Below are 288,358 nucleotides of genomic sequence, written 5' to 3'. Positions count from 1 at the left end.
ATGTGGACTATTTTACATTCCCCCTCATCCAATTTGGGTTAAAGAAAATCATTAGGACTAACATTTTGAGAGTTTAGATAGGAAGGACTTGGATTCAATTGCCTTTCCCTCTAAGATTGAAGATGGAGTTTTATTGGAGTCACTATATCTCTCTTAGGATGGTTTTATTTTTTGACCAAGAGAATGCATGACAAGAAAAAGAGAAAAAGAATAATAACCTTTGTAGTCTTCTCTCTCTCTCTCTCTCTACACACACACACACACACACACACACACACACACACACACACACACACACACACACACACACACACACACACACACACACACACACACACACACACACACACACACACACACACACACACACACACACACACACACACACACACACACACACACACACACACACACACACACACACACACACACACACACACACACACACACACACATACACTCACACACACAACTTGAACTTGGGCAATCCACCCATTTAGATGCTTGGCTTGGCTTGCAAGCAACATTCACTTGGATTATATGGCTATCTTATTTTTCCTAAGGCAATTGACTACAATAAGAAGGTTAGCCTAGTACAACTTTGAGTCTTTATTCTTTATTGGCTTTGATGGTTCAAGAGAGATAGAGAATTATTACCTTAGAGCTAGGAGCACAAGCCAACTAAGTGAGGGGTAGTTGGGCTTTCTGAGCTCTTAAAAGAATAAGAGTGTCCATCCAATGTCCCACCATTGAGCTCTCAAGGAGGACAACATTTTTGTTCTATTTTCATGATGTAGGATGAAATTGACTCACTGAGGCACTCGTATTCTCGATCCATCCATGCATCATAAGTTAGGATATAGAAATCCAAACCCTCATTGATGAGGATATTTGTAATAATCTCTCTTTTTACTATGAGTTTGACCCTAAGAAATGCAAGTGTTATTAACTTCTCACAATCACAATTCGAATTGAAATTTTTGAACTCGTCCTTGAATGTAATGCCCATTGACATGAATATAATGTTACGAGATGCTATGCACTTAGGGTGATTTCAATACATGTGAGTGATGTCATACTCATTGCATCTTAGGTTTCCCTTATTTTCTTGAGGAATTTCTTGCTCCTTTGGACATTTGTTCAATATATGCCTAGCTTGATTGCATTTCCAACACTCAATTGCATTGTGTGGTTGGATCATGCCTCTCCCTTCTTTGCAACCTACATCATGATTGGAATCGGGTGGTAGTCCATAATGACTACATTATCCTCTTTTTCATATGTAATATGTGGGCTTGTATACTCCTTATCTTATGGTTCTTCAACAAGGTATACGGGGTGTTGCTAGGTGGGTATGTTATGATTAGCCTTATGGGTTTTGGTGTCTTGGAAGGATTGAACTTAGTCCTTGGAACTATCAGTTCTTGGTTAGGTGGGGTTTGCAAGGCCAATTTTGCATTTATTGGGTATGGAGAAACTCTATCAGGTTGTTGGGATCCAACATTCATGTGTGGAGCAACCTATAGGAGCCTTTCTTAGGCTTGATAGTAGTAGGCAACATCATAGCCAAACTAACCATAGTTTGTGCACATTTGATTGAATGTAGGAAACTCCAATGGCGGGGGTCCTTATCATGGTTTGTGTACCATATATTCGAGTGATAAGTCATTTTTATCTTTACAACTTCCATGAATCTTGTGATCTCTAATTGTTGCTATTTATAGAGAACAAGGAGTTCTTGTGTTGCATAGAGCTCTCTGTTACTTCAACTTGATTGGGGTTTTGGGGTGCCTATTCCTCTTTTATGTCTACTCATCTCCTTGTATGAGTCATCTTTTATATTGCCTTATTAAATATGTCATTAATGTAGGGTTGAGTTTTGGCCATGTCCTCATACATCCTCTCATCTTGGACACCTTTGATGAAGAGCCAAGGCCTTAGTCACAACTTTCACATTTGGTCTTTCTACCAGTGGGATTCTTTTGTACAAACTCCAAACCTTGGCCATGTAATCTTTCACATTCTCTTGTTCCAACTCCTCTATATTCATTAGCCATATGATAAGGTTGTCCACTTATCTAACTTTGGCAAAGTAAATGATGAAGATCTCCTTGAGGATAGAGAATTGTGAGTTTTTTCCCAGTTTTGGGGCCTATGAAATATGATTGCCCTTTCTCACCTAAGCATAAACCAAAGGCTTGTGCTCTTTTTGAGTTCAGATGTGAGGTCATTGGCCTCATATACTTGCTCAAACTGCTCTAGAAAGTTCTAGGGATCATGTCTTAGTTTGTAATTCTCCACTTGTTTGGTGAGGGGATTTGGTTTTCTCTCTAGTCCTAGTGTTTTATGTGGTCCTATCAGCTAGGTATTGGCTATGTGTGTTCCAACCAAGATAATGTTGGAATTATCAAGAAGTTATTATTGTGCTATGTCTAATAGGGAATTGTGGATGATTCTGTTGTACTTTCATTTAGGCTTAATCTCTTGATACTATCAACCTCTCTTTGCATTTCAATTTTTTGTTTTGAGTAGCTATGGCTAGTTCTAATTCCAACAATTGAATGAAGGTATCTTTACGTTGGGTTATGAGAGTTTGTAATTTCTCTAGTACAACATCTTCAATTCATTGGCTAATGCCAAACTCTAAAGCATCTTTGAAATTTTGCATGGACTCATGTAGGCCTTGTATGGCATCTCCTTAAATGTTTTCATTGCGATCTTGCTAACTTGCCTTGGTTTGGTTCTAGGTTTGCTATATTTGTTATCCTATCAGCGAGTTGTAGGATGGGAATGTTCTCAATATCTAGTTGAACTTCTAAGCATTGGGATTAAGAGACTTTTGATATTAGAACCTCTAGTCTACTGCCTAAACACACACTCAAAAATGTTAGGCTCTAGCAATCCAGATGAGCCACTTAAGTTCTTTCTGCAAATTTGGGTTTCTCGCAAGTTTTGGGGTTTTTATTTTGCTCTTTTAGATAAGTTTTTCTTTTGAGTAGCCTATTTGTTTGTGGTTTTGTGTGTGTTTTTACCCCTTTTTTTCCATAGCTCCCAATTCTTTCAATGTTTCTTTGAAGTTCCATTTGCAATTGAGCCCTTATGAACTCCTTTGAACTTCCATTGAGTTTAGTTTACTTAAGAACAATCATCCTCATCCTTTGTATATTCACTGCAAAATGTCTGTACTTGTGTACAAGTATCCTTGTGCTCAACCAAACTTTTAGGTTTTTCTTTATCCAAATCAAGTATTCAAGTGCTTAAGCAATTCTTTTGAGTGATGTGTGCAAAGGAAGATTATCACTAGATGACTTGGATTCTCAAGTTATTCAACCAAAGGCAAGCTCAAGCATGCTTATGATGTATCCTTCTTTGGCAGTTTAATTTCAAGTGGCTTTTATCTAGAGTTTGTTGCTTCTTATCAAGATCTAGCCTACTTCTAGTTGGTTTTGCAAGCTTTAAGAAAGCTTGATTGGCTAGATAAGTAAGTAATTCTTGATTCGCAAGAAAGCTCAATAATCATGAATAAGCTTAGAGGAGAGAGTGAGTGAGAGTGTGTACATGAGTGAGGAACTTGGTAAAGGGAAGTTGTACACCATCTCTTGCTACTTTCCTTATCTTCTTCACATCTTGGTAAGAGATTAAGTTTGAGTTGTGTGTGAAGAAGAGTCTATGCAAGAGTGAGAAACTTGGTGAGGCAAAGAACTACTATTACTACTATTACTAGTACTACCATGATGACTGCTGCTACTACTACTACTACTACTACTGCTACTCGTACTAATGCTACTGCTACTCCTACTACTGCTGCTGCTGCTGCTGCTACTACTACAGCTACTACTGTTACTACTGCTACTATTGCTACTACTGCTCCTACGACTGCTACTACTACTACTCAATGTTGGGTGTGCTCGATGTAGATACAAAGGTTTTGAGGTGTTTGCTTGTGGAACTATCTTTGAGCCTTCAAGCTTTCAACTACAATATGGGAAGGTAAGTTGGTGAGTTCATTACACCTCAAAGCTAATATTATGTTTTTAGCTTTCTTAGGGTGAATAGAAATGATGCATTGTTGATTTGATTTGAAGTGTGAGACAATTAGGTGACAAACTATTGATTTGAGGAGGTTGAAGCTCTTGAAACAATAAGACTTATCTCAAATTTCATAATTATTATAGCTTGGCTCACAACTTGATCATAATGTAGGCCACAAAGCTACCATTGGTTGCAATTATGGACTACAAGGCATGTAGCTAGGCAAGGCAGCAAGGCTCATAGATAGAAAGCAACTCATGAGCAAGATGGTTGTGTGCTTGTCACTCATGGTGAGGTGACTAGGCACATAAGCTAAATTGTTGGGCTCATGGGCCATGTGTGAGAGTCGGGTGTGCCACTACAAAATGACACTAGCTCATGGTCGAAAGAGATGCTTATGTGTTTATATGCTCGTATACTTGCTTATTGCTCATGCTATACTATGTAGAGTGCATGGTGATATATGGTTAGAGATGTACAATAAGCCCTTAATCAAGATACAGATTTGAGTCTAAATTGGGTAGGTTAAGACTAACAACTTCAACAAAGTTCATGTGACCTGACTCCTATTTAGCCGCCCTGTGCATATATATATCATCCTCTAATCACCTCAAGAACTCCAGTGTGAGGTGTATTGTTATATGCAAACTGTAATAAATGCAAATGAGTGTCCCGTGTCTGAGATTTAGAGATAGTATATGCACGTAAAAGATCTAGAATAGTGTTGTTTGTGGCTTCTGTTTGTCCATTAGTTTCTGGATGAAATGCAGATGAGAAATCAATCTTTGTGCCTAGATTAGCAAACAGGGTAATCCAAAAATTGTTACAAAATCTAGAATCACGATCTGAAATGATAACTTTTGGCAATCCATGGTTAGTAAAAATAGTTTTCAAAAACAATTGTGCTGCTTGTGATGCTGTTAAAGTTTTCTTACATGGAATGAAATATGCTTGTTTACTAAATCTATCTACAACTGTCCAAATCATATCATGGTTAGATTTAGTATTTGGTAAACCGGTAATGAAATCCATAGAAATTTGTTCCCAAGGTTTAGATGGAATAGACAAAGGCATAAGTAATCCATACTGTTTACCATGATGTCTCAATTACAGGTACAATGGAAGTGGGCTTGGTAAAATTAGCTAGTCTAGGCCTAAATTCATCACAAGCCAATACCTCAGTTCAAGTACATTTAGACTCAAACTCAAGTACACATGGCATAGATAATCCAAACTTGTAACCATGAATGCAACTATCAAACCTTACAAAATAACCTCATACTCACTACTAGAAAAATGCAAAATTCTCATGGCAATAAAAATGGAGAGCATGCAAATAATGTTTTACGTGCTTCCAAATTGTGACGAGTTGGGAAAGATAGTCTTGCGTGAAAGAAATTTCAAGCATGTGGCCAAGTCTGATGCTGATTAATAAGCATAATGCATACATCTAAGCCTGCCAAGCACCAAAATCTTCATAACTTTTAGTAAAGGCAATCTTGCCTATGCTCAAGGAAAATGTAAGAAACTAGGTTTGGAATCAATCACATACCCTAGTTTTGGAAAGTAAAGAAATGCTTAAGGAGTTTCTCAAGGCTCAAAATAAGAAACAAAAGCCATTAGCTAAGCACTAGAACAAAAAGTAAAAGGATAAAGCACATTCAAACAAGTGGTATACTACATATGTTTCTATTGACAAAATTGATAGCCCTCTAATCATTATTGTCAAGCTAAGATACGCTATTAAAGCTTCCATTTGTGACCCAATGTATGTAGCTCCCAGGCCCCTATGAGTGTTGGAAACTATGTGAGACTTCCCATTAATCAAACAACTTCTTCAGAAAGAAATGTGTCATACCTCAGTATCCACCATCAAGTTAGCATTAAGCTACATTCAAGATGTGTTCCTAGGTGGATCATAGACTGGGAAGCATCATCATGTGTGAGACCTTTGGACACCTCCAATAAAGAAAGGACATGGTCCAAAAATATGTTTATTCATTGATGATGAAGCACAAGTAGATGAGGATAATACCATTGACAAGGTTGTTGACCACATATGTACTCACTTGTATGTCCATTTAATTTATACATGATTGTTTATTTATTATTTATTATTGTTATTCGTTGTTGTTATTCATTTCTACATGATTTCTTTAATGCTATTGGTTTTTATTGTTGCTTATTAACATTTATGTCTAGATGATAATGAAGAGATGCATGATGATAGTGGTCAAGGGGAGGACGAGGATGGAAAAGAAAAGAAGCACTCAAGTCACCCATGCAAGCAAGTCTCTCTAGGATTGTGAAGGATGTGCTGAGCCAATTTTATGTCAAGAAGAGGACATTGCCTCCTACTGTGCCTCTTTGTACATTGGTGGCTCACAAGGTAGTCAAATTTCCCACAGATGATGCCTAGTGGTTGATTCCTTCCTTTGATTCAATTATTTATCTTGAGACTACCTAGTGATTGATTGTTTCCTTTGATTCAATGTGTTATCTTGAGACTATGGGACACTTCCCTGTGTCAATTGTAGGTCCTACAAGGGAGATCATGCCTATACAATGTGACGGGCCGTCCATTGGTTGTCCAAGTATGTTTTGGCAGTCCATTGATAAACGAATCTAAGCGTCACCGCTAGGCACTCCCATGGAATGTCACGAGGTTTGTCGCCTAGGGTTTCGCGAGTCCTCCTCACAATGGAATGCTTGCGACCGAACCCACTAGAATCGACCTGAAACTTGAGTCCCTAGGGGTCAAGGTCTCTTGGTCATTCTACTTTATGTGGAGTTACTCGATCTGAAGCAAGTCCATACCCCACTTGGTTCAAGGAGAAGGAGAAACGAGGGGGATGCGTCGCTCCACCTCTCTGCCCGTAGGGCATAATCCCATTCCGGTCCCCAAAAATAGCATGAATCGGGTACTAACCCACATTGCCTAAAGCTTGAATGATGGTAAAATCTTGTGAGAAGCCTCTCAATTCTCTGGGACCACCCTTCCATAGGACACACCTGTTGGGGATTTTTCCCATCCACTTCCCTCAATCGGCGTACTTTAGTTATCTAATTAGCCCTATCACATTTATGTGCGGCATTTAAAAGCAACTTCCTTAATTAAGCCTTTTGGGGGATAGGGTTCGTTCATGTAATATTATGGCACTGACACAAAAACAATTTCAGACAGGTTCCTTGGAAGTAAACTTAATATTAGCATTTTAACTGAGATACAAGCCTTGTTCAAAAGGGACAATTTCCGCAAATCCGTGAGGATGCACCTTATTTCCTCCAAGATTAAGCCCTTGCACTAGGAACAGGGGCCCTCAAGAATCTATCTCAAGTCACGCAAATCGTTTGAGTAGGACCCTGAGGTAGGGAATTTACAACCAGAGCCCCCCCTAGCATCTAAGCATCCTCCTAAGTTCAATCCAACCCGCAGAGAGACCTCTCGTGGCAGGTTCGGTCCACGTTTCCCGCCACGGGTATTTAGAACCCCCTTGGCTAGGGTTGGCGGTCAGCTGGGGGTGGTTTGGCGCACCTTCCAAAAGTTTAATCTGATTCATTATTCCCATTTCTTTTATGAGTTTGGGTTATACAATCTTTTTACAAGTGGTGTTCCTAAATTTATAAGCACAAACAATGGTGCAAGTGAGTACTTGGAACATTTGATAAGGTGGAGTCCCTATCTTTGACACTTAGCATTTGGCCTTCTTGCCCTGGCGACAATTTCCCATATCCTCTGAGGGATAGGGAATATCTTTTTTTTCGACCCCACTCCTATGTGATAGGAGCGAGAAATTATGCAATTGGATCTATATCCAATAGTTCTTGGTCCTAGCTTGCTAGCCTTAAGTCCAGGGTCCTTGCCTTGGAAGAATGTCACTCGAGTTTTCTTGAATTAACATCGAGTTGTGTTATGGTTAAAGGTGATATCTTCAAGGTTGTTCTAATTTTATCGAGGCCAATGTGGGCCGATGTAGGATAGAGACCAATGGGTGTTTTACTTATCTCAATGTCCTCCTATGAATGTAACAATAGATTGGCTCATTCACTCTTAGACCCTAAATAAGTAGAGTTAAGCCATATCCTTACGTATATAGGATTCAACTTATTGAATTGCCATGAGCAATTAAGTTTAGCCCTTCATATGCACGTCCTATAACTATCTTTAAGATGAGTCCCTAGCAGTGCAATTGAAACCGTCCATGATATCACACAATTTAGATGCGAGTCCTTAAGACGATGATGCAATGTGGAGTTCTACTCTTGGGAATTCATTTCAAGGCACTTATGCAAATCATAAATAGAGACTTGTATTTTTCTTTTGTGTGAGGAACATGAGGTCATCGGGCCTAATGCAAGTGCGAGCTACTTCTCTCTAAAGGTTTATAGGAGCCTAATACCTGGCTTAGTATTGCAATGACCTAAACACACTTAACTGTTATCGTAGCAACTCACGATGCTCATGGACTTGATTCAAGCCTTTACTCCTATCTTTCCAATTTCACAAATTTCACAATGCAAAAAAAAGTACTATTTCCACTTAATGATGACTATGCTTTACCGTGTCGATAACCCATTTTTCAGTTTCTTTTACCTCTCAAGCATGCTAATGCTAGTGCATAAATCTAATGCACTACGAACATAATCAATAAAGTCCTTGATTTCAGTGTGCACAAATGCAAAATCTTTTGTGCAAGTTGTTCGTTCCAAACATGCCAGAGTGCAATAAAAGATAGTTTCCAACATGATTGAATAATGCAACCTAACTGGTGGTTAGTTATCATAGATTTTTGCTAGAATACTTCTCCCTTCCCAATGAAGTCGATCTATGTTTTTTAAGAGTTCCCATCAAAGTAGGATTTATGGGAACGCACCTGGTTACCAAGTGTCACCGTTCCTTGACCCACATCTCCATCAATTGAAGCGGGATTCACACTCGATTGGACCTTACTTTGCTTGGGAGGCATCGTATAATCCAGCTTTTTCTTCGTGGCTATGCACCCGAGCTACAAAAGATATGATTCCTTGTGGAAGAAAATCGACCATGAGAACCCTCTCAAAGAGGGGAAAAAGAAAGAGAAAGTGTGGAAGCCTCCAAGGGGAAATTTCCCTCTCTCTCTCTCTCTCTCTCCATCTCTCTATTACTCTCTCTCTCTCTCTCCATCTCTCTCTTACTCTCTCTCTCTCTCTCTCTCTCTCTCTCTCTCTCTCTCTCTCTCTCTCTCTCTCTCTCTCTCTCTCTCTCTCTCTCTCTCTCTCTCTCTCTCTCTCTCTCTCTCTCTCTCTCTCCCCAGTCTGACAATAGGAAAGAGTGTCGATCTCAATTTGTTTTTCTCCTTCTTACGCCTAAGGCCTTTTTATAGTGGTATTGGGTGGGGGGGGGGGGATAGCATGGTATGCCCCCCCCCTATCCCCATCTGGGCGATCAGGTGGATGGCCGCCATGTTGCGTATGGTGGAGGGGAAGAGGGAATGGTTGTTACCTACACGATGACCCGTCCTCCACACCCCGTCAGGCCTCCCTGCAGCCCCCTGCTTCCACCAAGCAGTCCCTGTCAGCCACGACAACCCCCCTGCGTCCGCCGACTGGTGACGAGAGTGAGGGGGTGTGAATTCTTCATTTTCTTAAAAAAAAAACTCGTTAATTAAGGAGGGGTCATACGGCGAGAGGGAGAGAAATATTACAAACAGTCACCACCGATCTAGATGAGTGGGGTCTAGGCTGGCATCAAAGAAAGAAGGAGTTTGAGAGGGCTATTGGGAGAGAGTGGGAAGACCTTAAGAGCAAGAAGTTATTGGCTTGGGATGAAAACCACATGCTAAAAACATGGTGGAAAGGCATTAAAGAAAGTAAGTAATCATTTATACTTTATCCATTATACATGTAAGCATTGAATGTTTGTATTCCATTCTTATGTTAGTTGGTTTTCAATTATAGAGTACTTCGAAAATGCTCAGTAAAATGTTAGTAGATGGTGTTAATTCAAGGATGTGCCAAAGGTGAAGGAAGTAAAGCTACTACTCACACTAGACACCACCAATGTGTAAGTTTTATTCATTCAAGTATGCTCCTCACTCTCATTTTATGTTTATGATTGTTTCCAATAGTATTTCTAGGACACATGTTACTCCAAATATTGCACATAAGCTACACATGTTTCAAAAGTTCAATACTGCAACAAAGACTCCATTCTAGATAGATTAAGTCCAAACATGAGAAGTGGGCTGAGGTTGGTATGAGTATTGATACAAGGTATTATCATGGTGCCACTCCATGGTATAACTCTCCTCGTAGTTTAATATCTCAACTTGTATGGAAGGTGCTTTTCTATCTCTCCAGCTATAGTTTTAAAGGAATTCCATGCCTTCATCTCAAAAGAAACTGCAAAGTTTGAGGTTGGTCTGGATGTGGCAAAGAGGAAAAAACATTTAGATAAGGCTACAAGAGTGGAAGAGCAACACCTCAAAGATATGGGTTACAAGTACCTATCCATTGCCAATCCCCAAAATGGGGATGAGTTATTCAAGTTATTATTTGGCCTAAGGTAGGATGATGCAACCATGGTCAAGATCACAAGAGACAAGTTGTATTGTCTTACAAGCTCAAAAGTCTCTCCTAGAGAGATAATTTGTATATATAATGCAAGTTGTATGTGTGTTGCTTTTTTTTCAATGCTTTCTATTTGTGTATACTGTTGTGTATTGCATGAAAAAAATATTGTTGCATCTGATGAGTCTTACGAAGTCCAAAGACCCTCGATACCCTCATTTTGGTGATTACAAGCTCATTTACATGAAGAAAGAGACATATTGGGCTCATTTTCATTTAGAGGGAATGCTTCAAATATAAAGGATACAAGTAGAAGGTCCAAAATTGCTGGATTCATTTGAGGAGTCCTTCAAGCTTAACTCGAAGAATCATGTCATATAGGTTGACACAATACAATGCATTTGTATTGCTTTCTTGAGTGTTTTCTTAAAATGTGAATGTGTGTAGGCTTTTGTACATCTCTTGGATAGGGTGGCGTTTAGATGTTGCAAAGAAGATGTCAGAGCTTGTGTTTTTAGCCAAATGTGTGATTTATAGGTTTGCATGTAGACTACTCTATTTTGAACTTTAAAACATCAGTTTTGATAAAGAATCATTAGTTCTAAACTCTTCACCTTAAATTTCAAGTGGAAGCACAAGTGAGGATGGTTGGTTTATTATGATGGTTGTGCATGAGGAGTGCTTATTTTCTCTTACGGTAAGTGCTTTGGTCATTATGGAGTGGATGGGATGGCATGTGGAAGCCTACTTATGTTATTTATTTCTCTACCATAACTTCCAATGGAAGCCCAAGGTTGGATGGTTGGTTTATTATGATAGTTATGCATGAGGAGTACCCTTTTCTCTCTTATGATAAGTGATTCGGTCATTATAGAGTGGATGCAATGGCATCTGGAAGCTTGTTTATGTTATGGATTTCTCTACCTTAAATTCTATGTGGAAGCCCAAGGTTGGGTGGTTGGTTTATTATTTGAAAATTAGTCTCTTGTACAAATTGTTATGTGAGAGGAATTGATGGCATGGGAGGAAAATGTTTTGTACTTGTAGCTCAATTGCCCTATTGGAATTATCCCCAAGCAAGAGAAAGATCTACATGAGAATAGGTACTTTAACCCATGTAAAGCATCTTGTGACTTATGTAAAAATAGTTTTTGTGATCATACATGGGAGTCTAAGGGTTGAATGATGCTTGTAGAATAGGTACTTTAACCCATGTAAAAATAGATCATACATGGGAGTCTAAGGGTTGAATGATGCTTGTAGAATTCAAGGAGGAGACAAATGGCAATAGAGAAATGGAGGAAGTTGCTACCCATGATTCACATACCACACCGACTAATGTAGAGGAGCAAGCAACTAAGGGTACTAAAGTTGTAGAAAAAATCACTAGGGCCATTGAAGCTAGCAAGGGTGCTACACAAGCCAACCAAGGTACTCAAGGTAATGCACAAGCTCCTCAAGCGACCACAAGAGCCACTACTTCTCCTCTTGCTAGTATTGTTGACAAGAGAGGTAAAGGGCTTATGGAACTGCCAAACACCTCCACAAACCCACAAAGAAAAAATGTGTCGAAGTCCTCTATGGCACTCACCATCTCTTTTGTGGCAAAGTCATCTCTTGACTGAGAGACTTGGGAGAGGCGACCTATGACTCATTCAGTAGAGGTGAGTAGTCTTATATTAACTTGACATTCATGTGCTTCGTTGGTTGCCCATGAAGGTACTCATGTGTGAATATTGAAAATATATTACTTGAAATAATTATTGTAGGGTTCTAGTATTAAACATATGTTGATGCTCTACAAGTGGATCTGACTCAGATTGACAGATTTTTCCTTAATAAGTAAACATGACAATCACATATTGCAAGAACATCAATTTGCATGTTGCATATAGCATTGCATCATCATTTACTTTGCATCAATGACTATGTGTTGTTTTTAATAGCATCAATAAGTTTTTTGCAACAGAAAAGATGCATCTTTATATCAAACGATGGAGTTCCATGTTGAGAGGTAGCTCGATTGATATTTGCAGATTTTCCTACAAACTTGCTTGTGGATGCTCTACGCCGCATTCTCTTGGTAAGTTACTTTTTCTCTCATACAAGGTTTACATCAAAGTCACTTCTCATATGTCATGACCCTAATGTTTCTTTTAGAGGGCATGGATGTTCCCAAGTGGAACACATTCTCAAAGGGTCTAGTTAGGGGTTGCATGAATCTTTCCCATGATTATTTGGCTAACGAGGGATTCTTGGTCATTATGTGCTTGGCAAAGCATATAGGTGAGTTTATGGCAAATGCAGCAAGAGGGGGCTTGTGTTTCACCACACTTGGATGCTCGTGTGTGAATCCAAGGCTTATTGGAACCCCATTACTAGACAGACAGTAAGATAACAAAGTTGGATGCTTTGAACATATTACTATGCTAATTGTAATTAAGGTTTGTCTTGCATGCTTTAAACATAAACTTGGATCACTTTTTCTATTTCCACTCATGAATAGATACTTGATCTTACCAGGTATCTTTGGCATTGTGCTAGTCATGTTGTGCCTTGCTATGATGCGCTAAGGAGAAGATTTAGAGAGGTCGTTTCTAGCATATTGTAGTAGCTACATGCTAGATGATTGTATCTTTCCCACAAACATTGATGGTGTGATTGTTAGAGGCGAGCCGGAGAGGTGTCATCTTTTCTATTGGTAAGTAGTATTGTATGTTTTTCCTCTCAAGTTGCTTTCTATGGTATTTTCATTGTTTCTACTAGCATGACCGTAAAACATTTTGTATCCTGATTGGTGATATGGTCAGGTGGTTACTTGTTACATTTACAGAGTGCAACAAGTATGTCTTGGATATGTTTGTGGGATGTGATGGTTAGACATAGGCCAACACAGAGGGGATGAGACATTGCCTTGTCTAGAGCTAGATGATGTGCTTTATGGGGAGTGTTTGTCTCTACCATAGCATGTGGATTAGTACCGTGTGGAGGAAGAGAATATATTTTTTGAGAGACTCTAGACATCTCATTTTGTTGCTACTTTTATATGTTTATCATGTACTTTGTCATGTGACTATAGCTTGATCGAAGACTGCACCATTGTTGAGGTTCAAGTTTGGGTTTCCCTTTTACTTTCCAAGCTTCTCTTGAAGCTTCCATGGTGGATTCTTCCCATATTTCTCTTCTCCTAAGCTCCTGAGGCAACAATGGACACTTGAACTTGCTCCTACTTGTCACAAAGAACATGACTAATACCATTGTTATGGTTTATCTCTCCATGTGGCCATTATTTCTTCCAGGTTGATCCTGCACTATTTACAACCCTATTTTCATAGAGGAGAAGCCACAAATCTACTTTCTTATGCCTTGGTAGTCCTGGTAAGGCTTTAGGTGTCAAAAGGACTTCCACAAGCATTATTAATGTGGAAGAAGCAATTCATGTACAGCCTCATTTCTGGAACATCAATGCACCCTGTAGCCTCATTTCTGGAACATCAGCACACCATGTATAGGCATTTGTGGACAGCCTTATTTTTGGAATAATCAATGCAGCTTGTACAGGCCACAAGGTTGTTTCCTTTAGCAAGATTCAAAGTTGTATGAGCTTAGCCTTGCTACTTACCTTCATGACTTAAAGGATCAACTTAGCCATGAAATATTCAGCGTGACACTTAACAGCAGTTGGAGCAATCTGCGCTACAAGGGCAGCTATAGAACTAGATCACACCCTCATTTATCAAAGGAAGAGCAGGCACAATCTTAGATCTACAAGTTTTATTAGCCTTTGATAGGGCTTTTGACAAAGCAAGATGAAGGCAAGCAGGCAGGGGTTATGAATTCCAGGAGGCAGCACTCTTATCGCATGACATTAGCATGATCAACCAGCTTTTACCAGCATGGATTCAGCCAATTAGCAAGCATGCTATAAGCCTAAAGTGGCTACTCTAGTATTCTCCTTTCTAAAGAGTTGGAGCTCAAATTGCAACAACAGTGAAAGCTTATCAATGTCAGCTCAAGAAGGCTTTGTCATCCATCCATAAAAGGGCCTGAAATCCATTAGATCAATTTCAGCCAGAGAATGATCTTCTACCCTAAAGTGAAAGTACTCCCTTATCCTCACCTCCAAGGGAACATGCAAAGTCCCTCTGTACTTCCCTGTTTGTTGTATCTTAAGCAGACCATGAAATAGCTCAAAAGAGGTCAGAGGATTCCTCTTCCTGCTGGTATCACTGAAATTGTGGTGTCTGTATTTAAGGATGAACCAACTAGCATCATTGCTTATGCAATCATTTCACAAGAACATCAAAATCATCTATCAGATAGACTAGATAAGTACAAAGTCAAGGAGAGAGCATTATCTAATCTCTTTGATGCTGGTTTGTTCCACCTACTCAAGGGTTCTTTCTCTCTCTTCAAGCTTCCATTGAAGCTCAGGACAAAAAATCTTCTTCCATCTCTCCTCCAGTGCCCTGATGGTTCACATGGCTACCATAGATCATTTCCTTGAGATGAGAGCTTTGCATTGAGTATGGTTTAGATTGGTGTTACTCCATTTTTTCCAGCAAGTAAACAAGTATGTTGCTACGTTGTTTGCACCAACAAACACACTCTGAGATGGCAACGAAAAATTAGGTGGAGTAAGAAGGTTGTAAGCCTTGTGTTTAAGCTAATTGATCTTGTCTCGGTCTTCTTTGATCTCCATATACATGGCATTTCATATTTCTTGAGCTCTTGGAGGTTTTAAAACCCTAGACATGACAGTTGGTACAACAGCAAGAAAATTTCAGATTTCTCCAACAAATTCATGGGGCTTTTGGTATTTGTCAACTCCTGAAGGATCTTCATCACCAAAGCAAACTTATTTGATCAACATTGAGGCAACATTGTAGGGATTTGAAGCTTCCTTACTCATTGGATATGGTGGACAGCTTGATCTTCAAATATTCTTGAAGATTTGGAGAATTTTTTTTCTATATTTGAAGCCTTTACTTGCTCTTGGATCACTCTATTATCTCTTTCAAAAGATGTTTGTAATGGTTGAGGACCATTTTGCTACTCTATCACTTGGATTCTTCTTCCAACTTGGACATTGAGTTCTTTTGGTGTAGTAGGGTATTCTTCTTCGAATTTTGGTTCAATCTTGAGCCTATTGAAGAGGCTTTTATTCCACTACAGCTCGGGGACCTTATTTTGAAGCTCTTACAATCATTCTACCACTAACAATGATCAAGATTGACCCAGCACCGACTACATTTGGGACTACCATCTTCTTCGAGCTATAGGAAGCAAGGCAACATCAAATTCCACTTGAATCTTCTACAAATCAAGGGGATTTCAGCATAAAGCTCTTTAGGGACTCATTATCTGCTTCACTATTCAAGGTTAACAATGGTTTGTGCTCTATCTCAATGATTGAAGCATAGCAAGAAGATTTGGAGTCTTCCTACACTCTTGATCAATTGGAGCAGTAGGGGACTATAAAGGTTTGATGAAATCTTGATCATAAGTTATCTAGTTCAAAGGGATTTTTTCTTATTTGAGTTCTTTTCATTGAGTTTCTACTTCAGCTTCAACCTATCCATCGACATTGGATCATTTCATGAGCATGTTAAGCTTCAATTTTGCTATGAATTGTGGGCAGCATATAGAGTTTCAAGCCTACTAAGATTTTGAATTCCTAGCATCTTGATATCTTTCTTAAGGTAAATTTTTCCATTGGATTGGTTTCAATAATACAATCATCAAGCATTGCTGGATATCTTCCACAAACATTCTTAACAAGCATTCTTGCAAGTAGTCTTGTAGCATGATTGTATGGCAGGAATGGGCAAAGCATTTGGACTTTTTTCTTCTTCAAAACACCAGTGAATGATGTATGCACATGGTATGTCATCTCAAAATTGGAAATGAAAAGAAGAATGTATCTCAATGTATATGAATGCATTGGAGTGATACATACAAAGGGGTATTGTCTTAGTAGTGGTTGACACCTACAACTTGCAGTGATTTTGGACAAGTGTTGAGAGTCAGAAATTGTGTACTTACCCACTCAATACAAGTCACATGATGCCTAATTGGTCCTATCAAGTGCCCAACATGTTGCTTTAAGCTTTGGAGTTAGTATGCAATGGTTTATAGGACATAACAAAGCCAAAACAGGGTAAAATAGGGTGTTGTTTACTGTGGACAGATTTAGAAAATCTATTACAAAATGGGGTATTGGCACTCTAAAATTCAAACCAGGATCTCTATTTGATGCTAGACATCATAGGCTTCGGATAGAGCCATCAAACGCCTTATTTGGTTTTATATTTTTCAAGATATGGCCAAAACAGTGCATAGGGATAATCGGGACAGCATGGTTATAGTGGACAGTTTGGTCAGAGATGTAAGGGAAATGAAGTTGAAGGTTAAAGAGCTCATATCCATCATTGATAGGAACATTGAACACAAGTATCAAATGTTCAACGGGATGCTTATACATATGGTATATCTCATGAAAGAGAGAATGGCATTAATGCTTATGGATGTGTTTCCCATGATGCTCCAGTTCATGGATATAGTGACTATGGATCTTATGTCTCTTTTTCTTCAAATGGGAAAAGTCTTAGAAGTTCTTTTGGGAAATTTGGATGCCATACCTCATGCCAAGATGATCAAGATGATCCTTATCCAAATGGTTAACAAGGTGGTTTTGTTTATGGCAGATTTGATCGTGAGAGTAATCATGCAAATGCTCATGGCCATCAGCTTGATGCATTTGGGCAGCAGCAAGGATATTTTGGAGGGACGTATGCATATGAAGATCATGCTTCATCTTTGGAACCTACTCCAAAATACTTTGGACAGCATGCTGATGATGGGGATGCCTATGTTTATGGGTAGCATTGCAATGTTAAATGTAGTTGTCTTGAATGCTTCCAAGAGCAATCTTATAGGAATGTATCTTGTTTCCAACAACATTTAGTTGACTATGGGCAGCATGAACCATATAATGCAGGAATTCATTATGGTCATCCTATGGTAACTAATGCTAGAATGTATACAATGCAAACTGAAGAGGTTAATATCATAGAGAAAAATGAAGAAGCTGATGAAGAAGACATCACTCAAGATGATGATGACAATGAAGAAGGTGAGGAAGAGGTCCAAGCTGAAGAAGATATACAAGAGAATGATCAAATCAAAGCAAGAGGAATTTTAGAATGAAGATAGTGAAGAAGATGAAGATCAAAATGAAGAAGAGAGTTTAATGGATAATGAAGAACATGAGGATGTAGAGATATGTGATGATGGTTCACAAGGAGAGTTAGTTGCAGAAATGGATGAGAATGCATATCCATATGATGATGAGCTACCTGGAGATAATCATGTTGATGAGATACATAAGTCCATCCTTGGTCATGATTCTTATGATTCCATGGTTGATCTACATCAGCCCATAGTTGATCAAGGACTGCAACTACCTAATGATGTTTCTTCGGATTCTCATGTATATGATTTTGATTATGGTGCTGATATGTCATATGATTTGAATGCATCATTTCCCTATGATCCAGGCATTCATGATGGCAATCATGAGTTCTTGGGTGGTTTCCCATTTGACCCAGGAGGTATAGATTATATGCATGATTCTTGGACAATTTTAATGATTTTCCTATGGTTATTACATATGGAAAAGTGCATTCCAAAGACAGGGCAGCTTGCAATCCAAAATTTCTATCACATAAAATAAATTGAATTATCTCAGTCAATTTGCAAGCTTTATGATTGGGGAAGGTACTATATGATGTCTACTTCATTGTGACATCTCATATGCTGAAAACCGACATGTATTTCAAAAGTTATGGCCATTCTCCTACAACAGCCCTGTTTGGATAGTTTTTAGCAGTTTACAACCATCACCTTCATTGTAATTCTTTCTATATTACCAAGCTTTGAGGACAAAGCTTTTTTGGAAAGGGATGGTTTGTAATGTAAGAATTTTAAGGCTTGCTAGGGTTAGATTAGGGTTTCCTATAAATAGGGGAGCAGCCACTAAATTTGGGACCATGCTATTTTGGAACAAGAAGTTTGGTTTGTTTCTTCCCTTGTAACCATTTCATTTCATAGTTAATGACAGTTCTAGCTATGGTTTCTTGCCAATTTCTTGTCCATTTCTTGTCAATTTCATGTCCGTAGGCTAGAATTAGGCTAAATCATTTTAGGTTAAGAATCCTTCTTTACATGCTAGTCAGGTGAAGACCACCAAGCTCTTTTGTTCCTAATCAATAAACCTTAGTTAACAAGTAGACTGGCTAGATGGACATTGTTGTTACAAGAGTTTGATTACATAGTCATTTGCACTCTAGGGAAGGAACATGAGTGGTCGATTATCTTAGTAGGTTGGAAAACAATGATATAGAGGCAAGGGTTCTTGATTAGCTGCCTGATGATGAACACTTTGAAGTTTAGGTTATAGGCCCAAATTCATATTTTGACCAGTTACTACACTTCTTGTTGGAAGAAGTCATGCTACCACACCTTACAAGTGATCAAAGGAGGAAGTTAGCACTGAAGAATAGATCATTTTAGGTTATCATGAATACATTATATAAAAGAGGAGTTGGCAATGCAATGAGGAGATGTGTGCTTGAGTATGAATAGCTAGAAATCCTTCATGATGCTAAGACTATCAAGGGGTCACTTTTCTATGGAGATTACAAGTAGTAAAATTTTATAGGTAGGTTTTTGGTGGCCTACTATCTTTAAGGATGCCCACCAATATGCCAAAAGAGTGCCTCAATGTTTGAAAGAGTGTCAACCTCTTGATAAGGATAGGATGCACAATCATCCCATATTACTGCATGAGCCATTTTAAAAATGGGGATAGATTTTGTGGGACCTATCAAGCCGGCTGCAAAGAGGACATGTAAACAGTATATTGTGGTATCCATTGACTACTATACAAAATGGGTAGAAGCTTAAGCATTGGAAGACAATAAGGTAGCCAATGTAGCAAATTTTTTATATCCTAACATCATGACTAGGTTTAGATGCCCTATAGAGTAGGTTATTGATAGGAGCAAACACTTTTTGAATCAAGTTATTCAAGAATTGACTGCTCGGTACATGATTTTACATAAGAACTCTACCCCATACCATCCACCATAGGCTAATGGGTAGGCAAAGAGTTCCAATAAGATTCTTCTCCATATCTTAAAGAAAATAGTTGAGGATAACAAAAAGGATTGGGATGCAAAGCTAGATTATGCATAATGGGCATTCAAGATTGTGTATAAGGTTACAACTGGACTCACACCCTTTAGGTGGGTGTATGGCTCAGAGGATTTTGTGCCTATGGAGTTCGTAGTTCCTAGCTTAATGGTTGCTATAGAGTATAAGCTAGATCTCGAAAAGTTAGTGCAACATACACTGGAATAACTCCTAAATATGGAATAGCATTGGATGTTAGCTACCTATATATTTGGAGTCACATAGTTGCATGGGTAAACAAGCATGTAAATAAGAATATTTTTAAAGAGGGAGATTAGGTTGTGGTGTATAACTCAAGATTCAAAAAAAATCCTAGTAAATTAAAATTGAGGTATGTTGAACCATTTACCATTTTTAAAGATTGGGGTCAATGAACATTTTTGTTGAAGGATTTGAAGGGGAATGTTCTTAAATCTAATGTACTACTTGTCTTGCCACTTTTGCAGCTTCTTAACTTACTTGGTTGCCCTTTTCTTGGCTTTCTCTTGCTCTTGCCAGTCAAGTTTCAAACCAACTTGACTTCTAGGAATAGCTAGTAATGTAGCCTCTTTATGACAATCTTCCACTTTAATGCAATTAGAATAATCACATTGAACATGCATACGTACTACACTTAGCTTACTTGACACTTTCTCTTCCATTCCTTGATCTTGCTTTTGAGGAATATTCCCATAACCAGCAACCATTATACCTTCATGAGATTTGCCTTTTCTCATCTTGGTCAGGTAGCTCTATAGGACTATTGCTACTGGGGTAGGAGGATGATGAGGTGCTCATGTAGGTCTTGCATCATTGTGGGTACTTGCTATTGGCATTCCTATTTCAGTCCTATGCCTTGCCCATTGTTCATAGTTTGGCCCTACAAAGTGTCCTTGACCCTCATAGTATTAATGTGCTCCTGTTTGAGCAATTTGTTGTTGTGCTTGAAACTTTTCCCATGGCTATCTTACTGACATTCCTCTAAGTCCCCTAAAGGGGCTCTAAGGCATTGTGTCGCTAATTATTTGATTAACTGCGGGCAAGCTATATAACTCTTGACCTAGCCTACATCATTGACACCTGTTGTGTTGTTCGGACATTGGGGTTGTACCAACAAGTTCTAGTTTCATGACCCTTTCTTCGACATATTTCTTAGTACTTCTCCTTCCTCTTAATGCTAAAAAAGACCTAAGTCTTTCAACTTCTGCTTGATCTTCTTATCCAATCTATTGTCCTCTAACTTTGTCTTAGCTCTCTCCTTTGCCTTCTTCTTCTTCTTCTTGCTCTTTTCTAATTTTGTTTTCTTTTTCTTCTTCTTATGTCTTTTTCTACTAGTATCTTCATCATCCAAATCAATGGACTCATGTTTTGATTCTGAATTTGAATCATTGTCTTCATCCTCACTATCACTATTTGAGTCTACATCTATATTTGAATATGAAGAATCTTCATCCTTCCTACTCCTTGAATGAGAAGTACCAAGTCTTCTCTCCACCCTCATAGCAGCTCTAATCATGGTATCTAATGTCTTATTAGATGCTAATTCCACATTAGCTTCCCTACGGATGGTGTATCCACCTAAGTCAATCGATTGAGCAAATTCTTGAACTTTTGAGCATAGTGTTCAAATAGCATATTTTTTTTGTTTGATATCGTTAATCTTCCTTGATATATATCCCCTAGAGTTTTATATTTCCTAAACCTTCCCAAAATGCCACCTTTAGATCATTATATATGTATTAAAAGTAGCCATCTTATAACTGTTAAACCAGTCCATTCCTTTACCCTAAAAAGTTGCTACAAACTGTTGTTTCTTAACTTGATCTCCATATAGTTGATTGAAATCACTAGCTGTCTACCTTGTTTCAAGTTGGGCAACATGGCAATCGAGATCTTCCTTCTTTCTACCAGAAACCTTTGCTTCCCAAACCTTAGGTACCTGTTGTGGTGGTAATTAAGTTGACATCTTCTTCTTTGTTTTAGTACCAAGTCTTGACAAATTAAACAACATTGTCTCTATACAGGCGAAGTGGATTATCACTAATACATGAGGGTGGATCTTCCTTTACTTGCGAAGATTTTTCCCTCTCTAGAGGTTGACTCATTTTCTTCTTTTGCTGTCTGGCTATATCAAGAGGCTGCTTCAATTCAAAGGGTCCCTTTCTAGTGTTAGGAGTATTCATTCAACCCTCCCTTTTTCATAGATTGGCATTAGAAATACTTTGGTGACCACCTTTATTATGATAACATAGCAGAGAAATCAGAGGGGGGCTCCTCATTTCATTTTGAATTAAAATCTAATGCAAGGACCTAGCCACGAATTGTGAGATTTTCATAATAGATGCCCTTTGCCCCCCATTAGTCGACCAAAAAGAGTGGTTCTTTACCAAGAGGACATCCAGTATTCTCCTTCTAAAATTATCAAGGGTGTTTGAACATTCAGCAATGGTCTTTGTACAGGTGGACCAAAAAGAGTGGTTCTTACCAAGAGGACATCCCGTATTCTCCTTCTAAAATCATCAGAGGGTGTTTGAACATTCGGATCCATTGCAAGATTGAAACTAGCCCCTGATGTACTTGTAAAGGGAACATCTTTAGGAGAAAAGTCTTCAAGTGTTGCCTAATACTCCAAATTCTCATCAGTCCTACACCTCTACTTCTACTTGCACTCTTTCATCCATCTACACTTCAACTTCTACCTCATACAAAATTCATTGTGTTTCTCTTCTCAAATACTCCCTAAATTGACAAGCTCTTACTCTTGTAACAATCTAATCCCCTTACTCAGAGTATTGCTAATTTGTCTTATTTTCCCAACCATTTTTTGGGTATGTGCTCTCCAACTTTGATGAGCCTTTGCACTATGCTGAGAGGTAAGGGTTTCCCAAATTTGGCACTCTCATAGACATCAAAATCAAAAGCTATGGTCTCTTCCTTTGTCTACTCCTCATGATAGGACTTGATTGGCTCATCTAGATCTTCTCTCTATGTTGTGACCCCTTGTAAGTCAAGTGGATACTCTAGTACTTGTTGAGTGGTAGCATGAAGAACATGTAGCATTTTATCAAAGAACACTCGGTCCTTGGATGCTAGCTCCATCACATGTGGCAATTCTTGAGATACTATGGTAGGGATTCCTTTGGTTCATCAAAACCTTGTGGATCCATGCACTCTGATGGTGGAGCTATGATGTTGAGAGGCTCTGGTACAATGGTGGCTTTGGTAAATGACTCATGCATGTCACATGGATCAATAGATTATTTTAGTTGTACCATCCCTACATCTATCAATTCTTGTTCATCACTATACCCCATATCATGCAAGTGATCAATCATCTAGCTCCTCGTTGGGTTAGAGGTCAAGTGTGAGCTCTCCTTCATGGTCAAAATGGGCCAAAGTGCAAGCTAATACCAATTGAGCCTTGAGTTCCTCAACATTTTCAGTGCTTCTAGAAGACAAAGTGCAAATAGCCTATTGATAAGGCCCTTGTTGTAGTGAGAGAACATGTTTATAGGTAGCACTCCACATCTTGAACTGATGTTCATTGTGAAGAGAATGTACGAAGTCCGTAAGTGATTGCTATAGCATGTCCTCATAGGACTTGTTAGTTCTCTCCTCCACCTGATTGATTGCATTGGTCAAACTCAACCAATGGTGTCTTGTAGCCCTATGAGGGATACCTTCAATTGTGCTTGAGTTTGATGAGTTGTGCCAACTCTTTGGTAAGAGCTACTAGTGTTTTTTCATTCTCCAACTCGACCATAAACTCTACAAATTGTGCACAAGTGTTTCTTCTCTATGTCTCATTAGTTCCACTTATACCAACTTATCTCTAAGTCATGTTACCTCCTCGTTTTTCTCCACAATCTGTGTCTAAAGTCATGTAATTGTTAGGTGGAGTGCCTCCTAAATCCCTAATGAGCCATTCTCTCTTCCTCATAATTCTTTTGCATTTCAAATCTCCTAAATTTCTCTTTTTTGGTCATGTTTCAGCTTCACACATAAGAGCTCTAATTTGCTAAGAGCACCCAAAGTCTTTGATGTCAATCTTGTGTCTTCTCTCAAACTTGTTGAAGTCTTACCATATCATTCCTTTTCTATTTTAGAAATGACAATTACATCTACATTCTAGTTGTTCCTTTCCAACTCATTGATCTCAACCAGCATGGTCTAAAGATCGGTCATGAGCATCTGATAATCTATTGAACCAATCACTAATTTTTCAACTATAGCCTTTCCCTTTTATTTGTTCAAGTTTTTTGCACACCTTGCAATGTCCTTTCTTATCATATTTTTTGTGGATGATTCTCACATAGTCGTGGCCATGCTATCTTTGTCCTCTTGGAGAGCTTCTTTCATGTATCATGTATCTTTTAGAGACTCCTCCTTGATGGCTATGTGGTACTCTTTGGGAGGCTATCTTGTCTTACTTCCTTTATAGCTCATTTTCTAAGTGGATTCACAAGACTTGGCTCATGTTCCTCATGTAGACATTTTTCCTTACTTTGACCCACATTTGCAACTTCTCGAGCCACCTACAAAGGTTCTGAGAGTCTTGGTTGTAGTGATGATGCTAGTGAGAGCACCACCAAAGTTGATCATGCACAACTCGGACTAAGCAGTAGGAAGCTTCTCATCAAGAGTCTTGGAAAGAACCACATGTACCTTGGCAAGGGCCTCACATATTTGGTCCAACCAAAACTTATTTAAATCCCCCTCAAGTATCCTACTAGATAGAATATCCTCCATGAAGCCCTTAGGTATTCTCCCTAGATATATGATGGGCTTGTTATAGGTAAAACAAGTGATGGAAAACTTGAGCAATGAACCTAAAATCTTCCTCCTCAATGGTTGCAATCAGCATCCATATGACATGACGCTAGGCCTACCATCCCACTTTTGGTTCACTAGAGGAGTTTTATATGGTTTACTATGTCTTCCATTTCCTTGGCAAAGGCCCAAGGGTTGCTCGACCAACTTGGAATAAAGTGCTACCTCCCCAATTTTCTACTCTTCTCCAACCCACTATCTCATCACACTTGTCTAGAATTAGGATCATAGTTTTGGAAAAAACTATAATGATTAGGAAAGTGAATAGGCCCATTGGTTGCTTACCATAGTCATTCAACACACATCTAGCCACCAACTCCCTAGTTGTAGAATACCTAGGTACTCATGATTTTTTAAAATTGGTAAGTTCATGGAACTTCAGAGCTCCAAAGCTCCACAAGCAAACTTTAAGACCAAACTCCTTGCATTGCTCAATGGTGAGCACTCCCCTTTCCTCGTAGCAAGTATCCTTGATAGCCAACAATGTAGACATTGTGGTTGGTGCACTTGCCATCTACAAAATAGACAAATAAGACCACGTCTTGAGAAATTTTAGTTAACTAACAAAAAAACACACACACAAAAAATCATACCTTTGCATGTTAGAAAAAAGTACCAAAAATTGATTTGCCCTAGTTCCCCCCTTTAAACAAGAAAGTTGAGAAAGCTTCCTAGCTTGTAGATGGGCAAGCAAACAACTAGAAAAGTGGTCAATGCAACACACTCCTCTAAAAAAAAGAATGAAACAAGAATAAAGTATGTACAAGGAAAGTCCTGAAGCAACTAGATTGAGGGTGAAGAAGAAGGGATGGTGAACAACCACCACATGCAAAAGTTGGGGTTATACTCCAACTCAAAAAATTCATCAAGGTCAAAGTGCTGCATAACCAGCCACACAAGTGGTAACATTAGCTAGCCATGTGCAATTCCTCCTATGTAAAAGAATCTTGTTAAACAATGGATGGTGCTACAAATTAGATAATACCTTGAGCTCCTGATTCAAAATAAAAGTGTGTCTGCTGGGTCAAGGGTGTGGGACTCCAACTAATTGTAATTCATGGCTTTCAAGAATTCCAACCACATTCTAAGTCGAACTTAACATGGACAAGGCTAGCATGAATGAGCAATGAGAAATATTTTGAGCATTTTTGGTTGACGGTGAACAGTCCTCCCATTAGAGTCATAGTCCTCATCTAACTTAGCATCACTCTCATACTCAACCAATTCATTGTCGAAGTTGCTTGCTTCTTTGGTATATCAGACTCATCAAGTGGCATCAGGAGACAAAGAGGTTATTGTGATAATTGAACACAATTTGATGAAGGGTAGTCCAATGCCAAGTGGGCATGTTGAGAGCTCTTTGAGCATGAGGAGGTTAGCCAAATCCTTGAAGGTTAGTCTCCATAAGGAGAGGATTTCATATAATTCCAACCCATCTATGGGGCAAGAAAAACTTTTTGCTTAGATGTTCCTAAGGGACTAGCATGCAACAAGGGCATAAAATGAGGATCCTTTGGGGCATTAAGCAAGTGGACGGGGGACTACCTCAAGTCTATGTTGACTAAGCCATTCATTGGCTTCTTTGTACTCCCTCTCTTGGGTGAATGGAAGCTCCAAAGCGAAAAGAATATGAAGCCCATCTTGCTCACCCTCGTGGCATGGAATGTATTTCTTCAAGGGCTTCTGTGTTGGGGAACAGATTATGTAACCACGTAACAAGTAAGAAATAGCATCCAAGTTGACTGGGATAGTCTTCTAATTATTCATTTTAATGTGCACAGCCTCAGTTTGATTTTCCAAAAAGACTAGATCATTTCCCCAATGTTCAATGAGTCAAGCATTATGCATCTAGGGTTGGCGGAGCAATATGTCATACATAGTCAAGTCCTTTCATGACCACAAATGTAACAAAAAATTAGACTCCAACAATCTTGATTGGCCAATCCTTTAGCACACACAAGGGGTGCACCTTTGGGTAACTAGCAAGACAATAAGATTAAAATGGATAGGATTAATTGGGGGTTGCCCCATGTCTTAAGCACTTCATGATTAATGGTACTAACATCCACACCTATATCTAGAATACCTACTTGCATGGAATCACCAAGGACATCCACACGCAAAACTTTATATTGCTCAACACCATCTCAGAATTTGGCAACTCTGAGAGCACCAAGGATAAGGGTAGATGGGGAACTAGGCACTTGGTGGGGACTAGTCTCCTCAACAAGCTAGGTCTCATCACACCCCTTAACCCAAGTCTTGAAAGTTGTCCAAATGGCATGATTGTTCTTGAAGAGTATACACAATGGTATTGAGACACTCGTACAGGCTAAGGTAGCTAAATGTTTGGCATTAGAATTCTTGATACTACAATGGCCTTCATGGACCGTGAGCATGTAGTTATGCTCCTAGGTTGGTAGCGGGTCTTCCAAAAGTGTTAGGACTCATCATTAAGGCCACGAGAAGTGTGCCATCAATTCCAAGTGGCTGCAAACCATCCTCAATTTCATCATCTTTAATTTTAGCTTGAGCATCTATCACCCAGTTTTGCACCTTGTGAATCAACTTAAGTTAATGTTTAGGATCTCAGTATTCACCTTCTTTGGGCAACCAATTGAGTGCGTAGATCAAATGTAGCTTGCTTAGAACTTGAAGCAACTGTAGGAACTAAGGTGGCTCCATTATTCTTGAGTTTGAGAGCAATGTGCTTAGCTTTCTTCTTTGCATTCTTCTTCCCAATAAGAGAGCTAGTTGCCAAAGAAGGGCTAGGGATATTGACACTACCCTACTTAGCTTATGCTCTAGTAATGGCATTAATTAGAGTGGGAATCACATTCTCAGCTTTTAGCATTTCAACTACAAAGAGTGACACGGGTATTGTGGGTATAATAGCTTTGTCGGAGCTAGCTTTCCTCTTTGGGCAATCAAGGTACATGTGAGTAATTCCACATTTGGGACACCTTTGGTCAACTTCATTCTCCTTGGATGGTTCTTGTTTTTTAGGACAATGGATGGTTGGAGATGTGGCCGGGTTCGCTGCAAGTCGGAAGTCCAATAGACGAGATTCTTGTGGGGGCAACAAGCCATGTCCTCGACCTCTTTATAACATCATAATCAAAACTGGCCAATAGTCCATGGGCACTGCATTTCTATCCTCATCATAAGAGACATACATATTGGCATAATTGTCCTTCTCAAGATACTCTTCAACATAGTGATCTAGGGTGTGAGTTATGACCATGCTTAGAGGCTGTAAGATGTTAGATGGGTTGATGTTAGGTTGACGAGCTATTAGTCTTTGGTCAAAGGGAGTAGGCAAAGCCATTTGCTGTGGTTTGGGATAGGGGAGTCCTTGATTTACATATGGTGGAACATACAAAAGCCATCTAGGGGCTCTACATGTGGATGGCTCGTGATAGAACCAACCACAATTTATGTAGGTCCTACTCTGTTGAGAGCATTCAAATGGCAAATGATCACTATCGCAATATTTTGTTGATATGGTTGATCTTGTCCGAAAGAGTCAATCATTTTCAAGAGCTCTTATCATTCTTTCATCACATTAGCCATGAGGTTTTGAGTTTGGGTATTTCTGATCTCAAGTTTTCCTTTACTAGATTGGGAATCAGATTCTAGGCCCTTTCCTTTCTTTTCCCAAGTTCTCTCCTTGTGGAGGTCTTCAATGTGGATTGCTTCATCTAAGACTCCATTGAGATTCATGCGATCAAGCACTGAGCTGCTAGCTAGCACTTCATAGATCTTTCTATCACAAATGCCCTTGATGAAAGTTTTTGTAACCACTTTGGTGTTGGTTTTTCTACTAGTGAAATGCATTTATATAGCCCCTCAATCTAGATACATAATCTCTCATGCTCTCTTATTTATGATATTTTATGTTCATTAGGCCAATAATAATATTGTCCCCATGGTCAACTTCGGCAAATCTCTTAATGAAGAGAGTCTTAAGGGCTACAAAGGAAACCTTCTCAACATTTAGGCTAGTAGACCAAGTACAACCCTTCTCACCCATGTAGAGCCCAAAGGCATGAGTCTTCTTGGCATCTCCTAGGAGATCATTGTCCTAACAAACTTGCTCAAATTACTCTATGAAGTTATATGGACCATCTCCAGCATGATACTTATCAAAATTTCTTGACTACTAAGGGTACTTTGTCTTGGTCTCATTGGGTAAGAGTATTTCCCATCTTGATCAGCAAGGTTTGCACCATGTGAACTCCTACAGTGAGAAGATTTGTGATCAAAGAGCCTGCATTGAACAAGGTCAATCATAGTGTGAGTGGGGGAGCCTAATGTTTTGGCATTCACAAGCATGTTTTTTATCCCATCTATTTTAGATTTCATGTATAAGAGTTCTTGTACTATATCCCTTGTGTGTTCAAGGATCTTGTTGAAAGTAATGGTCCCCTAATCTCTAAGGGCCAAGAGCTTTACTTCTAGGTCCACATGGAATAATCGAGTATGATCAAGGCATGCAACTTATTGGTAATTTTCCAAGGACTCTCAGACATCTCTTGGAAGAGAATCAACAAATGTGGTGATTGAGGGTGCAAACTTTTGCAAATTGTAGGAAAGGGTTTGGGAGAAATGCTTCAATCCTAACGAGAGGAGAGGGGATTACCCCACTTTAAACTTTTTTGATCCGTGATGAATGTAAAATTCCTTCCTAGTAGATAATGGAACTATAACTTTAAGGGGTGTACAGCTGCCAAAAATTCTAGGTCACATGTAGCATAGTTTCTTTCATAAGGCTATAGCTTGCAAAAGGCATAAGCAATGGGATGTACCTCTAAATAAGGACACAGTTAAAAACTAAGGTACTTGCATAAGTTATAACCTCAAATTCTTTGGAAAGATCTAGCAGCTTTAGAATGGGTGATGTAGTCCTTGTCAAAACTCTTCTACTCCATTAACATCTAGACAATTTGGATTTGCTTCTATAATGTCATAAATTTTAAGCATGCCATTTATTATAAACCTAGGAAATTAGGGTTTAGTACAAAAGGTGGACACTTACCTTTGTGCTATAACTTTGATCTTTGGCACATCATTTGTACTCTCTTATTTTGAGGATTTTGGACCTCCCATCTAGCATGAAGGTTTGTATTCATGTCTTCCTAGCACGATAAAGAGTTCTCATGTATGTCTATGGCCTCATCAAGTGCCACTATCTTTGTTTTGCTATCTTTCTCATTTTAGACATGAAGTACATGTTTTGTTAGCATCACTTTGATATGAGATATTGTTATGGCTTCCTTGTCTCATTTCTTAGCAGCCATAATTTATTGCTATTTGATTATGGATTCTTGTTGGTTTTATGTAGAATTAAGGTTCATTTATAGTTAGAAGGAAGATTCATTTTAGTGGTATCAAAGCCTAAGCTGTAAATCCATAATTAGTTTCATTTTCAATCAAAAGGTCCTCATCAAACAAGGTATAAGAGGTATAGTTTTACTACAAATACATTCCTATGACTAATAAGACTTCTACAAATGTCTAAAGCTAAGTTTAGGGCTATATGCAAGATATTTGAATAAATATCATGGAAGAATTATATATTTTGCAACTCATTGCCAATTTCCATGCATTTTTGGAGGTCATGTTGCCAAAATGTGGGGTATAAAACTTGGAGAAGACTAAACTCATTACTACTATTTGGAAGCAAGCTCTCTCCTTTCTTTCTCAAGCTTTCCTTGATCTTCCATAGAGATTTCAACCTTCTTTCTTATCAACCATCATTACTTTGCATCAAGAATTTGTGTAAGTGGATTCTAAGTAACATTTCAAGCTAGAAGACAACCATTGAAGAGAGGTTGATACCAAGCTTTGCTTCACCCTACCTCAACCCTACCCCAATTTGGTCTTCCTCTATTACTAAGGTGTCCATCTTATTTTTAGGGCATTGGAGGATCAAGTTTGAGTACTCTATGGAGTACCAAGCCTTCTGGATCAAGCTATGGAGACATTTTTACATTCAACCATCATCTAGACACCTTGTTTGAGGTATTCCCCATTCATTTCATTTATAATGTCTCTAAAATTGTCTTTTTTAGCCACTCCTATTGTTGTAAGAGATATGGAGTCTCATTAGGTCCATTGTTTGTGAAATTAAGTTGATAGAATCTGATGAATATCTCTTAAACTCGATTCCAACAAAGAAACCCTTTTAAATTCACTATCGATGTATTAGATTCCATCTAATATTAACATCTAGTGTCTTTGATTGATTGATTGAAATGATCATGAAGGGATAATTGAATGAATACTATCACTAAGTCACTAAAGTACATTGAGGTAACCTGCCAATCCCAACCTGATTTCAATTCATTCCCATTGGAAAAGGCTTTGTTTCTTCTTTTCAATTTCTTTCTTGACAATCACATTACCATGGAAAACACCCTAGATAGCTAGACAGGGTCCCTTATTTTTCTCCATTTGATATAGCTAATGATATCAAAGTTAAGAGATTATTAAATGTACATTTTCCTTGTATTTTAAGCTTCTTTTGGATTTATTCAACTCTTTGATTGGTGTAATTTCAAGAAATATATTGACCTTTAACTAATTTGATGTCTATACAACTACATCTATTCTTTTATGGCCAAATAAAAGCAAAGTTCAAGGTGTTCACAACATGAACGAGGAGTTGTAGACATGCTATATTGAACCTAATGCAGCTATTGAAATTATGAATAAAGGCGAAGAAGGTATAGACAAAAGTACATAAAATGAGGAAGGGGTTCTTATATACCATCCAATGCCCATGATCATATGGTGAAAACTAATGTTTCCCAAGGATCTAATGATTATTACATGAATGTGGATATTTTTTAGCCGAAGCAAACTATGGAGACAAAATTTGATAAAATGATAGCACCCCTTTATAATTCACGTGGAAAATGTTAAGTGGTCAGCCCAAAAATGCCCCTATTCCAATGAAATAATCAAATCAACATCATGTGCCTTTTATATTTGAGGTTGGAGAACCATCAAATATTAAAGATTAAAATTAGTCAATGCCTACATATTCTAGGTATGCTATGAAGGGATGGCTGCAATTCTCCCCAAAGAACTAAGATCACTATGAAGAACTTCATTTCCTCCTTAGAGAAAAAGAAGCACATGGATGTGATCCCTCCTATAAATCATTTTATCCTCAGCCTATGAATGTATCCCATATGTTGAACATACACAATCAATCCATTCATGAAGATAAGTATAAAGAATGATTATTTCATGGTCATCATACTAATGGGTAGCCATATTTTGGAAAACATTCTTATGAATAGTACTCCTATCATGGGCTAAATTCATATAGACAGCTTTGTAATGTTGAACATCAATCTTATTATGATAAGCAATATAAGAAAATGATCAACATCACTAACTTCAAAGGGGGCAATCCTTCACCTAATAATTTGGAGGAGTGGATTAGCAAGTTGGAGATGTACTTTACTCATTATCCCCACCAGCAAAAGAAGCAAAAAATTGTTATGCAACCCAACACTCAAAAGGGGTATAAACACATGTGGTGGAGGTATATGGAAAATATTGATCGACAATTTATAGCTTTGAATGCATTAAAAATAGCCATGGTTGAAGTTTTGTATCACCTATGGAGAAGGAGAAATTAGAACACAAATGGTACAGTCTTCAACAAAGAGGTTCCTTCATAAGAGACTACTCCAATCTCTTTCCAAACATGTCTATGTATGTTGAAGATATCTCTAGCTTAGCTAAGCTTATTTAGTATATTTTGATCTTGACCCAATGCTCTCTTCCAAAATGAGATTTTGCAACTAGCCACTATACACGAAGCTATCCAATTGGCTAAAAAATAAAGTTATAAGTATAGAAGGGGCACATATAACTCTAGGCCCAAAACAAGGGATGTATCTCCAGCAAAATAGCCCATTGAAATAGAAAATTACTTCAGCTAGCATAATCATGGACATAAGTATGATAAATGACCTATTTCTTCACTTAGCATAATACCTACTTATCCTATGATATATCCATCAAAATAAGGGATGAATTACAAATCTAAGACTAAAACAAAGGATAACTTCAAATCAAATGATTTTGTAGGCAAAGTTTCATCCAATGCTACACTCAAAGAAAATACCTATCTAGTGATATTGCATGACTTGGTAGAGCTGCACAGCCATCCCTCAATACACTAATGATGTGTTCGATGAGCTAGCATCTTGGTATGGTGCTAAGTAGGCTATAGTATACGATCACACTTCATAGGGCACATATGCTAAAAACAGACAGTAAGACACTATGTCTACCAATGGACCTACTCCAGATGCATTTGGCAATCTAAGTCATTGGACAGGTAAGCTACGGAGCCATGGGTCTCCATCCACTGACATGAACACATCAGTGAGGGGGAGAGATAAAGAAAATGAGAAGGTATTTGATGATTATATAGGTCCATTGATTTCAGGATATGACTCTTCTGAGAGTCTGGATAATGAGTTTGCCATATCTGAAGTGGTTACACCTAGAGTTAAGCAGAGATACATATTGCCTCATGAGAGATTGGTGGAATCTAGTCCATCTCCATTTGTGGAGATGACAAAGAGAAAGAAAGCCAATGGATAGGCTTACCTACAATGGATACTCGGTGAAACATTATGCATACATGACAGAGGTGCAAAAAAACAAAGAGCCTACATCTTTTGCAGAAGCAGTTGAGGATGAAAACTAGTGCAAGGCTATGGATGCTAAATATGACGCTTTATTGAAAAATAGAACATGGGATTTGGTTGAGTTGCCTAAGGGCCAAATTCTTATTGGATGCAAGTGGGTCTATCACGTAAAATGTAAGTCTAATGGCTCACTAAAAACCAGATTGGCCATGAAAGGATATGCCCAATAGTATGGGTTTGATTATGAGGAAACCTTTAGTCTAGTTGCTAAGATGGAAACTATACATACTATTATTGCATTGGCTGCATCCAAAGGCTATAATCTTATCAGATGGACATGAAAAATGCTTTCCTAAATTGTAATTTGCTGGAAGAGGTTTATATGGATCAGTCAAAGGGCTATGTACATCCCGATTATTTGTTATATGTATGCAGATTGAAGAAGGCATTGTATGCCTTAAAGCAAGCCCCACAAGCATAGTATTCTAGGATTATTGCGGAAAGAAAAAATAGGCATATTGCAGAAGTCGCACAGGCATTAATGGCTGAAAAGAAAATGCCCAAACATTTTTTGTCTGAGGCTGTCCATACTGCTGTCTACATTATGAACAGAAATCCCACAGCTGCAGTTCATGGGATGACTCCTAAAGAGTGCTTTACTAACATGAAGCCCGATGTATCGCACTTGAAAGTATTTGGATGTGTTGCATATGTTCATGTGCCAGATGACCTACGGAAGAAGCTTGATCCAAAGGCAAAAAAATGTATTTTTATTGGATACTCTTTAGAGCAGAAAGGGTATTGATATTATAACCCTGTCACAGGTGGGTTCAGAGTGAGCAAGGATGTTATCTTCGATGAGATGGGCAGCTGGTATGCACTTGCTGCTGATGTATTAGATGATGATAAGGATCATGAAAGTTGTGTGCAGAAAGAAAAACAAGAATCACGAAGTCTTAGTGAACCAGAAACATCATCTGGTACTATACCTACAGTGAGCCCTTGGTCTGGGAGACTAAGGAGTAGCCCCACATCTTCAAGTGGATCTATAAGTGTTGCAAGGAATGACAAAGGAAAGAAGAAAGTATTGCATGGTAATGATGCATCTACCAGTCATTTGGGATTTAACAGAGATTCCAGTGGTTCAGAGACTTTGGATGATGAGCTTGGTATTCCTTCAGTCAGGACACCAAGTGTATAGAGAGCTCATAGTAATGTAAAAGCTCCATTGAGTGATCCGATGGTACGCAGATTTAGCAGGGTCAGATACCCTATTAAAAGATTTGGTTTTGAAGCTTATGCAACTCACCATTATGCTTATATGGTGAAACTAGTTGAGGATGTTGGACACACTTGTTTTGAGGATGTTGTTGGTCATGCTCATTGGGATACAGCAATGGATGAGGAGATGGCTGCATTAGAAGCCAATAAGACTTGGGATTCGGTACCCTTACCTAAGGGTAAGAAAGCTATTGGCTATAAGTGGGTTTACAAAGTCAAGCATAATGCAGATGGTTCAGTTAGTAGGTATAAGGCTAGGCTGGTTGCAAAAGGCTATGCTCAAACATATGGCATAGATTATGAAGAGACATTCAGTCCAGTTGCTAGGATGGCAATTGTTAGGTGTGTGATTGCCTTGGCAGCAGCCAAAGGTTGGAGTTTGTAGCAAATGGATGTTAAGAATGCCTTCTTGCATGGTGAATTGCAAGAAGAAGTGTATATGGAGCAGCCAGCAGGTTGTGAGGTTTTAGAGCATCCCACATTGTGTGCAGGTTAAAGAAGGTGCTCTATGGGCTGAAGTAAGCACCTAGAGCATGGTTTGACAAGATTGGAGAGTATCTTGTCAATATTGGATTTTGTATTTCTGATATTGATCACTCACTTTATGTGAGAAAGGGAGATGCAAGTTTGGTCATCATAGTCATCTATGTGGATGACTTGATTATTACATGTGACAGTGACAATGGGATTGCTCAAGTTAAGGACTTCTTGAAAAAGAAGTTTGGGATTAAAGATTTGGGTGAGCTGAGATACTTTCTTGGTATTGAGGTGATCAGATGTGATGATGGTATATGGCTATCCCAAAGGCAATATGGCTTGGATATGTTATCCAAGTATGGTATGACAACATGTAAGCATCTTTCAATACCATTGGAGCAAAATGTGAAGTTGAGTACTGACGTTGGGGATGAGATAGAAGACCCTACTATGTTCAGAAGGATAGTAGGGAGTTTGATTTACATGACTATTATAAGGCCAGACTTGAGCTATGTTGTTGGCCTTGTCAGTCAGTTTATGCAGATCCCTAGAAAGCCTCATTTGGATGCAGTTAGACGTATATTGAGGTATGTGAAGTCCACTTTACATTATGAACTTTTTTATGAGGCAGGTAAGGATGTACAGGTCTTTGCATACACAGATGCAGATTGGGTTGGTAGCATGTCAGACAGAAGATCTACTAGTGGATTCATGTTTTCCCTTGGTAGTGCAGCAGGTACATGGAGTAGTAAAAAGCAACCTATAGTTGCTTTATCGAGTATAGAGGCTGAGTATAGAGGTGCTGCTATGGCAACATGTGAGGTGATATGGCTGCAAAAGTTATTAGGTGATTTGGATGTGCACGGAGATGGTCCAGTTGTCATTCATTGTGACAACATGAGCAACATACAGTTAGCTAGGAATCCAGTGTTCCATGCTAGGAAAAAACACATTGAGGTGCACTACCACTTTGTGAGAGAGAAGATACTTGCAGGAGAGATTGACTTGGTATATGTCGGCACACAGGATTGGATTTCAGCAAGGCAAAGCTGATCACAATTTATTTACCATGAAAACAAAGACAAGATATGTGATTTTGGTGCTCTATGTAGATGATTTGGTGATCACAGGTGATGACATACAAGGCATTAATGACATCAAAACTATGTTGCAAAAAGAATTTTAGATTACAGACTTGAGAGAGCTGAAATTTTTATTAGGGATTGAAGTTATGTATACATCTCATGGGATATGGATGATACAAAAATAGTATGCACAGAATATGTTGGAGAAGTATGGCATATTGGAATGCAAACCCATGGATACACCACTTAAGTAGAATGTAAAGCTAGCTATTGATACAAAAAATATGATAAAGAACATGACTATGTATAGACATATGGTTAGTAGTCTGATCTATCTAACTATCACTAGACAGAACATGACTTATGTGGTTAGTTTGATCGGCCAATTTATGCAGCAGCCAAGGAAACCTCACCTAGATGCTCTGAGACAGATTTTGAGATATGTGAAGGGTACACTATCTTATGGGCTATTCTATGAGCATGGTAAGCATGTTAAGCTTAGAGGTTATAGTGATGCAAATTGGGCTAGCTATGTGTATGATAGGAGATCAAGTAGTGGATATGCATTTGGTATTAGAAGTAGCATGGTTAGTTGGAGTAGTAAGAAACAACCTACTGTGGCTCTCTCAGGTACAAAGAAAGAATACAAGGGTGCAGCATTAGCTGCATATGAGGCTCCTTGGCTGGTTAAGTTGATGGATGACTTGGGGATTCATATGGATAAACCAGTCAAGTTGTATTGTCATAACATAAGCAATGTGCTTCTGGCAAGCAATCTAGCCTATCATGCCAAGTCAAAGCACATAGAGCTCCATTACCATCTCATTAGGGAAATGGTACTTGGAGGCAGGATAGACCTCATACATGTGAAGACTAAAAACCAATTGGCCAACATCTTTACCGAATCATTTGATAGAGAGAAGTTCACTCATTTTAGATTGATGTTTGGGATAGAAGAAGTGAGTTGAGCTTGAGGGGAAGTGTTGAGATATTCAAGCTCAGTCTACCTACTACCTATTGACACAACAGCTGGGTGTGTATAGCTATCAATCATGTGTGTGTCTTGAATAAGTTGGTAACTAGAGTAAGAGTTATTCATTGGTTAGCCACTACACCTAAGTTAGATGTACTTTGAGTGCAATGAATAATAAGGATGAACAATAAGTATTGGTTGCTCTCTATTACCCCTATCTCTCTCTCATTCTTCTAACAATTTTTCTATTCCCTTTACTGACCAACTGTTAGACACAGTGGTAGACATAAGCTCTATTTCTTATTGGATGGTTTTAGTGGATACAACCATATGCAGATTGCAAAAGAAGAAAAGTCCAAGTTGAACTTCACAACAGAATGGAGTACCTATGCCTATAGAGAGTGATGTTTTTTGGTGCTACAATACCCTTGCTACTTTTCAACGAGTCATGATGGTCATATTCCAAGATCACTTGCACAATTTCATTGAGGTATATCTAGATGATTTTTGTGTTTTCAGCCTGCTATGTAAGCATTGGGGACACCTTGAGCAGTGCTTTGATTGATACCGAGAATAATCTCCCTAAATCTTGACAAATGCATATTTGGAGTCTCTTCATGCATTCAATTAGGCAACATTATTTCTGCACAAGGAATAGCCACAGGCCCTGCCAAAATTGAGAGGATTGTGGCCCTAATTACACCAACCAATCTAGAGACATTGAGAGGATTTCTTGGCCATGTGGGTTACTATAGGAGGTTTATCACACATTTTCCAACAAAGGCAATCCCCCTACATAAGCTCCTAAGGAAAGATGCAAAGTTTATTTGGATAGATGATTAAGAAAAATCCTTTAATACCTTGAAGCAGTGTCTCATCAGAGCACCTATCTTGTAACCTCCTGATTGGACGAAGGAATTTTATGTGCACACCGATGCATCAGTAGAAGGCTTAGGTGCATTTCTTTGCCAAAAAGGCTCCTCCAAGCTAGATCAGCCCATCTATCATACAAGCTAAAAAGTCATTGATAGGGAGAGGAACTATATAGTAACAGATCTTGAGTACCTTGTAATGGTGTTTGCTTTGGAGAAGTTTTGAAACTACTTGCTATTGGCACACTTCAAGTTTTATGTGGATCATGAAGCTCTGTCCTTTCTAATGAATAAGACAAGTGTTAAAGGCAGAATGATGAGATGGCTCCTTCTATTCTAGGAGTTTGATTTTGAAGTGGTTACTAAGCTGGGTCATTTCCATGTCCTAGCTGATCACCTATCATGAATCCATCAAAGTGACGAAGGGGAGTAAGATGATCCCGACCTTCTTGATGCTTCCCTATTCCTAGTTAAAACTGTGACTCCTCGTCATACAAACATTGCCAACCTCTTGGCCACACAATAATACCCCCTGGCATCTCTAGTAGAGAGAAGAAGAAGCTTCTACTAAACTTAACCCCCTACACCTTGCTAAGCAGTGCTTTGCACAAGAAAGGCAAATATGAAGTGTTGCAAAGATGTGTTGCAAGAGATGAGATCAGGATCATGTTGAAGGCATGCCATGATCAGCTGTGTGGAGAAACTTTTGAGGAGAAGCAATAACCAGAAAGGCTCTACTTGTAGGATACTGGTGGTCAACTCTCCACAAAGATGCCTATGATTATTGTAATCATTATGATGCCTATTCAACAAATGGGAAAGCCTACCAAAACCAATGCCATGCTACTATAGCATATTCTTCCCCTAAAGCCATTTGAGAAGCGGAGTATCGACTTCATAGGTCCTATCGACCCTCCAACTAGAAGGAAACAAAACAAATGCATTCTAGTATATACTGATTATGTGACAAAGTAATGTGAAGCGAAAGCTCTCAAGCATGATGAGATAGTAATAGCATGGATTTATTCATGTACAAGAATATTATCACACAATTTGCTAGTCCTTTAGAGCTTGTAAGTGATAGAGATACTCACTTTCTAAATAAGATCGTGGTAGAGCTAACAAAGACCTACAAGATCTGCCATCATAAGTCCACACCCTACTATCCCAGAGCCAATGGCCAAGTCAAAGTTACCGATCACATCCTCTGCTCGATCCTTACAAGGACAATTGCCACACATCATTATGATTGGGATGATCAACTCACAAAATCCCTCTAGGCATACAAAACCTCCCACAAGGCTACAACAGGGAAAATACCTTTCTAGTTGGTCTAATGATACATGAGCCATCTTTCTAGTAGAACTAAATTTCCCTCTTTTTGAGTGGCCATTAAAGAGTGGCTAGAAGATGTAGAGTCCTTGTAGTGCCATCTCTTGCACTTGGAATGTCTAAGACGAGACTTAGAGAGGCTAGCCTCATAGTACATGGAAGCCACATAGACCCAACACAAAGTCTACCATGATAGCTTCATCAAACAAAACGAATTCAAAGAAGGTGATCTCATCTTTGCCTATGATTCACACTTGGGAAAGTTTCTTGGAAAGCTTCAACATCATTGGATGGGCCCTTACAAGGTACGTGTAGACATCCCTAATAGCTCTATTCAAATTCAAGCTATAGATGCCTCTGATAATCCCTTCTTGATCAATGGCTATCACTTAAAGAACTATTGCATTCCCTAGGGATCTTGACAATCACAGTTAGCAATCCCTTTTCCCCTTTGGTGTCACTCTTTAATGCTTTTCATGTTGCTTTTGATAGTCACCCTCATGTGGATCCTGTTGATGAAGCAAATGATTTCTACTATACCTTTCGTTCTAACTCATGCCCCTACTTTGTTCCTTCTCTCTCTCTCTCTCTCTCTCTCTCTATATATATATATATATATATATATATATATATATATATATATATATATATATATATATATATATATATGTGTGTGTGTGTGTGTGTGTGTGTGTGTGTGTGTGTGTGTGTGTTCTTATCTCTCCCTCTCTCTATCTACCTCACTTTCTCTCTCTAGATTTTTATTTTTGAAAATTAAAAAAAGGAAGTTAAGGGAGAAAAAGACTTTGGTCCTTGCCATACCGACCTACTCTTCGAAAATACCCTTAGGAGTAGAAAGAAAAATAAATAAATAAATAAGCTATTATAGGAGAAAATAAAGAAATTTCATGTCATAACAAACCTCACTCCAAGAAAAGATGACAAACATCCTTGGGTAGAAAGGTGGATGTGGAAAAGGTGGAGACACCCCACATTCCAGATCAACTGATTCATTGGTTGAAATTTTCAAGCTCTAATTCCAAAACTACCTCCCTTGGTGTGCTGTATATTGTACTTTTGCAGAGCATCCAACTCCTACAACAGACAAAAACTCCTCCATATACTTCAAGTTTGTGTTTTGTTAACTACCTCCCCAGGTACATCTCTTTATTAGTAGATCTTGTTTGATATCCTCAACAAGACGAAGCTGCTTTTCATCGACAATCCCTTGAGTGATATGAGGTTTCCTGGATGGGAATGTGAGTATGGGTTGCCCTCCATATTCATCAATAGAGAGTGGGGTGAGTGACCAATCTTGTTTCTTTCAATTCAAATGAGAGATGAGAGATGTGAATGAAGTGTTGCACGCATGAGTTTGGTCTCTCAATGCATAAAGCATGATATGTTCATGTGCACGGCACTATAAGGATCCTTGGCCTTTCTTCTTGCATTGTATGCAAGCATAGGGCAGGATGAATGATTGCACCATCAATTATGCACAAGGCATACAAATCTTTGCACAAGTGACTGTAAGGATTACATCAATGGGTGTAATATTTCCACACAATAGAAGTTAGTTGGTTAGTTTGAAAGTAAGTTAGTCAATTAATAAGTTAGTAAGGTTACTAACTAAAGACTAACTAAGATAAAAACTAACTAATATTAATAATTAAGGATTTTTATTTAATTAAAATATATATTAAAAAATCGAGAGTCGTAAATCCAATATTTTTCTTAGATTGACAAGGATTGTAGCCACCTTTCACGTAAGTTACAATGTGAACGAGACTTATGAGCTATATTAATCACTAGTATTAATGTTTATAGTTTGGATAGTCCAAAAATATTAGATTTTGAGCAAAACTAGTATATTTTAGATATTATCCTTTAAAAAAAGATATGGAGATTTCTAGAACTGAATGTCATTTAAAAGCAAAGACAAGTGATGTTTTAGTTAGTTTTTGAGATTTTATAAAAAGAAAAATAAATAAAAGTGCCTGATGAAATCACGTGTGCCGCGGTCGCAGTCTACAGACAGAAAACAACACTTCGAACATAGAAAAGAAGAAGGAGTGAACTAAGAGCTTTCTAATCAAGTGTCTACCCCCCTTTCGAAGCCAATGGAACCATCAGATTTACGATCTGAGCATCAGATCACTGATTTTTCCAAGATTCCCCTCCACAAAGAACTCCACTTCTTAGCCACAAGCATTCTTCTCTAATTCATTATAAATATGAGGCATGGGCACAAGGAAGCATAAGGAGACCCCAAGAGGCTGTGAGAGAGAGGTAGAGAGAAGGATACCCCTCCAATATATATATATATATATATATATATATATATATATATATATATATGAGTCACCCTGAGGGGCTGCAAGGGAGAGAGTTAGCTCAATTCTCTCTATCTCGATCCTTGACTTAACCATCTTCTCTTACCCTCTCCCATCTTGAATCTATTCTGCCTTCTTAATCTCTTGAGTCTACTTGCGGATGATGGCCTCCAGGCAAAGAATGTCGCATGTAGATGGCAATCCTACAACCAGCAATGAAGGTTCGGGCAAAGGCATCACTATCAATCCAACTGTAGTTTCGATTGTAAGTAATGTATTTCCAAATTGTTTTAATTCTCATATGAGATACATTAGGCCCTATACTATGATACACAAGTATAGGTCATCGGAAGGAATAAATTTTATCTCACGTATTCAAAAGATCAAACTTGCAAAGTGCATGTATTAAGGAAAGTTCATTGCACCTAGTTGCATATGGCTTGTTCGTTGATGGAGCAATAACAAGGAAGAATTGGTTAGGGGTTATGGATGACATAATCATGACACTAAAAATTATGCATACAAGTGTTAAGTAAATTTTACATAAAATCGCTCTTTGATCCCAAGGGGAAGAACGTATATGCAATGGTAATGTTATCGCGACTATTCTTGCATTGTTTGGCAAGAATACAATTGGTTTTTTATTGGTTGATCCAACAACATTCTAAATGCTTTTACATTCAACTAGTTGTTAGTTTATTGTTTGGATGATTGTTCCAAGTGCTTGTGATTTATGCTAAATGCGTGGCAAGGGTATGTGATGACAAATTGCCATGGGGATAAAGGAATGTTTTCCTAGAAACTGATATTAGGACTGAATGCCTTGTTGTGCTGGATTCCTAAAGGATTTAATTAAGGAAGGATATATTGCACGGGTGGATCACCTCCATGATCGCACTGTGGATTAACCCAAAGAGGGCACTGCTTGTTTCATGGGCCAAAGGTCGAGTGGTGAAAAGGCCAATCACGGGAATGATGTTTTGCTCGTAGATAGCTTGCAGGTCAGGTGGAGCTCTGGACACCCCTTGCTAGGTCTAGAATGGAGTTGAAGACCTCCGTAGCCCCCAACGTCTGGGCATGTTGGGAGATCATATTCTAGATAAAGAATTGAATTTGTTGTGCCATGTGATTTGGACCAGTTACTTCTATAGGGTAGAAGGGATACTTCTGTTGGACAGAAGGGATATATAATTTCTCATGTATGGGAAGGAGACAAAGATTAACTTGAAGATAAGTTAAGGAACTTGTTTGTGAATAGATTGCTTACTCTATTTTCGTGTATGTGCTATAAGTTATGCGAATGAACCCTATTCCCTAAAAGGCTTAATTAATGAAGTTGGCTTTAAGTGTCACACATAAATGTGATATGACCTAATTAGAAAACTAAAGCTATTAAGGGAAGTAGGTGGGCGGAATCCTCGACGAGTCCGTCCTATGGCAAGGTGGTCCCAAAGAACTGGGAACCCTCAAGAATTGTTAGATTAGAACCCTGATTCATGTCGTTTTAGGGGACTGGAATGGGATTATGCCCTACGGGCAGAGAGGTTGAGTAGTGCATCCCTCTCATTTCCCATTCTCTTTGAACTAAGTGCAGCATGGGTCTGCTTCGGCTTGGGTATCTCTACATAAAGTAGAATGTCCAAGATCTGACGCTAGAATGTAGTTAGGAGACCTTGGCCACTAGGAGCCCGAATTTCAGGTCGATCCTAGTGGGCTTGGCCATAAACATTCCATTGCGAGGCAGATTCAGGAAACCCTAGGCGACAAAACCCGGAATTTTCCATGGGAGTGTCAGGTAGCGACGCTTGGATTCGTTTCTCAATAGATTGCTAAAAGTGTACCTAGACAGCCGATGGGCGGGCACCTTACAATGGGTATGAAGAACTAGATTACCCTCCTATATCTATCAATAGAACATGCAATAGAAGGGGAGCAAACAGTGACCAATCCTTCCTTCATTTAATTCCTTCATTTAACAGAGAGGTGAGGATTGAGGAATATTACTATAAGTGATGCTCACATACATTCCTGTTTCCCTCCGCACACACAAGATGGGCCTCTATTACCACAATAGGACATGTCATCTATTTTGTGCACTGCACTACAAGGCTCCCTGGTCTTCCTTCTTGCACCTATGCTAGATAGGGTGGATTGCATCAATATATAATCATTTATGCACACGGGCATACTCCCTCTACACCATCCCTCTTATCGATTTCTGAATTGGGTGTGAGATATGGGTTCCCTTCAATTCTTCTCTGAGTGACGTGAGCTATGGGCAAGCGCTTGATCTTTCATTCCTACATGAGTGGCTATTGAGTTAAGTGCTAGATTCTTGTCCTCAAAACTGGTGGACTTCATCAACCATGCTACTCCCTTGAGTTTTGCTACATGGTCTTGACCACAATTGAAGCGTGCTCTGGCAAGTTGTGGTACCTCTTGCAACCGATTATGACATCCAACGTATCAATGATTGTTTACCTCGATCATCTACTAAACGAGCCAAGTGTTACTAACATTACCTCTTGCATTCATATGTGTATGTCGTGTCTTAAGTGTGGGGATGCAAGGGTTCTGTCTATTATCAAGAGTTAGGCCCTTGCCGATTAACAAAACCGATCTAAATAGTTTTAAGTGTGGGATACGTCCATGCGTGTCTCTTCTACATATACTCATCCAAACACCGCTATTTGATCGTTCATTGAGCCACTGTCTTTTCTCTCTCCTATTGGGGTTCCTTCTCCACCCATCCCTCCTGTTCCACCCCATACCCCTAGTCTTCCCTTCCCAACGTGACCATTTCTCTCTTTTTCTCATCTTTCCATGTGAACGTATCCTTGCTTTACCAAAACTGCATTTTAACATCCCTTCAAATTGGATATTTTTTCCTTTTGCAGTCCCTTGTTCTACCTTACTGTTCATTTGTTATTAATTTTTGAATCCATTGAATTGGACCTTATAGACTTGTTCATCCCTTCAAACTGGACATTTTTTTCTTTTACCACCCTTTGTTCTGAGTGATGGTTCGTAAGTTATTAATTTTCAAAGGATTTTAAGTGAATTAGACGTGTTTCACACCAAAACTGTAGTTTGACCTAATAGCCCCATCCTCCCCTTCCCTCGTACATTTTTCCTTTTTATAGTTTGTCATTTTGATGCATGGATTGGCAGTTATTAAATTTTGCATGTTTCATATATTTTTAGTTCATCTTTTTACCATTTTTTCATGTGAACACCCCTTTTTCTTACTAGACCCGCGTTTTGATTTGATAACGATGTCCATCTTGTTAAATTTGACATCTTTCCTTTTTGTTACACTCTATTCTAAGATAATATTTTTCGTTATTAATTTTCAGTCATTTTTATGGTGTAATGTTTACCATTTTTCCATGTGAACACTTATTTTTCATGCCCTAGACGTATCATTCATGTTGTCCATCATGTTCTCCCTATCGTCTTGCCCACTTTTTCTTTTTATCACACATCAATTCGATACCCTAATCTTTTTTAATTAATGTTTTTGTGAATTTTTTATCTGATTACCCTTGTGTGTCCTCGCAAACGCTCAGTTTTTGCCTCAAAATGTGTGCTGTCAATTTCGAAGTGTCACAACCGACCCGCCCATTCTCCTTCCCCTTCCATCATTTCCATTTTTTTTTTCAAAAAAAGGAAAAAAAAAACAACAAACAACAAACAAAAAAAAACAACCACCCCACCCTAATGTGTTCTCCTTCTCTCTCTTCTTTTTCTTCTTCTTATTCTTCTCTCTCCCCATCTCCTTCCTCTCTCTCCACCCTTCCTTCCTCCTCACCCCTTCTCTATTCCTCCATCCTCTTCTCCTCCCTTCTTCCTTACCCCCACACCCCACTTGTTGTCCAACCCCCCACCCCGCTCATTGCCCAATGGCCACCGACTCTGCCTCCCTGCCCCGCTCCCACTTCAACAACCTGTTCCACCCTTACCCTCCCTCCCTTCCTACCCCTCGCCCGTTGCCCTATCCGCCACCCATCCAGTTGTCTTCCCCACTCTCTCTTCCTCCTCCTTCTACCTCCACCTCCCCTCTGCCATCACCTCCACCTCCTCTCTAGCCCCTCCCCTCCACCATTTTGTCTTCCTCCTCCTCCTCATTTCCACCTCCCCTCCTCTTCATCTCCTCTCCCTCCTCCCTCCCCACCACATCTCCTCCCCACCCTCCACAACCCTCTTCCCCTCACCCCACCTCCTCCCCAACCCTCCCCCACCAAACCAACCCTCCCTGAACCTCCCCCCCTTTAGCCCCCCCTCTTGCCCCTTTCTCCTTTCTTTTTCCTCCCCCCCACACACAACCCCCCATTTCCCCTATGCATCCCCGTTGCCCTTGGTACACCCCTGGTCACATGCCGATGTGACAATGTTTGACCCTGCATACCCTTTTTCTTTCCTGGTTGCTATTGACACACAGCCACCTATGTGTTTCCCATTTCCATCACTCATTGGTGTTCACGCATAAAGTGTTCATGACTTGTGTGCGGACCGATTTTGCTTCTACTCACACACATGGGGACTTGACCATGCCGCGCGCTACACCACCCTTGTGGTTCACACACAACGCAGTAAGGTACCCATCTTCTTCCACATATTCCTTCATTAAAAAACCAAAATGGAAACACCAAAAATATTAGAATTACTTTTTAAATAAAACTAATAAAAAAACCAAAAACACAAGCAAAACATTAAAAAATCTACAAATTTTCAAATAAATGAAAATTTTACTTTTAAAAATAAATAAAGTACTAAAAATTTTTAAGATTATAAATCTAAACTAAAATTTCACGTAAAAAATTAGAAATAATTTGAAAAATCTCACAAAAGTTTAAAATTTTCATGGAAAGTTCTTTAAAAATAAAAAAACACAAAAATATTTCTTAAAAGCTCCTAAAATTATGTAAATTTCATTTACAAATTCTAGCCATTTTCCTTCTTATTTCATCATTCCAAATTACACATTTATTTATTTCTTTCTTTATTTCAAAAAATAAAACAAACAAATACAAATAAAAACCACAATAAATCAAAAAATATAAAATCCTAAAAGTCACAATCAAACAAATACAAATAAAAACCACAATAAAACAAAAAAGATAAAATCCTAAAAGTTACAATCAAACAAATACAAATAAAAACCACAATAAAACAAAAAAGATAAAATCCTAAAAGTTACAATCAAACAAAATAATTAAAAAAACACAAACAAACAAACACACCCAAAAACCCATAAATTTCCCCATCCTTTTGTTTTTTCTCGCATTGGTGTTAATTGTTTTTTTTAATTGTCCAGGAGGCCGACTCTCTCTGCTAGTCAACGTACTATCCTTTTGCTCATGGATTCTCTATTGCTATAGATTTTTAGATGTGGGATTTACACTCCTCACCATCATGTCATCAGATCTTACAAGTATCCACACACCACCAAGTTTCATTTCTTCTCTCTCATTCACAAGCACCATAACACACAATAATTTATAAATAAAAGTAATATGATTGTTGCATCCACCAAGCTAACAGAATGCACTTTGTAAAATTTTTAATTAAAATCCACCTGACTATTAAATTATAAGAACAACCCCTATAGTTGCACGAGCACATGGCATAATAATCCACGTAATTTTAGAAATTAAAATTAGCCCCTTGTTCATAGTGCATACACACATGTGCTCCATACACATTAACTTGTGATTAAAAATGAACCCCTGTCGTCACACATGCATGCACTTTGCGCCCAACATTATATAAATTATAACAATGAAGTGTATTTGTAGAGATCCATAGTCAAGTCTGAGTGGGTTTTAGGTTACGAAATATGACTCATTGTGCATTAAGGGAATAATTTAACAATGAATTGTTACTAATTTCTCAACTAATAAAAGGAATTCATGTAGTTTTCACTCATTCACATCATCGCACCATAGATTGATGAAAAGTGTTTATGAGAATGGGGTTTTCTTAGTCAAATGTTGCTCTTATCAGTCTCCCTGTCAATTCTATTTGCCAATTAGTGGTTCTGTTATGAGTCTGTTTTGATATGTTTGGTCTAGTCCAAGTTAGGGATGCGGTATGTATGAGATGATATTTGATTTGAGTGCTTGACTATGAGGTTTCAGGATGCATGCATGTTTGCATATCACAAAGCTTTCTGTCACACATGTGTGTAGATCATATCAAAAATTTTATATAGAATATGGTATGGTTGGGAAAGCCTAGTCCAATCATGTCTATCTTCTAGTTTCTTTTTTATATTGGTCTTCATGGTGGATTGTGTGGGTTTTGCAAGAACTCTCTCTTTTTCCTGGTTTTTGTGTGTGTGGGTGTTCTCCCGTGTAGTCTGGAATGGCATCTCCTCCCATCCCACCGATAAAGGTTAAGCATATTCTACTATTGGTCCATGACTACTCCCTCCTTCTGAAAGCTAATTGTATCCGTCGGGTTGGCAGCCTTCATTAGCTTGTTCCCCTCAAGTTTTTGCCAATGGTGGATGCAAAACTTTGTTGTTCCTTCTTGGCATCTTACAAGAAATATTATGTCTTGGTGTATGGTCATACATTTTGCTTATCTTCTACTACCATCATCAAGGTATTGTTCTTACCTCTCTTCACTTCCTTTGTGTCTAGTGGTAACCAACTACTCATAACAAAGGAGATTCTTTCCCTTTCAACAATTTGGGAGTATTAGTGGCCCATATCTCTTCTCCTATATGGAAGCAGTTGTGTCAATTCCTACAAGATTGCTTCATGTTAGGCAAGCATGCGTCCAAGTGCCTATCCAAAGAATTATTCACTGCATATGCCAAGATACTTGAGGGTGTCAAGTTTGATTAGGTAGCATTCCTTTTGGCTAAAATGGATTAGCACTTCCAGTGAGTCAAGAAATATCAGCTTAGCAATGTGTCATGTGGAGCTTTTCTCTAAAAAATTATTACTCTTGCACCTCCTCTAGGAGGAGTGCTAGTACCTGATCCTACCCCTCTTTTGAAGCAACCTGAACCTCCTATTTCCTCTCCTCCTCCAATGCACCCAAACTCTGATTCTGAAGGTATGTGTCCTACTAAGTTCCCTAAGAAAAAACACTTATGCACAATTGTCCTTCCAGTCCTCCTGCTCTAGATCCTCCTATACATGAATATGTTCCTAATGTTTCTAGTAGCTCTCTTTCCTCGTTTCTTTCTTATAGAAATTTATTTGCAACACAAAGTGAAGGTCAATTAGATTCGTAGATCCCTTCCTCCTTGCTATCAACTTTATCTAGACCCATGCTTTCATACTCGGTTTCTATTGTCTAGTCTACTCTAGAAATTTCAATCACTTCCTGTCTTCAGTCCATATATATAGGTGATTACACCTCTCTCCAAGACAAGGTGGACTCCCTAACCAATCAGCTTAGCAAGGCTTTGGAGGTTCTATCCTCTAAGAAAGCTACCTTGATATAACTACAACTTTAATGGATTCACAAAAGGCCACCATTAAAGAGCTAGAATCCAAGATCACTACTTTAGAGGAGGAGAATGTGTCAATACATAAAGAGAAAAATTATGCTCTCAAGGAGATGGTAGTGTTAGCTAGTAAGCTTGATACATATGAGAGTTAGTTTACAGTACTCTCAGGAAACTATTGTGTCGCAAAAGAAGCTTATTGAAGAACTCCACAATAAAGTAGCTATCCTTTCTGTTTCTCCTCCAGCTCTTGTGATCTCTTTTATGTTGTCTTCTAAAGAGGAGCTTGACTAGTTACAACAAAATGCCATGTTATGGTTTTTCTGTAAGGTAGAACACCTTCATTAGCGCATGAAGTGTCTCCACGAAGATTTTGTTCGTTATACTGAATTGGTGTCACCTCCTCATTCTTTCTAGATTAAGTATAACCAACAACACTTGGCTTTGTATATTTCTTTGAGTAATGTGGATTTAGAGCCACTAAAGGATGGCAAAATTTGTGGTCTACAAACTTGCTAAAATCTGTGTTTGATAGATTTGTGGATGAGATGGTTTTTTGTGAGACACAATTTTTTTCTTTCATGTATCTTACATGAGATGTACAAATCCCTAATGAGAAGGATATGAAGGTTTACGTGGGTGATGTGATCTTACAGGCTATCATGTATGTACATTCAATTGAGATGACTTTGGTAGATGGCTTGAGAAATTATCATCAGAGCAGATATCTTGGTATAGAGGATATGCTTGGCATCCTCCTTTGGAGAATGGTGTCATGGATCCATGCCATCGCAACAGAGTGTTTTCATGAATCTAATATTCAATCTTTATGTTTTCAAGTATTAACACATACTGTAGATAATCCCTTGTTCATAGATGAATTCTTTGAAACTCTTAAATTTTGTTGTTCTATTTATCCTTCTGATCCTTCTGATCTCCTTTCATATTCCCTCATTTCCTATCACCTACCTTTATACATTTCCATTCTCAATTCTAATCCAAATACCATTCCTATCTTATCTTTCACTTTTGCCAACTCCCCTCAAATTATTGTTTTTACTAGTTGTCCATTCATTGCAGATCCTACATCTTCTCCTACCCCTTCTCAACCTCTTTATGTTGTTCCACCTATTCCCTTTATCTTTTTAGCAAAGTTCCTTCAAGAAATTTTATTATATTGTCCTCCTTTGCCATCTTCCTTGTCCCTTCAATTATCATCTTTTTATGATTTATCTTATTCGCCTTTGTAATGTTCTTGTATTATTCCAATAACGCTCACCTATTGAATATATAAACCCTCCTCTACAATCTGTGATGGATACCCTTAGATATGATACTAATATCCTCCATCAACAACAGTGGACATGATTCTTTGATAGGACATGTATTTAATTGGCCTCTAATTCCTAGGTCTTGGGAGAGTCCTTCAGCATGTTTGAACTCCTATCATAAATTTTCTTGAGTGCATGCTCAGTCTGAGGATATCTTTGTATGCCTTGAAACTCATTTTTCTTGGTATCTTGCCTTCATACATCAACAATCCAATCTAAATACTCAAAAGACAATCCTAAATTTACAGATTAATCCTAATTAGGATGTAATAGTGGCTCAAATGAATGTGTTGAATTACTTTGCCCAAAGGCTTTTCCTACTAGATTCATTATCTTGTTGGAAAGGATGTGTTATCTTCAGTTTCTCCAAAACTTGTCTATATACTTTGTAGATGAGAGGAAAGCCTTGGAACATCTCAAGATTAGCATGAAGTTAAAAAAGAAATATCTTCATCCAATATAGTAGTGGAGTAGGTTTTTGGATCTTTCTTTTTAATGAAAAATCTCCTTCTTCTTGCTCTCCATTTTTGGGGAGCATGTGCCATTCAGACTACATCATTGTTGCGTATATGTGTATTCTATGTTCTATGATGTTTATGTGTAAGGTATGTGTGTATTTTATCCCTATCATGTGGATATGAAGTTGAAGCTAAAGATGTTCAAAGTTGGATAGTGGTTGAAGTTAAAGATCTTTTGGAAGAATATGTGCTAAGATGTAGAGAAAACTATTATGTCCTTTAATGGTTTGAGTTTATTGGTCTAATCATTAAAGGAATGGTTCAAAGCGATTATGGTTTTCCTTTCATTTCTATTCTTAGATCTAGGTTTGTTTAAAGAAGACATGTTGGGGTCATGGATTTGCTCGAGCTAAAGTTAATGATCGAATACGATTATTTTAGAGCCTTTATTCTCTTTTTTCGAGGTCGTGAGGATGCTCCCTGATTAAGTATGAGGATATGTTAAGGGTTGAATTGACTTGTTTTTAAAGCTACTTTTTGTTGTTTTTATGAGCTAAATGGTTAATTCTGAGAGTTTATTAGTTGATTTTGGATGTGGTGGATTATGATTGAGGAGCTTGTGATGGCTTTTAAGTGAGATATGATATGCTAATTGGTTTGGTGATGTGTCTATTTGGTTATGATAGGTCTGTTTTGCTTCTATTTTATTTCTGATTAGGAGGTTATGATTATAAATGAATGGTTTGAGGAGTGATTGAGAGAGATTTGGATGGTTTTTGATGATTTGATTGGTTTTGGTTTGAGCTACATGATTTTTATGCCTTCTATTGACCTTCTATGAAGTATTCTACAAAGCTTCTATGAAACTTTTGTTTTGTTTTGTATGATTCTGTGAGTGTTCTATTGGATATATGTTTAGCTTGGAAATTTTTTGTAATCTTGGAAAGAGATGAATGAAAGCTCTTTAAAGCTTGAAGAAGCAAAAGAAGTAGCTGATGAAGACTTGCTGTGAAGACTCTAGTGACAACAACATTAATGAACTCCCAAAGGTCACTGTAGTGTCTCTAGTGACCTTTCATGTAAAATAAAACTTTTGGGAGGGGTATCCACGACCAAGAGAGGAGTGTTGATTATTATTCTTGGTTATTCCAATGTAGTATTGAGAGAGAGCATATGTGAGAGAGATAGTGTATGAGAGAGAACAAATTTTCTATGAAAAACAATGTATCTATATGAGAAAGATTGAGAGAAAGGCTATAAAGACTATGAAGATGATGAAATATGAATACTATGTGATGAATCCTATTCAAAGTTGATCATTTCTTTGTATTCTTTTGGTTCTTGGATGGTTTCTATGGAGAATATGTTGAAGATTTCTTGTGATAAATCTATGGGAGATTCACTATATGATGCTACATGAAGATTTGTGGTTCTTGGTGTCTTTTTTTCTTCTTGTCGTTGATTAATGTATGAACAACATGCTTGTTGGTATGACAATATAGATTTTCTTGCAATAGTATTACCATTTTCTTGGTGTTCCACTTGGGGCTCCATCTAGGCATTGGTATTTGTTTGTTCCCCTTGTCATTACAACAATTAATTAAGCCATCCCCAAATCGGCCATGAATCTTATAGTTTCATTCCATCTCTATTATAAATGATATAGACACTATGTTCCCATCAAATTTGTAGGTTTGATTGAATTTATAGCCCATATTCAAGTTGTGAGAATTGAGATTTTAAAGAGGAGCTGAATATAATTCTTGAACGAGCACAAAATCCATAGGGATTTTAGGCCATTTATGAAGGAGTAATTTCCACTCGTGGAATTATTAATGTGTAGGAGAATAATTAGAAGGATTGCTCACAATGGCACCCAAGAGAAGAGCAATTGTACCTGAGCCCAACATGATCATAGCAAAAGCAAAGAAAACATAGTCATCGCAAGTGCAACTCCACTTTCAACCCCACTATTATTTCACCAAGTGCCCATGTATTTCATCAAATGACCATGTAATTGAATAGAAAAATAGGATTAATTAGCAATCGTTAATTGGGCCTAATCTATAGAAATTAAAAATCCCAAAAGATAAAACGATAGTATTAAATTACCACCAATATAAACAATCTCTTGCTACATGGCTACCAACTTAGTTAAATTGTACAGATAAAATTAACTATATAAATACAATTGGAATGGATTAAAGATTGAAGGATATAAAATACAAAATTGCAATTTTGAAACATGTCAAAAAGAGCCAACCTAGACTTGCTAAATTGATATGCAACTTGAGTCTAGATAATGCCAATTTTATTGACTTTTCTAGATAAATTGTCTTGTCCAGTTATTTCCATGTGACTTTTTTAGATAAATTATTTTCTCTAAGTAGTACATCTAAATATTGAAACTATTGTAAATTGAAGTACTTAAACATGTGAATAAATGCTTGATTTAGAAATCCCATGTAAATCGAATGAGAAAAATGGGAACCTTGAAAAATCTTGTTAGCCCAACTTGAATAAGATATATTATTGAATTTCCCCTTTATTGTTGCTATAAATGCAACTAGTTTGAATGAATTATTTTGCAAATGGCTATTCGCACAATATGACTTCCTAAAAGGCAATACTTTAAGTAAATTCTTCTTGTCATGATTGTGGTTTCCAAAAGTAATTATTGGACTTAGTCCATACAAATGATACAAGAAGTAATGATAGCCATCTCCAAGCACCTCGTTGAGTTTTGCCACCAATAACTAGTTTTGTTCTCAAGTCCTAGAATTGGGATTGTACTTTTCCTAAGAATCATGATGGCTAGTGAGCTGCTAGGGGAGACTATCACAATGTCTACAATGGAAACACAGTGCTTTGCGAGCCACGAGTGGTATGGAATATTCCCATACTAGTTTGGGAATATGTTTGGTAGGTGCCCATTTTTGGGGTGGTTTTTGCCCTAGTCTTTGGGTGGATTTTGTATCTAGTTTACGGTGGATAGGATATGATTACTAGCTAATGGCCAAGAATAATATATCTCCTATTGATTGGGGGATAAGCAACTATTTTTGAAAGGATTTTCTTTTTGTCAATACATTAATTTACATGAGGAAACATATGCTTATGGATTAATTAAGGAAGTTAATTTTGAATGTCTCAATCAACTATGGTAGTTAATTAGATAATTGAAGAATGCCTCAAGTATGTGGAAAGGTAATGGATGCTTCCTCCCAATGAGAATGTCCTACGGATAGGTGGACTTGACTAATGGAGTAGTTTCTTAATAGTGTTAGGACTAGAGCTAAACAATGATGACCATCCTAGAGTCCAAGACTTAAAGCTACCAAAACATCAACGTAGGGGCTAGGGTGAGACTATGTGTTATGGATAGAAAGATTGATGTTCTACTCCTCCCAATTTCTCACTCTCATTAAATCAAGTGTGGTGTTTGCTCCGCTTCAAGCTTTTACTAATCACAAAAGTGGCTCTTAGCTCAATGTTAGACTACTTTTAGGTGATCATAATCGAGGCATTAGGTACCCAAGTCTTCTTGTGGGTCAAGCTTGGTGCTTTGCCTTTGAGATATAACCAAAAGTAATCTAACTGACTAAGCCTACCCCTTCCATCATGGGATTTGAATAGTGTCACTCACAACATGCAACTGAGTGACTACTACATGCCACTCCCTAGTGTTCCAAGTGGGTAGATTTTAGCAATACATTTTATGAATCAAGTCATTAAGCCCTTGCTGTTCATGTTCTTAGTCATTCAGGGAAAGTTTACTTCTTACTATCTTTAAGTTACCAACTAAGAAAAGTCAACAAAACATTGATAAATGTCCTCACGCAAAAACCATCCCCACATCTTAGATGGACTAGGAGAATAAGCTCATGGCAATGTTATAGGCTTATCCATTGAGACTTGCATATGGCACATGCCATTATGGTTGTGAAGTTCTGATTTTGAGTTTCAAACAACAATAGGAAACCAATAAACCTATGGAGTTCTTATTTTGAGCGTGTAAGAGTAGTGAAAAGGAATGAAGGTCATGACCAACACCCTTATAGAATTATAATGTTTAATAGAGGTGCATATCTTGTTGACCCATGCCTTGATTTTGCTGAGGGCTAGATGAAAGGCCTTTGTTCAATAATCACATGGAATAGGAAAACTTCAAGAGAGGTAATTTGGTGCTATGACACTCGATTAAGGGTCACAAACAAAAAATGACGTTCAAGGACTTGGATCTTATTATGTTTGTATCATCAATCACAATTGGAATAAGAGACCTTGCAGGGAGGGACCATTAGACTAATTGAAATAGAGTCAATAAGCATTACTTCCCAAGGCATTATAAACATGAAACCCTTAGGAATAAGCCTTAGATTCCAATATCAAAGCCTTTACACTCATGGAAAAAACTCGGTATAAGCAATTGGAATAACAAGCAAAACTCAGCCAACACACTCATCTAAGTGACTCAACCCATGAACCCTAAACTACATGCTTGGAGCTATTGGAATAACAAGCAAAACTCAACCAACACACTCATCTAAGTGACTCAACCCATGAACCCTGAACTACGTGCTTGGAACAATAAGCATGAGGAGTGGAGGTTTGTCAAAGATCGAGGACTTGAGCTTCTTCTTCGATATTGGTGCTTGTTTTCCACATATTGATAGAGGTGCCTTGGCCATTATTGAGCTCTATATTTAAGCCAAATAGGCATTCTGGCTTGAGAAGCCATTAAGGCTTGATTTAAGGGCTTTCATTATCTGATTTGGTTGCATTTGGGCAACCATAAGTGGCTGGAATTGAAGTAGAATAGTATGGATTTGGATGCTTGGAAAGAGGTTTCAATACATGGTTTTGATATATGCAAGCATAGGCTTGCTTAAGCAAGGGGTAGCTAGTCATTTGGAAGTAGGGGGCATGCTTCATCAAATGTGCAAGGCTTAAGCAAGAGGCTTGAGCACATGGCCTATTTGTGAGCCCAAGTAAGGACTTGCTTGTTTATATAAAAAACAAAGCAAAGAAGAGATTAAATTTTTCTTGGTCCATAGCTTGCAAGAAGTATCAAACGAGTCTCAAAATCCAATCACCTACTAATTTACGATGTTTTGAAGCAAAACAACCCCATTCTAAACAAACTCGTAGCTTTCTTGGAAAAATCACATCCTATGGCCTACCAAAAGCTTCAAAAGCATCCCCTCACACCTATCTAAACTTTCTACAAGGTTTAAACTTTTACCCATTTTAGCTTGTTCACCTTTAGATTACACATAGATTTTGATAAATCCATAATCTTGGAGGATTTTTAAAATGCTGGATTATGCTCATTTTGCAATTGTAGAAAAGTGAAGCTCTACATCTTCTTCTTGCTTTTGTTCTTTTTCTTCCCATTCATGGTACAGAGGGTGAGTTTGCAGTTGCAAGTGATATTGTGAGATTATGAGCGAGAGTGAAGGGCCAGGCATGATGAAGCTCTTTTCCATCTTCTTTCTCTCGTTCTTCTCCATCTTCTTCTCTCATTGTGGGAGTACTTGGTGGTGGATGCAAAGGAGCGATTGCATTGTGCTTGGGTCATGGAACCATCTTCGAGCCTTCAAGCTTTTGGAATGCAAATGCAAGAACGTAAATTGGTGATTTCAATGCACCTTGAAGCTAGTCTTGTGTTCTTACTTTCTTGGGTTGGAGAGAAGGATGCATGGTTAGAGTGTAATATTGAGAAGACAAGGTGAGAGATTGTCACCAAAGTGCATTAAAGCTACTAAATGAATATAAGTCTGTCCAATGTCCCAATAGTTGTGTATTTAACCTAGCATTTTGGTTCTATTGTTGGGACAAAGAATAGGGCAACCATTGAGATTCTTAGACTCCTACCATGTAGCAAAATAGGAGACTTGCCTTCTTGAGTGTGGATGGAATTGATGGGATATCAATCATCCATACTTGCAACTTGTATACTTCAAAATACATGTGACCAATTTAGAAAGGCCGAATTGAAAGGAACCAAATTCAAACTAAAAAACACAATAAAACTTAAAAAAATAATTAAAAAATATAAAAACACAAAATGCAAAATGCAAAACTCAAAATCTTCTTGCTTAAACATACCACATGATATTATTGTGGATTGAAGATACATCATGCCTTGGCATGCTTGTTTGGTTGGATGTGCATTGAAGTGAAAATAACACAAAAGTGCAAAACACAAAACTCAAAGCGCAAAACACAAAACTCAAAGCGCAACTTTTCTTGCTCGAACAATTTGTGTGTCGATATTGAAGATGCACCTTGCTTGTTATGGGTGATTCATTGTGTGTCTTGAAGAAAGGGGATAGAGAAAAACTCAAAATGTAAAAGCAGTACAAAACTCAAAACATAAAATGCAACACTCAAACTTATCTTATTTTCCCATCTAACTATCTAATCATCACAAGATGGCCAAGTTATCACCACAGGGGCTATGGCCATAGCTAGGAGACCAAATGGAGGCCAACACATATCAAAATGCTAACATAATATGCATTGGGTGTGGCATCACTCACATATATTATGCTTGTCTAATACCAAGGTGCCCAGTATCACCCTAACCAGATCTACAATGCCTAGCATTCAAAAGGTCAAAGCCACAAGCATTAACCTAGAAGACAAAGAGTTACTACCTGCAACATATCGTAGGGTCAAGCTAATTGCCAAGTGAAAGCTCAATACTCTCATAGGACAAGGTTCAGATTACAACATCTTAACTTATAATGCATGGACTAGGATCGGTCAACCTAAACTCATCTTGACAAATGTAATTATCAAACCATACATAGTATTACCATATTCTCTCCTAGGAAGATGCAAGATTCTCTTGACCATAGAGATTGAAAGCATATCCCTCATGTTCTATGTGCTCCCAATTTGAGAATATATGGGAAGTTCCCACAATATGGAAAATATTGGGTAGTAGGATCAAGGTCTAGCTCAAATGATGCACACTATGAATTTGAGAAGCTAGTGGTTGAGACCAAAACATGCTTCGTGTGCCAAGAAAAGACAACTAAGCATACAATCTTGGGAGCACAACAGCTTGACAAAGTTGTTAATTCATGAGAGAAACCTATAGTGTTTGAGAAGTCAACAACCAAAGAGAAAGATACAAAGTAGCCCCATCCTTGTGATGCCACTCAAACTAGTAAAGATAGTTCAAGAATGGATGCAATAGAGGCCTTGAATGTTGACAAGTAATAGACCAAGGCAAATTTTGGCCCATCCAAGTAGTTTCCCAAAACCAAAGAACCTTTGTCACTTAAGCCAAAACAAAAAATCTAATAGCAGAAGGTTAATGCAACAACAAGTGCACATCCAAGAAAAAGGATCTTGAAGGGATAGATAAGAAAACATTAAAAGATCAATGACCTCCCTTTGAGAGCATTGTCACAAACACAATTGGACATTCGATTGAGACTACTTCCAATAAGTCCAAGGATCTAAGTACACAAACATATTTAACTATCACAATTGACCAATCCACTAAATCAAAAGTTACTACTTCCAAATCTAAAGTGGAAACCACATAGTCAAAGTCCTCTATGGCCAAACCTATCACTCTCACCGAGGAACATGTCTCTCGTGCTTTTGACTCAGAAAAGGACACAAAATCTAGCAATGATAGTACAATGAATCTAATGATTTACAAGTCATGTTATTCTTGACCAAAAGCTCCAAAGCATTTGAAGTCTGAGCCAGTTAAATGATTTCTCAAGTGAGAAGTTAGAAGAGATGGGGCAACAAGAAGAACAATCGGTAGCTAAGAGCACTAGATGACACACAAATATCCCTTGCTTGGGCATATGTTCATATTGACATTAGAGCCCTTATTGAAGAACATAAGAAGCTCTTAGAATTATCATTGACATGAGCAGAGCAAGAATCCATTTGCTTGTGTTACCCAATATTCATAGTAGACATAATGAAGCTCGTGTCCAAAGCTAAGCAAAATGAACTTTTCTTGTTTCCCTCATTCTATACTAGCCATTTGACACCAACAAAGAGAAATTTGAAGCATTGGCATGAAAGGGAGAAGAACAAAGTGTGCTTGAAGAGGAATGGTAATCTAGTTGTTATTTAGTGGGGCTAGAATTGGTTGTCGATTAATGACAATCGAGCTGAGCAAAGAAAGACACTCTAGACTTCAATACATGATCCTATATATGTAGCTCCTACTTCTTTGAGAGCACTTGCAATTGTTTGAAATTTTAAACTAGAATCAATCCAAGGCCACCCTCTATTGGATGAATTCCTCGCATAGGAAGAGCTCCATGTTGTAAGCATAATAGGCTAAGAGAATATTGTACTTGTTGTTATCACATATGTATTTTTATTGCTCACAGTAGTACCACCACTCCTTGATGCCTATGCTCCACTTCAATACCATTCCAACTAGAGGGCGTCCTTGAATCAATCCAAGGCCACCCTCTATTGGATGAATTCCTCGCATAGGAAGAGCTCCATGTTCTAAGCATAATAGGCTAAGAGAATATTGTACTTGGTGTTATTACATATGTATTTTTATGGCTCATAGTAGTACCACCACTACTTGATGACTATGCTCCACTTCAATACCATTCCAACTTCTTTGACTAGTTTATTCCAAGGTTGACTAACACTAAAACAAATATTTCCTTTGCTTCTACCACCACACAAACTAAATGTTCATCATCAAAAAGCAAAGTCATGTACATAAAACTTGAACAAACAAAGATATAATAGCAAAAAGTAGTGCGGTTAAGATACTAGATCCTAAGCCCAAAGCTATTGATGTCCTTACAAACTCAACCCACTAGTTAAACTATGCTACGTAGGATGAAATCTAGAACACTTCAAAGGAGGTTGCTTAGACCCACGTGTAGATCTATGCCACAAAACTTAATTTACCTACTTGTATAAAATATTTATTGGTCTATCGAACTCTAATTGACTTGGCTATTGATTTGGCAAAAAAGGACAATTCTTCTAAATTAGACTGGCAATTCAAGTCACTTGCAACTAGGTGTGCACTACTCAAGTTGTTGGCTATCAAAAGCAATTGAGTGTGTGACTTGGTAGTTGCATCAATGACACCGAGGGTGGTGAGATGGCATATGGCAATCCAAGTTTATGTGGATGTATCAATTGATTGGCACCAAGTGCCTAGGTGGCAATAATATCTTAATGCTTTGTGTTGTGTGCAAGTGCATGTGTAGGGTGGCAATTGATTATTAGCTACTATCGAGCTGATGGTGGAGGAGTAGCAACCGAGCATGTGATGGTGATTGATTTGGTGGGTCAATAGTTGAGTTGGTGGCCACTTACGATCTGGTTGGTGGGTGGCACTTAGTGCTTTTGAGTGCTCAAGTGCTTTTTGTCTTCCACCCACCATGTGTTTGATGCTTTATGTAGGATTGTGCAATAGCAATGCACCATAGACTCCAAACCACAAGTATTGGAGTTAAAGTCTCTACCTTAATTCACCAGAAATCCCAACATTGGCATGGATGATGGTGCAATATTAAAAAAAAAACAAGCCCTAATTCATACCTTCCCGTAATATCAAAACCATGTCAGCCAAATCAACCAAGATAAGTGAGATAGTACCTAGGCTAGGGCTATGATGGTGGCACATATGGTCTTACTTTGCTTTTCTTTACTTAAGTGGATTTCATTTTTAGTAATGTTTTATTGTCGATTTTTTGTGACTCATGTGTAAAGAAAGTAAGCACTCTAATTGCACTTGAGTGCAATTTTGACTCGAGTGCTAGGGTAGCACTAGAGTACTCTTTTTACAGCTATTAACTTCAATCTAATCAAGTGCCCCAAGAGAGAGAGAGAGAGAGAGAGAGAGAGAGAGAGAGAGAGAATCCAAAAAAAAAGAATCCAATATTTTTATGAATGAAACATTAATTAAGAGGCGAAGTGTTCTAATTGTTTGTGACATTGGTACAAATCGTCTTAAGATGTGAAATGCTCTAATTGTTAGTAATACCAGCGAATCACTGACCTTAAACTGATGTGAAACACTGGTCATTCTCACTGACGAGTGCCTAGCCGTGGACTATAGAGCTGAACTCATATAACTGTGAGCGAGAAAGGATGCTAATTAGAACTGACGTGGAGCTAAGCCCCTCTAAGAAACCACCGCTGACTTGGCAGCTTACAGAGTGTGCCACACTGGAAAAGGGCTCTTCATATCGTAGGTTTCTGTCTGTTAGGAACGGTCCGCTTATGCTCTCCATACTTTGTGTAGGAGCGAGGATGCTTGAGTGTTGAAGAAGCTACACAGGGTTTCGGATTTTGGCAGCTTCTTCTCCATATCCTTTTGCAGGCACTAACTGCAGGCTTATGGACAACACTATTCTCGATCAGGTTACACAACAGCACACCGTCGACGCGTTCTGGCAGCAGCACTTTGAAAACGCATCGCCAAACGTTCTTCATTTGCTCCCTCTGCGTGCGGTAAAGGCGATCAATCTCCTCCGTTTTTACATTTGTCGTATACATCAACGAGATCAGCGACCTTTTAGGTGGTGTTGATTTCTGGCCGTTTACTGTGAAAGGCTTTAGTTTCTGAGTAACCAAGTTAGACACTCCAATCATTTTGCTAACATGCGACAATGCAACGAAATGGAAGGCTTTAGCTACGTGGCCGAACACTTCTATCAATTGAAAGCTGAGCTTTAGCATCGGAGATCACTGCATTCGGGGTATAGCACTAGGTACAGATGATACGACTTCCATAACAACCGCTGCCATGAGTTGAGACTCTACATCTGAAGAGTATGAGAATGGAATGGTCAATCAGAGTACTTTCATTAAGGAAAAGCTTGATACTGTTTGCTGTGGAGACCAGCAGGTTATTCAAAGACAGTGGACAGGCAATTCAAACTTGCAGCGAAGAATGGAGAGTTTGAAAGTACCTGTTAAGAGTTTTCTTCTCTTGACGGGAGTTACAGCGTTCATGTGGATTTTTCTACGTTAATAGAAATTCATTATAGGAGAGTTAACTAATCTGAAATTGCCTTCTATGATTGGAACTAATGCTCTTTACACGTTCTGTTTGGTACTTTTATCCAGTCATTTGATCAAGGATATCACTTGTTGGTTCGAGCTGTGCAAGAGCTCCGGCAGAAAAAGAGTACTTCTGTTATTGTAGGAATTGGTGGACCAAGTGGTTCTGGAAAGTCCAGGTGACAGGTGTTGCAAAGTTCAGGCCATAAAACCCATGCCTCATTTATCAGTTCATAACTCAAGTTTTATGCAATGTCTGCAGTTTAGCTGCTAGACTTGCTTCTGTCTTCAATGGTGTCGTCATAGCCATGGAACACTATCACGATGCTTCACTTGCTGTGGATGACAGCAATGATCTTGACAGTACAGATTTCTCTCTTTTGATTAGTAATCTTGAGGTGCTTTTTCTCCACATTTATGAGCTATGAATCTGGTTTTGTTCTGAAGTAACATGAGAGCATATACTGATTATTATGTTTGCTGCACTGGAAGGATTTGCTGCATGGGAACATTGTCAACATACCACAATTTGATTTTCAGCAGAAGAAAAGATTGGGGTACAAGCCTGTTAGCACTCCTCAACCTGGCTTGGTAAGATCTCCCGTTGCATTTAGTTGTGAAAGCTGCTGTCATGTTTGCAAACACAAGCATTTCTGCAACCATTGTTACTGAGTTGATTTTATCACCTTGAAAGCAAAAAGTTGCTTTAGTAATGTAAGCCTCAACTCCTGTTCTGTAAATTCTTATTTTTGTATGCTAGTCATTAGACATCAACAATGTCAGCACCAGAAAGTGTCCCTTGTAAAAATCCGTTTTCTTCTATATCAAGTGTTTCCAGACATTCACTATGCTCACCTGAACTGATTCCTTTCAAATTTGCAGGTGTAAATCTAAGCAGACTTTTGATTGCTTAGTCCTTGCAAATACTAGAGAGTATTTAAGAGTTCTATCTGTTTCTTCTGCATATGTCATATGCCATGGAATTGCTTTGTCTTTGCAAAGTTAAGTTTCAAAAATTTCTCTGCTTTCTGCATCCATCTTAGAATTAGGCAGAGTTACCTACATCATCAGCTTTTGTTCATCGTTCAGTCAACAAAGCTGCTTTTGAGCTAATTGACCAAGAGCCAAAGAGGAGAAAGAAAATGTTTATTAGTTATGCCTGTTAAACAGTGGCTCAGAGTTACCACCATCTATGGAAGAGGAGAGAGCCTATCCTTGTAAAGTTTGTTCAATCTAAGGGCACAAAACCTACCCTTGTAGATTGTCACTTTTTGGATGCAAAGCCCGTAGGCTGCTCCATATAAATCTCATCATGCAAGTCCCCATGTAAGAAAGCCGTCTTGACATCCATCTGGTATGAATCCAAGTCATAGTTGTGAGTATACATATCAGCCACCTCAAATCAATTTCTTAAAAGAGATGGAGGGCCTTTGTGCCATCACATTTAAACTAGGTCCTAGGCGATAAATGTACTCATGCAATTTTGCATCATCATTGACACTCTCTATATACATGGTTAGATTCAAGAATTAGTTGGTGCACTCCCTCATTGATAAGCTCATTTGGTCAAGCTAATACCATCTCCTAGCCAGCTTCTCTTTCCCTACAAGTGAGACAAATACTTGGGTCATTTAAGCTTTGAAATCTTCCCATCCATGCATTTACTAATTTTTCCTCTTTACGTCTATCCACCATATATACATAAATACTTCTAAATGGGGAGTAATTTTGACATCCACTCTTTTAGGTCTAATGCAGAATTAGAATGTCCATTTTATTTGGTCAAAATAATACTGTCCTAGAGTTCTCTTTCATTAGAGGCTTACTATCCATTAGAAGCTTTCTATGCATTAAAATGTTGACCCAAATAACCTCCACTATGACCCAAGTTATTAGAGAAATTCCTTTGAAATGTAGGTTGAAATCTATCCACAACTAGTTGAGTTCTTATTGCTTAGGAATTTGTAGCATGAGTGCTTGCAATTGGTTTCTCATTTCTTTGAGAAGGCTCATCCATATCATTTAAAGTAATATCTTTCTTTAATACCTTGTTGTGAATGCATATTCATGGGATAAAATGGTTGTCTAGCTTTAGACTTATCTTTGCTTTCTCTATCAGCTAATTGTAATGCCATCAATTGAGATATTTGGGCTATATGTTTATCAACCTCAAAGGGTATCTCCAAAGCTGCCAATTTCTTAACAAATTTATTAAGCCTCCTTCTCCGCATCACTCCGATGACAAATACTAACTTCTGTCATGACTATGTAACCTTTAGGCAACAAAAGGCAAGAAAGTGCAAAACAAACAAGAAAAGCAAAGAGAATGGAAATGGAGAGAGAAGTCACACAAAGACATAGCGAGTTGCACATTGTCCACAGTCATTGCACCTAAGGGTTCTCAAGTTAGGCACGTTCGGTGGTCTTAGTCGGGGCTAGCTAACCCCCTAGCCCTTTTTGATCAACTGGAAAGCATTGGCTCTGTGATAGAGTGGCCCCACTAACCATTATGGTTACCGGTTTGAGCTTGATGAAATGTTGACCAAGTCACTGGTAAGCAAGGTATGTCCTAACTCTGGTGGTTTCAACCAGTTAGTTCAGAACACATAAAAGTATGCCAAAAGATGATGTACCAGCGAGACAGTATGGTTTGCGGGGAGGAACATGGAGTGAACTCGGCAAACATGGAGAAGAGAAGAGAAGAGAAGAGAGAAGAAACTCTGATGAATGGAATGATGAAGTTCCGAATCATGGAGTGAATGTGATACAAGGGAACAAGGGTGCCATAGCACAAGGAAGATGATGAAGACAGCCACGGATCACGAACCACAATGTTCTTCTGAAGGGGTGTGAGGGTAGTGGAGAGGCTAGAGAGAAGAGGTGACAGACTGAATGAATCAGCCGTAAGGAATGAATGAGAATGTGGTCTATAAATAGGCACAGTCAGTCTAGGATGGCGCCCCTTTTTGGGACTGCAAACCCTAAACGCAAAAATGTAAACTGTGGATGAAGGGTTTCTCAACACCCCCTCTTAGGCCCAAAAAGGGGAACAAGAGAAGAGTGAGGTGGAGATGCAATGCTACATGCGGAAGAATGCTCATGCTGCAGGTGCCACTTGAACAATGTTCCTCGTGGGAAAATTGTTCACTTGCCTAAGCGCCCTAGTATAAAGATGATGAAAACATGCAATGCATAGGAGGAATGTCGGACTTTGTGTGGTGCCGAGAACCATAAGGATATACCCGTACTCAATCTCGGGAGGTGGCTTCATACTGACCAAGTGACCAAGGCAAGAACAGAAGAGGAGGAATAAGATGTAGAGGATCCCTTAGATCCAAGATTTCCACCGGAAAGGGAACCTGTAGTAAAGAATAGTAGACATAGTGAACTGAAGAACGTGAAACTCAACCTCAGGAGAGAAGCCACTAGCTCCGTGCATCCATGCTGGAAGGAATACGAAGGCCTCGTCACCAAGTCGCGGCTGTTGAACCTCCAAGGTCCCGATCTAGGTGGTACATGAAGATCCTGGGTATCAGTTGAAGAGATGACTGGTCGAAGACAACCACCCCAAGAAAGTAGAGGATGGGTGAAGAACTTCATGTGGAGTAGGTTCCTCCTTTGAGGTGGGAGGTGGAGGGGCCCCCGCTGAAGTCGAAGAAGTAGATGCCCCCTTTGAGGGCAAAGAAATAACATCCCCCTTTGAATGTCTGATGACGAAGGAAGTGCCGCCAGTCATGCCAAAGAAGGTTTCTGGGGGTACCGAAGAGCTCCCAGAGGTAGCCTCTCGAACTTGAGTAGTCGAGGGTGGGGAAGGGTGGGGCTTATAATGAGCAAGAGGTGGGCAATAGTCACTGTCTCTCAGAGTGGAGCGGACTGGGTAGCCAAAGAAGAGGAAGGAGTTGAGTACCCACTGTCTCTTAAAGGAGCGGACTAATGAGGAGACGGTATTAAACAATCACTGTCTCTTGATGGAGCAGACTGTAGATCCGTAGGTCGTGGAAGCCACTATGCCTGAAAATAAGTGGGAGAAGACTGCCACTGGCATTGCGATGATCTCTAGGAGGCCGTAGCACCAATCGATTCTCCATGTGCTTGAAAGGACTTAGTGCACATCGGATGCGTCTTATTGTCTTGAGCATAGTACTCTGATAGCCGATACTGAACGATCTCTATGGCCTAGAAAGGAGAGGTGGCACAAGGAGTGTCTGGTGGAAGACGCATATACTCCGGGGGGGTGGGGAGCAAAGGTCAAGGTCGGCAAGCATCAGTGGTGTGCCCGGTGATGCCACAGTAGGAGCACCCAGTAGTTTGGTCATGTGTTGGTAAAGAAGCCATGGATACCAGTGTGCCTAGTTGAAGAAAAAAGAGGTCAACTACGAACCATAAACTGCAATGTCCGCCTCAAGGGCTAGGAGGGCAGTGGAAGGGCTGGAAGTGAGCTGCCAGTGGGAGGAGGATGCAACTAGCAGTAAGAGGTTGCAACTAGTAGAAAAACGTAGGTGAGGAGAGAGAAATACTAAAAATGCAGGTGAGGAGAGAGAAAGACTAAAAAACGTAGGAAAAAACAGCAGCAGCAGTCAATATGCTGAAATCAGCTTTGAACAGTGCGTGATAGGCTGGAAATAGGCGCCGGCCTGTTTTAGACAGCAATGACTAGCTTGGACTGCAATGTCCTTTGCGTACGGGGTGTGGGCAGCAAGCTGAAATACCTGAAATCTGCAAAAATGAGATTGTTTTTGGAATGGAGAGTGATAAAAAACAATTGCTTTGCTGTAAACAGCTGCAAATTGTTGGTGGAAGGCTGGAAACAGGTGCCAGACTATAGATGACAGCAAGGGACAGTTGAGACTGCGATGTCCTCCGTGAAAGGGGTGTGGGCAGTAAGCTGAAAATCACTTGAAACCTGCAAAAACGAGATTTTGATGCAGCGGAAGAAGAAGAGAAGTGGATTCCGAACCCACTACCGGTCTTTGCCTTCACTAGAGTGGAGGATCTTTGCCGCTGTTTGAGCAGATCTAGCTCTGATACCATGTCGAAAGATGACGTATCAGCGAGATAGTAGGGTTTCTAGGGAGGAACATGGATTGAACTTGGCAAACATGGAGAAGAGAAGAGAAGAGAGAAGAAACTTTGATTAATGGAATGATGAAGTTCTGAATCATGGAGTGAATGTGATACAAGGGAACAAGGTTGCCATAGCACAAGGAAGATGATGAAGATAGCCACGAATCACGAACCACAATGTCCTTCTGAAGGGGTGTGAGAGCAGTGGAGAGGTTGGAGAGAAGAGGTGACGGACTGAATGAATCAATCGTAAGGAATGAATGAGAGAGTGGCCTATAAATATGCATAGTCGGTCTAGGATGGTGCCCTTTTTTGGGGCTGCAAACCCTAAACGCAAAATGCAGAAACGCAAAAAATGCAAACTGTGGGTGAAGGGTGTTAGCGATTGTCATCCTCTGGCCATGCCACGTCAGCTGCCACGTGGCAGTTTGGTCGGATTGTACCAGTCGGATGCATTTAATGCAGCCGACCTGTCATAATTGGTCGCATTATTTTTGGCTATTTATAGCCGACATTCTGCACATTGTTCCACACTTCTGTTTGCAGATTTCAGGTTGGAGATTCGTGCAGACTGCAGCGTACTTCGAGTGGACAACAAGTTGCATCGTCGAGGTGGAGACACGCAGTCCAATGCACTGCGCCCATGTATATATCTGCATATCTTTGTATACAGTACACCTTATACAACAGATCTTCATCTTCCACTGTCTCTCTCTCTCTCTCTCTCTCTCTCTCTCCTCTCTGTGTTCACTCTCTCTCTCAGTCTTGGTCCCACGCTTCCGCATCGCTGCACTCTGACATGGTATCAGAGCAGTGAAGAAGGGCTGATTGATTGAGTGAAGAACTTGCCTGAAGAGGAGATTCCATCGCGACACAAGTCTGCATTTCTAGCGTTTGAGGGCGAGTGGGAGGGCTGCGCATCGGAACAAGGCTGAAGCGAGCATGGGCGCGCGGAAAAGGAGTCCAGTTGGTGGATTTGCTGTTGTTTGAAGAGGAGGAAGGTTGTGTTTTCAGCTTTCAAGTGCAAGTTTTACTTTTTCATCGCCTCCGGCAGGTGAAGAATGTTCAGGACGCGGAAGAAAGAGCCTTAGCAGGCTACGTTTTCACAGTTAGAGGGGGCTGCTTTTGCGTTTGTGCAGGCATTACGGGTGAAGATGTCTACAGAGACTGACTTGGAGTTCCAGACGATCATGGATCGGAAGGTGCTTGTCTTACTGGCTCTTCCCGCAGATCAAAAGCTCGATGGTGACAATTACCGTATCTGGCGCGTGATGATGTTGGCCATCCTTGAGTCTTACAATTTGGCGGAGCTTGTACAGGAGATCGACCGGCCCTCGGTAAGAGATGAGTCCAAACTCTCTTCCGATGCTCGTGCGGAGTTGGCCAAGGGCCAGTTTCACTGGGACAAACTGAATGCCCGGATTCGTTCTTTTCTTTGTCTGTCTTGTTCTACAGCCGTGATAGCCCACATCGAGCACTTGATGGTGGCTTGGGAGATATGGTTGGAGCTTGACCAGATGTATAACCGGATGACCCTTATGAAGAGGGTTTCTTTGGAGGTGTAGATGCGGACCTTGTCCGTGAATAAGTCTTTTTCGTTGCGGGAGCACATCAACAAGCTTAGACAGCTTCAAATGCAGGTTCAGAATGCGGGGAAGCCGATTTCCTCCGAAGACATGGCGATCACACTCTTGTCCTAGTTGCCGCCACGATTCGGTGCTTTCTACTCCGCCCTTATTGCTTCGGGGCGTGAGTCTACTCTTCGGTGGGAAGAGCTGGTTCCTATGGTCTTGGACCAAGAGGAACAACTGAAGGGACAGCATGCTTCCAAGACGGAAGCTTTGACAAGTCAAGCCTCTCAGAAGAAGGGGAAGGACCAAAAGAAGAAGAAGCAGGACAACAAGTCAAAGAAGGACAAGGAAAAAGAATCCACATGCCACCGGCCATTGGAAGAAGGATTGCTCCGACAAAGATAAGAAGGACACCAACAAGGACTCCAAGGATTCTGGAGCGGTGGCTGCACCCTCATCAGCTGCATTTCTTCATCTAGCAGTCATTGAGGACTCTACACCGAAGGCTTCTGATGCTGCGATGACAGCCTCCCAAGCTCGAGAGTGGATCGTAGACAATGGTGCCTCCCGGCACATGACTTCTTCATCAGTGGTGTTGCCCAATTGCGACCTTCGCGTGGGCAGATTCTCATCGGAGATAGCTCTTCGGTGTCTATTGCAGGACGGGGTGAGATGCAGCTTATTCCAGATGGACGTGGGTGGTACTCATACCTCAGAGGTCTTGCATGTGCCAAGCTTAGGGTATCATCTACTTTCGGTTCATAAGATTTGTTCACTTGGACTTTTGGTGGAGTTTGACAGTGATTCGGTACGAGTCCTTGATCGTGGATCACGGAAGGTTTTCTCATCCAGATATGAGGAGAACGGCATCTACAAATTGACGTCTTCTACCACACTCCCTACTCTTCTTACCTCTCAGACACAGTCCGAGCTATGGCATGCTCGGTTTGGTCACCTCAACTATGATTATCTTCGGAGGGCGTCACGTGGACAGCTTGTTCGAGGATTGCCGGACATAGTGGTGAGCCAGCAGCCATGCGTCTCCTGCATTCGTGGGAAGCAGCATAGGGATGCAATTCCCACCAAAGCTTCGCGGCGGTCTCCTCACTGATGGAGCTTGTATCTACGGATCTTTGTGGCCCTATGCGGAATGAGTCCTTGAAAGGAAGCTCGTACTTCATGTTGATCGTAGATGACTATAGCAGGATGACTTGGGCCTACTTCTTGGCGTTGAAGTCGGAGGCTTTCTCTCACTTCAAGGATTGGCTTCTCTTTGAGGAGAACCGATCGGGCCGGCGATTGAAGACCTTGCGCTCCGACAAGGGTGGTGAATTTGTTTCTAATGAGTTTGCTCATTTTTTGTGCAGATAAAGGCATTCATCAGGAGTTTGCTAACACGAACACTCCTCAAGAAAATGGCATTCTTGAATGGAAGAACCGAAGTGTGATCGAGATGGCGCGCACCATGATGGAGCACCGACAGACACCTCAGTTTCTGTGGGCTGAGGCTGTGGCTACTGCAGTCCACATCCTTAACCGATCCCCCACTTCGGCCGTTGATGGGATGACACCTTTTGAGGCTAACTTTGGGACTAAGCCCGATGTTTCTTATTTTAGGGTTTTTGGGTGTGATGCCTATGTTCACATTCCCAAGACTCATCGTGATAAATTTGAAGCGGCTTCCGGAAGACAGGTGTTCGTTGGCTATAGCTCTTAGTCCCAAGGCTATCATTTGTATGATCTCGTAAAGCGGGATGTGTACACCAGTTGAGATGTGCGGTTCGTGGAGGTTCCGGCCATAGCAGCGGGTGAGGAGCATCCCGTTCTTGGAGATCCAGGGGAGAGTTGGGCTCCCGAGACAGTTCCTTTGGAGCCCGCGCCTTTTGATTCCGATTCTGTTTCCGATACAGAGTCTACTGTTCCACCGGTCACCCCCGAGGAGTTACCACCGGTGGATATCCCAGAGTCTTCAGCTGATGGAGAGCGAGGAGGAGAGGTCCGGCCTCCTCCTCGTTGGGCCCGTGACACACTCCGAGATTCAGGGATCGAGGGGGTCCCTGAGGAGTGGGGACCGCAGGATGGTCCGCGGCGATCACGGAGGCACCAGGCACATTTTACGGAGCTTGTTTGCTCTAACTATTGTTTGATGACCCGTGTTATGCAGAATCGAGAGCCCACCTCCGCGAAGGAGGCTTTACAGTCCGCACCATGGAAGAAAGCTATGGAAGCCGAGTTGGAGGCTATTGAGAGGAATGGCACTTGGTACCTCGTGCCTCGCCCCTCTCATGGAAAGGTGATTGGCGTCAAATGGGTCTTCAAGACCAAGTACCGTAGCGATGGTTCTTTGGACAAGCACAAGGCTCGCCTTGTTGCTAAAGATTTTGCACAGCGCCCCGGGATTGACTATCATGATACTTTTGGCCCCACTGCTCGTATGGCGACTATTCGAGCTGTTCTTGCCTTGGCTGGCCATAGGAGATGGCTTGTCTACTAGTTGGATGTGAAGTCGGCCTTCCTCAATGGTGACGTAAAGGAGGAGATCTATGTAGAGCAGCCTCCTGGCTTTGGATCTTCAGACCGGCAAGTCTACTGGTTAAAGAAGACCTTGTATGGCCTCAAGCAGGCTCCGCGTGCATGGAACGAGAAGATTGACTCGTTCCTTTAGTCACAGTTGGGATATCGGCGCTCCAAGGCCGATCCGCAGCTTTATGTACACACTTCCGAGGCTGGTTGTGTGCTTTTTGTGTTGTATGTTGAGGATTTGATTGTCACAGGTGATCATGCTCAGAAGGTCAAAGAGACGAAGGCAGCTTTACATCAGGTGTTCGAGATGACGGACTTGGGTCTACTCCACTTCTTCTTGGGCCATGAGATTTATCAGTCTTAGAGGGGTATTTTCATCTCTCAGCAGAGATATGTACAGGAGCTCTTGGTTTCTTTTGCGATGGAGGATTGTCGGACCATTTCTACTCCTATGGATCAAAACTGGAAGGCCACTTCACATTCAGATTCTCCCTTGGCGGATGCTTCTCGCTACCGTTAGTTGATTGGATCATTGATTTGGCTCCTCAACACTCGTGTTGATCTTTTTTTTGCTGTATGTCTCTTGGCGGGGTTCATGAGTGAACCTCAGACGGTGCATTGGTAGGCTACTCAGAGGATACTTTGGTATTTGAGGGGGACCTCTGACTTAGGGATTCATTATCCAGCAGGCACAGGTGGTTTAGATCTTGTACTTGCAGGTTGGAGCGACTCGGATTGGGCTGGCGATGTGGACCACAGGCGGTCTACTACAGGCTACTGTTTTACCTTGGGTGCAGGTGTTATCTCATGGAGTAGCAAGAAGTAGCCCACGGTAGCCCTTTTGTCTACTGAGGCGGAGTATCGGGCCGCGTCTTCCATTACATGTGAGGCTGTGTGGCTTCAGAGATTGTTGGAGGAGCTTGGCTGCCCCCAGACTTGTCCTACTTTTCTGCGATGCGACAATGAGAGTCGCATTGCCTTGGCATGGAATCCTGTTTTCCATGCCCAGACGAAGCACATAGAGATCCAGTACCACTTCATCATGGAGAAGCTTCTGGATGAGACCATAGTTGTGGAGCACTGCAAGACGGAGGACAATCTTGCAGATTTGTTTACGAAGGCGCTTCCCCAGGCTCTACTTTGGAGACATGCCAGATCCCTCAGGCTTTCGCCCCGTCCAGGCTCTGAGAGGGGGTGTTAGCGATTGTCATCCCCTGGCCATGCCACGTCAGTTGCCACGTGGCAGTCTGGTCGGACTGTACTAGTCGGTTGCATTTAATGCAGCCGACCTGTCATAATTGGTCACATTATTTTTGGTTATTTATAGCCGACATTCTGCACATTGTTCCACACTTCTGTTTGCAGATTTCAGGCTGGAGATTCGTGCAGACTGCAGCGTACTTCGAGGTGAACAGCAGGTTGCATCGTCGAGGTGGAGACACGCAGTCCAGGGCACTACGCCTGTGTATATATCTGCATATCTTTGTATACAGCACACGTTATACAGCAGATCTTCATCTTCCACTGTCTCTTTCTCTCTCTCTCCTCTCTGTGTTCACTCTCTCTCTCAGTCTTGGTCCCACGCTTCCGCATCGCTGCACTCTGACAAAGGGTTTCTCAACAAAGTATACCTATCTTTATGTTTGCATGAAATCGAAAGGGATACCTGTAGCACAATTACAAGTAGTTTTAAATAAGACATATCAAGAGGATCTGCATGTCAATATTTTGATGAACTTTGTTCAGCAAGCATGTGGAGTCAATAAAGCTTCAAAAAGTAAAGAGGATAATTGCACGAGTCTCTTTTGAAGCTCAAGTGTTTTTTGCTGAGGCGTAGTTTTGTTCGGAGCCAGAGTACTTTCACAAAGTGTGGATTTATGGTTGTGCACTTTTAACACTTAACTGTGTGGTGCTTATTCTCGTGGGTTACCAATTGTCTTGCTGCTTTATCCAATGTTACTTTCATGGAATGTATGAGGGTTTAGAGGATGACATTTTAGGCACGGATGAAGCCTCATGAGACACGAGTTTCGTGAGCATTAGTGGGTGGATTGGTAGATTTTTTCATGTCACACAAACACCAAATCTAAGTACAGAGGATATCCCAATGTTAGAGAAGCTTTGCCAGGACAAATCTGCACTTATTTGTTAGCAATTGTGGGAGTCTTTGAGATATAAACTGATGTTTGCATATGTGTCGGGGAGCAGCGGAGATAGTCAGTACATAGTTGGGGCATCATGGTTTTAGGGAGAGCCATGTGGATCTTTCTGAGAGGTTACGATGCGCTTATTCGTCTACCGTTCATTTATGCCCCAAATGGCTAGTGAGACTAGAGTTTTGGACTATTTTCTCCTAGTCCCTACCACAGGTTGATCATTGGATAAGGGGGGGGCAACTTCAACATGGTGGATGCCTTGGAGGATAGGGGAGGTAGATACATAGAGACCATTAGAGGAGGTGAGCAGGCTGCTTGGGAGGAGCTCTTATTCCTTGCGAGAGAACAAGACGTGCGGTTCATAGTAGAGTTTGGTAGATCTATAGACTTGCTTGAGTCCTCTAGGAGAGACAAGGTAGTAGGAGCCTGGACTTTCTCTAGAATTGATTGATTCTATATGGCTGAATAGGCTTGCGACAGGGGTGGCCTAGTAAGCTTTATACCTAGCATGGCCCTCTCGGACCACTCACCATTTCAACTAGTTCTTTTTGATAGTGTTGCAGAACCCCCCTCTAGTGTCAAGATTCCATAAAACTTGTTCTGTGATGATAATCTTGGAGAGTCAGTTGCACATATTTGGAGATCTAGACCCTTCTTAGTTGGATGGGCAGCTAGAGACTTTGATGGGAGCCTATATGAGATGAGTTCTGTCTTCAAGGAGGGGGGCCTTCTAACGAGGCGGTGGGTTGCCAGAGCATCATTGCATGTGCTACAGAGTAAGGAGGAGATTCATTCAGGGTGCAGATGGGCAGTTGAGAGGGTGCAAATTGCCAAAGCTGAGGTTGATGCCATGAAGAAAGTTGGTTCAGAATATAGGTTTCATGTGTGAGCTTCCTTCTAGACTCAGTGTGAAGACAGGGTCAATAGAGATTTCTTTCAGACCATAGGGCCAAAACACTCTGGAAAAGGTGTGGGGAGACTTGAGACAGCTGATGGATTTGTTGCCCAGGGCCCTTTGAAGGCAAGACATGTGGCTATAGAGTACTACAAAACGTTGTGAGGATCTATGGCTAGACCCTTGTGCTATGAGAGGAATAGAGAAAGAGTATGGTAGAGGTGGTGGTCACATATAGGATAAATAGACATCTAATGGCCCTTTTGGCATAGGAGAAACTAGGGAAGGCACTTCTAGCACTGCCCTCATTAAAGTGTCAAGGAGAAGATGGACTAAAATAAGTCCTCCTTTTCAAGCTATTTGGAAATGAATAGTGCAAGCCTCATCTCAACTTTGTAGGGGATTATGGCATAAGGGGATATGCCAAAGAGTCTTTCTAAGGGATTGATTGAACACATTCCCAAGGGAAGTGGAGATAGACTGGAGATTATAGAGTGGAGGCCAATCAGTTTGCTTGGAACTGCCACAAGATCCTTGCAAAGGCGATTAGTCTCGGACTAGTCCCATTGTTACCATACATTATCCATCCCTCTCAGACATGTTTTGTCCAAGACCACAACATCTTGGACAAATTCATTATCTTTTGGGAGCCCACTGCCCTTGCTTGTTCTACGAATCACAATCTTTTTGGCCTTCTCGACTCGCAGAAGGCTTATGACAGTGTGGATTGGAAGTTCTTGGAGGGCATGATACTGAGTATGGGATTCCCAGAGCCTCGTGTTAGGGAAGTTGTGGATTTTTATTCCTCAACACATTAATGAGAGACACCATTACACATTTTCCAATGTTTATGTTGCCCTTTCTTTTTATCCACCCTAATCTATTGTTTTTAAGGGCTTTTGTGAGGGATGTGAAGTGAGAGCCATTGACGAGTGACTATTGCAGTTGCCTTTCCAACTTGTTCTGTGCTTGGTGTCTCTTTCCTAACAATATGATCCACATTTTGTGCACAATAGATTCCTCTATTGGAGAGAAATATGCTCAAAGCAGTTCTTGTAGGAGCTAAGTGGGAATGAAACATTCTATCACGGTGGAGGCTCTCTAGGCTCCTTATGTTTCTCTTTCTTTTCATTTTGAGTACAACACAACTTCAATCTATAGTTAGCTTAATGGAAGAGGTATAATAATTAATTTTATGAAGTGTCATACCCCAAAAGTCATGACCTATTTTTCAAAGGCTTTCGTAGGCATGCTATATATTAATTTGTCTCTGAATAATTCCACATCATAGGTGGTCAAAAGTGTTGTATGTATGCCATGAAAATGGGTTGCACATTCTAAACCTCATATGGAATTGCTTATTCCAGCTTTGCTCTAAGCCTTGCATAACCAATTCATTGTTTTTTCCTTGAAGGGTTCCAGTGTTGTTTTCTTTCAGCTTTAAAGAGAGAGTTGGCAAATTTTACTTCTAGACTTGTTGTCTCCCAGATAGAATTTATGGAGAAATAAAATAAAGTGTACTTGTTTCATCAGTACGAGGTAAGACGTGTCTTTTGGTAACATAAGACCGTCCTGAATACCTGCATTAGTTAAGAAATCCGAGCATTGAGTTTGTTGAAATATCTTCCTTGTAACCTCTGTTTAAGATGTTGATTATGTAGGCATACTGTTAACACAAAACAATTTGGTAGAATTTTGTGCAAGCAGTCTGGAATTTCTACTCATGTTGAATTGTGTTAAAACAAATGTAAGCAGGTTATAGTGGAGGGCTCATATGCCTTGCATTCAAAGTTGCGCTCATATTTGGATCTTCGAGTGGCTGTGGTGGGTTTCTACATTATTATTTTGGGCTTATTATAATATTTGTTGCTAAGTTTGACTACTATCTTTACTTGGTAACTCATAGGTAGGAGGGATCCATTTTAGCCTCATCTCGAAAGTTCGAGCAGACATTGGGGAGTCACTCTCCCTTGATTATCTCATCGACAGCATTTTCCCAATGTTCAGAAGGCATATTGAACCAGATTTGCATCACGCTCAGGTATGTACCAGCAAAATTAACATTAAAATGAATTATTGAAGCAGTTTTGAAGGGAGGAGACCCCCCAGCCCCCAAAACCCCAAACCCCCTTTTTCCCCTTGTCTTCCTTTCCCTGCTTTCCTCGACTACAATCACCCCAAGTACTCCACAAGAAGAAAGTTTCTAGAGTAGTATATTTGAACCCATGCCACATGCAAAGGAATGCTTGATGTGGAAGGCATTCCTTGTCATATGCCATAATCTAACACCAGCAGAAAGGCCCTCCTAGAAGGCATCCAAAGATGCTCAAGAAAGGAACTCATAAGTTTGGAGAGAGGACTAGACTACAGAAATGCCCAAGTATACTTCAAGAAATCTATAGGGAAGTCTAAAGGAAGTGTAAAAATGCACAAAAATGCAACTTGGGAGGTGTGGTTGTTTAGAGAGATATGGAAGTCTAGGGAGGAGTACAACATGATGTACTAGAGAGAAATGCAAGGAGGAAATCTGAGGAGAAATACAAACCTAAAGAGAAATGCCAAAGTCTACATGGAAATGCAAGTCTAGAGAAGTTTGGAGAGAATGCTGAATGAAGTCCAGGAGAAATGCTATATTCAGGAGAGAAATGCTGCGAGTCCAAAGAGGGCTGCTAAAAAGTGGAGAGAAGCTATGAAGAGATGAGAGATGAAGAGAGACATTGTAGAGAAAGGAGAGAGAGAAATGTTGAAGAAAAAAAGAGAACGCAGGAAGCTAGGTGGAGTGGAGGGAGGTGGAGTGAGGGTAGAATTGAGTGAAGGGTGGAGTGAGGTGGAGTAAGAGGGTGGAGTGTGTTGAGCTAAAACATGCATTACTTGCTGATTAGTCTCTTAAACAACCCCAAAACACACTAAAAAATGTTCTTATAGAGTAAAACCCTAAAACGGGGAGCAGTTCGAGAGAGTTCAGTGGAAACACTAATTTTTGGGGCGCCCTTCCACATCTATAAATAGACAGGCTGCCCCCATTCAGCCTCATTCCGTTTGTGCAGGTTTCTCACTCCACGTGCAGATTTCAGCTATTAGCCTCCTCCCATGTGGCTGTCCAGCCCTTGAGACTGCTGCCACTCCATCCGTGTTTGCTCCTGTTGCTGGCGCCTTCATCCATGCTGACATCAGCTGCTGGTGACATCATCATTCGCTGCGATCTGATCATCCAGTCATTGCTAGCCACAACAGACACTGTTTCAGCCTGTTGTTTACAACAGACTGTGCACAGTTTCCAGCCTTTGATCGGTGGTACACTGCTGCGTTTACCAGTTTCCAGCCTTTAGTCTGTTGGGTTTTGGTGACCAGCCTGTTGCCATTCACTATTCAGCACTCCTACGCTCCGACTGGTGGTCACAGACTCTGGATCCGTCTCCAGACATTGCTTTGCCCGTGAGCACACTGTACACTCTTACATTCATTTACAGCATTCATTCACTTCAGAGTTGTATTCTCTCTCTCCCTTCTTCTGTTTGTGATTGAGTTTTGAGTTTTGCGTTTAGGGTTTGAGGTTTGCCCTCTATGTCTGTGTTTGTCTCTTTGTGTTTCTATCGTGGTCGTACACTTTGTGTGTCCTCAGTGCAAACCCTAGCAGTTTTCTTCACAGAGTGAGGAGAGGGGAGTGATGGATGGAGCGAGGTTGAGAGGAATGGAGTGTAGTGAGGTGAAGTGAGTGGCGGTGTTACATCCTTGGGCATCTAGGATGGTGTGTGCAGCGTTGGTAATAGTCTTAGGTCAAAAGTGACTTAATGCGAATAGACTAAGGCCGCTTTAGGGTGAAGGTAGTTGAATTCTACAAATAGGACTCAAGTGTGTGCATGCGTGTGTGCGTGGTAGGAGGGATATTGAGGGGGACGTTCCTCATGGCACCAGACTGTAATATGTGGATGATAGGATCACGTTGAGGGGAGCATCACATTGCATCATGGCAAGGGGCCGACTTGATGTAGACAAAGAGACATGACAGTATGCCGTGCCATACATGCCATGGAGGGTGCGTGCTTACCATAGGAAAGAAACCCATGCACATAGAGGTGACCACTTGTGCACATTCATTCATAACAACAAAGAAACATGTTTCTTTGAGTTCAAAACTTACAAAACGTTTCTTGAAGTAAGAAATATTTTTAAGAGTAAAAAATGTGGGTTTTTTTCTTTTTGTGGGGGGGGGGGGGGGAAGGGGGATTTGGGTTGGGTTGAGAACCAAAAAACTTACTTTTTCGAGATTTTGTTTAGTTATTAGACTTTGTCATTCTAGTATCTATTCTTGTCTTGAGAGTTGATTATTATATAACTTTAGTCTCATTTATGAGTTATTTATGATATATTATGATTCATTTTGGATTTTGACATTTTATTAGTCTATTTCGGAATGAGAATCATGATGTTGCAACTTGACTCAGTCCATATTGTACATGGGCTATTTACATGTTTATTTAAATTTTCTATATTTACATGTTTATTTCAATTTTCTATATGTGATATGTATGAATCATATTTTTCAAGATTATAGCTTGGTCCAAACTTTGACATAAGTCAATAATGGATCATGATGTGTAATGTATTATTCTCAGTTGACTCTCATGTATTATCACTCAAGCTCGATTGGTATTTTTTTTGTTTAAGAGAGAGTTCCATAGAGGGTTTAAAACCTCTTTCCTTAGTTAAAACTATTAAAAATTCCTATATTAAAAAAATATGTGTTTCTTATTTTACCCCCTCTTGAAGAAAACTTATGAAACATGTTTTTGATGTTTTTGGATGCTATGCATTCATTACATGCATTGTGTGATCACTATGCTTATGCTCTAGGACCAATGGCGGTTGCAGCTATACATCGAGATAGTATGTGTTGGTAATATGGAATGTTAGCTTGTGGGATGCGAGTGTGGCTTGCTATGCTGCTTGCCCTAGGCTTGGGGATGAGCTCGTTTGGCTCTATAGATGGGAACTGAGTCTAGTGTGTATTTTCTAATGGTCTCTATTTCATGGGTAAGGCTTGTGTTATGTCTCATGTAGAGGTTGGATCATAGAGGGATGTTTCATTGGTATTAGAGCATCAACTTGATCTTTGGTGCATGATTCAACGACATGCATAAAGCCACTATTTGCTCACGGGACTATGATGGTTTGTGCCTGATGGGTTGCTTCTATCTTTGAGTAGGGTGATACAAGATGCTACTAGCAAGTGGGGCAAATATAAGAAGCAGGTGGTGGATATAAGGAGAAGTTGTTTTTATCTAATACTCTTGCTCAAGATGATATGAATTTGTTCTTGTTCAGTACTCGTTCTTAGGATAGTGTAAGTGTTTTGTGCAAGTTTCTTGGGCATGCATTAGTGATTGGGACCTTGGGAATTGCTGCTCCATGGCCATGGTAGATCATTGTCCAGAGTCAAGCAACCTTGTGTGCATAGGTAATCATTAAAACCTTAATACCTAAATTTGTTTTAAATGGTTGGGATGATAGAAGAGAGTTTGTTTTGAGAGTAAAGGTGATGTCAAGGAGAGAGAAGTTGACTTCAAGGATAGAGAAGGTAGTAGCTATATGTAGTTATCCAATCATTATTACTACTCTAAGCAAACTCAATCTGTGAATAATAATGCTTTCAATTAGATTGTCTATGGGAGATGTATGCATGCAACATGTCTTCCATGGTGTAATTTGTCCTTTTGGCTCATCCATCGGTTTCAAGATGTTTTGAGGATGAAATTAATAATTGGTGTGCAAATATTGGGTTTCAAGATTATTTGAGGATGACATAGATAATTGGTGTGCAAATTTTGGAAGACCTTTTGTTAGAAATGGTGAGTGAGCTTAGGATCACAATCACTAACTATTTTATCAAACATACCATAGAGTTTATAAAAACGCTTGACATAGAGACCTGCCAGCTCATAGCTTTTAATGGTCAACTTCGTTGGGATAAATCGACCCCTTACAGTCAATCAATCTACCAAGACTCACATTGTGTCACAACCTTGATTTGTATATGGCAATCCTACTACAAAATCTAGGGAGATGCTATTAGGAATACATTCTTATTTGTGAATTCAGCTTGATTAAGTTGACACTATGAGCAGTTGCACATATAAGACAACCAAAGCCTTTTATGTGCAGCCAATTAAAATATTGGCTAACCAAAGCCAAAGTTGGTATATACTAGGGTGCCTTGCACTAGGTGCGTTGTGAGACTCCTACAAAATTTTCATGCAGATGTACTCATCATTGAGCACACACACTTTGCTTTTCTTAGATAGTTAACCATCTTTAATGCAATACTTTTCTACCATCTTTCTTTTAGTAACCAACTTTTAGATGTTTGGAGTACCAAAGCTTTTTGGCCTACTAGTTTCGTCTTGGAATAATTGCCAGGGCCCAGATCCTTCTATATTAAGGATTAGATTTGCAATGCCCCTACAGAGAAAGAAAAAAATCAATCGAGATTTCCACAAAGGACAAAGCATTCACCTCACTAAGGATATTGACAACCTTATTGGTTGTGTCCTTATAGTAAGGAATCTCAAAATCCCCCCTACATTAGCTCTGCCAAGCTTGTCTTGCAAGATCAATGATGACTTTTAGTGAGTGGTGGTGAGCCCAAATAATGAATCATACACTGTACAGATAATGACACCAAAGTTTAAGCACATGGATGACTACCAATAGTTCCTTCTCTTGTATGGAATAATGTATTTGCATTAGTGTGCTTACAATTGGTAAAGACAATGGATCAACCGTCTTGGTGTAAGGTGGCATCTATGGCAAAGTGGGTAGTATCTGTATGAACCTTGGAATGTTTATTCAAATCAATGACTTGCAACATCAATGTAGCCATAATCAAGTATGTTAATGTTTGAATGATGTTGATTGAGCTCACTACTCTAAACAAATGCTTCTTCTTGCTTCGGATACTGTAAAGCAAATAGAGCAAGGGTTTAGCAATTTTAGCATAGTCCTTTATGAACTTTTGAAAGAAACCAATAAAATAAAAAAATGATTTCACCTACCTAATGGTTTGAAGAATAGGCCAATTGAGTACTACTCTTACCTTTTTGGGGTTAGTCCTAATGCCATTAAACTAAGATAACATGTCCAAGGTATAAAAGCTCCACGAAAAAACTCGCACAAAGCTTGGATGGTTTTACAAATAATTGCTCGTCTTAAGAGACTTAAAGATGATACACAAGTAATTACCATGTTCTTCTTCCAATGACTTAGTATAGAAGAGAATATCATTGAGGAAGGCAACTATCCACTTTCAACAAATATGGATAAAGCAAATTATTCATCATTTTTTGGAAAGTTGTGGGAGTGCTTGTCAACCTGAAAGATAGTAAAAAAATTAATTGTGCCCATACTATGTACAAAAAGTGATTTTTAGGACGTCTTAGAGGGCTATCTGTAATTAATTGTATTCGGATCTTCAATTGATCTTGGTGAAATGTGTTGTAGCATAGAGTTTATAGTTAAGATCATTTGTCCTAGATACTTATTCTTGATGGCCACTTTATTGAGACCTTTGTAGTCCATACAAAAGTGCATCATGCCTTTCTTCTTTTTAGTAAGAAGGATGGGTGGTGCACTTCATTGGGACTTGGGTATGAAGTGAAGTAAAGAAGATAGATGGAAGTAAAGGGAGACTGCCCTAGGTGAAACGTCCTGTGAGGATCCAACTTGCACACAAGACACAACGCAAGCCAAACCCACCATAAAAGGGATTGGACATCAGACCACCTTATAGCCATAGAGCTAAATGGGCTTACCCCTAAGCGTGGGAGCCAGTAGCACTCCGAGTCATGACTGCATCCCACGGGTTGGCGTTCATGGGGTATGGATGTGATGGCCAACGGGCCAAGAGTCCAAGAGTGGTGATCACACAATAGATGTGCACAATAGGGCCTTGAGTCCTATAAATAGGTATTGGCTGTCCCAACCTTGAAGTGTCCTTAGTGCATTTGCACTAACGCACTTCATGACCACTGTGACCAATGCTACTAGTATCCATCTGGATGTCCACGGACATAACACTTTTCCTCTTATGAATAATTGCTATCCTTAGAGCAATATCCTCAAGGATGAAGTAAGGAAAATGACTTTTCAATGAGTACGGACTCCCAAGTAGCCTTTGCCTCTAGGTGGTTTTTCCACTTGACCAAATACTTGGGATAAATGGTCCAACAAGATCGTTTAGTCCTAAGATCAAGAACCAATTCAGGTTCTAGTGAAACATAATGAGCGAATTCTCAAGCAATAAGACTTCCTTAATTGGAACAATCAACTCACCTTGTCCCAGTCATTCTTTCAAACGACTCACATGGAACATAGGGTGAACTCGGATTTCCAAAGGTAAGTCCAACTCATAGGATACACTATTTATCTTCTTGGCACATGCCCTCCTGGAGCTCCCTAGGAGTATGATGTTGGTTAGCATAAAATGTGGCACAAACTTGGGCCTTTTTAATGCTTTCCCTTGCAATCATCAACATCTCCTGCATATCATGCAGAAAGTCAACTATGGACTGCATTTTCATTCCCCGCGAGCTCTGTGGAAATTAGTGCTTTTGGATAATAACCATACATAAGCATAAACGGGCTATAACCAGTAAGTAAATACTAAGTATTGTTATAAATAAACTCAATTGAGGAAGATAATGCTCCCAATTAGATTGGCTGTGGGAGACATGCATGAAGCATATGCTCCATGGTTTGATTTGTCTATTTGGTTTGCCCATTGGTTTGTGGATGTTGTGATGACGACATGGACAATTGAGTTTTCAGTTTTTTGAAGACCATTTGCTAAAAATGGCTAGTGAAGTTAGGATCTCAGTCACTAACTATTTCATCAAGCAAACCATAAAGTCTATAAAGGTGTTCAACAAAGAGACCGGCCAACTCATGACTTTTTATGGTCGTCTTTGTGGGAATGAATTGAACCATTTTTATCAATCAATTAACTATTTGTTTCTAATGAATTTGCTCGTTTTTGTGCAGATAAAGGCATTCACCAGGAGTTTGCTAACACCAACACTCCTCAAGAAAATGGCATTCTTGAACGGAAGAACCGAAGTGTGATCGAGATGGCGCGCACCATGATGGAGCACCGACAGACACCTTGGTTTCTGTGGGCCGAGGCTGTGGCTACTGCAGTCCACATCGTTAACCGATCCCCCACTTCGGCCGTTGATGGGATGACACCTTTTGAGGCTAACTTTGGGACTAAGCCCGATGTTTCTTATTTTAGGGTTTTTGGGTATGATGCCTATGTTCACATTCCCAAGACTCAACGTGATAAATTTGAAGCGGCTTCTCGAAGACACGTGTTTGTTGGCTACAGCTCTTAGTCCCAAGGCTATCGCTTGTATGATCCCGTAAAGCGGATGTGTATACTAGTCGAGATGTGCGGTTCATGGAGGTTCCAGCCATAGCAGCGGGTGAGGAGCATCCCGTTCTTGGAGATCTAGGGGAGAGTTGGGTTCCCGAGACAGTTCCTTTGGAGCCAGCGCTTTTTGATTTTGATTCTGTTTCCGATACAGAGTCTACTGTTCCACCGGTTACCCCCGAGGTGTTACCACCGGTGGATATCCAAGAGTCTTCAGCTGATGGAGAGCGACGAGGAGAGGTTTGCCGGCCTCCTCCTCGTTGGGCCCATGACACACTCCAAGATTCAGGGATCGAGGGGGTCCCTGAGGAGTGGGGACCGCAGGATGGTCCGCGGCGGTCACGGAGGCACCAGGCTCATTCTATGGAGCTTGTTTGCGCTAACTATTGTTTGATGACCCGTGTTATGCAGGATCGAGAGCCCACCTCCGTGAAGGAGGCTTTACAGTTCGCACCCTGGAAGAAAGCTATGGAAGCTGAGTTGGAGGCTATTGAGAGGAATGGCAGTTGGTATCTCGTGCCTCGCCCCTTGCATAAGAAGGTGATTGGCGTCAAATGGGTCTTCAAGACGAAGTACCTTAGCGATGGTTCTTTGGACAAGCAGAAGGCTCGCCTCGTTGCTAATGGTTTTGCTCAGCGCCCCGGGATTGACTGTCATGATACTTTTGCCTCCACTGCTCGTATGGTGACTATTCGAGCTGTTCTTGCCTTGGCTGGCCTGTCTACTAGTTGGATGTGAAGTCGGCATTCCTCAATGGTGATTTGAAGGAGGAGATCTATGTAGAGCAGCCTTCTGGCTTTGGCTCTTCAGATGGGCAAGTCGATAGGTTAAAGAAGGCCTTGTATGGCCTCAAGCAGGCTCCACGTGCATGGAAGGAGAAGATTGACTCGTTCCTTCAGTCACAGTTGGGATATCGGCGCTCCAAGGCCGATCGGCAGTGTACATGCAGCTTTATGTACACACTTCCGAGGCTGGTTGTGTGCTTTTTGTGTTGTATGTTGAGGATTTGATTGTCACAGCCTACAGGTGATCATGCATAGAAGGTCAAAGAGACGAAGGCAGCTTTACATCAGGCGTTCGAGATGACGGACTTGGGTCTACTCCACTTCTTCTTGGGCAATGAGATTTATCAGTCGCAGAGGGGGATTTTCTTCTCTCAGCAGAGATATGTACAGGAGCTCTTGGTTTCTTTTGCGATGGAGGATTGTCGGACCATTTCTACTCCTATGGATCCGAACTGGAAGGCCACTTCACATTCAGATTCTCCCTTGATGGATGCTTCCCGCTACCGTCAGTTGATTGGATCATTGATTTGGCTCCTCAACTCTCGTGTTGATCTTTGTTTTGCTATTGGTCTCTTGGCGGGGTTCATGAGTGACCCTCAGACGGTGCATTGGCAGGCTGCTTAGCGGATACTTCGGTATTTGAGGGGGACCTCTGACTTAGGGATTCATTATCCAGCAGGCACAGGTGGTTCAGATCTTGTACTTGCAGGTTGGAGCGACTCGGATTGGGCTGGCGATGTGGACCACCGGCGGTCTACTACAGGCTACTGTTTTACTTTGGGTGCAGGTGTTATCTCATGGAGTAGCAAGAAGCAGCCCACGGTAGCCCTTTTGTCTATTGAGGCGGAGTATCGGGCCGCGTCTTCCACCATGTGAGGCTGTATGGCTTCGGAGATTGTTGGATGAGCTTGGATGTCTCCAGATTAATCCTACTTTTCTGCGATGTGACAATGAGAGTCACATTGCCTTGGCACGGAATCCTGTTTTCCATGCCCGGACAAAGCACATAGAGATCCAGTACCACTTCATTAGGGAGAAGCTTCTGGATGAGACCATAGCTGTGGAGTATTGCAAGACGGAGGACAATCTTGCAGATTTATTTACGAAGGCGCTTCCGCAGGCTCTACTTCGGAGACATGCTAGATCCCTCAGGCTTTTGCCCCGTCCAGGCTCTGAGAGGGGGTGTTAGCGATTAGTCCCTGGCCGAGCAGGCAGCCACGTGGCAGTCTGGTCGGACTGTACCAGTCGGCCAGCCACGTGGCAGTCCAGTCGGACTGTACCTGTCATTTCTGATCACATTATTTTTGGCTATTTATAGCCGAAATTCTGCACATTCTTCCACAGTTCTGTTTTGCAGATTTCAGGCTGGAGATTTGTGCAGATTGCAGTGTACTTCGAGGTGAAGAGCAGGTTGCATCGTCGAGGTGAAGACACGCAGTCCCGCGCACTGCGCCTGTGTACATATCTGCATATCTTTGTATACAGCACACTTTGTACAGCAGATCTTCATCTTCCACTATCTCTTTCTCTCTCTCTCTTCTCTCTGCGCATTCAGTCTCTCTCTCAGTCTTGGTCCCACGCTTCCGCGTCGCTGCGCTCTGACACTTGCTTCGGATACCCTTAAGCAAACTTGTCAAGGGTTCAACAATATGAGTATAGTCCTTAATGTATTTTCAAAAAAACCCAATAAAATGTAAAAAATGTTTTACTTGCCTTAAGTCCCTAGTATAGGCTAGTCAACTAATACTACTACCTTTTCGGTATCAATCTGAATGCTATCAATTAAGATGGCATGACCAAGATATAAGAGTTCCGTATGAAAAAATTCACACTTGTATAGTTTGGTAAACAATTGCTCTCGTTTTAAAATATGTAAGATGATACACATGTATTTGGCATGTTTCTCCAACGACTTACTGTAAATAAGGATGTCGTCAAGGAGAAGGATTATCCACTTTCCAAGATATAGATGAAATAAATCATTCATCATCTATTGGAAAGTTGTGGGAGCATTGGTCAATCCAAAAGATAAGACCACAAATTGATAATGTCCATACCACATTTGAAATGTAGTTTTTGGGACATCCTCCAAAGCTATCCATATCTGATGGTATCTAGACCTAGATTGATTTTGGTGAAATATCACTTACTGCAAAGCCAATCTATAAGGGCATCCATCCTTTGTAACGGATATTTGTTCTTGATGATCACCTTATTGAGACATTTGTAATTGGCACAGAAGCGGATCATGCCATCCTTCTTTTTGGCAAGAAGGACAAGTGCGTCCCATAGGGATTTACTTGGCTTGGCAACAATCTCGAAGGTTGGACAGCTACGTGGAGGAAGATTGATGGCTGAAAATTTGCACAATAGATGAGGAATAAATGGAGGCAGCTTGTCTATTTATAGATGAGGATGGACCCTCCCAAATTAGGGTTTCTCAAAAACTCTCGAACCGCTCCCCGTTTTAGGGTTTTACATTAATAAGCATGTTTTAGGGCTGTTTAAGAGGCTAATCAGCATGTAATGCATTTTTTAGCTCAACACTCTCTCTCAAGCCCAAAATAGGGCTAGAAAGGAAGGCCAACCTGTTGCAACAGTGGTAGTAGTGCTCAAATAAGATGGATAGGGTGGGGGAATGGGGTACACTTGGGATTGTGTCCCAAAGTGCCCATCATGCACGTGGGAAGTGTGCATAGTGGATTCGAATGTGGGCATGGGCTTGCTAGGCATAGACATCGTAATCGCATCAGGAGCCCATGGATAAGCAATAGGGACACGTGGAGTAGAGCATGGGAATCCCTTGGTAGGAGTGACCCATGGAAAGTGTGATAACGCACCATAAGCAAAGGATGAAAATCCTTAGGCTTGAGACTTCAAAGGATGTATGTGATTGGGGGTAGTGAGGGGGATGCCCATCATAGTTGTCCTAGTGAAAAATAATATGCTCACTTGCGGAAAGATGGAGGGAATTGTGGTAAAGGGTGACATATTTTGTAATTAAGCCCCATGGTGCAAAGTTGCTTGAGAATAAGTGGATGGTACAATGTTAAAGGGTGACGATGCACCGTGATGTGAAGTGGTAGGAAAGGGTGAGTATGGAGTGGAAAATGAGAGTGTGCTAGGAGTGGAAACGGAGGTTCCAACTCCCAATGTGGAGAATATGGATGTGGAGTGTAATCCAAGATTTTGGAATGAAGAAGAGAGGAGATCAAGTTTGGGCTAGAAGAGGGTGGGATTGGAGGGATTTGAGAAGAAGCTTACATGCTCAAATGAAATAGAACATGTAGATATACTTGATGAAGGACATTTGCTTCGAGAGCCCCCTCTATTGAAGTTTACATATTAAAAATCATCCGGATTCTGCACACCAAAAAGAGAAATAGGAGAGGGTTTTGATTCATACGACTCAAAGGGGTTGTACAAACTTGACACTTGGTCTGGATGAGATGAAGAAGATGGGTCACTAGTTGTCTCAAATGTCGTATATCCTCCATGATTGGAGAGGTGGCCAGCCTCACCAATTGGTTCGGATGGAGTAGCAAAGCTGGTAGGAGTGTATGTTTGACCATACTTGATGTAGAAGTACTCTTGAAACTCCTCCTCTAAAATCTGGCATAGGAGAAAACAAAGAAGGTGAAGGTGAAGGTGGGGTGTTGTCTTTCTCACTGAGTCCATAATGCCTCCTCAAGGCCTCTAGTGATGGAGAAGCCTGATAAAACATCATGTGGTCTCGAGAAGAAGACGATTGAGACATTGTGATTCAGTTATAAGTCCTTCGTGTGCCTCACACAAAACCTAGCACTCCACAATATTTGGAGGATACTCTTTGAAAGAGCACCGGCTTTGATACCATGTTAAGAAAACTGATTAGCAGTTGCTAGTTTACATTGAGGAAACATAGAGTATACGACCATGATAGAAACACAAAGATATAGACAAGACATGTAAAAGTCAAAACTCCAACACAGAAACAAACACAAATAGAAGTAGAGAGAAAGAGAACAACTCTGAAGTGAATGAAAACTGTAAATGAATGGAAGGGTGTATAGAGTGCCCAAGGATAGAGCAATGGTGTTCAGAGAGTGATGTCCATCGAACACGGATTCGAAGTATTGTGACCACCAGTTGGAGTGTCAAAGTGAAGAAAACTGTCAAACACAGATCCCAACGGAGGTTGGAGAAGTTGGCGACAACAAGGACGATGTTGGAGGTGGCAGGGAGTAGCCAGAAGCTGCAAATGCAAGCAATAGAGAGGGTGATGATGTCAAATGGCAGCCAGAAATTGCAAACACAGTAGTGGAGCAGCCGCCTGATGAAGGAGCACTTGGTGCATGGCTGATGGAGATCAAATGCAAGCTGCTGGAGACCTTTTGGAGGCTAGTGATGATTGTGGAGTGTCAAATGCCGCAATGGGAGTGACTCCAGGCAAGAGATGGCAACGGGAGAAGTAGTCACTAGAAGCTGGAGTACCTGGAGGAGTGATGGCAGCAATTGCGAAGGCTAGATAGCCCTGTGGAGGAAGATTGATGGCTGAAATTCTGTACAAGAGATGAGGGTTGAATGGGGGCAGCCTGTCTATTTATAGATGAGGATGGATCCTCCCAAATTAGGGTTTTCAAAATCTCTCTCGAACCGCACCCGTTTTAGGGTTTTGCATTAAATAAGCATGTTTTGGGGTTGTTTAAGAGGCTAATTAGCATGTAATGCATTTTTTAGTTCAACATGGCGGCAATCCAAAAAGGTATCCTGTGTAGAGTAGCGCTTGAGGATCGTCCAAGGCCTTTGTTTTATGCAGTGGATCTTTAAATTCCTAAGAGTATGCATCCAAGCTCTTCTTTTCCATGTCAAGCTCAAATAAATTTGAAATTTTTTAAATCCAATCATCGGTCACAAAATATTTTTGAAATTGAAAATCAACCCAAGTTATGGGCTTAGGGCGCAAACCCTCGCCCACCAAGAGTATGCATTTCCCTATAACATGATTTGTATTTACCCGACGCGTTGAGAGTCATCGAATGATTCAAGTCAAAGTACAGCTTCCATTTGGCCAGCATGAATCGATGTTTGTCTCATCACATTCATTCTTTCCCCCTTTAAAGGGATTGGGTTGGAATTGAAGAGGCAACATCCTCATGGCTATTGGCATAAATGGAAAATGGGGAGTATGGAGCTTGGCTAATTGCCATTGCATTTCTTTTATTTGAGCTTGGAGACTTGCCACGAGGGACGAATCTCCATCCAATTTGAAGGAAGATGAGGCTTCGGGACGCTGCTTGTGCGTGTGTGCCTGTTCAGGAGAAGGTGGATGGGTATCCTCCATGTACTGAAGTTCAGTGGGAATGGGCACATCAAAGGGAGATAGGCCATGAGAAGACATGATTTTGTAAAGAGGAGAGGTTTTGGAGAAATAGAGAGAAATGTCAATTTGGAGCTGAAGAAGTGCGAGAGAGGAGAGCTGAAGAAGTGCGAGAGAGAAATGTCAACGGGCCAAGAGTCCAAGAGTGGCAATTACACAATAGATGTGTACAATAAGGCCTCGAGTCTTATAAATATGTCTCGGCTGCCCCAACCTTGAAATGTCCTTAGTGCGTTCGCACTAAATTAATTCATGATTACTGTGACCAATGCTACTAGCGTCCATTTGGATGTCGAGGGACATAACACTAGGAGTTTGCCATATGAGTTGCTGTGAACACTGAATATAGTGGATCTAGAATCGACTACTCTTTTATTGAAAAGGGATAAATGTGCACATATACATGTTTACAAGAATGAAGCAAGAGGCAATGCAAATCATTATGCTCATGCAAAATGCTATGCAACGATGCCACTTGGAGAGTGTCCTCATAGGGAAATTGTTCACTTGCCCAAGTGCCCTTTTACAATCATAGTCATCTAGAGGATGTGGAGAATGATACAATATACAAATAATAAATGTTTGTGAAGAAATAATAAACCAAAATCTTGTTACCCTTGAGAAAAAAGCCACCCCCTCTGCTAGAGGAAATCTGTCACAGGGACGTGAAAGTTTGAGACGCTCTAATCTTGCCAATAACATTTGATTAATATATTAATCAAATGTGCACGGTTGTTTAGTACATGTGATGCACATGGTACTTATTTCATGGTAACAGGCCAAGGATCCCAAGATATCAGTTGATGCCAAAGACCAAAGTTGTAATAAGTTATGTTCGACAGGTACTAGGTGATACTTGGTATCAGATGTGGACCTATATCAATTTATTGGCCACTAATGTCAGTGGTGACATTAGAGACTAGGCATTAATTAATTAATTAATGCTAGTCTAAGGGTCAATAACTACTTAAGGATACTTGGAAGAAAGATTCGCCTAGCTAATTTAATTATTGGTTGGTAAAATTAAATTTTTGAGTACTAGACTAATTATTAAATTAATATTCAAAAAATTAATTTAATAAGCTCGATAATTTTGGGAAATGGGATTGGAAGGCTGCCACTTGGCAAAACTTGCCTATGCAAGTGGGAAATGCATTTCTAGGGGCCGGTGGAAGTCTATTCTGGCTATTATGAGAAAAAAGAAAGTTGTTAGAGAGCAAGGAGATGCTACTGATGTGATTTGCCGCCACCATGGACCAGTCCTACAGCAAGTGACATCAATTTGGAGCCCTCCAAGAGCAGGTGACAGGAAAACCCAAGGTCCTTTTGGTGCAGATGACAGCATAAAGGAGGGGCAGTACTCTTTCTGGTGGTCCTAAAAAGTAGGTGACAGCTTTCATGACTTTGAGCACTCTCATGATGAAACTTTGAAATCTCTCTCTACAACATTCTCTCTCATCCCCCAGCCATCTCTCAAGTTATCTCAGGATCTTTTGGCAGTTTTAGCCATTAGAGGAAGAGATTTTAGTTATTCTCTTCTGTAAACCCTAGTTTATAGCAAAAATTAGGGTTTGACAGCCATCTCGAGATGCGTGCTCAGGATTGAGAGTCTAGGACTTGAATTTCAATAGCTGAAATTGATGAATTTCAAGGAGATTAAAGAGGCCAGCCAATATCAGATTTGGGGCTGAATTTTTCTTTTAAGGAGTAGGGCGAAGGCCAATCGCCAAGCAAATCAAGGGGCAAGCTGGTTTGGAGGCTTGCTTGTTAGTTTTAATAGCAAGAGGCACTTGGATTAGCGAAAGAAATCTGAGAATCTCACATGTAGTCCTTCCATTTGCAATATAAGATAAATAAATAGCACAAGGGGGGCACCAATTTTGGGGCTAGTAGGATGTCCAATGTCCAAGATTAAAGTGGTAATATTTGCATTTTCAGTTTATGCGAATTTTATGCTCGTTGTAATTATTGTTAAATTAGGTTAGTACCACCTTATTCGAGGAGGAAGGCTGGTTTCAGAATCACCCTTTTTCTATCAATGTGAAGTAGAGGAGGAGAATGTGAAACCAACCTTCCTCCTCAGAGAGGGTGGTAAAGACCCGATTAAACAACGATTACAACAAGCATAAAATTTACATAAACTAAACATTCAAATGTTACTACTTAATCTTGGACAATGGACAGCCTATCGGCCCCAAAATTGGTGCCTCTTATAGTATTTCTTTATATCGAGTTGCAATTTGGATGGAATATAATGAGGTTCCCTGAATCTCTTTGCTCTTCAATTGTCTCTTGTTGTCATAAATGAACAACATTTCTTCCAACCAATTTTCCCTTTAGTTTGCTTGGGGATTGGCCTTCACCTTGCTCCTTGCTAGACAAATTTAGCCCCAGATTTGACATTGGTTGGCTAGCCTCTTGAATCTCCTTGAAAATTTTTAATTTCAAGTGCTGGAATTCAAGTCCTAGGTCCTCAGTTTTGAGCATGCATCTCGAGGTGGCTATAAAGTAGGGTTTATAGCAGAGATATTCTAATATCTTCAGCTGTGATGACTCAAATGGTTGGATTTTGCTAAGCTAACTTGAGAGATGGCTGTAGGATGAGAGAGAATGCTGTAGAGAGGGAAATTTCAGAGTTTCATTGCAAGAAATGTTAAAAATTTATTGGTGTCTTGCTCAAACAGCTATAGAAGCTGTTATCTACAGCTTAGGACCACCAAAAAGACTGTTGCCCCCTTCTACATTTTGTTATATGCACTAGAAGGACCTTGGGCTATTGTCACTTGCACTTGGTGGGCTCCATACAACTTTTGCCTTTGGCAGTAATTGATATCTCGAGGTCCTCGGTTCCACATTGTGTGAAATAATTAATTTGCATCTCACATGTGCAAGTCACATTAGCACATTTGACTTAACTTTTAATCAAATGTTAAGCAAAGTAATAAAATTCCATGTTCTCGTGATAGGATGCACCTATGTTAATCTTGGGTAGCAAGTATTGAAGAATCGATCAGTTGATTGTTTTGGTCAAGATGTTTACAAAATTGTCAAGTATAGGCACAAACTCTAAGTGGATGGTGTCTAGCTCAACTTGCTCTTTAGTGAAGTGGAAGTGAACACCAATATGCCACGCCCATAGATTGATGATCGGGTTGCCAACTACTGCAATGGTACTCTAGTTATCGTAGTAGCGGACAGTTGGTGAAGCACATGGGAAATGAAGAGTTGCTAGTAACCCCCTCATGCATACAGCCTCTGTGGTGCCGTCAAAGAGGGCCTGATACTCTACCTCGATTGTGGAAGCAACCACCATCTTTTGCTTACGCCTTGACCAAGAAATAGGAGCCATGCCCAAAGAAAACATATAGCTACCGTGAGAGCATTGGATATTGGGATCTCCAGCCTAGTTCGAATTAGTGTACCCCTACAAAAACAAGCCATGATCATAAGAGAAAGTGTGCTGAACATATCTCAATACACACATGCAAGCGATTCAATCTGTGCTCATCGAAGGGTTGACCTAGGGAATCTTTAGAAAGCACTATGGGATCAAGAGACATGGCCAAAGGCACTGTCTAATTAGGCATCTTAAATGTAAAAGAAAGCTGGGCCTTTATATCCACTATGGTAGCAGAATATGGGAGTGTGATATAAATAGATCATCAAGATATAAAAGAATGTAGTTGCCCCCCTTTGAAGTGGTTTTTACATATAAGTTTTGGTCATAAGGGGCAAAATGATAGCCAAGAGTTCTAAGGAACTCATCCATCCTATGGAATTGGGAACATGGTTCTTGCTTTAGCCCATAAAGAGCTTTTCGCAAACAAAAGACCTTGTCTTTGTGGTCCGTAGAAGGAAATCTGAAGTTGCTCCACATAGACTTCCTCTTCCAAGTAATTGTTCAGGAAGGTATTTTTGACACACAAACTGATAGAGCGGCCAAGCATGGTGAGGGTCTAGTGCAACCAATAGATGAAACCACGCAATGGGTGCGAAGGTCTCCTCATAGTCTATGCCATATTTTTGTTGAAAATCTTGTACTACAAGGTGAGCCTTGTATTTATCCAACATTCAATTAGCTTTCCATTTAGTCCTAACGTTCCACTTGGTTCCGATGACTTTCTTGTGGCTTAATTGAGCCACAAAGATCTAAGTCTCATTTCGGTCAATGCTCTCAAGCTCCTTTTCCATGTTTCTTACCATTGGCGATGCTTCAGTGCCTCTTGCCAACTCTTCAGCTCAAAATGCGCCATATAATCTGGTGTAAATATAAGTGCGAAGGATACATTAGGTGCAAGTTGGGGCAGATCTTCTAGGATCCTTTGGAGTGGAATTAATTGGAAGGATCCCCAAATCCCGTGTGGTTTGTTGGTACCAGTGAGGTAATGGGTCTTGTGGAGGAGGGTTGGGTACTGAAGACTTTGTAAGTGGATTAGGAGAAGGGATCAATGTAGAGGATGGTGTTGTGGCCTGTATAATATCCTTCTCATAAAAAACGACATCTCTCTGGACAATCACCTTGTTTGTCTAAGGATTGAACAAATGATAGGTTGTCACCACAGAGAAATAACCGACAAAAATTAGAAGATTAGTTGGGGAAGTGAGCTTTTCTATCTTACCATTGGAGTGTGTATGTAAGCATAACATTTGAAGACTTTGAAGTGGAAAATGATAGGCCGAGTGTCAAAAAATGCTTTGAAGGGGGTCATTTGTTGAACTGCCACAATCATGCACTGGTTGAGGATGTATACCGAAGTATTAATAGCCTTGACTCAAAGGTGCTTAAGTTTTGTTGCAAACTATATAGAGCATGCCACATGTTTATCACAATTTGGTTTCTATGCTATATGACTCCATTCTTAGAGGGGGAGTTGGTAGAGGTGAGATAGCGAGAGATGCCATGTTTTTGTAGAAACTCAGTGAACTCATGGGAGATAAACTCACCACCAAAATCACTCCTCATATGACTAGTCTAGTTATGCATTGGAAGCGCCCATGATGAGAAGTAGATAAACGTGTCAGATTTATGCTTTAGAAAATACATCCACATGTATCCAGAACAATCATTCACTATAAAAAAAATAAGTACAATATGCCATTAAGAGCGGTAGTGGATGTCGGCCCATAAAGATCAACGTGAATCAATCTGAGGGACACCTTAACTCTATGTGTAGTCTATTGAAGAAATAAATTAGGATGTTGTTTTCTCAATGATGAGATTCATTGACATCCTTGGAGAGTTTAAGACGTGAAAGGTCCTCCACCATCTGATGGCATTACAGCTCATAGGGCAAGTCATACCCAAGGTGTTCGAAGCGATAATGCCAAAGGGCGCTCATTGTTTGTAGGCTCTTGTGTGGAGGCTAAAGCATGGAAGTGATGGAATTTTGAGTCCTTGACGGTTAGCTAGGAATGAAATTGGGTCATCATATAGAGACTACTAGGCTATGCCTCACTACGAGCAATCACTAAACGAGTCTAAGAGTCTATCACCTTGACTCTGGTCAATGTAAAGAAAACTGCTTGCCTCAATTGACAAAGTTGCTAAATAGATAGAAGGAACATAGTATACATCCTCCAATGAAGTGAGACCCTAGCCCTTATTAGTATGAAACTTGATGTGACCTAGACCATGGATCTTGACCGAGGAGCTGTTCTTGTTGAGAAAATAACAAATGATGTATTCTCCAAGAAGAGATGTCCTGAATCCCGTATGCACAGTGAGGAGAACTTGAAAAGCTATAAAGACATATACTTGGTTCACTTTTCAATAAAATGCTACTTTGTGCTTTGTACTTCACTGTGAGTCTTTGTCATGTCCTACTCGGGATTGTGTTTCTGAGTCCAAGTTTTCTATCTTGGAATCTAATTCAATCGAGTAATAGTTAGTGTCAGTTGCCTACATTGTCATGGTTCTAGTCAATACATTCAAACCTCCATAGCTACAGCCATGCTAAAGATCCATGTTTTCTTTCATGGTATCAGAGCCATGGTGGGCATGGTCTAGCTCTCCTCACTGCTCCCTGAGCTCCTCACAATCTCTAGTCAATCTAGCTTAAGCATTTAATCTCATCTCTTAAGTTACACTTCTTCTTCCTGCTGTTTTCCATAGCCAAGCTTCACCTACCTGCCTTGGAGCTCCTAGATCTCTCTCCACACACCATATTTGTCTGTGATTTCTTCTAGGCAAACACTCCTTTGGTTAGGGCGCACCTGCCAAGCATGATAAAGCCCAACATTGTTCACCGCAGCAACATGCATTGCTGAAATTCGTCATCGACTGTGGATCTGCGCCTGTCAGTGGTTCTACCGTTTAATCATCGAGCATGCAAAGCGAAATACTCTGTGATCATAGGGCTTTCTTAGTCTATCATATGAGCTACCTTCTCACCGATTTCTAGTGCAAATGGACCAACGATCATGCAAATATGAGCTGAAAATCAGACGGGTGCAGAACCCTAACAGAGAACATCCATAGCTTGACTCAAATTACTCTTTCTCTCTCACCTCATTTACTCTTTTGTTGAAATCTTTGTCATTCAGACTTGTATGTTCTCTAGCAAGGGCAATTTTCAAGAAGATTTGGAAGAATCAAATCAACAATCAAGCTTATCATAACTAGTATCTATTGATACTCAAATTGTTCTTCTTGGCTCTTAAAGTTTTTCTTTGGCTTACTCAAGAGTAACTCATCTTCAGCTGCTTCAAAGCTTACTCTTAGTTTGTAATGATTTGAAATTTTTATTGATCCAATTCCTTGTAAGTCTCAATCTCACTGTAAAAGGACAGACATTACCCAAGTATTTTCGTGGTAAGACCTCCTTCTAAGATGACTGAACTAGAGCAGATGGCAAAGTTTAATGGTGAAGGCTTTCACGTCTGGAAAGAGAAAACCATGTACCATCTCATAAGGAAAGACCTCTGGGATCTCTTTAAGGAAGATGATGCAGATGACAATGCTAAAGAGGAAGATGCTGCACAAGACTAGTCTAAAACAAAGACATGGAAGAATATGAAGAACAAAGCTCTAGGTATTATTGCCTGGGGTCTATCCGATGATGTACTACATTATATTTCCGGCATCAGGGATGCAAAGAAGGCATGGAAAGAACTTGATAAGATCTTTGGTACACAACCAAAGAACTCGAAGGTAAAATTACTTATGTAGTTTATAAATTGGATGTAAAAGACAGTTCATCTATGATTGTACACATCAATAAGTTCAAGAGCCTTAAAACTCAGCTAGTAACTCTTAAAAAGAACATTGATGAAGATGAGGCAATAGCAGTGCTACTTGACAATTTTAATCATGAACCGTATGAGAACCTTGTTTCAACACTAAGTAATGTTCCTAGTCTCTCACTCAAAGACATTGAGCACTCACTGGTTGATGGAGAAAGCAAAAATTTAAAAGCAAAGCTGTAAAAGAGACCAGCTTAAGGAAAATTCTCTTATACACCAGAGGAGCTACTGGACCCAAGGGAAGAGGTCAAGGATTCAACACCGATAACAAAGTTGGATGATATGTCATTATTGTGGTAAGACTGGTCATATTGCTAGTTAATGTTTCCACAGCAAAAGAGCACAGCAGATGCAGAATGACCATCACCAAAGTCAATTCGTGAATGAAGAAGAAGAAGAAGATACTTTTGCTAACATCAGCAACTCTGACAGATTGTTCTAAGGAATTTGTTCCCATAGTGGATCTCTATGTTTCCCTTAGTGGATTTGCTTTGTAAAACCCCTTGCCAAAGATGTAAAGTCTCAAGCTTTAACTTGACTAGGCTGCCTATGAGCTAGTCTCTCGGGCCATGTTATCATGTAGGGAGGGCAAAAGCCAGCAAGTGTAGGGACTCATCATTTGAGGGGGGGTATTGAGAAAATAACAAATGATGTATGCTCCAGGAAGAGATGTCTTGAATTCCATATGCACAAAGAAAAGAGAGGTTGAAAAGCTATAAAGATATGTACTTGGTTCACTTTTCAATAAAATGCTATTTTGTACTCTGTATTTCACTGCGAGTCTCTGTCATGTCCTACTCGGGATTGTGTTTATGAGTCCAAGTTTTCTACCTTGGAACCTAATTCAACTGAGTAACAATTAGTGTCAGTTGTCTACATTGTCATGGTTCTAGTCAATATATTCAAACCTCCATAGCTACAACCATGCCCAAGGTCCATGTTTTCTTTTAGTTTTCAGATTGGACATTCCCAATTGTAGGGGCTTGGGAAACAAAAATCTCTTGGATGGGGATTATATGATGGGTGGCTTCTCTATTCACCATCTAAACAGGAGAAGATGTGCCTAGTCGGGTAGAGTGGGCCTCTACGATCGGCTCATTAGTGTCAAAAGATGACGTACCAGCAAGACAGTAGGGTTTGCGGGGAGAAACACGGAGTGAACTTGGCAAACATGGAGAAGAGAAGAGAAGAGAGAAGAAACTTTGATGAATGGAATGATGAAGTTCCGAATCATGGAGTGAATGTGATACAAGGGAATAAGGGTGCCGTAGCACAAGGAAGATGATGAAGACAGCCATGAACCACGAACCGTAATGTCCTCCTGAAGGGGTGTGAGGGTAGTAGAGAGGCTAGAGAGAAGAGGTGACAGACTGAATGAATCAGCCGTAAGGAATGAATTAGAGAGTGGTCTATAAATAGGCACAATCAATCTAGGATGGCGCCTCTTTTTGGGATTGCAAGCCCTAAATGCAAAACGCAGAAACACAGAAAACACAAACTGCGGGTGAAGGGTTTCTCAACACCCCCTCTCAGGCCCAAAAAGGGGAATAAGAGGAGTGAGGTGGAGATGCAATGCTACATGCGGAAGAATGCTCATGTAGCAGGTGCTACTTGGACAGTGTCCCTCATGGGAAAATTGTTCACTTGCCCAAGCGCTCTAGTACAAAGATGATGAAAACATGCAATGCATAGGAGGAATGTTGGACTTTGTGGGGTGCCGAGAACCATAAGGATATGCCCGTACTCGATCTCAGGAGGTGGCTCCATGCTAACTAAGTGACCAAGGCAAGAAGAGAAGAGGAGGAAGAAGATGTAGAGGATCCCTAAGATCCAAGATTTCCACCGAAAAGGGAAATAACAGTAGACAGAGTGAATTGGAGAACCCGAAACACAACCTCGGGAGAAAAGCCACTAGCTCCATGTATCCATGCTGGAAGGAATATGAAGGCCTCGTCACCAAGTCGCGGCTGAACCTTCGAGGTCCCGATCTAGGTGGTATCTGAAGATCCTGGGTATCAGTAGAAGAGATGACTGGTCGAAGACAGCCACCCCAAGAAAGTAGAGGATGGGTGAAAAACTTCATGAGGAGTAGGTTCCCCCTTTGAGGTAGGAGGTGAAGGGGCCCCCGCTGAAGTTAAAGAAGAAGTAGATGCCCCCTCTGAGGGCAAAGATATAACATCCCCCTCTGAATTCCCCTTTGAAGTAGATAGGAAATCCAAAAACTCATGGATCACAGACTCCGAAATGTCTGATGACGAAGGAAGTGCCACTGGTCGTGCCGAAGAAGGTATCTAGGGTGCAAAAGAGCTCCCAAAGTTAACCTCTCGAGCATGAGTAGTCGAGGGTGGGAAGGGTGGGGCTCAGAATGAGCAAGAGGTGGGCAAGAGTCGTTGTCTCTTAATGGAGCAGACTGGGTAGCTGAAGAAGAGCAAGGAGTCGAGTAGCCACTCTCTCTCGAAGGAGCAGACGGACGAGGAGACGGTATCAAACAATCACTGTCTCTCGATGGAGCGGACCGTAGATTCGTAGGTCGTGGAAGCCAATGTACCGGAAAATAAGTAGGAGAAGACTGCTGCTGGCATTGCGACGATCTCCAAGAGGTCGTAGCGCCAATCGATCCTTCATGTGCTCGAAAGGACTTGGTGCGCAATGGATGCGCCTTATTGCCTTGAGCATAGTACTCTGATACCCGATGTAGAACAATCTCTATGGCCCAGAAAGGAGAGGTGGCACAAGGAGTACCTTGTGGAAGATGCATGTACTCCGGAGGGGTGGGGAGCAAAGGTCGAAGTTGGCAAGCATTGGTGGTGTGTCCGGTGATGCCACAGTAGGAGCACCTAGTAGTCTAGTCATCTGTTGGTAAAGAAGCCATGGATACCAATGTGCCATGTTGAAGAAGGAAGAGGTCAGCCACCGTGAACTACGAACCACGAACCGCAATGTCCACCTCAAGGGGTGTGAGGGCAGCGTGAAGCACGAACCGTAATGTGCGTCTCAAGGGATGTGAGGATAGTGGAAGGCCTGGAAGTGAGCTGCCAGTGGGAGGAGGATGCAACAAGCAATAAGAGGTTGCAACCAGTAGAAAAACGCAGGTGAGAGGAGAGAAAGACTAAAAATGCAGGCAGGATAGCTTGCAAGAGAGTGAAAGACTAAAAACGCAGGCAGCAGGACTGTGATGACATGGCAGGCTGTACAGCAGCAGGTTTGCACAGGAACAGTAGTCACTTGACTGGAATCAGCTCCAAATTGCGTGAAGAGGGCTGGAAATCAGGCGTCAACTGGTGGAAACAGCAATGGACAGCTTCGGCTAAGATGTCCTCTGCGAACGGGGTGCGGGTAGCAAGCTGAAACACCTGAAATCTACAAAAACGAGATTTTGATGCAGCGGAAGAAGAAGAGAAGTGGATGTTGAACTCGCCACCGGTCTTTGCCTTCACTGGAGTGGAGGATCTTCGCTGCTAGGTGAGCAGATTTGGCTTTGATACCATGTCAAAAGATGACGTACCAGCGAGACAATAGGGTTTACAAGGAGGAACACAGAGTGAACTCGGCAAACATAGAGAAGAGAAAAGAAGAGAGAAGAAACTTTGATGAATGGAATAATGAAGTTCTGAATCATGGAGTGAATGTGATACAAGGGAACAAGGGTGCCGTAGCACAAGGAAGATGATGAAGACAGCCACGAATCACGAACCTCAATGTCCTCTTGAATGGGTGTGAGGGTAGTGGAGAGGCTGGAGAGAAGAGGTGATGGATTGAATGAATTAGCTGTAAGGAATGAATGAGAGAGTGGCTTATAAATAGGCATAAGCAGTCTAGGATGGTGCCTCTCTTTGGGGCTGCAAATCCTAAACACAAACCCTAAATGCAAAACACAGAAACACAAAAAATGCAAACTACGGGTGAAGGGTTTCTGAACAATTAGGAGGTAACTCATGAATGTGGACTAAGCTTGCAACCTATGATGTCTTCACAGAGATGAGGTGGGATTCATGTCCTGTAGACGAGTCAGACATACCCTCTGGATTTGAGAATGATGGTTGAATGGTGGTAGTGTGGGTCTGGCCTCACTACTATCCTTGATTTTGGTTGCTGCCACCCTACCTCCCTTGATGATAGTACTTGATGGAGAGGTAGGGGTTTAAGTCTTTTATTTTGGTTGCATGCCTCTTGCCCTTGATTTGGCACTCGTAAAAATGGCTAGCCTTTTGACACTGTTGGCAATACCGGCTTTTCTTTGGTTCACTCTAGTACCTAGGTTTTAAGAATGACAGGGAGTTGCCTTGTGTCTCACTTATTTGGTTTTGGTTTTGAGTTTCTTGCCTTGTCCTTGTTGTCCCCTCTGAGAAGAGACAATGAGAGGCCCCTCTGTAGAAGAAGCACTATGAAACTAGTTGAACAGTTGAGCATAATGTAGTAGCTTACACTCAAATTCATAGAATGTAGACATGGTCGGCTATGAGATCACTTATTGCACAAAATGAAAGTATTTTCTAGGTAGCTTACTTATTCACTAACAATATAACGTGGTCATTAGGGGACTTAGGAGTCCCTACAGTGGAGAATTTGGTGAGAAGTCATTAATACTCAGCCGACTTGACCTTAAAGTCATCTTGGTTAGTGATTTTGAAAATTTGGTTAGTGATCTTGGTTAGTTTGCGTTTTTTGTGTTTACACTACTCTAAATGTCATGAGGACATGTATTTTTGAAACTTCACTTAACATGTGGATTAATTTTTAATCACATGGTTAAGTGAATGTTGCACATATGAGGTGTAACTGGGGTTAGAGCAAATTTACGAACCTTAGACCTGAGGAAATCACGGGATGTCAAAGGCAAAAGTTGCTATAAGTTATGCCGCACAAGTACTTGGTGGTATCTGGTGCCAATTGTTGGCCTAGGTCATTCATTTGGCCATAAATATAGGTTGGTGACACTAGAGAAGTGACATTTTAATGATACTTAACGCCAATCCGATGGTCAAAGATGACACGGAGACACTCGGGAATGGAAGTTACCTAGCCAATTTAATTATTGGCTAGTCAGATTATTTTTCAGGGTACTGAAATAATTATTAGATTAATTTTCAGTATTTAAAGACTGAAAATTTATATTTAATTATGGATAATGTGGAAAAAACAATTTGGGAAGGTTGTCACTTGTAAAAAATGCCCATGCAAGATTGAAAAACGTCTTTAGAGGTTGGAGAGAGGCATTTAAGTGTATTCCGCTTGCAAGAGGGGAGGAGGAGATGCTGCTGGCCTGATTTGCAGCCATTGGAGGACCTTCTAAGGTAGCGAGGGGTAGGAGAAGACCAATCAATAGCAGGTGACAACATCTACAGGTTGTTGAGACAGGGCAACAGCAGTAAATGACAGATTTTCTTTAGTTCTTCGCAAAGAAAGTCTGAATTTTCTCTCTCCTCAGCATTCTCTCTCATCTCGCAGCCTTTCTACAGCCTTGCTTCGAAGATTACAGCATTGAGATCACCAAAGGTTGAGAAATTTCAGATTTCTCTGCTATAAACTCTAATTTGTAGTAGAAATTAGGGTTTAGCAACAGCCTCAAGAAACGTGCCAAAAATTAGAAGCTCCAAGACTTGGATTCAACAGGGCTGAAGTTGTTTTCAGTCAAATTCAAGTGGAGGAGCGAGAAAATCAATGAATTTGGGGCATTTTCTATTTCCATCAAAGCAGATGTAGGCCAATTGACTGCCCGAATCAAGGGGTCTTGCTAGTTGTTTTGGACAGCAAGGGAGGTTGGAATACCGAAAGGGGTTGGGAGAATCCCATTATACATCAACTTCTCCTTGAGTTAAGTTAAATAAATACCGAAAGGGGCGCCAGTTTTGGGGCCAACAGGGTATCCAATGTCCAAGAATATAAGGTAAAGTGTGCATTTTAGTTTTGTGAATTTGTTAATTGCTGTAAATAGTGCTTAATCAGATTATTTACCACCCTATTTGAGGAGGAAGGTTGGTTTAATGGTTGCGTTGCTGGGACACCACTCAATTCCTTAATTTGGTGGGCCCGAGGCACCTAATTACAAGCTAAAGCTTTGTGCTAGTGCTGATTTTTACTCTTGTTGAGAAATTATAGCAATATGTCTTCATATAGTGAGATGGACTCAAGTAGTGATGATGCCTCTCAATATGAACATTCACATGGGAATGAAGGAAATACAATGCTTGACCTTGGACAAGGCTTAGACAATGGACCGGAAGCTAAAAATGTTGCTGTTGGGCAAAGATGCACGGCCTTCAGGGCATAAGGAGGCTGATAACCAGCAAAGTCAAAATGCACGGCCTTCAGGGCATAAGGAGGCTGATAACCAGCAAAGTCAAGAGGAATTTGATGACCAGTTCAAGAATCGGATGAGGACAGCAGCAAATCTCTTTGCTGAATTGGCAAAGGATCCTCAATTTACCCGATTTTTGAATGCTCCAAAGAAGGACAGCAAAGGTAAGAAAAGAAGACGTCTTCTACACCTTCGGGACAGCAAGATGCACCGAAGATAATGCCAAACCCTTTATTTGAAGCTCCTAAAGATGGTAATGAAATAAAACAATCGGTACTGACGGGGCAAGGAATGCAAATGCAAGGCCATTACGGAAGTGTCAATCCAATGGATTTTAGGCAGTCGGACAAGTATGCTATGATGGGGCAGCTAGGATATTTTGATGGAAGCACGATTTTTCATACTATAGTTGGACAAGGACCACATACGGGAATGTATGTCACAAATCTCTATGGTATGCAGCAACCAATGCATGGTGTGTAAGACCCAATGTATTCGGGTATAGTTGGAAATATGCAAAAACTTATGTATGGCAGGTTTGGCTTGATGCTTGGGGCACAAAATAGCATGTTTGATACTGTATCTACACCCCTGAATGCTTATGGGGCTCAAGGAATGAATGCTAGTCATGCAAATGCTTCGTTTGGTGTTGGTTTTGATGTAAATTCAGCAAATGCACCCTTTTTGCAGCAACTAGTGTATGACAACTTAACACCCAAAGGGGCAGCAAAAGACTATGATGAGGGTGGAAAAGTAGTGAAGTTTGAGTTCTTCAGTGGTGTATAAGATAAGCTAAAAGCTTTGGCTTTCATTCAACAGTTTGATGCAGCCTATTCAAGGGGAAACTTCACAAAGTCCTTGAAGAAATGCACTCTTTTTGTAGCAACTAGTGTATGACAACTTAACACCCAAAGGGGCAGCAAAAGACTATGATGAGGGTGGAAAAGTAGTGAAGTTTGAGTTCTTCAGTGGTGTATAAGATAAGCTAAAAGCTTTGGCTTTCATTCAATAGTTTGATGCAGCCTATTCAGGGGGGAACTTCACAGAGTCCTCGAAGATTCGAAAGGCAACCACTTTTTTGAAAGGGAATGCATTACAGTGTCTATCCACTCTTTTGATGCAAGGTAGAGCACTATCAACGTGGGTACAATTTAAGCAAATGTTTGCATCGAATTGGTTGACAAGTATCTTTGAGGTGGACATCGTGACAACTTGGAATAAGCTGGATGCTAAAGAATGTTATGGTTGATGCATTGTCATGTAAGCCACAAATTTCAGCCGTTAGCATGGTTTATCACACTGAGTTGGATGCCATGAAAGAGCAATATGTTACTGATTCAGACTTTGCTAATGTTTACGATCAGCTTTGCAATGGCCAAAGGCATGAATACTTTGTGCTAAGAGATGGGTTTTTGATGATGCATGTACGACTGTGTGTCACAAAGCACTTAAGACCAAAGTTGTTACTGAAAGTCATACTCCTCCGTATGTAGGACATAAAGGTATTGATGCCACGGTCAAGGCAATGGAGCATTTCTTTTATTGGCCAGCTTTGAGGCATGACGTAGAACAGCTTGTTAAGACATGCATCGTATGCCAGAAGGTAAAGCATGATAGGCAAAAGATGCCGAGTTTGTTGTAGCCCTTGCCTATTCTAGATAGACCCTCGCAGAGCATTGCAATGGAGTTTATTTTTGAGCTTCCTAAGACACCTATAGGGAATGATGGGATATGGACTATCATTTGTAGGTTTAGCAAACAAGCCCATTTCATTCCAGTGAGGAAGAATATAAAGGTTGATCATATGGCATGATTATTTTTGCAGTACATCTTTAAGTATCATGGTATGCCAGAGTCGATCATTAGTGATCAAGACCCCGGGATAACCAGTTTATTTTGGAAGGGGTTGTTTGAGAATATGGGTACCATGCTGAAATTCTCATCATCCCTTCATCCACTGACAAATGGTGAGTTTGAGGAAGCAAATTCGACAATGTTAGATCTTTTGAGGTGCTATGTTTCAGACCACAAGATAGTGAGAGTAGTATTTGTCCTTGGTTGAGTTTGCTTACAACAACATAGTGCATAGTTCTACAAGCAAAGCTCCATTTGAGATAGCTGAGGGTGGCAAGAAGCTATCACCTATCGTACAAACTAAGGATAATATCTTTGAGGCTAATCATTATGTGCAAAACTTGGATGTAGCCTATGCAAAGATAAAATATGCACTTCAGAGATTGCAAGAAAAGAAAAAGAGGACAGCTGATCGCCACAGATGTGCTTTGCAGTTTGCAGAGGGTGATTATGTATTGCTGCATTTTGAAAAGGCAAGGCTGAAAAGGATGAAAGGAAGAGAACGATTGTATCAGAAGTTGAGTATGAGATACTATGGATCCTTCTAGGTATTGGAGAAGATCAGTGATGTGGCATATCAGCTGAAATTACCTTCACATTGGTGGATACACAATGTCTTTCATGTCAGTTTGGTGAGGCCTTTTCATGGTGATGTGCTAGAGGATATGTTTACTGAAATTCAACCTGAGGTTGAGGAGCTGGATGAGATTTTAGTGCTCGAGCAGATTTTGACACATAAGAAAAGAAAGGTCAAAGGTAAAGTTTCCAGGAGATACTTGGTGAAATTTCAGAATTATTCACCAATGGATGCCAAATGGATAGAAGAGGATGACTTGGCAGACTATCCTTAGTTGTCGTAGCTTTACCTAGATGCCTTTTAGTTAGAGCGACTTTAGTTCGGACTCCGTTAGGTTCAACAGAGCAAGGGTCCGGAGTATTGCTTGATACTCAAGGGGGAGGTAGCACTTCCACTCCTCCAGTTATGGACAACTCTCAAATGTAGTGGATCTCAGATGTATTCAACATGCATCCAAGGTATTGCGCTGACAGTATGTTTGCCATGAGGTCACTACTTAGTGTACTATAATCACTGTAAGATGTATGCAGATGGGTATGAGTTTCACCCGGGCACTGGAACTATACTTTTGCATTAGCTATGATCAATTTGGTAGGAATTTTGCCTCAATTTTGAGACAAAAGTTTTGATAAGTTTTAGCTCAGTTTTTGATCAGCTTGAGAACTGCTTATGTCACTTTTGGGATCAGTTTTGCGTTAGTTTTTGCAATGAATTTGTGATCAGTTTGTGGTCACATTTGTAGCAGTTAGTGATCAGTTCTCAGATCAACAAGTGATTAGTTTATGATCAGATTATGCTCAGTTTTCAATGGTTTACATCTGGTTCCATGGTCAACAGCATATGCTATGTTGCCATTGATGTTTTAGCCATGGTTTATGCTTGGTTATGCTATGTTATGGTTTGGTTTTGCCAGATGAGTTGAGCTCATGAGAAATAGATATGTCACATGATAATCTGGCAATGTTTTTTGGGATTCTTTGTGCGTTTTATGTTATGTTATGATTGGTTGGTAATTCTCAACATATGTTGGGCATATGGAACGGTTGAGGAATAGTGCGTAACGTTGTGTTAACTATGATGCCTTGTGGAAATTCCAGTCCATTATTTTGCTGTTGATGCATTTGGCAGTGCAATCGAGGACGATTGCAAGGATTTTAAGGAAAAGGGCTGTTATGAGGACATGTATTTTTGAAACCTCACTTAACATGTGGATTAATTTTTAATCACATGGTTAAGTGAATGCTGCACATATGAGGTGTAACTGGGGTTAGAGCAAATTCACAAGCCCGGGACTCGAGGAAATCACAGGATGTCAAAGGCAAAAGTTGCTATAAGTTATGCCGCACAAGTACTTGGTGGTATCTGGTGCCAAACGTTGGCCTAGGTCATTCATTTGGCCATAAGTATCAGTTGGTAACACTAGAGAAGTGGCGTTTAATGGTACTTAATGCCAATCTGATGGTCAAAGATAACACAGAGATACTCGGGAATGGAAGTTACCTAGCCAATTTAATTATTGGCTAGTCGGAATAATATGTCATCAAAGAAAACAATGACACAATGCTGATGTTTCAAAAATATGCAATTCATCATACGACTGAATGTGACTGGTGCATTAGTTAAACCAAAAGGCATAACCAGAAATTCATAGTGTCCAAATTGTGTTCTAAATGCAGTTTTGAACATGTCAGACTTGTCCAATTTTACTTGATGATATCCAGATTTAATATCTATCTTACTGAATATGGCATATCCTTGTAGTTTATCCATAAGATCATCTACCCTAGGAATCGCGTATCTATTCTTAACAGTAATTTTATTTAGGGCACGATAATCAATACACATGCGATAAGTATTATTTTTCTTCTTCACTATTTTATTATGGATAATGTGGAAAAAATCATTTGGAAAAGCTGCCACTTGTAAAAAATGCCCATGCAAGTTTGAAAAACGTCTTTAGAGGTTGGAGAGAGGCATTTTAGTGTATTTAGCCTGGAAGAGAGGAGAAGGAGATGCTGTTGGTTTGATTTGCAGCCATTGGAGGACCTTTTGAGGCAGCCAGGGGTAGGAGAAGACCAATCAACAACAGATGATAGCATCTACAGGCTGTTGAGACAGGGCAACATCAGTAAATGACTGATTTGCTTCAGTTCTTTGCATCTACAAGGTGTTGTGACACGATAGATTTTCTTCAGTTCTTCGCGAAGAAATTCTGAAATTTCTCTCTTCAATAAACTCTCTTATCTCCTAGCCTTCTGCAGTCTTGCTTCGAAGATTACAGCATTGAGATCACCAAAGGTTGAGAAATTTCAGATTTCTTTGTTGTAAACCCTAATTTGTAGCAGAAATTTGGATTTAGCAACAGCCTCGGGAAGCTTGCCAAAAATTGGAAGCTCCAAGACTTGGATTCAATAGGGCTGAACCTGTTTTCAGTCAAATTTAGGTGGAGGGCTCAAAAAATCAGTGAATTTGGGGCATTTTCTATCTCCATGAAAGTAGGTGAAAGCCAATTGAGTGCTCGAATCAAGGGGCATATCAGATTGAAGACTTGCTGGTCATTTTGGACAGCAAGGGAAGTTGGAAAACCGAAGGGGGTTGGGAGAATCCCATTGTATATTAACTTCTTCTTCAATTAAGTTAAATAAATACTGAAAGGGGCGCCAGTTTTAGGGCCAATAGGGTGTCCAATGTCCTAGATTATATGGTAAAGTGTGCATTTTAGTTTTTTGAACTTGTAAATTGGTGTAGATAGTGCTTAATCGGGTTATTTACCACCCTATCCGAGGAGGAAGATTGGTTTCACTAAAGCTAGGTCAAAGTGCTGTAGTTGTGAGTGGAATTCAGGTAAGAGACCTTGTATTAGCTCAACGATAGGATAGGCATTTTTGGTCTTCCATGAGCAGAAAACCTTTGATGGAACAAGGCATGGATTTGGTTAGGGTTCTAGCCCTTGGACAAGATCCCACAGGTTCTGAGAGTCAAGGACATCTCTCATTAGATTTGACTAGGTAGTGTAGTTAAACCCATTAAAACAAGTCTTAGTAGTAAGCATGCTTGGTTGATGAAGACGAATTGTGGGGTTTTTAAGTGTAAGGAGAGTAGTAATGCTAGGGAGAGGGATAGGATGGATAGGCAAAAAAAGTCAGAGAGGGATCCACGATACTTGTGGAGCAGGCATGAGGACTCTCAAACTCTACACACCTATTAGTTGAGGCACAATACTATAATTAGAGAGTCACTAGGAATTTCCATGGAGGCAAACTTTGGTATCATCTAGTTGACACCTCAGTAAGCAAGGGAAGATACCCCATGCTATGAGTATCCCAAAGGTGCGTAAGGTGGAGGTTGAGCTTCCCCCAAAGGTGCATGAGTACCACGTGAAACTGGTGTAGAGATCCTAAAGGCTGTGCCTATGTTTGAAGGACCCTTCGATCTGGTGTGTGCAATGACGTGCAGTGTCTGCAATGGAAATGTGAATGGTGTGAATGATAAAGGTAAGACAATGAAATAAGTGGGTGGGTTTTGAAACTGTGGTGTAAATGATGATGAAGATGCACTAAGTTGATTTTGTTGATTTAGAGATGGAAATTGAAATGAAGATGATGATGCAAAATGCAAAAAGGATAAAACACCATACTCATTTTGACTTTGAGAAGCAAAATTCAAAGAAGGAAAAGGAGAGGAAGAGTTACCAATCTTTTTCTTGTAGTCACTTTTTCAAGTATTAATATACAAAAATGGATCTTCAATAGGACTTTTACCACTATCAACATATGACACTCTAGCTTCAACACGATCTTGTCCAAAATGCTCCAAAGAAGTAGAGGTAAAAGGAGGGACAAAAGTTGAAACTTGTATACCTTGCACCAACGTAGATGGAAGAGAGTGAAACTAAGGGACATACGTGGGATCTCTTTCTCCAAGAGGGGCCCCATCCCTGATGGAGGTCTCAATGGCTTTGCGACATCATCAGATTTACATGCAATATTTGAAGGGAAAGAACCATATATACCTTCATTGAGTATTTGATGTTGAATTGGTATCTTTTTATCAAGCTCTTTACTCTTATTGGCTTTGTGAGCCATGATTAAATGTAGCTCTTTGTCTATGATAGGATAAGGACATTTCTCTCCATTGGAGTCAAAAGGATCTCTAGCCATGTCGGAACCTTACGAAGTTGGTTGTGGAAGCTACTCCTGCTCAGTTCTCGGCATAGGCTCCTTTGGGGATTGAGTAGGTGTGGAAGTATTTGATTTCATCTTCCCTCTGTAATTCATGTTTCTGAAGTTGGAATTTTTTGATCAAGGGCCTAGGTTTCTTCACTGAGAACCTAGTTTTGATACTATATAAAGAAATGCTTGTCTATACAATACAAATATAATCGTATGACAAATGCATAGACTAATAAAGAAACATAGTTAGGGTTAGGGTTAATACAGAGACAATGAGCATATAAGATAATGAAATCTGAATAATGAATGAATAGATACAATGCTCAATGCAGAAAACACACTATGCAAGGTGAAAACTGACCCTTGGACTCCTATGTCTCAAGGACTAGGGTAGAAAGTATGAGCAGAAGAGTGTGTCATACTTTGACGGATCCCAAAATGCAACAAACAGCCTCTGAAGGTGTCAAGCACCAGCAAACGCAGCTCAGGAAGTCTAGATCAGTGACAGATGTGCAGCAAATAGTGGAATTCTGCCAGAGAAGAGCAAGCGACAGCTGCAGTACCAAAATGCAGCTGTGGATGATGATCTGGTAGTAGTACAGCTGCCAGCAAGGCTGGACTGCAAAACACAGCAGTGGATGAAGTCACCAGATGTAGATGGCAGTTCTAGATGATGAAGTGCGGGCTGGAAGGGCTCCTACCGCAGTAAACACAACCAGTTAGGGTGCTGAGTGCTGAGAACAGGCTGGTAAAGGTGGACAGCAGCAAAACGCAGACAGCTGATTGATGTAGACAGGTTGGTAGCAGTTGTAGCAGATGGAGGGCTGAAGATAGGCATTGGATGGTAGACAACAATGGGTAGCAACTCCGATTGAGATATCCTCTGCGAACGAGGTGTGGACAGCAAAGGGAATGCACCTGCAAGCTGCAAAAACGAGATCGAGGTGAGTGGTGGACAGTGTGTCTATTTATAGATGGTTGGGTCCTCCCAGATTAAGAATTGGCTTATCGGACATAGAGACTCTCTAGGAACGCATTTCTTTTAATGAAAGTTTCAGTAAATTGATTAATTGAGCTTGTTTTGGGGATGTTTTAAGTGGCTAATCAGCATGTAATGAATTTTTAGCTCAACAAAGGGTGGTTCAGTTAACTAGATTTATCACCTCTTGATTAGAGTGTCACTGGTTGGTCACCAGGTCAATGCTGTCTGGGGATGACATAAAAGAAGGGCATGATGGAAATTCACTGCTATGGAAGGGTGGCCCAATAAGACTCGATTCAAATGCAAAGTTTTCCTTTGGCGAATGTTGATAGGTGGCTTGCCTCTCACCTCAGCCCTTTTCGAGGTGCCATATTTTGAATGGCAATTGCTTCTTTTGTACTACTAGTGTGGAATCTTTCCACCATAGATTTATTTCGTGCCCATTAGCCAAGAAGATTCGGTCTCTCTTGTTTGACATTTGGAGAGCTATGGTGGGACCTTTGTTGCGTCTCTTTGATTGGGTATTTGGTAAGGCCAAATATCCCACTCGTGCATAGCCACATATGAAGATATTGTTTCATTCTCTTAGGTTTTGGGGCTGTTGACACAACTAGGTTACTAGGAATGTTTTCATATTCTATTCCGCCTTTGGGATGATTCAAAGTCATATCGTTAGGCGCGGAAGGGTCTTTTCCATTTGTAGCTGGTTCCTATTCAGCACGTTGGCCTTCTCCTTTGGGAGGATTTAGTTTCTTGGTGTACGGTAGTTTCTTTTGCTACTCTACCATGACTCTTGTATTTCTCATGTAATTAATTTAATTATTGATTACGAAAAGAAAGAAAGAATTTACTTGGATTTCCCACATGTAGGATGTCATATAGGCATTGATATTTCTTTAGAGCAGCAGTTTCTACCCTTGCTTAGCATAAGGCAGAACCTATTGTATTGGAGCACAAGGAGATTGTAACTAGCAATGAGGGTGGTAGTGACAAACGAGGTTTCGCCAGCTGCCATGTGGCCATATTACTTCTTGTTGGGCCTTCTCTAGGTCATACATTGGCAAGATGAAGTGACGAGCAGGAAGTAATCTTCATTTGATCAAGTGGAGATTGTGGCCCCATGAGTGCTAAGGTAGCTTGGGATGTTAGAATTTAGCCCAGATCTAGGGGTGGTTTTGGGATTATTGACCTAGATAGCTAGAGTGGAGCATTGATGGCGAAGCTCATTGGCTGGGGCATTTTTTTGAGGAAGGATCCAAGGAAGAAGCTGCTACTATGGCTATTAGAGACAGTTACTCCTGCTTATGGAGAAGAGCGGCAGCCTAGCACACATTCGATATTTCTACACATTCAAGCTTTAGGGCTTTGGAATAGTTTTGATGTGAGATTCGCTGCATCTATGATATGGGCATGGAGATCAATATCTAAAGGACTTCACAAGAATGACCTAGCACTACTGAGAGAAGTTGAGGCACCCACTCAAGATGGAGAGAGGCCACACCATTGGAGAGAGAACCCTCCTATTTTAGGGGAGGTTCTCTTTTGTAGGAAGCTTCTACAGTGGGGGAGAGGTTTGCCTTTCTTGACGTGTTGGCTTTTGGACAAAGACAGATTTCAAAGCATTAGAGGGGCTAGTGCCATAATGGATAAGATCCAGGAGGTGGTATCCCCGCAATGGAGGATTGATACTCCGTAGACATGGATTAGGCTCTTCACCAGAAGAGAGATCCTTCTTGGAGCGCTGGCTATGAGCAAAGAGTGTTTACTTTGTCAGTAGAGATGGATGGTAGACTTGGGTGAAAGGATCTGGATTAGTCAGAGTTCATAGGATGCTCTTGATAGAGGATTAGAGTTGTGGCTCATTGTGATGGGACTTGGTACTTAGACCCTCAGACTTGTATAGTAGATGGATGGAGACATTGGGCATATAGGAGAAGGCCGCTTGAAAGACTTTAGTGGGACCTTGGGGAGTAGGTATGGAGAGATCTGTTTTCAGAGATAGCTTGGGATGTGCCCTTCTTTGGGTACACCACTAGGTTGAGGAGGAGGATATAGATGTGCAGGATCAGAGTGATGCTAGCATTGTACAAAACCTATTTGAATGGGAGGATAATGCCTGGTGTCAAGGGGACAATCTGAGACTAATTGCCTTTGCAAGTCTCTTGTAAGTAGTTTCAAGTAAAGTGATTGGTCTTCATGGTGCGATCTCCAATCTGGTGCCCTTTGAAGTGAGGGGAATCAATCCCTTGAATAATCTCTTTAGCATGTATCCTGATGGCACAATCTCCTAAAAGCTGTGACACGGACTGTGCTGATAAGATCCTGCAGACTTAAAAACAGCAAGGTCTATGCATTTTCAAATCATTGAGGACAAACCTTTTTTTTCCCAAGAAAATAGAATTCTATTAATAACACCTTGGAGAAAAACCTGCGGAAAAATACAAAGTACAAGGAACTTTGTAAAGAGTAACTAAGTACATCACAAATACAATGGTTGTGTGGACAAACAATTAGGTGGGCTATGATGCCAAACCATGTGAGGGATAGTATGAAAGAAAGTGCCGGAGTCCCACATCGGCAAGAAGGCCTCTCTTTTCTTCCTCATCCTCTACCCATTACCAAGCTGAAGTTACCTTGCTTGTTTTAGAGCCAACATAGAACAAGTGCTAACAACCTTTGTAGTCTACTCAGGGTGACTGTCTAACATCCTTTGTAGTCCACTCAGGGTGACTGTTATTATACAGGCTGTGTGCCTTTGCTGCACCTGTACATCACAGTAGGCTTATTACATTCATACTTTTTAGTTTATAGTGTGAACCTCGTTATTGGAAATGAAATATAAATCATAACTCAGTTCTTGTTGTATTGGCAGATCAGCATCAGCAACACGTTTAAGTCATCTCTACGGGAACCATATTACATCTTGAAGATGGACCAGAAGGTGATTTGTCCAGGCCTTAAGTGGCAGGCCCATAGCAAGAATAGCAAGACTATTCTAGATAACAATCTTGCATGATGCATCTAATCTAATACCTTGCTCTGAATGCAGTTCTTAAAGAAGTCAAATGATGCTGCTTTTGCTTCACGTACTGATCATGAACAGTAAGGGAATTTTTAGAAATTTTAGGGGACAAATAGAACTAGCGTAATGAGTTAATACCCAACCAGCTTCACAACATGAGAGGGGCAGTGTCTTTTTCTCCTGCAAGTTATAAACAACAGAGATTGTTTAGACTTCCAGCACGCCATGTTAATTCTTTATGGTGGGATGAAGTGGTGTCTGCTAAAATGTATCATTTCAGGATATATCTCAGAAGATGACCAGATGGTTTTGTCAGCTTATATTGGATTTTATTTCTGCTTTTGGTATTACTGCCTGCAGATCACTGGAGATGTATCTGAGGCCACCACTAGTCACAGAACAAGTAAAGACAAGTGATTGGATGAAGATGCGCCAATGTGGAATCCGCTATGACCTTAGCTGGGGTGACCAAAGGATCGTAGACAAAAATTTTATTATCAAGCCAAAGGTTGAGTTTGAAGTGAGTGACATCGTGATTGTGAGTGTTCTTAATTTTTACTATGGTGGTGGATTCTTTGAGTTCTCTGTGTAAGGAACTAGGAATTCCTCTCTGCTATCAGTAACCTTGGTATGGTAGGGAAGTGGGAGCTTTTTGAGAAGCCTTCAAATCTTGACCTGGGCTGCAATACCAGGTTTTGCGAATTGAGATTGTGAGAGTTTCCCCCAAATGAGGAGGCATACAGAGTGGAGGATGGAAAGACTGTGCAATGGGAGGGTGTTGAGAGAGAAGGCAGCAAGGAGTGAGGGGAGGTGGCAAGATGAGGAGGGATGGCATGGAAAGCTCTATTGAAGGTGTGGGGGTTGGCTGTCATGGTAGGTGTTGAAGTGGCAGCCTTGGAGGAGGCAGAGGTGTGCAAAAAGGGGGCAAGGGGAGATAGACATGGAGTTGGAAAGGGGAATAAGATGCAGGAAGGAGGGTGGCACAATTGGGAGGCTAGGTGGGTGCAGGTAAAATGTGAGAGACGAAGGATTGAGTAGTGTCAGGGACAGCGAGGAGCTATTTATGTTTCTTGAAGTTAGACTGCAACTGAACACAGAACATCCTCAAAAGTGAGTGTGAAGGACAACCCGCATTTGCTTGGCTGAAACTATGTTTATAAGCAAGTGGCTTGGAAGTTACCAAAAAGAAGTTACGGACTACTGTCTTATTGTACTTCCAAACTTTGATCATCATGCTAGATCTTTTATATGCAATTATCTTGTCTAGACAGTCTATATCCTTTGTCTACATATAAGTCCAAGGAGATCTTAATATTGAATGTGCACGTCGTACACTGTAATATCTTGCTGATAATTAATTGTGATGTTCAGATAACTAACTTGGTACTGTTATCCAGGTTGGAAAGACGACTCTTGGAGGCTTGCTGGAGCTTGGATATCAGGTTGCAGTGAGTTATAAACGTGAAACAGACATAATTGTGGATAGAACATTATGCATCTGCATTGAGAGAGTAGATGATTTGGAAACCACTTTTGTGCTTGTAAAAGGAAAGGATCGCAAGGTAATTGAAGCAAATTTTGCTGGATTTTGTTCCCTATCAAATGCATACGATTTGGAGTTTTCTAACATTGTATGTACATGAAGGCGGTTGCAACTACAGCTTCGTCTTTGGGAATGGAAGGTCCATGGATTACAAAGTCATATCTAGAAATGGTGCTGGAAGCAAAAGGTTGTAAACTGAAGTCTTGAATCATTTGCTACATCTTAGTACATCTTCAAAGTTCAAGTTCTGATGTTGCCTTCAACAGGTCCACCACGGCTGGGTTCTCCTCCGCTTCCTCCTTCTGTATTTCAGGGGCCAACATCACCAAAATCTCTGAATGCTGCAGACACAGGAATTGTTACACCACAGCCAGTTCGCTTAAGACCCAGCACTCCACTGAAGGTAGCAGATGCATTAGAGCCTTGGACTAGGTCCCCCACAAAATCAGAAATGGAAACCTTTGCAGCATTTTGGCGTGTTATGCCTTCATACAATGATCCAACAGGGGATACACAGAAAGGTCAAATGCGTGAATTTTCTTTTTCCTCAAATCACATGTATACTTGCATCATGAAAAACTTTGAAATTAATGGTGGTCTCCATAAATACCAAGCATGCCAATGAATTGCTATTTTACAGGCCTGGAGGATTCACAAAGGGAGGGAATTCAGCTTTTGCCCTTTCCAGAAGCTTTTGACTTTGATAAAGGACTTCTACTTGCAGTGCAAGGAGTTCAGGTTATTTGTTAATGTCTTGCATTGAGCTGTTTTAGATCGTAAGAATAAAGCTACTTAGATGGGTTACATTTAGCTGTTTCAAGTTGTAGCAGTTATAAAAGCTAAGATGGCACTTTGGCCTCTGATATGTTACAGTGCCAACATTTGTGATGCATCTTATTCTCTTGCAGATGCTTCTAAATGCACAAGGGCCACCTGTTGTAGTGGGTATTGGTAAGTTGGGGTCACTTCCTTTTTCTGAGAGAATAAAATTCTGCTAACGACACCTCAGGAAAATCCTTAAGGTATTATCGAAGTACTAAGAAGGCCCAGTAAAGAGCAACTAAGTACATCATAAATATAAAGGTTGTTTGAACGCCCAATCTGGTGGACTAATGCACTAGACCATATGATGGGCCAGATGAAAGTATGTGCTAGAATCCCATGATCGTTAAAAATCATCTCTCCTTTTCCTCATCCTCTTAGAACTACCCTATAGCCTCTCCCATCTCCTGCAAAGAGTATGAATGATCTCTCTCCAGATCCTAAAAAGAGTCTTTGCAGTTGAAATATCTGGGGAATCTATAACATGGCTACATCTCATAGTCCAAATATACTAGGCAATGATACTAGTGATCAACTTCCATCCGTAACAATGTCCTTGAATCCACTATGCATGCGAGTAGCCTGGAGTGGGGATCCTGTTCAAATGCTGACCAGTGATAAGAAAAGAGTAGTTCCCCTGAACATCCCCATATCTGCATGCTAGGCCTCTCTTTGTGACCCAATCTACTGCCCCCAAGTTGCAACCATAGTGTTTGCTATGCATTGAAAGACCATCCTGAGGGCTCTCCTTCACACCTCCTAAGCTTTGGGACAATCTCATAGACAGTGCCTCTGAGTCTCTTGTAGGTCTCCACATCTCACACATGCCACTAGGTCCTTGCCATAACTGAGCCATGTACCAACTGCCAAGCTCCTGTGAGCTACTAGCCATACAAATAGAGAAATCTTCTTAGGCCTAAACCAGTCATCCAGCCTCTTCCAACAGTCTGATAAGAAGGGATCTGTGGTACCGTGTCTTTGCCAGTGAGGAGTGGCCGCTGGCATTGCTATGATCCTACTCATCTGAATCCTCCTCCCCAGCCTAATGGTGTAGCTAAAGAAGGCTACATTGCATGGCTGAGTGGGGGTCAATTTATCTTGGTGTTTATGATCCTCTGTGTTTTGTAAGTTATTTATTTACATTTTTCAGTAGTAATTTGCAGGGGGACCAAGTGGCTCTGGAAAGACGAGCTTGGCTTACAAAATGGCGAATATTGTTGGCTGTGAAGTTATATCTTTGGAAAATTACTACAAGTCAGAGCAAGTGAAATTATTTGAATATGATGATTTTGCTTCGCTTGATTTACCACTTCTTTTGATGGTATGTACCTTTTGTTTATAGATTTTGTGCCGTAAACAGATTTTCTCTTCAACTATAAACCAAGCTTCTTGCATTTGTCTTTGCAGAATATTCAAGAATTGCGTGCGTTTCGTACAACCGGAATTCCTGTGTTTGATTTTGAAAAGAATGTCCGTGCCAATACAAGGGCACTTGGAGTTTCTAAAGACTGCGGAGTGGTGAGCTATACTTTCTTGTTGCATGATTGATCTTTAAATATCGTGTTATATCTAGCTTCTGTACGCTAAGCTTCTTGATGAAGAGATAGGCTTTACCTGTGCCAAATCCCCTTATATTGCCTGAGGCTTAACCTCTCTTGAAGACCTTAATCAACTATTGATGCTTAATCAGTTTGTAACCTGTTAATTTCTCACTTTCAAAAACATCAGTCATAGACCTTGAAAGTTACAACATTTTTCTCCTGCTATCTTCGTAGGTGACTGAACCAGCTTGCTAATGTAAAGTTTGTTGTTAGGACCAGAATTGCTTTCAAGATTCATGAACTAAGCCATATTTCTTTATTTGGGTTGACAAGAATAGCACGATGTCTTGTTCATGAGAAGTACATATACCATAGGGAGGCAATGGGGTAGCTGATAGGTTGGGAGTGGATTGGAAATGGATGGTAACCCAGGTATGCTAAATCATGGATAAAAAAGGGGCGGGCGGGGGGGCGACGGGAATCAGAGTCCAATGGATGGCAAACTTTCACATCTGCATTTGTACTGGAGGAAGGAGATCATGTACTCTAGTCAATGGGCCTACAGGTCAAATTATTTTTAAGCATGCTCTTTGATGATTCTGCCTTTTGATTTCTTATTAAATTGTTTATTAGTGAAAATGAACACTGTTTAATGGAACAAGTACTAGCACACTCTTGGGTGGCTGCTTTTGCAGGATGGTGAGCACAAATACAAAGCAGTGCTTCTCAACTGAAAGCATCACTATATAAGGGGAGATGAAAGAAATATCCAAACTGTGGGGGTGCTGGTGGAGGCCGAGTACTCCTAGTAAAGGTTAGATCCATCTTGGTTAAGGAATTGGCCACACGCAAATACTACCGTGGTAGTGTTTCTTAGCAGTGAGGTATTTGTAACCTATCCTAGTGGCCATGGAGAGCATGTGAATTAGGATATCATTGTAGGTGAGTGGCATGCAGTATGTGCCAACTAGTATCCTCACACAAAAACATTTGGGGATGTCTATGACTTTAAGTTTCATGAAAAGGACATGGCAGAATCCATGCCAAGGCAGTGTGCGTGAAGTATCATGAGCCGTACCTGCTGATCATTAGGGCAATCCCACAAGCAGTAAGAAGGTGTCTCTAAAGGGTCTCTGTCAAGAGAGTATTTGGAAAGTGGCTGCATGTTGCATGCAACACTCATGTAGCAGCCATTTTGCCAGTGCCTTCAAAGGTTGAAGATGACATAATGACACATAGTGGGTTGGAAAATTAAACATAGTATTTAGGAGATTGTTCTATTTCTTTGAATAAAATGTCCTCCATGCAGTTGTACAAGATTACCTCCACCTCGGATCCAGAAGCATGATTGAAATCAAATCTATGTAAAATTTGGAAACTAAAATCGCCTTTAAAGCAAAGCTTTTCCTATGGAGATGCATGGTTGGAGTGTTCCCTGTGGGACAAAAATTGGTGAAACATGGTATTGCGTTCTCTTGTTGCCATCAATTTTGTATTTTTGGAATAGAATTTGCAATGAAGTCTATTCTCTTTGTAGAATGGCATATGTGCAGGTTTACTCACCCTTTATGGCTTGAATGCAAAATGAGACCATGTCTTTATACCTGGAGTGGCGGAGCTTGTATGAAAAACTCATACAGATTAGAAAGCTCTAAGATTACGAAAGGAGGATTTGGTACATTCTTTAAAGATGCACGGGGGCTTTGATATTCTTAATATCGACTATGATATTTTGGCTAGGAAAGCTACTTTGCTGAGTTCTTTATTTTGAACAAAAACAGCCTACTGCAATCATTTTGGTTGCCGTGTGTGTTGATATGAGAACAACTACATATGGACATATAGATCATCGGGAAGTGGTTCCAGGGAAATTTGAAGGCAAAGTTCCTAATCCACTAGTTTGATACAAGATCTCAAATATAATGGTCTGGCAAACTGTCATCACAGGGTAACTCTCTCCATGCGCCGCCAGCTACCATTGCTACCATGCCACTGCTCCCTTATCCAACCTTACATCTTCATTAGATACCATCACACTACAGAAGATTATCAACTCTATGATCTTGTGACTAGAAAGATTACTATTGGCAGGGGGGCCCTCTTCCTTGAGGATGATATTCAGCATACCTACACTAGCTGGTCCCTCTGCTTCAGCAAGCAGTCCACTTTTATGGAGGCACAACCTTTCGCCACTCAAGAGCCATCCCTTCAGCCTTGGCTTCCACCTTTGCTTCTAAATCCAACCTTGCTTCTCGGATAGGGTGGTAATTCCTGATCAAGCACTTAATTACAGCAATCACTAAATAAACATGAACTGAAATACACTACCTTCATAATCTTGGATGGTGGACACTCTGTTGGCCCCAAAACTGGCGCCTCTATTGGTATTTCTTTATCTTCAATTGGTAATGGATTGATTACAAGTCGAGATTCCACAATCTTCTTTGTTGATCCAAATGCCCCTTGCTGTATACACAATCAACAAACAAATCGGGCAAATTGCCCCTTGATTTTCACCTAGGACTTGCTCTAATTGAACCGCAACTGGCCAAATGTTACCCCAAATTCACAATGGATGGGTTGGCATTTGAAATCCCTCACAATACCACAAACTGCATGTGTTGATTTCAGTGTGCGATGCCTTTACTGATGGCACGGGTCTTGAGGTGGCTACTAAACACTAACTTTTGCAGAAATTTAGGGTTTATAGTAGAATTCCCTCTACTGTCCACCAATTTGGTTGAGATATACTCCAAATGACTGAGATATTTTGAGAATGGGTTGGAGAAGGTGAGAGAATGCCATAGAGAGACAATTCTGGGATTTCACGTGGGAAAACACTCCAAATTGCATGTTGCTTGCCATGAAACAATTGCCATGCGTATCACATGTGTTAAACAACCTTGCACGTTTGATTAGTAACGTAATCAAATGTTACTAGCAAGATTTGAGCATCTCAAAATTTCACGTCCCCATGATAGACCTCCTTCTTGAAATCCTTGCAATCGTCTTGGATTGTACTGCATTGTGCCAAAGAAAAAGCGTAGTGCACTGGAATTTTCATAAGGCATTACAATCACAACATTGGTCATTGTTGACTAACCATGCCATATGCCCCAAATACTCGCTGAGAATTTCCAGCCAGTATAACCATTAGATAAAATTGAGAAACAATCCAAAGCTGTTGCTAGAAACCCATTGGATACATCCATAACTCATGTTTCTCAACTGTTCTTACTATCAACCATAGAAAAGCAAAGCATTAATTCAACATAAACCATGGTTGAAATTGTCAATGGCATTTACTAACATGCTGTTAGCCATGGAACCAGTTGTAAACCATTGATAACTGAGCATAAAGTGATCATGAACTTATCACTTTTTTGCTGATTTGAGAACTAGTCACAAATTGTTGCAAATGTGACCCCAAACTGATCACAATTTGATTGCAAAAAACTGATAGGTATAACTGATGCAAAACTAATCCCAAAAGTGACTATAAACTCTTCTCAAATGACAAAAAATGGAGTTGAAACTGATCATAATATTGACTTGAAACTGAGGCAAAAACTCATGCTAAATTGATCATGAATTGATGCGAAATTATAGTTTCAGTGCCTGAGTGAAACTCATACTTATTTGCATACATCTCATAGTGACTAGTACACTGAGTACTGATCCTATGGGAGAATTATTGTCAGCATAGTACCTTGGATGCATGCTGAATACATCTGAGATCCACTATATAGGAGAGTTATCCAAAACTGGTGGATTGGAATTGCTACCTCTCCTTTGAGGATTAAGCAATGCTGTGGACTCGTGCTCTCTTGAACTTGGCTCAGTGTGAACCAAAGTTGGCTCTAATTGAAAGGCATCTGTGTAAATCTGCAATAATTGAGGATGGTCTGCCAAGTCATCCTCGTCCATCCGCTTTGCATCCATTGGTGCACGTGGTGGTAATTTCAGCCAATATTCCGCATCATTAATCTTTTCCAACAAATGGAAGGGCTCATAGTATCCCATACTTAGGATACAACCTCTCTTTTCCTTTCATCATTTTAGCCTTGCCTTTTCAAAACCCAACAATACATAATCACCTTCTGCAAACTGCAAAGCACGTCGAGCAATCAGGTGTCCTCTTTTGCTTATCTTGTGATCTCTGAAGTGTATATTTTATCTTTGCATAGGTTGCATCCGAGTTTTCCACATAGCAATCGGTCTCAAAGATTTTATCCTTAGTGTGCAAGATAGGTGGTATCTTCTTGCCTCCCTTAACCACCTCAAAAGGAGCTTTACTAGTGGAGCTATGCACAAAATACTGTTCCCACTGTGTCTTGTGGTCCGAAACATAGTAGTTGAGAAGATCTAGCACTATGGAATTTGCTTTCTCAGACTCTGACCATTTGTTTGCAGATGGAAGGATGATGAGAATTTTAGTGTGGGATCCATATTTCTCAAACAACCCCTTTCAATAAATTGGTCGTCTGAGGGTCTCGATCATTGATGATCGACTTTGGCATACCATTGTACTTAAAGATGTGTCGCAAGAACAAATGTGCCATATGATCAACCTTTATTTTCTTTCTCACCGGAATGAAATGGGCATGTTTGCTAAATATGCAAATAATAGTACATATCCCATCATTCCTTGTAGGTGTCCTAGGAAGCTAAAAAATAAAATCCATAGCAATGCTCTACCAAGGCCTATTTGGAATAGAGAAGGGCTGCAACAAGCCTGGCGTCTTTTGCCTATCATGCTTTACCTTCTGACATACGATGCATGTCCTGACAAATTGCTCTACATCATGCCTTAAAGTTGGCTAATAAAAGAAATGCTCCACTGATTTGACCGTGGCATCAATACCTCTGTCTCTTGCATACAGAGGAGCATGATTTTAAGTGATAACTCTAGGCCTTAACTACTTTGTGACACATAGTCATCCATGCATAATCAGAAATCCATCTCTAAGCACAAAGTGCTCATGTGTTTGGCCATTGCAAAGCTGATCATATACATTGGCAAAATCCAAATCAACAACATATTATTCCTTCATGGCATTCAACTCAGTGTGATAAACCATGCCAATGGCTGAAATTTTTGGCCTTCATGACAGTGCATCAGCCACAACATTCTTTTTATCATCAATATGTACAGTTTGAAAATGAAATATAGAGAGAAAATTCACCCATCTCATATGCTTCTCTGACAACTTTGTTTGTGTTAGAAAGTATTTCAATGTCTGATGGTCGATTTGTAGTGTAAAGTCGAAGAGGAGCCTCTGAATCTACAATGCAGGAATGAAGACTGGTCATGCTTGTATTGAGAAACCCACTTTTTCAGTTCACACATGTCATTTAGGGTCTCGCATTGACAAACCGAAAAAAGGCTGGTGTCAACATTTTGGTCACTTTTTCAGTGGGTGCCCACACAGTGGTGTGCCAGCCTAGACAACTTATGTCTATCAATAGACAGTCAGTTCATTCATTCTTTACTACTATCTTCAGTCATTCTTCACCACCTTCTTTGATCACCACCACCACTTCCCTTCTCTCACTAGTCCCTTCCACTGTCCTCATACCCCTTTAGGAGGACATTGCGGTTCATGGCTCATGGCTGCCTTCACCATTACTCTTTTGCTTTAGGTATCTTGCTCTAGCATAAGGCCTTATGTTTGGAGCATCTTCCACTTGGTGTCACCATCATTTGCTTGGCATCAATAACCTTCTCCTTCAGGCTCCACCTTCACTTGCGTTTTTCAGTTTGGAGGTCTTCTCCTTGCTTGGCGTCATCATCTCGAGCTTGGTGTGAGTATTCTAGCCTCTAGCGGCAGTCTATAGTATCTAGCATTAGTGATTTCGTCATTCATCTATTAAGGGGCTGCTGGGGCGTGCATTTTTGCAGCCTCGCTTCTCCTAAATCACCTGGTTTCATACGTTTGCCATTGAGACTATTGGGACCTGCGTTTTTGTAGCCCAACTCATCCTTCATCATCTGGCGTCATCATTATCCACTTGGCGTCAGCATCTTGGTTGCTCTCCCTGTGTTTGACAGCTTCAATACTTTGGTATCTGCATTTTGCTACCCAGGTCCTTCCTCGGCATCATAGGACTGTGGTTCGCTCCCTCGACAACTATCCTTCACCTTCTAGTGATTACTTCGATAGCCCACTACCCGAAGAAGTGCGTTTCGCTCCCTTCATTGTGCAAATTTCCCTTAGGTTCTGTCACCTGCTGATTAAGATACGACATTGCAGTTATCTTTTGAGCTTTGATTCAATGCATCATCATTGTGTTCTTGTGGTCAGAGTTTGTCTTCTCTCTTAGTGTTTGCCATACACACTGTGTTACTCCCCGCAACCCCTATTGTCTCTCTGCACTGTTGCTTATTTTGACATGGTCTTAGAGTGCAGGAGCTCAGAGAGCTAAAGACCCTGTTCATTAGAGAACACAAAGATAGGTTGTGGATTTGGCATCATCTACTGATTTCCCCCTTCATTTCCACTGTATCACCAAGAGACAGAGATATCTTTCAAGAGACAGAGATATCTTTCTCTTCCTCTCCCACCCATCCTCCCTTTTAGATTGAAAAAGTGGCCAAAATGTGGACACTAGCCCTTTTTGGGGTTGTCAATGTGAAACCCTAAATGAAGTGTGTGAACTGAAAAAGTGGGTTTTTCAATAGCCTGGAGCATGGAGATTGCCATTGGAGGATGGGGAGCCTCTTAGTTTGCAAATTCAGGCCTGAAGACTGATGCTAGAGAAGATGGAAGAGCTAGAATCTGAAAATGCAAATGTAGTAGCCTCTAATGATGGAAGCGCCAACTGAAAGAGTGATGCTTAATGACTGGAGAGTGGCTAGGACCCAAAACTCAAATTTGTGGAGTTTGGAAAGTTGATGATGCAAACACTAGGTAAAGGAGAAGTGTCCACAGGTGAAGGAAGGTGTTGCCAAGCTAGGGATGTTGACGGCAAGTAGAGATGAACTATCACTAGGGTGAAGAAGGTGACACCAGTAGGATGGGCTTCAAACGGAAACCTAATGCTGAAGGAGACGGGGCACTTGAAGAAGATGATGGAAGGAGAGAGGAGAGAGAAGAGAAAAAAGTGTCAAAAGAAGTGAGTGTGGTGAAGTGGGTCAAGAATGAATGGGAGGTGCCATACATATATTTACTAACAGTCTCGACTCTTGCCCACTAAAGTCTTGTATAGTGCCTCGATACTCTCGGAAGACCCTAAAAAGTGTTTTTGGGGCTGAAAAAACTGAAACAAAAAATGGGAATGAAGAAGGAAAATTGTACGGAATGATGTGGTTTCTCAACACCCCCTCTTAGGTTGAAAAAGAAGTATAAAAGAGGAGTGAGGGAAAGAGAAGAAGATCCACCTTGTAATCCAAAAATGCCACCTGAAAGGAGACATGTGAAGATAGTCAAGAGACTAGATGAGAAGTAGAACCTGAAACACAACCTTGGGTGAGAAGCCACTAGCTTTGTTACACCATGCTGGAAGAAATACAAAGGCCTAGTCACAAAGTCACTGCTGAGAATCCGGGGGCCCCAATTGAAGATAGATCCTCTAGAGATTGGGTAGAAGTAGAGGAAAGGATTGCTCGAAAAAGAGCCACTTCGCAAAGGTAAATGGGGATGGGGGAGGAGCTTGGAGAGGAGGGTCCCCCTCTAAAAGTGGAGTAGGAGCCCCCTTTGAAGCAGAAGTAAAAAGGAGATGCCCCCTCTGAGGGCAAAGGAAAAAATTCCACTTTTGGATCCCCCTCTGAGAGAGATATGGACTCCAACTCATGGATCATGGACTTAGAGGTGTCTGAGGACAAAAGAAGTACGGTTGGTCGTGCCGAAGAAGGTATCTAGGGCTTGGAACGAGCAGAAATTGGAAAGCACTCAGAGGTGTCTTCTCAAACCTGAGGAGAAGAGGATGGGATAGAATGAGGCTCAGGGTGAGCCAAGGATGGGGAACAGTCACAGGCTTGCAATGTAGTGGACTGCGGAGAAGAGGTGGGCCGTGGGAGCCACTTGACCCAAAAATGGGTGGGGGAAACCGCCGAGTAGTGTGGTGGTCTCCAAGAGGACTTATTGCCGTGTCAGATCTTAAAGTCTCCATCATGCAAAAAGAATTCACTTTTCTCATCATTGATAACCAACCTATGCTTATGGAGCTCATTGAGCACAATGTTCAAATGCCTTCTATGCTTTGCCTCATTCTTTGAATAGACAATCGTATCATCAAAGAAAGCATCCACAAATGCTCTATGTGGCTTGAAGATGTGATTCATCATCCGATTGAAAGTGGCAGGAGTATTTGTAAGTCCAAAAGGCATGACAAGAAACTCATACAACCCAAAAGATGTCCTGTAAGTTGTCTTAGGTACATCCTTTGGTCTAATGCATATTTGATGATACCCACTTTTCAAATCGATTCGGTTGAATATGGCTTTCCCTTGCAATCTATCCATGACATCATGGATTTGAGGATCAAAAACTGATTCTTTATTGTGATTTTGTTCAAAGCACTATAGTCAATGCACATACAACATGAACCATCGTTTTTTTGCACCAAATGCATTGGAGAACAAAAAGGAGATAAGTTGGTCTGAATCATCCCTTTTTCTAATAGCTCATTCATCTGACTCATAATCTCCTTCTATTGGGCTGCACTAACTCTGTAGGGTGGCTTATTGAGTGGGCTACTTCTAGGGATAAGATCAATGCTATGATCTTCAAGCCTTTCAGGTGGTAGTTGCCTTGGAAGCGACTGAGAGAAGCAATCAATATACATTTTCAAAAATGACATGTAATCTTTCTCTAACTTGGATATATTTCCAACATTCTGATTATCATTCTTATCCTTAGTAAAAATTAGGTACGCTAAAAGATGATTTTTCATTACTTTAGAAATGGGAGTTGTACAACACGAATAAATTCACCTTTCAACTTTACATCAAGTGTGAGTGCCTTTCCCTTGTGCTGAATAGGGATCCCTTTTGCATGTGAATCAATCACTGCATGGATGTGGTGACACCATGGCATACCAAGCAACACATCACAACCCTCAAGTGGAGCAACGAAGAACTCTTCGCTGTTCACATATCCTTGTATATGCAACCGAAGCTTTCCAAATGAGCGGTGTGATAGGCTTTGCATGGCCTTTACATGCCATTCCAATGTCCCCCATGGGTCTCATCTCATCCTCTCTGATGCTTGACGGGCTGCCATGTCTATAGCGATGAAGTTGGTTCATGTACCATTATTAAAGAATATCAATGCATGCCGATTCCTAATTTTGCCCCATGCTCTACACAACTCAATATCATCATCATTGGGCTAATCACTAATAACATCGGGTACCAATCCCACTCATGTTTTAGGCTTCTTTCCCTTGGGGTCTCTAATTTTCTCATTTTTCAACTTGCTGCATATTGGGACAGCCCCTTGTAATGTGATCTTCCTATTCACAAATAAAGCATTTATTTAAAGCCATCAATTCCCTACACTATGCCAATGTTTTTGAGCCCTTTCTTTGTTGTTTTGGCCTCTTTTTAGGCAGATTTTCAGATTTGTCAATTTTCTCAGCCTTTAGCAACTTTTTATTTGGCTTCTCCCTACTCTCTAGGAAGCTCGAATCCTTTCCATGCAGCAAAGCATCTGTTGTAGTATCTAGGTGCCCATGAGGAGGTAGAGACTTCAAAAAAAAGCAATCCCACTATGGTTCGGAACTATCATATAGGAGGCTAGAGTTCATTATTTTCTTGAGACCATTAATGATTGACTTGTGAGATCATGGAGGACATGTTTGTAGGGATAGTATCAGCGTGTTTGCTCATTTAGTGTGAACTATGCCATTATGCACACCATTATGGAGAATATAGTGCCTGCTTTTGTTGAAGAGGCTTTGACACAAAATCCTTGGTATCACATCATTCAAGATGAGCTCGATTCCATTGAGTGGAATTAGACTTGATCACTAGTTCCATGTTCTCCATATGGAAGGTCATTGGTGTTAGATAGGTCTATGAGACCAAGTATAGGGATGATGGGACCTTGGACAAGCAGAAAGCTGGGCTTGTTGTCAAGGGTTTTATTTGCAAACCTAGCTTGGACTATCTGAAGACATTCACCTTGGAGCTTGGATGATGACTATCAGGGTGGTCTTGGCATTGACTAGCCATCACAAGTGGCCCATTTACTAGATGGATGTGAAGGCATCTTCTTGCATAAGGATATTAATGAAGAGGTTTATATGGAGCAGCCAAAGAGTTTTGTGTCTAAGTATTTAGAATGAGGTTTACTGCTTGCAAAAGTCCTATGGTCTGAAGCAGGCACCCTGTGCTTGGGATCAATAAATTTGCCAATGTTAAGATTATGATCCCAATCTCTACTTCCGATTTGTCAAATGGGTTGCTGAACTTTATTATTTCTTTACGTGATGACTTGATCAATACAAGGAGTCAGATTGAGCACATTGCTCAAACTGGAGAGATGCTGAGCAAGGAGTTTGAGATGATAGATTCTCTTGTACTGCCATTCTGACAGGTCCTAGGCTAAGCCACGCATACAGGCTGCTGGCAGGCGCTACGGGACAATGCCAAGGCTGAGGCTGTAGGATATGATTATGTTCGGAAGTCTCTTTGGCAGGTCTAAGACATTGCTGTGCTAGACATGGGTGGGTCCATCAGTAAATTTTCAATAATTGAAGGGGCACTCTTGAACAAGCATGAAAAAATTGACCTCTAGGCCCTGATGATGGGTGCTACAAAGATATATCCAAAATTTTCTCTCTAATTGGGTGGAAAATGCATCTGATGTTTGGCACCCAAAATTTGTCAAATCTTCTTAGTCTCCAAAATAATTGGGTGGAAAATGCATCTGACGTTTGGCACCCAAAATGTGTCAAATCTTCTTAGCCTCCAAAATAGTAGCTTCTTCATGGTTCCTCAGTTAGACGTCCAAGCAAAGCTGTACTCTAACAGTCCAGGTCAATGTTCCGAAGTGCATGCCTCTAAATCTCAGTGGCATGATAGGGTTCAGGAAACTTCTGCAATAACTGGTATCTTCTCTTGACAAGAATCTTTGAATAACACGCTTCACCTGTGCAATATATGCCCCGAAGAAAGCCCAATGTGAGGATATGTATCAAAAGCTTTACCAAGAGAACCTAATTGGCTACGACTACCCTCCCTGCAAGAAATAGTTTGGCTTGTAAAAGGGGGAAATTGCTGCTGTGAAGTAATAACTATCCTGCATGACAGCCCCAATAACTCAAAAAGGTTCCTTGAGGGAGTCAGGGGAAAAGCTCATTAGGCATCCAGTCAAGCTGCTGTCTATCACATTAGACTTTTACCAATTGATGAGGGAACCCTAGGCCAAGTATCATATCTCCATGGCTGCCATAAAAGCTTTGAAGTTATTCTGTCTCATTTGTGATCTCCACATTCTTAATCTCATCACGATCAAATAATGGGCATCCTGATCCTGCTAATGCATGTTTTATTCATTCCAATCACTGGAATAGCTAGTCTTCCCTTGGCTTTCTGTCTATTTAGGCATTAAACTATATGCAGTCCTAGCGAAATCTTTGAGGGACAGATGAAGGTGGGGGTAGCACACTTGTGTATTTGTTCCCAAATTTCAACTCCTTTCAACTCCTTTCAACTCAAAGGTTTCTCCTCTTAATTATGTGCTTTCAATTTTACAGCTGAGGATCATATAATACTCTCAGTATGGCAAAGAATGTGAAACATGTTCTTTGTCTATTTATCAAAGATGGGAATATCATCCCTATGCCTGAGGCTACTGATAAAGGTAATGTTGTCTCATGAATGGTTGGGTAATGTATAATTTCAAACCATATAGGACATGCATGCACAAGGGTTACCGATAGATTTTCTTGCAGCCCATAGTGCCATGAGATATCGGTGTTAGTGCAGGCAATTCTTGTTTATACTCAGGTTGCTTAGGATCTCTTCACTGGCAGCTGGCTACTTAAGTTATGCACCAATGTCAGTGGAGGAAAGGAACTTTGCCCAACAAGAAAAACAATGGCTTCCCTCTTAGCTCATGTATAGAAAACTCTTTGGGTTGTATCCCCTTGCCGGTTCTGTAGTTTCTCTTGCAAATCTGGTTTAACTGCTTTGTCTATAAGCTGCAAATTTGAACTCATTAGGTGCATATTGCACTTCTTAGGATCCACATCTTAGGAGCTTGGCCCACTAGCTGCACCACCTTATGTCTGATGTCATGTTTTTTCAACACTTTGCATAACACTTTATCCGAAAGAAAACATTCACGGATACATTTTGATATTTAAGAAATCATATTTTCAGATGGTTAATTCATATCCATACTGCAGGTGATAGTAGAGGGAGTTTATGCTTTGCATCCAGAAATTCGAAATTCTTTGGATCTTTGGATTGCTGTTGTAAGTTTATCATTCTACCATAAAAGCTTGTGTTTTCTAGTAAAAACAGAATCTGAAGTACTGTAACTGAATTTCATTGTTTTGAATTCCTAGGTTGGTGGTGTGCATTCTCACCTTGTTGCAAGAGTCCAAAGGGATCTGGAGAGAAGTGGGCGGGTTGTATCTCCACAAGATGTTATGAGAACTGTGTTTCCCATGTTCCAACAGCACATCGAGCCACATCTAGTTCATGCACATGTACATGGTCCTCTGTTCTTTGAGGCTAAACTTTACTGCACATGTACATGCCCATATGTTCTCATTTTGACTGTTGAGATTTTTGTAGTCAACATTTGGAACACAATTCACGTTGTATGGTCCACTAGTAGCGAAGCTTAACTTCAAATTCACTTGTGGGAAAGCTGAAAAAGGCACTATAAAATGAGGAGTTATTGCTTTGGTGTCATTAAATGCAAATGCCTCTGCTGACAACTGAATGTTCCTGTTGCAGTTGAAAATTCGCAACGACTTTGATCCAGTGCATTCTGCTGATAACTCAATGTTCGTATTGAAAAGCAGCAAGCCGGTAAAGTGGAAATCTGTATACGCATGTGATTGCTAGAGAGCAAGTACTTTTTGCAAGCCCATCTGTCTAAAATAGACCTAATAAAAGATGTTCTGCTATTTTGGTCAGTTCGAAGGATGCTAAGATATTCTTACAAACTAGTTGTTTATGTTGTCATGTAATTTTTTTGTATGATTGCATTTGGACTTTTATAAAAAATGACTAGTTAAAGTTGTACATTTAAAGCTGGCCCCTAATGAGTGGTCATAGCTGATGGTGGAGCGATGGACTGTTTGTGGCTGGAGAAAACTGATAGATACGCATTAGATGTCACTACCTGCCAGAGATTTCGTGTTTTGTGCAATAATGCAAGTATGCTTGTTAGTTTTAGCATCTCATTAGGCAAACATTTCTTCCTTGAGTAATTAAAAAGCACAAAGTTGAGAACCAACTTTACACATTGCAAGGTACTTGTCTTGAGGTCCTGAGCTCAGCACAGGGCAGAAGACAAGATCTAGGGATCGAAGAGGGGTCATATGTGATTTAAATATGCAGATCATCCCGCATTTCTTCCTTCCCATCCTATCTCAGCCCCTCTCATTTAAGTCTATGGGCTATTGTTTTGTTTCCAGGGAAAATCTATTTTTCTCATTATTTTGTGTCCTCATCGTTGTTCATTACTCTGGACTTGGGTATTGCTTTCAAAGAGGGAGTGATAGGGTCTTGTGTTCAGTATTAAAGACAAAGATTGACAGGCAGGCATAATTTGCATTCCTTTGTTCTTTTTTGAAAAACCCTTTTGCTCGTTGAATGGCCTGATATTTTGAACTAATGATTGCACCCCATCCAGTAACAACACCCACCCAAACTTTCATTGTGCATCAGGTTAAAGGGCTTCAGAATCATATTTTTACTTGTCATCACTGTTGAAGCTTTAGTAGGCATGACAAGTACTGGAATGTTATAGGACAATAATCAACTTGGTGAAGAGGGTACTATAATGGAGATCTAAAAACATGGAGTTCTTGCATTTTAAGCTTCTGTATCTCATTGACTTGGATGTCTGCCATGGAATAGAAAATTCATGCCCCATGTACTGCGATGATGGTACCATGCTCTGAGATTCAGCCATGTTTTGATGTTCAGCACACACTCCTGATACCTTGATGGAGGATTCCAAGGAACCCTTGCAGCTTGACCATCCAAGTCACTCCTATGCACAGGCCATTGATTGGGAGTACCTGTTGGAGTTCGCAAACACGTTGCTGGTGACCATGCACAACATAATCGTGAATCGTTTCCTGACTAGGACAAAGAGGATGTTTTGGATGCTAGTGTAGATACGAAGACCATGTGTTCTTTTTCAGTGTTCTATGAAAGAGGGGTTATCCTATTCTTCATAGGCAGAATCCTAGTGCCTTCTTGGATCCATCAATGTGTAGAGGAAATTTTCATGGGGCCATAGGGTTTCTGTGAGGTATTGCTAAAATCAGCAATGTATTGTGATGATCTCCTGGCAAGGGTACCTTTGTTCTTCGATAGATGCCTTGTCCATGTTGTGCCATGGAGGCCAATGATAGATTTCCAGAGATTGCTTCAACACAAGTGCTTAGTGTAGATGGAAGTGGTGTTAGCAATCGTGTGTCTTGTGTGGTCATCTCCTGTATGTAATCTGAGTCAGACGAGGACATTAGGAGATTTGACATTGTATTTATTTGTCATTTTGTGTTTTAGACACTTTAGATGGAGGGCACAATAGTGCATTTCTTTTTGTGCACTTTTGGCTATTTTTTAGGGATTTGACCACATTTAGGGTTTTTTCACTTTTTCGCCTATATATAGGTAGCCTTCTCTCCTTTGTGATCAGCCAACCTCATTCTCTCATCCCCCTATTACCATTTGGCGCCCAGATTGATGCGTAGAGCTATGTGTTGGGGCTCTCACCATTGCGGCCTTGTACCTTCAGCCATTGCAGTCACATTGTTCCTTCTCTCTCTTGCATTCTCTTTGTCTCCTTCTTTCCGTGTTCACTTTCCTCTTTCCGTTGCGCACTCTCGCAAGTGGAAGCTTGTCTCGCTGTGTATTGGCCTTTGCTGAAAGAAGCTATGGCAGCTATTGGCACTGTCTTGGTACCTCCCTGTTGTGTGATACTTCCTGCAAAAGGCCCAACTTGTGCATGAATTGTCCCAAAATACATTTTTTTAATTTTTTCTTGTAATGGGGTACTTTTACTGACCAAGTTGGGGCTCTCTCTTATGGGAAGTTGGACATTTTATGGTCAAGTGCGTGGAGAAAAATGCAATTCTAGATGTTGGGGTTACCCTGATAGTCAATGAGGATTTCGTGGTTGAAAGCCCTCAGGATGATGAGGCTTTTGTATTGATAAATGTGGATAAAGGGAAGCAACTAATGCAGTCTTTGGAGAAACATGAACACGCTTGGTTTGATGTTCACTCTAAAGGAGGCAAAAAGATTGATGTTAATATGGCTGCTACTATGCTTGTGACTTTGCAGGATCCCTTGCATACCTGGGTGTGGTGGAAAGATAAGTGTGTATAGTGCGTGCAACTAATGAAATGGTTTCTTCTGCCCCTCTGAAATATCCCACTATGGAAGCTTATGGGGACTGTTCAAGGCCCCCCCCGCACCCACCCCCCCCCCCCCCCCATGCTAGACTTGCTTTTGATACCGGAGGTTGTTGGGTTCGACTCATGCCTACGCTCACAGAGGAGTGTTAGTGATTTTCAATAGGACAGTGGGACACTTTTTACTCTCCGTAGAGGCTTTTTTCCCCAGATTTATTTCTTTTATTTTACATGCCTATATTACACAGTTTTAGGCATTTATTGTGTTTCACACTCTTCAAGTGTGAACATCCTCTTACAACCCTAAGGTTTAAGGGTTGTGGTTTGTACTTGCACCTTACACTTCATATTATTGCATTGGGTGTTGTGTTCTCACACTCTACATTGTCAACTTTACTCTCAGCTGAGCTTTGATCCGCCCCTCCTCACATTTGGTATTAGAGCTGAGCCTTACCTCAGCTGACCTCTCAGCCATCGTCTCCGGTTCCTCTCCCATTGTCAGTAGCTCCACTGCCACCAGCAGGCTGCTAGTTGCAGTGCATCATTTTCCCTGTTCGCTTGTCATGACTGTAGAGCCCGCCAGCTGAGTAGCCTGCTCCAGCTGTATGCCGCCAGCACCCGGTCGTCGTCTGCACCACCACCAGGCATGTCTGCCTCGAGTGTTGCTGCAGCTTCAGTTCTCAGTGCTACCACTTGGAGGTGCCACCTGCTCCTTGCGCCCTGTGCAACGCCCCAGGCAGTGCTTCTATGCTGCGCCCTGTCCTGATCAACTACCTACATCACGCTTGCAAGCTCCAGTCTGCTTGTTTGCTCCAGATGTTGTCCGCCAGATGCCAGCGTGTCTGAACAGACACTGCCTGCCTGACTTGTCTTGTCCGCCCACTTGACTTAATGGAGCAGCCGCTAGTTGAGCCACCTGCTCAGCCAACTCTGTTGCCAGGACACCACCTGCTCCGACAGGTTTTCCAAGTCTACCCGTTAGATTCGGCTGCAGAGGTAAAAAGAAAATTTTATTAATTTTTATTCAAATTTATTTCTTTGAAAGGGGCTTGTTGCCTGGGCAAGCAATCTTAGTTCTAGTACGTGTCTGGGACACAATTACAGCAGAGATTTTGTGCATTTTGGGCCAAACATTTGGGGCTTTTGCAGTCAGCTCAGTGATGATAAATACACATCTGTGACAGTCTGAAACAGACTGATTTCGTGCGTATTGGTGTTGAAAAACCCTTCACCCTTCACCTGCAGTTTGCGTTTTTATGGTTTTGCGTTTCTGCGTTTTGTGTTTAGGATTTGTGTTTAGGGTTTGCAGCCCCAAAAAGAGGCGCCATCCTAGACTGATTGTGCCTATTTATAGACCACTCTCTTATTCATTCCTTACGGCTGATTCATTCAGTCCGTCACCTCTTCTCTCCAGCCTCTCCACTACCCTCACACCCCTTTAGGAGGACATTGCGGTTCGGGGTTCATGGCTGTCTTCATCATCTTCCTTGTGCTACGGCACCCTTGTTCCCTTGTATCACATTCACTCTGTGATTCAGGTCTTCATCATTCCATTCATCAGAGTTTCTTCTCTCTTCTCTTCTCTTCTCCATGTTTGCCAAGTTCACTCCGTGTTCCTCCCCGCAAACCCTACTGTCTCGCTGGTATGCCATCTTTTGACATGGTACCAGAGCTGGATCTGCTCAAACAGCGGCAAAGATCCTCCACTCCAGTGAAGGCAAAGACCGGTGGTAGGTTCGGCATCCACTTCTCTTCTTCTTCCGCTGCATCAAAATCTCGTTTTTGCAGGTTTCAGGTGTTTTCAGCTTGCTGCCCACACCCCTTTCGCGGAGGACATCGCAGTCTCAGCTATCCCTTTCTATCATCTACAGTCTGGCGCCTGTTTCCAGCCTTCCACCCGTAGTTTGCAGCTGTTTATAGTAGAATGACTGTTGCTGATCACTCTCCATTCAGAAAACAATCTCGTTCTTGCAGATTTCAGGTATTTCATCTTGCTGTCCACACCCCAAACACGGAGGACATTGTGGTCCAAGCTGGCCATTGTTGTGTACTATAGTCTGGTGCTTGTTTCCAGCCTATCACATACTGTTCGGAGCTGATTTCAACATACTGATTGCTGTTGCTGTTTTTTTCTGCGTTTTTAGTCTCTCTCTCATCTCCTGCCTACGTTTTTAGTCTTTCTCTCTTCCCACCTGCATTTTTTTAGTGGCTGCAATCTCTTACTGCTGGTCACGTCCTTCTCCCACTGGCAGCTCACTTCCAGCCCTTCCACTGCAATCCCACCCCTTGAGGTAGACATTGCGGTTCGTGCTTCACACTGTCCTCACACCCCTTGAGGCGGATATTGCGGTTTGTGGTTCATGGTGGCTGATCTCTTCCTTCTTCAACAAGGCACACTAGTCTCCATGGCTTCTTTGCCAATAGATGACCAGACTATTGGGTGCTCCTACTGTGGCATTACCGGACACACCATCGATGCTTGCCGACTTCGACCTTTGCTCCCCACCCCCCTCGGGATTATATGTGTCTTCCACCAGGAACTCCTTGTGCCACCTCTCCTTTCTGGGCCACAAAGATTGTTCTGCATCGGCTATCAGAGTACTATGCTTAAGGCAATAAGATGCATCCGATGCATACTAAGTCCTTTCGAGCACATGGAGGATCGATTGGCGCTACGACCTCCTGGAGATCGTCACAATGCCAATGGCAGTCTTCTTCCACTTATTTTTAGGTATAGTGGCTTTCACAACCTACGGCTCTGCAGTCCGTTCCATCGAGAGACAGTGATTGTTTGATACCGTCTCCTCGTTAGTCTACTCCTTCGAGAGACTGTGGTTGGTCGACTCCTTCCTCTTCTTCGGCTACCCAGGCTACTCCACTGAGAGACAACGACTGTTGCCCACCTCTTGCTCATTATGATCCTCACCCTTACCCACCCTCGACTACTCAGGTTCGAGAGGCTACCTCTGGGAGCTCCTCAGCACCCCAGATACCTTCTTCGGCACTTCGGCGGCACTTCTTTCGTCATCACACATTTCGGAGTCCATGATCCATGAGTTTTTGGATTCCCTATCTAGTTTAGAGGGGGATTTAGAGGGGAATATTATTTCTTTGCCCTCAGAGGGGGCATCTACTTCTTCGAATTCAGCGGGGCTCCTCCACCTCCCACCTCAGAGGGGGAATCTACTCCACATGAAGTTCTTTACTCATCCTCTACTTTCTTTGGGTGGCTGTCTTCGACCAGTCATGTCTTCTACTAATACCCAGGATCTAGAGGGTCTACCTAGATCGGGCCCCTTCGGTCTTCAGCAGCGACTTGGTGGCTAGGCCTTTTTATTCCTTCCAACATGGAGTCACGGAGCTAGTGGCTTCTCTCCCGAGGTTGAGTTTCGGGTTCTGCAGCTCATCCAGTCTCTTGACTATCTTCAAAGGTCTCCTTTCAGGTGGTATTCTCAGATTACAGGGTGGATCTTCTTCGTCACTTGGTCAGCATGGAGCCACCTCCCGAGATCGAGTACAGGTATATCCTTATGGTTCTTGGCACCACACAAAGTTCGACATTCCTTCTATACATTGCATGATTTCATCATCTATGTACTAGGGCGCTTAGGCAAGTGAACAATTTCCCCACGAGGGACATTGTCCAAGTGGCATTTGCTGCATGAGCATTCTTCAGCATGTAGCATTGCATTCCACCTCACTCTTCTCTTGTTCCCCTTTTAGGGCCTGAGAGGGGGTGTTGAGAAACCCTTCACCCTTCACCTGCAGCTTGCGTTTTTGCTTTTCTATGTTTTGCGTTTAGGGTTTGCAGCCCCAAAAAGAGGAGCCATCCTAGACTGATTATGCGTATTTATAGGCCACTCTCTCATTCATTCCTTACGGCTAATTCATTCAGTCCGTCGCCTCTTCTTTCTAGCCTCTCCACTACCCTCACACCCCTTCAGGAGGACATTGCAGTTCGTGGTTCGTGGCTATCTTCATCATCTTCCTTGTGCTATGGCATCCTTGTTCCCTTGTATCACATTCACTCTATGATTCAAGTCTTCATTAGTCCATTCATCAGAGTTTCTTCTCTCTTCTCTTCTCTTCTCCATGTTTGCCGAGTTCATTCCATGTTCCTCCCCGCAAACCCTACTGTCTCGCTGGCACGTCATCTTTTGATAATTGGGACACGAAATTTTTGGGCTTTTGTATTTTCAGTGCTGTTGAGCATTTATTGCACCTTGGACAGCGTGCATTTCAGACAGTTTTGACAGTGTGATTAAGTTTGCTAATTACATCAAAGTACTTGCTGTAATTTTTGAAAATTCTGAGATTTTCAGGTTGGTTCAACTTGAGATATTACTCTTTTGCTCTTTGATCAACAATATTTATTATGGCAAATCAGGGAGGTGATGTATTTACATATATATCCAAGGAGGATAGGTTGGATGGTAACAACTATTCCCTTTGGTTCTTCATGATGAAGAATGTGCTGATTGCGAAGAATCTTTGGGATTATGTCAGTGGTGAAGAAGTTAGGCCTGGAGTTGTGGCTCTTGCTACTCCTTCTCCAGGAGGACGTGGACAATAGACAACTCAGCCTGTTCAGCCTGCTCCATCTCAGCCACTTCCCTAGAGATTAACATCACAAAAGCCATGGGATACACGGGATGCATAGGCTTTGTAGCTAATTGCATTGGTAGTTCAACGGTCTATCATCCCTCACATTTGGTTTGCAGCTTCTTCACGAGAATCATGACTGACGTGAGAGCAGATGCTTGCTAGAAAGAATGAGACACGCATATCTTTCTTGAAGAATGAGCTTGAGATTGTGAAGATGGATGAGGGTGATTCTATGCAGGATCATCTAAATAAAATTTAGGACTTGTGTAAGCAGTTTATAAATGAAGATGAGTATTACTTAGATGCACAATTGATATCTACTACCTTGAATTTATTGTTGCCCTCATACTTGGCCTTTCATACGGCCTTGAACCTCACCATGAGGATTTCTCCAGAGCCACTTAGTTTCCTTCAATTGGTTAGTTTGCCCTTAGGGGAAGAGTAGACAAGAAAGAACAGTGGTGTGGATGTTAAAGCCTCTAGGTAAAGCTTTTATGGCAAGGTAGAAGAGCAAGGTAAAGCTTTTATGGCAAGGTAAAGCTACAAAAGCCAAAAATACATCATACACTTCTAACTTTTTCACCAAAGAGTAGACCCAGCAAAAACGAGTAAAGTCATGAATTAAAGTGACAAAATAGTAACAACCACCCAATGACTTTGTCTGCATAGGGCCACATACATCTAAGTGCACAATCTGTAATCTGGCAGTTGCTCTAAAAGCAACATCACGGGCCCCAAAATACATCCCTGCAGAGAGGAAGAATCGGTCACTCATGGAGATGGCCAGATGTATGTTGAAAGCAAAGAGCTTGCCACACAGTTTCTAGATGGAAGTAGTTATATGTGCTTGCCATGTCTTGAATAGGTTCCCCACCAAGGCATTAAAGAATGTCATGTCTTTTGAGGCTTGGAATAACCGAAAACCTTTTGTTGGGTATTTTCGTACTTTTGGGTGTCTTGCATATGCACACATTCCCAAGGTACTTAGGAAGAAGTTGGATAACAAGGTTGTTGAATGCATTTTTGTGGGGTACAACAATGAGAGCAAAGGATATAGGTTATATGATCCTGTCTCTAAAAAGGTATTTGTCAGTGTAGGGATGTGGTTTTCGATGAAAAATTGGAATTATCTCTTGCTGATTTTGACACATATCACGTTGCCAATGATGTGTTTGAAGGGCTGCTTCCCATTTCTTTCGGTGATGCAACTGGAGCTTCAACAAGCGAACTTAATGTTCAGCCAGCCACTCCATTGAGTAATGCAGAAAATCAGCCCATGTCTGATCTGAATATTCAGCAAGGGGCTGAATTTGAAATTCAGCAATAGCTTGTATACAGTCAAGAGGCTAGGCAAATGCCTAGATGGTATTTGTAGACTATGAAAGATAGTCATTTGGATGCTCCTATTGCTGGTTGTGCTAGAAGGCAAGCTTGTATGCTTGATGGTGCACATACCATATGGAGTTTGTTATGGCAGTAGATACACTTGATGATGAGGAGCCTGAATGTTTTGAGGATGCACAACATAGTGTGCATTGGATGGTAGCAATGCAAGCTGAGTTTGATTCCATCATAAAGAATCAAACATGGGACTTAGTGTCTTTGCTTGTTGGGAAGAAAGCCATTGGTACAAAGTGGGTCTATAAGTTGAAAAGGAATGCAAATGGATCCATTGACAAATATAAGGCCAGGCTTGTGGCCAAGGGCTATGCACAGAAGAAAGGCATTGACTACGAGGAGACATTTGCTCCTACCTCCCGCACGACTAGCATTAGGTCTATGGTTGCTTTGGCTGCCCATTATGGATGGACTATGCATCAGCTTGAATAAAGATTGCATTTTTACATGGGAAACTTCAAGAAGAACTGTATGTACAATAGCCAATTGGTTTTGCAGTTGAGGGATTTGAACACTTAGTCGGTAAGCTGAAAAAGTCTTTATATGGTTTGAAACAAGCTCCTCGAGCTTGATATGTAAAGATTGATGCTTTTTTACTCAGCCAAGGGTTCATAAACAACTCATTAGAGTCTACCCTTTATGTATGTAAAGAGGGGAAATCCTTGCTGGTCATATGTCTCTATATGTCTCTTGGCTTACAGGGACACATGCTGATGAGATTTCAGCATTTAAAAAAAAATTGCAGCAAACTTTTGAGATGTCAGATTTGGAGCCTTTGCACTATTACTCGGGCATTCAGTTCATTCATGATGCTAGAGGCATTGGATTGTCACAGTCGAGATACATTGGTAAACTTCTTGAGAGGTTTGGCTCATAGTATTGCAAGCCAGTTTGTACACCAATGGAAATTGGATTGAAGTTGTCATTGCATGATGACAATGACTTGTTTGATATCCATACATATGCTCCAACAATTGGATGTCTTATCTACCTATGCAACACATGGCTGGACATACAGTTTGCAGTTTCAGCCTTGAGCAGATATATGCAGCAGCAATGCATGTCACATTAGCAAGTTGTCAAGCGTGTTTTCCGTTACTTGTTGGGTACTAGGATTCTTGGATTGCTTTATGCCAAGGGGCGACCATTGCACTTACATGCTTATAGTGATTCTGATTGGGATAGTGATTATGATTCTTGTCACTCCACTACCGGCAATTGTTTCTTTCTTGGCTCATCTTGCATCTCTTGGCTTAGCAAGAAACAATCCAGTGTTGCCATGTCATTGTGTGAAGTTGAATACAAGGCAGCTTTCACTACCACAGTTGAATGCGTATGGCTTAGATGCTTGTTAGCTGATTTGGATGTATCTGTCATGGAGCCTACTTCTTTGTTCATTGACAGTCAGAGTGCCATTGCGGTGGCATGGAACCCAGTGTTTCATGCACGCACGAAATACATTGAGATCCATTATCACTTTGTTAGAACATGCAGGTGATATCAGCCTTGTCTACTGTGCTATCACCAGTAATGTGGCAGATATCTTCACCAAAGCTCTTTCTCGTGACAAATTTGAAGCATTTTGCAATGCTTTAAATTTGATCTCCTTTGGTGGATGATGCTTGTATCTTGATTACTCTACACTCCAGGGGGATTTGTTGGGTTCGACTCATGCCTACGCTTACAAAGGAGTGTCATGATCTTCAATAGGACAATGGGGCACTTTTTACTCTCCGTATACAAGAGGTTTTTTTTCCCAGATTTATTTCTTTTATTTTATGTGCCTATATTACACAATTTTAGGCACTGATCATGTTTCACACTCTTTAGGTGTGAACGCCCTCTTACAACCCTAAGGTTTAAGGCTTATACTTAGTACTTGCACCTTATAGTTTGGATTATTGCATTGCGCGTCGTGCTCTCATACTCTACACTATCAACTGTACTCTCAGCTGAGCTTCAATCTGTCCCTCCTAACATAGGTAAGGTGATTAGCGTGTCATTTCCAAGACGGTCCGGTTCCTACGCTCTACAACTCCATTGTGAGAGGGAGAGTTAGTAGAGGTGAGCTGGTAAGAGATGCCATGCTTTAGTAGAAACTCAGAAAACTCGTGGGAGATAAAGTCACCACCGCTATCACTCCTCATGCAACCAATATGATGTCTAGTCTGGTTATGAACCAGTAGCACCCAAGTAGAAAAATAGATAAAAACATCGGACTTAAGCTTGAGGAAGTATACCCATATGTATCTAGAATGATCATCCACTATAAAAAAGAAGTACAGCGCACCATTCAAGGCGGCAATGGATGTCGGCCCACAAAGATCAACATGAATCAATCTAAGAGGGTCCTCAGCACGATGTGTGGACTGCTGAGGGAATGTGAATGCTCGGTCAAAAAGTGAGTCATGTGGTAAAGGCCATTAGGCTATGCCTCACCGTGAGCAATCACTAAATCAGTCTGAGAGTCAAGGATCTTGATTGTGATTGCTGTAAAAAAAATTGCTCACCCTTACTGACAAAGCTGCTGAACGGATAAAAAGTTTACCCCAAGCTGGGGGACATGGTATACATTGTCCAGTGAAGCCAGATCTGGACCCTTGTCAGTGGCAAAATTGACGCTATCTTGAGCCTGAATCTTGACCGAGGAGTTGTTTCCTACCCGGATCTGCCTGGCTGCAAGGGCTCGGGTATAGAAAATGTCCTCTATAGAAGTCATATGATGTGTAGCTCCATTGTCCACAATCCAAACAGGAGCTGAAGTGCTCGGCTGTGACGAGTGGACCTCTGCGGTAACCTCGTCAGGAGGCAACTCACAGATGTGGACGAGACTTGCATCTGTTCTCTCTATGGAGACGATGTGGGTCTCTGGAGACTAGTCAGACAAACCCTCTAGAGTTGAGAACGTTGTTGCTTGAGATAGCTGAGCGGTGGTAGTATGAGCGTGACCTTTAAATCGCGCCTTGCCATCACCCTGCCTCCCTGGCTGGGGGTTGTCCGACTGAGACGCAGGGGTCTGAGATTCAGATTTGTGTGTTGTGCCTCTCGCCTTTGAGCGATACTTGTCGTCAAAATGACTAGCCTTTTGACAATGTTGACAATACCTATTCTTTTTAGGTATATTCGGCCACCCTTGTTTGAGTTGTGACTGGGAGTTTCCTTGTGATTCCCTGGATTGATTTTGTTTTTAATTTTGAGTGGAGGTTTGATTTTGTTTGCCCTTCCCTTGTAGCCCCTTCTGAGAATGAGCAACAAGAGCACCCTTTGAGGAAGATTTTATATGAAATTGATTGAACAACCGTGCGTAACGTAACAACTGACACTCAATATCATAGAAAGTAGGCATGGTAGGCTTTGAAACTATACCTTCCACAAAATTGAAGTATTTCCTGGGGAGTTTGTTTAGAAACAATGTGACTGATCGTCAAAGGACTTGGGAGTCCCCGTAGTGGAGAATTCGGCAAGTTGCAGATACTCAGTCAACTTGACTTTCAAGTCATCTTGGTCAATGATTTTAAAGAGCTGGAGCTCATGGTCAAGATTCATACGACGGGTCCTATCCCAAGCCACATACGGTCAGTCAAGTGTGCCTATTGTTCTGATGCTAAGTCAAAATGCTGAAGCTGAGAATGAAACTTAGGCAATAAGCTCGCATCAGCTCGACAATAGCGGAGGCATTCCTAGCCTTCCATGAGCGGACAACCTTGTATGGAACAAGTGCAGAATTGGGTTGGGGTTTCAACCCCTGCACAAGATCCCATAGGTTCTAGGAGTCAAGGACATGTCTCATCAAGTTCGACCAAGTGGTAAAGTTTGACCCGTTAAAATGAGTCTTATCATTGAAAGCATGCTTGGCAGAAGATGAGGTGAAACCATGAGGTGTTGGGAAAGTGGGATAAGATGGAGTTGGAGGGTAAGATGGTGGTGGTGGGTGTGTGTGATAGAAAGAATGAGGGGGAAAAGATGGGCAGGCAGAAACAATTTGGGAGTGTCCAATGAGTGCCGATTTTTTTTGCAAGTAAAATGTGGCTGATTATATTACTCAAAAAAATTGATTACAATAGAGTGCTCATGCTCAACAGACTAGTTGGAGCTGATGCAAGGTCACCAATATATCATGTATACAAGCCACTCAAGGTGGTCTAGGGAGGATGGGGGCAAGAAGCCATGGCGGGAGGGGGGTGGGGTGGAGGGTATATCACTAGTTGGGGTTGCCTGCCTGCATTACGAAGAACAGACCCTGGCCGCCCTAAGTGCGCATGAAGTGACCTCGGAGCTCTTGACGAGCCCTGGACTCGCCTTGCACTTGATTCCATCGGCCGCAGTGAGAGTGGATGATGGAGGTCTAGAGCTCTGCTAAGGTCGCCTGTGCTGAAAGTCTCTCTCTGCCGAAAGCCTTTTGACACCGCTGCCTTCCAGATATGCCATCCAGTAACACTCCCTATGATCTCCCATACCTCGGAGCGGTTTGCTGTGAGCTGCAATACCTGGCGGATGGGTAGAGCTTCCAAACCGACCATTGCGCACAACCCTGCCTTGATAATGAATATCGTGTTCTGCATCCTGGCCTCATACAGAAGGTGACGTCCTAGCTTACTGCCTGCCAACAGAAAGCTCCCCATGAGATACATCCAAGGCTGGGTGCTATACAACGAAGGATGCGGCATGCTCCTCTCCACACGAGCTGCGCCTCCTCACATGACCAAAGGTAGTGCTTTGGGGTTTCTAGAGGTTGCTGTGTGTAGCACTTACAACCTCCCTGCTTGTGCATCTAGACAAGCCAACTTCCCAACGCCAAGCCTCCATGTGCCACCAGCCATAAGAAATATGACACCCTCCTCGGCCTCCAGCTATCCCATAGTCGGTGCTAGAAGGTCCGTCGGAAGGGCTCCGTGATACTGTGCTCCGCCCAGTGCCTGCTACGTGATGGCGCCTAGTCCATATCCTCCTGCATCAATACATGTTTGCCAATCCTAGCAATGTACTCTAGGAACCTGGGTGACTTCTTGGCAATCGCCAAGGCCGGCCATAGCCACTCTCCTGGATCCCACTTCAACTCATCTAGTGGTGTGCCCTCCCAGATCCACAGGCGCCATTCCCTGAGCTCCTTCCAAAAAACATAGGGGTCCAGTCTTCATATCTTTCCCTGAAGGCCCAGCACCCGAATCCTCCTCCACGAAAGGGCGGAAATCCCCTCATCTTGCTGCCCTTTGTTAAGGGCCTGGCGTCCATCCCCTTGAACGGCGAAGAAAGTCCCCTGCGGGGCACCACCCACTCTACTTGCCACCTGAAGGGGAATGCCTGCTGGTGTAAACCTAGCTACCCATACCTTCTTGGGCTCTATCAGCTCTCGTACCGGGGGAGCAAGCCACTCCGGAGGTATTGTTGTGTCTATCTTTCTTCTCCTCAAATCCAGTCCTCTCTGGCAGCCTAATACTTGCTGCAACACCTCCTCGTCTGCCAACCTGTATACCCCCCGCCATGTCCTCATGGTACGAGCGGGCCGGCCTCCCACCCAACCCACTTGATGTGGGGACGCTCACCTATTTGTGCCCCTTCCCGATCTTGGACCTGGGGGTTCCAGATCACCGGCTGACGGTCTATCTCCTCCTGGTAGCCTGGGGGCCTCTGGATTAGGGCCTTACGGAGGCCCTGCCACATGCGGACTAAGTTGCGAAGGAAAGGTAATTTGGGAGGGGGGTGATCTGGGCTGACGTGAAGATCCATCTCAGGGATGGCCTCCACTCACCACCAAGCCTCGGTCTACAGTTGTGGAGGTCCTCCTGCAATAAGACCTTCCAAGTCTGCCCACCTAGTGTGAGACCGCGGACAACTAGCTTGCCCAAGAGGGCCATACTCTGATACTCTGGGTCTATAATCCCAAGCCCTCTCTTCGAGCTAGTTCGTATGATGGTCACCCACGCCACCTTCGCCCTCGAGTCCCTGGAACCATCAAACCCTGACCAAAGGAAATTTTGCACTAGGCAGCGAAGCTGCACTACGCACGATGAGGAGAAGCACCAATACGAGGCGATGTACCAGGCCGTCGCTAGGAGGACCTGGTTAACCACCAAGGCTCGTTCGGCTAGTGAGAGGCGGACCGTGCTCTAGTAGGTCAGTTTTCTCCGAATAGAATCGAGGACAGGAAGAAATTGCTGGGCAGGGGTGATGTGGAGTCCCACATGGAACCCTTGGTACCGGACGGTCCCCCTCTGCTCACCCGAGTCCGGGTCTGTGAAGAAACCAATAGACTTTCGCCAGTTGATCTTTGCTCCTGTTGCGAAGTAGAATACTTCAAGGGCTAGCCTCACTCTCTCGAACATCAACACATCGTCCTCTATGTAGAGGGCTGTATTATCTGCGTACTCTGAGTCTAACAACTCAGTCTCCTCTCTTACTGGAAGTCGGAGGCCGTATAATCCGCTCACACGTGACCTGAGGGAGTGAGACATTGCCTCTGCGAAGAGTAGAAACAGGTATGAGGCCAGGGGGCAACCCTGTCGAATCGATCTCTCCAGTCGAAACTCCTCCCCTCGTCTTCCGCCTATGAGAACCCTGTTGGTGGCTGATCTGTACAGGGCGGAGACCCCACTAATCCAAGCTTGGGGGAAACCCAAGCTCACCATGGTGCCCTCTAGGAAATCCCCGTCCACCCTATCATAAGCTTTCTCGAAATCCAATAGCAGTACGGCTAGTCTCTGCCCATTGTGCTGAGCCCACTCTGTCGCCTCAAAGAAGATAAATACATTGTCTAGGAAGCTCCTATCCTGGACAAAGCCTGTTTGAGTGTCATGGATGATATCTAGAAGCACGGGGCGTAGTCGCCTACCAATCATCTTTGCCAGTGCCTTATAGGCCACTGACAATAAGGTGATTGTTCTCCACTGGGAAAGCTCCATCCGGTTTCCCCCTTTGGGGAGAAGATTGATAAGGCCTGCCGAGAGACTCCTTGGCATCTGTTCAGAGGTGAAAATCTCCTAGAAGGCCATCCGTAGAGGGTCCTTCACCACTTCCCAGTAGGTGGTGAAGGCCTTAGAGAGGCCATCCTCCCCCGGGCATTTGTGCCCATCCTGTGTATGGGAAGCCTCCTCTAGTTCCTTCTTTGTGAAGGGGGCTAGAAGGGAGCATCCCATCTCCTCTGTAACGATGGGCGGGATATGATCCCATACTTGCTGCCTACATCTCTATCCTCTAGCTGAAGCTGTCTCTTGTTGGAAAAGACATATGTAGTAGTCGGTTGCAATCTCTATCACCTTGTCTGGGCTAGAATGGGTCCTCCCATAATGATCTCGGAGGCTGCATATCTGCTCTCGTGCAGTGTGAGGCTGGTGCACTTGCAAGAACTCTCTGCACATCGTGTTCCCCTTTCGCGCCCAGAAGGTTGTTGAGGTTTGGAAAGAGAACTTCGAGCGCCTGTCCTCCAGGCCAACAATGGTTGCCCGCGCGCGCACCTCCTGTGCGTGGAGGGTAGGGTCCCTTGGTTCCTCCTGCAATAATCTCTGCGTGGCTGCAAGGTCCTGCCGGAGTGCTCTCTCCTCCTCCCAGCTCTGCTGCCTGGCTTGTATGGCTGCCTCTTGGGAGATTCTGCTCGACTCTGCTAGGACCTTTGCAACCTCCTCTGCTATCCGGTCCCTCCTACCCCACTCATCTGGTCCAAATCTGTTCTATGTGTCTCGTCACCTCCTCCCTCCTATACATTGAGTCAGGGATCAGACATGATCGTGTGTCTAGGGTGGATGTTGGGGAAAGCAAAACCTAGCCGCCTGTATCCCCAAGAGAAGTCCAACGACCTCTCCCTCCTGTGGAAGGCAGGGTCTCTCCAGGCATCGTGTGCTCCGACTGCTAGCAAAAAGACCTCCCATGCCTCTTGCTCCTCCTCAGCCATTCCCTGGTAGTTACTGCCTCTGCCTTGCTGGTCCTCCAGAGCCTCCAATTTGTTGAAGTCTCCTCCAACGATCCAGGAATCTACCTCTGGGAGTCCATCCGCAATCTCCACCCAGAACCTGCTGTGTGCCCTAAGCTCCGTAGGGCCATAGACATTCAGGACTCCAACGCACGAGTCCCCAATATCCAATTTGACCCATAGAACCCTCCCTGCCACTATCGTCCCGTGGTCTCGTACATAGGCAGTGAGACTTGGGCCAATAGAGGTGCATGTGCCTCCACTCCTGCCGTGGGCACATATGGCGTACTCCTAGTAAGTGTGCGAGTTGCTTGGTAGCACCTTCCCTACCCGTTGGGCTTGGGTGGAGGTGAGCTTGTGCTCTTGTAGAAGCAAGATGCCGATCCGTCCGGCCACGGCAGGCTGCAGCTCTTGCCGAACAATCAACTTCTTGGAACCACGTGCCCCACTGTAGTGGAGGCTATTCACATTCCAGGATGCTAGGTGTAAACTCATGGGAAAACTTGTGACTGACCGAATAGGCATCTGTTCGGTGTGGAAGTTGCTGATGAGGAGGAGAAACTGTGAGATGTGCAAGTACTCCTTGCCGCCGGTCTGGATGGCAAACTCCAGTCCCCCATGGAGGCCCTCGGCCGGACCATAGAGGTGATAGATGCTCTAGGTGGTACTATCAATACATCTGTCAGCCATGCTGAGAGTCGAGACTCGGTACATTGGTAGAACCGGGCCGCCTGTGCCAGGGGCCACTCAATCATGTCCCTTGGAGCTCTCCAATGTGGAGGGGCTCCAAAGATAATGCTCAAGTGTGAGACCTCGGCACCAGCCCACCAGTTAATGTCCATTATGCACCCAGGCCTCTGCTGTGCAAACAATGCTAATCCTTCATCTCCCATCCACTGGGAGATGTGATTTGCCACCTGACTCTTCAACTCCTCCTCTATCTGTGTGGTCATCCACTCCCCTGAGTGAGAGGACTGAAGAATAAAGGCGTATTTTGGTCCATCTGGTGGTGCTAATAGATGGATCTTGCCCCTCCTTGACTTACGAACCATGAAGATCCCTACCTCTAGAGGTAGTGGGAACTCTCCGCGCTTTGCAACTCTCAGGTAGGACCATGGGCCACTACGGAAGAACTCCTGTGGCAACAGCTGTGGCTATGTCGGGAAGGTGTGACGGGCGGCAGGGGTAGATGAGCTGGTGGCTGTATGGGAGGGGGAGGACTGCTGGTGTGAGGAGGAAGGTGTGTGTGGCTCATCTCGTTCTATGAGAGGGTGGGGGGTGGGACTGGGGGGAAACCACCTGAACCGGGTGTGGATCGAGGCGGTGCTCGGTATGGAAAGTGGTGGAGGGGAAGAGGATTGAGGGATGGATAGGGATGCATGGCGGGTGTATGGGGGGAATGGTGTCCTTGGAAAGGGGGGGGCTGTGGGCCAAGGTCAGTGGGGGGGGGGGGGACATCAGATGTGGAGGTGGGTGGGTGTGGGGCTTGTGGGAACTCAGGCGAGGCAGTTTGTGGCGTGGGTGGTGGATGTGTGTGGCTACTGTCCTGCCGGATGGGACGGGCAGGGGGAGGCTGTGGAGTGCTCTGCCGAGGGAGGGTCGCTCGCCCACCTGCTCCCTGCGTCGCTCCCTCCTGCCGTCTCCCTCTCTGTCGTCTCTATACTCCTGTGAAACCGTCCACATCCACCTGTGGGCCTGTTGGCGGAACAACCCTAGCACCAAAGCGCGTACACTCTGTTGCCTGGTGCCCAAAGTCATGGTAGCGCAGGCATTGCCCTGGCTGCCCAGTCACAATGACCTGCTGCCTAAAGGAATGCCCGCCTGTTGCCTCAATCTCTAGGAATTGTGGGATATTCTTAACCTATTTCATTGCCACTGGTACCTTGGGGACTTTTGCGGTAGTCATTGCGTCTACGAAGAACGCGGGAAGGACTGTGCCGAAGAGCCGTCCAAAGTCTTCCACCAATTGGCAATACTCTATTGCCAGGCCGGGAAAGAGAAGGGTGACCAGGTGCTGAAGAAACTTGTTGTGGAGTGCAAATGCCTCCATAGTGAAGCCACTGTACCAAGGGACCATGTATATGACTCCCTTTGTGGACGCATAGGGTGAGTTGGCAAGTAGCTCACGAGCTGCGTATGCTGAGCTTAGCCGAACCATGAAGATCCCTTGGCCCATTAGAACCGCCTCCACGATCTGCACTGTGCTGATGCGCAACGTGGAGTGAAGCCAGTCTTAAAGTTGGGCCCTGGCTGGGGAATGTCCTACTACTTAACCATAAATCGTTGTTTCCCTTAGCTCCAGCTCTTTAGCTCGGACGGCTAGGAGCTGCTCCTCAAAGAGGACGACGCGCAAGGTGTTTGACTGGGGGGCACTCGCTGAGTGTGCCGGCGTCTGACCAGAGGTTTCCATTGCGCATCCCTTCTGAAAAGTTACCAATCACGTTGCGGTGTTGCCTGAGGGGGAAAGTTGCTACGGGTGGAGGGAGCAACTGGGGGGGGTTTGCTGTTTTGGTGGTGGGGAAGGTGTTGGACGTCACAGAAATCGGGTTACGTTGGTAGCAGATGGGGAAGGTGTGTCCCAAGATGACGGGCGGGGCGGAGGGGCATGCTGCCAGTGGCCAGACAGGGTGGGTGCGAGCTCTCAGGGCAGGGGTGAGCAGTCGGGGATGGTGCGTCAGACGGAGCGGGCGGGAGGGGGCGCAAGCCAGGTGGCGGACGAGCAGGCGGCTGTAGGGCGGGCGGCTGCAAGGGGGGCGGGGGAGGGTGGTGAGAGGGGAGGGGAGGACTGGCAAAAGGGAGGTGGGGAAACGAGGAGGTGGCGGCTGCATAGGGGAGTCAGGTGGGGGGGGGGGGTTTTCTAGCACAGGTGGGGCGGGTGTGACAGGCCACTGGTGGGTGCGACAGGCTGCAGGCAAGAGGGGCGAATGCGAAGAGGTCGTAGGCTGGGGCACAGGCAGGGGGCAGGTGCCATTGGGCCGCACGCGTGGGCCACAAGCGAGGCAACGGGCTGCACGTAGGGGGGGCCGGTGGCAATGGCGACGGGGAGGGAACAGGGAGGGCGGACGCGATGGATCAGGCGGGAGTGGCATGATGGATCAGTCAGGGGCGGGGTAGCTTGCGTGACGCGACGGGCAGGAGTCGTTATTTCTCTATACAATATTAGATTTTGGTAACTCCAATGAGTACTGATTGATGCGGAGGCAGTGGAACATGAATGTTTCCATTAGGTGCCGATGGAGGTGGAGGCACTGGGACACGAATGCAACATGAGGTGTTTGATAGGGGAATGTAAATGGGGTGAAGGGAAGTGGGGACTTTAGACGAAAGAAGATTGAGGAGCTCCGAAGGATTGCCCTTTAGGAGAAGCTACTCAATGAAGGTATGCATGAATTTCTCTCTTTAGATGTTGTGCATAAATCTGATGATATTGCAGGGCCATCGAGACCTCCCTTAGGGATGGGCCCTCTATTGGAGAAAGAGATCTAGAGTATGTTCCATTCTTTCATCCTCTTCCGTCCACTTCAGTGCAAGGTACTTTAGATTCGTCTTTTGTTCCTTTGTCTTTTACCTCTTCTGCTTTGCAATATACTGGTAGAAATCATGAGGAAGGTATAGTATAATCAGTTGACTACGGAAAAGGTTCTCTTGAGGACCAAATCTTGTATGTTAATACACGTGGTGGGGATTATAAGAAAAAGCCAGGTACCTCTTCTTTTACCCTTCTTTTCAGTTTACTTCTCAAAATCAAAATGAATTTGATATTACTATTTCTACATTGCATGGTGCATCATCATCATCATCATCATTTCATTTTTAATCATTAAATGGTAAAAATGAACAAAATGCATCTGCATCTTTCACACCACAAATTCAAAACCCACCCATCCCACCACATTCTATCGCTACTATCACATGATATTCTTCAATGGAAAGCTTGTATAGCCTTTCTTCTGTGTTGTCAAAAGTGTCTTCCACCATGTCGGAACTTTGTGGAGCAAGCTGTTTTGCCCACACTCGCTCGGTTCTCGGCATAGGTTGTTTTGGAGACGGAATTGGTGTTGATGTGTTCGAAGTCATTTGAACCTACTGTTGTTCTTACTTCTTGCGGCGGAGAGCTTTCAGATCAAAGGCCTAGGTGTCTCAGAGAGTACTAGATTGTGATACCATGTAAAGAAATACTTTGATACAGAAACACAAATAAAAATGGTACGACAAAGCACAGACTGATAAAATAACTCAGTTAGGGTTAGGGTAACTCACAAACAATGAACATAGGAAATAACTGAAGTGATATAATTGCTGAATATACAATGCTCATGTAGCAAACACACTATGCAGTGAATAAATATTGAACCTTGAACTCCTATATCTTAAGGATCAAGGCAGGGGTAATGAGTTGGAGAGTGTGTTGTACTCTGAATGGATCCCGAATCGTAGCAAGCCAGCCTCCGGATGTTGAACACTAGCAAACACAACAGTGAGAAGTTGGATCTAATGTACATTGCAGTGAGGAGAGAGAAAGACAAAAAACGCAGGCAGGACAGCCTGTAGGAGAGAGAAATCTGCCAAATGCAGGCTAGACAGCTTGACAACAGCCTGTAGAAGCTGGGCGATACTTGGAGGAGAGAGAAAACTGCCTAATGCAGGTTGCAGATGACGTGGCAGGCAGTACGGCAGCAGGTTTATGCAGGAACAGCAGTTGCCTGATTGGGATCAGCTCCAAATTGTGAGAAGAGGGCTGGAAATCATGCGCCAACTGATGTAGACAGCAATGGAAAGCTTCGGCTGAGATGTCCTCCGCGAACGGGGTATGGGCAGCAAGCTGAAACACGTGAAATCTACAAAAATGAGATTGAGGGCTGGATGGAGGACAACATACGTATTTATAGAAAGTTTGGATTCTCCCAAGTGGGTTTGTGCTTATGGGACATAAAAACTCTCTAGGATCACGCTTCTGTTAAATAAACAAGGTTTCTTTATTAATTAAGCAAGATTTGGGGCTGTTTAGGTAAAGCTAATGCATTTTTAGCTCAACAACATTCTTTAATGCTGTGGTGGGGCATTTGTCATGGCAAATGCACACTACAGCTTCCATCCAAAAATTGTGTAGCAAGCTCTTTGCTTTCAACATATATCTGGCCATCTCCATGAGTGACCGATTCTTCCTCTCTGCAACCCCATTCTGCTGTGGAGTATAAGTAGTAGTGAACTGATGAACAATGCCCTTCTGCTTTAAAAAAGAATTCAGCATAGAGGACATATATTCCCCCCCTTGGTCCGACAGAGAGTCTTTATTTTACAGCCAGATTGGTTTTGAACAAGTGCTACAAAAGCCAAAAATTCATCATACACTTCTGACTTTTTAACCATAGAATAGACCCAGCAGAAGCGAGTAAAGTCATCAATAAAAGTCACAAAATAGTAACATCCACCCAATGACTTTGTCTGCATAGGGCCACATACATATGAATGCTCTAATTGTAACCTGATTGTGGCTCTAAAAGCAACATCATGGGGAAACGAAAACCGATGCATTTTTTCCAAAATACATCCTTCGTACAAGTACTCAGGAGGTCTCTCCAAAAGAGGTAATCCATCTAGCATTTGTGTACGCTGTAAGAGCATCAAGCTACCATAGTTCACATGCCCCATGCGAGCATGCCATAACTCCGCTTGTAACATAGCACGAGTAAGAGTGGATGCTGAGTACGCTGACTAATCAACTGAAAGAGCATCCAACTCATACAACCCATGACATAAAGTGCTAGTCAAGACAAAAGTCATGTGTTCCTTATCTCTTACCATGCATCTGTGATCATCAAAGGTGACCTACAATCCATAACGTGCCAAAGAAGAAATAGAGAGCTATTGGGTTTACACTTACGCCTCACTTACGCCTACACTCACATAGGAGTGTTGGTCGTTAGTAGGACATTGGGACACTTTTTACTCTCAGTATGAGAGATTTTTTCCCCTAGACTTATTGTTTTATTTTGTATGTGCTTATGTCACACACTTACGGGCACTTACCGTGTTTGGGTGTGAACACCCCCTACAACCCTATCAACCCTATGGTTTAAGGGTTGTACTTTGTACTTTCAGTTTACACTCTTTCAGTCTATTACATTGGGTGCCGTGCTTCCTCTACACAATGTCTATTGCACTTTGAGTTGAACTTCGATCCTCTCTTCATCTCACATTTGGTATCAGAGTAGGGGCTCTGCTTAGTTCAACTCCGCTCAACTTTCGGGAGTTCCTACTCCGCTCAACTCTCTTGCTGAGGAGACTTGGTTTAGTACAGATCAACTCTTAGTCCACTGTCAGCTCTAGGAGCTGCCTTGCTCCCACTCAGTCAGCATGAGCCCGTCAAAAGCAATCGTTCTGTACCACCAATGCCTAGTTGCTCGCCAATCTGCACCCTCCCACTAGGGTTCTGACGCCCGCCACCAGCTTGGTTGCGATGCCGAGTGCCCGTTGGTGTCGCCTATTTGTGCCATCGGCCGCCTGACCTGTATCGCCCTCGCCTTGGTCTGTGTTGCCCCTTCTGTAGTGGTTCCTGTTGAGCGCCGCCCGTCCTCATCCAGTCGGACTCTGCTAACAATACCACATCTGCTTCCAGTGCTGCCCACCTGCGCCACCTTCTCTTCAACGGCCGCCCTTCTGAGCTCTTGTGTCGAGCGCAGAGCCTGTCGACCATTTTTCTCAGTCCGCCAAGCTGCCATCAGCTCAGCTCGACAAGGTACACTTTTTCTTTTAGAAAAAAGTACCTTTTTATTCCACAATTCATCTTTGGAAAAGAGAGCTTCTGCCTAAGCAGGCACATAATTGTGAGCAAGTGTTTGGGACACGGTTGATGCAAATTTTTGGGCAATTTTATCAAAAATTTTGGGGCTTTTGAGTTTTTGAAGACATTGGCACATGTACTACAGTCTCAGTCCGAGATAGACTGTTTTGGACAATTTTGGGGTTTTTGCTTATACAGTGTTGCTGAACACTAAATGCACCTTGGACTGTGTGCATTACAGACAGTCTTGATAGGGTGTATCTGAGTGTACTGATTGCAGGAAGCTATTTGCTGTAGTTTTTGGAAATTTTGAGATTTCCAGATTGGTCCAGCTTGGACACCGCTCTTTTGCTTCTTTTGGCATTGATTATCATGGTGAATCAGGGAGGGGATGTATTTACCTATGTATCCAAGGAGGACAGATTGGATGGTAACAACTACTCACATTGGTCATTCACGATGAAGAATGTGCTAGTTGTGAAAAATCTTTGGGACTATGTCAGCGGAGAAGAAGTTAGGCCCGAAGTTGTGGCTCCAACTATTCCTCCTCCAAGAGGACGTAGACAACGGGCACCTCAGCTCGTTCAGCTTGCTCCACTTCAGCTACTTCCCCAAAGATTAGCAGCTCAAAAAGCATGGGATACACCGGATACACAGGCTTTGTCACTGATTGCATTGGCAATTCAACGGTCCATCATCCCTCACATTCGGTCTGCAGCTTCTTTAGGAGAAGCTTAGCCAACTTTGGAGCAGATGTTTGCTAGTAAGAATGAGACCCGCATCTCTTTCTCAAAGAAAGAGCTTGAGACATTGAAGAAGGATGAGGGTGATTCTATGCATGATCACTTGAACAAAATTCAAGACTTGCGTGAGCAACTTATGAATGTCAATGAGAACTACTCAGCTGCATAGCTGATATCTATTACATTGAATTCATTACCTCCTTCGTACTTGCCTTTTCATACAACCCTAAACCTCACCATGAGGATTGCTCCACAGCCGATTACTTTTCTTCAGTTAGTCAGTTTGCTTCTAGAAGAGGAGCAAACAAGAAGAAATAGTGGTGTGGATGTCATAGCCTCTGAGCACGCCTTTATGGCTCGACTGAAGGGCAAAGGCAGCCAAGTAAAGAATGCTTCGTAGAGCTCTGGGACTTCAGGCACCTCACAGGGAAGTAAAAAACAAGGGGGTACGCAAGCCGAAAAGGGAAAATGCCATTATTGCAAGAAGCCAGGCCACTATATGACTCAGTATAGAAAGCATATCGCTGAGGAGAAGAAAAAGGAGTCAGGAATATCTGTTACTGATGCTCCTTCCACTGCTACTGAGTCCGCGCCCTTTGTTGCAGATAGGGACTATTGCTTTTACACATGCAGTTACGACACTTCTTGGGCTGATCGAGCATTTAGCTCTACTAAGGATGCAAGCACTTGGTTTTTTAACAGTGGTGCTTCTAGGCACATCACATCTCCCAGAGATTTATTTGCTTCTGTTGGTGCAACTCCAATTGGCAAGTCTATATAGTGTGCCAACAATGCATCATACTCTGTTAGAGGTATTGGGGAGATTGTGCTCATAGCCATTGATGACTCTATTCTCCGCCTACACGATGATTTGTTTGTGCCACGTATAAAGAAGAATTTGCCATCTATTTCTTCTTTCGAACGATGTGGATTGCAAGTCACCTTTGATGATGACAGATGCATAGTGAGAGATAAGGAACACATGACTTTGGTCTTGGCTGGCACTCTATGTCATGGGTTATATGAGTTGGATGCTCTTTCTGTTGATCAGTCAGCATACTTAGCATCCACTCTTACTCCTGCTATGTTACAGGTGGAGTTATGGCATGCTCGCACGGGGTATGTGAACTATGGTAGCTCGATATTCTTACATCATACATAGATTCTAGATGGATTACCTCTTTTGGAGAGACCTGCTCAGCACTTGTGCAAAGGATGTGTTTTGGGGAAAATGCATCAGGTTTCGTTTCCTCGTGATGTTGGTTTTAGAGCCACAGCTAGGTTATAGTTAGTGCACTCAGATGTATGTGGTCCTACGCAAACAAAGTCATTGGATGGATGTTACTATTTTGTGACTTTTATTGATGAATTCACATGCTTCTGCTAGGTCTATTCTTTAGTGAAAAAGCCAAAAGTGTATGATGCATTTTTTGGCTTTTGTAGCACTCATTGAGAACCAATTTGACTATAAAGTGAAAAATCTCCGTTTAAACCAAGGGGGGGAATATACTCCATAGCAAAATGGAGTTGCAGAGGGGACGAATCGGTCACTCATGGATATGGCTAGATGTATGCTGAAAGCAAAGAGCTTGCTATACAGTTTTTGGATAGAAGCCGTTATGTGTGCTTGCCATGTTTTGAATAGATGCCCCACCAAAAGCATTAAAGAAAATTACACATTTCGAGGCTTGGAAGAGCCGGAAACCTTCTGTTGGACACCTTCATACCTTTGGGTATCTTGCATATGCACACATTCCCCAGGTACTCTGAAAAAAGTTGGATAACAAGGCTGTCAAATGCATTTTTGTGGGATATAGTAGTGAGAGAAAAGGCTACAGACTCTATGATCCTATCTCCAAAAAGGTGTTTGTCAGTAGGGATGTACTATTTGATGAAAAATCAGAATTGTCCCTTGCTGGTTTGGACACATATCAGACTGCTCGTGATGTATTTGAAGGGCTGCTGCCCATTACATTTGGTGATTCAGCTGGAGTTTTAGCAAGTGAACTCAATGTTCAACCAGCTGCTCCATTGGAAAATGCAGAAAATCAGCAATGATCTGAATATTCAGCAAAGTGCTTAAACTGAAATTCAGGAAGAGCTTATGCACAGTTAGGAGGCAAGACAAATGCCTAGATGATATTTACAGAGTATGAAAGATAGTCATTTGGATGCACCATGACTGGTCGTACTAGAAGGCAAGCTCGTATGCATGATATTGGACATACCATGGAGTTTGTTATGGCAGCAAGCACGGTTGATGATGAGGAGCTTGAATGTTTTGAGGATGCACAACAAAGTGTGCATTGGATGGCCGCAATGTAAGCTGAATTGGATTCTATCATTAAGAATCAAACATGGGATTTAGTGTCTCTTCCCTTTGGGAAGAAAGCCATTGAAACAAAATGGATTTACAAGGTGAACGAAATGTAGATGGATCCATTGACAAATATAAGGCAAGGCTTGTAGCTAAGGGCTATGCACAGAAGAAAGGTATTAACTATGAGGAGACATTTGCTCCTACCTCTCGAATTACTAACATCAGGTCTATGGTTGCTTTGGCTGCCCATTATGGATGGACTGTTCATCAACTGGATATTAAAACTGCATTTTGACATGGGGAACTTCATGAGGAAGTATATGTATAGCAGCCCATTGGTTTTGCAGTTGAGGGATCCAAACACTTGGTTTGCAAGCTGAAAAAGGCTTTATATGGTTTGAAACAAGCTCCTAGAGCTTGGTATGCAAAGATAGATGCCTTTTTGCTCAGCCAAGGGTTTATAAACAACTCATCTGAGTCTACCCTTTACGTATGTAAAGAGGGGGGATCCATGTTGATCATTTGCCTTATATGTTGATGATCTTTTGCTTACAGGGACACATGCTGATCAGATTTCAGCATTTAAACAAAATTTGCAGCAAACTTTTGAAATGTCAGACTTGGGGTCTTTGCATTATTACTTGGGCATTCAGTTCATACATGACGCTAGAGGTATTGGTTTATCATAGTCAATATACATTGGCAAACTTCTTGAGAAGTTTGGCTTACATGATTGCAAGCCAGTGCGTACACCAATGGAACCTAGACTAAAGCTGCCATTACATGATGATCGTGATTTGTTTGATATACACACAATACGCTCCAGCAGTTGGATGCCTTATTTACCTATGCAACACTAGGCCGGACATACAGTTTGCAGTTTCAACCTTGATCAGATATATGCATCAGCCACGCATATCACATTGGCAAGTTGTTAAGCGTGTCTTTCGTTACTTGCAGGGTACTAGATCTCTTGGATTGCTTTATGCCAAGGTGGAACCACTACAGTTACATGCTTACAGTGATTCTGATTGGGTTGGTGATTATGATTCACGTCACTCCACTAGTGGCAATTGTTTCTTTCTTGGCTTATCTTGTATATCTTGGCTTGGCAAGAAACAATCCATTGTTGCCACAACGTCATGTGAATGTGAATACAAGACAGCTTTTACTACCACAGTTGAATGCGTATGAATTAGACGCTTGCTAGCTGATCTGGATGTATCTGTTATGGAGCCTACTCCTTTGTTCACTAACAGTCAGAGTGCCATTTTAGTGGCAGGGAACCCAGTGTTTCATGCACGCACAAAACACATTGAGATACATTATCATTTGTCAGAGAGAGGCTACATGCAGGTGATATTAGCCTTGTCTATTGTCTTACCACTAGTAATGTGGTAGACATCTTCAGCAAAGCTCTTTCTCGTGACAAATTTGAAGCATTTCGCAATGCTTTAAATTTGATCTCCTTTGGTGGTGGATGATCCTTGTACTCTTGATCACTCTTCACTCCAAGGGGGTTTGTTGGGTTTTTACTTATGCCTCACTTATGCCTGCGCTCACATGGAGTGTCGGTGATCAATAGGACACTAGAACACTTTTTACTCTCGATACGAGAGGGGCTTTTCCCCAGACTTATTGTTTTATTTCGTATGTGTTTATGTCACACACTTATGGGCACTTATCGTGTTCAGTTTTGAACACCCCCTACAACACTAAGGCTAAGGGTTGTACTTTGTACTTTCAATTTACACTCTTTTAGTATATTGCATTGGGTGTCGTGTTCAGTTTTGAACACCCCCTACAACACTAAGGTTAAGGGTTGTACTTTGTACTTTCAGTTTACACTCTTTTAGTATATTGCATTGGGTGTCGTGCTTCACTCTACACAGTCTACTGCACTCTGAGCTGAGCTTCGATCCTCTCTTCATCTCACAAGAGTAAATTCTTCCTTATACCTAGCACAAACAAAGCATCTTGTAGGTGGAAAATAGAGCCATTAATGGCTGTGAGCACAATCTTCGCAGTACCTCTAACAGGGTATGATGCATTGTTGGCACATTGTACAGACTTGCCAACTGGAGCTGCACCAATAGATGCAAATAAATCTTTGTGAGATGTGATGTGCCTAGAAGCACCACTGTCAAAAAACCAAGTGCCTGCATCCTCAGTAGAGCTAAATGCTCTCTCAACCCAAGAAAAGTTGTAACTGCATGTGCAAAAGCAATAGTCCTAGTGTGCGACAAAGGACCCTGACTCAGTAGTAGTGGAAGGAGCATTAGAAACAGACATTCGTGACTCCTTTTTCTTTTCCTTGGCGATGCACTTTCTACACTCAGTGATGTAATGGCCTAGCTTTTTGCAACAATGGCATTTTCCCTTCTTGGCTTGCGTGCCCCCTTGTTTTTTATTATCCTTTGAAGTACTTGAAGTCCCAGAGCTCTGTGGAGCATTCTTTACTTGGCTGCTTTGCCCTTCTATCTTGCCATAAAAGCTTGCTCAGAGGCTATGACACACCACTATTTCTTCTTGTTTGCTCCTCCTCTAGAAGCAAACTGACCAACTAAAGAAAGTAATCGGCTGTGGGGTAATCCTCATGGTGAGGTTTAGGGTTGTATGAAAAGGCAAGTACGAAGGAGGTAATGAATTCAATGTAATAGATATCAACTGTGTAGTTGAGTAGTTCTCATTGACATTCATAAGTTGCTCATGCAAGTCTTGAATTTTGTTCAAGTAATCCTGCATAGAATCACCCTCATTCATCTTCAATGTCTCAAGCTCTTTCTTTAAGAAAGAGATGCGGGTCTCATTTTTACCAGCAAACATCTGCTCCAAAGTTAGCCAAGCTTCTCCTAAAGAAGCTACAGACCGAATGTGAAGGATGATGGACCGTTGAATTGCCAATGCAATCAGTGACAAAGCCTATGCATCTTGTGTATCCCATGCTTTTTGAGCTGCTGATCTTTGGGGAAGTGGTTGAAGTGGAGCAAGTTGAACAGGCTGAGGTGCCGGTTGTCTACGTCCTCTTGGAAGAGGAATAGTTGGAGCCACAACTTCGGGTCTAACTTCTTCTGCGCTAATATAGTGCCGAAGATTTTTCGCAACCAGCACATTCTTCATCATGAAGGATTAAAGTGAGTAGTTGTTACCATCCAATTTGTGCTCCTTGGAAACATAGGTAAATACATCCCCTCCCTGATTTTCCATGATAATCAATGCCAAAAGAAGCAAATGAGCAATGTCCAAGCTGGACCAACCTAGAAATCTCAAAATTTTCAGAAATTATAGCAAATAGCTTGCTGCAATTAGTACACTGAGGTACATGCTGTGAGAACCGTCTGTAATGCATGCAATCCAAGGTGCATTCAATGCTCAGCAACACTGTATGAGCAAAAACCCCAAAATTTCTTCCCCCAAAATGATAAAAAACAGTCTATTTCAGACTGAGACTGTAATACATTTGCCAATGTCTTCACAAAACCCAAAAGCCCCAAAATGTCACAAAATCTCTGCGTGAAATGTGTCCCAGACACTTGCAAATGCAGAGATGTGCTGCCCAAGCACAATGCTTTCCTGCGAATAAGATTTGAAATAAAAAATTGGTTAAAAAAATGTATTTTTACCCTGAATTTGACTGTCGTATTGGCTCCTGTTGGAGGTGCACTATTGGATCACGTGTTGCTGAGGTGTGACGGGCCAGAGGTGCTACAGTCATACGCAGAAACTGGCGGCACTGGCAGGAAGGACGCCATAGGGCGGCGTGCTGCAGGGCAAGGAGCAACTTCTTCCGAGCGTCAGGTGGTACAGGCAGGCGGCACAGCAGGCAGAAGTGGTGCAATGCCACAGGGGCGCTTGGAGACTGGCAGGTGGGTGCAGGAGGCTGGAGCGACGTGGTCAAATAGGGACGGCACTACAGGCACACGGGCGGCGCAGCAGTGAGGGTGCAGGTAGGCTGGCGAGGGCGCAGGCAGACTGGCGGGCGAGATCCTGGGCAGACTGGTGGCACAAGACAGGAGACTGGCGCGGCACAGGCAGTCCAGGCGAACAGAGTGGGCAGGATTGCTGGCGATGGTTGGGAGGCTCCAGGAAGCAGGTAGAGCTTCTGCAGGGGGCATTAGCGGTCTTCCACTGAGGCGCTGCTAGTGAGGCTGCTGATGGGGCAGAGTTGGACTGAGCGGGGACTCATGGAGGCTGAGCAGAACTGAACTGAGTTGAACTCAGCTCTGATACCAAATGTGAGAGGCTAAGAGGGTCAAAGCTCAGCTGAGAGTGCAGTAGACAATGTGTAAAGTGAAGCACGACACCCAATGCAATAGATTGAAAGAGTGTAAGCTGAAAGTACAAAGTACAACCCTTAAACCATAGGGTTGTAGGGGGTGTTCACACTCGAACATTATAAGTGCCCATAAGTGTGTAACATAAGCACATACGAAAGAAGAGAATAAATATGGGGGAAAAAACCTCTCGTACCGAGAGTAAAAAGTGCCCCAATGTCCTATTGATCACCGACACTCCTTTGTGAGCATAGGCGTGAGTGAAACCCAACATATACATCCACACACCATTGTGCATATGTGCATGAGTTATTTTATGGGACTTCTCAGTTCTACTTAGGCTCCTTTCGAGAAGATTTCCCATGCTCTTTCAGCTTCTTACACTTTTGTCAAGGCTTTGGTTTCACTTGACATTCACAATGTGTTGGAGGGTGATATCCATGAGGATGAGGTTATGGATGTCTTGTTCCATTTGCACATGGATAAAAGTCCTGGTTGGGACGGTGTCACTAATGAATTCTCTGAGGCTTATGCTACTTGTTTGGTGAAACCTTTGATAGCCATGTGTGAACAGGTTTGGGAGAGGGGGATTATGGCTGCGTCATCGAAGGTAGGACCTTTGAAATCAATCCCAAAAGTACCCTCTCCGTCAATGTTGGAACATTACCAATCTCTTTGATAGGGTCTATGTATAAAATTTTCTCAAAAATCGCTAATTGCCGCTACAAGCATCTCCTTGGCATTATGCATACCCATCAGTATGGATTCATCAAGGGCAGAAATATTTTGCATAATGTATTGAATGTGTATATGGGTATTGACTATGCAAAGTACCAATTAGGAGGTGGCGCCAGTTTAGTTGGATCTAGAAAAGGCCTTTGATTATTTGGACCGAGCTTTTATTGCGGAGCTTATACACAACATGGGTTTTGGCTTAGGCCTTTGATTATTTGGACCGAGCTTTTATTGCGGAGCTTATACACAACATGGGTTTTGGCTTGTGTATGTCTCATTTGATATACATTGTTAGTGTTGATGCTTCTTCACGGGTCGTGTTGAATGGCGGTGTGAGTGAGCCCTTTACCCTTGCATGCTTAGTCAGATAGGGCTGACCTTTGAGTCCTCTTTTTTTTGCCTTGGCCCATATTAATGCTAAAAAAATTTCCCTTATTAGCTGGCTGCTGCACTGAATCAGATTTCTAGTCCTTTGGATGGTAGGGTGTGGTAATACCTGGTGGCAATGTCATCACGCATCTAGGGTATCCCTTGGGTGTTGAAGTTCAGCCAAAGCACTTGCTAAAATGGATTTTACGTAAACAGGATGCCAAGTTTATTTAGTCGATATCCTAGGCCTAGCCATTCCATGTTCATCTCAAAGTGGCACACACAATCATGTTACCCATGCTTGCTTAGTTTTTGTCGCTTCTACCCCGGATTGCCACTACCTTGAATGAGCTTACCAGACACATTCGTTTCATGTTATGGAAAAAGGACTCCTTGCATCTAGGTATTCTTGGATCTTTTGGGGCCATGTTTGCACCTTGAAAAGCATGGGTGGTGGGGCTATTATGGATGCTGAGACTCGTATGCTGGCTCTTTACTAGGCACTTTCTTATGCTGTGTACATAGATTGTCAACCTTGGGTCTTTATCCCCCATTTTTTTGGAGGGCCGAGGTGTTGTGCATGGTAATACTGGCATTCAAGGTTTGTGGTGGCACATGCTTAACATTGATGACCATTTCTTGACATCTTTCTCTTTTTCTAGTGACTCATTTGGTATGCTCATGGAAGCTAGTTTTTTAGAAGGTGCATTGGCATCCAATGGAGGATGGCTAAACCTTTTTAGATGGAATTGTTGGCTATGTCAAAGGTGCTCTCTTGGGATGGGAAACATGACGACCAACCAAAATCTAATCATATGGCACGTTTGTGCTTGTCTTCTATTATTGATGTCACTTTGGTGAGCTGTAGTGTGTTGATGTTTTTCCACACAAACAAGACGTGGGATGGGAAACATGACGACCAACAAAAATCTAATCATATGGCACATTTGTGCTTGTCTTCTATTATTGATGTCACTTTGGTGAGTTGTAGTGTGTTGATGTTTTTCCACACAGGCAAGACGTTCTTTTAGATCCCTTGTAGATATTATGACTTGTTGGGGCCAGATTGTGATGGTATTGCAGCATAGGCAGTCCTTCCCCACCCTTGATTTTGATCATCTTTGGCAAGATTGGGATCTTGCAAGCCGGTCAATCTTGAAAAGGCCTCGGCTAATTAGGTTTATCACCTCATTATCAAAGATCATCATTGGCTGGTCAACAAAGCCAATTCTATTTGGGGCTTGAATAAATCTAAGGCTTTCTAGAAAATGAATGTGATGGTAGGCTTGCTAAACAAGACTTTGTTCAAATGCAATGTCTTTCCCCCTTGCCTTGTCCCTTTCAAAGCATATGAGAGAGAGAGAGAGAGAGAGAGAGAGAGAGAGAGAGAGAGAGTATATTAACGTCTCTAAAAGGCCAATGTGGCCTATGAGACCAAAACAGTACATACAATGATGATGGTGTGTTTCTCATCTAGAACGAGAAGAAAGATGAAGAACATGCCTATAAGATTGAAAAGGAAATGAAATGAAATGAAATAGTGTCCCATAAAGGGAAACATGTTAGTGATCTGGAAGTGAGAGTAGAGAAAGGAAAACTCTCCATCAATGATATGTCTGTTGCATGCCCTCGCGCCGCCTTCATCTGCGCCGTCGCAGACTGAAGACTCGTCTGTCTTCCTCGCGCGTTCGCGTCTGCCGAGTCGCTGCCCGTCGCTACGTCGCTGCTCGCCTGACGGTCCGTTGCTGCTCGCTTGTCACTTGCGCCTCCTCAGCCCCGTCGACGCCTGCAGATTCGTCCGCCCTCGACCTTCTTCGAGCTTTCTCCCTGCGCCGCCAGTAAAAACCCATCGTGCCCTGTTCCTGACGCCCTGAGCTTGCCGCCGTCAACGCCTTCTTTGCCTGGCGCCCTGTCCACAGCCGCCCCTGACGCCCTGTCCACGGCCGCCCTTGCTGCCCTGTCCCTTGACCTGACGGATCCCTGCCCGGCACCCCAGCCTGTCCCGTCCTGCCGTTGCGACCGACAGGCCTTTGTTTCGCCCTTCTGCCCCCGCACAATGACAGGTACAGCTCAGCTTTCATTAGCTGTCTTTGCAGAGTATACCCCTAGACAGCGCCTCTGTACAGACCAGCGGGCGAGAGAGAGAGCGGGAGAGAGACAGGGTCAGTTCTCCTTCAAGATCAAATTGTCACACGATGGCTGGTTTGGATCTGGATTTCATCGACCAAACAGTGGCAGCACTTGGCCCGGATTCTGATGCCGAGGAACTTGAGGACATGGTTCCGTGCAACGAAGAGATGCCCCCTGGTCCCGACATTCAGCCTGCAGGTAAACGTACCAAGCATACTTCGGAAGAGATAGGTGTTCCTCAGGATCGTTCCTATGCTCAGGTTGCTTCGGATCCTGTGGACTCCCAGGATGTTGACTGGGAGCATTTGCTGGAATTTGCCAACACGTTGCTTGGCGCTTACGTTCAACATAATCAGGAAGCCTTTTCCGACTCAGCACCTGACGATGTTCTGGACGCCACCGTTGATCTAAAAACTGTCCTACGCTCCTTTTTGGTATTTTATGATCGCACTGTGATACTCTTCTTCACTGGTCGAATCCCGCTGCTTTTCCGTATTCGCCAGTGGCTGCACAGTCTGCTACAAGGGGAATGTGTTGAAGAGATTTTTGTTGGCTCCCGGGGGTTTTTTGAGGTTCTGTTGAAATCAGAGGAGCACCGTGCTGCTCTCCTGTCTAAACTGCCTTTATTTTTCGAACGCTGGTTGGTTCATGTGGTTCCATGGCGCCCAATGGCAGATTTTCAGCGTCTGCTGCAACGTGAATGCCCTGTGTGGGTAGAAGTGGAAAACTGCCCGGCTGTTTATTGGCCACTGTTGAAGGATGCTATGGCCGCGGTGGGCACTGTTCTCGTCCCTCCCAGTCTCCGGGCAGTGAATCGTAACCGCTTGTGTATGCTATGGGACACTGCAAGAAAAAGACCTGCGTGGTTGCGCCTCAACTGCTCGGGCATGCATCCGTTGCACTTTCGATTGAAATGGGGCAATTTTGCAGGGCATTGCTTTTCCTGTGGACAGTTGGGGCATTTTATGGCTGAATGCCTGGAACAGCAACATACCTCCGATGTTGGCCATGCTGCGCCGCTTACGGAAGATATGGTGTGTGATGCCCCGGCGCTGGATGCTATCCACCAGCCCCAAGTTCTGGCCAAAGGTAAACAACAGGTTTCGGGTCTGGATTCCCGCGCCACTGATTGGGTGGAAATACGTCCAAAAAAAGGCAACAGGGTTGTTGCTGGCATGGAAAATACTGTGCCTACTCCCTCACAAGATTCCATGCGTACATATATGCGCAAGAAGGAAATGTTGTCTTCCGAGCGCTCTGCTCCTGCTATGGTTTCCTCTGCCCCCTGTCATCAGCCCGCCAGAAAAATGTATTCAGATCGTCCAAAGGGTCCCCCTGCTAATCTGGCATTTGATACGAGAGGTAACGTCATTACCCCGTGGGATCGTCGTTATCCCCGTTCCAACCCCAAGCTAGCAGATATGCCGTCTACTTCCAAATCTGGTCCTCAAAACTCTTTTGCGGTGTTGGCGGATTTCTTGGACGAGGGAGTCCTGGACATTCTTGCTGACAAAGTCAAATCGAGGCAAGCAGTGCCTCGTACCTGATTTGGTTTTAACTACACATGAAAATAGCCACGTGGAATGTGCGAGGAATTTGTTCTCGCCACAAACAACATGCCATGTGGACGGTATTGCATGAAAATCAGTGGGATGTCCTGTGCGCTGTTGAGCACAAGAGTCACGGTGAAGCCGGAAAAGTAGTGGATTGCAATGGCTTTCGACTGTTCTATGCAGGGACACAGGCCATGCATTATTCGGGAGTGCTCATGATTGTACATGACAAATATCAGCCTATGCTTATTAAAAATGATGTTCATGGCCGCTTTTTGGTGATTGAAATCTTATTCGAAGGGGAAATCTTATGGTTACTTGGCCTCTATGCTCCGAATGATTCGTTATCTCGTCGGGAGCTTTGGCAGACTTTGCAAACCTCCTTGTCACTTGGCAGACAAGGCTTCTTCATGGGGGATTTTAATATGTGTGTGGATTCTTCCCAGTCCACATCGGAGCATTCGGTAATGGACGCACCGGAAAGTCGTACGTGGCATGAGTTGGCTCTTGCTGTGCTTAAGCAAGATCTCTGGTCCTGGCTACACCCGTCTTCTACAGGGTTTACTTTCCATTCTGCCCAATATGCAACAACATGGTCGCGACTGGATCGTATGTATATCATGCAGAATGATGATTTTCTTCCCGAGATGCTCGACATCAAAGTGTTGCAGCAATATGCCTTGTCAGACCATTTCCCTTTGCAGCTTGAGCTGCTTGCTCAACCCATTGCACCTTTCAAGCGATTTCTGGACCGACTCCCTTTGCGCTTCAACTCATCTTATCTGAAGCATGCACTCTTTCAGGGCTATATGCAGCAATTGATTGACAGATTCGTCTTGGACTTCTCTTCTCAGGGCACTGCGTCTTTTGAAAGATTGCTCTCTAATGTGCAGCGGGTCGCTCGGCAGTATGGAATTTATCATGCCTCTCTTTGTCGGCAGCGTTGCAAGGCAGCAGAGGATCTGCTGACTTTGGTTCGTTCTCTGCTGGTGGACACTCCGGATGATGCATTTCTGCTCGCACTGGACATGCGGGTGGCTGATCTTATTAAAGCATTCCAGTTGAAATCATATCAGCAGGCCAAACTGCAACATCTGACGGAAACTTTGCAAGATAGTGCATGTCAGACCCATAAGTTCTTTCGAGCTCTCCATGCCTCTCCTGCTCGAGAAAATATGACCAGACTCGAGGATGCAGAAGGCCACCTTATCTTGGATCCGCAGACTATTGTGCATATGTGCAGGAATTATTTCCGTGACCTTCTTGGTTCCACCTCTCCACCTTCGGCCCAAATTACTCAGGCCCGTTCGGCTTTTTATGACGTGGTCCGCAATCAGCTTCCGCAGGACATGCAAGCTACTATGGAGTCTGATATTTGTGAGGCAGAGGTTATGGACGTCTTGTTACACTTGCCTAAGGATAAAAGCCCGGGTTGGGATGGTCTCACTAATGAGTTCTTTGAAGCTTTTGCTACCCAACTGGTGAAACCTTTGCAGGCTTTGTTTCAGCAGGTGTGGGAAACGGGGATCATGCCTTCCCCATGGAAAGAAGGCCTTATTAAACTGCTTCCAAAAGCTCCTTCGCCATCTAAGTTAACACAGTGGCGCCCAATTTCTTTGATGGGTTCAATGTACAAAATCTTTTCCAAAGTAAGCGAATTGGCTCCATAAGCATCTCCCGGCCATTGTGCACCCTCTACAGTATGGTTTTATTAAGGGCCGAAATATCCTACACAATGTATTGAATGCTCAACTGGCAATTGATTATGCCAGGCATTCCAATCAGGAGGTCGTACTGATTCAACTGGACCTGGAAAAGGCTTTTGACTATCTAGACTGGTCTTTCGTTGCTGAACTTATGTCTGCTATGGGCTTTGGTCCGCGGATGTCTCGTCTCATATACACCATTAGCGCTGCGGCATCTTCACGGGTCATGCTGAACGGAGGTGTTACTGAGCCATTTGTCCTTGCCCGCTCTGTCAGACAAGGGTGCCCTTTGAGCCCTCTATTTTTTGCCCTTGCAACACATCCAGTTCTTTCGATGTTATCTCATATGGCAGCCTCTTCTCAGTTGGCAGGACTGTCGCTTCCTACAGGACAGCACTTCATTAGCCAATCCCTGGCGGATGATACTTTTATGATTTTGCGTGCGGACAGGGATAACCTTCGAAGAGCATTGGATGTTTGGGGCCGCTTTGGTCAGGCGTCCGGCCTTCGCATCAATGCCCTCAAATCAGCCATTCTCAGCTGCACGGGGTCGAATTTGCAGTCCTTGGACTGGCAGGGTCTGGTTGTTCCTCGTGGCTCCATTGTCAGGCACCTTGGGTACCCTTTGGGTGTTGATGTTCCCCCAAAGCAGCTGCTGCAGTGGATTTCTCAGAAAATGGTGGCTAAGTTTATGTATTGGAAATCTCAAGCCTGGCCTTTCCATGTTCGCCTCAAAGTGGCCCAGACTATTATGTTGCCAATGCTCACATATTTCTTGCCATTGTTGCCCTGGACTACTACGACTCTCAATGCTCTTACTCAATCTATTCGTTTCATGCTATGGAAGAAAGACTCATTGCATGCAGGTATTTCCAAGATCTCTTGGTCGCATGCGTGCACCCCCAAACGCATGGGTGGCGGAGCTATTTTAGATGCCCAAACTCATATGCAGGCACTCCGTTGGTCGCTTTTCCGCACCATGTGCTCGGATCATCATCCATGGGTCGATATAGCCCGTTATTTCCTTGAGGGCCATGGCCTTCAACATGGCAATACCGAGATCCGCAGTTCTTGGTGGCATGTTCTTAATGCTGATTCGCGGTTCTCCAGTTCTTCTTCGTCGCTGCTTACTCATTTGGTGTGCTCTTGGAAACACGTCCTCCAGAAGGCTCAGTGGCATCCAGCGGGAGGATCGCTTAGCTACTAACTCTTTTCAATTGGAGTTGCTGGCAGTCTCGCGTTTAATTGCATGGGAAGGTAAACAGGACCTCAGACCACAATTCAACCGGATGGCCCGTTTGGGTTTGTCTTCAGTTGCGGATGCCACCCTTGCCAGTCGCAATGTGCTTATATCTTTTCGTACCGCCAGGAGGCTTTTCAGGATCCCTCGTGGATACAGGTCTTTATGGGAACAGCTATTGAGCGTGCTCCAGAGCAGACAACCCTTTCCTGCCCTTGCTTCGGATCATCCCTAGCAGGATTGGGACCTACAAGGCCGGCTGACTTTAAGCAAAGCTTCTGCTAACCAAGTGTATCATATTCTGATTAAAGATCGTCAATGGCTCGTCACCAAAGCGAATGCTTTATGGGGATTACGTAAATCCCGGTCATGGTGGAGGAAAACTGTGATGGCGGGCTGGTTGAACAAGACACCCTTCAAATGTAAAGTTTTTCTTTGGAGAATGATGATTGGTGGTCTTCCGCTTGCTTCGGCTCTCTCCAAGCGACGAATCTCCAATGGCCACTGTTTCTTTTGCACCACTGTTGTGGAATCCGCCCGCCACCGATTTATTTCTTGCCCCATCGCAAAGAAAGTCTGGTTATTTTTGTCGGCTATTTGGCAAGGAGTGGTTGGTTTCACCCTGCGCCCCTTTGATTGGGTTTTCGGGCAGCCCAAATACCCCGCTCCTGCACAGCCACATATGAAGCTCGTGTATCATTTTCTTCGATATTGGGGCTGTTGGCACAACTGGACCACTCGGAATGCTTTTCTTTTTGACTCCGCCTATAATATTCAGCGGCATATTGCGCGGCTTAAGGGCCTCTTGTATTGGCAGTTGGATCTTCTCCGGCATTCTGATTTGCTCTCTAGGGAGGACTTACGTCCCTGGCATAGGGCAATTTCCTCTGCATCGTTGCCATGACGTTGTAACTTGTAGTATTTAGAATCTCTTCACATGATGACTTAGATTGTCGTCATGTATCTTGTAATCAAGTAATCTTGTACTTTTTTCGTAATTAATACAATTACCTGTTACGAAAAAGAGAGAGAGAGAGAGAGAGAGAGAGAGAGAGAGAGAGAGAGAGAGAGAGAGAGAGAGAGAGAGAGAGAGAGAGAGAGAGAGAGAGAGAGAGAGAAGCTGGATCGAGCAAGCGATGGTGACACGAAGCGATGGCGGATCAAATTAGCCCTGTTCTGCGGGCGCGCCTCGCTGCCTTATGCGTAGCTTAAGTTCTTCCCTCAGGGCCGTGCAGGTTCGACCTAGCCCTGCGTACACAAGGAACGCGAGAGAGAGAGAGAGAGAGCAAGAGAGAGTTGTCTTTCCTGCCCGACACGTCGAATCCTGGCCTTGCCTTCCAGAGTTCATTTTTCTGTCCTGCGCGCACTCTGTCCCAGCACCTCCGGGTATCATCATCGACTTGATCTGCATCCTGACATTCCTCTGGCACACTGCCCTGTGTCTAACTCCGAGGATCTGTCTGTGACGGCCTGCTCTAATCCCAGAAGGAGACAGATTGTGTTAAAGTCTGTACAAACAGTACTGCAAAATATAGATTTGTGCAGAGGACCTAAGGTACAACGACCTGCACAGAGAGAGAGAGAGAGCGCCCTGTAAATAGCTTCAAATCTCGGGTTAGAGTGGTGATACAATATGGTTGGTCTGGCTTGGCCTTTATCGACCAAACGGTGGCAGCCCTTGGTCCGGATTCTGAAACAGAGGAACCAGAGGATATGGTTTCTTGCACAGAGGAGATGCCACCTGGTTCTGACTTCCAGCCTGCGGGCAAACGCACCAAGCATACTTCGGAAGACACAATGGATCATCAGGAACGTTCTTATGCTCAGCTTGCTTCTGATTCTGTGGATTTTCAGGATGTTGACTGGGAGCATTTGTTGGAGTTTGCCAACACTCTGCTTAGTGATTATGTTCAACATAATCATGAAGCGTTTTCTGGCTCTGAAACTGAAGATGTTCTGGAAGGCACTGTGGATCCTAAAAATGTGTTGCGCTCATTCTCAGTGTTTTATGAACGTGCGGTTATACTCTCCTTCACTCGTAGGATCCCAGTGCTTTCCTATATTCGCCAGTGGCTCCAAAGTCTACTACAAGGGGAGTATGTTGAAGAGATTTTTGTTGGGCCCCGAGGCTTTTATGAGGTGCTGTTGAAATCCGAGCAGCATCGTGCCGATCTGCTGACTAAACCGCCATTGTTCTTTGATCGCCGTTTGGTTCATGTTGTGCCATGGTTCCCAATGGCAGATTTTCAGCGTTTGCTTCAACGCGAATGCCCGGTGTGGGTTGAAGTGGAAAACTGTTCGGTTGTCTACTGGCCACTGTGAAAGGATGCCATGGCCGTTGTGGGCACTGTTTTGGTTCCTCCGAGCCTAAGGGCCACGAATCGTAACCGTTTGTGTATGTTATGGGACACTGCTCGGAAAAGGCTTGCTTGGTTACGTCTTAATTGCTCTGGCATGCATCCTTTGTACTTTCGTTTGAAATGGGGTAACTTTGCAGGGCATTGTTTCTCGTGTGGAAAATTGGGGCATTTTATGGCCGAATGTCCAGCGAAGCAACCGACTTTAGATGCTGAGCATGTTTTGCCTCCCATGGAAGATATGGTGCTTGATGCTCCATCGCAAGATGCGATCTAGCCACCTAAAGTTTTGGATAAAGGCAAACAACATGTTTCAGGTTTGGATTCCCGTGACAATGATTGGGTAGATGTACGTGCCAAGTAAGGTAAAAGGTTTTATGTTGGTATGGTGGATACTATGCCTAATGCTTCACAAGATTCCTTGCGTACTTATATGCGCAGGAAAGACATGTTGTCTTCAGAGCACACTGGTCATGCTATGGTCTCTTCTGTTCCTCGCAATCAGCCCACTAGGAAAGCATATACGGATGGTCCGAAGGGCCCACCTGCTAAGTTGGCTTTTGATGCTAGAGGTAATGTGATTACCCCATGGGATCATCGTTATCCCCATTCCATTCCCAAGACAGTGGATACACCGTCTACCTCTAAATCTGCTCGTCGGAACTCTTTTGCCATGTTAGCTGATTTTTTGGATGAGGGAGTCCTTGACATTCTAGCAAAAAAGGTTAAATCGAGGCAAGCTTTGTCTCGTTCCTGATTTTCTTTTTTGAATTCACATGAAGATAGCCACGTGGAATGTGCGAGGCATTTGTTCTCGCAATAAGCAACATGCCGTGTGGAGTTTATTGCATGAGAATCAGTGGGATGTCTTGTGCGCTCTTGAGCACTAGAGTCACGGTGAAGCAGGAAAAGTTGTGGATTGCCATGGGTTTTGCTTGTTTTATGCAGGGACACATGCCGTGCATTATTCGGGTGTGCTTATGATTGTACATGAGAAATATCAGCCTGTTCTTATTAAAAATGATATACATGGTCGTTTTGTGGTGATTGAAGTTTTATTTGAAGGAGAGATGTTATGGTTACTTGGGCTCTATGCTCCAAATGACCCCTTATCCTGCCGGGATCTTTGGAATACTTTGCAGACCTCCTTGTCACTTGGCAGACGGGGTTTTTTGATGGGCGATTTTAATATGTGTGTTGATTCTCCACAGTCCACATCAGAGCATTCGGTGATGGATGCTCCGGAAAGCCATGTGTGGAATACATTTGCTCTTGCCGTACTTAAGCAAGATCTCTGGTCATGGCTACACCCTTTTTCTACAGGGTTTACTTTTCATTCTACGCAGTATATAACTACATGGTCGCGGTTGGACCGCATGTACATCATGTAGGATGATGCTTTTTTTCCTGAGATGCTGGAAATGAAAGTGTTGCAGCAATACGCCTTGTTGGACCATTTTCCTCTACAGCTTGAGATGCTTGTACAACCCATTGCACCTTTTAAGCAATTTCTGGATAGACTCCCTTTGCATTTCAACTCGTCTTATTTGAAGCACTCAATCTTTCAGGGTTATATGCAGCAATTGATTGATAGATTTTTATTGGACTTTTCCTCTGAGGGCAATGCTTATTTTGAACGATTGCTCTCTAATGTGCAGCGGGTTGTTCGCCAGAATGGGATTCATCATGCCTCTCTTTGTCGGCGGCGTCGACAAGCAGCGGAGGAATTATTGGCTTTGGTTCGTTCTCTATTGGTAGAGACTCCAGATGATGTATTTCTACTGCCATTGGCTATGCATTTGGCTGATCTTATTAAAGAGTTTCAGTTAAAATCTTATCAGTAGACCAAATTGTGAAATTTGACTGAGAATTTACAAGATAGTGCTTGTCAGACTCATAAGTTCTTTCGAGCTCTCTATGCATCCCCTGCTCGAGAGAATATGACTAGACTCCAGGATGTAGACGGTCAAATGGTCATTGACCCTCAGACTATTGTGAATATGTGTAGGAATTATTTTCTAGACCTTCTTGGTTCTACTCCTTCATCTTATGACCAAATTACTCATGCCCGCTCAGTTTTCTATGATTTGGTCCGCAATTAGGTTCCGCATGACATGCAAACTACATCGGAGACCGATATTCGTGAGGAGGAGGTTATGGATGTTTTGTTATACTTGTCCAAGGATAAAAGTCCCGGTTGGGATGGTCTCACCAATGAATTCTGAGGTTTTTGCTACCCGACTAGTGAAACCATTGACGGCTATGTTTCAGCAGGTTTGGGAAACGGGGTTCATGCCCTCATGGAAAGGACTTATCAAACTGCTTCCAAAAGTTCCTTCGCCGTCTATGTTGAAACATTGGCGTCCAATTTCTTTGATGGGTTCTATGTATAAAATCTTTTCCAAAGTGATGGCGAATCGGCTCCATAAGCATCTTCCTGCCATTGTGCATCCTCTTCAATATGGTTTCATCAAGGGCCGAAACATTTTGCAAATGTGTAAATGGCTATTGACTATGCAAGGCACTCTAATCAGGAGGTGGTATTGATCCAATTGGACTTGAAAAAGGCTTTTGATTATTTAGACTGGTTTTTCATTGCCGAACTTATGTCTACTATGGGCTTTGGTACTCGGATGTCTCGTTTGATCTACACCATTAGTGCCGCAGCTTCTTCGCGAGTTATGCTGAATGGTGGCGTTACCAAGCCATTTGTCCTTGCACGCTCTATGAGACAGGGTTGCCCTTTGAGTCCTCTCTTTTTTGCCATTGCGACGCATCCGGTTCTTTCGATGTTATTCCATATGGCAGCTTCTAATCAGTTGGCTAGATTGTCTCTTTCTTTTGGACAACACTTTACTAGTCAATCATTAGCTGATGACAGCTTTATGATTTTGCGTGCGGACAAGGATAATCTTCGCAAAGCATTAGATGTTTGGACTCTCTTTGGTCAGGCTTCTGGTCTTCATATCAATGCTTTGAAATCAGCCATTCTCAGTTGCACGGAGTCAGATTTGCAGTCATTGGACTGGCAGGGAATGGTTGTTTCCCGTGGTTCCATTGTTAGGCATCTTGGGTACCCTTTGGATGTTGATGTTCGGCCAAAGCAATTACTAGAGTGGATTTCACAGAAATTGGTAGCTAAGTTTCTGTATTGGAAGCAGGTGTGGCCCTTCTATGTTCGCCTCAAAGTGGCTCAGACAATTTTGTTGCCAATGCTCATATATTTCTTGCCACTGCTGCCTTGGACTACTACTACATTGAATGCTCTTACTCAGCACATTCGTTTCATGTTATGGAAGAAGGATTCCTTGCATGCAAGCATTTCATGGATTTCTTGGTCGCATGCATGTACCCCCAAACGCATGGGTGGTGGGGCTATTTTGGATGCCGAAACTCATATGCTGGCACTCCGTTGGTCTCTTTTTCATGCCATGTGCTTGGATCATCACCCATGGGTCTTTATAGCCCGTTATTTTCTTGAGGATCATGGGCTTGTGCATGGTAATACCCAAATTCGGAGCTCCTGGTGGCATGTTCTTAATGCAGACTCTTGGTTTTCTAGTCCATCATCCCTGCTTGCTCATCTGGTATGTTCCTGGAAATTGGTTCTCCAGAAGGCTCAGTGGCATCCTGCGGAGGACCGCTTAGCTACTAACTCTTTTCAACTGGAATTGTTGGCAGCCTCGCGATTACTTTCTCGGGAAGGCAAACATGAGCTCAGACCAAAATTTAACCGCATGGCACGCTTGGGCTTGACTTCAGTTGCAGATGCCACCCTTGCTAGTCGCAATGTGTTGATATCGTTTCGTACAGCCAGGAGGCTTTTCAGGATCCCTCGTGGATACCATGATTTATGGGGATAGCTTTTGATGGTGCTCCAAAGCAGACAACCCTTTCTTGCCCTTGCTTCGGATCATCCCTGGCAGGACTGGGACCTTGCAGGCCGGTTGAATTTGGAAAAGGCCTCAGCTAACCAGGTGTATCATCTTCTGATCAAACATCATCAATGGCTGGCTACTAAAGCTAATACAGTATGGCGATTGCGTAAATCTCAGTCATGATGGAAGTTAACTGTGATGGAGGGCTAAACAAGACACCGTTCAAATGCAAGGTCTTTCTTTGGAGGGTGATGATTGGTGGTCTTTCTCTTACTTCAGGCCTTCCAAGCGTCGAATCTCCAACGGCAATTGTTTCTTTTGCACCACCAGTGTGGAGTCGGCCCGTCATCGATTTATTTCTTGCCTTCTCGCTAAGAAAATTTGGTCACTCTTGTTAGCGGTTTGGCGAGCAGTGGTTGGCTTCTTGCTAAGCCCTTTTGATTGGGTTTTTGTGCGGCCCAAATACCCCACACCGGCACAATCGCATATGAAGATCTTGTTTCACTTTCTTCGATACTGGGGCTGTTGGCACAATTGGACCATTCGGAATGCTTTTCTTTTTTATTCAGCCTCTAATGTTCAAGGACATATTGCTAGGCTTAAAGGACTCTTGCATTGGCAGATAGATCTCATTCGGCACTCTGACATACTCCCTCGTGAGGACTTACTTCCCTGGCATATGGCAATTTCCTCTGCGTTTTTGCCATGACTTTTGTAACTCTTTTGTTGTTTAGTATTTTATAAATATAACATCCATTACGAAAAAAAAAGAGAGAGAGAAAGAGAAGCAGAGTGCATGCAACTGTCAGCTGCAACCCTAGGTGATTTGCAGTCCTGCGCGATCTGCCCATCTGCAGTCAGGGACATCTGCCACAGACTCTGGACTGTTGTGGAGTGACACAGCAGCAGCAAATCAGGCCCAGGTTCATGCTTACAGCCAGGCGAGCTGTTCTATAACAGTTAGTCAGTACGCAGACAAGGGTAGGGTTCTTTAACCTGGTCAGACAGTCAGTATAGAGCAGGCAGGAGTCAGTATACAGCAGACAGGAGGCATAAACAGGCATATTATCATGCTAGTCAGTCAGGGTTCGCACAGCCCTATTTCAGTCAGGCAGGTTGCGAGAACAGGCTGGAGCTATGAAGGCATGGATGCTGCCCACTTACTGGTCTGCAGCAGGCTAGATTCCCTGTGAGTGAATAGAATCAGGCTTGAAGGTTGAGGTCTGAATCAGGGCACAAACTCTGTTCAGATTGAGCTCAGCAACACACACACACACAGAGAGAGATAGAGAGAGAGAGAGAGAGAGATGACTGGCCTTCTGCACCGACTTGGATGGCCTGTTCCACCTGTGTGCAGCCTGCATATGGTACTGCGGGTCTTGCCCCTGTGCGCTGGACTGAGAGAGAGAGAGAGAGAGAGAGTAGAGATCTGAGAGAGAGTGAAGTCGATGCCGGGAGCGAGGAGCGATGGCGGACCTTCATCCCGCCTGACCTAGCGAGCGAGTTATTGATACTGTGCAGCCGCGAACCCCGTCAGGACGTGCCGTTGCTGCGCCCGTCAGTCCCTCTCGTGGCCACGCCTGTCCCAGGTACCACCGCCCGTCTGTACCTGCGCCCGTTCACGCCTTCGTTCACGCCTCGCGCCTGCTCGCTGGACGCCGGCTGCGACTTCGTCTGCCCGCCTGCATCGACGTCTGGCATCTGCCCCTCCTGTCGAACGCTGCCCCACCTGACGTCTGCCCTGCCTGATGACCGTCCTTCCTGCCTGACGACTGCCTGACTGACGTCTGCCCCGCCTGTCGTCCGCCCTGCCTGACATCTGCTCCGCCTGTGGTAGACTCCTCTGCGTCAGCGTGCGGGGTGCGGGGCTGACGCAGCCACGTTTACGCCTCCCCCGTGTTTCACCTATTACCCGGCACCCCGGGTCATCTGCGCGTGTCTGCCCGGTTCTCCGTTGCAGTCCTGTTGCTGCAGCCGGGTGGTGCACTGATTTTGCAGGTCTGCGGGACCTGCAGAGCGAGCAAGAGAGAGAGCCACACAGAGAGAGAGAGAGAGAGAGAGAGAGAGAGAGAGAGAGAGAGAGAGAGCCCCTGACAGAGAGAGAAGACAGCAGTATGGCTGGCCTGGATATGGATTTTCTAGACCGGACAGTGGCAGCCCTTGGCCCTGATTCTGATACAGAGGAGCCGGAGGATATGGTGCCGTGCACGGAGGAGATGCCTTCGGGTTTTGAATTGCCGCCTGCGGGCAAACGCTCCAAGCATACTTCTGACGAGCCAATGGGTCCTCAAGAACGTTCCTATGCGCATGTTGCCTCTGATCCTGTGGATTCGCAGGAGATTGACTGGGAGCATTTGTTGTACTTTGCCAATACTCTGCTTGGCGATTATGTCGAGCATAATAATGAAACTTTTTCTGACACGGGAACTGATGACGTGCTGGAAGCCACGGTCGACCCGAAATCAGTCTTGCGGTCTTTTTCGGTGTTTTATGACTGTGCCGTTATACTTTTCTTCACTGGCAGGATCCCAATGCTTTCACATATTCGCCAGTGGATGCACCATTTATTGCAAGGGGAGTGTGTTGAGGAGATCTTCCTTGGACCTCGCGGCTTTTATGAGGTGCTGTTGAAATCGGAAACACATCGAGCTGAGCTCCTGTCCAAGTTGCCATTATTCTTTGATCGCTGCTTGGTCCATGTTGTACCATGGCGCCCTATGGGAGACTTCCATCGTCTGCTTCAACGAGAATGCCCAGTGTGGGTGGAAGTGGAAAATTGTCCGGCGGTCTATTGGCCATTGTTGAAGGATGCGATGGCAGTTGTGGGAACAGTACTGGTTCCCCCAAGCCTAAGGGCTATGAATCGAAACCGTTTATGCATGTTATGGGACACGGCCAGGAAAAGGCCTGCGTGGCTTCACCTCAATTATTTTGGCATGCATCCTTTGCATTTTCGCTTGAAATGGGGCAACTTTGCACGACACTGCTTTTCATGTGGTAAATTGGGGCATTTTATGGCCGAATGCCCCGAAAGACAACCGTCTTCCGAGGATGCGCATGTTGTGCTGCCCAAGGATGACATGGTGCTTGATGCCCCGGCACAAGAGGCCCTTCAGCCACCTAATGTCCTGGATAAAGGCAAACAACAGATCCTGGGTTTGGATTCCCGTAGCACTGATTGGATTGAGGCACGTCAAAAAAAGGATAAAAAGTTGGATGCAGGCCTGGCGGATCCTGGGCTTAATGCTTCACAGGATTCCGTGCGCACGTATATGCGCAGGAAAGAAATGTTCACTTCACAGCATGTTGCGCGTACTATGGCCCCGTCTGCCCCCCGTAATTAGTCTACAAGAAAAGTCTATACAGACGGTCCCAAGGGCCCACCTGCTAAGCTGGCGTTTGATGCAAAAGGTAATGTGATTACACCCTGGGATCGGCGTTATCCCCGCCCCACTCCCAAGGCAGTGGATTTTCCTTCTACCTCTAAAGCAGGTCGCCAGAATTCGTTTGCAGTATTGGCTGATTTTTTGGATGAGGGTGTCCTGGATGCTCTTGCGAAAAATGTGAAATCGAGGCAACAGGCGCCTCGTTCCTGACTTCCTTTTTTTGAGGATATATGAAGATAGCCACGTGGAATGTGCGAGGCATTTGCTCTCGCCATAAGCAACATGCCATGTGGATTGTCTTGCATGAGAACCAGTGGGATGTTTTGTGTGCAGTTGAGCACAAAAGTCACGGTGAAGCAGGAAAAGTCGTGGATTGTCATGGATTCCGTCTGTTTTATGTAGGGACACATGCTACGCACTATTCGGGCGTGCTGATGATTGTCCATGAAAAATACCAGCCTGTTCTTGTTAAAAATGATGTGCAGGGCCACTTTTTGGTAATCGAAGTCTTATTTGAAGGAGAGATTTTATGGTTGTTGGGCCTCTATGCTCCGAATGATCCCACATCCCGATGGGATCTTTGGTCTACTCTGCAGGGCTCGGTGTCACTTGGCCGAAGGGGGTTTTTGATGGGAGATTTCAATATGTGTGTTGACTCTTCTCAGTCCACTTCAGGGCATTCGGTAATGGATGCGCCGGAAAGTCGGATGTGGAATTCCTTTGCTTTGCGCGTACTTAAGCAAGATCTTTGGTTGTGGCTTCACCCTTCTTTTTCAGGGTTCACTTTTCATTCCGCACAATATGCAACTACTTGGTTGCGGTTGGACCGAATGTATATCATGCAGGGGGATGATTTTCTTCCCGAGATGCTGGAAATGAAGGTCTTGCAGTAATATGCATTGTCGGACCATTTCCCCCTCTAGCTTGAGATGCGGGCACAACCTATTGCACCTTTTATGCAGTTGCTGGATAGGCTCCCTTTGCGTTTCAACTCCTCTTATTTAAAGTATCCAAATTTTCAGGGCTACATGCAGCAATTGATTGAGAGGTTCTTATTGGACTTCGCCTCTGAGGGCTTGGCTTCATTTGCACGGCTGCTCTCTAATGTGCAGCGGGTTGCTCGGCAGTATGGGATCCATCATGTCTCTCTCTGTCGGCGACGTCGACATGCAGCAGAGGACTTACTGGCTTTGGTCCGTTCGTTGCTCGTGGATACCCCAGATGATGATTTTCTGTTGTCACTGGAGATGCGTTTGGCCCATCTTATTCAAGTGTTTCAGTTGAAATCTTATCAGTAGGCCAAGCTGCATAACTTGACTGACACATTGCAAGATAGTGCCTGCCAGTCTCATAAGTTCTTTCGTGCCTTGCATGCTTCTCTTGCTCGCGAAAATATGACTAGACTCCAGGATTCGGAAGGTCACATGGTCACTGATCTGCAGACCATTGTCAATATGTGCAGAAATTATTTTATGGAACTTCTTGGTTCTTCTCCCTCACCTCCTAGCCAGGTTACGCATGCCTGCTCGGTCTTCTATCATCTGGTCCGCCAGCAGGTTCCACTTGATATGCAAGCCACTTTGGAGGCGGATATTTGCGAGGAGGAGGTTATGGATATTTTGTTACACCTGCCTCAGGATAAAAGTCCTGGTTGGGATGGTCTCACTAATGAATTCTTTGAGAACTTGGCCACGCAGCTGGTGAAGCCATTGGCGGTTATGTTTCAGCAGGTTTGGGAAACAGGGGTCATGCCTTCCTCATGGAAAGAAGGCCTTATCAAACTGATTCCAAAAGTCCCTTCGCCGTCAATGCTGCAACATTGGAGACCAATTTCTTTGATGGGCTTGATGTATAAAATCTTCTTCAAAGTGCTGGCGAATCGGCTTCACAAGCACCTTCTAGCTATTGTGCATCCCCTCCAATATGGTTTCATTAAGGGCCATAACATTCTGCATAATATCTTAAATGTGCAATTGGCTATTGACTATGCACGGCACTCCACTCAGGAAGTGGTATTGATTCAATTGGACTTGGAAAAGGCTTTTGACTATGTGGACTAGTCTTTCATTGCAGATCTCATGTCTGCTATGGGTTTTGGTACTCGCTTGTCTCGATTGATCTACACCATTAGTGCTGCGGCTTCTTCACGAGTTATGCTCAATGGTGGGGTTACAGAGCCATTTGTCCTTGCACGCTCGGTCAGATTGCCCTTTGAGTCCTCTCTTCTTTGCCCTGGCGACTCACCCGGTCCTTTCAATGTTATCCTCAATGGCGGCTTCTGCTCAGCTGGCTGGATTGTCTCTTCCTTTGGGGCAGCACTTCATTAGCCAATCTTTGGCTGATGACACCTTTATGATTTTGCGGGCGGACAGGGACAACATTTGAAAGGCATTAGATGTCTGGACGCTCTTTGGTCAGGCCTCTGGCCTTCGCATCAATGCCTTTAAATCAGCCATACTCAGTTGCACGGAGCCTGATTTACAGTCATTAGGCTGGCAAGGCCAGGTGGTTTCCCGTGGCTCCATTGTCAGGCATCTTGGATACCCATTGGGGGTGGATGTACGGCCAAAGGAACTACTGGAGTGGATTTCACAAAAACTGGCGGCGCGAAGTTTATGTATTGGAAATCGCAAGCGTGGCCATTCCATGTCCGCCTCAAAGTGGCTCAGACAATTATGCTACCAATGCTAACGTATTTCCTGCCATTGCTGTCGTGGACGCCTACTACTTTGAAGGCTCTCACTCATCCCATTCGTTTCATGCTATGAAAGAAGGATTCACTGCAGGCAGGTATTTCGTGGATTTCATGGACACATATATGTACCCCTAAACGCATGGGTGGTGGAGCTATTTTGGATGCAGAAACTCATATGCTGGCTCTTCGTTGGTCTCTTTTTCGTGCCATGTGTGTGGATCATCACCCGTGGACCATTATAGCCCGTTATTTTCTTGAGGACAGCGGGCTACGCCATGGTAATACACGACTTCGGGCCTCCTGGTGGCATGTCCTTAACGCTGACTCTCGATTTTCGAGTGCCTCTTCCTCTCTGTTACTGCACTTGGTCGGCTCTTGGAAAGTGGTGCTCCAAAAGGCCCGTTGGCACCCAATGGGGGACCGCTTGCAGACTAACTCCTTTCAGCTGGAATTGTTGGCAGTATTGAGATTACTTTCATGGGAAGACAAACAATAGCTCAGGCCGAGATTTAACCGCATGGCCCGTTTAGGTGTGACCTCGATTGCGGATGCTACCCTTGTCACTCGCAATGTCCTCGCATCGTTTCGGACTGCTAGGAGACTTTTCAGGATCCCGCGCGGATACCGTGGTTTATGGGAATAACTTTTGTCGGAGCTTCAGGGTAGGCAACCCTTTCCTGCCCTGGCTGTGGATCATCCTTGGTAGGATTGGGACCTTGCAGGCCAGTTGAGTCTAGAAAAGGCCTCTACTAATTAGTGTATCATCTTCTCATTCAAGATCACCAATGGCTAGGTGTGAAAGCTAATACTGTTTGGGGACTGCGGAAATCGCAGTCATGGTGGCAGGCAACGGTGATGGAGGGTTGGCTGAATAGGGCACCTTTCAAATGCAAGGTCTTTCTTTGGCGGGTAATGATTGGTGGTCTTCCTCTTGCCTGGGCCCTTTCCAAGCGTAGAATCTTGAATGGCAATTGTTTCTTCTGTACCACTACTGTGGAATCGGCCCGACATCGATTTCTTTCTTGCCCGCTCGCCAAGAACATCTGGTCACTCTTGTCGCAAATCTGGCGCGCAGTGGTGGGGTCCTCACTAACTCCTTTTGATTGGGTTTTTGTGTGCCCAAAGTACCCCACACCGCCACAGTTATATATGAAGATCTTATTTCACTTTTTCAGATACTGGGGATGCTGGCACATTTGGACCACGCGCAATGCTTTTCTCTTTGATTCGGCCTCTGATGTACCGAGACATATTGCCAGGCTTAAAGGACTCTTGCATTGGCAGATAGATCTCATCCACCACTCCGACTTGCTCCCTCGGGAGGATTTGCTTCCCTGGCATATGGCAATTGCCTCTGGGTCGTTGCCATGATTGGTGTAACCTTTTTCGTGCATTAGTACGGGGATTTCCCACACGTTGGCCTAGGGCCCTCGTGTCTCTTGTAATCATGTAATCATGTAATCTTGTACCTTTTTTTTTTCTCGTGATTAATACAATTACCTTTTACGAAAAAAGAGAGAGAGAGAGAGACTCAATGGTGGGGTTATAGAGCCATTTGTCCTTGCACACTCGGTGAGACAGGGTTGCCCTTTGAGTCCTCTCTTCTTTGCCCTGGCGACCCACGTGGTTCTTTCAATGTTATCTTCAATGGCAGCTTCTGATCAGCTGGCCGAATTATCTCTTCCTTTGGGGCAGCACTTCATTAGTCAATCTTTGGTTGATGATAGCTTTATGATTTTGTGTGCAGACAAGGACAACATTCGCAAGGCATTAGATGTTTGGACACTCTTTGGTCATGCTTCGGGTCTTCGCATCAATGCCTTCAAATCAGCCATTCTCAGCTGCACGGAGTCGGATTTACAGTCATTGGGCTGGTAGGGTCAGGTTGTTCCCCGTGGCTCCATTGTCAGGCATCTTGGGTACCCGTTGGGTGTTGATGTTCGGCCAAAGCAGCTACTGGAGTGGATTTCACAGAAACTGGCAGCTAAGTTTACGTATTGGAAGTCGCAAGCGTGGCCCTTTCATGTCCGCCTCAAAGTGGCGCAGACAATTATGCTGCCAATGTTCACATATTTCTTGCCATTGCTGCCCTGGACTCCTACTACTTTGAAGGCTCTCACTCGCCCTATTCGTTTCATGTTATGGAAGAAGGATTCATTGCACGCAGGTATTTCATGGATTTCGTGGTCACATACATGTACCCCCAAACGCCTGGGTGGTGGGGCTATTTTGGATGCTGAAACTCATATGCTCGCTCTTCGTTGGTCTCTTTTTCGCGCTATGTGCGTGGATCATCACCCGTGGACCATTATAGCCTGTTATTTTCTGGAGGACAGCGGGCTTCGGCATGGCAATACACAAATTCGGGGCTCCTGGTGGCATGTCCTTAATGCAAACTCTCGGTTTTCCAGCCTCTCCTCTTCTCTATTATTGCATTTGGTCGGCTCCTGGAAAGTGGTGCTCCAAAAGGCAAGTTGGCATCTAGCGGAGGACCGCTTGCACACTAACTCCTTTCAACTGGAATTGTTGGCAGTCTCAAGATTACTTTCATGGGAAGACAAACATGAGCTTCGACCAAAATTTAAGCGCATGGCCCGTCTGGGTGTGACTTCAGTTGCGGATGCCACCCTTGCCAGTCGTAATGTCTTCGCATCGTTTCGTACGGCCAGGAGACTTTTCAGAATCCCGCGTGGATACCATGACTTATGGGAGCAGCTTTTGTTGGTACTTCAGGGCAGGCAACCTTTTCCTGCCCTTGCGGTGGATTGTCCTTGGCAGGACTGGGACCTTGCAGGCCGGTTGAGTCTGGAAAAGGCCTCTGCTAATCAGGTGTATCATCTTCTGATTAAAGATCATCAATGGCTGGGTATTAAAGCTAGTTTTGTATGGGGTTTGCGGAAATCTCAGTCATGGTAGAAGGCAACGGTGATGGAGGGCTGGTTGAATAAGACACTGTTCAAATGTAAGGTCTTTCTTTGGCGGGTGATGATTGGTGGTCTTCCTCTTGCCTCGGCCCTTTCCAAGTGTCGAATCTCGAATGGCAATTGTTTCTTTTGTACCACTACTGTCGAATTGGCCCGGCATCGATTTATTTCTTGCCCGCTGGCCAAGAAGATCTGGTCGCTCTTGTCACAGGTTTGGCGTACAGTGGTGGGGTCCTCTCTAACCCCTTTCGATTGGGTTTTTGTGCGGCCAAAATACCCCACACCGCCATAGTTGCATATGAAGATCTTGTTTCACTTTTTCAGATTCTGGGGATGCTGGCACAATTGGACCACTCGGAATGCCTTTCTTTTTGATTCTGCCTCTAATGTGCTGAAACACATTGCCCGGCTTAAAGGTCTCTTGCATTGGTAGATAGATCTCATTCGGCACTCGGACTTGCTTCCGTGGCATATGGCAATTTCCTCTGGGTCTTTGCCATGACTTGTGTAGCTTTTGTGTGGCTTAGTACTGGGATCTTACACATGTTGGCTTAGAGCCCTCGTGTATCTTGTAATCATGAAAACTTGTACCTTTTTTTCATAATTAATACAATTACCTTTTACGAAAAAGAGAGAGAGAGAGAGAGAGAGAGAGAGAGAGAGAGATTTACGAAAAAGAGAGAGAGAGCGGCCCTGATTGCGCCCTGCTCCTGCGCACCTGCCCAATATTGTCAACCTGCTCTGAATTAGATGATTTTGTGCCGCCCTGCTCTATGACCAGCTGAAGACCTGCCCTGCGATCAGACTGCCACCTGTTCTGCTCTGCAACTTGATCTTCGTCCTGTGCAGAAATTTTGTGACTGGAGCACATCGAAAGGGCTTTGGGGCACTAGTTGCAAAAGTGTAGTCATTCTCAGGCTGACCTCATAACTGGTACAGTGCACGCGCAGAGCTTGTACACAGAGACCGATCCTCTTCAGATCTGAGACAATCTATCAGGGTTTGAAAACAGAGATTGTTATAAGCATTAAGCTTGGTTATGGCGAATCTACAGGAGCCAAATGGTATTGATATGGCCTTTCTTGACCAGCATATAGGGAATGGAGATGATAAAGATTTGGTCGAATTGGATGGTGACTCGTCAGCTGAAGATTCTGGGTAGTTGATGGATGGGGATGAGATGGGTAAACGTCGTAAAATGTCAGTTGATGAACCGGTCTTGTGTGCCCAGAATTTGCCTCAGCAAAATGTTTAGGCTTCATGCTCTCAGCCTGATGGGCCTCTTCAGTTTATGCTAGCCACTGTCAATAATCTAATGTCGGACTATGCTCATGCCAATGAGAGTAAAGCGAGTTCTTTACCAGAAGGGGAACATGTGGTTCCTATTATGGGTACAGATCTGGTTTTACAGCAGATTGCTGCTTTTCATGAGAGGGCAGCCATCTTTCACTTTTCGGGAAGGACTCCTTTGATCACTAGAATTCGTGCCTGGTAGTCTATGCTTGTCAGTGCTGAGATGGGTCAAGATGATGCTTCAGGACAAGTGCAGGCCCCTCTTGTTGAAGAGATTTATGATGGACCAAAGGGGTTTTTGAAGTCCTTTTTTGTTCCCCGGAAGTGCGTGCTTTTATTATGCAACATATCCCTTTGTTTATGGATGGTCAGTTAGTACATATGGTCCCTTGGAGGCCTATGGTGGGATTTCAGGAGAGGTACTTAGGCAGGCATGCCCAATTTGGGTTGAGGTGGTTGATTTTCTTGCACATCTTTGGAGACTTGTTCCTTTGGTATTGAGAACTCTTGGTGAGGTGTTGGTGGAGCCTTGGTTGGCCTCCCACAATAGGAATAGGGCCTGCATGCTTTGGGATACAGGGAAACCTCGTTTGACCAAAGTCTGGTTTGAGGTTCCAGGATTGCAAACATTGGTTTACGAGTTGAAATGGGGTACATTTGCTAGACATTGTTTCAGATGTGGCCATTGGGCCATTTCATTTCTGAATGTGATAGAAGCCCTGACGTTTTGCAGAATTCAATGGTTCCTGACATGGATATGCATGAGTATCATCCCTAGTAGGTGGTTCAGCAATAGCCAGAAGCTGATCTTGTGCCGTTTGTCCAACATGGACATGATGATGGAAATAAGGATACTTCTCAATCTGGTATAGAGCGGGCATCACTTTCGGATGGTCAGAATTTGCCTCTGTAGGATAATTCTTAGGTCACTGTGGTTAGATGCAATGCTAGACAGGAGCCTCGTTTGTCTGCTGCCCACGCACCTCCGTAGACTATCACTCAAACTTTTAAATGTAGAGGTAGGGGTTTCTACATGAAACCTAAACCCTCACATGCTCCTGCAGTCGGTGCAGAGGATAAAAGGGCTTTTGATTCAGCTTTGTGCTTTGATGTGCATGGGAGGCTTGTGCCTCCTCGTGATGTTTTCCGTTCTTAGCAACAATAGTTTCCTTCCTGTGATTCGAGTTGCAGAGAGTAGATCTGGTAGATGTGATCCGAAGTGAGATAGAGAGATTCTAGGCAGCTAAAGCTGTTGATATGAAAGGGAAAGGAGTGGTTCAATAGTTTTTTTTTTCCTCTATTTTATCTTGAGAATTGCTTTATGGAATGTGAAAGATGTTTCTTCAAGCAGTAAGCAGTATCGGTTGTGGAAAGTTGTGTTAGCTGGAAATTGGGATGTTTTTTGTGCTGTGGAGCATAAACAACATCCTTTGGGAGGAATCAAGATTTACCTATGTATACAAGGATTATTTAGTCTTTTTTAGTGGTTGTGTTTTACATAAATCTGGAGTTATGTTGGCCATCAAATCCGCCATGCAACAATCTCTGGTTTCTCAGGACCATCGTAGCAGACTTATGATTTTGGAAATCCTATATGAGGGAGAGGTTTTGTGGCTAGTGGGGGTGTATGCTCCTTCTATTGCTTGCGAATGCCGTCAACTGTGGGATGATTTGCACTGCCTTGCCATGGCTCGTCAAGGCTTTGTTATGGTTGATTTTAATGCATGTGTATCTATGGATTAGGTGACTTCACAACACTTTGGATGGTCCTGAGCGATAGGCTTGGGATGCTCTGGTAGCTATATCTTTGAAATTGGACATGTGGTCGTGGATGCATCCTTCTCAGGCTAGATATACTTATTGCTCTCTTTGGTATCCAAATACTTGTGCTAGACTGGATCGGATCTACATTTTTCAGAGTGATTCTTTTCTTCCTATAGTTATTGATATGTGGGTGGAGAGATAGCATGTTTTGTCTGATCACTATCCTTTGGCCTTGGAGCTGAATCACAGACCTGTCCATTTCTTTAAGGCTCTCCTTGCCCATTTGCCTCTTTGTTTAAATCAATCCTTTCTGCTGCAAAATCAGTTTTTGGAATGTATTCAACACCTGATTGCTTCTTTTACCTTCAGAGTCCTCTTTGAAGGGATGGAAGAATGGGTTGTTTGTAGAGATAATGCTCGATCGTTATCCCGACAATATGGTATTTAGCATGCTTCCCTCTTTACGCGCTGAATTGCAGCATGTGCAATCATTGTTGGCCCACTCGTTGTCTTTGTGTTAGTCGGGGGACTCTAGTGATGACTTGCTCACATGCATTGAATGGCTGAAAGATAGAGTTCAATCTTAACAGGATGATGAATATGCTAAATACAAATTGCTGGCCAGAGTGGAAGCTTTACATGAAAATAACTATCAATCCCATCAATTTTTTGCTCAATTACACTAGAAATACGCTCGAGAAAATATTGTGCGTGTGATGGATGAGCAAGGTGTTATGGTGACTGATCCTACTTCTATCATTCGGATGTGTGTTGACTTTTATAAATCATTGTTGGGCCCACAGGAGATTCTTTTAGATGTGGTTCACTTTGCTCGCCGATACATTTGCAATTTGGTTGGTAACCAGGTTAAGTCGGAATGGGTTGATTTGATGGAGGCCGATATTTCGGAGGAGGAAGTGGAAGAGATGCTGTCTCATTTGCCTCGAAGGAAAAGCCCTGGTTGGGATGGGCTTCCTAATGAGTTGTTTTTGGCCCATGTGGAGCAACTTAAGGACCCATTGACTCGTTTGTGTTAGCAAGTGTGGAATTCTGGTGAGATGCCTTCAGAGTGGAAGATTGCTGTCATTCGATTATTGCCTAAGGTTCCCTCTCCAACCTCCTTGAAACAATGGAGACCCATTTTTGTTATGGGTTCTTTATAGAAAATCTTTTCTAAAATCATTGCCAACAGATTGCAGAAAGTATTTCCGCATTTGGTTCATCCATGCCAATATGGTTTCATTAAGGGCCGGAATATAATGCACAACATTTTGAATGTTCAATTGGGGATTGACTATGCTAAAGCTTGAGCCTAGCAGATTGTTATGCTTCAGCTTGATATTGAAAAGGCATTTGATCATGTTAGTTGGTCTTTTTTGTGGCAACTAATGACCACCATGGGATTTGGGTCTCATATGATTTCTCTTGTGGATACCATTAGTTAGGGTGCTGTGGCCCACATCACACTTAATGGAGGAATCACAAATGAAATTGCCTTATCCTGGTCTCTTCGTCAAGGCTGCCCTCTCAGCCCTTTGCCGTTTGCTCGCAGTAAACATGATGAGGATGCTCCTATGATGAATCTTGATAATTCAGTACCTTTGAAATCCCCACCGTGTTCGTATGTGCATGCAGCCAATGCTTCCAATGTTCCCCAAAACTAGATTGGGAACATCTACTAGAGTTTGCTAACTCTCTACTAGGAGAATATGTTCAGCACAACCATAGTAATCTTCCAAATTGTGATGAGTAGGACATTGTGGACATTATGAACGGGGCATCATACTCTTCTTCATGGGTAGGATCCTGGTGATCCCTTGGATTCGTCGGTAGTTGACTTCCATTCTTAGGTGTGATTGTGTCAATGAGGTTTTTATGGGCCCTAGGGGTTTCTATGTGGTTATGCTCATATTGGCCACAAACAGAGATGATCTTCTGGGTAGGCTGCCCCTCTTTTCTTGATAGGCAATTGGTGGATGGGGTACCATGGAGACCTATGGCCAATTTTCAGAATATGCTCAAACATGAATGTCCAGTGTGGGTTGAAGTAGAAACTTGCCTTGCAGTCTATAGGCCTTTGTTAAGGGATGCAATGGTAGTGATTGATACTATATTGGTGCCTCCCAATATGAGTGTAGTCAACGTGAATTGTTTATGCATGTTATGGGAAACCTTGAGGAAAAGGCCTAATTGGCTGCGCCTTAATTGCATTGGCATGCATCCCCTATGGTTTAAGCTTAATTGGGGCACCTTTGCAGGTCACTATTTCACTTGAGGCAAGCTTGGTCATTTCATGGCTGAGTGCTTGGACAAAAAGGATGCTACTATAACTGGTAATAGGGATATTGAAATGGTGGTGGAGGCACCGCTCATTGGGGAGCAGCCTCTACTAAAGGATGTGGTCCAACAAAAGCACCCTGTACTTTCTTCAGACCCGCATGATTCAAGATGGTTTGATGTTCAGCTTAGAAATGGTAAGCAGGTTCAAATTCAGCAGCTGATGGGGTCCTTGTCAAGCACTCAAGATGCTTTCTGTACATATGTGTGTAGGGAAGGATAAATCTTTTGAGTTACCACACAACTATTATGGACCCCTCCACTTCAAAGCAGGCCACATAGCTGAGATCGCAGGTTGAGGGCCCTCGAGAGCACCCTAGGGATCCTCCGGCACACCTTGCTTTTGATTGTAAAGGCAAGGTAGTTACCTTGTGGGATCACAAATATCCTCATTTGCTTGTGACAAGTGGAAGCAATCCTTCCCCTATGAAATTTGCTCACATGAGACATAATGCTTTTGTAGTCTTGACAGATTTTCTGGATGAAGGAATTTTGGAGGTGTTAACTGAGAAAGTACAAGTGAGGCGTGAGTAGTCTCACCCATGAATTCCTCTGGACATTTGAAATCAACGTGTTGAAGGAGTCCAATCCTTATAGTGGAAAATCACATGAAAACCTCTCCAACAGCTAGGTCATGTAGCCCTTGAAAACAACACGGCTTAAAAAGGAAGAGTTGAATCTCAAGGGCAGCCTAACTAAGAGACTAGCAAAAGCATCCATTGGCTGCCTAATCATGTCAAGCTACAAAGGGAAATGATTGGATAATACATAGTTTTGCAAGACTCGCATCTCCAATATTTTTGGTAAAAAGGAGTCTTCATGCATGGCATAAATACAGTCTAATGGAGACCGCATGACGAAGTATTGAGGCAAGTGAAAGGTAAATCCTAAAGCTGATGGAGAAAGCCAAGACCAAAGATCTTGTTTTAGGACATCTGTGGCAAAGGCTTGCCACGCCTTGCTTTCCGGGTTATCCATCAAAGAGTATTCCGAACTAGATTGGGACGGGTCAACACATGTTAAAATTGTCCATGAGCAAGCATGGTCCTCCCAAGCTCAAAGAATCCCAAAGACAACTCCACAAGGCTTGACGATGCAGTGAGCCATTTGGCGCATAGAGGCCGAACTTGCCTTTCAAACACAATCTCAATTACTAGGAAGCATCTGTGAACATCATTCTTCACAAGCACTGGCTCGAATTTCATGTATAACCATGAGGATGCCCGAATAGCATTTAGCCTTGCAACTAGCACAAAAAAGACGGAATCCATGATAGTCCAAGACATGGTTGGCACCATCATGGGTTTTGTCCTCAACAGCAAACAAAGCATCCCAACAGTTCTCATGCAAAATACACCACACATCATGTTGCTTACTACAGGAATAAATCTCACGAACATTCCAAGTGGCAATCCACATTTCTATTAGCAGCTTGTCTAGGTGAAGTTAGTCAAGGCTTTCAACTACAGTTGTACTAACAAGGTAACCTAAGGAATTTGACTGATGGTTTGCAAGACAATTCTTGTCAGACTCATTTATTCTTTCGGGTCTTGCATGCATCCTTAGCATGGGAAAATTTGGTGAGATTGCAAGATGTAGTAGATCACATAGTCAAAGATCCCTGATCAATTGTAAGTATGCGTAGGGAATACTTCTCAAACCTTTTGGTTTTGCAATAAACATTGTCTTCGCGGATTGTGCAAGTTGGTGCACCCCTTTATGCTTTGGTTAGAGATTAGGTTTCCCATGACATGCAAGTCGCCTTGGAAGCTGATATCTGTGAGGGTGAAGTATGGATGTCTTGTTGCATATGTCAAATGATAAAAGCTCTGATTGGGATGGCATCACCAATGAATTCATTGGCACCTATGCATCTCTTTTGGCAAAACCTTTGGTTGCCATGTGCTAATAGGTTTGGGTGTTGGGTAGCGTGCCTTCATCATGGGAAGAAGGGCTGATTAAGTTGATTCCAAAAGTCCCCTCCCCGCCCAAACTTATGCACTAGAGACCAATTTCATTGATGGGCTCCATGTATTTTTTTTTGCAAGTAAAATGTGGCTGATTATATTACTAAAAAAAACTGATTACAACAGAGTGCTCATGCTCAACAAACTAGCTAGAGCTGATGAAAGTCACAAATACATAATGTATACAAGCTTTGGGGCTGCCTGCCTGCATCATGAAAAACAGGTCTTGGCCGCCCCAAGTGTGCATGAAATGACATCAGAGCTCCTAAGCAGCCGTGGACTCGCGCTGCACCTAATCCCATCAGCCGTAGAGGGAGTGGATGATGGAGGTTGAGAGCTCTGCTAAGGTCGCCTATATTGAACGTTTCTCTTTGCCGAAAGCCTCCTGGCACTGTGCCTTCCAGATATGCCATCCAATAAGACTCCCTATGATCTCCCATACCTCAGAGGGGTTTGCTGTGGGCTCCAATACCTGGTGGATGGATAGAGTCTTCAAACTGACCATTGCGCACGACCCTGCCTCGATAATGAATATCGTGTCCTACATCCCAGCCTCATACAGAAGGTGACAGCCCTGGTTGACTGTCTGCCAATAGAAAGCTCCCCATAAGATACATCCAAGGTTGGGTGCTATACGGCGAAGGATGCGGCATGCTCCTCTCCACACAAGCTGCGCCGCATCACATGACCAAAGGCAATGCTTTGGGGTTTCTAGAGGTTGTTGTGCTCAACACTTACAATCTGCCTCCTTTTGCATCTGGGCAAGCCAGCTCCCCCACTGCCAAGCCTCATGTGCCACCAGCCATAAAAAATATGATAACCTCCTTGGTCTCCATCTATCCCATAGGCGGTGCCAGAAGATTCATCGGAAAGGCTTCGTGATGGTGTGCTCCACCCAGTGTCTGCTACATGATGGCGCCGCGCCCAATCCATATCCTCTTGCATCAATACGTGTTTGCCAATCCTAGCGGTGTACTCTAGGAACCTTGGTGGCTTCTTGGTGATTGCAGTGGCTGGCTATAGCCACTCTCCCGGATCCCACTCCAGCTCATCAAGTGGCCTGCCCTCCCAAATCTAGAGGCGCCACTCCTTGAGCTCCTGCCAAAAGACAAAAGGGTCCAGCCGCCATGTCTTCCCTTGAAGGCCACGCACCCGGATCCTCCTTCATGAAAGGACATCTATCCCCTCATTCTACTGCCCTCTGTCAAGAGCGAGATGCCCCCCTCCTGTACGGTGAAGGTCCCAGGTGGAGTGCTGCCCACTCTACCTGCCACTTGTAGGGGGATGCCTGCTGGTGAAAACCTAGCGGCCCATACCTCCCCGGGCTCTTTTGGCTCTCGTATTAGGAGAGCAAGCAACTCTTGAGATATTGTTGCTTCTATCTCCCTTTTCCTTAAATCCACTCCTCTCTGGCAGCCTGATACTCGCTGCAACACCTTGTTCACCATCTTGTACACCTCCCGCCATGTCCTGATGGTACGAGTCGGGCCAGCCTCCCAACCAGCCCACTGGATGTGGGGGTGCTCACCAATCTATGCCCCTTCTCGATCTCTGACCTAGGGGTTCTAGATCACCGGCTGGCGGTCTATCTCCTCCTGGCAGCTTGGGGGGCTCTGGATTAGGGCCTTACAGAGGCCCTGCCACACGCGTGCTCACCAATCTGTGCCCCTTCTCGATCTCTAACCTAGGGGTTCCAGATCACCGACTGGCGGTCTATCTCCTCCTAGCAACCTGGGGGGCTCTGGATTAGGGCCTTACGGAGGCCCTGCCACACGTGGAGCAAGCTGCGTAGGAAAGGTAATTTGGGGGAGGTGATCTGGGCTGACATGAAGATCCATCTCAGGGACGGCCTCCACTCACTGCCTGTTGAGCTAAAATATGCATTACTTGCTGATTAGCCTCTTAAACAGCCCCAAAACACACTAAAAATGCTCTTTTAGAGTAAAACCCTAAAACGGGGAACGGTTTGAGAGAGTTCAGTGGAAACCCTAAAACGGGGAGCGGTTAGAGAGAGTTTAGTGGAAACCCTAATTTTTGGGACGTCCTTCCATATCTATAAATAGACAGGCCGTCCCCATACAACCATTATCCTTGTTTGCAGGTTACACCATCCCCCACACCCTCTGCTGCTGTTGGTGCCCAGTTTCAAGCCTGCAGCCCGCTTCCATCTGCTGTCCAGCCATCATCGACTACAGCCACATTATCTTCAGCCTGTCCATTGCTATAGGTGACAGCTCCTGGTGACTGCTCTAGACTGTCCCAGACTGTTGTTCAGCCTACTGACCATCATTTCTAGGGTCAGCTAGCCTGCGTTTTCAGCATTGCAAGCCTTGACTCTCTCAGACATTGTTTCAGCTTGCTGTTTACAGCAGACTGTGTTCAGTTTCCAGCCTCCGATCGGTGGTGCACTGTTGCGTTTTGGTGACCAACATGTTGCCATTCACTATTCAGCACTCCTACACTCTGACTGGTGGTCACAGACTTGGGATCCGTCTTCGGTGGATGTCACACTCCGACATTGCTCTGCCCTTGAGCATACTGTACACTCTTACATTCATTTACAGCATTCATTCATTTCAGAGTTGTGTTCTCTCTCTTCCTTCTTCTTTTGTTTGTGTTTGAGTTTTGAGTTTTGCGTTTGGGATTTGAGTTTTTGAGTTTTGCGTTTAGGGTTTGAGTATTACCCTCTGTGTCTGTGTCTGTCTCTTTGTGTTTTTGTCGTGGTCGTACATTCTGTGCGTCCTCAGTGCAAACCCTAGCAGTTTCCTTCACATGGTATCAGAGCCAGTGCTCTTGTAAAGAGTATTCTGTGGATATTGTGGAGAGCTAGTCTTTTTGCAAGGCACACAATACGACTCATAACCGAATCACAATCTCCTAGACACCTTATTCTCCAGTTCCTATGATGTCTTATCAGGCTTCTCCATCATTGGAGGCCCTGAGACGACATTATGGAATCGGGGAGGAGGACGACACTCCACCTTCACTAGATTTCACTAACATGACAGAGGAGGACTTTGAGAAGTACTATCGCAACAAGTATGGTGATGTTTACACCCCTCCTACCAGTTTTGCTACCACATCCGGACCAGTTGTTGGTGAGGCTCGCCACTTCTCCAATCATGGAGGACATACAGCATTCGGAACGTCTGATGATCCATCTTCATCATCTCAGCTAGGCCCAATGTCAAGTTTGTACAATTCTTTTGTGTTGCATGAATCAAAACCCTCGCATGTTTTTTCTTTTGAGGTACAAGATCCAGATGGCTTTGCGTATGTGAGCTTCAATAGAGGGGACTCACGAAGCAGACGAAATTCAGGTACATCTACAACTTCTGTTTCATTTGAGCATATCAAACACTCTTCTCACTTCCCTCCCATCCCACCCTCTTCTATATCACACCTTTCATCATCATTCCAAAACCTTGGATTACACTCCATATCTGTATCACATACCCTAGGGGTTGGATCTTCCATCTCCGCTCCTAGTACCTTTTCCTTCTCTACCCCATTCTCGACCTCTTTGCACCATGGTACTTCATTAGGGGGAATGCCACCCTTTAACACAGTATCTCTCACCTTTTAGCACATGAGCACACCCATAACTCCTGGGACGACTGTGATGGGCATCCCCCTCGCTATCCCCAACTTCACATCTCCCATGACCACTCATACGCAAGGGTTTCCATCCTCAGCTTATGGTGCATCTTCACACTCTCCTTGGGTTACACCTACACAGAGATTCCCATCTTCTGTTCACTGTGTTCTCGTCCCACCTCCTTGGGTTCCTCATGTGGCTACCAATGCCCATGCCTAGTCAACCCATCCCTACCTATGGATCCACCTTGCACACTACACGCATGCCTAGTGGGCACTTTGGGGCCCATTCCCAAGTGTACTCCACTCCCCCATCCTACCCACACTATACTTTTTCACCTATCCATCTCCGAGTACTACCACTCCTGTTGCAACGGCCAAGAATGCCTTCACGGATAAGATACGTTTTAACGGGTCAAATTTCACCACTTCGTCTAATTTCATGCAATAAGTGCTTGAGTCTCAGGGTCTTTGGGACCTCGTCATTGGTCTAGAGCCTATGCCAGATCCTCAACTAGCTCACCCTGATTACATCCATCAATGGAGAGCCCGTAATGCCATAGCCAATGTTGAGCTGATGCAGGGATTGCTTCTTGAGTTTCACTCTCAGTTGCAGCACTTCCAGCTCGCGTCAGAGCGTTGGAGTCACCTTCTCGACCGCTATGCAGCTCGTGATCGTACTCGGCGTATCAATCTCAACTTTGAGCTTCAAGAGTTCTCTATTAAGGAAGGGGATGATCTAAAAGTCAAGCTGGCTGAATATAGGTGGTTACTTGCCGAGTTCGCCACTATTGGCTCTTCAAAGTGAGATGACAATTAGGTTACATTCTTCTTGAATAAGTTGCCCGACAAGTACTTCAATTTCATTCAACACATCATCTCCCAACCTAGATTGCCAACCTTCTACAAATTTGAGTGCTAGTTCTTGTGTTACGCAAGGCTGTATGATCAAGTCCACAAAAAATCTTCATCACAACCTTATTCAGAGCAGAGGGGGTTGGTTGCCTCTTCTTTGGGAGGGACAACCACTAGTGGCAAAAACTCGCTAGATGCGAAGGCAAGCCAATCAAAGGGTGACTCCTCTTTCTCAGATGGAACCAAAGAATCTAGACCTATCTGGCAGCAACTCCCTAAGAAAAACCGGTTTTGCACACATTGCCAGCGAGCAGGCCATGTGGATGAGGAGTGTTGCTCCAAGGCCCAAGGTCTTCCACCTAAAAAGTCTCAGTAGACCGCTATGATTGCACAGTCCAGTGGGGCTATGCCCTCCGCTCCTGCTTCATCTGCTCCTTCAACACCTGTTGTTATTGCTGTTGGACATGTGGCTCGAGTACAGCCTCAGCGGCCCATCTCTTTCACTACCCTTGAGAGATTGGCTGATTGGTCTGCACGTTCCAATCCCATTGCACTTCATGCATCCATCTCACCTTCCTCTCCACCTCGTTAGGCGTTCCCTTGGCAGAGCCTTGCTACTGGACGTCTGCGATGGTAGCCACCTTCTTCGACTCACATGCCTCTAGGTCCTTTCGGATATCCTAGGTCAGTCTAGCATTCATTTTTCTCATTCTTCGAGTTGGGCTCATAGGATTCATTATCCTTAGTTTTTTCATTTTTTTGTCTTCCACTGCATTTACTCACACACATACACATTCATTGCATTTATTTTGAGTTAGATTTTCTTTCTATTTTGTTTTGCTTTGGAGCATCTCACCACTAACCTCTGTGTTTGCAGATTCTCATCTCTTTTGTAGGGTTTTGTCTTTCAGTGTAGGGCTAACTTGCAGATTGCTTTGGTCCTCCTTGGGCTAGAGACGTGGGGATGCGCACCATTCCTTTCATGGTTTCATCATCCTAGGAGTGCTTGCTCTTCTTCTGGCATGGCGGTTTTACCTCCTGAGGCGGATTGTGCAACATCTCTCTCGATGCTATCATGGTGATGACTTCTACCTTGCTCTTCTAGCAGGGTGCTTCATCCACTTCATTCACTTTATCTTCTTTCATTCCTTATGGTTCTTGGCGCCATATGAAGACCGACATTAGGCTTCTCTTTCTTCTTCGGCATCTACATCCTGGTTGAGAGGGGGCTCTTATCCTTCTTGGTATTCTACAGGCTTCAACACTTTGTCTTCAACATCGGATTTTTTCCCCTGTTGTACCTTACCCTTTGCATTGCATGATTACATCATCTTTGTTATATGGCTCTTGGGCAAGTGAACAATTTTTCCACGAGGGACAGTGTCCAAGTGGCACCTGTTGCATGAACATTATTCAGCATGTAGCATACTTTGCATCTCATTGTGTAGAGTACCACTTGCGTGGATCCTAAGCTATTTCCACCGGCGGCTGTTGTTACCAAACCACCATCCTTCTTCATCACATGGATACCTCATCACCTATTTTTCCTCGTCATCGACACCCGGTGTGGATGGGTTAGCTTGTACTGCTTTGTGATGTGTTGGGTGTACCCTCCCTACTCCCGTCTTCTGGGTCACTTTTACTCAATCGGCCGCATCCCATTAAATTTACTTCACTTATTCAAAAAAAAAATCCATGTAGTTCCATCCGCCTTTGTAGGGCTTGGTAGGCCACTGGGCAATTGCGTGTACCCTTTGTTCGATGCCCTGTCCTCTCTGGGGTGACTACTTGGATTCCCTTGGTACGCTAACTATCGCCTCTGTAGTCTTGGTAGGCCACTGGACAGCCAGCGTGCACCCTTTGTCCGATGCCTTGGCTACTTTGGGGTGGGACGCCTTGGGGTACATAAACATCACAATGGCTGGCCTAACCTTTCAACTCAGTTTTGGGCTTGAGAGGGGATGTTGAGCTAAAATATGCATTAAACAGTCGAAAAACACACTAAAAATGCTCTTTTAGAGTAAAACCCTAAAACGGGGAGTGGTTCGAGAGAGTTCAGTGGGAAACCCTAAAAAGGGGAGCGGTTCTAGAGAGTTTAGTGGAAACCCTAATTTTTGGGACGCCCTTCCACATCTATAAATAGACAGGCTGCCCCCATTCAGTCATTATCCTTGTTTGCAGGTTACACTAGCCTACACACCCTCTGTTGCTGTTGGCGCCCAGTTTCCAGCCTGCAGCCCGTCTCCATCTACTGTCCAACCATCATTGATTGCAGCCATATTATCTTCAGCCTGTCCATTGCTGTAGGCGACAACTCTCAGCTGCTGGTGACTTCTCCAGACTGTCCCAAACTGCTGTTCAGCCTGCTGTCCATCATTTCAGGGGTCAGCCAGCCTGCGGCGCCCAATTTCCAACCTGCAACCCGCCTCCATCTGCTGTCCAGCCATCATCATCGGCTGCAGCCACATTATCTTCAGCCTGTCCATTGTTGTAGGCGATAGCTCTCAACTGTTGACAACTGCTCCAGACTGTCCCAGGCTGCTGTTCAACCTATTGTCCATCATTTCCACAGTCAGCCAGCCTGTGTTTTCAGCATTGTAGGCCCTGACACTCTTTGACACTATTATAGCCTATTGTTTACAGCAAACTGTGCACAGTTTCCAGCCTCCGATCAGTGGTACACTGCTGCGTTTACTAGTTTCCAGCCTCCAGACTACTGCGTTTTGGTGACCAGCTTGTTGCCATTCACTATTCAGCACTCCTACACTCCGACTGGTGGTCATAGACTTGGGATCCGTCTTCGGTGGACGTCACACTCCAACATTGCTCTGCCCTTGAGCATACTGTACACTCTTACATTCATTTACAGCATTTATTCACTTCAGAGTTGTGTTCTCTCTTTCCCTTCTTTTGTTTGTGTTTGAGTTTCTATGTTTGAGCTTTGAGTTTTGCATTTAGGGTTTGAGTTTTTGAGTTTTGCGTTTAGGGTTTGAGTATTGCCCTTTGTGTCTGTGTGTGTCTCTTTGTGTTTCTGTCATGGTCGTACACTCTGTGTGTCCTCAGTGCAAACCCTAGCAGTTTCCTTCACATGGTATCGCCTAGCCTCGGTCTACAATCTTGAAGACCCTCTTGTAATAGGACCTTCCAAGTCTACCCTCTTGGTGTGAGGCTGCAGACAACTAGCTTGCCCAAGAGGGCCATACTCTGATACTCTGGGTCTATGATCCCAAGGCCTCCCTCTGACCGATGCCATATGATGGTCGCCCACGCCACTTTGGCCTTGGAATCCTTGGAGCCGTCTAACTCAGACCAAAGGAAGTTCCGCAGTAGGTGGCGAAGTTGCACTACGCAGGATGAGGAGAAGCACCAACACGAGGTGATGTAACAAGCCGTTGCTAAGAGGACCTGGTTAACCACCATGGCTTGGCCGGCTAGTGAGAGGCGAGCCGCGCTCCAGTAGGTCAGCTTCCTCCAAATAGAATCGAGGACTAGAAGAAACTGCTGGGCCGGAGTGATGTCAAGTTCCACTTGGAACCCTAGGTACCGGACGGTCTGCCCTCTGCTCACCCATCTAAATCCCAGGTGGACGCTCCATTCCATGCTAGAGGAAACCAACTGACTTTCGCCAGTTGATTTTCGCTCCTGTTGCAAAACAGAACACCTCAATAGCCAACGTGACTCTCTCCAGCATCAACTCATTGTTCTCTATATAGAGTGTTGTATCATCTGCATACTTTGAGTCTAACAACTTATTTGCCTCTCTCATTGGAAGTCGGAGGGTGCGTAATTCGCTCACACGTGACCTGAGAAAGTGAGACATCGCCTCTACAAAGAGTAGGAACAGGTATGGGGCCAGGGGGCAGCCCTGCCGGATCGATCTCTCCAGTTGAAACTTGTCTCCTTGTCTACCACCTATGAGAACCCTGCTGGTGGCCGATCTGTAAAGTGCAGAGACCCTGCGAATCCAAGCTTGGGGGAAACCCAACCTCACCATGGTGCCCTCTAGGAAATCCCAGTCCACCCTATCATAAGCTTTCTCGAAATCCAAGAGTAATACAACCAGTCTCTGCCCACTGTGCTGAGCCCACTCTGTCGCCTCTCAAAGAAGGTGAATACATTGTCTAGGATGCTCCTATCCTGGACAAAGCCTGTATGTGTGTCATGGATGATGTCTGGAAGCACGCGGCATAGTCACCTACCAATCATCTTTACTAGTGTCTTATAGGCCATTGACGATAAGGTAATTGGTCTCCACTGGGAAGGCTCCAATTGGTCTCCCCCTTTGGGGAGAAGACCGATAAGGCCTACTGAAAGACTCCCCGGTATCTGTCCTGAAGTGAAAATCTCCTGGAAGACCATCAATAGGGGGTCCTTCACCACTTCCCAGTAGGTAGTGAAGAAGGCCTTAGAGAGGCCATCCTTTCCCAGGCATTTTTGCCTGTCCTGTGTATGGAAAGCCTCCTCTAGTTCCTTCTTTGTGAAGAGGGCTAGGAGGGAGCATCCCATCTCCTTTGTGACGAGGGACGAAACTTGTTGTCTACATTGTTGTCCTCTAGCTGAGGTTGTCTCCTGCTGGAAAAGACGTCTGTAGTAGTCGGTAGCAATATTCATCACCTTGTCTGGGCTAGAATGAGTCCTCCCATACTGATCTTGAAGGCTGTATATTTGCTCTACAAGGTGTGAGGCTCGTGCACCTGGAAAAACTCCTTGCACATCGTGTCCCCCTTCCGCACACCCAGAAAGCTAGTGAGGTGTGAAAGAGAACTCCAAGCGCTTGTCCTCTAGGCTAGCAATGGCTGCTCGTGTGCGCAGCTCCTGTGCATGGAGGGTGGGATCCCCCGGTGCCTCTTGTAATAACCTCTGCGTGGCAGCAAGGTCCCGCCGGAGTGCTCTCTTCTCCTCACAGCTCTGCTGCCTGGCCTGTATTGCTGCCTCTTGGCAGATACTACTCGATTCGGCTAGGAGGTTTGCAACCTCCTCTGCGATCTAGTCCCTCCTACCCCACTCCCTAGTTCAAATCTGCTCTATCTGTCTCGTCACCTCCTCCCTCCTATAGATTTAGTTAAGGATCCAATAGGATTGTGTGTCTAGGGCAGATGCTGGGGGATCAAGTGTTAGGAGAACCGGGCAATGATCAGACAACGTGGTGCCCGCCAACTGCCCAGTTTGGCCTCCACGAGAGCCTCCCCACTCTTCCACGTAAAACCTATTCAACCGCTCCAGCAGGACTCCACCTAGTTGCTTGTATCCCCAAGAGAAGTCCAACGACCTCTCCCTCATGTGGAATGCAGGGTCTCTCTAGGCATCGTGTGCTCCTACTACCAGTACAAAGACCTCCCATGCCTCTTGCTCCTCCCCAGCCATGCCCTAATAGTTTCTGCATTTGCCTTGCTGGTCCTCTAAAGCTTCCAGGTTGTTGAAGTTTCCGCCAACGATCCAAGAGTCCACCTCTGGGAGTCCATCCACAATCTCCATCCAGAACTTGCTGCGTGCCCTAACCTCCATAGGGGCATAGACATTGAGGACTCGAAGGCACGAGTCCCCAATATTCAATCTGATCCATAGAACCCTCCTTGCCACTATTGTCCTATGGTCTCGTACACAGGTAGTGAGACTCCAGCCAACAAAGGTGCATACGCCTCCACTCCTGCGGTGGGTATCTATGGCGTGCTCCTAGTAAGTGTGCGAGTTGCCCGGGACTACCTTCCCTATTTGCTGGGCTTGGGTGGAAGTGAGTCTGTGTTCCTGTAGAAGGAAGATGTTGATCCGTCCGGCAAGGGCAGGTTGTAGCTCCTGCCGAACAATCAACTTCTTGGAGCCACGTGCCCCAATATAGTGGAGGCCATTCACATTCTAGGATGCAAGGTGTAAACTCATGGGGAGACTTGTGACTGACCAAACAAGCATCTGTTCAGTGTGGAAGCTGCTGACGAAGAAGAGGAACTATGAGGCATACGTATACGCTTCGCTGTCAGCCTGGATGGTGAACTCCATTCCCCCATGGTAGCGCTTGGGCGGGGCCATGGGGGTGATGGATGCACCTGGTGGTACCACCGGGGTGTCTATCAACCAGGTTGAGAGGCTAGATTCCATACACTAGTAGAAACGGGCCGCCTGTGCCAGGGGCCACTCGATCACATCCATCGATGCTCTCCACTACGGAGGGGCTTGAAAGATAATGCTCAGATGAGGGACCTCGGCCCCAGTCCACTAGTTGATGTCCATTATGCAACCTGGCCACCACTGCTAGGAGAAAAGTTCCAGTCCAGCTTCTCCCATCCAGTGAGAGATGTGGTTTGCCACCTGGTTCTTCACCTCCTCTATCTGAGTCGTCGTTCAGTGTCCTGTGTGAGAGTACTGAAGGAAGAAGGCGTAGTTTGGTCCATCCAGTGGTGCAGTAGATGGACCTTGCCGCTCCTAGACTTACGTACCACGAAGATTTTCACCTCCAACGGTAGTGGGAACACCCGGCGCTCCACAACTCTCAAGTAAGACCATGGCCCACTGTGAAAAAACTCCTATGGTAGTAGCTGTGCTTGTCTCGGGAAAGTGTGATGGACAGCATGGACGGATGAACTGGTGGTTGTGTGGGGGGGAAAGGGGGGACTATACTGCGCGTGGGTGGAGGATGTCGGCGTTTGGGGCTTCTCACCTCCTGTGGGAGGGGGGGGATGGGTGGGGGAATGGTCACCTATACTGGGTGGGGGATTTGTGGGGGGGGGGGGGGGGGGGGGGCGGCTGGTCGGCGGGGTGATGGTTGGGAGGGGGAGGATCGAGGGATGGTAGGGTGGCTAGAGACACCCGATGGGTGTGGGGGTGGGGGGGGGGGGCTAGTAGCTGTGGGTGAAGGGGGATGTGGACTAGGGTCGGGAGGGAGCCGTGGAGAGGGGTTGGGGGACTGTGGGCCCTTGGGTGATACGGCCTGTGACGCCTTTGTGCAGGGTGGATATGTAGACTTGTGGACTTGTCGAGTAGGGCGAGGATGGGGAGGCCCGTGGTGCTCTACGGGGGAAGTAGCGCTCGGCCTCTTGCTCCCTATCGTGGCTGTGGAGCTGCTTGCGGTCCCCTTGCTGTCTCCCTCTTTGTCGTCTCTGTACTCATGTGAAACCATCTGCATCTACCTGTGGGACTGTCGGCGAAGCTACCGTAGCTCCGAAGCGTGTGCACTCTGCTACCTGGTGCCCAAAGTCATGGCATTGCAGGTATTGCCCTGGCAACCTAGTCACAATGACTTGCTGCTTGAAGGAGTGTCCGCCTGCCTCAATCTCTAGGAACTGTGGAATATTCTGTCTCTTTCACTGCCACCCGTACCTTTGGGACTCCTGCAACTGTCACTGCATCCGTGAAAGAGGTGGGAAGGACAGTGCCGAATAGCTACCATCCAAAGTCTTTCACCAACTGGTGATACTCTATCGTCAATCCGGGGAAGAGAAGGGTAACTGGGTGTCTAAGGAACTTGTTGTGGAGCGCAAATCCCTCCACTGTGTAAAGCCACTATACCAAGGGACCATGTGGATGACCCCCTTTATGGAAGCGTAGGGTGAACTGGCCAGTAACTCACGGGCTGCGTTAGCCAAGGTGAGTCGAACCATGAAGATTCCTTGACCCATTAGAACCGCCTCCACTATCTGCGCTGTGCCGATGCGTAGCATGGAGTGAAGCCAATCCCGAAGTTGGGCCCTGGATGGGAAGTGACCTACTACCTGACCAAAGATTGTTGTTTCTTTAAGCTTCAGCTTTGCGGCATGGACAGCTAAGAGTTGTTCCTCAAAGATGACAACATGCAAGGTGTTTGACTGGGGGGCACTCGCAGAATGCACCGGCGGTTGACAAAGGGTTTCCATTGTGTGTTCTTGCTGAGAACCTACCAAACAGGCTGTTGCGCTGCCGGAGGGGGAGGGGAAGTTGCTGCAGAGAGAGGGAGCAACTGGAGTGAAGGGGAGAGGGGGTGTTGGGCACCCAAATTAGTCGGCTCGCAATGGCCACAGTGCGGGTGTTGGGCCTGTCGGATGAGGCCGGGCTGCAGTACGAAAGAGGCGGAGGACCAGGGCGGAGGAGGCGGGAGGGTCAGGGCGGATGAGGGGGGGGGGGGGGTCAGGCCCTCAGCCGAGGGGGACAGGGCAAGTTCAGGCGGGGGACCAGCTGGTGGGGGAGGAGGAAAAAACAGACAGCAGGCGGACACTATGCCGGGGGGAGGTCGCACCAGGGGACAGGCGGAGCAGTAGGCGGAAGGAGGTGGGTCAGCATTGGGAGGGGGGGGGAGTCATGCCCGGAACAAGGCGGGAGGGAGGCGGAGCAGAAGGCAGGGGAGTAGGCGCAGCAGAAGGTGGGAGAGGACAGGTGTGATGGGGGGTGGAGAAGGAGCGCGCCACGGGACAGTGGCGGGGGGACACGCTAGTTGGATGGTGGGGGGCAAGGGAGCAGCGGCACATTGGTAGGAGCCGTTTTTTTATGGGCTCCATGTATAAGATCTTTGTGAAGGTGTTGGCAAATCATCTCCATAATCACTTGTCTCATCTTGTTCGTGCTTACCAAAATGGGTTTATTTAAGGGCAAAAACATTCTTCATAATATCCTGAATGCATAGATGGCCATAGACTAAGCACACACACGCAACAGGATATTGTTCTAGTGCAACAGTCTTTGACTTCTTGGAATGGTCTTTTGTTGTAGATCTCATGGAAGTGATGGGGTTTGTACCTCGCATGTCAAGGTTAATCTATACCATCAATATGGGTGCCATCTCCTGTGTTATGCTAAATGGTGGAGTCACCAAGTCTTTTTCCCTTGTGTGATTGATCCGACAGGGCTGTTCTCTCAACCCACTTGTAATGAAAGCAATCAACCATGGAATGAAATCTAACTGAAATTGAAAATTAACTAAGCTACAACAAAGAATTAACAAATCTATTGCACCAAGACATCCTCATCATGTATTAATGGTTGGGGATTCAAGAATACATGACGGCCATGGCTGAGTGCTTCAAAGCTAAGAAGAAGCTAACTCCAAGAAAATGGTAAAGCCAAGATTATTGAATGATCAAACGATGTCTTGCCTTTGGCCTCTAGTCCCTTTTATTCTAACCCTCTTCCAAACTTAAGGGCTGTTCACACATCTACACATAGGCTAGGGCTAAATTTACAAAGGCTGGAATTAATCCGAGGTGCAAATATTAATGTTGTATTTTTCCTTCATGACAAACCATCCCGTCCTGAAGATGGTTTTGTCCTCAAAACCAAGAAGTAATGGCCTAAATCCAAGTCAAGGATGATAGTAATCATGCCCATTCATCTTCCAAATGATAAGAAAGCACTGTCCATGAAAAGAAGACCTTTTGCATGCCAAACTGTGAGAAAACTGGCTGCTGTCCAAACAGGGCTGATTCACTAAAACTGCCATAACTTTTGATATATTGGTCCAAATAAGGCCTATGAGGTGTAGAAACGAAGTATACACTCCCAAGCATCACCCCATAACATCAGAATCAAATTTTGATGAAGTTAGGACAGTTTTATTGTCTGCAGAAATTTCATACAGCAAGCTGTCTCTGCACAGTCACTGCATACTGCATCATATATCATCCTGTAATAACCAAGGAAAGTTACTGACATAAGTGGATGGTTGCCAAGAAGACTCTTCAATGGGCAAATTCTTCCACTTAATGAGATACTCAATGAGAGTACGATTTCTGAGAACTTTCTCTCTCTTTCCAATAATACTTTCAGGTTCATATATGATCAGTCCTGCCTCATCCAATGGTGGTAACTCTTCCAATACTTGTACATCAGGCCCAACATACTTCTTCAGCTGTGAAATATGGAATACATCATGTATTCTAGTGGAAGATGGTAGCTGAAGTTTATAAGCAAGCTCTCCAATTTTGTCCAAAATCAAATATGGCCCATAAAACCTATGAGCAAGCTTGTTATTCCCACCCTTTAATGAAGCATAATGCGTCTTGGGCACTTTGAGAAATACCCAATCTCCAACCTTGAAGTCTAAATGTCTTCTTTTCTCATCAGCATAGACCTTCATTACGTCTTGTGCTTTCCTTATGCTGTCCTTGCATTGCCTCATGAGCAACTCCATTCTTTCCAACTCTTCCTTTGCTTGTGGGTTGATGTCTTCATGGAATAAAACTGATGGGAGTTGGACTTTATACCCATAAAGAGCTTCAAACGGAGACATCCCAATGCTCATGTGATACGTGTTATTATAGCAAAATTCAGCAAGGTGGATCCAACGATCCCATGAAGCTTGTGTGTCATGACAATAATGCCTAAGGTACACTTCCACCCAATGATTGACTCTCGTGACCCTCCCCTACCGATGAGGACCCTGAAGGGGAGCGCAACCCGGCTCGAGAGGGAACTTTGCAAACCCCTCGGGTCTCGGATCCCATGTATTTTCAAGTTTAGGTGCAGGTACAAATCTCAAAGGCACTTGGAATGAGCCTACAGCATGAGTTATGGGCAGTGAGTTCTTGAGATATTGGCAAATGTATGGTACTCATGAATGTATGGCAAATGTATGAAGACATATGGCTACAGTAAAATGTATGCATCCTATGGTAAAGACACTATGGTTCAGCATTAAAGTTTGGAACAGAGTATGTATACATACCCTCATTAAAGATTGCAGTCTACATTGAGTTAGACAGCCATTTTACTGGTTACAGAGGTCATTTTCAGTATGGACAGACGTATGAGACTCTCCTACACGGTTATGGAGTTGGTACATGCTTGGTATTGATGGAACAAGCCATTAATTGACTAGAACAGGGTATTCACTGCCTGCAGGAATTTTCAGACAGCAACAGAAAATTCCTTACAGAAATTTCTGTGCTCATCCATTTTCTGCACTTGATAGATCGTTGGATAGAGGGCTCTTCAAGCTTTGAACAGAGCCAAAGACCTCGTAATTTGGAGCTCTAGAAGTGAAGATAATCAAGTTTTTCTACTGCAGGAAATTCAGGACAGAAATCAACGCATCGCTAGGAATAAGAAGAGAGACCCTGTTTTGGATACTATCAATGAAATTTTGAAGGAACATCAACAGGAAAGGGGTGAACATAATACTTCTCAAGATGCCATTTACCGAATGCATTATGAGAACGATGAGGTCGATGCAAGTTCCACCCACTCCCCTACCAATCAACCCATAGAGACGTCTCATATCTCAATGAATTCAAACAGTTTTCAACAATTGTAAAATGACATAAAGGATATGAAATCAGGTTTCGAGGGTATGAGGTTGGGTATTGACAAGCTTGTAGTACTTCTTGGTGAGAAAATGTTGCCTACAGTTGGTCTTAATATCCCACATCCTCATAGGCCTGAAGAACCACCTAAACCACCTACTCCTAAGGTGGTAGGTCAATTTGAAGTTGGAGAGTCATCTAAAGCTAAGGATTTTGTTCATCCCACTTCACTTCAGCCACAATTCCATCAACAAAAGGGTGACTTTCAGCCACATGGGTAGGATCTTCAAGAAAGAGTGCAAACAAACTCAAAGCATGATGAAGATATCCATGGGTGCAACTCTTTCTACAAGTAATTTTACCCTCAAGCAAATGTTGGTGGCTATGAGCAAGGGCATGTTAATTCAGCTCCAAACTCCTATGGGCAGCCACATGGACATGTGAATTCAGCCCCAAATGCTTTTGGACAGCCACAACATAATTTCTCTACTCAAGTGCAGCCCAATAGGCCAAGTCCCATGTTAAATCATGGTTGGAATCAGCAAAATAATGGGCAGCAACCACCTTTCAACTCACTGATGCATGGACAACCTCCCAATGTGAGCAACACATACTTTCAGCCTCAAGGACATTGTTTCCAGCCACAAAGTCATGGTATGCATTATGGACAGCAAACTCCTTATGCACAAGGGCATGGAAATAATGAATATCCTAGGCAAGGACCTTTTGGCAATTCTTTTGGGCCACAACACCATAGTGGGCAGCAGCACCCTAATGGACAACCTCCTCAATACGAGAGAGAGTACAAGGAGAAAATAATTATCTCAAACTTCAAGGGAGAGAACCCTTCACCCTCGGAGTTGGAGGAGTGGTTTGACAAGTTAGAGATGTATTTTTCCCTTTACCCAAGGCCCGAGAATGCCAAAGTAAAATTTGCAGCCCTTCATCTAGAAGGCTATGCTCACACTTGGTGGAGATATATGGCGAGGATGGGACATGACTTCTTGTCTTGGGATGCATTGAAAAATGCTATGATTGAAGTCTTTGTTTCCCCTATTGAAAAAGAGCGGTTAGAGAAAAAGTGGTATGCACTTGAGCAACGTGGTCTCTCGGTTAGAGAGTACTCAAATCAGTTTTTGAACCTCTCGATGTATGTTCATGGGGTCTCCGATAGTGCCAAGTTGAATAAATACATATTTGGTTTGGAACCTATTCTTTCTTCTGAAGTTGGAGCCATGAATCCTACATCCCTACAAGCTGCCATTCAATTGGCTGAACGTTATGGGCAGAAATACAAGGGTTTTCAGCCAAAAACAGGGCATTCTTTTCAGCCTACGCAGTTTCCAAGGACATCAGGCCATTATGGGCATGCTAAAACTGATTTTCAGCATATTGGGAAGCCATCAAATACTTTCAGCAATACCTACAGCAAGATACCCACTTTTCCTACTGTTTTTGGGTCAAGACAAAGCAGTAATTTCAGACCTAATGCTGAAAATCGATTTGATGGAAAAAGAACTGATATAAGTGCCAAAACTTCAGCCCCTACTCAAGGCAAACATGTATCGAATGACAAGCTCAAAGATATGTATGCTAAAGGACTATGCTACAAATGTGGAGAGAAATGGTCACCCGATCATAAGACCAAATGCAAGGCCAAAAATATGAAGATTAGCATGATCATCGAGGATGATTCCGATGTTGAATCTATTGAAGGAAGCTTGGTTCAGCTTGATGTCACAACAACTCAAGAAGAGGCGCATGAAAATGAAGAGAATGGCCATGATGAGTTCTATGATCCGATGGATGGGTTTCCTTTCGACCCGGGTGGTCATTATTTGGATGATTCATGGACTGATTTACATCCATCGCTATGTGCCATATCAAGTGATGCATGGAGTGGTTCAAGAGGGGATAATACCCTACGCCTTAAAGGTCAAATCAAGGGAAGGACCGCTCATATACTCATAGATACGGGAAGTACACATAGCTTCATTAGTGCTAAGTCACTCAATGGGCTGAAATTGAATACGCATGAAATGCCTACATCACTCAAAATCCAAGTGGCAAATGGAAATTTGGAGATGAGCAATCAATGCTGTCCAAATGTACCTATCACCCTTTCCCCATTGTGCACTACATCAGTGAGCCTAATTGCATTAGAAATGGGTCCCATTGATATAATACTTGGCTGCAACTGGCTGAAATCTTTGGGCAGATTTACCATGGATCTCAACAACATGGAAATGGAGTTTAAATGGTGTGGACAACAAGTAACACTACATGGAGCTGAAAAGAAAAGAATGGAGATGATCAGCCCCAAGAAGGTTAAGAAAGAGATAAATGCAAAGGCATGTATGTTCACCATTCTTCTTTCCAAGATTGAAGAGGATCAGCCCTCTTCTCCTACCAACAATATGGACCCATGTCTTTGTAAATTGCTGAAAGAATATGATGATATTTTTCAGCCACCTACCTCTCTTCCTCCCAAAAGAGAAGTGGATCATCCCATTGACTTGCTGCCCAATACAAAGCCCATCAACAAACCACCATATCGCCTCTCCAAAGTGGAAAGAGAAGAGGTAGAACGCGAAGTCAAACAGCTTTTGGAGATGGGTCTCATTAAGGCAAGCCAATCACCTTTTGCTTCTCCAGTCCTTCTTGTGAAGAAGAAAGATGGCTCCTTTCGAATGTGCATTGATTACCGCGATCTCAACAAGGTCACTATCAAGAATAGGTATCCAATACCTAGAATAGATGATCTCTTAGATGAATTGAAGGATGCCAAGGTGTTCTCCAAAATTGACTTGAGATCGGGATATCATCAAATACGCATGAAGGAAGGGGATGAATTCAAAACAGCCTTCAAGACGGAGAGGGGTCTTTATCAGTTTATGGTTATGCCTTTTGGGTTATCAAATGCTCCAGCCACATTCCAGTCTCTCATGAATAAGATACTTCAGCCATTGCTCTTTAAAACAGTTTTGGTATTCTTTGATGATATTTTGATCTATAGCAAGAATAAAGAAGATCATTTGCAGCATGTAAAAGAGGTCTTTGACATATTGAGGATACACAAACTGTTTGCCAAGGCCACTAAATGCTCTTTTATGACAAAGGAAGTTGAGTACTTGGGTCATATAGTGGGAGAAGATGGAATCAAAGTGGATCCTAAGAATGTTCAGTGCGTCAAACAATGGCCTACACCAACCAATGCCACTTCATAAGAAGTTTCCTTGGTTTGTCATCTTTTTACCGACGGTTTATGAAGAACTATGCTCATGTTGCAGCTCCTCTTACCGATCGGCTGAAAAAGGAGGCCTTCTTTTGGGATGAGATCGCTGACAAGAGCTTTAATGAGTTGAAGCAATTGCTTGTTTCAGCACCCATATTAGTTTGCCCTGACTTCTCCAAGACTTTTACATGTAATGAAAGCAATCAACCATGGAAATATCTGTCCATTTGCCCGCTACGTATGGGTAAAGACTGAAGTAAGCCAGTTGGTAATAGAGTAGAATCCTTATTTTGCTGACACTCCAAACACTGAGATACATACTCTTTAACATCTTTCCATAGATGTCACAACTCTATAGAAACAGAATTTGTATCCTTTTTCATTAATTTGTCTATATAATGATTTATTAAATTTATTTCCTTTGCACTAATTAGATATAAAGAAAAGTGCATTGGAGCTCGCCACTGATGAGTGGTCATAGGTTATGGTGAACCCACGCGGTGGGTTAGAGAAAAGATAGTTTACACTTCCACCTATATGACCCGATTGGGCGCCTGTGACTAGAACTCACGCATATCAGGGTTAGACTCGCACATAGAAAGGATTGATACCTTGAAGTGTGGGCTAGATCCACTAGAACAGACAGTTACAATCAACAAGATGGCATGATCATGAAATGCTTGTATAATGTGCATGTGTGGGCTGAAAGCTTGAAATGCACATTTCTTTGCATAGGAAAGTCATATGAAGATTCGGATACCATTTTTGCGATGTACACGGAAAAAGCTTTCATATGACACCCATATTGGGGGGGTTCCTAAATTTTAGGAGATCCCTAAATTTTAGGAGGTCCCTAAAATTTAGGAACCTCGAATTAGCCTAAAAATGCTAGTCCTAAAAAATAGGGATGTCATTCTAAAAATAGTAAGTTCTGTACTCTGACTGTGCTTACTAAATTTGGTTGTTTCTATTCTTGACAGTATTCAACCCAAAAAGGAAGGCCATAGAGAAGAGACAAGTGTCAAGACACTTGTCACACAAGTTTCCAAGTATCCCACCACTTGTCACATCTCATGACATGTGGCTGGACACTTGTCTTGTGCTACTCCACTTTCCCCTTTTGTACTAGCTCTCCCCTCTCCTATAAATAAGAGCTCGTTTTTCTTCATTGATCATCATTTGTCTTTGCTGTAAACTCATGTATAGCACCCACAGATAGCCAGAAACTGGCCCCATCCATCCCCATCATCATCCCCCACTTCTTCATTATCAAATTCCTCCATATTCCCTCTTCTATCACTGTTGTTTACAGGACAACAAGCCTATAAATTCATCACAACACCTCCTTCTCGAGCTTTTTCTTCCATTTTAGCTACAAGAAGCAAGCCCTATCCATGTACTGCTGATCAACGATGGAGAAAGGCTGAATTTCCCTTTTTCTTCTCTCATACTGTAAAGAAATCAGTTCTTATCATTGCATAATAGATAATGCATGTGTGTTTGTACATCTTTGCATGATCTTGTGAGAGTGAGAATTACTTCTTCTCACTCTCAGGTTGATTGTAACTGAGCTCTTCCCTAAGGGACTTGGGTTGAGCAGAAATGCATTCCTTCGGGGGGGGGGGGGGGGGGGGGGGGGTTTGCCCATCTTCAACCCTCAATCTTGTCTCCATTACTTTTACATTTTCATGGTTGTAATTTTGTGAGTAATTTTCATTTTCAGCTTTAAGTGTTTATTCTCTTTTATATTAAATCTCGAAAACAAGCGAATATCATAATTGTTAAGTATACTACGTTGTTCGGGGCGTTTACAGTGGTATCAGAGCTTTGGCTCGGTCCTCACCCCCAACACTGGTAGTGCTTACAACTATAAGTTTGTTTGTTTTCAGCCCTTGCATTGAGTGCTTGAGCATATTTTTTTTCTTTAGTCTCAATGGATCAATCGAGTGCTATCCTTCAAGCCATTCAAAGTCTTAGAGAGGAGATTCTGCAAATTCGTGAGCAACTTCTCAAACTAGAAAAAGTTGAGAATCCCAAAGAATTCAAGGAAAGAAGCCCATCTACTTCAAGGAGACAAAGCCATACCAATGAAAGGAGCCGATCAAGAAGTCCAACTACTTCTAAGAGGAAGTCCCATTCTACTTCAAGACAAAGAAAGAGATTGCGTCGAAGCTCATCCTCTTCTTCAAAGTCATCTGGCGCCTATTCTGATGGATCCTCTTCTAGTAATGAAGAGTCTCACCCTTCTCGTGGAAGACCACATCATCGTCAAAGGCGTCGACATTCTTCACCCTCGTCTCCATCTTTATCCCCATCAAGCACTTCATCATCTTCAACCTCAAGATCCGAGCATGGACGAAGGCATAAGAAGAAGAAGAAGACTAAGTCACTATCTCAACTTGAAAAGAAGATCAAGTTCAGTATGTATGATGGTTCCCGAAATCCTGATCTTCTTCTGAAGTTTATTCGCCAATTTCAAATTTTGTATGGTCGTGACAAGTATAAAGAAAAAGAAAAGATTAAGTTTGCAGCTTTATATTTAACCAACTTAGCTATGAGGGTAGTGCTCCTCTCCCTCACCCACATGATGGCGTCGTGGTATGCACGTTGATAGCGTCCACCCTCTATCTGTGATTTCTCGTCCCTCTAGCCTTTTTGGCTTCTTGTAATTATTCTCGTGCCTCAGTTGCACTCCATAATATACAAATCGAGTTACCTCATTTCCGTGTCGTGTTACCTTGCCCGTTACGTGTTACCTGCGGTTTTCCGTGACGCGTTCCGTGTCGCGTTCCGTGTTACCTCCAAAAACGCTTCCGCATTGCTGTGGGGCTACCGATTAGAGGGTGATCCCTCATGAGGCAGGCTCCATAGGGTGGGTGTTGCCTACCCAAAGACGGCACCGAGAGGTCGTCGTCACACTTGGTATCAGAGCAAACTCCTCGGCTGGTGCGTAATGAACCCCCGGGTGAGTGAGCCTGGGCAAAGTAGGATGGGTAAAAAGAAGAAAGGTGCAGAAAAAGTGAAAAATGAGCACAAAAAACGGCAAAATCAGAATTTTTATGTGAAAAAAGTGGAAAAAACTGGTTTTCAGGCCGAAAAACGGCGATTTGAGCAAAAAGAAGCCGAAAAAACTGGTTTTCAGGCCGAAAAACGGCGATTTGAGCAGAAAGAAGCCGAAAAAACTGGTTTTGAGGCCGAAAAACACCGAAGTGAAAATTTTTATGAATCAGTCGTCACCAGTGAGTCATCTATGCAGAAGCAGCATGAAGAACTCGTAGCGGCACGGGCGAGTATAAACAAAACCGTGGCTCAGAAGCCTCCAGTTTACATACAAGGGGCCAGTATGCCCAGTTACATGGTAGATGGAGTGCTAATAGAAGACTATTATGAATGGCAAGCGACCTCTGGGTCGGATTCAGAGACAGAAGATCAGCCTGAAGAACTCGTAGTGGAACGGGCGAGTATAAAGGAAACCGTGGTCCAGCAACCGCCAGTATGCTTACCAGTGGCCTTTGGGCCTAGTTATTTGTTTCATGACGTCTTGATAGAAGAATGTGCTGAAGAAAAGACGACCTCAGAGTCGTATCTGTTATCAGATGGATTGATACTGGAACAATGCAATGTCGTCGATGAGGCAATTTTAGCCCATCCCCAACCATTTTTCTTTCCCTATGGCATGCAGTCGATTTCGTACTCGCATGTTCCATTTAGATTTGAAGACTCCTTGAGCCGGGAGCATAAACGAACGGCCAGACCACAAAATGAAGACTCCTTGAGCCGGGAGGATAAACGAACGGCCAGATCACAAAATGAAGACTCCTTGAGCCGGGAGGATAAACGAACGGCCAGACCACAATATCAAGACTCCTTGAGCCGGGAGGATAAACGAAAGGCCAGATCAGAAGGTGAAGACTCCTGGAGCCGGGAGGATAAACGAACGGCCACATTCCACGCTAACATCCTTGAAGACTCCTTGAGCCGGGAGAATAAACGAACGGCCAGAAGACAAGAAGAAGAAGAAGGAGAAGAAGAAGAAGAAGAAGAAGAAGAAGAAGAAGAGGAAGAAAAAGAAGAAGAAGAAGAAGAAGAAGAAGAAGAAGAAGAAGAAGAAGAAGAAGAAGCAGTTCAGGAATATAGTCGTCAGCAAGGGAGAGCGGTCTGTATATCCTCACAACAGACCGACATGGACCAGTTTATGCCGCGATGGGGTGAAGCCCGCCAAGGAAAAAGGGGCCATACGGAGCCGGATGCGAGTTCGCGGATTGGTGACCCTCCCTTTGGTAGCATCGGGCTGCTGGAGGCCATCGTCAGCTTCGAAGAGGTGAAGGCAGAAACCGAGCTCCCAAGTTCAGATGATGAAATCCTACTGTGGAAGGAGACCGACATGGACCAGTTTATGCCGCGATGGGGTGAATCCCTCAAGGGAATAAGGGGCCATACGGAGCCGGATGCGAGTTCGCGGATTGGTGACCCTCCCTTTGGTATTGTCGGGCTGCTGGAGGTCATGGTCGCGTTTGAAGAGCATCCGTTATATGAGATTGAGAACACATTCCTTGACTCCTTGACCCAGGAGGATAAAGAACGGGCCATAGAAGACATTGAGGACACATTCCTTCACTCCTTGACCCAGGAGGATAAAGATACGGTCCTTCACCATGAGCTACAATTAAACGACTCCTTTGGCCGGGAGAATAAAGAAACGGCGACATCTTCTCGTGAAGACTCCTTTAGCCGGGAGAATAAAGAAACGGCCATCCTGGATGATGAAGACTCCTTGTGCCGGGAGGATAAACGAACGGCGACAGTTTTTGTTGAAGACTCCTTGCGCCGGGAGGATAAAGAAATGGCTATGCAGATTGATGATATTTTCGAATGCTCCTTGCGCCAGGAGGGTAAACGAATGGCCACATGTCAAAATGAAGACTCCTTGTGCCGGGAGGATAAAGAAATGGCTATGCATATTGATTATCTTTTCGAAGGCTCCTTCTGCCAGGAGGGTAAACGAATGGCTATGCTTATTGAGGATCTTTTCATAGACTCCCTGTGCCAGGAGGATAAAGAAACGGACAACTTTTCTTCACATTATGTTGAAGACTCCTTGCCGCGGGAGAATAAAGAAACGGGCATGTGTGTAGTTGAAGACTCCTTGCCGCGGGAGAATAAACGAACGGGCACATCTTACCTTGAAGACTCCTTGCCGCGGGAGAATAAACGAACGGGCACATTTTACCTTGAAGACTCCTTGCCGCGGGAGAATAAAGGAACGGGCACATCTTATCTGGAAGACTCCTTGCCGCGGGAGAATAAAGAAACGGGCACTTGGTCTCATGAAGACTCCTTGCCGCGGGAGAATAAAGAAACGGGCACTTCTCAGGTTCAGCCTGAAAAGACACCAAGCTCCCTGCGCCAGGAGCCTAAACGAACGGCCATTTATCCAGTTACTAATTGGTACTTGAATAGAGTACATCTTCGAAGGATAAAGATCTCCCGTCGCCAGGAGTATAAAAGAATGGCTTATGTGCAAGCTGCGAGGAGAGCAGTCCAACACTCGCGATGCCACGAGTATAAACGAACGGCTCGTTCCTCTTCAATGGGCGCTTTATGCGTCATTCTAAGGATTGGAAACTCGCGTCGCCACGAGTATAAACGAACGGCAAGTCCTATTGCAGTTGGCGCTGGAGGCGTCATCACAAGACCTGCAAACTCGCGTCGCCACGAGTATAAAAGAACGGCTGCTGCTCGGTTAATTGGCGATGTAGCTGCCAAGACGAGGGCTGAAGACTCGCGTCGCCACGAGTATAAACGAACGGCTATCCCCCCTTTATTGGGTGCTTTATGCACCAACAAAAATGCTACCTTCGCAAGACGGCGGCATACACGAAAATATTGGGCTTACCTGGCCCAATTATTTTTAAGGGGAGGTGCGTCATCACAACGCACCTACTATCTGAACAAAGGATTGACAGATCAGGCCAATTGGGGCCTTCTTTTCCAGATGATCCAAGGATTGACAAATCAGGCCAATTGGGGCCATAATCAGAAAGTGTGGGCTTACCTGGCCCAAGTTCTTTTAAGGGGAGGTGCGCCATCACTGCGCACCCCACGCAAACACATTCGGACTGGATTGACAGATTTGGCCAATTGGGGCCATCAACCTCAGGGCGCCTCTTCATGGGCCCTTGCATTCATGGCGTGGCACACTCCCAGCTGAGTTACGCGCCTCGCCTCTTCAGTCCACTGACAGTTTCTGCACACTCATACTGTCAGGACCTTCAGTTATTTCAAGTGAACACAACTTGTTTTAACTTGGTTATTCTCCATTCTGTGATTGTAAATCTGGTCAGCAGATGGTTGAATTGATGTGTTTCCAATATTATTTTTCTCTTCCTAGTCAGCCAGGTTGGGATCATTCCACAAATGTAAATTGAGTCAGTGGATGATCATCTTTGAGTCAATAAGACCATGTCTCCACACCTGTAATTGAGTCAGTGGGCATGGCACCTAGTGGGAAGACACTGGTCGGCTTGATATTGAGTCGACAAAGACCCCCAAGTTTGTGGTCATAGGTTAGGTCTAGCGGGCAGACACTGGCTGTCTTGATAGTGAGACATGTTTAGACCCCCGAACTTTTTAGTCTCAACACACCGCTCTGCGTGCAAGTCCATTCATTTGCACATTGAACACGAGGGCGTCGTTCTTTTAAGGAGAGGTGTGTATGAGGGTAGTGCTCCTCTCCCTCACCCACATGATGGCGTCGTGGTATGCACGTTGATAGCGTCCACCCTCTATCTGTGATTTCTCGTCCCTCTAGCCTTTTTGGCTTCTTGTAATTATTCTCGTGCCTCAGTTGCACTCCATAATATACAAATCGAGTTACCTCATTTCCGTGTCATGTTACCTTGCCCGTTACGTGTTACCTGCGGTTTTCCGTGACGCGTTCCGTGTCGCGTTCCGTGTTACCTCCAAAAACGCTTCCGCATTGCTGTGGGGCTACCGATTAGAGGGTGATCCCTCATGAGGCAGGCTCCATAGGGTGGGTGTTGCCTACCCAAAGACGGCACCGAGAGGTCGTCGTCACATTAGCCCATACTTGGTGGACGGGGTTGGAATATGATCATGCTGCCCCAAAATCATGGCGGTCCTTTGTTCGCCTGATACAAAGCCAATTTCTTCCTGTTCATTTCAAAAGAGATGTAAAAATGGAATGGGATCGGCTTTGGCAAAAGAAAAATGAGTCACTTGGTGACTATACCAAGAGATTTTGGAAGCTACTTGTGAAGGTCCAACATTTCAAGAAGATCAGCAGTTCGGAAAAGCTTAGGAAGTTTCAAGGAGGTTTGCATTTTAAACTTCGTACTGCTCTTAATCATTATCATTGTTCTAGTCTCAGGGAACTCATTGACCATGCTGAGACATGGGAAATGGAGCACAATGGCAACAAATCATTCCAAAAGAATGATAAGAAGAGAGTAGCTGATGATGAGGAGTATTCAGCCCCAAATGAAGGACAAAAACAGTGGCAAAAGCAGCCATCAAATCAAAAGAAGATGAAGCCCTATGCACCTCCTAATGCTCCTCAATTTCGCTCCAATCTATACCCACAAGCAAAGCAGCTTTCCGAAGAAGAAAAGCAACGCTTCATGAAAGAAGGGAAGTGCTTTAAATGTGGACAAACAGGCCACATAGCGAAGCAATGTCTAAACAAGGGACAAAGCAAGGTTTCTGACAACAAGCCTAAGTCGCCAGTGAAAATCAATGCTATTAGTGATGTAGTTGCAAACACAACTCACACTCCAGAGACGCGTAAATTATTAAAAGCTTGGGGACAGTTGCAAGGTAAGCAAGCACTATTCTTGATAGATCTTGGGGCGAATGAAAATATTATTTCCTTGCAATTAGCTAAAGAGCTTGGATTAAAGAATGGAGAGATGGACACTCCGGCAGAAGTTCGCCAAGCTTTGAATGCTGATGAAGGTGACACAGTGAAGACTGTGATACCCTACATTGGCAAGCTCAAGTTTCAAATTCAAGGCTACAGTGACGAAGATACCTTCTGTATCGGAGACCTTGATGGTTGTGATGTGATTCTTGGCATGCCCTGGAATCATAGAGTAGATTCAACTATCTTCTCTCAGAAAAAGAAGGTAGAACTCACCAAAAAAGGCAAGAAGTACGAGATCCAAGCTGGAGTTTCTGGAGACACCATACCTATGGTAAGCCATATGCAAGTCTCTAGAGCAATTAAGGATTGTGTTCAATGTTTTCTGCTTTATGTCACTGATGTAAAAGATAATATGAATGCTGAAAACCAAGAGCAACTTCAGCTCTTGGAAAAGTATAAAGATTGTTTTTCGGAAGATCTTCCTTATCAGCTTCCCCCAGAAAGGCCAGAAGACCATCATATTGATATTATCCCGGATAGTTTTCCTCCTAATATAGCACCATACCGTGTGAGCCGTCCTCAACAAGAAGAAATCAGAAAGCAAGTCGAAGACCTACTCAACCGTGGGCTAATTAGGCCAAGTAGCTCACCATTTTATTCACCGGTTATTCTTGTTCAAAAGAAAGATGGCACATTCAGGATGTGTATTGATTATCGAGCCCTCAACAAAATCACTGTGAAGAATCGGTTTCCTATTCCCAGAATTGACGACATTTTGGATCGTCTAGGAGGCTCAAAGGTTTTCAGCCGCATTGATCTAAAGAGTGGTTATCATCAAATTAGGATAATACCACAAGATGTACACAAAACTGCTTTCCGCACTTTATACGGTCTTTATGAATTCTTGGTGGTTCCTTTCAGATTAACCAATGCACCAACCACCTTTAATCGAATGATGGAGCGCATCTTTAGAGAGCATCGACAATATGTCGGTACTTTCTTTGATGATATTCTTGTCTTTAGCAAGAATGAAGAGGAGCATCATCAACACTTGGAAATCGTTCTACAATTACTACAACAAAATCAACTCTTGGTAAATGGTAAAAAGAGTGAATTTTTCATGCATAAAATAAATTACCTTGGGCATGTCATCTCTTCTGAAGGGATTCAGATGGATCCTGAAAAGATCAGGATAATCCAAGAATGGCCTCATCTTCGTAATGTACATGAGGTGCGATCGTTTCTTGGCTTACGTTCTTATTACCGCCGCTTCATCAAGCATTTTGCACATATGGCTTCTCCACTTCATGACCTTACAAAGAAGAAGATCTCTTTCCAATGGAAGGAAAAAGAGAAGGCAACCTTCACAAGGCTGAAAACAGCTCTTACTTCTGGACCTGTTCTTATTATTCCAGATCTAGTAAAACCATTTGTGGTGGAAGCAGATGCTTGCGGTGATTGTATTGGTGCAGTGCTAAATCAAGAAGGCCATGCCGTAGCCTTTGAAAGCCGCCGTCTAAATGATGTGGAGAAAATGTATGACATTTATGAAAAGGAGCTCTTAGCAGTGGTTCATGCTTTAAAGATATGGAAACATTATCTTTTAGGCAATGAATTCCTTATTAAAACCGATCATCAAAGCTTGAAGTATTTCAAGACTCAAAAGCATTTGCAGGAGAAACATGCAAGATGGGAAAATTTCTTGTCTATGTTTCATTTTCAAATTATGTACACTCCAGGGAAACAAAATGTAGTTGCTGATGAACTTTCTAGAGTGCCTCGCATTGCAACTATTACAGTGGCTCATCATGAAGATTTTCAAACGATGAAGAATACTTATGATGAAGATACTGATTTTGCAGCAATTTGGTCAAATTTACAGCAAGGAGGTTCTCATCCAGATTATTCCATCAAGGACGGTTACCTTCTCATGAACAATCGCCTTTGTGTCACTCTTCCTGTTCGACAAAAGGTGCTTAAAGAAAGTCATGAACCCCCTTATGCAGGGCATAGAGGGAGGGCAGCCACTCTAAGTGCAATTGAGCGCTACTTTTATTGGCCAACATTACGAAAAGATACACATAACTTCATTGAGGCTTGTCTGGTATGCCAAAAATCCAAATATGATAGGCAGAAGATTCCAGGATTGTTGCAACCTCTTCTAGTGCCCAAAGATCCATGGGAATCTATCACAATGGATTTCATCTCAGGTATTCCAAGAACACCTCAAGGTCATGATATGATTTGGGTCATAATTGATAGATTCAGCAAACAATCACATTTTATTCCATGTCATAAAACATTGAAATTCGCATAAGCTGCAAGACTTTTCATTCAACATATCTTTAGATTACATGGTATGCCTTCTGAGATCATTTCAGATAGAGACTCCAAATTCACAAGTAACTTTTGGCGTGCTTTATTTGAGAATTTGGGAACCACTTTAAAGTTCTCCTCAGCTTTTCATCCTCAAATTGACGGCCAAACAGAGGTGATGAATCTCACTCTTTTGGATATGTTGAAAGCTTATGTTAGTGAACATAAGTCACAATGGGAGAAATATCTTCCATTATTGGAGTTTGCTTACAACAATACAGTGCACTCATCCACAGGCAAAGCTCCAAATGAAATAGTACAGGGTAAAGTGATTCCTCCTCCAATTATTCGCACTAAAGATAGTTCGAGCCACTATCAAAGTTGCGCAAGAGCAACAAAAGAGGCAAGCAGATAAACGAAGAAGACCTTTGGCTTTTGAAAAAGGTCAATATGTCTTGCTAAAGTTTGATAAAAGCAGGCTCAAACAAGGTTCTGGTCAAAATTCATCTTTTCCAAAGCTCTCCAGTAGATACTTTGGACCCTTCAAAGTGATTGAGAAAATAAATGAAGTTTCTTATCGACTTGAGCTTCCTGCTCATTGGAAAATACACAACGCTTTTCATGTAAGTTTGCTAAAACCTTACATAGGACCAGAACCAAAGGAACCCATTACTGAAGATCCCCCAGAAGTTGAAGAAACAGAGCAACTCTTGGAACCTGAAAAGATTTTGTTTCTCAAGGATCGATCCACGAGAAGTGGCCTTGTGACACGAAAATTCTTACTAAAATTCAAGAATCTACCCACAACAGATGCACAGTGGGTAGATGAAAAATTCATGAAGGATTACCCAAATATTCTACAACAATATCAAGAAGCTTTTCAGCTGAGGACAGCTGAATAAAAGCCAGAGGGCTGTTACAACTCTATAGAAACAGAATTTGTATCCTTTTTCATTAATTTGTCTATATAATGATTTATTAAATTTATTTCCTTTGCACTAATTAGATATAAAGAAAAGTGCATTGGAGCTGGCCACTGATGAGTGGTCACAGGTTATGGTGGACCCACGCGGTGGGTTAGAGAAAAGATAGTTCACACTTCCACCTATATGACCCGATTGGGCGCCTGTGACTAGAACTCACGCATATCAGGGTTAGACTCGCACACAGAAAGGATTGATGCCTTGAAGTGTGGGCTAGATCCACTAGAACAGACAATTACAATCAACAAGATGGCATGATCATGAAATGCTTGTATAATGTGCATGTGTGGGCTGAAAGCTTGAAATGCACATTTCTTTGCATAGGAAAGTCACATGAAGATTCGGATACCATTTTTGCGATGTACACGGAAAAAGCTTTCATATGACACCCATATTGGGGGGGTCCCTAAATTTTAGGAGATCCCTAAATTTTAGGAGGTCCCTAAAATTTAGGAGCCTCGAATTAGCCTAAAAATGCTAGTCCTAAAAAATAGGGATGTCATTCTAAAAATAGTAAGTTCTGTACTCTGACTGTGCTTACTAAATTTGGTTGTTTCTATTCTTGACAGTATTCAACCCAAAAAGGAAGGCCATAGAGAAGAGACAAGTGTCAAGACACTTGTCACACAAGTTTCCAAGTGTCCCACCACTTGTCACATCTCATGACATGTGGCTGGACACTTGTCTTGTGCTACTCCACTTTCCCCTTTTGTACTAGCTCTCCCCTCTCCTATAAATAAGAGCTCGTTTTTCTTCTTTGATCATCATTTGTCTTTGCTGTAAACTCATGTATAGCACCCACAGATAGCCAGAAACTGGCCCCATCCATCCCCATCATCATCCCCCACTTCTTCATTATCAAATTCCTTCATATTCCCTCTTCTATCACTGCTGTTTACAGGACAGCAAGCCTGTAAATTCATCACAACACCTTCTTCTCGAGCTTTTTCTTCCATTTTAGCTACAAGAAGCAAGCCCTATCCATGTACTGCTGATCAACGATGGAGAAAGGCTGAATTTCCCTTTTTCTTCTCTCATACTGTAAAGAAATCAGTTCTTATCATTGCATAATAGATAATGCATGTGTGTTTGTACATCTTTGCATGATCTTGTGAGAGTGAGAATTACTTCTTCTCACTCTCAGGTTGATTGTAACTGAGCTCTTCCCTAAGAGACTTGGGTTGAGCAAAAATGCATTCCTTCAGAGGGGGGGGGGGGGGGGGGTTGCCCATCTTCAACCCTCAATCTTGTCTCCATTACTTTTACATTTTCATGGTTGTAATTTTGTGAGTAATTTTCATTTTCAGCTTTAAGTGTTCATTCTCTTTTATATTAAATCTCGAAAACAAGCGAATATCATAATTGTTAAGCATACTACGTTGGGCGTTTACAATAGACCTTTCCAATAAAAGCTTTGATGAACTCTATCAAACGTCTTGAAAAGGCCCAAGTGACTAGCCATTGGCGATGAATGCATCTCTTGAAGCACCTTCAGCTTGAATTTACTACTGGGAATCAAGTACACTTTACCCTTAAACCATAAGAGGCCATTATGCACTTTAAAATTAGGAAATTCAGCATCACACCCTTGCTGTAATTTCTGTAAAATATGGGCAGCATGCTCATCAAGCACATATTCCTCTTGAATGTCTTCAATCCAATCCTTATAGATGGTAGACACAGTAGATAGACTGCATGCCCACATTCTTGATAACGCATCAGCCATCACATTATCCTTGCCAGCCATGTATGATATTTCAAAATCATATGATTGCAAAGTGGCCAACCATCTCTTTTGCTTGGGAGAAAGATTGGGCTGCGAGAGAAAATATCTCAAGACCCTATGATCGCTTTTGACTTTGAAGTGTGTCCCATAGAGGTAGTGGTGCCATTTCTTGATTGCATGTAAAATAGCAAGCATCTCCTGCTCATAAACATGCATCTCTTTCTCTTTGTCATCAAATTTTCTGCTCTCAAATGCAATGACACCATGCTCCTGTACCAAAACTGCTCCCAAACCTCTACCACTAGCATCTGCATAAATGGTAAAAGTCTTGGAGAAGTCAGGGCAAACTAATATGGGTGCTGAAACAAGCAATTGCTTCAACTCATTAAAGCTCTTGTCAGCGATCTCATCCCAAAAGAAGGCCTCCTTTTTCAGCCGATCGGTAAAAGGAGCTGCAACATGAGCATAGTTCTTCATAAACCGTCGGTAAAAAGATGACAAACCAAGGAAACTTCTTAATGAAGTGGCATTGGTTGGTGTAGGCCATTCTTTGACGCACTGAACCTTCTTAGGATCCACTTTGATTCCATCTTCTTCCACTATATGACCCAAGTACTCAACTTCCTTTGTCATAAAAGAGCATTTAGTGGCCTTGGCAAACAGTTTGTGTATCCTCAATATGTCAAAGACCTCTTTTACATGCTGCAAATGGTCTTCTTTATTCTTGCTATAGATCAAAATGTCATCAAAGAATACCAAAACTGTTTTAAAGAGCAATGGCTGAAGTATCTTATTCATGAGAGACTGGAATGTGGCTGGAGCATTTGATAACCCAAAAGGCATAACCATAAACTGATAAAGACCCCTCTCCGTCCTGAAGGCTGTTTTGAATTCATCCCCTTCCTTCATGCGTATTTGATGATATCCCGATCTCAAGTCAATTTTGGAGAACACCTTGGCATCCTTCAATTCATCTAAGAGATCATCTATTCTAGGTATTGGATACCTATTCTTGATAGTGACCTTGTTGAGATCGCGGTAATCAATGCACATTCGAAAGGAGCCATCTTTCTTCTTCACAAGAAGGACTGGAGAAGCAAAAGGTGATTGGCTTGCCTTAATGAGACCCATTTCCAAAAGCTCTTTGACTTCGCGTTCTACCTCTTCTCTTTCCACTTTGGAGAGGCGATATGGTGGTTTGTTGATGGGCTTTGTATTGGCAGCAAGTCAATGGGATGATCCACTTCTCTTTTGGGAGGAAGAGAGGTAGGTGGCTGAAAAATATCATTATATTCTTTCAGCAATTTACAAAGACATGGGTCCATATTGTTGGTAGGAGAAGAGGGCTGATCCTCTTCAATCTTGGAAAGAAGAATGGTGAACATACATGCCTTTGCATTTATCTCTTTCTTAACCTTCTTGGGGCTGATCATCTCCATTCTTTTCTTTTCAGCTCCATGTAGTGTTACTTGTTGTCCACACCATTTAAACTCCATTTCCATGTTGTTGAGATCCATGGTAAATCTGCCCAAAGATTTCAGCCAGTTGCAGCCAAGTATTATATCAATGGGACCCATTTCTAATGCAATTAGGCTCACTGATGTAGTGCACAATGGGGAAAGGGTGATAGGTATATTTGGACAGCATTGATTGCTCATCTCCAAATTTCCATTTGCCACTTGGATTTTGAGTGATGTAGGCATTTCATGCGTATTCAATTTCAGTCCATTGAGTGACTTAGCATTAATGAAGCTATGTGTACTTCCCGTATCTATGAGTATATGAGCGGTCCTTCCCTTGATTTGACATTTAAGGCGTAGGGTATTATCCCCTCTTGAACCACTCCATGCATCACTTGATATGGCACATAGCGATGGATGTAAATCAGTCCATGAATCATCCAAATAATGACCACCCGGGTCGAAAGGAAACCCATCCATCGGATCATAGAACTCATCATGGCCATTCTCTTCATTTTCATGCGCCTCTTCTTGAGTTGTTGTGACATCAAGCTGAACCAAGCTTCCTTTAATAGATTCAACATCGGAATCATCCTCGATGATCATGCTAATCTTCATATTTTTGGCCTTGCATTTGGTCTTATGATCGGGTGACCATTTCTCTCCACATTTGTAGCATAGTCCTTTATCATACATATCTTTGAGCTTGTCATTCGATACATGTTTGCCTTGAGTAGGGGCTGAAGTTTTGGCACTTATATCAGTTCTTTTTCCATCAAATCGATTTTCAGCATTAGGTCTGAAATTACTGCTTTGTCTTGACCCAAAAACAGTAGGAAAAGTGGGTATCTTGCTGTAGGTATTGCTGAAAGTATTTGATGGCTTCCCAATATGCTGAAAATCAGTTTTAGCATGCCCATAATGGCCTGATGTCCTTGGAAACTGCGTAGGCTGAAAAGAATGCCCTGTTTTTGGCTGAAAACCCTTGTATTTCTGCCCATAACGTTCAGCCAATTGAATGGCAGCTTGTAGGGATGTAGGATTCATGGCTCCAACTTCAGAAGAAAGAATAGGTTCCAAACCAAATATGTATTTATTCAACTTGGCACTATCGGAGACCCCATGAACATACATCGAGAGGTTCAAAAACTGATTTGAGTACTCTCTAACCGAGAGACCACGTTGCTCAAGTGCATACCACTTTTTCTCTAACCGCTCTTTTTCAATAGGGGAAACAAAGACTTCAATCATAGCATTTTTCAATGCATCCCAAGACAAGAAGTCATGTCCCATCCTCGCCATATATCTCCACCAAGTGTGAGCATAGCCTTCTAGATGAAGGGCTGCAAATTTTACTTTGGCATTCTCGGGCCTTGGGTAAAGGGAAAAATACATCTCTAACTTGTCAAACCACTCCTCCAACTCCGAGGGTGAAGGGTTCTCTCCCTTGAAGTTTGAGATAATTATTTTCTCCTTGTACTCTCTCTCGTATTGAGGAGGTTGTCCATTAGGGTGCTGCTGCCCACTATGGCGTTGTGGCCCAAAAGAATTGCCAAAAGGTCCTTGCCTAGGATATTCATTATTTCCATGCCCTTGTGCATAAGGAGTTTGCTGTCCATAATGCATACCATGACTTTGTGGCTGGAAACAATGTCCTTGAGGCTGAAAGTATGTGTTGCTCACATTGGGAGGTTGTCCATGCATCGGTGAGTTGAAAGGTGGTTGCTGCCCATTATTTTGCTGATTCCAACCATGATTTAACATGGGACTTGGCCTATTGGGCTGCACTTGAGTAGAGAAATTATGTTGTGGCTGTCCAAAAGCATTTGGGGCTGAATTCACATGTCCATGTGGCTGCCCATAGGAGTTTGGGGCTGAATTAACATGCCCTTGCTCATAGCCACCAACATTTGCTTGAGGGTAAAATTGCTTGTAGAAAGAGTTGCACCCATGGATATCTTCATCATGCTTTGAGTTTGTTTGCACTCTTTCTTGAAGATCCTACCCATGTGGCTGAAAGTCACCCTTTTGTTGATGGAATTGTGGCTGAAGTGAAGTGGGATGAACAAAATCCTTAGCTTTAGATGACTCTCCAACTTCAAATTGACCTACCACCTTAGGAGTAGGTGGTTTAGGTGGTTCTTCAGGCCTATGAGGATGTGGGATATTAAGACCAACTGTAGGCAACATTTTCTCACCAAGAAGTACTACAAGCTTGTCAATACCCAACCTCATACCCTCGAAACCTGATTTCATATCCTTTATGTCATTTTACAATTGTTGAAAACTGTTTGAATTCATTGAGATATGAGACGTCTCTATGGGTTGATTGGTAGGGGAGTGGGTGGAACTTGCATCGACCTCATCGTTCTCATAATGCATTCGGTAAATGGCATCTTGAGAAGTATTATGTTCACCCCTTTCCTGTTGATGTTCCTTCAAAATTTCATTGATAGTATCCAAAACAGGGTCTCTCTTCTTATTCCTAGCGATGCGTTGATTTCTGTCCTGAATTTCCTGCAGTAGAAAAACTTGATTATCTTCACTTCTAGAGCTCCAAATTACGAGGTCTTTGGCTCTGTTCAAAGCTTGAAGAGCCCTCTATCCAACGATCTATCAAGTGCAGAAAATGGATGAGCACAGAAATTTCTGTAAGGAATTTTCTGTTGCTGTCTGAAAATTCCTGCAGGCAGTGAATACCCTGTTCTAGTCAATTAATGGCTTGTTCCATCAATACCAAGCATGTACCAACTTCATAACCCTGTAGGAGAGTCTCATACGTCTGTCCATACTGAAAATGATCTCTGTAACCAGTAAAATGGCTGTCTAACTCAATGTAGACTGCAATCTTTAATGAGGGTATGTATACATACTCTGTTCCAAACTTTAATGCTGAACCATAGTGTCTTTACCATAGGATGCATACATTTTACTGTAGCCATATGTCTTCATACATTTGCCATACATTCATGAGTACCATACATTTGCCAATATCTCAAGAACTCACTGCCCATAACTCATGCTGTAGGCTCATTTCAAGTGCCTTTGAGATTTGTACCTGCACCTAAACTTGAAAATACATGGGATCCGAGACCCGAGGGGTTTGCAAAGTTCCCTCTCGAGCCGGATTGCGCTCCCCTTCAGGGTCCTCATCGGTAGGGGAGGGTCACGAGAGTCAATCATTGGGTGGAAGTGTACCTTAGGCATTATTGTCATGACACACAAGCTTCATGGGATCGTTGGATCCACCTTGCTGAATTTTGCTATAATAACACGCATCACATGAGCATTGGGATGTCTCCGTTTGAAGCTCTTTATGGGTATAAAGTCCAACTCCCATCAGTTTTATTCCATGAAGACATCAACCCACAAGCAAAGGAAGAGTTGGAAAGAATGGAGTTGCTCATGAGGCAATGCAAGGACAGCATAAGGAAAGCACAAGACGTAATGAAGGTCTATGCTGATGAGAAAAGAAGACATTTAGACTTCAAGGTTGGAGATTGGGTATTTCTCAAAGTGCCCAAGACGCATTATGCTTCATTAAAGGGTGGGAATAACAAGCTTGCTCATAGGTTTTATGGGCCATATTTGATTTTGGACAAAATTGGAGAGCTTACTTATAAACTTCAGCTACCATCTTCCACTAGAATACATGATGTATTCCATATTTCACAGCTGAAGAAGTATGTTGGGCCTGATGTACAAGTATTGGAAGAGTTACCACCATTGGATGAGGCAGGACTGATCATATATGAACCTGAAAGTATTATTGGAAAGAGAGAGAAAGTTCTCAGAAATCGTACTCTCATTGAGTATCTCATTAAGTGGAAGAATTTGCCCATTGAAGAGTCTTCTTGGCAACCATCCACTTATGTCAGTAACTTTCCTTGGTTATTACAGGATGATATATGATGCAGTATGAAGTGACTGTGCAGAGACAGCTTGCTGTATGAAATTTCTGCAGACAATAAAACTGTCCTGACTTCATCAAAATTTGATTCTGATGTTATGGGGTGATGCTTGGGAGTGTATACTTCGTTTCTACACCTCATAGGCCTTATTTGGACCAATATATCAAAAGTTATGGCAGTTTTAGTGAATCAGCCCTGTTTGGACAGCAGCCAGTTTTCTCACAGTTTGGCATGCAAAAGGTCTTCTTTTCATGGACAGTGCTTTCTTATCATTTGGAAGATGAATGGGCATGATTACTATCATCCTTGACTTGGATTTAGGCCATTACTTCTTGGTTTTGAGGACAAAACCATCTTCAGGACGGGATGGTTTGGCAAGTGAATTCTAGCTCTAAAAATCAGTATGATATGCATGGAATAGGAAGGAAATACAATTGCCTTTCATTTGCCCTTTTCATGATATACAAGATTGGAATTGAAAAGGCTGAAATGTAAATGAGAAATGGAGAGGTATTTACCTCAGCAGTGACTCACTGCTTACAAAGCTTTTCTCACTTACCAATTGGGTAATGATTTTCTTATGATCAAGAGGCAAAATAGGCAATCAATTTCATGTCAGGGTTAGGCAATAAAGATTGAGTAATAAAGCTCAAGAAATTACTGATTTCAGTGAATGAAAGTAGATGGGTAATGCTCATTCAATATGGAAGAGTTTGAGACATTTAGAGATGGCCATTTCAGTAAATTGAAGAGGTTTAGTAAAGACAATGACTGACATAACCTATAGGCTTCATGTAATGCATTAAGCTATGAATGAAAGCTTCATTAATCCTCTTATTTCTCTTCAACAATTGGAAATGAGATCAGCAATTGGATGTAAAAAGAAATTAAGAGTGATTAGAGTACCTCATTTGATTGATTGGAGAAGAGTATTGTTGATGGAATAACCTTCAATCCATAATGCTTGACATAGGTGAGTTGAGCTTGATAATCCTTCTAAAATCAGTCCAAGAGATCTTCAATTTTCAAGAATAATCCCTTCCTTGATAAGCTTCAGCTTTATTAATCCCATGAAAGCTCCATGACTCCATGAATGCCCCAAATGAGGGTTGATGAAGACCAATTACCTTCTCTACTTGAAGTAGGTTGCAATAGGTAATAGAGAGGCCTTCAATGTGTCCAAGAGATCCCGAAATTTGAGAGGGAATGCCAAAATTTAATGGCATGACAGCTTCATGCTGTCCATTGAACACCTAGACCTCCATTGGCTTCAATCTCCTTCAATGTCGGTCCAATGTTGATGGATTCTTGAGGGAAAATGGTTGAGGAAGCTTCAGAGATGCTTTGCCCACTAAAGCCCCATGAATTGCTTTAAAAATTTCAAGAATCTTTAATGCTGTCCCAAACTGTTATACATAGAGTTTGCAATCTCCATATCGATGCTCCATCAAAGCTTCAAGCTTTAAGATCAATCAATGTTGGTACTAGGATGTATGTAGAAGCCTCAGGGAGTATACTCTATAGAGCAAAAGCCCTTTGATCTTGATGAAGAAATTTGAGAAATTTTAGTGCTGTCCAAAACTGTCATAAAACTCCATACCTAGGGTTTGAGAAACTCCCATCTTCCAAAAGGAGTGAAAGATCAAGTAGAAGATGATGTATACTCATAGTTGCACTCCATTTGATCATCCCATGAAGAGTATAAGCTCTGATTGCCTCACGTTTGCTGATCAAGAAGGGGGGGGGGCTGTAAAAACAGCACAAACTGCTGCTGGACATCCTCTTACATCTCGTGATGAAAACGTGGTGGATATGAAGCATGTAGGTATTCAATAGGTAGCTTAAGACCCATACTACATTCTTACATAAGCCATTTGAGCATTAGAGGTCATGGGAAGAAGATCTGAGAAGAAATGTCCATGGCAGTTTGTATGGCAGCTTGAAGGAATGAGGAAAGAGAAGAAGAAACCCTTCCTTCTCAAAAGTAACCACAGTTAAAGTGTCCTGTAACCATTAGTTTGTCCACTTACCCCAATTTTTGGCTCAAATCTTGATCACGTCTTGCTATTTTGGCTGGAGCCTTCCATTTCTTCCATTATTAATGCCAAGAATCACCATCTTCATCCCTGTTTGTAGCAGACTTTCACATGTAACTCCGGTTTGAAGCCTTCATGTCCTGTCAAGTCCTGTCACTCAAATTCCTAACTATGGTTTGCTCTCTCTAGCCTAGGAAACTGAATCTAGTACTTGAAAATGACTTCTGCAAGGATCTAAGCTATAACTCTGATACCAATGTAATGAAAGCAATCAACCATGGAATGAAATCTAACTGAAATTGAAAATTAACTAAGCTACAACAAAGAATTAACAAATCTATTGCACCAAGACATCCTCATCATGTATTAATGGTTGGGGATTCAAGAATACATGACGGCCATGGCTGAGTGCTTCAAAGCTAAGAAGAAGCTAACTCCAAGAAAATGGTAAAGCCAAGATTATTGAATGATCAAAAGATGTCTTGCCTTTGGCCTCTAGTCCCTTTTATTTTAACCCTCTTCCAAACTTAAGGGCTGTTCACACATGTACACATAGGCTAGGGCTAAATTTACAAAGGCTGGAATTAATCCAAGGTGCAAATATTAATGTTGTATTTTTCCTTCATGACACCACTCTTCTTTGCACTTGCTACTTACCTATTCTTTCCATGCTATTGCATCTTGTGGATATGGGGCAGTTGGCTGGTCTTTCTTTGCCTTTGCAGCAACAGTTTGTTGGTTAGGCACTAGCTGATGATACTTTCATGGTTCTGAAAGTAGATGCTTCTAATCTTCAGTCAGCCTTGGATGTATGGGAGTTATTTGAGCATGTGTCGAGCCTACGAATCAATGCTACTAAATCTTCCCTTATTGATTGCACGACTTTCAATTTGGCAAATTTAGGGTGGTAGGGTAAGGTTGTCCAGCAAGGCGACATTGTAAGGCGTCTTGGTTACCCCTTGGGTGTGGATGCACAGTTGAAAGTCTTACTGGCATGGATATTGCACAAATTGGAAACCGAGTTTGTCTATTGTAAATCTCAAGCTTGACCACTCCATGTATATCTTAAAGTTTTCTAGACCTTAATGCTTCCCATGGTCACCGACTTCTTGCCATGTTCACCTACTTCTTCCCATGTTCAGTTAGAGGACAGTGATGTAGACAGCAGGTCCGAGATCACATCCCGTCCCTCGTCATAGAGGAGATGGGACGCTCCCTCCTAGCCCCCTTCACAGAGAAGGAACTAGAGGAGGCTTTCCATACACAGGACATGCAAAAATGCTCGGCAGAGGATGGCCTCTCTAAGGCATTTTCACTACCTACTGGGAGGTGGTGAAGGACCACTTACTATTGGCCTTCCAAGAGATTTTCACTTCTGGATGGATGCCAGGGAGTCTTTTAGCAGGTCTTATCAGTCTCCTCCCCAAAGGGGGAGACCGGTTGGAGCTATCCTAGTGGAGACTGATTACCTTGTTGTCAGTGGCCTATAAGGCACTGGCAAAGATGATTGGTAGGTGACTCCACCCTGTGCTTCTAGACATTATTCATGACACACAAACAGGCTTTGTCCAAGATAGGAGCATTCTTGACAATGTCTTCACTTTCTTTGAGGCGACAGAGTGGGCCCATCATAGTGGCCAGGGACTGACTGTACTACTCTTGGATTTCTAAAAGGCCTATGGCAGGGTGGATTGGGACTTCTTAGAGGGCACTATGGTGAGGTTGGGCTTCCCCCAGGCATTGATCCATGGGGTCTCAGCACTTTATAGATCAGCTACAAGCAGGGTTCTCATAGGTGGCAGGCGAGAGAAGGAGTTTCAACTGGAGAGATCGGTTTGGCAAGGCTGTCCCTTGGCCCCGTACCTGTTCCTACTCTTTGCAGAGGTGATGTCTCACTTCCTTGTCACGTGTGAGCGAGTTACGTGGCCTCCGACTTTCAATGAGAGAGGAGACAGAGTTGTTAGACTCATAGTATGCAGATCATACAACACTCTAGGTAGAGGACGATGAGTTGATGTTGGAGAGAGAGAGACTAGCTCTCAAGGTGTTCTATACTGCAGTGGGAGTAAAAATCAACTGGCAAAAGTCGGTTGGTTTCCTTACAGACCCAGACTCTAGCACAGAGTAGGATGTTCACTTGGAATTTAGGTTGGTGTGCAAAGGGGAGAGTGTCCATTACCTAGGGTTCCAGGTGGGACTCGACATCACCCCTGGCCAACAGTTTCTTCCAGTCCTTGACTCTATTCGAAGGAAGCTAACCTATTGGAGTACCACTCGTCTTTCCCTAGCAAGCCGAGCCCTGATGGTTAACGTGGTCCTGCTAGCGACAGCTTGGTACATCGCCTTGTATTGGTGCTTTGCCTCGTCCTGTGTAGTACAGCTTCGCCGCCTAGTGCGGAACTTCCTCTGGGCTGGGTTAGACGGCTCCAGGGATTCCCGGGCCAAGGTGGCATGGGTGACCATCATCCGGCATCAGTCAGAGGGACGGCTAGGGATCATAGATCTAGAGTATCAGAGTATGGCCCTCTTGGGCAAGCTAGTAGTTCGCGGCCTCACACTAGGAGGAAAGACCTGGAAGGTCCTATTGCAAGAGGGTCTATAGGAGTGTAGATCGAGGCTTGGCGGTGAGTGGATGCTTTCCCTGAGATGGATCTTCACAACAGGCCGCATCTCCCTCCCCCCCCCCCCCAAATCCCCCTTCCTACACGGTTTGCTTCTTCTGTAGGTAGCAGGGTCTCCGTTAGGCCCTGATTAAGAGCCCCCCAGGCTGCCAAGAGGAGATAGACTGCCAGCCGGTGATCTGGAATCCCCGGGTCAGAGATCGGGAGGGGGTACATATTCGTGAGCGCCCCCACATCCAGTGGGCTGGGTGGGAGGCCGGCCCGGAACGCATCATCAGGACATGACGTGAGGTGTACAGGATGATGGACGAGGGGGTGTTACAGCGGGCATCAGGTTGCCAGAGAGGAGTGGAGTTGAGAAGGAAGATAGACGTAGCTATACCTCAGGAGTGGCTTGCCTCTCCGAGACGAGAGTTGGTAGAGCCCAGGGAGGTATGGGCCGCTAGGTTCTCACCGACAGGTATCCCCCTACAGGTGGCAAGTAGAGTGGGAGGTGCCCCACATGGGACTTTCTTCATCGTATAGGAGGGGGGGCATTTGGCCCTTGACAGAGAGCAATAGGATGAGGGGATAGTTGTCCTTCCATTGAGGAGGATTCGCTGGTTGGCCTTCAGGGGAAGACATGGCGGGCTGGACCCTTACGTCTTCTAGGAGGAGCTTAGGGAGTGGTGCCTCTGGATTTGGGAGGGTAGGCCACTTGATGAGCTGGAGTGGGATCCAAGAGAGTGGCTATGGCCGAACACTGCAGTCGCCAAGAAGCCAGGGAGATTCATGGAGTACATAGCCAGGATTGACAGACACGTACTGATGCAGGAGGACATGGAATGGGCACCGTCACGTCGAAGGCACTGGGCGGAGCACAGCATCACAGAGGCTTTCCAACGGACCTTTTGGCGACGCCTATGGGATAGCTGGAGGCCGAGGAGGGTATCGTATCTTATGGCTGGTGGCACATGAAGGTCTGGCGGTGGGAAGTTGACTAGCCTAAACGCAGGAGGGTCCTGGTTGTAAGCGCTTCACACAACAGCCTCTGGAAACTTCAAAGCATTGCCTTTGGTCGTGTGAGGTGGCGCAACTTGTGTGGAGAGGAGCATGTCGCATCCTCCGCCGTATAGCAGTCAGCCTTGGATGTATCTCATGGGGAGCTTTCTGCTGGCAGGCAGTTAGCCAGGGCCGTCACCTTCTGTATGAGGCCGAGATGCAGGACACAATATTCATTATTGAGGCATGATGGTGTACAATGGTCGGGTTGGAGGCTCTACCCATCCGCCATGTACTGGAGCCCACAACAAACCGTTCGAAGATATGGGAGATCATAGGGAGTCTTACTGGATGGCATATCTGGAAGGTGCGGTATCAAGAGGCTTTTGGCGGAGAGAGACTTTCAGCACAAGCAATGTTAGCAAAACTCTGGACCTCTATCATCCACTCTCTCCGCGGCCGATGAGACCAAGTGCAGGGCGAGTTTAGAGCTCGTCAGGAGCTCCGTTGTCATTTCATGCACACTTAGGGCGGCCAAGATCTATTTTTCGTATTGCAGGCAGGCAACCTCAGATGACGATACACCCCCCCTCCATGGCTTCTTGCCCCCATCCCCCCTAGACCGCCCTGAGAGGCTTGTACATTTGATATATGTGTGACTCTGCATCAATTCCAGCTAGTCTCTTGAGCAAGAGTACTTCCTTGTATTCGGGTTTTTACTAAAGTAATATAATTAGCTACACTTTATTTGAAAAAAAAAAGGTTATTTCTTTGGGTAGCAAGTAGTATCGGTTGTGGAAAGTTGTGGTAGTTGGAAATTGGGATGTTTTTTGTGTTGTGGAGCACAAACATCACGCTTTGGCTAGATCTTATGTATATAAGGATTATGCGGCCTTTTTTAGTGGTCGAGCTCTGCATGAATCGGGAGTTATGTTGGTTGTCAAATCCTCCCTGCAACCAGTGTTGGTTTTGCAAGATACTCACGGCTGATTTTTGATCCTGGAAATATTTTATGAGGGAGAGGTTTTGTGGCTTGTAGGTGTGTATACTCCTATTGCAAGGGAACGCCGTCAGCTTTGGGATGACTTGCACTGCCTTGCCATGGCCCGTCAAGGCTTTGTCATGGGTGATTTTAATGCATGTGTATCTGGGGATTAGGCGACTTCTCCGCATTCAGTTTTGGATGGTCCTGAGCGTCAGGCTTGGGATGCTCTTGCAGCGGTGTCTTTGAAACAAGACGTGGTCCTAGATGTATCCATCACAAGCGGGATATACTTATCATTCTTTTCAGCATTCAAATACATGGGCCAGACTACATAGGATCTATATTTGCCAGAGTGATTCTTTTCTTTCGCAATCATTGATATGTGGGTGGAAAGACAGCATGTTTTGTCAGATCATTATCTTTTGGTGTTGGAAATGAGCCACAGACCTGTTCATGGATTTAAGGCTCTCCTTGCACATTTGCCTCTTTGTTTTAATCAATATTTTCTGCAATAAAACCAGTTTTTGGTAGGTGTTCAGCAATTGATAGCTTCTTTTAGCCCGAGGGTACTATCTACAGGGATGGAAGCATGGGCTGTTTTTAGGGATAATGCGCGAGCGTTATTCTGACACTATGGTATTCAGCATGCTTCCTCTTTTTGAGCTGAATTGCAGCATGCTCAATCATTATTGGCCCATTCCTTGTCTCTGTGTCAGTCTGGGGATTCCAATGACGACTTGCTCACATGCATTGAATGGTTGAAAGGCAGGGTTTAATCTCTTCAGGAAGAGGAATATGCAAAATACAAACTGCTCGCCAGAGCCAAAGCTTTACACGATAATAACTGCGAAACTCATCAAATTTTTGCTCGTTTGCTGTGCCCAGGAAAATATTGTGCACTTAAAGAATGGGTAGGGTGTTATGGTCACTGATCATGTCTCCTTCATTCCGATGAGTGTCGACTTTTATAGGTCTTTGCTGGGTCCGCAAGTGATTCTTTCTGATGCTGTTCTCTCTACTCTAAGATATATTTGTGACCTGGTTAGTAATCAGGTCAAACCTGAATGGGTGAACTTAATGGAGGCCGATATTTTAGAAGATGAAATGGAAGAAGTGCTGTCCCACTTGCCTCATAGGAAAATTCCCGGTTGGGATGGGGTGCCTAATGAGCTGTTTTCAGCCCATGTGGAAATGCTTAAGGACCCATTAACTTGACTGTGTCAGCAAGTGTGGAATTTTGGTATGATGCCTTCAAATTGGAAGATTGTTGTTATTAGGTTGTTGCCCAAGGTTCCTTCTCCAACCTCTTTGAAACAATGGAGAGCCATTTCTGTTATGGGGTTGTTATATAAAATCTTTTTCAAAATTATTGCTAACAGATTGCAAAAAGTATTTCCACACCTCGTACACCCACGTCAATATGGTTTCATTAAAGGTCAGAATATAATGCACAACATTTTGAATGGGAATTGACTATGCCAAAGCTTCTAACCAGCAAGTTGTTATGCTTCAATTGGATATTAAGAAGGCATTTGATCATATTAGCTGCTCATTTTTGCAGCAATTAATGTCTACAATGGGTTTCGGTCCCCGTATGATTTCCTTGGTTGATACTATTAGTCGGGGTGTTGTGGCTCGTATTGCTCTTAATGGAGGGATTATGGAAGAAATTGCCTTATCTCGGTCTCTTCGGTAAGGCTGTCCTCTTAGCCCTTTGTTGTTTGCTTTAGTTACTCGCCTAACGCTCTCATTATTGGATAAGTTGGCAGCTCAAGGTGAGATAGTTGGCTTATCTCTACCCTGCGGAGACCAGCTTGTGGGTCAATCTTTGGCAGATGATTCTTTTATGTTCCTCAAGCCTGATTGCACTAATGTTAATTGGGCAATGGTGGCGTGGAATCTTTTTGTTTTGGCATCAGGTCTTCATGTTAATACTCAGAAATCTACCCTTCTCTCCTGTACGGAGAATGATTTGCACACCTTGGGCTAGAATGAAATTGTGATCCCAAGGGGGAATATAACTAGACACTTGGGATATCCTATTGGTGTGGAGGTAGCTCCCCATGCCTTGATGGATTGGATGGCCTCCCAGATTCATGATAGGTTCATGTACTAGAAATCTCAGAGCTGGCCTCTACATGTCAGACTAAAATTTAGTCAATGCATGGTCAATGCATTATGATCGGTATGATCTCGTTCTTTTTGGCATTGCTTCCTCAATTTCCAATCAGGTTTTGCAATCACTTTGTGATTAGTTTGGGGTCACATTTGCAGCAATTTGAGATCAGTTTTTAGATCAGCAAGTGATCAGTTTAGATCAGATTATGCTCAATTTTCAATGGTTTACAGGTGGTTTCATGGACAGCAACATGTTTGTGAATGTCATTGACGGTTTCAGCCATGATTTATATTGAGAATATGCTTTACTATGGTTATAAAGTTAGAACGGTTAAGAAACGTGAGTTATGAATGCATCCAATGGGTTTCTACCAACAAGTCTAGACTAATTTTTAGTTTTATATTATGCATATGCTAGCTGGAAATTTTAGTAGAATTGGTGTATATGGAATGACTGGACAACAGTGGCCAATGTTGTGATTGTGATGCCTTATGGAAATTCTAGTGCAATATGTTTTTTCTTTGGCACAATCCAGTGCAATCGAGGATTATTATAGAGATTTCAAGGGGGTGGTTTGTCTAAAGGATGTGAAAATTTATTGCTTATCTTAGCATAATGTTACTTACACATGTGAGATGCAAGTTAATTATTTCATAGTGTGGGACCCAAGACTCTGAGATATGAGTTGGTGCCAAAGGAAAAAGTTGTAATAAGTTATGTCTAACGGATATTAGGTGGTATCCAATGTCACATTTGGATCTAGATCAATTTATTGGCCATCAATGTCAGTGGTAGAGATTGTTGGAGAGTAAGGAGAGGCTATTGATATAATTTGTAGACTTAAATTCCATTCGTTGAAATTGAGGCGTTTCAGGGAGATTCAAGAGGCTAGCTAACCAACATCAGATTTGGGTATGAATTTGTCTTTCAAGGAGTAGGATTAAGGCCAATCCCCAATAAAACCAAGGGGCAAATTGGTTTGGAGGCGGCTTGGTTATTTTTGACAACAAGAGGCACTTGGGTTAGCGGAGGAGATTGGAGAATCTCACTTGTACTTCTTCTATTTGCAATATAAGATAAAGAAATACCACAAGGGGCATCAGTTTTTGGGCCAATAGGGTATCCAATGTCCAAGATTAAAGTGGTAAAGTGTGCATTTTCAGTTTTGTGAATTTGGTAATTACTGTAATTAAGTGCTTAATTAGGTTTCACTACCCTCTTCAAGAAGGAAGGCTGGTTTCAAAGGCTATGATTGTGCTTGGTTGGCTAGAAGGCTTGATATAAATATTTCTATACATTAATTCAAACTTCACGAGAGAGAGAGAGAGAGAGAGAGAGAGAGAGTGTGTGTGTGTGTGTGTGTGTGTTTTATACGAAAAAAAAAAAAGTGTGTGTGTTTTACGGAAAAAAAAAAAAGAGAGAGAGAGTGTGTGTGTGTGTGTGTTGGTCTATACATGCACAGGTGACATAGATAGATAGAGACACAAAGAGAAAGGGAGCCGTCGAGAGTGACAAATGGTTCAAGAGACTTGCTGCAAAGTGTTGTGTGATCGTGCTGTACCATGCGAGCATGTGTGGCTGTGTATGTGTGATTGCAAGGGCATGCACATGTATGTGTGTGCGTGTGTCACAACAACCACAACCTTGAAGTCATATACGCAGCCCTGCAGTCAATAATGAGACCTTCATGAACCCTACACTGTTAGGCAGTTGTGCAAGCCAGGAGTCGAGTTAGGGTGAATCCTTGTTAGCAGTCATCCAAAGAGAGAGAGAGAGAGAGGATGTCTAAGCTCAATGCAGCTTTCATAGGCTAGGTGGTTGATGATGTAGGGCCGGATTCTGAGGTAGAAGAGGAGATGGTCCCATGCACTGAGGAGATGGCTCCATGCTCTAATGCAAGCATGTAGTGAAACACAGTTGACACGATGTAGATGCTTCCATGATGATTGTTGAGAATAATACCTCTTTGAAATCTTTGTCACACTTATATGCACAAACAACTAATTACTTTGGTGATTTTCCCAATAAAGAGTTAGCATTTTAAGGTGTGATTGTGTTGAAGAGGGGCTTGTATGAGGTCATGTTTACATCAACTATGAATAGAGATGACCTTTTAGGCAGGCTGCCTCTCTTTTTTAATAGACAATTAGCACATGTGGTGCCATGGAGACCCGTGGCTGATTTTCAATGCTTGCTTAAATAGGAATGTCTAGTGTGGGTTGAGGTGAAAAGCTGTCCTGAGATTTATTGGCCTTTGTTAAGGGATACAATGGTAGACATCGGTATGGTTTTGGTGTCTCCAAGTATGAGGACAGGCAATAAGAATTGATTGTGCATGTTGTGGGATATCTCTAGGAAAAGGCCCAATTGGTTGCATCTTAATTGCACTGGTATGCATCCCCTATGGTTTAGACTTAAATGGGGTGCATTTGCAGGCCACTGCTTCTCTTGTGGCAAGCTTGGTCACTTCATGGCCAAGTGTCCAAAAAAAAGGGATGTTGTTGCTACTCATACTCTGGATATTGATATGATGGTTGATGCACCTATCACTGGAGAAAGGACTCTGCAAAAGGATTTGGTTCAAAATAAGCAACATGTGTTATCTTGAGATCTTGATGATTCTAGGTGGGTCGATGTCCAGAATAGAAAGAGCAAGAACGTAAAAATTCAATATCGGTGGTACTCCGGTGTCCTGATGGTGATACATGACAAATTCTGGTATTGCTTACTAAAAATGATGTTCATGGATGCTTTCTAGTGGTTGAAATTGTTTTTGAAGGGTAGATTTTATGGCTTGTTGGCTTTTATGTGTCTAAATGATGCAATGCATCATTAGGCCTCGTGGATCCGTCTTAGTGATTCTTTGTGCTTGGGTAGAATGGGTTTGCTTATGGGCAAACACTCTTCCCAGTCTACTTCTGAACATCCCCTAATGGATAACCCAGAAGCCCGAGCTTGGAATGCTTTTGTGAAGGATGTTCTCAAATAGGGTCTTTGGTCATGGCTTTCTCCATCGGTCAGGGTTTACATTTCATTCAGCCCAATACTTAGACACGTGATCTCGATTGGACCATATCTATGCTATGCATGAGGACTCTTTTTTACCAATAATTTTGGAAATGCGGGTGTTGCAGCAATATGTTTGATTTGATCATTTCCCTTTGCAGTTTGACATGATTAGACAGCCTGCGGATGCTTTTGTGGGTCTCTAGACTCTTGGGCAGGTTGCCCTTGCGATTCAACTCTTCCTTTTCGAGTCATGTTGTCTTCAAGGGATACACGAGCCAACTTCTTGAAAGGTTTCTATGCGATTTTCCACTACAAGGCTTGAACTTGTTTGAAAAACTGATTCTAATGCGCAAAAGGTTTCAAGGCAATATGGGATTTACTATGCTTTGCTTACCAAGCGCCGTTTGCATGCTACGGAGAACACATTGGCCTTGGTTCGTCTTCTGCTACTTGATTCTCCACAGGATGCTTTTTTGGTCTCATTATCTATAAAGTTGGGTAAACTTATTGACGGCTTTCAATTGTGGTCTTATCAGCAAGCTAAGCTTTGGGATCTAATCGATGGTCTTTGAGAGAGTTCTTGTTCGAGTCAAAAAAAAAAAAAAAGTCAAGCTTTGCATGCATCCCGTGTGCGAGAAAATGTGGTGAGATTGCAAAATGCAAATGGTCACATGGTCATGGACCCCAAAACTATTGTTGGTATGTATCGATACTACTTTGCAAACCTTTTAGATTCACAACAAGCATGCTCTCCTCAGGTTGCTCATGCATGTGTAGCCTTTTGTGCCTTGGTCAAAGATCAAGTTCCCTAGGACATGCTAGTCTTTTTGGATGCTAATTCTATGAGGGTGAAGTTATGGATGTCTTATTGCATTTGCCATATGATAAAAATCTTGGCTGGGATGGTATTACCAATGAATTCTTTGAGACCTATGCCTCTTTGCTGGCAAAACCTCTTACGGCAATGTGCTAGCACATTTGGGCTTCAGATAGCATACCTTTATCGTGGAAAGAAGGGGTGATTAAGTTGATTCCTAAAGTTCCCTCCCCTTAAAACTTTTACACAGTGGAGACCAATTTCATTAATGGGCACTATGGGCGAAGGTGCTGGCAATTTATCTACATAAACATTTACTTGGTCTTGTGTATCTACACCAATATGGGCTCATTAAGGGCAGAAACATTCTCCATAATATCCTAAATGTGCAGATGGCTGTAGATTATGCACGACAAATGTAGCAGGAGTTTGCTCCAGTAGAGTTGGATCTAGAGAAGGCATTTGATTTCCTAGAATGGTCTTTTCTTGCAAATCTCATGCATGCCATGGGCTTTGGGCCTCGTATGTCCAGGTTAACCTACACCATCAGTGTGGGTGCTACTTCTTGTGTTATGCTAAACAATGGAGTCACTGAACATTTTGTTGGTCAGGCGCTAGCTGATGATACGTCTATGGTTCTAAAAGCAGACGCCTATAATCTTCGCAAAACTTTAGATGTTTGGGAGTTGTTTGAACATGTGTCAGAGGTCTCCGTATCAATGCTGCCAAATCCTCCCTTATTGCTTGTATTGGCTCGAATTTGTTTGAATTGGGGTGGTAGGGTGTGGTTGTTCAGGAGGGAAACATTGTTAGGCAACTTGGTTATCCCTTGGGTGTGGATGTACAGCCAAGACTCTTGCTGAAATGGATGTCACAAAGATTGGAAGCGAAGTTTGTCTATTGGAAATCTCAAGCTTGGCTATTTCATGTGCGCCTAAAAGTGACACAAATCATTATGGTCCCCATGCCGCTTAATTGATTAGGTTGACCAGCCCTCTTGTGCCTCTCTTCCTTCTCAAAAATGCTGGCCTAATTCATGGCTTGCTCCAAAGCGTTTGGATATCGTGCCTCCACATCCATTGTGATATGGCAATTATAGTCCATAAGAGTGAATTGGTGAAGAATGGCCAAGCGAGACTCGACCCAAGTGCTCATTGCATTGGACTTGAGGTTCCACTTCCCCCAAAGAGCTCATTGCATGGGTCGAGGTATGACTTCCATTGAATGGGTCTTGAGATACAGCTTCCACATGCACACTGAATGGGCCTTGCTTGACATACAGCTTCCATGTGCACACCAAAGGGGTCTTGAGGTACAACTTTCACCAAAGTGCTCATTATGGGGGCATTGAAGGACGAAGTGCTCATTAAATGGGTCTTGAGGTAGAGCTTCCACCAACGAGACACTTTGTCACTAAGACTCTTGTGGACATGGGGTACTATATGCCACATGTAGGCAAGGATACTATATGACTCCCCTACCCATATGCAAACAAGCATTCCATCCGACTTGCTATTGAACTTTAGGATAGTAGGCTTTGCAATAGCCACTTGTCCCTTCTTGATGAGGGAGATTTGAGGGTCCATTGAAGTTGTGGGGTTCCCCTTGTCTTTGGCATCGAGTGAGAGGTAAAATCCCAAGGCTGCCCACCCCACCCCCCTTCCCCTCGGAAAAAAAAAACCCACACCCAACACACAGAAACAAGAAAAAAGGAGAAAGAAACAACCCTTCTTCCTCATCTACAAGGTCAAGGTTATTGGAATGGGCCGCTTGAGATGGCCCAAGCGGCCCCTTGATAAAGAGGTGGAGAAAGGATGAAAGAGCCTAAAAGGTGAGGACAATGCTCTCTCTTGCCATGATACAATGCTTTAAGCATGCTCTAAGGGAGAGAAACCACCCAAGTTGTGCTAGCCCTTTCAATACAAAGAGGCCTCGAGCTAGTGTCGAGATGAGTGCTTGCATCATTGAAGCTTTCATTTAAGGGATCAAGAACAACCAAGCCCTTGAATGGTCAAACCTTCACTTCACATATATAAACCCCCTTTCTTCCCCCCTCCAAAAGAAGAAAAAGGGGTTGGGAATAATCTATTTGGCTTAATAGAACAGTGAGTTCTTGGTGCCGCGACTTCTAACCACATCACCAACGCCCAAGTGGGGGAGAAACCGCCCAAGTTGTGTGAGGCCTCTTGCTATCAACGACCCTCAAGCAAGTGTTGAGAAGATCGCCTACAACATTGAAGTTATCATGTAGGGAATTAGGAACCACCAAGCTCTCAAGATGGTCCAACCTTCACTCTAGTAGCTCTCCATGTTGGTGACGAACCCCCAGGCTAGGAGACTGCAATCAGAAAAAATTCATCTGGCTTTTGTAGAATTGTGACTTCTTGGCCAAGCACCACTACCTCCATGCACATCACCTTTGCCTCAGTGCATGTCACCAATACTTGCAACATGAGCTCATGGATTAAACTGCTGTAGACGAGAAACAAAAATTGGGAATCCTCCAATTCTGATTCCTCTTTGCCATTTGCCAAGTTGGCTCTAATACCAATCATAAGGCAATAATGTCCTAAATGCACAATTTTGAAGATATGAGAGAACCCAAAGGTTGAATAGATCCTCAAGTCATATGTTGTGATGTAATATGGAAGAGTGCAATGTAAGGCCACCTATAGCGTAGCCATGCTGTGCTCTTGTGCATGCTTAATGTGCACATGTTCCTCTGGAGTTGGAGTCCTTGGAGATGCCTTACTACCCAATCCAAGACAGTGCCAGAGCAGTCTTGATCAGTCTTCACTCAGTTTCATGCAGCCACTAGCACTCTTGCTTGTGCTCTTTGAACCACATGACGATGTTTGCACAATCTGGCACTCATGGTACTTCTGTAGACTCTCCGGATCATGATCACTGGAGGTGGCAAACAAAGGCTTGGACTTCATTTTGATGATCATGATGATGTTCAAGCTGACTTTTTCCTTCAACACGCTCATGCAAGTTGTTTTCCCAACAGGTCTGCCTATTATTGTCATCCAAAACTGTCTGCCTGTCTGTCTGAATGCCATCCAACCCTGTGGCACACTGCCTGACACTCCTGATGCCTGCCTGCCATGCATCATGCCGTGCTTCATGACACAGCACCTGCCCAACATATGGCCATCTAGATGTGGGCAATGCCCAGTTGCATTACATGCCTTCCATACACAACTAACTTGTGACTGCTCTAGCAATGCGTGTATTCAAATATCTCAATTGTGCAGACAGATATCAAACTCGCCACCTCATTGGCCCTTTCCTCTGTACTGCTATTGCCTACCCATCACATCACAGACCTGTAGTTTCAAGGCCTGATTTGCGATTGTTCACAGTGAGCATATTTGCCACCTGCAGCAGGAAATGTAAACTCTGAAACTTTTCAAAAGCTTCTCATGTTGATCCTAGTACATGGCATGTTCTAGCATTACTTACCTTTTCAACTATTATCTCTCGTGCAAGAAAAATTGTTGTATGGGTTAAGATAACATTTAAGCTTTTTATTGAGACTTTCCCTACTGCATTTCTGCCGTTAATTTGGGATTAGACACTGTCTAGCGCAGATGAGACTTACCCATAGGATTATGCATTAGTCTTTTGTGCTGTAGGTTCAGTTATAACTCTAGGGGAATGTTATGTATGTCTTGCTTCTTTGTGTGGATTTTCCACACTGCCACTCCATTCAGGATGGTCCATTTTCTTTTTGGAGGGTGCTGCCTTATTTGGCACCTTTACCATACTGTCTACATGCTTGATGTGCGAGAGTTCTGTGCAGCATGTGCAAATTTGTTCTTTCGACTTCACACTGTCATGTCACTTTTATTTGGCATATGGTACAGGGGTGATGAATTCTTTAACAGGTTATAGGGGCATTTTTCTTGAGCAGGTACATATTCAGGAAATTTTGAGAATTCTTGATAGAGAAAGAGTTACCTCCACTGTCCAGCACTTCAGAGACATATATTTACATTTACCGGGTATTCCATCGAATGGCTTGTTAACAGAAAGCAACTGTATTCGTGTCCGGCATTGTGAAGGGCGCTTTGCTCTCCTAATACGAGAGGTATATTAGTCATACATGTAGTTTCTGGTCAATTACCCTTTATTAAATAGAGATATTCAGAGAATGTGATCAGAAGTGATGTGGTGTTGTGTTTTGTGTGTGCGCGTACTCGCCCGTGCGTGTCTGTAATTTTGACAGCCAATCATAGAAGGCAACTTCATTGTGCAACCTAAGGTGGATTTTGATATAAGTGTCCGGACGGTAGCGGGTCTTTTGAATCTGGGGTAAGAATGGAGGTGGTCGTAGAAAATGACTGACTGAATGGTGGGATCAAATGCATCTTTTGAAGAATGAGGCCGTGTGAAGTCGACTTTCAATGTTTTCATTCTACAGATAAAACAAACTGAGAAACTTTTTATGGCTTGATTGCAAGGTATCAGGCAGTGGCTTACCTTGAGGCTACAGCAACTAGCTTTCATGACGGAAAGGTTTTTCCCTCTCTCATTTCATCTGACTTCCTCTGGTGTACTTACAGACTTTTACCTCAGACAGAGCAGGCATCTGGCCTCTTTGCTCTGGTTTCTTCAAGAATCATTGTCGATGCATCTAGTAGGAATGCTTAGGAATATGCAAACTAAAAGTAAGTTCAAGTGGAAAGAGAGTTTGTTTGCACATAGATAATCATTGTCGATTGCAGATTCTGATTGAGGTGGATAATCTGAAAAATATCAACAATCCGTTTATTCAAATAAAAGGATCAAACAAAGAGGCTGTTGCTGCAGCAGGAGTCGCCCTTAACCTGGAGGGACATTACACAACAAAGGTATACACACCCACCTTTGAAGCAGATCCTGACATGCAGACGTATGCCTCGGGGCTCTATATAACTAAAGGTTATAAAGAGGTGGCCATGAACACTTCAAGTACGATCTAAAGTTTATTCTTTCTGTTTGCCAGCCTTACATCAATATAGTTTCTGGAAACCTCGTTAAGGGATTCGAAGCAGAGGAACTTCGAAATTGGGTGGATTTGGTACAGTCTCAGGTACCGTTGGATGGTGAATTGGAAAGGTCTTAATACTAACTAGAGTGGGACTGCTTTTTTAATACGTCTTACAAAATTTGCTGGCACCGAGTAGGCTGGAAGCTCTGGAGATGATATTGTGGGTTCACCAATGCCTGTGGAGGAACTCCTTCAAGAACTCGAGATAAGAGTGAAAAAATTGGAGAATTGGAACAGATGGCACGTTTTACAGACGGTAGGTTTGGGGATTTTGGAAGGCATGTAGAAACATTTCTATTTGTGTCTGAGAAAACATGTACTATTCTACTGTTGCAAGTTCACTCACTAGGAAAAACATGTGCAGGTTCTGTGGACCTCATGTATGTCTGCATTTCTGGGATACATTATGTACCAGAGGAAGCGCCACTCCCCTTCCTAGTGATGCCATGGGAGGTCTCTCTGTACAGCAGCACATATATTCTCATTGTCTCTTGACTGTTCCTATATCTGCAGTGAAAATCACCAGAGACATAATCTGCAAGGTTTGAGCCACAAAAGCTTTTCCTACCTCTCTCTCCAATCAGAGCTCTCTTTAATTCTACCCCTCCCCATTGAAGTAGATTAGCTAGAAGATATTCAATACGCTCAGCTGCTGTATCAAAACCTGAACTAGGCAAGTGACTGCGGTTGTATGCCATAGGAATTCTTTACCCTTAAACAAGCACTCGTGCTGGGGGAATGACAGACAATTGTGAGATCCTGGGTCTCGCTCTGAAATGCCAAATTGTAATTCAAATCCCAATTTGGGGGTACATTGACTCGGCCGATCTGGCCCAGAATTTGTTGATAAATCAAGTCTGTAATAAACAGGAAAATCTCTTTTGATTGTGTATGGACTCTGCAGTGCTACTGTCGAGTGTCTAGACTTAATTATACAATGTCTTGCAATTGGCTAAAACCTTATGATGGACATGCTTATGGTCAATTTGAATATTTGAGCAAGCAATTCAAACTAATTAGTCATCAACAAGTTCAGGCCACCTGGTAGGTCCAACTCTGAACTAGATGGCTCTGAAGTATGCGGGACGCGCGATCATCAAATAATTCACTGCATCATGCTAAATAAGTTGAAATTTCAGTATGGCCTGCCTCAAAAACGGAAATGTAAGAAACGTTTTCTTCAAATTTGAGGGGAAGGGAATGATGCACATTGAAGCAGGTTCAATATGCCTGGACAAATGATGTACCTTAAGGGCACTGCAGACATGTACATATGTTACGGTGGCCAAGATACAGGAGTCGTCCCACGCACACTAACTCTCATAATGCAGGACTTTCAGACAACGGGAAGTGCATCTCTGGCTATTTGTTCACTTTTGTTGGAAGTGTTATCTCTTGGATGCCCAAGGTGTAGCAATGGACTAGCATATCTACTACAAAGATAAAATATGTTGCAATCATTGAGGCTTGCAAGGAGGCTCTCTAGTTGGGCCTTTGTATTATTGATGTGGTCTCTACACCGCCTTTAGTTAATAAATAGATTAATGTATGTATGTATTATGTATTATTTATATATATTAATATATATTTATAATCTATAATATTTGTTAACTTGTTAATTATTAATTATTATAGTCTTTAATTATTCTTTATGTATTATTTGCATTAATGATAATTAGAATTTTCATATTATAATTATGAATATTTTAGTATTATTAATTAGATATTATTCATTAATTATGATTAATATATCAATTAATCAATAAAAGATGTAAATTTATATTTTAATTAGTATTTTATGTGTGTGTGTGTGTGTACATACATACATGAAGGTATTACAAGTGTATCAAATGTGTCAAAGTTGTCTATATGAGAAAATGGAAGAGGTAGAGATTATTTGATTACAAAGTGAACAAAGGTATCTTGCCCAAGATCCAAGAGTGGATGGGTGTTTGTTGTCGACTCAACAAGGTCCACACTTGGGAAATGAAGCTCCAAATCAGTCTTGCTAGAGGGTAGGAGATGAAGAGATAAATCGATGCCTCATCACATGTAGTACAAAAGATACATCTACATTGTGAGATCTTGCAAGCATGTAGCACATCCCTAGTGGAAAGACCTTCAATAAGTAGTCTCTATATAAAAACTTTCCTCTAATAAGGAATATTGGACTTCCATAATTGAAGAAATCTATCTCACCACTTTACTTTGTTATTTGGAGCACGCCAAAATTTATTGGCTTTCTAAGTGACCTATCGCGTATTCACCCTCATTTTCTACTAGATGTGATTAGTTGATCTTTTTTTAAAGCAATCAAGTTTCACAAGCATCTACTCATATCAAGGGGAAGTTGGTTGAATAGTAGACAATGGATTACACCGATGAAGCTACTCTTGCAAGGTCGACCAAAATATGGCTATAGCGTTTGGGCATCCAAAAGTTTTGGCATATGTGACAAAAAGAAGAAAGATGAGACAACCCAAGAATGAAAGCATCATATATTGTCTACAGTCTTAATCTAGCCATTCGATTACATTTCTCATTGCAAATATTTGTCTGGCTAATCAAGTAGTTCGAAAGTTGCCAACACTTCCACATATAACCAACTAGCCTTCTTTTGAAGATCAGGATGCCAAATTGTAAATTGAAGAATCTCTTGCCTAGAGGCGATCAAATGAGTAAGGAGAAATGATTGTGAAATTTTAAGAGGTCGTGTAGAATTTAGCACTTGCCACCAAGATGCTTAGTGCAACCATGGGAGATACCAGTTTTCTTAATTAAAAAAATTGTAATATCAATCTAAGGATGACTCTTCATATAGGGCTTGCAAAAGTGTCATTCTCAAAGCTATCATATGAAGGCTAATATGACAAAGCATCTCCCTTCACCGTTTTGGAGCAGTAATATGTTGTTAAGATATCCACACTTGATCCAAATGATTGTCTTTTTTTTTCCACAACATATAGAGGATGGGCTACACCAATTCCAAGAGACTTCTTGGTTTAGGGAAGCAAGGGTAAAAAGCAAGAGACTTGACTAGTCATGAGAGATGGAGTCATTTTGAGCCACACATGAAGAGGCCAACCTTGAAATTTCCAATCTATAAACTTGTCATGAGGTTGGGAGGACATCCAATGAAGCAATGTTGTAAGAGGCACATCCACACCAATGGGATATCCCAAGTGCCAAGTAATATCTCCTTTAGAAACAATAGCTCCTTTCCATCCCAGTACTTGCAAATCAATCTCCATACACGCGATCAATGTAGATTTTTTAGCATTAATATGAAGGCATGAGGCTAAACCAAACAAACTCCAAATAGCCATTTCTCAATTCACATTGTTTCAGTCAATCTTAAGAAAAAATGAATCATCTCATGGGGTCTCTCTCTCTCTCTCTCTCTCTCTCTCTCTCTCTCTCTCTCTCGCATATACACACATACATGTATATGTACAAGATATTTTTAGGGAGTTCATGTCAAGAGCTTTTCTCCAAATATAGAGGAGTCAAGAGAGGCAAAGAGATCTTCTAAGGGATGAGATCTAATCCATTTGACTAGATATCTATAACCAAGTATCTTGATGTGACTATGCTTTGTTACTCTAAAAAGAATTTGTGATATTCATGCTCAATCGCACAGAGAGAGAGAGAGAGAGAGAGAGAGAGAGAGAGAGAGAGAGAGAGGAAAGTTGAAAGAAAAAATGAGTATATTAATGTCTCTAAAAGGCCAATGTAGCCTTTGAGACTACACCAAAACATAAAAAGAATAGTATCTCTCATCTTAAAAGATAAAAGATAAATAATAAATTATGTGGCTATGGGGATTAGATATTAGGCCTTTGTAAGAATATGTCTATAGTGCAAATGCAAATAATTCCACTAAGAAAGAGGAGAAGGGAAAATATAGGAGTGCTCTTTTCCACAATGAAGTATCTCCCTCATGTGGAAATGTAGCTTTGTGTGGTTGAAGTGTCTTTGCATTTGTCGTTTGTGATGCTCAATGTTAGCTTTAATATGTATGTGATAAGGGTGTCTAGGCCTCCTCCAAGGTGGATGTGGACATCTTGCTCAACTAAGTGCTCGTGCTCTATCCCTCTATCCAACGAGATACCCCTTGAAGATGAACTTTCTCTATGATATATCCTTGCTAATGGATGGCTCTATTTCCTCCTTGGTCAATGTAATCAAACACTTCATCTATATTTAAACCAAACAATGTGAGTGAAAGCAGGCATCCTTGTTTCACTCCTATGGTACTATCAATCCTCTTTGATAACTTGTTAGGTGCCCATACATGACTTGTCACTATCTCATATAATGCATATATACCCCTTCATCTACCTTTTGTTACTCCAATATCCTACTGTCTATTTGCATGATGCATGTATGAGGCATTGTATCAAAAGCTTTGTGGAAATCTACAAAGTAGCATTAGGTCCTCTTGACCCTCCTCAATTATGGCTATGAGTGTGAAGATATGGTCCAATGTGGTATATGCATGTTTGAAACTTGTGTGTCCTTATGTTCTCTTGCCTTATATCTCAACCCACTCACTAAGTTCATGTTCTAGTACAAATTCATATATCTTGGCCAAAGTATAGATAATCATGATAGTCCTATAGTTGCTAAGGGATCAAAGGGTCACCACTCTTAAAGAGTGGAATCACAGTATTGTTTGACTAAATCGTAGGAAAGCCCTCACATACTACTCTATTAAACATATGTGCCACTATGGGTGCTAGTATGTCACAAGCATGTGAGAAATGTTTTGCCACAAGCCCATCCTCATCCTATACAACACTCATCATCATACTAGCTATTTTAGGGAGTAGTAGAGAGTGTGGGTCTACAGTGGGGTAGGATGTGTGGAAATGCGTACATGGTTGATCTATGTATGGCTTCTGCTAGCCCTCACACATTGCTCTAATGAACATATGTGCCAGTATGGGTGCTAGTATGTCACAAGCATATGAGAAATGTTCTGCCACGAGCCTATCCTCATCCTACACACTCAACATCATACCAGCAAATTGGGGAGCAGTAGAGAGTATGGGTCTACATCGAGGTAGATGTGTGAAAAAGCATACATGGTTGATCTATGTATGGCTTTTGATAAGTCCCTTGTACATTCCTCCAATGATCTGCTCAGGTCCAATGTATGTAAACTATTCTATAGAGAACCAATGTAGATGTGTGAGGTGTCTTCCACAAAGTGGCACGAAAGTCAAAATAGCATGATCTACTACTATGCCAATTGGTCTCTTGGATACCTTAAAGTTTTGGATATTTGGTATCAATGCTAGTGAGCCTATCAAGTAATCCATATTACTTGCCCCTCCTTTGTAATTCCAACATGTCAAAGTGTCAGATCTTGGCCATTGTGATAGACCATTAAACATGGCTAGTCTATGTGCACTTTCCAAAGCCAATAGATGTGTCCCATAGGTACTCAATTCTTTATCCTGGGATCTCCTATGTAGGCCTATTTGATCTGTATCAATCTCTTTGAGCATAGCATCATCATGCATGTAAATGTCACTCTATCTATCTCTAGTGCATGCATTGAAATCTTGCACTAATAATATGTCCCCAATCCTAGAATATCTCATAATATATTCATAAAGTACATGAAAGGGAGATCCAACTCGTGTGGCATTGGTTTAGTTTGCAAGAGAAAAGTAGGATATTGCAATGAATATATCCCATAATCTCCCTACATGTACCCTAATCCATAAGTATCATGCATCATCATCTCTCTTCATTACTTGCACCATCCCTTTGAAGTCTTCCTAGTATAATATGGCCACACCTCTAGAACCCTTGGTGCTTCTTGGTTTTCTAGCAATTGAATGAAATGCACTTTTCCACATGTACCCCTACATGTTTGGCAATCAGATACCTTTACATTGGTGTGTTTTTGTGTACATGACTATGTCTATGTTTTGGAAGTTGGCCTCAAACTATCCAGCATCCAAGTGTAGGGCTCCATTACAATTCCATACCAACATCCTAAGTGTATCATAGACTTTGGTTGCTTGAAGATGCTATGCTATGATTTTGTCATTGTCAACTTTTGAGAAAAAACAAACTCCACTTGCTCACCAGCTTTTGTCAATGCCCTCCATCCAATGCAAATATGTAGATTAGATACTTGATATGAAACATATCAATAAATAAATAAAAACACAAATGAATAGAGCATAGACTATGCTTCTCAGTACACTTTGTAGATCAACAAAATCGCCCCCCCAACAATGGCATGGTACCTCCAAATGCAGCATAGTGCTCTTATTAGCCACCTAGAAATCCTTAGATTATTCAAATTTCTTGCAATTATGATGGCACCCCACTAATCAATGGACACAATAACTGCCATAATTCAAGGTAGCCGCCGCTGACTATGCTTCTCACTATGCTCTATAGACCAAAAAACTCCACCCCAATTGTGCTTATTGCCTCCAATTATGGCATGGTGCTCTTACCAACCACCTAGAAAGCCTTAGCTTATTCATCGATGGCATCCCATTGATCCACAAACACAATAAGTGCCAAGATGGTGGTAGGCAATGGCTACCACACGCGCGCACGCACAGATTTTTACATCCCAACAAGCTATCTCCTTATCTCAATGGCTAGGAAGTTGCTCCAGATCTTAAGGGCTAAAAGGAAAACAAAAGGTGAGATCAAACACAATTTGGTTTGAATCCATTGTCCCACACAAAAAATCATTCCATATCCCAATGGCTAAAATGAAAATAGGAGGGGAGATCTAACACAATTTGGTTTGAATCCATTGTTAGACACACCAAAAAAAGTTATCACAATAAACCTTTGATAACTCACAAACAGAGAGGCCTTGTCAAATTCTCTTAGATCGACTCCGATCTACCATCACATTTGCCTCAAGACGCACATTTATCTTTGCCTTAATGAGTATATTTGTGTCTCCACCTTTAATTCCAAGTGCCTTTGAGTTAATCTGAGAGAGAGAGAGAGAGAGAGAGAGAGAGAGAGAGAGAGAGAGAGAGAGAGAGAGAGAGAGAGAGAGAGAGAGAGAGAGAGAGAGAGAGAGAGAGAGAGAGAGATGACACATGCAAGACGAGAATATTAAAATATCATAGGTATCAACTTAAAGTTGAGCAAAGAAACTAAAGTTTCTTAAAAAGAAAATCCTATTTTTTTGGGTTTTCTTGATGATGGTGTTTTGGTCTTTCCAATTTGTTTAGTTTTGAAGTTTTTTTTCCCTTTTTTCTATGTGTACCTTTCCCATTTAGTTGATGTTTTGGGGCTCTTGTTCTATGATTGTGTGTGCAGGGTTTGCATGTACGTGTGTGTGTGCAATGATAAATACTTTATCTGCCCTAGTGTTGTGAATTGCATGCCTAATGAGTATATTAGAAGGTGTGTTAGTGCATGTGCACATGTACTAGGCTGCATGTGTGGGGTTTAGATGATTTACCCTCCAGCTTGTAGTGGGTCCTATGGCTAGATATGAAGTTACCCTAATGTGTGTGTGACCTAGCTTTTCAATGTGTGCTAGCTCCTTACGTTTAACAAGCTCCTTGTTGAGTTCTTAACACATTATGGCATGATTATCCAATGACTTTCATGATTATCCAATGACCTTCATGATTATCCAATGACTTGGACTACACTAGTACAACATCAAATAACACAAAGTTGTCTTGGTATGGTTGAACGATATCTTGCATCAGTCTAGTGGAATCTTATCAATGCATTAGTCCATGTGAATGGCATGTGCTTGATTAACGTTTTTGCAAAATCGTATAGCTACCCAAATGTGATACTTTGATGGCCTCACTAGAATGGCTACACATCCCCATCCTAAAAAAGGCCTACTCTTTCTTTGTCTTCTTGAACACCTCCAACCTCTACCACCCCCAGAAGTAGCCCACTACACTCCCCTTTTGGAATCACGGCCTTGACCACCCATAAGAGAACCTTGAAAACGCCTTCATCATGATTTGTGACATGCACCTCACACTTAGCATGGTGAATTCCAAACTCACATCAACTTGAAGAGATTAACACACTATCCACACTTGTAGTAGCTCAAGTTCTTCTAGAACCATACTTCACGAGAATGCTTTTCTGCTATGTGAGACCAAGAGTATTGAGAAGCTTATATAGACATTTGAGGTGTTGCCTACCCCCCCCCCCCCCCCCCCTTCTAATTGCAATCAAACAATGTTGCTAATGCTCTCTCTCTTTCCCCCTTGCTCACCTATTCTAGAATCATGCTTTAGTTGAATGTGCTTTCGTGGGAGAGAGAGAGAGAGAGAGAGAGAGAGAGAGAGAGAGAGAGAGAGAGAGAGAGAGAGAGAGAGTGTGTGTGTGTGTGTGTGTGTGTGTGTGTGTGTGTGTGTGTGTGTGTGTGCGTGCAAGTGAGTAAGTGAGTGTGTATGTGTATTTAGAAGCTTGGATAGATGTGAGATTTTGCCTCACCACTCCAACTTTGAGGATTGCTACTTCTAGGCGGCTGCGGTTGTTGTTTGGGCACCCATTTGAGCTCCTACTCAATGGTCTTGGATGTGTCTTCTTTAGGTTACAAGCAACTTTTCTTGGGCATGATGGGACAAGTTATGACCACCCTCCTTAGACCTTGCATTGGGTTCCTCCACAAGTGGCATTGTAGGCTTTGATGGAGTTGCGCTACCCTTGCTGAAAGGCATCACTATCCAAACATTGCCAATGGTAAGGTGAATGCATTACGAGTCATATTCGACATTGTAGTGTGCTTGTTTCTTGAATACGCGTCCTAGCAACAAGTCATATTCAACATTGTAGTGTGCTTGTTTCTTGAATACGCGTCCTAGCAACGATTCCTTTAGCTAGTAGCCTTGGTATTAGGCATCACATGGAAGATCATAGGTAGGCTTTCAATCTCGCCGTTATTTTGCACTTTCCCAGTAGTGAGTAGGACTATCCTCCAAATGGATTGATTTTAGTGTTGGTAGGCTACAATTGGGGCTGACCAATGAGGGTCTGATGATCGTGCATAAGGATGTTACAGTCAGCTCCCTCATCAATGAGAGTGCGTCAAAGACATGTGTCTTCTGGGTAGTCACTGATATGCATAGGTAGGCAAGCACCACTGCTTCCTCACCCTCTTCCTAAATCTCAATGATGGTGGCTACTCTTATATTTAAAAAGGGTTCTAGCATTGGAGACTCGTGTGGTAGGTGCACTGGTATTGGTTGATTGCTATACTTCATGGCCATCATGCAGAGTGGTACTGATGGTGGGACCATATTCTTTGGCGGTAGCTGAGATGAGGTGATTTTTTGGGACTCATTGACTACCCTGGCAACTTGTTTATAATCCTCCTCTTCATCTAAGAATGGCATATCGATGGTGGCTAGCACATGTATCCAATCCCACTCGTTCTCACGGCAAGGGATATACTTTGTTAGTGGCCCATAGGATTTGGTGACTTGTGAGTCTCCTTTCAACATAGCAGAGGTGGCATCTAGGTCGGAACTAGAGTGGTCTTCCAAGTGTCCATCTCGACTCTTACAGCCTCCGATCTGTTGCCTAAGAATATGAGACCATTCCCTCAATCTTCTATGGCTCGTGCATTTCTCATCCAAGGTCGGCCTAGCAGGACATCGTAGTCTACTCCCTTCATGACTATGAAGTTCACTGAGAACTGAACTCTTCTTATCCTCAAGGACCAGCCTTTTAGCACTCCAAATGGTTTGATCTTCATTCCATTTAGCCAATGTGACATTAAACCTTGCGGTCTCTCAACACGTGGGTTAACCCCGAGCCTACAGGACTGCATGGCAGCGCACACTAACTCTTGCTCCTATGTCTACAATTCCCTTTCTTTGTAGCATGTCCTAATGCCTTAGTAGACAAGACTACATGCATCTCTGTACCTTCCCAAAAAGCATTCACGTGCAAAGACCTAGGCACTCAGTTCAAGGTTAAGCTTGGTATGTGTGTTACTGCATCATGGTCAGGCAAGTCGGTCATGCTAGGCTCGTCATGTCGTTCTACCCATCGCTTCAACCCTTGCCATAGCATCGGGTTCTGCCTGAGCAGCTCTCCCAGAGGTAGGGTCACAGGGGTTGATATCAATGTCGTGAGCAAGTTGCCAACTACCTTCTTTTCACTAGGCTCTACATTCTTTTGCCAATGAACTTGGGCAGTCTGCCCACTTCTGGCGTCTAGGCTCTGTCTATGTGGTGTTACATGGGGTACGGATGCATCTCTTGATTTGAATCGAGTAGGTGAGATTGGTGTGCTCACACTAGAGAGCTCATTGTTCTCATCTTCCATGATGGTTTCCGCATCTTTTAGGTGTCCTTGGGCTTCTCTCACCCACTCCTTGACCTTATCGACCACTTCTAATTGGTGCCTCAAATCAGGATATTCCCCAACCTTGGCACTTCCCTTTTTTGTTGTCTTAGAAGCAAATATCTCTACTTCTGTGTTTGTGACTTTCTTCCATCTGGTAATGTGGTGGCACTATCTGTCTTGAGTGTAATCCTCATCTCATCTCTCTTTTTTCTTCTTTTATGGCTTCTCTTCCCTATTGAAGCTGCAGGTGCTGGTAATAAAATACTAGCTTGCTTTGCATGTGCTCGGTTCATGACATTCAACGGAATTAGTGTGGCTTCACCGTCAAGTGTTTCAACTCCAAATAGTCCCAATGGTACAAACGGAACAATAGCCAAACTAGTGGATGGTTTCTGCCTAGGGCACTCGGCATACAAGTATGTGATTCCACACTTAGGGCATCTCAAGTTCCTTGTCTTGATTAGCTTGCTCCCTTTAAGGACATCTAGATGAGATGTGTCCTGTGGGTGACTGCAACTCCAGTATGAGATGGGTTCCTAGCTCTGTCCTCCTAGATCTCTACCTCTTCCCCTACTCAATGCCATCATTGGCATTGATCTGAAACCCATCAAGATGGGATTACCCACATTGTCATACAAGACATAAGGGTTTAGATATGCTTCATCCTCATTCGGCTCCTCTACTTAATGTATTGGAGCATCACTCATCGGTGGATGGGTCATGATGGGTCCATGTGGTCTAGGTATCCCTATGGGGTTGATGTCCCTTGGTAATTGGCCATGCGTTGCATCATGGCCAAACCTACCGCAATTGGCACAGGGTCTAGATCTAGGATCCATGCACTCAGTCGAAAGGTGGTTTCCTCCGCAATGTATGCATTGCACATGAGGTCGTGCAGGCCTTCTCATCATCTCTTGCAGCTTAGCCAACTCTAGCTTCATGTCTGCCAACTCCTAGCTCTAATTGACATTCTTTCCCTTGTCTTGTGTGGTTTGGCTAGATCTTTCACTAGTGGTCGAAGCTCTTTCTGAGGTTCTAGAGGCAGTGATGTCTTGGGTTGTGGGTCTTGAGCTCCTTTCTTTGAGTAGATCATCCACTCGTATGGCTTCTTCGAAGACCCTAGCTAGCACATCCCTTTGCAGGTTTGAGTTTCTCACCAAGGCTTTGTTAAAGCTCTTCACTTCGGATTCCACTATGAACACAATGGAGACCACTCGTTTGCTAGGTCTCTCTGTGGTGGCGACTGGGATTCTCTTGAAGAGACTCCCTGCACATGGGTGATGTACTCTCGGATATCCTCCTTGTCCTTCTGCCTAACATTCATCAATCTAACAATGAGGTTGTCATAGTATCCCACATCATAGAATCTCTTGATGAAGAGACTCTTGAGGGTGTCAAAGGTATTGCATTCAACATTGTCTAAACTAGTGTACCATGTCCGCTCTTAGGCAAACTTCGAAAGCTTGTGCTGCGCACTGCGCAAGGTTTGTGAGGCTGTTCGCCTCGCATACTTGCTCAAATTTCTCCATAAAGCTGTACGGGTCATCATCAAGTTAATATTTATGAAGTTGCTTAGCAATCACAAGTATCTTGGTCTAGCTCCTAGAGTTCGGGGTGATTCCTAGTCTTGCTAGCAACATAGTCGTTAGAGCTACTCCGCTTTGCTCCGCAGTTGTGTTGTCTAAGAGTCGCTTCATGAGAATATCGCTTAGTGTAAGATCAGCCTCTAAGCCTCTCTCCCTCTCAGCATTCAGTCATATCTTGGCTCTATTGGTGAGAGCTAAGACCCGTTGGATTTTGTGCATTTCTATGTCTTGTCTCAGCTTTTGAGCTTGTTGCTCTCGGTTGTAGGTGGCCATGCTTTGCAGTGCTTCCCTTGCCAACCTTCTCTCCTTCTCTAGATCGGCTAAGATGTCCTTGAATGGTCTACCATGATGCTCCATTTTGGTTTGCAGGTCATACCGGGTCATTAGTTTGTTGGGTGTCAATTGGGAATTCTCTGAAGTTAAGCTCATCATTTTTTGGGTTGACACTGGTTCCTAACATATTGCTGACTTCTTGAGAAACTAGAGCATCGATCAGATTGGTCAAGTCAGATGGAGTTGTATCCCTAATCGTGAACACACACACACACACAGAGTAAGTAGGAGGACATGAAGCCCTCAAATTTACTTGCAAATTCATTGTATTCGATCCTTGCTTAGTCTCCATTACTTCCCATTGACCCAAGCACACCATGGATGGAAAGCCTTCCCCTCCTCAACCAATATTTGTCATTGTTAGAGCTCCATCATCATACAAAACAAGGCAATAGTAGGGCTAGTATTCCCATTACTTCTTTTGAATAAGATAAGGGATGCTTTGAAGTCCTCACAATCTTTGCTCCCACTTGCAAGAGGAGGAGGACTAACACTAGTGGTATTGATGGTAATAGATTGATAGTTGAACTTGCTTGATGAGACTACGGGCAATATAAAAACATTAGCTAGTTGAGTGTAATACCTATGAGCTTGGGACAAAGAGTATCACCAACTTGAGATGACAAAGCTCAGGGAAAAGTGTCACCAATCCTTAGATGACAAATCTTGCAATGTAGCTGCCTAGTTCATCCACCACAATTAAAACACAAACCTTCTCATCGACTTAAAAAATGTATGAATTCTGCTCCATCTTTGCAACAATCCGATATGATTTTCAATTATCTACTATGAATAGACGTAGAATCTACTCTAGTCCTTACAATGAAGTTGGCAAACTTTTCTACACAACCTAGAAAGAAAACATATGTGATCTACTAGCTGTTTATCTCTAAAAACCAATAGTAACTTCAAGTATGAGCATAAAAGCTGCTTCATTTATATATTTCCCATTTTGACGAAAGAGAAAACATGCAAAACTGGTTTTGCAAATCTAGTGATCTTTGTTTGCCATTCTACACTCTAACACCAGTTGCAATCTAGTTTAGAATAGAAATATCCACAAACACAAGATAATGAATACTAAAAAATGGACCCAAGATCCTACATTGCATAAACACCCTTGTCCATCCAAAGGGAGATACCTACCTACATTGCATGAGGTTGGGTTATGGAGGCTAACAATGAATCCTAATAACTAAAGAGCTATAAAAATAGAGAGCTCCAAACATCAGAAAGGAATGATTAGTTACAATAGAATGGCAATGTGCCTTAAGATAGCCATAGACTTATAAATGTATTACACATGTGGTAAAAGTATTAATCCCCACTTATAACCAATTAGAAATTTTTCTAGAGCCATGTCTAGTGTCTAGAAGTATGGACAACATTCTATTTCACTACATTGTGAGGTAGCATATTTTGTGCTACTGGTCTCGATGGTGTCGTGCGTTCTTATCATCCATTGGGCTTGAGGGAAAAATATAAAAATGCCACTAGGATAGAAAGTTCTCCATCGTGCAATAGTTTGAGCTTAAGAGAACAAATGCATCTAATAAGGGAGACGATCACCTTTGTTGGGCAATCAATGTTGACCTTTATGATGTTGGTGGGCAATCAAAGTTGCAAATCTCTTGATGATGGGTGCATTTGATGTTGCTGATGGTGCATGGTTTTTTTTTTTTAAATTAGACCTATCAATGGTTCCACGCACCATCTATATAGTTGTGTTCCACTCTGTGTGTGTGTGTGTTGTGGGGGGGGGGGGGGGGGGGAGGGTGGGGAGAAGCTATTGATGGTTATTGTGCACACAAAGACCTAATTATTGGATGAGTCTCCCATTGATATCTTCGATGGATCATTCTTGTGGCTCCCTTTTGGTCCTCTACCACTCCTTTGCCACACCATCAACAAACCCCCTCTGCTATATCACCAATTCTTACATTGGCCTACCTCCTACCATGGGCCACACATTGATCTCACCAAATCTCACCCATTTAGCTTGAAAGGTGTGAAGCTCCTATGCACTTGCACTATGTCAATCCCATTGAAAAGTGCCTATAGTTTCAATTGGAAGGGTGTTAAAGCTTGATCTTGTCATAGCTAAAGGTACAACCAATAATATAGAGCTTGGAAACAAAAAAGATTAGAGGAGAGGGAGAGACAGATAGGAGGTTCTCCATGAACCCATGGGGACTTTTATTAATGCACCATGCATCTCTCTCTCTACACACACACACACACACACACACAAATTTTCAATCAAAATTTTTGGTTGAAAAGAAAAAAATGAGAGTTGGGAGAACATTATGGGCTATAATGATTGAACCAATCTATACATGAGGAGAGAGAGAGAAAGAGAGAAATAATGTGCATTTAAGCCAAGCATATGGTAGAGAGAGAGAGAGAGAGAGATTTTCTAATTAAGAATTTTCGTTGAAAAGAAAAAAAGGACACTTGGAGAGCATTGTAGAAGTGACATGCAGGTTTGGTTTCAAGTTTGGGAAATCCCTCAAAACTATATTTTGTGCTAATGGTCTCAATGATGTCTTGCATTGCTATCATCCATTGTCCAAAGGTGGGAGGGAAAGTGATCATTAGTTATCATATTCAGTAGAGTGAGAAAGGGAACCATTGCCTATACTGCTAGTCATGTTTGTTGGTAATCATCCATGATGATTAGCACATGCAAGTGCTTAAAGCAGATAGGAGAGAGAAGCTTGTTGCTTTAGGATAGGGCTTGAGGGAAAAAGATTAAACTACCATTAGGATAGAAATATCTCCATCGTGCAACACTTTGAGCTTAAGAGGACGAAGACATCTGATTCGGGAGACAATCACCTTTGCAGGGAAATCAATGTTGAGCTTCGTGATGCTAGGCAATCAAGTTTGCAAATAGAGCTTGATGATTGGGTGCATTCGATGTTGATGATGGCACATGAATAAATACAAATTTTCAGACGTATCAATGGTTCCATGCACCATTAATATAGCCATGCTCCACTCCCAGACAAAGAGAGAGAGACAGAGACAGAGAGAGGGGGTGGGGAGAAGATATTGATGGTTGTTGTACACACAAAGACCTGAGTAGCAAATGAGTCTCCCATTGATTTCTCTGATGGAGCATTCTTGTGGCTCCATTTTGGTCCTCTACAACTCCTTTGCCACACTATCAACAAGCCTCCTCCACCATGACTTATTACACGCCCCCTTAGTACTATGCTTGCTCAAGCTACCCACGCTTGGTCCAATGTCATCCTACACTAGCTGCCTCTTGCCACGAGCCACACATTGATTTAACCATATCTTGGCCATCCAGGTTGAAGGTGTGAAGCTCCTATATGCACTTGCACTATCAAGCCCACTAAGTGCCTATAGATTCTTCAATTGGAAGGATGCCAAAACTTGATTTTGTCATAACTCAAGGTAGGACCTATAATATAAAGCTTAGAAACAAGAAAGATGAAAGGAGAGAGATCGATAGGAGATTCTCCATAAACCCATGTGGACTTTTATTAATGCACCATGCATCTCTATATACATGGATGAAGAGAAAGAGAGAGAGAATATAGATAGATGGTCTCGAGAGTTTGGCTCTTTTTTTCGATATATTAACATATGGTCCTGAGAGTTTGGCTTGTGATAGGCTAAATTGTTAGTAAAAAATCCTCAACTGATTTTGAATATCAAACGGTGTTATTCTAGGCTTATCATCATGTGATAGAAGTTTAAAATTTTGTGAGGTAGTAAGTTGTCACGATATTTCAATTATACATGTAACAAATATTTGTGTGTGTATGTGTATACATGTTTGTTTCTATGTATGCATCTCGCCGCTACACTGGACCTAACCCGCTACTGCACATTGCAGGGTTGGAAAACTTGCAATGTCACGAGGCTTTGCCTCATTCACTTTGCACTACACATGATTGCTTCCCTTTGCTCCAAATGAAGAGATCGCATGTTTTGCACACAAAAATGAGGTGCTTCATGTCTACCATATAGAATATTTGGAATGTGATCATGCTATTTATTGAGATTATTTACTGAAGCATGTATATAATCATATGTATTTGTGATGTATAATAAGCAACATAGGTTTGTCTACATGCAATAATGCATCACTTATGAGATGTGAATGTGCAAAGAGTCCCCTCTAGTTAAGACTTTCATAGAGAGGTTTCACATGGGGCATGATTTTGCCAGTTTAAACTAAAAATAAAAATCATAGACAACCTACAACACAAATATGAGAGAAAGAGAGATAGAGATAGAGCATGCCCTATGAGTACCATCATGTCATAAAGCCTAGTGTTTCCCTCCTCTAAATGTGGAGTGTGCCATTTATTATGTGTGAAGTGCATTAAATGTTGTGAGTTGGAATGTCACAAAGCCTATTGTTTCCACTATTAATTATGCCATGCTCATATGATTGGAATGGCATGTTGATAGTGATGGGGTAGACAAAGAGAATGGGTGGAGAGTTGAATTATCTCACACAAGGACTTCTCCTTACAAAAAAACAAATTTATAACTTAAAAGAAAGCTACCAATCAAGTCAAGCTAAAGGTTGAGCTAGCCCTGGTGATAATGCTTAAGACCATTGTTTACAATAGTGTGAGCTTGTATGTCCTTTACATGGTCTCCTTCATCCTTGCCTTAGGCTTAGTTGCCTTGAAAGTAGAGAGAGAGAGAGAGAGAGAGAGAAATAGCCGCGCGGAGGGGGGGGGGGAGAGGTGGTTGGGGGGAACAACTTAAGTTGAATGCCTTTTGTTGAAGCAAAGTAAAAAATCAAGTTAGAAAGCAAAAAATGGCGCAAAATATATGTTATCGAAGCGTTTTCTCTTGGCTAACCTAACATTAACTCACCTACCCTAGGCTTATGTTCTCCCTCCCCCTCTCTCTATTGCTCTTCCTTGTGATTGGCTCATCAATCACTCTTGGACCTAGCAAGTTCATCCATTTCAATTCCTAAACTTGAAAGGTATTAATGTGTTGAACATAGAAGACACTTGGTTGGTGCATATTCTTATATCACAAGGTGTAATAGATCTCATGTATAGCCCCAACATGTAAACATAATACCGATGAATAAACACATGCTATGTTTCACGTTATGATACCATTATTGACATGGTCTTGTAGAGAATGATTGTAGAGCCACTATAATAGGTACTAAATGTAGCTTGCAAAATAGATCTAAAACTAGCATACCTATAGCTATGGCATACCTAATTGTCGAAGCTATGGTAGTGTCCTCTTGAAAAGTGAGTTATATATTGTCCAAGGGCACCAAGGTCTAGCTCCTAAGTGCACCTCCAATGATGTTTGCCATAGTGAGGCTTCGAACATGGCCTAGTTTAGGGTGAGGACATGACTTCCTCGGGAGCTTTTGGTCTTGCTATTGCCACTTGACCAATATAGAGGACACCAACAAGGGGGACTCGGTGGACAGGATGGCAATGGCGAAGGGGAGCTCTCCCATGCTAGAGCACATGTTGGAGGCGACATGGCCAATGCACCATGATGGGTCAAACTTTAAATTGGGACATGTCTAGATACACAAATGTACACACTCCCTATGACCTAGGACATTCATTTGTATCCTCGCAATTGTTATATAGCAAAGGCATAGAGCAAGCGAGTTCCTAGTCTTGGCATAAGAGAGAGAGAGAGAGAGAGAGAGAGAGAGAGAGAGAGAGAGAGAGAGAGAGAGAGAGAGAGAGAGAGAGAGAGAGAGAGAGAGAGAGAGAGAGAGAGAGAGAGTGTGTGTGTGTGTGTGTGTGTGTGAGTGCATGTGTATGCACATGTACATGTATAGAAATTGATGTTTAATTGTGTCATGCGTGGTGTGGGCTTAGAGGCATATGCAAGTACATTCTATTTAATGTGTGTGCATATATGGGCGTTTTAAGTATCTCGTGTTCGTGTCCATGCACGTGTTCCAAAGTGGTGTGTGCTTGGAGACACATGCAAGTATATTCTATTTAGCATTCAAGCATGTGTGGGTGTAAAAGTGGAATCTTAAGCATCTCGAGTTTGTGTGTATACATGTGGGTGTGAGTGTGTGTAAGAAAGATTGTAAAATGATTAATATACACTCTCTTTCCCTCCCCCTCTCTCTCTCGCTATGCCTGTAGATATCCCACACATGTTGCTATTGTAAAAGTGCATGTATATGCCCCACACTTGATGCTCTTGTAAAAGTGTGCATATGTGAAGTACTTATGTGCTATTCCACTCTCTACCATGCTAAAATCATAGATGTAACATGTCTCTATACATATATAATACATTTTGGCTTTGGCAAATGCACTTTCTTTTATACATGCAATTTCAACCACAACCAAAAAAAATAACAATGAGAGTGTAGGTGCAAATATAGTCAACAAAGACCATTAGATTGCATGTCCCAAGGTTTTTATGTGAATAGCATGCTACATGCAAGTATATATGGGTGTGTAAGTGGGGGATTTTAGTTATCTCATGTTTGTAATATGTATGTGAGTGGAGGTACATTTGTGAGACCCTAAAATGAGAAATACATATCCTCACCTTGAGAGAGAGAGAGAGAGAGAGAGAGAGAGAACGTATGAGTGAAGTAGCAAAATAGCATATTATATTATATTCAAAGTTATCATAAAAAGCATGGATACTTACAATTGTTTGTGACGTTACTTATTTTGATTGAATGAAGAAAAAATGTAGTTAAGAATATAGATTGTGATATATACTTTCAAAATTAAATAAAGCACAAAGTCTTTGTTGACCACACCTATGCTTTTATACAACATGAAAATTTGGTTTAGCTTCCATGCTATTCAATAGTGTTTTACCATCTAAGCCCCAAAAAGATCTTTGATGCCTGAATTTTTTTACTACAAGCAATTCATGCTATATCACCAAGAGTATATATCTAAATAGCTCACATGCTCTTAACTTGTATAATGAACTACACAACTTGCTTAGCTATATAGAGAGAACATGCTTCATCCCTAGCATGACTTAAAGGATGATGCTATTGGAGATAAGATTTAATGTAAAGATGTTAAGCCATGCCTTAAGGAATGAAGTGCAATATAATAATAGATTTGCCTCTGTCCCACCAGCCTTCTATCCTCATCCCCTGCTTCTTGAGATCTCACCATTTCTTCTATTTTACATGTTTCCACATACCTGCAAATCCAGTCATTAAATGGTTAAAGCTTTCTAAGCATCACAGAGAAGAAGAATGTCCTCATTGTTTCTAAGCACCACAGAGAAGAAGAAACTAACTTTGCCTACGCCAGCAGCTACTTGCCTACATGCGTGGGCATCGGCTCAATACCTATGGCGTCTTTGGCAATTGGTGCCTACATCGATCCACTGTGGGAGCCTCCTTTATGCGCAGCAGGTTTTTGATAGGTCGCCCCATTACAGCAAGCAATCTTGGAGTGATTCGGAGAACCCTCAGCATCCTTGGCATTAGCTACCGAGCATCCTCTGTTTCCACAATGCATCCCTAGCCCTGACTATTGTAGCTAGGGTTCAGAGAGTGGGGATGGACCTCAAATGGGGCGGGAGGGGGATCAGAGAGGGGGGTGGCAAGGTTGGAGGAGGTGTGTTGAGGAGGAGCAGAGGCCAATGGGAAGAAGCTGGAGGGGTACAAGTAGAGGAGCTGTGTTGAGAGTCCTCATTTCCCATACCCTCCATTTATTCGGTTCTGCATGGATGGGGAAAGACCCGCATGTTATAGATGGAGTGAAAGCGCACGACCTGTAAATCCGATTTGAGTAATGTTCTTCTTCTTCACATTGCACTTGAAGACCAAGGCAATGTCGATGAGGAAGGTGTCAAGGCTGAGTAGGGCAAACCCTAAAACACTTGCAAGGCTGCAGCTCGATGACCTATCGACATAGATTCCTTTCACAAAGGGAGAGAGAGACCGAGAAGGTGCTTTGCTGCATTTTTATCATTTTCTCCTCTTTGGAGGTTTCACTCATCGAATGGACGACCCCCACTCGTCCAAAGGAGGATGCGGAGACCTTCCAATTGCAGCGCCAGAGAGAGAGCGGGGGGCCACAAGCAAGCCACAAAGCCACAAAGAGAGAGGGGGGAGGAAGGTAGTTCTCCATTGGAGGGAGGGTTGAGCCTTCAAGGACTGTAATTTTTAGATTTTTAGATAGTTTGAGAAATAAGCTTTCGGTAATATCTTGTATTTTGCAAGTTTGGTGGTGTACTTCACATCTATTGTATCTCATGCAATGTTCACAAAAGATTGAGGTTGAATGCAAAACGAATTGTAAATGTTTTAAAAACGAGTTAATTTTAACTCAAATCCATCCAACTTTATTCGTCTAAGGTTTTTTATCTACTATAGAATGATTCTGGTGTGAATAGTGTCATCACAAAGCTTTGAATGTGACACGTCTTTAAAAATCATATGTTCTTCTATCTAGGAATCAATGAAACTCTGTGCCTCTCATTGATGGATTATAGATTTTCTATAATTTTTTGTGTAAGTTGGTAGTTTATTGTTGTTAAAAGTGGATTTATGTGATTGAGTTAAAGTATACTAATAAGAATTTCGTAGAGACGAAACGATGGACTTTCTTGCTAGATATTGACACCCCCATAAGAATTTATTTATTCCAAGTTTATTCTTGATTCACTCTTAAATTTTATGATGATGTGATGGAGTTGCATGCCATCGACTTTTTGGTATATTCTTCATTTATGATGTAAATAGTCCACATGGTATACACCTCATGTGTTGTTTTCAATTTAATCAATACTTTAGCCTATATATTAAGATATAAACTACTAAGATGTGGCTTTTATTTATGTTTTATGCTACAAGAGAACAAATACTAATTATGATCATCTTGACCTAGTATTGATAAAGCATTTTTAATTTGCCTAGTCACATTGTTAGAAAGTCTATATAAATAATAATCTTTTATATGGATGCCACATAAGACCACTTTAAAGTTTCTCGTCATGTCTTTTTATCAAACACTTGTATTTATAAAGCTCCTAAAAAAGCTTCAAATTCCTTCTCAAATTAGTAAATAATAAATCATTTTAAATATGCCAATCACATTCCTAAAAAGTTGAATAGTTGTATCACCACATCCTTATGTCAACTCACATGGGAAGAAGCTCCAGAATCTACATCCTCCTCCTTCATTGTCTCTCTTGAGTAATACCTCTTGCTCCAGAATCTACATCCTCCTTCATTGTCTCTCTTGAGTAATACCTCTTGCTTGCCTTCTTTGTGGTCCATAAAATCAATGGAATGCCTTTGATCATTACAGCATTTTCCTCTTCCTCTTCTTCTTCCATGCTAAAAATGTTGTTGATTTTTCTTGAAGCATCACTCTCTTTCAACATTGCCATCCTTATTGCATTGTTAGCACGGTCCTTTTGGCCTTTTGAAGTATAATTGTTGCCTTGCTAGTTTGTGATTGTTGTTCAACCCAAGAAAATTTCTTATTAGCTGTATAAGATAGTCTATTAAAGAGGCCCCTAAAATTACCTCTTTAAGCATAACCTCTAGAGAAATTAGTATTATAAGTGGTCTATTAAAGAAGCCTCTAAAATTATCTATTTAAGCGTGGCCTCTTCCTCTAAGATTACTTTTTTAGCAGCCAATGATTCTTCACTCCCTCTTGAACTAGTGGATTTATGTATCTCTAAAGACAACTCCTTCTAGAGAAGAATCTCTAACAACTCTTCAAATGAGGGAGCATGATCACGTATTGGCTACTACTCTCTAACTTTAGTTAATATGCCACATATCTCTTTGAGGGCTATAAGAAAATCTCTCATATTATCATAGTTCTTCATATCTAAAGGATGGAGTTTGTGTTTCAAATATAATATGTGAGTAGAGTTAACTACTTCATACATGTTACTTAGAATAATCCATGTTGTTTCTAGAGACTTGGCATCAATAATATCAAGAATGGTGGAGTCATGTTATTGACATGATGATCATACACTGTGCCTTTTGAGACGTTTTGCCATGCTCCTTTACTTTCTCTTTATATTTAGCTTCTTTCATCGTCATGTCCTCCTCATCACATACTTTATCTTCTACTTCATCTTCCTTTCCCTTATTATTTACTTGTTTGTTATCATTTTCTAAAAATACCTTTAAGGGTTATTTATTCATTGCGCAAGCTATCTTTTTTTATCCCCCTTAGTTACATCCCACAAGTTCTTCGTCATCAATAAGGTCTTTATCTTAAACTTCCAAATTTGATAAATTTTACTATCAAGCTTGCTACTCTCACTTAGCACTAATGTCTCCAACTTCTTCCCTATCTTCTACAACAATCAAAACCATTTAGAAGAGGATGAAGGAATAAAATTCTACTCGGATTGTAACGAAGGATGGCATTTGTTTCTTGCCACACTCTTTGCTAATATGAAATGAACAAAAAAAAAGAAAAAAAAAAACATAAGATTGGCATGAGCTTGCTCTTCATGTGTTCTTTTTGAATGCCCAACTTTAATCCAATTGTGTTGTTTAAGGTATCAAATAGTTGTGTGATGTATTCTCTACATGCCTATCCTATTCAACTTTTAATGGAAGTCCCTAGATTCAACTTTGCCCACCTAAAACAAGTAGTGCTATTGATATAGAAGTATATCAAGCACGATCCAAAGCTTCATCTTCTTTAGAGCCCTACCCTTCTAAGGTGATTCCAAAGGGGTCTAATATGTCCCAAATGTGGTACTTCACAATCATACAATCTTCCCCTTGGGTCTCTATGACAAAGGAGACAAAGGGATGATATGACATGGACTTGATAAGTCTCTTTCTTAAGGCTAGTAACACACCAAATGACAAATTCCCACTTTATAAGTGTCAACCAATCAAAGTATTTATTTAGGGTTTGGGCCTTTGCAGTTCTTTACACACTGGAGAGGATTGGACCTATTGTTTACGTACTAAACATGTGAATTCCATGCCCACTTTTGGATGGGGAGTCTCCCTTGACCAATTTGTAAAGTGATGGACAAGGTACACATTTTGCATTTGTAGCCAATCAAAAAACAATAAACATGTTATCTTTCACTTTTTTGCAAAATGTGTTATTTTTGAAAAGGCTTTGTGCTAATGTCCTATTCAATTCCAAATACTGCATGCCCATGCTCTGTGCAGGGCATGGGTGTCCATCGTTTGGTGTGTAACCAACCTAAGGGTAGTTTATAGATGAGAAGACATAGCAAAACCATATTAGGCTCCTGGGTCCTCCTCTTATAATGACAAACCTGATTCACCCACAACGATTCGTCCAGTGAAGGCCAAGATGGAGATTCATGGGTCGCTTGAATTTGCCATTCATAGCACTGGTTCATTGAGATACCAATACTTAACCGACTTAGATACGCTTTCCTTCCTCTCTTTGCTGATCCTTGAGAACCTGACACTTTAGCAGATCTAGCGACTGCTGATCAGCCCATGACGATGCGACGAAGCCCCTTGATGCAGCAGCGCTGAGCAAAGGCTCGGTGACCAAGGCGAAAAGAAGTGGTGCTAGTGGTGGGCGGCCTTCTCTGACAGAGCGTTTAAGACCCTAACACAAGCATTAGGATTTGTGAACAAACATCGAGACATCTCAGCCTAACTCCAGCTCACACGATCGTAGGCATTCTCCATGTAGATGAGAACATACTTATCAATCTGCTGCATAGCCCAATCCATGTTACCGTTTACGTATTGGATTGTCGATAGCCCAATCTATTGATGAGGACATGATCCTAAAAGCCCAGAGCTTTTGCCAAGATTTTATGTGAGGTATTATGCATGGTGAGAAAATGTCATTGACTCGGTCAGCACCATCTTAATAACACCCTCACTCATCGATTTAGGCATTTTACGGTAGGACACAATAGCATTTAGAAGCCTACATAGATCCTTTGCCCAATCCTTTCAAATTCGAGAATTTTCATAAAGTTTGGGAATTCCTAATATGATTAATATTTGGACGCATGGTCGTATCTTATCCCCTTACTTGAAGGTGGAATTTTCCAGGTTAGATACTATATAAGCAATCCCCCCAATTGCCACTCTCAAATATAGGGTTAAGGTTCAGCCACTTGGTCAAATCTTTACTACTTATTTGAAAGTGGAACTTGGGAGATTCCCAAATTCTCTAATATGGTATTATCATCCATCTCATCCTCATACAATAAGTGGTGGCCCTAGCTAACTACCTACCAGTAGTAGACAACCCCCCTCCTGAGACCAGAGGCAATGCTTTGAAGCTTCCAAGCGCTCCAGTGGACAACAATTACAGGCTCCATCATGCAACATTTGAACTAGCCAACTCCCAATAGCCAAACCTCCATGTGCTAGTAGCCCTAACAAATATGACACCCTCTATAGCCTCCAACTATCCCACAAGCATCACTAAAAGGCCCATCAGAAGGCCTTGATAATGTTGTGTTCCTTCGAGTATCTGCTATGCTAGGGTGCCCAATCCATGTCATCTTGCATCAAAACATGCACGCCAATCCATACTATGTAGCCAAGAAGCCTAAGCCTTGGGGCTTCTTGGCAACCATTGTGGCTAGTCAAAGCCACTCTAGAGGATACCACTCCACCTCATCAAGAGGCCAGTTCTTCTAGATCCAGGGGCACCATTCACAGAACTCACTCCAAGGTATGCAAGGGTCTACTAGTAGGCAAGTCTTCCCTTGGAGTCCAATCATTGATGACACAAATCCTCCTCCATGGTATAGCTACTAGCTTCTCCTCTCCTGCCAACCTCTGTCATGGGGAGCACTACCTAATTTACTTGCTACATGCAAGGGGGATGCCTACTGGCGAGAACCTAGCCGCCCACATGTCACCAGGCAACATCACCTCCCAAATGGGAGGGTTTAACTAATCCTATGGGATCGCTGCCTCAATCTCCCTTCTCTTGATCTCAAGTCCATACTAGCATCCAAATACTTCCTATAAGGTCGCCTGATCAATCAATCTATAAACCTCCCTCCAAACTCTAATAGTAAGGGTAGAGCTACCCACCACCGAGCTAGCCCACTAGATATGACAACGCTCATTGATCTAAATCCTATCATGATCTTGAGCCTAGGGGTTCCAGACCATTGGTAGTCTACCTCCTCCTGATAAACTAAAGGTCTCTAAACTAGGGGTTCCAGACCATTGGTAGTCTACCTCCTCCTGATAAACTTTAAAGGTCTCTAAATTAGGGCCTTATGTAGGCCTTGTTATACTTGTAGCAGAGGACGTAAGAATGAGCATTTGGGTAGGTAATATATGCTGACATGAAGATCCAACTCAAGGATGGCCTTTGATCCTCACCAAAATCATAGCTTATACTTATGAAGGCCCTCCTCTAGAAGGACCTTTCATGTCTACCCACCTAGTGTGAGCCCAAGAGGGCCAAATTGATACTTTGGTTTGATGATCCCCAACCCCCCTTAGAGCGATGTTGAAAGATGGTAGCCCATGCTACCTTGGTCAAAGAGTCCCTAGACCCATCTAAACTAGCTTAAAGAAAGTTTTGCACAAGGCACTAAAGTAGAGCCACACAAGACTAGGAGAAACACCAGCAAGGAAGCAGTGTATCAAGCTATTGCTAAGAGGACATGATTGACCATTAGGACGAAAGGAGAGATGGCCCATGCTCTAGTAGGTCAACTTCCTTTTGATGGAATCAAGTATTGGGAGAAACTACTGGGCTGGTGTCATGAGGACATGAATTTTTGTTACTTTTCTTAGCATTTGATCATAAGTTAATCAAATGTGCTAATGTGACTTGCACATGTGAGATACAAGTAAATTATTTCATAGTGTGGGACCTAGGACCCTAAGATATCAATAGATGTCAAAGGCAAAAATGGTAGGCCTAAACCAATTTATTGGCCACTAATGTCAGTGGACAACATTAGAGATTAGGTATTAATTTATTAATTAATGCTAGTCTAAGTGTCAATAATTGCTTTGGTAACTTGGAAGACAAATTGGCCTAGCCAATTTAATTATTGGATGGTGAAATTACTTTTTTAGATACTAGAATAATTATTAAATTAATTTTTAAAAGTAGTATTCTAATAATTAATTTAATAAGCTAGATAATGTTTAAAAATGGGATTAGAAGGTTGTCCTTTGGCAAAACTTGCCCATGTAAGTAGGAAAAAATGTTTTTGGGACTAGTATGCCTATTCTAACCATTGTGAGAGAGAAGGAGGTTGTTAGAGAGCAAGAACATATTGCTAATGTGATTTTCAACCACCAAGCATTAGTTCTACAATAGGTGATAGCAATTTGGAGCCCTCCAAGAGCAAGTGACAGTAGCCAAGGTGCTTTTGTGTGCAGACGATAGTAGACAAGAGGGGACAACACTATTTATGGTGCTCCTAAGATGTAGATGATAGCTTCCATGGCTATTTGAGCAAGGAAGCAGTAGCTTTTCAATATTTCTCATGATGAAACTTTGAACTTTCTCTCTCTATAGCATTCTCTCATCCCCTAGCCATCTCTTGAGTTATCTTAACATTTTCTGGTAGTTTGAACCATTAGAGAAAGAGATTTCAATCAACCTCTAATATAGACCCTATTTTACAGTAAAAATTAGGGTTTGATAGCCATCTCGAGATGCATGCTCAAAATTGAGGCTCTAGGACTTGAATTCAAACAACTAAAATTGAGGAATTTCAAGGAGATTCAAGAGGCCAACTAGCTAATATTAGATTTGGGGCTAAATTTGTCTTTCAAGGAGCAAGGTGAAGGCCAAACTGAGGGGCAAATTGGTTTGGAGGCTTGTTGGCTAGTTGTCACAGCAAGTGGCACTTGGATTTGTGGAGGAGGTCAAAGAATCTTAGTTGTACTCCATACATTTGTTAAAATAAAAGTTAAAGAAATACTACAAGGGGCACTAGTTTTGGGGCCAACAAGTTGTCCATTGTCCAAGGTAAAAGTGGTAACACTTGCATATTGAGCTTGTGTGAATTTTATGCTTGTTGTAACTAGTGTTAAATCGAGTCATTTACCACCTTATTCAAGAAGAAAGGTTGGTTTCAACTAGTGTTGAATCACACTTGGAAGGCAAGATAATAGATGGACTATCCCTTGCTCACCATCTAAAACCCATGGTAGACTCGATGCTAGACCCTCAATTTGTGAGAAAACCGAGTGACTTTTGCCTATTGTTCTCACACCCACAATTGTGCACAATACCTCCAAAGCAATTCTATCTCCTCATTGTCCTCCACATATCCATCGAACATCTTGGCCATTGTTGTGCTAGTAACACAAATCTTGTCTCTTCAACCTACCATTGAGATATGTGGTATGTCACCTAGTCTCTCATGACCTCCTGCAGTAGAGCTATCGACCATGTGCTTGAGTGAAACTACTGAAGAAAGAAGATGCAGTTCAATCCATCTAGTGGTGCAAGTAGTATGACCACATGCCACAATAAATGAACTCCTATATAATAAGTTGTGCATATTGATGGAAGGTGTGGTGAGCTAGCATTGCCACAGAACTAGTGGTAACACAAAAGACACAAATATAATCATATGGCAAAGTACATATTGATAACATAATACAATTAGGGTTAGGGTAACTTACAAGCAATGAACACCGTGAATACTTTGGAGTGAATAAATCCGAATAATGCAATGCTCATGCAACAAACACACTATGCAGTGAATAAATATTATACCTTAAACTCTTGTATCTTGAGGACCAAGCTAAAGGTAATGAGTTGGAGAGTGTGTCGTGCTTTGACACATCCTAAAACATGGCAAGGCAATCTTTAAAAAGTACATATTGATAACATAATAAAATTAGGGTTAGGGTTACTTACAAGCAATGAACACCGTGAATACTCTGGAATGAATGAATCCGAATAATGCAATGCTCATGCAACAAACACACTATGCAGTGAATGAATATTATACCTTGAACTCTTGTATCTTGAGGACCAAGCTAAAGGTAATGAGTTGGAGAGTGTGTCGTGCTTCGACACATCCCAAAACATGGCAAGGCAATCTTTAAAAACATCTGGTAACACAGTAAAAATAGCAATGTGGATGCCGAATTAGTGTCAAATAGGTAAAGGAGAGAGAAAAACAAGTATAGGTTTTCAAGATGACAACTTGGTGAAGTCCTAAAGCAACAAAAATAGCTTGCAGCTAGTTGCTAATAGCAAATGTAGCATATGAAGGGATTGGATCTATTGGCAATGGTTCTAGGACAAGAGATTAGCAAGAAGAAGGGTAAAAATAAGTGCGAATGGGTGGTAGACAGGTCGAGGTAGCTTTGCCTTAGATGTCCTCTGCAAACAAGTGCAGGCAGCAAAGCTTTAGCCTTTGCAAACTACAAAAACGAGATTGGATTGAGTGGGAGAGAAAGCTTTTGATTCATAAAAAGTTTGGGGCTTGTCAAATTAGGGTTTACATGTGGGATATTAAAAATCTCTCGAAGTATTCTTGGTTTAAAATAAATTGTTAAAATTCATTAATTAACTTGAGTTTTGGGGCTGTGTAATGAAAGCTAATAATAATTTAGCTTAACACCTACTCTCTTGATGAAAGACAGCCATAGTCACGGGCTTCAGTTGAGGATATACATCAAAGTGTTAACAAACTCAAACTCAAAGGCGCTCAAGAAGCTCTACTACAAAAAACATAGAGTGTACCATGTTCATGATGGTCTAGTTCCTATGCTCTACAACTCCATTTTGAGAGGGGGAGTTGACAAAGATAAGTTGGAAACATATGCCATGCTCTTGTAGAAACTCAAAAAACTCATGGGAAATAAACTAATCACCACTATCACTCATTTTGCCAACATGACAACCAATTTGGTTATAAACCAATAGCACCCAAGCATATAAATATATAAATGAATTGGACTTATGCTTGAGAAAGTACACCCACATATATCTAGATTGATCATCCATTATCAAAAAGAAGTATTGAGCACCATTCAAGGTGAGAGTGGATGTTGGCCCACAAAGATCAACATGAATCAATCTAAGAGGCGCCCTAGCTCTATGTGTAGACTTTTGAGGGAATGGGGTACAATGTTGCTTCTCAAGTTGAGAAGCTTTAGAGATATCTCGAGATAGCCTCAGGCATGGAAGGTCTTCAACCATCTATAGACATGAAAATTCATAAAGAGAGTCATATTCAAGATGTACTAAGGAAAAATTGACAGAGATGGTCATTGTTTGTAGGCTTCTTGGTAGTAGCTAAAGCTTGGAAGTGGTGAAACAACTCGATGCCCTCTTGATGGTCAGCTCGAAAAGGAACTAAGTCGTGTGGTATATGCCACTAGGCTATGCCTCACCATGAGCAATCATTAAACGAGTTTGAGAGTCAAGGACTTTGATTGTGGTTGTTGTAAGGAAAACTACTCATCCCAACTAGCAAAGCTACTAAATGAATAACAAGTTCATCCCAACTGGGGGACATATTATACATCATCTAGAGTAGAATGATTTGAGTCCTATTTAGTGGAAAATTTGATGTGACCGTGAGCCTAATTCTTGATTGAAGAGTTGTTCCCAATGCAGATTGTCCCAATTACAAGGGCTCGGGAGATGAAAATATTTGAGATTGGAGTCATATGATGAGTAGTGTCACTATCCATAATCCCAAGAGTAGTTGAAGTACTCAAAGGTGATGAGTGAGCCTCTACAGTCACCTCATCGAGAGGCAACTTGCAGATATGGATGAGACTTGCATCCTCAAATGTCTCTGAGGAGATAATGTAGACCTCTGTGCAAACCAGTCAACATGCCCTTCGACATGAGGATGATGTAGAATTTAATGGCTAACTAGTGGCAACATGGGTTTGGCCTCACCATTGCCCCTATTGGGGCTTACTACTGCCCTCTAGGATTGAGAATGATGTAGACTATGATGGCTAACTAGTGGTAACATGGGTCTACCCTCACCAGTACCCTTACTAGGTGTTGCCATCACCCTGCCTCCCCTATTAGGGGTTGCCTCTAAGGGGTGGGGGTTTGAGCCTTAGCTTTTAGTGTTGTGCATCTTGCCTTTGATAGACATACATCATCAAAGTGGCTAGCCCTTTGACAATGCTAACAATACCTATTCTTCTTAGGTATGTTCTACCACCCAAGTTCTAAAGAAGACTTGGAGATCCTTAGGTCTCACTAGCTTGGTTTGGAGTTTAATTTTACTTCTAACTTTGATTTGAGTTTTGATTTTTCTTTTCCTTCCCTTACTGCCCATTCTAAGAAGAAGTAATGAGAGCCCCCTTTGTGGAGGTCATACTATGAAATTGATTGAACAGCCAAGTGTAAGTTAGTAATTGATACTCAGATTCATAGAATGTGGGCATAGTAGGCTATGAGATCACCTACTGCACAAAATAGAAGTATTTTCATGGCAATTAAGGAACAATGTGACAAGATCATTAAATGACTTAGGAGTCCCCATGGTAGAGATCTCAGCAAAAAATCCTCGATACCTAGCTAACTTAACTTTCAAGTCATCTTGGTTAGTGATTTTATAGTTTTGAAGCTCATTGTCAAGATTTATGTGATGGGTCCTATCCTAAGCCACATAACAGTCAGTCAAGTGTGCACAACACTTTAACACTAAGTCAAAATGTTGAAGTTAAAAATGAAAATCAAGCAATAAGCCTTGCATAAACTCGACAATAGCAAATGTCTTCCTAGCCTTCCATGAGTAAGCAACCTCGCATAGAACAAGTGTGGGATTGGGTTAGGGTTCCAATCCATGCACAATATTCCATATGTTTTGAGAGTCAAGGACATGTCTCATCACATTAGACCAAGTAGTATAGTTAGACCCATTAGAATGAGTCTTGTTAATGAAAGCATGCTTGGCTAATAAGGGGGAAGAACCATGAGGTGTCAGATAGGTGGGATAAGAAGGACAACATGGATAAGGAGGTGGTAAATTTAGATAAGAAGGAGGTGGTGGATAGGTAAACATGAATTGAAAGTGTCCAATAGGTGTCAATTGATGCAGTGGTATGGAAACATGAACGTTTCCATAAGGTGCCAGTGAAGGTGGAGGTATCAAGATATGTGAGTCATGTCCAAATGTCAGCTGGGGCACAACAAAATGACTAGAAGGCCCACTAGGTAATGCCATGAAGACAAACTATGGTGCCAATTGATCCACACTCGGTAATGGTTAGGTGGAATTCCCATGCCATGATAAACCCCAAAGTGTGGGGATGGGAGGATGAACCTCCATTATATAACCCTACTTCAGAGGAAAAGATGAAGTCCAAAGGATTGTGTGTATGGGTGAAGGACCCCCCAGTGTGGTGTGTAAGCACATGTGAGATGTACTTAATCGATGTATAAAGGAAGATGCAGCAGAAGGAGAGGCAGGGATGGGTGGGAGATCAAATGGATTGGTAGATGTAGTTGTTGGAGATGCTTTTGGTTCCTTTTGTCCATTAAACATATTGATGGAGAAACTAAAGGAAAAGAAGGAGAAAAACTTACATGTAATTGAATTAATCTTTTGTACTCTTTATTTTTCTTTGAGTTCATAACCAAAATTTTGTCTTCTTTGAGAGTAATGAATTAATAGCTTGATTGCAAGGTCCTTTCTTCATGAGAATCACCAAAATCTTGTGGAAAAGAGGAAGTAGAATCAACAAATTAGAAAGTATGAAACTGTATACCTAGCATAGGAGTGAATGAGGGTGGAGATGTGAATAGCATAAATGAAAGAGGTAAAGAAGTGGATGGTATGACTATAGACGGAAGAGAGATAAATGGTGTGCACTCCATGCCCATCTCCATAGCAAGATGGCCAACCCCTTATGAATGTTCCATCCTTCCTACAAAATCATTAGATTGGTGTACCGAATCTAATTGAGAAAACTTAGATTTACCTTTAAGTTCTTCTTGAGCCTGACACATAAGAATGAGGTCATACTCAACTCTTGAGATCTCATAGGATCTTTGGACTCCATGGTTTGGCACATGAGAATGAACTTGGTGATGTAGTGTTCAAAGTCATCTTGCCCTCATGGTGTCTCTGCTTCTTGTGAAGGACTTTTATATCAAAGGCCTAGGTTACTTCTTCAAAGAGATCCTAGATCTGATACCATGTAAAGAACTACCCTAATGCAAAAGACACAAATATAATTATATGGCAAGGCACAGAGACTGATAATAAAACATAGTTCGGGTTAGGGTAACTCAAAGACAATGAATGTCGTGAATAATCATAAATGAATGAATCTAAATAATACAATGCTTATGTAGCAAACACACTATGTAGTGAATGAATACCATACCTCAAACTCTTATGTCTTGAGGACCGAGGAAAAAGTAATAAGCTAGAGAGTGTGTCATACATTGATGGATCACAAAACATAGTAAGGCAATGCCCAAAGATGCTTGGTAACATCAAATGCAGCAATGCAGATGTTGGATTAGTGTCAAACTAGTAGAGGAGAGAGAAAGCTAGCAAATGTAGATTTTCAAGATGACATGGTAGCATGGCAAAGTCCTGGAGTAGCAGACTCAACTTAGGGCTAATCACCAGTAGCAAATGTAGCACATGAGGGGACTGGATCAGCTAGTGATGGCTAATAGGAGGAGAGATCAGCAAGAAGGTTGAAAATAGGTGCCAGTGGATGGGTAAATAGGTTGGATAGCTTCGGCTAAGATGTCCTCCATGAATGAGGTGTGGGTAGCAAAGCTCAAGTACCCTATACATTGCAAAAATGAGATTGGATTTGAGTGGGAGGGTAGGCTATCTATTTACAAAATGTTTGGAACCATCCAAATTAGAGTTATACAAGTGGGAGTTAGGACATTGAATATCTCTCAAATCACTCCCAATTTAAATAAACTAGTTAAAATTTATTAATTAACTAATTTTTGGGGCGTTTAATGAAAGATAATGATAATTTCGCTCAACAATCACCCCTATAAGAGGTGGCAGTGGCTAGGAGGGTGAGACAGGTGAAGGAGCAAGAGGGGGGCCGTGTGTAGGGGTGGAGGGGAGGAGATGGCAAGGGAGGGTACGATGGGATGTAGACTGTGGTGGGAGATGGGTATAGACCATGGGGAGCCCTGCTCTCATGCGAGAGGGGACATGGTGTGCAGAGGGCTCCAACAAGGACTTGTCTTTCAGCCCCCAACTCTTTGTTGGTACAATTGGGGATGAGGGATTAGCTGTGGCCCATCATCTTGTCTCTCACTCTGGCATCACTAGACCCTCATGAAACCCTCATCATTCACCTGCATAGCTACCTACTATGGCTTGGTGCCAAAAGCCATGGCATTGCAAGCATTGACTGAGCTTCCCTGTCACAATGATCTACTTTCTAAAGGTGTACGAACCAACCTCAATCTCTATTTTTTTGGTATCTTCTACTACCACCTATACTTTCTAAAGATGTACCAACCAACCTCGATCTCTATTTTTTTGGTATCTTCTACTACCAACTATACTTTCGAAACACGTAAGACTATCATTACATTAGTAAAGGAAAGGGGAAGAAGTGTGCCAAAGAGGCACCCAAAGTCCTCTAAAATGTGTCGATACTCAACTAGTAGTTCGGGAAAAAGTAGGGTGAACGGATAATGGGGGAGTCTATTGTGGAGCTCAAAGCTCTTAACAGTAAAGCCACTATACCCGAGACCATGCAGATGACGCCTTTCGTGGAGGCTATAGGGGAGCTACCAACAAGCTTCAAGGCTACCTCCGCTGAGGTGAGACGGATCATAAAGATATCCTTCACCCATCAGTATTGCCTCCGTAATCTACATGGTACCAATGTGTAGGGTGAAAAGAAGCCAAACACGGGGTTGTGCCTTTGAAGGAGAGTACCCTACGAATTTACCAAAAATTGCGGTCTACTCCATTGCCCTTTCCATGGAGCAAAGGTACCAAAACTCCTGTGGGTTGAGGCGGACAGTGGTTCGCTGGAGAGCAAGTGTCTGTGGGCAGCACTATCCTGTGGGGAGGCATCGGAGATAGGCAAGAGGAAGGTGGCATAGGCCAGTGGCAACAATCGACAGAAAGAAGGGGGGAGGGGTAGATTCATCCACTCCTACTGTCATTCAACTATGTTGGGGGTAAAGGCGCCTTCGCCTAGCTGCCTGTGTATTACTACACTGACAGTACCCGCCACTGTACATTGCAGGTTGCGGGCGCTCGTCATAGTCACTTATTCTTTATTCTTTTAGTGACAGTTTGAATAAAGGCTCGGCCACACATTGTGGTTGTTGGAGTTCCCACTTTTGAGTCTCTCTCTCTCTTGGCTCTTGCTCTCCATCCGCCATAGCTCTCACCGCCAAGCTTCTTCCTCCTGGGTTCCACTTCCCTTTCAACTGGTATCAAAGCAAAGGCATTGGAGCTTGCTCGGCATTCTCTTCAGCCCGGATTTGAAGAGATTTAACCCGAGCTTCAATGGCAGCCATGGCACCTTCATTTGCAGATATGTTTTGATCTCTCGTCTCTTCCCCGAGCTTCCGGACCTTCAACGGCTTCTTCCTAGGCTGCATCGGAGCCCCCTCATCATTGCCAAGTGCCCCCGAGGGCTGTAGGAGATCCCCTAGCCCCCAAGAGCAGCCAACACAAAATGCAGTGCATTTTTAGGGGGCTGGGCTGATCCCTTCCTGGCATTTCTAGCTTCTCCCCCAGCTCCCGACATTGTTTGCAACCTTCTTGACATTCTTCAAACTCCCTGGCATTGGATCTTGGCTCTCAGTGATTAATTCAAGTGCTTTTCCCTTCAGCCCTTTGCTGTATACACAGTCCCAGGACTGTCAAAACATAGCAGCACTTGACATTTATTGTTTAATGCTTCTTGGCATTGCCCGTTTGATGCCTATTGATGTCCAATAATGCTCGGATGTTATGGGATGCTACATCTATGCTTTGGGATTGATTTGGAGTAGATCTGAGCACTGTTTGAGCTTCATATAACAATAAATTTCTTGCTGTAATACAGTGGGTTGAAGCTCATTTACTTGGTATATGCATTGGTTCATGGATACGGGGTGCTTCCTGGAGGTTCGAATGATCATACCGATGTATTTGGAGGTTGTTAAATGCTTCTTCTTGGTTTCGGAATACTTTTGAGCTTGTATTAAGCTCTGACTTGGTTGTTCTTCATTGGCATTTGGCTTCAGTTGGCATGCTTTGGACCGGTCTATACCTATTGTCACTGCTTGACATTTAGGCCTCTTGCATTTATGCTTTGGTCAGATATGGATGCCACTTGGTTTGCCCATGCTTGACAGTTACTTGGAGCTTCATCTTCAAATGTATTTGAGCATTTTGGATCTACGGGGCATTACATTTGGTTGTCAGTTACATGTTCTTTTGATGCTTTCAAGCTTATGCTTTACGGGTCTGAGATAGCTTGGGATCTATGCTCCGGATATACCCTACTGGGATTTGGCATGCCTGATGCTATGTATTTGATGTATTAGAGTGTTGCTTACTCTCTTTGCATCTGACTTCACTTCTAGTAGGAGCCTCTTGGTATATTTGGATGTACACATAGTCTTATTTACAGATGAGCTTGAGCTTGTCGGACAGTTACATGCATTTGCTCTCTTGAGAGCTTTATGTCTGCAGTTTGTCTGTAGTGGGCTGATTTGATACGACTATTGGGGCAAGCACCTATCTCTGTCACAGGTTTGTCAATTTTGTATGCATCTTGGATGGTTATGTATCGAGCTTCTTGCTCTATCAGTTGTGCTTGTGCTCGGTCTCTTCTCTTACCCCGAGACCCATTACATGCATGACTTCTAGACCTATGAGATGTCTCTTGCCTGACAGGTTATTGGTTTGGCAATTCTTGGTACCTTCTTGCCCCTGGAAACTCATTGTTGGAAGAATCTTGTTACCTGGCAGTTGCAATGACATATGTATCAGTGATTGCTTCATTTTGGGACAGTTTTACATATTGTTGCCATTTATTACAACAAACTAAAATCTACAGATTTTGAGCACTTCTATGAGGGTAATGCTTACTATTTAATGTTATCTTGGTCATATTTGGTGGGCAGGTGCTTCTCTTGGTGAAATCCACCCTTTTAGCCAGTTTTAGCAGTGGTTTTAGTTCATTTTTTGCTAATTACAGTAACCTACAATTTTACTTTTTTGCTTTGATTTGGGACAGTATGGCTGGTCATTTGAAAGACACAACTCTCTTTAACATTGCCAAGTTGGATGGTACCAACTATGGGTATTGGAAGTCCCAAATATGGCAAGTTTTGGTGCAGAAGTTGCAGATTAAACCCTTGCATTTCAAGGGTGTTAAACCTGAAGATATGGATGATGATGTTTGGCTGGAAGTTGATGAGCTATGCAAGTCTACCATTATTTTGTCACTCTCAGAAGAGGTCCACCATAATGTTGTTGAAGGTGAGAATCAAAGTGCATGGGATTTATGGGAGAAGATTCAGGAGCTTTATGTGCAGCAGAGTCCTGCATCACAGATGCATTGACTGAAGCAGTTAATGGACCTTCACATGAAGGAGGGGACCTCCCTTTCATCTCATTTCAGTCAGTTTCATGCTATCATGAAGAATCTGTTGTCACAAGGTATTGAGTTCAAAGACAACTTGCACCCGTTGTTTCTGCTTGGCACCTTTCCTGAATCATGGGATGTCTTCCGTACTGCCATATGCATGAACAAGCTTGATGGGCTGAAAATTAAAGATGTTGAGAGTGCTTTATTGACTGATAAAATCAACAGGAGAAACAATGATGCTTCCTGCTCTTCACATACATTGACCGTTAGGGTGGCAGAAATGGCAAGCATGATAATGATCATAAGGGCAGCACTCTCAAAAGTCTAGGTCCAAGTCACGTGGTCGCAGTAAGTTCCGTGGACATAAGTGTGATCTTACCTGTCATTATTGTGGGAAAGCATGACATATTAGGCCGCAGTGCCATAAAATGCACGATGATAAGTGCGAGGAAAAGAGAAAAGAGAAAGTGCAGGAAAAGTCTTCTGAGCGAAGTATTGTACCTGCAAAGTCTAGTGTGAAGATAGAAGAGGTTAACGTCATGTAGGCCCCTGATTCAGATGATGATTACATACTTGCAACTTCTTCATGCGATGCCTTACCGACTTCTGAGATACATTCTTTGTATGTACAGTGCTGGCTCTTGGATTCGGGTGCGTCATTTCATGTGACACCCTGTAGAGATTGCTTTCATACCTATTGTACTATGTCTGGTTCTATCCACCTTGGTGATGACAGTAGGTCTCTTAACATTGTGGGCATTGGAGATGTTAGGATGCAGTTTTCTTCTGGCAGTTCTTTTGTTTTGCATGATGTACGCCATGTACCTGTGTTGACTCGGAGCCTTATGTCAGCTAGATAGCTTGATGATGCAGGGTATTTTGTGTGTTTTGGAGACTCTGCATGGAAGATTACTCGTGGCAAGCTTGTACTTGCAAGAGGTGCCAAGTCTGGCAGCTTCTATCCCTTACTTGTATCAGGAGCTACATTGGATCATGTTTTGTCTGTGGTTTCTATTCCCCATGTATCCCTTTGGCATGCTCATTTGGGGCATATATCTCTTAAAGGAATGAAAATGCTCCGTGCTTTGGAATATCTTTTGCCTTTTGATTCTTCGCATTTTGATTCTTGTGATCATTGTTTATATGGTAGGTAGACTAGAAATACATATAAAAAGTCAGGTAAGAAACGCATGGGTGAGCCCTTGGCTCTTGTGCACTCCGATGTATGTGGCCCATGCCCTGTCAGTCACTTGGTGGGGCAAAGTACTTTGTTACTTTCATAGATGATTACTCACGTAAGGTTTGGGCTTATCCCATAAAGAGAAAATCCGATGTCTTAGACACATTGCATCATTGGCTTGCATTGGCAGAGAACTAGTTTGGAAAAAGGCTTAAATGCCTAAAGTCAGATAATGGGGTGAGTATGTATCACGTGCTTTTGAGCAGTTTTGTGATGAGCAGGGTATTAAGCGTCAGTTGATCGCCCCTTACATCCCATCCCAGAATGGTATGGCTGAGTGCATGAATAGGACCATTCATGAAAGGGTTCGTAGCATGCTTAGCTAGGGCTGGCTTACCGTAGCACTTTTGGGCTGAGGCAGTTACTACTGCAGTGCATCTCATTAACCGGTCACCTAGCAGTGGCATTGACTTTTAGGTTGCAGAGGAGGTATGGGCAGGCAAGCCCCCCTCTTATGATCATTTGCGTGTCTTTGGATGTGAGGCATTCTGCCATGTGCCCGAGGACAAATGCAATAAGCTGGATTCTAAAAGTGTCAAATGCATTTTCATTGGCTATGGAGATGTAGGAGAGATGGGTTACCATCTATGGGATCCACAGGCGCGGAAAGTGATCCGCAGCCATGATGTCATCTTTCATGAGGACAAAATGCATATGTAGCTTGAGAAAGTGGTGGAGATACACAGAGTTATCTTTCATGAGGAGGCACATGCTCCCATTCAGTCCGCTCCATGGCCATTCTTGTTGCGAATCGGCTTCAAAGGATGAAGGCAAAAGCTTCTTGTTGAACATCTCCTTAATCTCTTTCCAAGACTTGGGTTCCTTTCCCTCTTGAACAACTTTGAGCCACCAATTTAAAGTGGCACTCTTCAAATGCATTTTAACCATTTTAAAGTGGCACTCTTCAAATGCATTTTAACCATCCTAATCTTTTATTTTTTTGTATACTCCTTACCACCAAAAGAAATATAAAATTGTCTAGTAAAAGACATGATTTTCTTAAGAATCTCTCTTATCATAGAAAATGTCAAACATAATGCTCTTCTCTCTAGCCATGAAGTCTCTTTTAACATTATTTTCCTTTGCTAAAAGCATATTTGGAGATTGAGCTACCATGGAAATAATTGATTCGTTGACTTTGTCCTTGCCTTTTCCATAGAGGGAAATTTAAAACAAGAGAGGGAGCTTGTGTATGATGAGACTTTGAAGTCATTGCTTGGGTGGATTCTTGAATGATAGGCGATGTGTTACCTTTCATAGACTTTATTGCATCAACACATTGGGACCTTTCATGTTGAGGTAGGCCTTCACAATCATAATATCATCTATCTCACTGAGCGATCTCAATAAGGAAATTTTCAAATACCTTCACTTCAGCCCATACTTTAGCCCTTCTCTCCACCAAAGCTTGAATTTATTGTTCTTCTTTGATCTCCTTGTATCTTTGTACTTTGTCAAAATTAGAGAAGCATACAAATATAGAGTGTCATGAGCCTTTAAATTGTTAGCCAAAATTCTCTTATTTGCCTCTTGACATGGTGAAAATGTTGAGCCTAAGGATCTTGTCTCCCTAGAAAACTTCTTGCAAGGAAGAAGTCCTTGCTTTGATACCAATGTAACCTCAAAAAAGAATGTGAGAATGAATATCATTTGAACTTAAACAATTGATCACAGAGAGAGAGAGAGAGAGAGAGAGAGAGAGAGAGAGAGAGAGAGAGAGAGAGAGAGAGAGAGAGAGAGAGAGAGAGAGAGAGAGAGAGAGAGAGAGAATGTTGAGAGCAAAATTAGTCCCTCCCTCTTTTTACATGATTATATTGAAAAAACCATTGGCACCAAGTGCCTAAACCACATATAATGGGATGATTTGTTACTATTAAAAAATAGGGTTTTGAAACCCTAATTTTTGTGTACATGGATTTGGGTAGTAAGTTGATTTTTTCCTCTAGTACTTAGATTCGATCAAGCTAAGAAAAAAAAATCTTAAATGAGTGTTAAATAAAATGTATAAAGCGTATGGCTGAAATTTCTACATTAGAGCTTCTTCAAATTGAAGAAAGATACCTCTAATATATAGATGTGGAGCTTGGGTACTCAAAAGTGAAAAGAAGAGGCTACAAATGAGAAGTGTTTGTTGAAAATGGCAAGTGTTAAGCAAAACAACAAGTGTAGGGACACTTGTCTCCTCAAAATGACGCATGTCCTATTGTAGATGCCTCGTGCCACTTTTTTAAAGAAAGAATCTTCTAAACCTTCTACTCTAAAAATCTCTCAAATGGTGAAGAGTTTGAGATAATCGAGGAAGACAAAATTGTTCATTTCGAAAATTTTGAAGCCTTTGAGGTGAACAAAATTTCCATTTGAATAAGTTCCAAAAATTGCAACCTCCTAAAATTTAGAAGTCATTAAATTTCAAGTCAAGAGAGCTTAATTACATAAGTTTACCTATTCATGGTTTGTCTCTTTGATCATGAGGATGTGGTTTCACTTTTCAAACTCCTCATTATGCGAGCTTCTAGTTAATGACCACCCCAATGAAAAAGTTCCAGTCACCTAGACTAAATTTTTTTATTTCTCTTGGGCATCTTATTGAGATGACAACCTAGATAAAATTTAGAAGGCATTTCGACCATTTTCCACCCTTGTATGAAAATATAAATATTTAACTACATTTTAAAAATACTCAAATCACCTTTCAAGGTATATGAGCATCAAATTAATTTGAATACTCCTTTGCATGAAAAGATAAACATTTAGCTAGTTTTTTAAATTTCTCAAATAGTATACAAATCACCTTTCAATGTATATGAGTATTAAATTAAGTTGAATCATTGAGCCAATACATCTTGATAATAATTGATATAGAAAAGGTTGGTTACAAAAAGCAATCTAGAATTATGCCAAATTGATTGGTGTAGATATTACATGACAACAAGCTAGACAAATTTTTGACAAGATGTACTTGTTTGGGCTCTCACAGTGTCTCTTGTATATTAGATTGTTATGGATTGGCTATCTCTAATCTATGTGATGAGATGATGAGCTTATGCCTTTTCAAGAGGCACAAAGTTCAAAAAATTGGATGGCTGCTATGGAATTTGAGTATGATGTTGTTATCTAAAATGTATTTGGTTCTTATGTGATTTGCCTCCTCTCAAGAATGCTATTGGGAGTACTATCACAAGGGTGTTTGTTTTTTATGCTTAGCTTTGATATTATTAAGTTGTCCACATGTGAGATACACATGTGAAGTCCAATTCAGTTAAGTCACATTGATAGCGTAAGTACCTCAAGTGAGTAGTGGATGACATTGGGAAAAGTTATACAGAGCTATGTTAGATAGGTATTTATGGTTGCTTGGTGTCAATTTGTTTCTAGGCCATTAATTGAGCCATTAAATATCTAGTGATGACATTAGGGGACTAGGAACTAATTGATCAATGCTAGTTGAAGGCCAATTAATGTTGGTGGAATTAAATATCCCATGGGAGTTATCACATACATTCATTGTGAATAGGCACTAGCTAGTTTTCTAGCATGGTCAAAGGAATAATCAATTGATTTTCATAAAATAAATTTTAAAAATTAATAAATTAATGTTAAAAAAGTGGAAAAGTAGGCATTCACTTGGCAAAATTATTCATGAAAATTGGATGAGGATTGTTTCAAGGCTAGTTATGGATCATTGCAACCATTCAAAGGCTTGTGGAGACTAGAGAGATAGAAGAGAGTGTTGTTTTCTGTAGATTCTAGGTCTTCCTAGCTATTTCTAGCCATCAGAGGAAGCTCCACAGGCAATGGCATCTGGAGAATGAGTTGTATAGAAGGTAACAACATCCATGGCAAGGCAACTACCATCCAAAGCTTCTAGGCTACTGGGCAACAACATTTACTCTACTATTTTATAATGGGC

The 288,358-nt window shown here is 42.6% G+C and overlaps 1 protein-coding gene across 4 annotated transcripts; it reads left to right on the top strand.

Moving 5' to 3' along the window:
- Positions 1-60,975: 60,975 nt before the first annotated feature.
- On the top strand, positions 60,976-247,368 carry LOC148019537 (P-loop containing nucleoside triphosphate hydrolases superfamily protein). Of its 4 annotated transcripts, XM_087701030.1 has the most exons (26): positions 60,979-61,409; positions 62,028-62,140; positions 62,224-62,359; positions 62,454-62,552; positions 75,926-75,994; positions 76,077-76,211; positions 113,736-113,804; positions 113,913-113,965; positions 114,246-114,405; positions 115,283-115,447; positions 115,531-115,615; positions 115,695-115,949; positions 116,069-116,166; positions 116,337-116,379; positions 117,414-117,571; positions 117,658-117,768; positions 130,149-130,217; positions 130,311-130,454; positions 130,708-130,782; positions 245,358-245,534; positions 245,673-245,758; positions 245,908-245,962; positions 246,172-246,297; positions 246,432-246,518; positions 246,613-246,732; positions 246,841-247,368. In XM_087701030.1, the coding sequence occupies exons 1-26, from the start codon at positions 61,296-61,298 to the stop codon at positions 246,913-246,915; spliced, it is 2,877 nt and encodes a 958-aa protein (XP_087557156.1). In that variant the 5' UTR covers positions 60,979-61,295; the 3' UTR covers positions 246,916-247,368. The 4 variants fall into 4 exon arrangements, with proteins under 4 accessions (XP_087557158.1, XP_087557159.1, XP_087557157.1 ...); XM_087701031.1 differs by lacking the exon at positions 245,673-245,758 and having other exon boundaries at positions 60,978-61,409; positions 245,915-245,962; XM_087701032.1 differs by lacking the exons at positions 246,432-246,518; positions 246,613-246,732; positions 246,841-247,368 and having other exon boundaries at positions 60,976-61,409; positions 245,915-245,962.
- The last annotated feature ends 40,990 nt before the right edge of the window (positions 247,369-288,358 follow it).

Source organism: Lygodium microphyllum, chromosome 19, assembly GCF_053477565.2.
Source record: "Lygodium microphyllum isolate KBCC chromosome 19, Lygodium_microphyllum_v1.1.10, whole genome shotgun sequence".
Lineage (NCBI taxonomy): Eukaryota > Viridiplantae > Streptophyta > Polypodiopsida > Schizaeales > Lygodiaceae > Lygodium > Lygodium microphyllum.
This window is presented reverse-complemented; position numbering and strand designations above follow the sequence as displayed.

Coding starts and splice junctions, on each gene's coding strand:
- LOC148019537 (XM_087701030.1), top strand. CDS start 61,296: ATGGACAACACTATTCTCGATCAGGTTACACAACAGCACACCGTCGAC. Junction 115,448..115,530: donor TAAAAGGAAAGGATCGCAAG/GTAATTGAAGCA, acceptor ATGTACATGAAG/GCGGTTGCAACTACAGCTTC. Junction 245,963..246,171: donor CTAGCTTTCATGACGGAAAG/GTTTTTCCCTCT, acceptor TGTCGATTGCAG/ATTCTGATTGAGGTGGATAA.